The 264,684-nt window shown below is 44.0% G+C and overlaps 3 protein-coding genes across 11 annotated transcripts; 1 reads left to right on the forward strand and 2 right to left on the reverse strand.

The window, feature by feature from the left end:
- Positions 1–45,998: 45,998 nt before the first annotated feature.
- On the reverse strand, positions 45,999–99,260 carry PDXK (pyridoxal kinase). The gene is made up of 11 exons (XM_054205124.1): positions 99,104–99,260; positions 78,003–78,057; positions 70,540–70,644; positions 67,479–67,562; positions 65,485–65,531; positions 63,157–63,242; positions 62,300–62,345; positions 59,519–59,630; positions 57,895–58,031; positions 57,272–57,338; positions 45,999–56,489 (listed from the first exon to the last, which is right to left on the reverse strand). The coding sequence occupies exons 1-11, from the start codon at positions 99,194–99,196 to the stop codon at positions 56,377–56,379; spliced, it is 945 nt and encodes a 314-aa protein (XP_054061099.1). The 5' UTR covers positions 99,197–99,260; the 3' UTR covers positions 45,999–56,376.
- Positions 99,261–111,274: 12,014 nt separating this feature from the next.
- On the reverse strand, positions 111,275–139,973 carry RRP1B (ribosomal RNA processing 1B). Of its 5 annotated transcripts, none has more exons than XR_008468141.1 (17): positions 139,750–139,973; positions 134,662–134,744; positions 133,677–133,734; positions 132,869–132,954; positions 131,793–131,854; positions 129,586–129,715; positions 128,098–128,162; positions 127,378–127,541; positions 126,712–126,806; positions 125,136–125,233; positions 124,643–124,662; positions 124,119–124,244; positions 122,590–123,317; positions 120,065–120,211; positions 119,262–119,328; positions 117,537–117,788; positions 111,275–111,293 (listed from the first exon to the last, which is right to left on the reverse strand). XR_008468141.1 is itself a non-coding variant. In XM_054212441.1 (17 exons), the coding sequence occupies exons 2-17, from the start codon at positions 139,880–139,882 to the stop codon at positions 117,598–117,600; spliced, it is 2,253 nt and encodes a 750-aa protein (XP_054068416.1). In that variant the 5' UTR covers positions 139,883–139,914; positions 139,950–139,967; the 3' UTR covers positions 114,430–117,597. The 5 variants fall into 5 exon arrangements, 3 of the variants coding, with proteins under 3 accessions (XP_054068416.1, XP_054068425.1, XP_054068399.1); XR_008468142.1 differs by lacking the exon at positions 111,275–111,293 and adding an exon at positions 114,430–116,748; XM_054212441.1 differs by lacking the exon at positions 111,275–111,293 and having other exon boundaries at positions 114,430–117,788; positions 139,750–139,914; positions 139,950–139,967.
- A 51-nt stretch (positions 139,974–140,024) lies between these two features.
- Positions 140,025–234,032, forward strand: HSF2BP (heat shock transcription factor 2 binding protein). 5 transcript variants are annotated; one of them, XR_008468143.1, is made up of 10 exons: positions 140,025–140,219; positions 142,645–142,795; positions 147,567–147,670; positions 151,768–151,917; positions 156,417–156,555; positions 158,660–158,777; positions 165,767–165,870; positions 182,562–182,730; positions 202,732–202,877; positions 233,851–234,032. XR_008468143.1 is itself a non-coding variant. In XM_054212474.1 (8 exons), the coding sequence occupies exons 1-8, from the start codon at positions 140,184–140,186 to the stop codon at positions 174,709–174,711; spliced, it is 1,011 nt and encodes a 336-aa protein (XP_054068449.1). In that variant the 5' UTR covers positions 140,025–140,183; the 3' UTR covers positions 174,712–175,220. The 5 variants fall into 5 exon arrangements, 2 of the variants coding, with proteins under 2 accessions (XP_054068449.1, XP_054068460.1); XR_008468144.1 differs by having other exon boundaries at positions 142,648–142,795; XR_008468145.1 differs by lacking the exon at positions 151,768–151,917.
- Positions 234,033–264,684: the final 30,652 nt, after the last annotated feature.

Raw genomic sequence — 264,684 nt, forward strand, 5'->3', positions numbered from 1 at the left:
GCTTTGCTATTGTAGAAATCACAGCTGATCTGCAGCAAATCCGTACAGCAGAGGGTCAGTGACTAAGAAGAGCCAGAACACGAACATGCTCTGCCTGATTCCTCTGCATGTGCTACAAAGAGCAACAGGCTATCCCACATAACTTTGCAACCCAAATCAGTTTTCTCTCATTGGACACTCATACTGGTGTTGCTCAATATTTTGTAATTAAAAGGCTTCTTCACTCTTTGGGAAGAAAAAAAACCCCAAGCACCAAGACAGGATCGCTACAAGGACTTTCGTTTCCAGCAAAACTAAAATGAACCTATTTCCTTTCCCCCACACTTCTTTTTTCTACTTACTGTAACGCATTAGTGTGAGCATGTTTTATTTTACTTAAAATAGACCAAACTCTTTCAATTATTTTTCGTACTACCTCAATAAGTTTTAATACCAAACAGTGGCCTGGTCTGAAACCACTGGTTGATACAATTTGGCCATTTCGCAGTTTGGACATTAAGAGTATTAGAATATTGCTCAGAAAGCACCTTGCAAGCCTCTTGCAGTTCTCTGAAGAAAATGAGCACTTGGCTGCCCAGCTTTCGTCAGCATCCCAGGAAATTTTCCCTTGGACCAGCTGGGTTTCATTTGTGATCAGCTGAACTGGCACCTCAGTCGTCTCTTTCAATATTCTTTGTATAATTATATTCTCTAAAGAGGAGATAAGTGTGTTTTCAGGTAAGAAAAATTGAGAAAAACATTGGTTAATCTCAAAGTGTTTTCTCCATTAAAGACAATTTTGTCTTCTTTAAAATGCATCAGGTATTGATTAAAGCCTAGAAAATGAACATTTTTGGCATGGGGCAGGGGGACTATTCTTATTATTTAGATTTTTAAAAAAAACCCAACAGAGCAGAGGCAAATCATGTACAGTATTGCTGCCTATTATGGAAAACCAGAGCCATTTCTGCCAGCCTCAGGATCCTGCTGAGGTGGATAACACGGAGCAGCAGAGACACCAGGCAGGAACTTTCAGACCCAGCAGGATCGGCTGCTCTGCTGCCCTATTAGCCAGGTGGGCGAAATGCTGGGACTGCTTTCCTCCTTTCTGGAAAAGAAAAAAAACTGTATTATCACATTTGCCAACATGTGAATGCAAACCATAATACTCCACACTAAGTACTCTTATGAATTAACGATGGCCTCTGTGGCGCGCACCCTGTTCTGGCAGCTATTTATTCTCCACAGCTGCCTCAAAACTGATGAAAAGAAATCAAATGTGAAACAATGGTAAAACTTTTCTGCAATGTTTTAAGAGTCTTGTGTAAAGGATTCCTGAAGCACAATGCCCTCAAAACCTATTGCTCTCAGAAGAAATCCTTCCACTCTGTTAAAATCACTTCTATGGGAGAAGGGAAGGAAAGACAGACAGATTTAAAATATCCTTGAATGGGAATTTTGCCAACCCCTCAGCTAGGGCCCAAGAGCAAAACCCTGTGAACGACATACTAGTGGGACTTTGGTGCCCAAATGCAGGAGTCACCTGTGACCGCAGGACTTACCTTCCACAGTCCCACCTGCGAGGAACAGCACCTCTCTCTTTTCTGTGTGTGCCAGTGTCACGGTGAAATTTGTCCTAGGTGGATTTGTAGGAATTCTTAGGATGGACACCTAGGAGTTATTAGGAATTAGGAAAGAATCCTGGTTCCCCCTTCTGCCCAGCCCATTGCCTCCTCCCAGCTGGTCACTCGTTCTCCTGGCGACTCTCACTCAGCTCCAAAACTGCAGTTTTCTGTCTAAAAAAAAGGCATCATATCCTGCGGCACTCCACGTAGGTCTGCTGTATTTCCCTTGGCTGGGGAAAACAGCCATCTTTCCAAGACGGCTCTCTGGGTAGTCTGCTATCATGTAACTGTGATGAAGGAGTGTTGAGCTTTGCTATAATACCGTTATGTCTCTCGTCGTACTTATAATTAAAAAAAAACAAACCAAAACAAAACAAACCACCTAAAGTCTTGTGCACTGTAAGGATCAGAATATAGATCCTTTCTTTTTGTTTTGCCTTTGCCCAGATGCGGGACGTTCAGAGTTTGTGTGCCATTTCTTCGCCCACCTCAGACACCAGCGTTCCCAATATTTCTTGGAAATAAGCATGCTGAGCAACTTCTAATTTGCTCTCGTCTGAGAAATTATAGTTCTGCTCCCATTCCTACTAGTCAACCTGCTTTTTCCTTATTTGTATTCCTCACTGGTTCTGCTGCGAACAAAAGCAAAATATTCATTGCATTTTGGTGACAAACTGGCTGTATTTATTTCCATCCTACCCTCACTATGTGACAGCCCGACTTCTTCACTTTCCTGATGGCTGAAGTTTTTTATACGGTTTTTGCTGGGTTTGTCTCGTTGTTTTTTTTACTATTTCTATTAATATCCTTTGCAACATCTATCTCAGCTTGATTCTTGGCAATTTTTACTTTCTTCCTGCACTTTGTTAATCTCACGCCATCAGTCTTGCCGTAGGCTGTCTGTTTACTCTTAATGTCTATCCTGTGGCTGTTATTCTCCTCTGATGACCTTAGCCTTTTCCTAAACATCTTTCCCCATTTACTTGGATCCAAACTCCGCATTGTCATTAAATCAAAGATGCAAAATCTTTCAAAGCCCACTCTGCAATTAAGCTTTTAAGTACACCACAACAGTTAACCAAAACATTGGCCCTTTAAAATCAAAAGCATTGTTTATATGACTGTTGTTCCTTTCATTTAATTTCAAGAAATCACTTGATCCAAAATTAATTGATTTCTAAAACCAGCGCATTATAATATTCTTCTTTTTTTACCAAATCAAAACTTCGATGTATCCACACATTTAATTTGTTCAGTGGCTGTGTGGGAAGGAATAGGTTGATTTTCACTTCCCAGAATATCCGTATCCTACTATGATGTACTTTTATCTGGCAGGTTAGCAACAGTTCTCAGTAGTGTTAGTCCAAACAACGCTAAAGAGCCCAGTAGCTGCCTCCAGGTCTAAACCTGGTGATAATTATCCTTTGGGTCTTCTCTAGTGAAGCCCGAAAAGTTATTCTGACGCTTTCCTGCATCCCTAGGGTGACTTGGCTTTACACATAGCATCGTTTCTCGCTTCTGTACTTTCTGTCCTGTTGCAGAGTATCTGTTATCCTCCTGTGCTCACTTTGGAAAGCGATACCACGGCATCTACATAGACAGCACCATCCTAGTTGTTCATTTTTTCAAGCAACCCTAATTCCTGCCTCACATGTGGAGATTTTTTTTGGATACAGGTCAGATCCTTGCCAGGCCTACGAGTGCATCTTCTGAGGGTCACTGAGACTGGAAACAGTCCTGCTTGCTCAAGATTCATTTTTTGGTCAGCCTGTGAAGGTGGAACAGAGGGACAGAAAGGTTACTCTAGGACAGTAGGAGCAGAAACAATTCCACCTTTGGTCTGCAGTCCTCTTGTAATGAACTGCAGTGAAAGAAGGGGGTTTACTATCTCTGAGTTTTGCAAAGCTGTAAAGATTCTTGTTGCCCATGAGCATGGTAAAGAGATTTTTCTATACTGTTATAGTTGTGCTGGTATTTGCTGAAAAAAATAATAAAAATCTAGGCTAGATAAAGCTCCGAATAATGGCTCTAAACCTCATCTGAAACTGAACTGTTTCTCTCTTCACTTTACAACTTTTCTTTGAGAGTTCTCTATGGGTTTGCATATAGATTTAAGTTCCTCTAGTTCTCATTGCATACAAGCTTTGCTGATTTCTTATCATATTAGTACAACTACAACAGTTCCACAGCAGCTCTAGGAAAAAAAAAACAAAAATCACTGTGGCTGCAAGCACTCACAGGGTTACTGGGGGAAAGTCTGCCTGTCAGACTTATATTTGTTTCTGGGCATCCCACAGTTTTTACCCTGGGTACATCTGGAGTCACAGAGCTCTTAAGAGGCAAAACTGAAATCTAAAAATTTGAACCAAACTTGGTTAAAATGATAACCCACAGCATAGCTTGGGAACCCATCTGTTTCTGACTGCTCTTTACTCCTCTCAACATGCTGGCATGCCCAAGATTAGCCTCGTTAAAAAGCATGAGCACCAGTCAATGCCTGAAAATGTATGTTTGCACCTGACCATGTCACAGGAGTGACTTCTAAATGCTTTCGGTATTGAATGGCTCAAGTCTGCCTGTCCTGGAGCTGAAGAGTGTCTCACTCCCCACAGAGTCACGCTGAAATGAGTAGAGTATGGAACAAGTAAGGCACTTTTAGAGTAAGAGAAATAAGGACGGAACGGGGATGGATGTCAGGAACCTCTCTCCTCCAGCACTGTTTGATCAGTTGATACCTTGATACTGAAGATACCCCCCCATCACTGATTTTCATATGGTTAAATAGTTACCCACATATCCTAATTATATCACTCTCCTTGTAGGCACTTCTTTTTGAATGGAAATATAAGATTTCCTGCAGTAGACAACCCCTGAGCTAGTGTGCTTGTTGAATGTAAACAACAAAAATCACCCTTTTTTCTCCCACGAGATTTTTTTCTAAAAAAAGGAAAGGTGGTGGTTTTGATGTTTCCCTTGTAAGTCCAGCAGCAGATTTTAAGCCTGCAAGTCACTAAGGGAGAGCCCCTACTGACTTAGTACCACAGAGCAGTACCTGCCTCACTTGCGTGGCTGCCCACATGGCGGGTTTGGCTCCCTGGTGGGATCCCACCCACACAGGTGACAGTCCCAACCTTGCTTCAGGACATGCTTAACACAGCAGAGACAATAGGGCAGCGAAGCCATGTAATGGCCACAGGCCATGCAGCTTTATCAGGCATATGTGAGGGGAGCCTTCAAGAGGGTTTGGAGGAACAGGATGGGAAAGGTGGACTGAATGCTGGCTTGTGCCGGGAGAGAGATTAGTGAAACATTTCTTCCTGGTCAAGGAAATCCACTACTCCCCTGCAACGGGTTCAAGCCAATATCCTCTGCTACCAAGGATGCAGGACACCACCATAAAACATTCTTGCTCTTCTTAGGGACACAAAGATGATGAGAGGGCTGGAGCACCCCTCCTATGGAGACAGGCTGAGAGAGTTGGGGTTGTTCAGCCTGGAGAAGAGAAGGCTCCGGGGAGACCTTATAGCGGCCTTACAGTACCTGAAGGGGGCCTACAGGAGTGATGGGGAGGGACTCTTTATCAGGGAGTGTAGCGATAGGACGAGGGGTGATGGTTTTAAACTGAAAGAGGGGAGATTTAGAGTAGATATTAGAAAGACATTCTTTACTGTGGGGGCGGTGAGACACTGGAACAGGTTGCCCAGAGAAGCTGTGGATGCCCCATCCCTGGAAGTGTTCAAGGCCAGGCTGGATGGGGCTTTGAGCAGCCTGGTCTAGTGGGAGGTGTCCCTGCCCATGGCAGGGGGGTTGGAACTAGATGATCTTTAAGGTCCCTTCCAACCTATTCTGTGATTCTATGATTCTTGGGCACCTCTAAAGGGGGCTTTCCCCAAAACTCACCTAGCCACAGGACCTGATTGTCAGTTAATTTCGCTCATTTTTTTACAGGTGGCAAAGTGAATTTATGTGTCTCTGTAGAAAATAAGGTTTTCATCCCTATGGACATATGTACGCTGCACGTTTCAGTAAGTATAGATTTGCAAGTCAGTCCAAACTCACTATCATTCAGAATTTCTGATCAATTTGCATGTATGTCACGATCTTATTTCAAAAGTCTCAGTACTGCATACAAAAATCCCAATTCAGGGATGTGGGAAATGACATATAGAGAGATTAAGTGGCTGTTTCTGCAGCAGTCATACTGTATGGTTTTGAACAGGACTGTGTCTCGACCTCTTCAAAAACCTCTGACAATGCTTCATCCCTTCCAACTACGGAAATCTTCATGTGATTTCAGGAGACCGAAACAGCACAGATAAAATGTTACTGAGTGGAAAAAAAAAACCTGCAGCATGAAAAAAAAACCCAAACCACCAAAAAGGAAACATCAATTTCATGACTATACAAGATAGCATCTAATGACCACAAATGCCTTCAGACACGCTGCTTTGCACATGATTTCAGATTAGTTTTCTTGCTTAATAGGAGTTGTAAGCCACTGAACCTTAACAGAAGCAATCAAAAAGATCTCCTGTTCTGTGGACAATCATCAGCGAATATTTAAATGGAAATACTTTGTGCAGTTAGAGTCTCTTCCTTAGAAAATGTGTTCTCTCCTTACTGGGCAGGAACTGCACTGAAAATACACAGGCAAAGCCGCAGTAGCAGCTGAAACCTACAGCATCACTGACCCTGTGAATCATGACTTCATGGTAGTCACAGCTCTCCATACAACCCAGCTATCTTGGCTAAAGCACTGCTGAATTACAAGAGGAGAGAAAAAAAAATAATCTCCTTTTCTTTGTGGTCCTGCTAGGAACGATGGAGTAAGGTCCGTTTGGCTGGGATGCTCTCCAAGGGCACTGACGTGCGTGGCTGCTCATACTTGTTGGGAGCAAAGGGCTGACTAACTAGCTGATGCCTCCATGAAGGACCAGCTGCTGAATATGGGCAGAGCAAGTAATCACTCCTTATTCACTTCCTCCACGGTGTGCTTGACGTTGCATACCTTTCTCATATCTTCTCTCTCTCTCTAGCTGTCTCTATCAGACTGAACTGTCCCTGTCTTTTTCTTTTCCACTCATACAACAATTGCTCCACAGCTCTCCCCAGCTTTGACACCTTTTTCTCTGTTTTTTCTGGTTCTTCTTACATCCTCCCTGTGATGACGTGAGCAGGGCAACGTGAACCTTTCAAAATGATAGCGTACCGTGGGTCTACAGAATGGCAAAACATCCTGCTTTATTCCCTCATTTCTTTCCCGCTAGTTTTTAATTATCCATTTACCTTTTTGACAACTGCTGAGGGTTTAGCTGAAAAATTCTTGAGCACCAAGGCAGTTTTCCTCAGTGGTAATTATTCAGGCCCCACCACTGTGCGTGTAAAATTATGCGCTCTAAAGTTAAGTGAACTTCTCTGCACTTGATAACTGACTATCATTCGTTATTTTATTCTCAAGCTTTTCAGTACCATGAGATCTTTCTGTAACTCTTCCCAATCAGTTTTGATTTTGATTACTCCAAGTCACTGAATGTTGTGGGCAATTTTTGTCACCTCCAATGAAAACAAATTTTCAGGCCACTCATGAGCTGCCCTGTGGCCACAACACATCCCTGCGTGACCTTGCGTGGTGACCTTGCCCTGTTGTGCAGACTGACAGGTATTCCTGCCCTTAGTTTCTTGTCTTTAAACTAGTTGCTCATCCATAAGACAACCTTCACCCTTATGACAACTTGGTTTAAGGAAGGGACTTCACCAGAAGCTTTGTGGAATCCAAGTACACTGTGTCTGCTGCATCAGCTTCATCTACGTGCATGCCGATTCTCACAAAAAAACCTAACAACACATTTATGAACCACAGTTTCCAAGCTGTGCTGACTTTTCTCCATTATTTTGTATTTCTACATGTGTCTACTAATTCTCTTCTTCATCACGCTTCTCACAAATGCTCCTCAAATGATAATCAAATTTATGAGTATGCTGTTCCTTGGGTTCTTCTAGGGACCTTTTCAGAAGTGGGCATCACATGTCCCACTTCCTCTAACCTTGAGGCTAATTTAAGCAGAGCCAATTTAAGCAGTGGGTTATTCGCCACAGTTAATAGTTTGGCAATTTTATATCAGAGCTGCTCTGAAACTCCTGTGTGAGTGCCATCTGGTCCTGTTGATCTGTTGTTATCCATTTTATTCATTTGTTTTAAAAAGGCTTTTAATCTTACTTCAGTTTGAGACCTTTCATCAGACTTGTCCAATTAAAAGTTTTCAGTATGGCAACTCCACTGAACTCCTAAATTGGAGCAAACACCAATGCAAATAATGTGTTTGACTTTCCTGCTGTTGCTTTGTCTTTCTTTTACACTTTGATCATTTATCAGCTATACTGAGTTTCTGCCAGCGACCTTCTGTTTGAAAATTTTCTTATTATTAGTTACATGCCTTTACTGCGCTGCTACCAAGAACCTTTTTATTACCTATTGCTTTGTTATGGTTTTACATTTCCTTTCCCAGAATGTGTATTCTATTTTTCTCATTTGTACCTCCGCCTCTATTCTGCAAAGTATCTTTTTTCTTCTGGTTTCCTTTACTTTGCTCTTTACCAGTGCCAACTTTGAAAGTCTTTTTTCAACACATAATATATCCCTATTCTGTATTTTCAACATGTCTTTAAATGTGTCCATGATATCTGTAAGCATTTTACTTTTTTAACCGTGCTGTTAATTTCTAAAAAGTTTTTACATTTTTACATTTATTTGTACATTTTTATCCTTTCTGAACCTCTACACTGTGGTCTTTGTGGGTTTTTTTTTGTTCCTGTGGACTTTCTGAATTTGGATGCGCTGTGGTCACTGTGCTAAAATGCTTGCGTGATACTTGCGTCTACAGCAATGCTCTGCTCATGGCTCACGTCAAAACCAGGCACTGTTTTTTCTCAGTTGTGTTCTCTGCCTAGCCGCCGCAACAAGCAGTTATTTATGGCATCTGCAAATATAATGTCTGCCTCATACTTTCTCATAAAATTTACCCAGGCTTCAGGACATCACTAAGACCTCCAGTCATCTCCTTTGTTTTCTGCCATTTCGTGCTTTCTCATTACCCTTCCCATTCCTCAGTCAAGGTCACCAGCCTGGGCGGGTGGCTCAGAGCATCCCTCTGTTGGATATTCTTCCCTTTTAGGCACAGTATTTCAAACCGCAGGGATTCTCCATTACCTGTATGCCACAGATGACTTATTTAGCTGGTTTGACTCCAAGCTCTTTTCAAACACAGAGTAGCACAACATAATCTGCAATTCCTTTATGAGTCGCAGCCTGCAACTACACTATCCCATGGCTCAGCTTATTTTCTGAGTTTTTTGCATCAATATCATCATTTAAAAGTCCACCCATTTTAATTTTTAGCCTCTAGCCATTTAAATTTTGGACTTCCAGCTCTTATAGAAAAGACAGCTTATATCTGCTCTTGGCTTTGATGATCAAGGTTTGGGTTTTTTTATTCGACTGCTCCTTGCTGTCTCCTTCATTAAATTAATCAGCTTCAGCCCTATCTTTTTTTGGTGCAGTTGTTATTTTTCCCAACTAGGAATGTAATTGAGCACTGTATATGGTCAGGAAAGATCTTCAAGTAAATCGACAGAGCTACAGGATGTTTGCTCACTGATGTCTAAAAAAAGCTGGAGAGCACTCTGCCAGTCCCTGGCTCCTGCCGTGTGAGCTGTTACGGTTTCGTGCTATTACTTATTAATTAGTAGCACAGAACCGGGCAAAATCAGTCACACCAAGAAGCAAACCAAGCAGGATAGCTTTTAAACTGCTCATGCTGTAGCCTCAAAATGGACTACTAATGAAAAATAGCTAACAAAGTATAGACGTATCCACGATGTCTGAGCTCCCATCAGCAGAGCCTAAGAAAACCTGCAGCTGCGTGAGAGGGACACAAGTAGAGCCAGAGAGCTGATGGCTTGAGAGGTCGTCATCCTAAACTGGAGTCTCAGGGCTTGCTCCGTCAGAAAATCTCCCAGAAGTTGGGCCACTGAAAAATAAAGAGGATTAAACTTCCAAGAAACCGCATTTAAAACCAGAGACATGATCACAGAGCACTTGCTATCCTGACAGGTCTCGTTGCCCCAGGGTAAAAACATATTAATTACCCTTTCAAGACAAAACCTAAAGATTTTAACAGATTCACTACGGCAGAAGGAACTAGTTTTGTGCACCATCTGTCACATCTCCGCCTGTGTGTCAGCCTGCTGCAAGCCATCATTAACGCATTATCATTATTCACCTTTCATGTAACAACAGCAGCAATGACCCTCCCGCTGACCAGAAGCCCACTATGATGGGGGCTGTATAAACACAAAATTATAATGTCAGCCCCCCTCCATTCCCCCCCAAAGTCTGCAAACTCTGGAGAGCGCAGGCATTTTTATGGGTCAGTGTATTGCGGCCATATAAGGCTCTTTAAATTATCTAGCTTGCTAGCTAGCCTTGACCAAATTCAGCATGGGGTGCAAAAGGCCCGAGAAACCCATCGAGGGCTCGGGGTGGTTGGACCACATGAGCACTGCTGTGGTTCTGCTCCGGTGGAGCAGCACCAGCAAGCTCAGAGCTGGCCTTTGGTGTGGTTATGTTGCAGCTGAGCGCACACGTACTCTCCAGCCAGGTAACACTCGATGGTCATACACAGAGGAAGGATGAGACAGGGTCAGACCAACGATCCACTTGTTGTCAAGTTCATTTTTGGCAAAAGAGACTTCGCAGAACATGGAATGGATTCAAATGTATTTGATGGGAACAATTCCTTATTGTGAGGAGAGGCATGGGGGAAAGCACATGAAAGGCTATCTTTTTATAAACTACTGAGATTAGATAAAGTCTACCAGCAAGTATCATGACTCAAAAAAATCCACTGAAAAACTCAAAAGGAGGCAATAAGACAGTTTTCTATGGAGAGTGAAGAGATAAACCTGGCCCTTAACACTTTTTTTGCCCTCTAGTAATGAAACAATTCCTCCTTCAGGCCCAGGCTTTTGTGTGAGCTCCACAGCTTGTGAGATTACTGTCTTTTATAGCGTAAAAAAAGACAGAGGAGGAAGAGGGAGGAGGGGGAAGAAATAAAGGAGCTGAGGTCTTCTCATCCCACCCATCCCATGACAGAAATACCTCCATGAAAAAAAAACATTCCCTGGGAGGAGACCTCATCTGGAGTTGTGTTGCTCACAGCACAGTCATGGTTTTGGGCATGGAGGGACAGGCTGGACTTTTCCATCAGCACAGAAAGAATCTGCTAAGGGACCTTCTGGAGACCCTGAGAAGCAGGACTTGCTCCAGGCTTTTGGGCTGCTCTCTCTGCCATGGTCAAGTTTCAATACCAGAGAGGGGCTGTCCCAAGTCCAGCACTGAGAAGTGTTTTAATTGTAGGAAGGAATTTAACTTCCCTTCCCAAACCACCCTCCTCCCAAGAGCCTTGTAAAGAGACTCCTTCGCATCTTCCTTTTTATGGCCAGACGTGAGTACAGCTAATTTAGAGTCTTCCAGTTATTATTTCTCATTAGTTTTTAATTCAAGGGAAGCAGCTTACAGTCTGTTAAATGCTTTACTTGCTGCCCTGCTGAGACTCTTACCTGATTTACTGATGGGTCATGAAGACTTTCTTATTGATTTTCCTTTGCCCTTTTATTGTATTACTCTAATACAATAGTAAAAAGATTAACTGTGATGAAGTGGCTAACACAATTAAAGTGCTAGCAGAGGAAAGAGAAGCCAGCCTAGAAGAAGACAAAGCAGTTCTGGAGCCCCCAAAGAGCTGGTTGAGGCACCTTTATGGCTATTAGCATTTACTTGTGAGACTCCATCAATGACAGGTAGGAGACACCATGAAGCCTGGAAGAGGACAAAACACAAAAGAGGAAAAGAGAGAAGCCAGGGACTGGCCAAAACTTCACTTTATTGAAATGAATGTTGAAAGCCTGGAAAAAATGTTACAACCCTTTAAAGATATAAAAATCAGGAGGCTGATTAAAAAAAAAAAAAGTCTATACATGTTTAAATCTCAGAGCTTTGTAACATAGCTGTGGTTGTGAAGGGAGTGTAAACCAAAAGTTTTGTAATACCTGGGTGAATCAATACTGCTGACACCAAGGGACAAAGTAACCTCACATTCACTATCTGCTTGGGGAGAGGTGGGCTACTGGTCTGTTTGTTTATGTCTGAGATGCCAAAATAACCGTCTTCTATTGCTCAGTGAAGTCCTTTCCCATACAGACCCTGCACAGTCCACACGGTCAGTCTATAAATTAATTCCCAGTTCTATTTTTTTTTTTTCATTAAAATGTCCCCAAATGCCAAACAGCTCTTGTTCTGTGCAAAACACAGACAAAGGAAAAGGCAAGGGGACATCCCACTTGGGACAAAGTAGGCAAATCTTGGGCAATTAAAATAGACACTTTCCTCCACCTGGAAGCCTAGCAGCTAATCCGTAGCAGCAAAGCTGGAATCAGGGAAAAGAGGAAGAAAGAGACCTCTAGAGGGAGGCAAAAAAAAAAAAAAAAAAAGCAGCATGCTGCAATTATTGAAATATCTGACCAAATAATATTGTTTTTCCCAGACTAATTAGTATTCTGTTCACCTGAAGTAGCAGTAAAAAAAACCAACTCTGACGTCCCCTTCACTTCAAGCTCCGTTTGGCTATTTATAGCGTCTCCGTTTTCAAGAGTGCACCCATTACAGCAGTTCTGCCACGGCCTTCGTATTTCAGCAAAGCCCCGAAGACGGGAATCTGGCCAAAAGGCAGCATCACAAATCCTGTATCTTTTGCTCTGCTTGGTCTCATTAGTGGCGGGCATATTTCATACCGGTACTTTGCTGAGATAAAGGGTGCTTTGTCCAAAACCTGCAATGCAAAGGAGAAGACGACCTGTCTGCTTCGTTTTGGCGCAGACCCTGCTCTCCAGCTCTTGCTGTCCGTAGCTAAGCCCGTCTGAAGGCTGCCAAGCACAGCTAATGGGAAGCCACGCCAAGGCAGCTGCTCTAGTTATCTCCTTGCCTCCCCATTTCCCTTTTCACTTTCCTCCCACAACCTTCTTGGCGCGCCAGAGATGGTACGTGGGGCCAGGGCAGCTGCTGTGAGGCAGTGGTTGAAGCTTCTTTGTTAAAATAAAACTAAAGAGAGCTCCAAGAAAGGCGGGAATTTCTTTCATATCCATATCCACATACTAAGAGTTGGGAAGTGTCTCAAGGATGTAACCGAAAACAGTACAGAGTTTTATGAATGAATGCATGGTGTACAGCTTCATTTTGTAAGCATCCTTGTTCCTTAGAGAAAAGCAGCAGATGTTGATTAGGGACAGTAAGAGTTTCCAAGAGAAACATGACTTTTACTATTTCTGACTTTTGTGTGTTTAGAACTGACTTCTGTAACTCAAAGGCAACAAGGCTTTCTGCTCGACTGTGTGATTTAGGGTATATTCACTTTTTTTGCAAGGTTCATTTTCGCTGGGCTGGGAGATGCACACATGAATTCCTACAGCCTGCAGACCTGTGAAAACCAGTTGCTCAGCAGCACCGTGTCCTGCATGCCTTGGAGGATAAAAAGGATTGCAACAACTGTATTTTGACTGTGAGGACAATTGCTGTGCCTCTCCTACTTACAGTGCCCAGAGCACCCCCAAAACCTGCCTGTGAGCATTGGAGTTCATCTTATTTTTAAAGTCAGTTTTGGGGGTAGCATCCCAGTCTTCACAGCAGAAGGCAGCTCTCCCAGGGAACCTTAGTAGAATGAAAACCTGTAAAGGTCACCACAAAATATGCAGCAGCAGTTATCCAGATGTAATATTTGGCAAAAAACTATTTTAGCATTTCATCTCACTTCAGCTCAGAAAAATCGTATTCCTTTCACCAAATAATTGTTGATTTGATAGAGCTTCTTATGCTCACTTCATTCAGCATTTTGTGTGCTATTCATTTTAGAAAGACATTCTTCTGCTCTTGGCAGATGGAGAATCCTGTAGCCGAATAGTTCTGGATGTTATCCCAGGCCTTTTTTTCTCCCTTTCTCATTCCCCTTCTCTCCTACATCTTCCCCATATTGAAGGAGGCTTTGCACAGATTTGGAGGATTTTTAATTTCTCAGTGTGTTTGAAAAATAAGAGTGACTCAGGGCATACAAAACATATGAAATGAAGCGATGACTTCTACTACAATATTTTGAAAGCCAATGCCTTCTTACACAGCGCCTGCATTAATTTCATTCAACAAGTTACTGGTGTTTTCTGTATTCCAGGTATTCCTACAGATGCCTTCCTAAGAAAGAGCATAAGTTAGTGCATGAATTTTCAATTATTTCCTCTTCTGCATTTCCTGAGATGTCCTGTTATCACCCCCCCCCGGCCAACAAGACCCTTCACCTAATGGCTAACAAGACTACCCCTGGGCTCAGAGCTAAGCCTGCAGACAAGGGTTTGCCAGACTTGAGTTTCTAGTCTGGTGTTAATTCTTATAAGCGTAGAACAGACTGTGGATACATAGGGACAGTGAATTAAAAACAACTGCTGTAGCTTTAGTCTTGCTACAGTGACAATGGCTCCAACTTCTTCATTTAATATTTTTGGCACTAGGAGCCAGCTTCTTATCTCTTGCAATGGGACACGTCTCTCAGGCACTCAATGGAAAAAGACTGAATTATCCAAACTAAGCATCTATGCCTGTATTTTATGGATCAGAGAAACAGCATTTTCTCTAGCTATTCCCTCCCCCCGTTTTGTTTCTATAACTTTCCTTATGGCAAACATTCCCTTTGCCCACCTTTTTAGAGCAACTGAATACCTCGCGCATAGATATTACTGAATGTACCCATGCCCATCTCAAATTTCCTAAGCTCATTTCCTGAGATATTCCTTCTGAATGTCTATATTCTGTGCACATTTTAAAATAAAATAAATTTAAAAAAAAGAAAAAGTGAGAAACCATTTCCCCATCACCTCAACACACCTCACTTAATGCCCTTCTCACTCAGGTCACCGAGGTGAATATTCTCATCAAACGTCCTAAAGATTTACTGGGGACAAATCATTTTTTTCTCCAGCTAACCAACTCTGAAGCAAACAGCTTTTGCTTCCACCTTTTGTTACAGAGAAAAGCCGTGTCAAATCAACCCATCTAGAAAAAAAACAAAACAAAACGGGAAGGGGTGTTGAGGAGAATATCCCAGAAGGACAAAGAACCAAGACAATACCTTTTACTTGAATACACAGGATTTTTAGCAATGTGTTACTGCCGTTTAGGGCAATGACTGAGGGACTGCAGCATGCAATGCCTGTTTGACCCTCCAGGGAACACAAGCAGACGTGTCCAGCACCTGTAGCAGGAATCTTTTGTGGTCAGCCCCTGCATCCAGGCAGGCTGATGACCCAGCAGCGTCCATGTAATGCCCCTCTTGGTGTCTCTGAGTCTTCTCCCCACCTTGAATGTCATCTATTTCTCCAGCCCTGCCAGGGGAATTCCCACAGACTGACCACAGGCATCAAACTGAATCCCCAGAAGCCTCCCAGAAGTTACTTTTGCGATGGTCACTTACTTGCCCCTCGTAGTAATTGACCATTTCTGACTGCAGGCTGAGTTTTGACCATCTGGCTTGCATGACATGACCATAATGCTGTCCATTAAAAATCATACTGTGCAGATATTGAAAACAATCCTAATGGCACACATGATAGGCTCTGCAGGGCCTGTGTGATTACCACCAGCAACATTCTCCTATTACCTTCCGCCCCCCCAAAAATTCCTAAAAATAAAAGGTTTATGAAGTGAAACAAATACTATGATATCCTTTCACAGGTAGGCGCTCCCACACACCTGTGCAGTTTCCCCCTTCAGAAACAGGCTTCCTCTGAAAGGGCGTTCCCAGTTGCCCCACAGGCCGGGACAGCCAAGGCCCCAGTCTGTGCTTTCGTTCTTTTCCTCATTCCCTTATATTCTCACACAGGATAAATTCCATTCCTTTTCCTCTATCTTGCCCATTACGAATGTACTGTCACGAAACCACGGTATGAACAGTAAGGGGCGACTCGTCCCCTGTCCTGGGCCCTCTGGGCCTTTCTAGAGTTGCAGGAGGAGGTAGAAGAAAGAACAGAAGGAAAAGCAAGAAAAAGCAATGATTCGGAGGTTATAGGTGACCACCACCTGAGGAAGAACGGGGAAATGTAGACATCTCACTCTTCAGAAGCACACTTGTTAAGTACATTTCAGTGGGAGCCCTGCCTAAATGCCCACAAAAGTTGGATAGGAAGGAGGGCGCCATCGGGGCAAGCAATCACTAGGCATTGTGAGGACAAAAAGAATAATATCCACATGTTTTTTCTCTCCATTTTTAAACTTTGTAGTCAGTATTCTGTAATTTTAAAAAAAGAGTGTGTGCTACACCCTCAGGCCTTTGGCTGGCAGTGTGTGCCAGACACGCACTGCCGCTAGGCCCTAAGTGTCGAGGCTGGCTTCTGTTGTGTCTGACTTACCAGCCACAAGAGTCACAGTGAGGAAGAGTTGTGGAGTCACGGGAAACCTATAGGTAAACATACACTTCTTATAACAAGGTACTGTTTACCGAGGCAGCCTATTCAGGAAGCCAGCCAAAACCTGGCAGTCAAAGATGAATAAAAGGGGTGCGTGGCCTGACTCCCCGCGCGCAGCCACGGTCTGCCGGTACAGAACAGAGAGAATAATTCATTCGTTTACAGAAAGCCAGCATGGGGCCAAGTCTGGGGAAAAAGGATGTGCAGAAAATAACTTGCGGCTATTTTAAAATCAGTGCTTGGTTCCCCACTTGCCGAGCAGCATGCTGATGAAAATGACCTTACTCCTGCTCCGTGCTGCCCACCGAGGAGCACAGCGGGGGAACCCCTGAAACCAAATAATTGTTTCCTTGAGCTCAACGTTTCATGACAAAAAGCAGCAACTTTTAACACATTATGTAACCCTCCTGTTTATTCCTGCCTTTTAAATTTCTCCAGGCATCATCATTGGCAGCATCTCCATTGATTTTAATGCTGGGAAAAAGTGTCAGAAGAATAGCTCTAGAAAATCACAACCCTTGCATGACTGGAGAGCGGTACCTGTATAGCCTTCCTTCCAGTGCAAGATCAATGAGCTTCCCCAAAGATGGATGAGAACCACCAAGGCTAATGAAGGTGTCTCATTCCCACTGCTCACACGCTCCTTGACTTCTTGCCTGAGATTAAAAAGAAGAATCAGGCAGCAGCTCCGATAAATGGTTTTGGGTTTTTTTTTTTCATGCTGCCTTGTTTGCTGATGGCGAAATGCAAGAAGCTGAGCTGTTGGAGCTTGCTGTTGTTCCAGGGAGTCAGGCCCTGGGTTTGCTTTTGGCAATCAGGGCAGCCCTAGGTTTGGGTTTGTTGGTTTTTTTCTGATTACAGCATGGGAACTTTCTGGGAGCCACTTGAAATGCATGTGGCTTCCACTTCACCTTGCTAAATATTTAAGTAATGGGAAGGAATATCAGAAAATAGCTCATCCTTATATTTTGCAGAATCTTCTCAGTTACTTATATAAAGATTTCTGTACCTGAACAGTCAGTCTTGATCTTTCCTTGTTTAGACCAGCATCCATTGAAATAAGTCAGTTGTGTGGGAACACCACCAGAGCTGTGCCTTTGCTGGGAGCTGTGGTTATGGACACTGATGCAGAGTTTCATGATCAAGTCACAAGAGCAATTCTATCCTCCAGAAAACAAGAAAGTGCTGCTATTTTGCCAGAAATTAGGAAATGTTTTTGAAAGGGTGATTTGATTTCCCATTTTGAGTTTTGACACTCTTTTTTAAAAAAAAATAATGTATTGCAAAAGTCTCTTCTGATACATATTTTTTAATCTTAGAAGTACAGTTACATTTTGTTTTGGTTATCACTTACCAGGGCTGAAGTTGAATTTATAAGAATAGGATACAACATTTGATTTTAGCTTATAGTTACAGTACATTTGAAAGACCAGCTGTCCCAATGAACCACATATGCACACTTGATCAGTTCATTGTAAAGTACGTCAAACGTATATGTTTCATAATTATTTTGCACATTGAATAGAACTTTAATATGCTTTACATTCTTTTAACATGACTTGACCTGACAAAAGATAACTGGTTCAATATTAAAATTATGTAGACAGTATTTTCCATTAAACATACTTACCCACTTTCTGCTCGGTAGTGAGAACATTTGGTTTTTTCCAGAGAAAATTTTTCTTATGAAAATTATTTCTTTTAAGTGTTTTGAGTTACAAGTTTCATTTCATAGAAATGTGCACGTCCTGAAAATGTTAAGGTGAATATGGAAGACTCAAGAGATATCTAGAGACCCGCACACAGACACCATCCTAGCAAATATGAGAGGCAGTTACACAACTGACTTAAAACTTTTAAAACTTTATAGAGAATAATACAGTTTTTGTACCTGTCCTTAACCAGCCTGAAGTTACAGGGATGTAGTGAGCCATCAGTAAATGTCCCAAGGCCTTTGTGGTGGTAGCAAATTTTGTTTTGTTTCATTTAATTAGCTCTCCTCCTAAAGAAAAATAATTTTGTACATTGAAATACCTCAACAATATTAAAATATAGCTCAGCATTCTGGCCTCGCTAAATCCAATGGCAGATTTCCAAGCCAGATTGTAATAGGACCAGTATTTCATTTCCAGGTAGAAAATAAAATCCATTCCACCTTTATCAAGCTAAAAGCACCTCTGTCTTCTGTCAGACGTTTTTAGGGACCTCGAAGATAAAAAAAAAGAAGACCTTAGGTAAATACCAGTGCATCAGATTTATGCTGTGTGGCAAAGCGTTGAACAGTCTGTTATGTTGGGGCTGTGTCTGAGGCTGGGGCTTGAACTGCCATAAACTCTGCTTATTCCCATCCACTGGTGAGGCCCCTACGGTATTGGGGTGCAGAGAAATAAGCAGAAGATAAGCAGAGAAAGATCAGAGGGGTAAGGAGGGATTGATGAGAGAAAGCGAAAACACTACATATCTCATTTGGCTAAGAGAAGATGTAAAACTCCGCAGCTATTTAAAGTACGTGCTTGGAAGTGAGGGGAATCGCGCATTTTACTCCGAAGGATCGAGCGTAAGCAACGTCAGCTAATCATAACCAGAGCGAAACCCAGCAAAGCGTAGTGCAAGCTCCCTGGGGAAGTTTTTGGAAATACCATTCTTCTGGAGTTATGCAAAGCATAACCAGGCATGGCACTGGGCAGCGCAGCTTTGGCTGCATCAGTAGCCACCAGGGAACCTAAAGGGGAGAAGGGTGGACTTGGGAGGGGACAGGGGCATAGGCAGAAGCAGTGTAGATGAAGCCTTCACATTTCCTAGTTAGCAGCCATCCATGGGTTTCTGCATCTTTATGGTTTGCTCTGGGTACCAGCACACAGGCTGGGCTTTTAAAGAAAAAATAAACCAAGGAAAAAAACAACATTTGAGCACACTGAAGAGAAGACGTGTTATTAAAATATGACTGGAGGTCACAAAAAAGGGTGTTTCGAAGCTACCCAGGCTGCCCTGTTGTAAAAGTTGCCAGGTTTTTGCAGCGCCGCCTCTGCGATGGTGACTGAGGCACCGCTGCCAAGTGGAGCCTCTGAAGTTCATTGTGGGCAACTTGGCAGAGCCGGGCGGTTTCTGGCAGGTGAACAAAACTCTTGAGGTTGGCAGGCCTCTATCAAGACCGTGGAAGTAGAGGATATAAAAAGAAGACTGTTTTCGGATCAAGCAGAAGCAGGGGGCTGCACTTGCAGATGAGCTGCTGGCCGCCCGGCGGTGTGGGAGAGCTGCTTCCCTGAGACGCTTGGCAGGGGACACCAGCAGGAGCAGGCTGACACATCCGTTCTTCATGGACCCAGGACGAGGTCATCAAGGGTTATTACTAGAAAAAAAAAAAGAAAACTGACATATCTCTTCCAAAATAGCTGATGTGCCATGCAGCTAGTTATGAAAGTAGTCTTCATTTTATGTACGACTCAGCAACAAAAAATTTGCTTTAATCCTCTGATTTCAAAGTGCCTGGGGTAAGAAACAAGCTCTCCTGAGAAAAGCTTCAGTTTAAACAGATTTTATGGCAGCTCTATGGGATATTTACGTCCAGTTAATTTCTCGTAAGGTGAGAAAATTTCCAGTGACACCTGGATTCTCTCTTTCCTCCCGCAGGCACACTGTGCCCAGTCTGTGTTCTCATAGTAAAAGTTTAGAGTAGGTTGAAAAAAAATCACCTGCAGACTTGGGGGGGAGGAGGCAATGAATCTTTGGTTGAAAAAAAATTATTATTATTTTTTTAGTGGCAGCCTTTTCCCCAGCTGAACTCTGACTGAGTTAGTGGTAGTCCCCATCCTCAGCTGGCTCAAGAACCCCTCCTGAACATTTCAGGGATCTCATTTTCCCATGAGAAGGATATATCGTTGCCTCTACATCATTTCTCTGACAGACATTGTAGGAAAGGCTTGGGTTTTCATCACTGAGTAAAGCAGACCATTAGGCTTCTAGATGGTCTTTTTTCATCTGCTGTCCTTTTTGACCAAGTGAGGCGCTCAGGCTATTCTAGTTGTGAAAAGAAACAGAGACCAGCATCAGATGACTTTGATGTCAGCCTATTTGTTAACACAAAGTTAACAAATAACACAAAGTCCTGCTTTGATGGAGAAATCATCAAGTTTTCCTGCTAGCTATGCTAAATCCCCTCTGGACAGCATCCCGGCTGCTCCTGGGGTGCCTGTTCTTTGGGTCACAAAAGCTCGTTCAACCTCCATCAAACTCCTTTTCACATACCCATATGCATATAGTTACACATCCTATCCCCTGAATAATATTTAGCTAAAAAAAAGCCTACCTAAGGCATTAGATTCCTCAACATTTGCCTTAACTAAGCCCATCACGTGGGCCAAAGCCAGTTTGCCAAGTAAACTCTAGATAACAGTGTTTGAATTCCGAGTCAGCAAGGTATTCAATCTGTAACAACACTCTGAAGACAAAAGGTCTAAGCTCTCCTCTGAACTTCCCTGCTAATGAGCACATGCATCAAGAGGCAGAGCGGTGCCCATGCTACCTGCCAGATTGATTGCTGCTGCTAATGAACAGCCCTGATTAAAAGCTGTTCTTTTCTGTCCGTAATAGTATTCAGAAGGAAGTTCCTCTAGTAAATTAAATCTTGAACAAAATGATCATTAGAGGGTGTAGGTTGTTAAAGTATATCAGAAAGCAGCTAAAGTGGAGGTAGAGTTGAAAGTACTTTTAATTAATTTAGGGTCACATAGTCCCTGCGATGTCAAAGTGATCTGTCCCTATCCCCCTCCAAATTACACTTCCAAGAAGCAGGTGCGAGAGGCATCAGGATTTATCAGGTAACAAGTGGCAGGAGGTAATTAGCTGCTCCGCTTCTAAAGAAGAGGCAGTGGAGAGCAGCATGTCTGCTCAGACCAGTAGGCAGAAGGTGTGTGGGCACTGATAGCAGGGCTGCCTCCGCTCTGGTTACCATGGACTTCTTCCTTCAAAGCCTGCAAGTAACATTCAGGATGGCAGAAGGCTCCCAGGTGCTGGTGGGGCTCGCAGCACTTACCAGTCCCTTGGATTGACAAGAGCAATGTAAAATAAGAGTCTTGAAAAGGTAATGAGCTGTAGACCTGACGCTATCCGTAGGTACAGTGTAGATCTAAGAAACATGGAAAGCAGTACCAGGGAGTTGTTCAAAACAAATTCAAATCTTTAGGAAACAGTTGGCATGGGAGATACCACTACGGAGGTGAAAACCATCAGGGAAACAGGAGAGAGCTGCAGGAGAGGACAGAGGTGAAAACCATCAGGGAAAGAGGAGAGAGCTGCAGGAGAGGACCGCTCCTGCCCAAGAGTGCCCAGGGCAAGCTCTTCACGCCAGAGCTGTTGTAGCTGCACCTTTCCATGGGCTGCACAGGCAGGCAAGGTCATTGTTGCCTTGAAGGAGATGCTGTCCTGCTGCTGCTAAGTGCTGACATGGATGAGCTTTTCCCCATGGGTATTGCTCCATATGGAAAGAACAAGGGAGACATTGAGAGAGACAGGAAAGGAACAGCTGAGAGCTGCTGGTTAGCAAGGACCAGGAGGCTTCAATGCCAAGCTCAACCCAAGGAATATGATAAAACCAGAAGAGGCACCAGGAGGCAATTTGTGAGGCTTGGTGCCAAAGGTGGGTTGATGTGCTGTGACAGGGTGACTTGAGTGTTTCCGCATGCCTCGGCATGCGGCTGAGAAAGGACCTTTTGCTTGCAAGGGAGCCAGGTGAAGGCAGCAGTTCATGAACTCCATGGTTGTGCAAAGGAGAGAGAATGGAAAAGTGGGAACTAAAACTGACCTTTCATTCCTCGATATAGCCACCACAATCTCCATCTTCTCCATGCTGATACAAGGGGTGAGGGGTAAAATGAGTTGGTACAGACTCCAGAAAATAAGCTCCTCATCCATTATATGTTTGAGATCAAACACATATGATGATGATCACCAGAGCAAAGGTGATTAAAATGCTTAGATTTTTAAAAAGTTGAAGAAAGTACCTAATCTTGTATTGCAAGATAGCCTCTGGGTTACATTGGAAGAGGCAGGGAGCCTGCCTGAGTTTTTGGCACAGAGTTACGTTAAGGAAAGAGAAATTGGTAACGTCTGTCCCACTGCAGGCAGGGAGTGCCCCTATCCCTATGGTCCTTTTTACGGACCTCCTTATCTGGTTTTACAGAACAGAGGAAATTTACTTGCCTTGCACTAATTATTTGTATATGTTAATAAGTTCCCTGTCATGACTAGGTAATTGCAGGAAGCATCTGAGACCTTAAGAAGTGCATCTATAAAACCAGATGCTTAGTTAATGAGGTCTTCAAGAAACCCAGCTAACAGTAATTAAACAGATAACAAGTTTAACATTTAAGAGCACCAATTACTAATTTCTTTCATTAGTAAATTATTTCTAAATTAGAAATTGACATTGTTTTGCTCTGTGGATATTTTTTAACTCAAATTGAAAACAGGGAGGTGAAAAAAGCAGCTCACAAAGCCTTCACTTGTCTTCGTTCTCAGTGTGGATGCAAAGGAGAGAAAGGGGGGAGGACAAGTAAACATCACTGAATTTGAAGTAGAGTGATGAGTACCTGGACACGGAGAGGAGTATGTGGAGAATATCCAATAAGAAACTGCAGGAAAGTATTACAGAATTACAGTGGATTGGGTGGTGGTGACTCAAAGAGAGCAAAATCTAAGTGCTCCGTATAAGAATTACCAGTGGGTGACAGCAAATCCATCCTCAACAGGCAAAGGTGGTGGCACAAGGACAGAAGTCAGGGACTCCTCTGAGGCTGGAGTAGCAGGGACGCCTAATTCTGCAGGCGCAGCAGGATACTTGCTTGGTGTCAGGGTTTCAGTTCTCTGCCCCAACATACACATTTTCTACGTTGCCTCAGGCAACTCACAGACTTTCTCTGATTCAGAGAGCAGCCGTGGAAAGGGGACATGGTCCCTTCCCAGCTCACAGGATGGTACAACATTTTTGGGATACCCACATACCTTGGTAAAGCAGGAGGGTGGGCATGGGAGAGCAAGACTATAAAAATGAAGATTTAAATTCAAAATACATCAACGTTACAAGAATGAAGAACAGCATTAACACTGCTCCATATTGACAGAACAAAGCAAAGCCCAGGAAACACTATTTTCAATTTTTTTCCCCCATTTCTATGACACTATCTAATATAATATAGTGGAGACCAGTGACAAATGGCTTTTCCTCAGGGGCTGGTACTGGGACTGCTGCTGTTTAACATCTTTGTTGGTGACATGGACAGTGGGATTGAGTGCACCCTCAGCAAGTTTGCTGATGACACCAAGCTGAGTGGAGGAGTCGACACACTGGAGGGAAGGGATGCCATCCAGAGGGACCTGAACAGGTCTTTGGTTGATGAGAAGCTCAACATGAGCTGGCAACATGCTCTTGGGCTGCATCAAAAGCAGCGTGGCCAGCAGGTTGAGGGAGGTGATTCTGCCCCTGTACTCTGCTCTTGTGAGACCCCATCTGAAGTACTGCATCCAGCTCTGGGGCCCCCAGCATAAGGACACGGATCTGTTAGAGCAAGTCCAGAGGAGAGGCACGAAGGTGATGAGAGGGCTGGAGTACCTCTCCTGTGAGGACAGGCTGAGAGAGTTGGGGTTGTTCAGCCTGGAGAAGAGAAGGCTCTGGGGAGACCTTATAGCAGCCTTCCAGTACCTGAAGGGGGCCTATAGAAGAGGTGGGGAGGGACTCTTTATCAGGGAGTGTAGTGATAGAACAAGGGATAACAGTTGTAAACTGAAAGAGGGGAGATTTACATTAGGTATTAGGAAGAAATTCTTTACTGTGAGGGTGGTGAGGCACTGGAACAGGTTGCCCAGGGAAGTAGATGCCCCATCCCTGGAAGTGTCCAAGGCCAGGCTGGATGGGGCTTTGAGCAACCTGGTCTAGTGGGAGGTGTCCCTGCCCATGTCAAGGGGGGTTGGACTAGGTGATCTTTAAGGTCCCTTCCAACTCTAACCATTCTATGATTCTACGATAATAACTGGGATGTTATTATATCATTCTGGACTGTTACTGGAGAAGGTAATGAACCTGGGGAATTTCACGAATGAGGGAAAGGTTGTGCTGAACAATGGTTTGGATTTTTTTTCTACCAAGTTTCCCATAAAAGATGAGACACCTGACTGGGAGAAGGAAGTAAAGACAGGTCCCACAGCCCCCAGGACCCCTCATTACGTTTCCTGCTTTGGGTGGCATGAGTCCCAGGGTAGTGTTGACAAGAAAGTCTGGCAATTTTGTGGAGCCTCAAACAGGGAGGAGGTAGATCAGTCAGATGAAGAGGAGTTTCTTGTGTGGGCTGGTTTAGTTCTTGGCCTTCCCAAGAGAGACAGCAACCAGTGCCAGCCACGAGGCAGGGAGCAGACTGAGGTGAATATTGGCCAAGTGGGACCGATGGCTATTTACTTTCAAGTTTTCTTTTTTCAGTTGAGAATATAAGGTATGCTAAATGCATGACATGAAATACATACAAAATAGCATGTTTGTGGAAAGGCAAAAGTTAAGACTAAACAAGGAGAAAGATGGCTGTAAACTTATTCTGTAGTCAAGCAACTCATTTTTTGGTGGGGTGTTGTGAATCTTGATTTTGCACAACTTTGAGGTAGCAGCAATTGAAGATTTATTAACACTCATGGTAAATCACAGGATTAGGTTATATGATACTTAATAATAATACTTAATCATCAGCCAATCAATAGAGTGATTTAATTAAATTTGATATAATCAACACAGCAACTTAGAGGTTTGAGAATGGCAAGATTCACACGAGACTTATGACAGAGTTTCCTAAATCAAATCACACACGCACACAGATATAGAGGTTAACAAATGATCAAGCTTTTTCTCTTTTTGCAAATTGTAATAAATTATTGGCACCAAACGATCTTTGAACCTCACGAAATCTAATTGTAATGAATTACTTACCCTTCTCCTTTGTCAGTGTTTTTCAGCAGACAATCTTTGAACCCTTCTTTTTCATTGGCATCTATCAGAGGATGATCTTTGAACCTCACAAAACTGACCCTGAGAGGCATCCCACCTTGAGGGGGAGATACTTAGTCACAGTCTGCTGTGATCCTCCAGAGCTCAAAGGGTCTTATTTAGGATTGACCTTTATAGGACTGTGAGATGATTGACTTTGGTCAGTGTTTTTCCATTTTGGCCACAATTCTTGTCAGGTAATTCTGGTACCTTCCAGATCGGGCTACGATCCAGGCAGCAGGAGATCCAGGTGCGGTTAGGGAGTGCCTGATCATCCCAGCTCACTGCTTTTGTAACCAAGACAAGAACACAATGTTGGCTTCCCCTGATATCACAACATGGCCCAGGGAGGGCTACACCACCACATTCCACTGCATGACTGAAGTCAATCTATCTCTTCACAGAGTGGTGGTGCGGTCACCTCTTGCCTCTCTGCCTATAAAAAGACAATACTGCATTCTAATTAGAATTTGAGGGAAATTTTTATGTTAGGTTAACCTGTCTAACTATTAAAGAAGTATACAAGTTGTTTCATCAAATGTGTTACAGACTTTTATATACATGGGAACTCCTTGTAATAGTGTAAGTTATTTAGTCATCTTCCAAACTTTGATATAGAGAACCATGTTCAACAACAAACATAATATAACAAAAGCCAATAGGACCACAATGGAGTGTAGCATCAGGTTCAGTGTTCCAATTGCTGTTGGAGATAATCCAAAAAGAGCTTCCCACCAGTGATGTTCTCCATCTTTCTTCACTCTTTCTAAAATATTGTGTATCATCTCCTTTACATCATGATGAATGGTAATCAGGGTTCTTTATCCGCTGCTTCGAATTTGTTTTAGCAATTGACTCAGGTCATCATGTCGTAACAGTTTTTTTACCAATGTGAGATTCATTCCAGTAGGGGTAGGTAATAAATCTTGATATAATGTTTAGTTAGATTGTAGCAATTGAGAGCTGAATAAATGAAGTCTCATCCCAGAATTTTGGTAAAATCACAAATACAGATACTTGAGTGATTATTTGTCTCCCTAGTGGTGGAGACAGAATATATATATTCTCTATATATATAGAATTACAAAGGGTTGTAATTCTATAAATACAGAATTACAAAGGGTTCTTACACAAACACATCCATTTCCAATATATACTAATACAGTTTCAGGGGTTTCATCAGGATGTATTTCAAAATGATAAACATCTTGTTCAGTGTCAAGACAAATTTCTTGGGCTTTAATGGTATTAATTTCACAAATAAATCTCTGTTGTTCCCGTGCAACACTTGCATCAACATCAACAGTTTGCCATTTTTTTCTGTTTTGTTGGGCCCGTACTCTATGTTCTTAATGGATAGATTACAGTTCCATGCTGATTTAATCTCAGTTCAATGACTGGGTATATGTTGTATACCAAGGCATCGTGTATTGTCAAAACAAAGGCTTTACTGTTAACTAGATGCTAGTGGGATTAAAATTCTCTTTCAAATTTAGTTGCATTATCCCACATTACCTTTTGAATTTCAGTGGGTAAGGTGCCCCTTCCCCTACTCTTACAATCACTACCACAGTAGCTTGTACCCACAGTTGAGACTGAATACAGCTGAGAGAAAGAGAGATATTAATTTGGGTTGCACCTAGTGCGTTCACAATTAGTTGGTGGTTTTTTTCATTAATTCTTTCCCATTGGGGTAATATATCAGATAAAAGCCACTGGTTGGTTTCCAATGCCGACAGAGAAGATTGTAATGGACGTTCTAATTTGTGTAAATTACTTGTTGCTGAGCTTAGTTTGTTTGCTAAAACTTCAGTGTCCATACTGTTTAATACCCCTAATCCTATTCCTAGGCTAGCAGTCACATCTCTTCTTGATTGTTTTGGAGAGATGAGGGTTTGCCCATGCAATCGTGCTAGCCGTCCTTTGTAAGATGTATTCAGGAATGGTGAGCAGGTAGGTGTAATTGCAGAGCTATTAATCTGCATTGATAGTTCCACTTGTTTGAGGGACCATGATGTGTTAAACGATATTCATTGTTGACCGGTATTTTTGATCACATGCAGTCCCAGATCAAAAATTTGTGGCGATAAGAGTTTGCTTGTCCTTTATGATTGCAGTGGACGTTAAGTGAAGAGTGGTAGATGGTGTTGTGCTGGGCTCCATAATGTCTATTTTAAATCTAAATGATAGTCCCACACTATGGAAAGCCCAAATGCAACCTACAAAACCAGGTTATACTAAGGTAAAATTGTACCAACGGTTCAAATTTTTTTTCAGAGGCACAAAGTTTTGTATCCTATTCTGTTGTTGGGTTTGATGTAATGTTGTACACAGAAATTTCATATGCCTTTTCATGGGTAGACCCATTCACTGATCATCCGGCACCCTATTTTAATTTCTTCCCCTGCTGTTCCCCAAAGTAGAGAAACTTTGCCATAAGCTTCATCTTTATACCAGCTCCCCTCATTCTCTGTGTTTGCCTCTCTTTAGTATACTCAGTTCTGTGCATGACCATGATGGAAAGATTTAGATTTCCCTTACGAGAGAGTGTTCTCATGGTCCTGGTATACTTAATATGAGTTTAAGACCATGGCCACTCTAGGGTTTCCTCAGTAAGACTCCTTACTAAAACTGGGGGAGTATTTAAAGTAGGCACTGATGTTGCTGTGATAAGTTTAGTGATTCCAAGAGATATTGTTCCTAGTATTACATTGCATCCCTCTAGAGTGTTCCATATATATCCATATGTATGATATTTTAATATCATCCTGTCCCTTCACTGTGTATTGAGCAGTGACTCATGTTATAGCATTTTCTATATGGCATGTAAGAGTTACTGTAAATAATCATATTATATATATATCCTTCATTAACAGGTGGTCGTGTTTTACAGGTCATGTTTATATTATTGTCTGTTAATAACAAAATGGGTGGCTTATATGTATTGACACTGTTGTGCCTGATTCCTTGATTGACAAGTAAATTGAGACAGGTGGGCGTTTGTGGGGAAGCAAGGATTATTGAAATCTTCAACAGCAGGAGGGTGATGTAGCTTACTTTCATCCTAGAGGAAGCTGCAAAACAAAAAGGTAAAATAGACTGATCTCGTGGGGTTTTCTGGACAGGTTACCCGGTTAGAAAGAAGGAAAAATCCACCATGTACTAATTCTATGTTTTACACCACTGCTATCGGTAGCTTCCCAGGCAAGTGGGCCATGAGGTTTAGTTAGAGTCATGGGCACAGTACCAATGAATGGTGGACAGACCATCACAGGCTGTCCTGGCTGCAATTTTGTTGGATATTTTCCCAGAAGGTGGAGTGCTAAGTTTGTTTTTTGCAAAGAATGCTCAACTCATAGGGTGACCAGTGGGCCCATACCGATTATCCAGTTGAAGAAGTACTTTGGAAAGTCAAGTGTCCCACTGGGCCTTGTGTGGCTTGAGGCTCTTTTTCAATAGACCAAGAGATCTTTCTACCATCCCATTTGATTGAGGATAATAGGGGGTATGAAATACCCATTGAGTTTCTTCCTGCTTTGCCCGCTCTTGCACTTCATAGGTAGACTTGACAACCAAGATGGTAGCCCTCATGCTGTATTTTGTCCATCAGCCTTTTGGCACTTAGTCACCATAAGCAAGCCGGAGACTACTTCCACTCCTGTGGGGTTATACTGATATCCCACAAAGGGTTTGCGTGGCCCAGTATAATCAATTTGACATGTAGATCATAGTTTTCCTTTCATTGATGTGTAGAGGTGGTTCTTTATCAGGGTGATCTGTTTGCAATTTCAATTTACATTGGGGGCATTCTGTAAGGATGGCTTCACATGTTTTTCCGTTTAGAGGCCAACTTCAGCTTTGGGCTGCAAAATAAAGTGCTTCTCGGCCTGTGTGACCTAATTTTTGATGTAACCATTCCCTCAGTTGGTACTCTTCAGGTTGAGATGAATAATAAGGGTCTCTCTGGTGAGTCAGGGCCAGTTTGGAATAGATTGCAATAAGTACCACGTTCTCCAAAACCCCATTCTGCTGTAACAGGGATGTGGGGGTGAATTGACCCCAGCGACTGATATGTTTTTAATTCCTGTATTAAGGTTTTGACTGCCTCTTCATGTTCTGGGTCCCATTTCCACGGCTTTCCCTTTCGTAAAAGTGAGCACAGTGGGTGAGCAATGATAGAAAATCCAGATATATGCTTCTTCCAGTACCCCGAAGTACCAATGAGCTGTTGTAATTCTGTCCTAGATTGGGGTATTTTCAATTGTTCTATTTTACTTAGGGTGTCTGGTGGAACTGCTGCACTACCTGCAATCCACCAAGTACCTAAAAATTTTACTTCTTTACTTGGTTCCTGACGTTTTCATGTGGAATCTCAACCTTTGTTTTGTACAGTGCTTGCCACACTGCTTTTGTCGCTTCCCCAACCTTTTCAGGGGAGGTCCCTCCAGTCAGAATATCATCTATATATCGGTATGGTTTCACACCTCGAGGAAGTGAGACTCTTTGTAAAAGTTCAGCGAGTGCAGCATGAGCAATTGTGGGTGAATATTTATATCCCTGTGGGAGTCAGTTAAGGGTGCATTGTACACCCTCCCAAGTAAAAGCAAATTTCTCTTTATCCTTTTCTTGTAAGGGGACCACAAAGAACTTATCTTCCACGTCTAGCGTCACCATCCATGGGTCCGCAGCTGCTTGCAAAGTAGCTGGTAGCTGCGAAGTTTGCAGTGTTTGGTACAGCAGCCGTTAGCGGGGCTGTATTAGCATTCAGGCATGAATGATCAACTGTTAAACACTACCTCCCACCTGGTTTCCAAACTGGCCAGACAGGAGAGTTATGTGGGGAATGGGTTCTGTAGATAATTTGTCATTTGTCCAAACCTGCTATTACTTCAGAAATTCCAGTTCATGCCGCAGCAGAAATTGGATATCACGGGACATTAGTAATCTTTGAATCAGGGAGCATGGGGGCTGCGCAGGGTACATGCACTGCCGCCTCCCCATCTCTATGAAGGTTAGAGTCAACATTTGAACGGAAGGACCACATGCTGCCGTCTGGCAGGCACCAAGTTTGGCTGTTTAAAACATCAAACCCCAAAATATTTTCATTGTGATCTTTAACTGCAAAGGGACTAGACAACATGCATTTCTCGACTGGGAGCCATAAATTAACTTTTGCGGTTTGGCAAATAACACTTGCTCTCCTTACTCTGGTGAAGTTAACTCCTTGCTGCCCAGGTTGTACACCCAGTTTCTCGGCATCTTGTGTTAGTATTGAAAATTGTGCTCCCGGATCTATTAGGAATTTAACTGGTTGTTGTGAAGAACCTACAGGAACCATAATATAAGGGCCATCATCACTTTTCCATTGGTAAACATCGACTTTCCGGACAGGCAGGTCCAACAACCATTCAGGGTCTACCGTTTTTTTGGTTTCTGTTCTTGCAATTCATTTAATTCCTTTCACGGAGGAAAATAAAGGTTGGGAGGATTGAGGGGGGAGCAGCATCAGGTGACAGTGCTATGTCTTCACTTTTGAAAAGCTTCCATCAAACTTAGAATAACTCTATCTAGTTGTCTATGAACAACAGCTTTGGGAATACCCATTGCCAGGGCTTGTCTCCACAATTCATTCCTTTCTACCTGGACTCTTGATTGTCCATCAATGGGTCTCTGCTCCTGAGAGCCACTCTGGGGTGCTTGCTTAACCTGTCTAACATTTCGATTTGTATTTCTTGTTCCACTGGACACATCATCCCATCCCACTTCTCACCCGTGATTTACAATGTCGTGCATCAGTTCTGCCCAGGAGGGAAGATGACTCATGGCTCTTTGAGCGGCATTGCCATCAGCCTCTATGGCTAAGAGGGCATTATATTCTGTCCCCCTTCTAATTTCATCTCACGTTGCAATGAGATAAGGTTTAAGCACAGCGGGGGCTCCCCTGATTAATGGTTTCAGTATGACAAAGTCTACAGTTGTTGAGATACGAACGTCATGGGGAGCATGTTCATGCATAGCCTGTATATAAGCAGCCTTTGTCACTGCAACTGAAAGTTCCTATAAAGATTTTATAGGTACAATAGATGGTTGTCCTCTCTGTAGCGCATCTATTCCTGCAGCCCAATATGCCACCTACTTGTTATTGAATAGGAATCATGTGGGGGGTTGGGGCCAGCATTTGAAAAGATACCTGGTCCCCAATACCTCTTTGATTCATCCGCATTCACACACAGGCCACAAATACTCTCTTTCAATTTCTCTGGGTTTATGGCCATAGCGTTCCTGCAAATTGGCCATTTGAATTGGATTGAATGGTATTGTTTTTCTAGTGCAATATCCCATTCCACCCCATGGTCCGATAGTTTCGTCTGGTTTTATAATTGGTCTAGCAGTGTATTGGGGAGGCTCAGGCAGGTGAACGGGATTATCTTCGTCTAAGCCGTTATTATTTGAATCATCCCAAATATTACCATCCCAATCTTACTGTTTTTCTAACTTGAACTACATCAGGGGATTTGGAGCTTGCATTAACATAATTTCAAGATATTTTCCTAACTTCTGTGTTTTCAAATGAGCTTCCTGAAGTTGTTTTTGCAGTTGTTCTATTCTTAAAGATAGTAACAGTTCAGTATCTTTATGTCCCTCTATTTCATCTTGCATATATTTCATCTTGGTATTAGTTTCTTTCCTTTCCTGGTACGCCACTTCTAAACATGTTTCTAGCGTTTCACAAATTATACCTTTATTGTTTTCATCTTTGGTCAAACCCCTCACAGCATCCAACCGCTTCTCTACCATTTCCCATTCATACCAATTCTCATGGACCCATTCTGCTGAAAAGCCGGGGTTTGGACTAATACTGTGCTTTTGTAAGTAATCGGCGACACTACTTGCCATCCTGCTGACTATGCCAATTTGCTGCAATTCTTTATTTTACACAACTTTGGGCTAGCAGCAATTTAAGATTTATTAACACTGCTACGGTAAATCACAGGATTAGGTTATATGATATTTAATAATAATTAAATATCATGATGGTTAAGTAATATGATAATATAATATGTTATTATTAATATAATATGTATAGTAATAGAAAATGATGATTAAGTAAATCATTAGCCAATCAACAGAGTTATTTAATAAACTTTGATATAATCAACACAGGAACTTAGATAGAGATTTGAGAATTGCAAGGTTCACACGAGACTTCCAACAGAGTTTCCTAAATCAAATCGCACATGCACAAACACACACACAGATATAGAGGTTAACCAATGGTCAAGCTTTTTCTCATTTTGCAAATTGTAGTAAATTATTGGTACCAAATGATCTTTGAACGTCACAAAATCAAATTGTAATGAATTACTTACTCTTCTCCTTTGTCATCAGACTATTTTTGAACCCTTCTTCTTCGTTGGCATCTATCAGTGGACGATCTTTAAACCTCATGAAATTAACCCTGAGAGGTGTCCCAGCTCAGGGGGAGATACTTAGTCACAGCCTGCTGCGAACCCCCAGAGCTCAAAGGGTCTCACTTAGGATCGCTATTTAGAGGACTGCAAAATGATTGATTTTGGTCAGTGTTTTTTCCATTTTGGCCACAATTCTTGTCAGATAATTCTGGTACCTTCCAGATTGGGCTACGATCCAGGCAGCAGGAGATCCAGGTGTGGTTAGGGAGTGCCTGATCGTCCCAGCTCACTGCTCTTGTAACCAAGACAAGAACACAATGTTGGCTTACCCTGACATCGCAACGTGGCTCAGGGGGGAGGCTGAAGCACTGCATGGGGACAGAGTTGTTTCTATAAAAGCATATTGCAGAACCAGAAAAGACTGTACCTTTGCACTACTAGTAACAAAATATTGAGAAAAAACCCTTTGGTGGAGCAGCACTGTCTGTAGTTGTCTTCCCCTGCATTATCAGTGGAAGTTCCAGCTGTATAAGCAAGGCTGCAGAGAATTAACACCTTCAGCTGGCGTTGCTAAATACCCTGGCAGAGCAATATTCCACATCCTCTTCTCTGTCTTCTATCTGTTTCCAGCCATGCATTCTGCTCCCCACTGGAGCAAATGCCAGAACCTGGCATCATGCCTGCCAGCACCCGTTGCTTTCCCTGATCCTTACTCTAAATATTCTCTCCCCCACTGCAAATCTAGACCACGGGAACATCAACAAGTGCTCTACGGCCACGCGTGTTGCCCTGTCCTAGGGGCTACATGGCCACCACTAGCTGGTTGTCTAAAAGAAAAATTTGACCTCAAGCCCCCAGAAACACAGGAGTCATTCTCCACACCATGTCAGCGACGCTAAGTGTAGACATCTACAGCTATTTACTAGCACAGAGCAACATGGAGCCACACAAGCTCCCACTAGTAAGTGAAAAACAGCAGAAAAATTAACTGGAGGTTGCTTAAGCAGGTGGGCAGAAAACCTGACCCAGGACAGCTTGTGGCTAGGACACCACTGTTAAAGTGCTCATGGTTAAAATACTACCTGTGGTACTTTAAAGTGGGAATTGTCTGCTGTTGATGGTGCTAGTGGGAGGTGTCCCTGTCCATGGCAGGGGGGTTGGAACTAGGTGATCTTTAAGGTCCCTTCCAACCCGAACCATTCTATAAGTCTATGCTCTGCAAGCACAGCAGGTCTAGGTGCTAGCACCCAGCCATAGTCACTATAACCCAATTATACTTATGGGCTCCTGAAGTTCTTTGTGCCATGAATAATTCTTTAAAACTGCCGGGCTTCAGTTTCCCACGTTATTGTTTAGCCCATTCCTGGCTCCTGGCTCAAGTGTGGGACTAAACACCCCCATCACCTCAGAGCGCATGAGAGCTCAACAAGGTGAGACAGCCCTTGCTCCAGTTCCAAGGCTGGTATGAAACAGCACCTGAACCACTTGCATGTGTTTGAGCGGGCAGTGAAAGAATAGAGGGAGTTTCTGTTCGCTGGGCATCATTGGCAGCGTATCTGCAATTGACGGTTGCAGCCACAACACTTCTGAGAGGCAGCACGGGAGGTACCTTCCATGTGCATATGTAGGCATTGGCAAGATGATGCACATTGTGATGGTTTCTGGCTACTCCATCTTCCCTCCTTGAGGCTTATAAATGATTTCCCCAGGCTGATCCCATGATTCTGAGGTGGGGTAAGAGCCTTCAAGAAAATGATGAAGAAAACCCTAGTCATTTAATAGTAAATTAAGAACAAAATCAATTTATAATTGGTGAGGTCATGAGTTAACGCCTTGAATTGAGTCACTTTTAAAATGGAAGCCACCTTACACTTCTCTCTCAGCATTTCCTTGGCCTTTTGGAAGCCCACACAGCCTGTGTGGCAGCTAATTAAAATGGCACTTTGGGATGTAAAAAGTATAAAAGGGCTTTCTAAAAGACAACTTCTTTCTTGCCCCCCAGTACCCTCATGCTACACTGCAGCTCCTGTGCTCAGGACAGCACGCAGGACTGTATTGTGTCCTCAAAGTCAGCGCTTTGGGATAAGGTCCATTAATTGCTGAATCACAACCTAAACCTCGAGATGCACGTTCCTGGGCTGCCACAGTAGGCACTAGTCAGGTGTCAAGATTCCCCATGTGGGCTGAAGCTTTAGACATTGAAGTGCATGCTTTACACATCAAGGTCACATTTGATAGATAGACTAACTTTAGTGAGTTTCCTCAAAGATGGGGGAACCTTTCACTTTATTCTAATTTATCCTTTTTTTTCCTGCATCTCTATTATAATGACAATTTGCTTTTTTAAAATTAATTTTGTATAGTCTTGGGTAATTTCCCCAGTCAGCTAGTTAGAGCCCTTTGATGTTTTTCCCCCTCTTTGCTCTCTAGGACTGGCAAGAGACCTCCAAAGGACATGAAGAGTTTATCAGCGTCAGATCAATGCAATTAGCCCATTATTCTGATGATAGCTCCAGAGGGCAAACTCTGGGCCCAGTCAGTAATGGTTCTCCCACATACACCAAAATTAAAAACATTTAATTTATCACTTGCACGTGTTCCCTTAAAATGTGCATTCACCATATAATAATGAAAGTTAAACAATAAACAAATTGCAGTAAGAATACCCAACGTGGTCTACAGATAAACTGTTTTTCTTCTGAAACACAAGGGCCTTGAGTGCTTTAAATAAATTTGCTGCATATGGCATGAAGGGACAACTGTCTACATCTGTATGCATATACATGCACGTTATTGGGGTACCTCAGCATCCCAGAATCATTAATACAGTTATGGGAGGCAAAGTGTACTCATTTCACAGAAAATCTGGAGGTTATACAGAGTTGTTACAGTAGAGCAAGAGATGGTTCCAACACCATCCTTTATGCCAAATACCTCCCTTAACCACCTAATATGGGTAATAACAAGAGGATGGGCACAGCAGCACAGGGCAGTCCTTTCTGGCAAGCGAGTCCAGCCTGGCCCAAAACTTGGGCAAGCACAGCTGTCCTTAGTTTGGTGTTCAAGTGAGGAAGATCAAACCCTGCAGAGGCAAACACACCAGCCTCAACAGACCCGAGGGGGACATCCCAGGGCTGACCAGCTCTGGTTTCTGCTCTACAGCCCAGAAGAATGCTCCTTTTGACTTCATCAGGAGACACCTCAGGAGCATGTTAAGGACAGCAGCAGGACTGAACCCTGCATGGAGAAACCAAACCTGGGCCACAGCTCTGCAGCACTCAGAGGCAGGCAGCTGACAGCTGGAGGCTCATTTGCTCTTTCTCCCCCTTCTTCTGGTAGGGGAGCATAACTGCTCCCTCTGTCCATCTGTCTGTCCCACCTCCGGCACTGCAGGGACAGAGCCCTGCACAGAGGCAGTGAGGTGTCCATCAAGTTGGTGGGTCAGCTAAAACCTCTCTCCACATCACCAGTGAGTTGAATTCACCTTTTCACAGCTTTTTCTCACCTGTTTTGTCTTCCAGAGCATGACTAATGCCTCCCAACCTGCTGAGGGACATCTCGGTCAACAAGAATCAAGAAGACAGTCCTCATCTGCCTCTTCAGCAGTAGAGCAGAAAAGCAAATGAAACCTCAAGAGCTTCCTAAGCTCCTGGGGGAGGTCAGTATCCTACCGGCAAGAGCAGGTGGACCTGAAGAGGGTGCCCCATGCCAGCACGAGCAGATGTGGCCCAGCATAGGGAAGGGTGGGAGAGGGATGCAGCTGGGGGACAGCCCCCTGACGTCCTGCAGCGTGCACAGAACAGCCAGGAGGACAGGGCAGGCAGCCCCAGCCTGAGGGCTTGCAGTGAATCTGCTCAGCTGTGCCACCAAACCCAAAGAGAGGGGACCTGTTTAGCACCTCCTGTCCTGCAGCAGACAGCAAGCACGTACCCAGCTCCATCCTGCCCCCTGAGGAGTGATCACTGACCCTTCCTGAGTCCCCTGCAGTGATGCTGCTGTGACCAACCCTCCAAATGGCTCTGGAAGTCATATAAAGGGATGGAGTAAACCCTGACCACAGGTGGCAGATTTAAGTGCCGTTAACAGTGATAGGGGGGTTGGGGGTTGTTAATTCATGGGATGAAGATAGGAGGATAATGTCTGAACAGCTGTATGATGAAATTACCAAAGAGGAGCAAAGACAAGATTTCCCTGAGAAAAGGGGCATCAGATTTGCTCACAGGCTCCGAAATAAAGAGGGTGAGGGCAGGTACTCTGAGCATACCCTGACACTGTGAATCGGTCCCCACTGACTGCCACGTTTGCTTGCCTGCTTGCAAATCCCTCATCTCTGCAATGTTCAAATGTCTTGCACAGAAGTGAATTTAACCCAAAGCTCTTCTTTAAGACACAGAAATATTATTCCCTGTCTACAGACACAGAAGTATGTCTGCAGACACAAGCAAGGAGGCACAGAGACAACACTGACCACCTAAGATCACACAACTGTTACCTTCCCAAAACCACCAGAGCAGGGCACCACGTCTCTGCTTGGGAAGGAGCAAGAGCGTGCTGAAGAGCCTCCCATCGCACCTGGGATGCTGTGTGGTGGCTTGTGGGGGCAGCTGTGTGCCTCCAGCAACAGTGCCCAACAGCCACCTGGGGAAGGGTGAGCAAGGGAGAGAGGAGACTGTGGCCTGAATGCTGGGTTAAGGTGAGGTGGAAGAGGGAGATGAGTCAACAGAAACATGCAAGACAGCTGAAAAAAGAAAAGGTGGAACAATATGGGACGGATAAGACAAGGAAGAAAAGAAGTAGGGGATGGGGGGCAGGAGAGGGAGCTTCATCCTAAACCTGAGTGTCTGCTTCAGGCTGCAGTAGCAAGGGACATAGGGGCTGCTCCCGCAAAGCAGAAGTGCGAGTCACTGAGTCGGTTACTGGTAAACATCAAATAAGTATCTGTAACTTATAAATAAATGAACAAAAGTTTTAAAAAGCAGGTTTCTTTCATGAGGAAGCTTTAAAACCCTTGCTCCTCTGAAAGTTGCCGGCAGGTCCGTGCTCTCACGCCAGGCTCAGCTCAGACACAGAGCCCGCAGACACATCTACGTACCTGCTCAGCTTTGTGGCGGGGAAGAGCCATTAAATCCTCAGGGGAAAACTCACCAGCTTCAGTTCAAGCACCGCGTTTCTGTGAGACTTTGGGAGGGCAGACAGAAAGGGTAGGTGGGAATGACCTGGACACGCCATTTTTACCGTGGAGGGAACAAACCCCACCATCCCCATGTCACTTAGGAAGGGTCGCCCAGCAGTGTTGCTCAGAGGGGAGCGGTGGCAGCAGGGCCACCAAGCCTGGCCACGCTGCCTTCGCTCTGCAGCCTGACCAAGGTATTTCCAGCCCTGGTGCAAGTGCAGCACTACCACGACAGACCAGGAAAATGCAAACTACCCCCTCTGCTACGTTTTCCAAAGCCATCAAATACATCATAATAAACATAATTTTCTTTTGAACACTTGGAAGCAAAGCTCGGACTTTTTTTTTTCTCTCTCTTTTAAAACTGTTTCCCCCCCCCCCTTTTTTTTTTTCTGCATTGCATTTTTGTGTGGTTAACACGATAAAGGTTTTATTTTATATTTCCAGTGAGCCATGCCTTTATTTCAAAAGGTTATTCCCACCCATCTCCAACAACTCTGGGTTTCCAGGTAGGCACCTCCTGGGGTTATTCACAACCCTCCATCCCAGGCAGCAAGAAGCACCCCTCGCCTCAGGGGTGAGCAGCCCAGTATTTGGGGGTGCTCCTGGAGGCCTCTGAGAAGGGGGGAACAGAGAGAGCGAGAAGCTCCCCAGGCTCTCCCTGGGGCACTGGGACCAAACCAGGGAATCCATTTGCCTGCCAGGTGCCTTGCAGAGGCTGGTTAGCCCAGGTTTGGCAACCATCAGAGAATTTCGCCATGGCAAAGATTAAGTCAAACATTTCCTACTTAGCTAATAAATCAGCAGCTACATTACTTCTTAGCTATTGCATCATTATTATTTCATGCCTTACTCTGCTCTGCAGGAAGCCATTTAACAGGCAATAAAACAGTCCCTGGGGAGCGCGGGGGTCAGTCAGCTCCACCCCGGCCCTCTCGCAATATTCCCCAAAGGCAGGGCCAGGGGGACAAGTCACCTCCCTCCTCCAGGGTCACCCCAAAACCACCATGTCCCTGGTCTCAAGGGAAAGGGGGGAAAACCCCACTTCTTAAACCCATTTATCCGCCTGAATGAAGTGAGGGTCTCACTACCCATCTTCACACAAAATGCCAGGATTACTGCAGAAAGAGCCTTTATGCTGAGAGTTGACCCCCAAGGCCTCCCAGTGAGCTAATGAGTTGTTAAGGGCTCAGCCAGGTGTTGAGAATCCGTTATCCACCTGAGTCTCAGGTGAGCAGGTGAACCTGCTTGGGCACAGCCCGAGAAATGCCAGTTACTTTGGGAAGCTTGGGCAGACTCCCTGCTGCTAAGGCTGGGCTGGGGGAAGGACTCTGAGGAAGCTGTGGCTTGTAACCCACAAGCAGATGGAGGGTGAGGGCCAGGCTCCCTGCTGGGTGTCCACCTGGGCACCTCCCAGGAAAGCTCCTCAGCTTGCTCCAGAGGAGGAAAACAAGCCTCTCTGAAATGCTTTGAGGATAAGGTCCCAAGCAATTTCTTAAATTTCTGTGATGGATTTGCTTCAAGGCCATCATAGGCATTCTAACTGTTTTGGGTGTAATAAACAAGCACCTCTTTCCTCCTGGTGGGAGGGCAATTTCTGATAAATTTTCCAACTTCAAAGCTCATCGTATCTAGCTGCCTGTTCTCACGTGTGCCCTGTTCATCTGTGAGGGTTGATTTCAGCCCTGGTGATGCAGGGAGCGGAGAAGTGGGGAAGGGGCTTTGGCAAGTGAAAGCCAGGACTGGGCTCTGATGTGAGCTCAGGTAGCAGGTTGCCCAGCTCGGTGTCACCGCTCTGGCTGAAGCCTGGGGCACCTGGTGTGATGTGTTGGTCCCCACTAGGACCAGTGAGGCCAGGATGCTGCCCTCAGTCCTTCCTTGCTCTCCTTCCACCCCCTTGCCCCTGCCCTTTCGTGCTTACGCTGCTCCTGGCAGCGTAGTGTCTCAGGGAACTGATCCAGCTGAAAAGCAATCCCTACAAAAGTAGCTGTGGTTTCCAGCAGGATCAGCTCCTTGATACAGCTCACCGTGGGCTTCCTTGCCAGCTGAAGGCAGGGTTCTGGGGGTGAGGGGCAGGGGTCGGTGGGGCCACAGCAGCCCTGCGCTGCATCCACCTTCGTTCTGTTTAGCTGCTTCCTCAGCTACTTTGAACCATGTGCATTCAACTAGCAGAGCACTTGGAAAATTCACCACCCGGAAACCTCATCTCTCCCTGCCCACGCCACCCTGACCCCTCTGAGGAACATACAGCCAGTGCTGCTGGACCGGCTGCTTGCTCCGAAGCTGCAAGAGCCTGAATTGTGCCAATGGATTGAAAAAGCCAAAGTCTCGAGAATTATTCAACACTGGGGAATAACATCGGTGACCTCTAAAAGTGGGCCTTTGATTATTCTGGCATGTTTGCTCTTATTGACAAGGGCACCTATTCTTTCGTAGTACTAATTTAGCAAAACTTCATTTAAATATTAAACACAAAACTTCGGCTTTACCAGCATTAGTAATAAGGCTTTTTTGCACTCGGGCGGGCTTGCTGCATCAACAGCACAGCTTAAAAACCCCAGCTGTAGGAGCCCAGGCTGAAGATACCCAAGTGGGTTAGTGCTGTATCATCACCCTCAGCACCTGGGACCCAGCCGTGAAACACTGGATTCTGGATACCAGTGGAGGGGAGTGTTAAATTCCTCCCCGTCTTTCCTGCAGCCAAGGTATTGCTGAAAGCAGGAGGTTTAATTGCCTTTGTCTTTGCAGGCGCAGCTAATGAGCATTATGAATAATGCCATGGCTCTCCAGCCCTCCTGAAGCCGCTCACCAGACCTGTCTCATAATTCAGCTCAATTCAAAAGGCTGCCAATGCTGTGTATTACCCTTCTGTTCATTTTTTACACATCTTTGCATATTATCCAAGCTAGCCTTTGGAATAAAAAGGGGGCAAAGGGGTGTGGAGGTGATGGCGGCTTTTATTATTTCCTTAAAATTCCTCTTGGTTATGTGGCCTGCAACAATCTTCTGCTGTGTTTGAAACTAACCTTATTTACGAGAGGAAAACAGGGAAAAAAAAATCCACCACATTTCTATGACAGGGCTAACCAGCCTGCTCCGTGGAGAGGGCTCGGCTTTGGGCAGCCGCGGTCCATGGCTGGGACAGGAATGTGAGGACTCCAGCTCCTTTCATCCACAGCATCGGTCCTGGGGCACAAATAGGAGGAGCAGAGCTCAAACGCAGAACGTGGCCTTTCTGTAGCGGTTAAACACCCTGTTCAGAAGATGAGTTACATCCAAAAATACTCCCTGGAGTCACACCTACCTCCTATGTCTTCTCCTCCTTTTGTTTTTTTCCCCTTTGCTGCCTGGTCCTGTCACAGCTCCCATGTCCTGCCAGCTTCACTGCCTCCCCCAGCTTCAGACCACTCGGGTGGTGAGCAATGCCGTCCATGGCTCAGTCTCTAACCACATCACAACGGCAGCATTCAAACCCGCAGAGGAGGCAGCAAGAGCAGTGTTTGTCATTCAACGCTCAGCCCCTCTGGGCTGCCGGCTGGCTCAGGGAAAGACTTGACTGCCCTGGCGTCCTCCTGCATGTGCATGAGATGCTCCTTTTTTCAGGAGATAGATACTCCTTTTTTTGGGACAGGGCAGAGCCGTGCATCTCCTGTCAGCCACACATATCCCCCAGAGGCTGGCATTCCGCCACGGACCCCCCCCAGATGGTGTTGCTGGTGTGTGGGGGGTGTGGGACTGGGTGATGGAGAGAGCATGTGGCAGCCCCCACTGCTGCAAAGGTACCTGCTGGAGGCTCTGCTAGATTTCTCCAGGAGGAGGTACCACTCTTCCAAAGTCTCTCCTTACTTTGCATGTGCTCCAGTTCTTCTCCTGAGCAAACTGCAAAGGACAAGAAGAATACAGAAGGGCCGGTGGTCATGACAGGAGAGAGCCCCAGCTGGTGTGGTGCCCCATCCTTGAGGACAACAGGGCTATGAAGAGGACAGCAGCTTCAGCACTTCCCCCTAAAACATTCAAACTGCCTTTTCAGCCTTTTCCCCTGTTTCGTGTCTTCGTTCCCCAGAGCTGCCAGGGAAAACTGGGCTGTGCTCCCTTCCCCTTCACACTCACTCCAGCCCTCAGCTGGAGAAGCCAGCCAGGCCGGCTCAACACGTATCTCTTCCAAAGGCTGTGGTGACACGCTGCTGCCATAAATTAGGCACAGGCTGGAGCATGGGCTGGTAGAGAAGCGCACTGTCAGTGTGCTGTCAAGCAGCAATGACAGCAGTGTCTGCAGGGGCAGCACCCGCTTTGGAGAGGGGGGGTTTCAGGAGGACTCTGGGGTTGGGAAGGCTGAAATTTTCTGGCTGGGTTAGACTGATGATAGTATCCCCAATGAACACATAGAAAGGGACTTTCTAGTATCTATGTATGAGAAGTATGAGCAGTATGAGCAGTATGAGAAACAAACAGGATGAACTGGAAGCCTTGGTCAGCTCCCAGAGCTCCGATATCATCAGCATTAGTGAGACTTGCTGGATTGAGTCCCACAACTAAAGTGCTGGGATGGAAGGCTATGGGCTGTTCAGGAGGGATAGACAGGGCAGGCGAAGTGGAGACGTTGCACTAGACGTAGAGGAGAGGTTTGATTGCACAGCCCTTACAGTTAGTGATGATGTGGTTGAGAGCCTCCAGGTGAGGATTAGGGGGATGGAAAACAAAGGGGATGTTGTAGTGGGTGTCTACTACCAATCACCCAGCCACGGTGTGAGCACTGATGAGTTATTCTATAGGCAATTAGGAGAAATTTCTGGATTGGTAGCCCTTGTACTTATGTGAGATTTCAAGTTCCCAGACATCAGCTGGAAATATCGTACTGCTGAGATAAGCAGGTCTTGGAAATTCTTGGAGTTTGTAGGAGAGAACTTCTTGTCACAGGTACTTAGTGAGACAGCTAGGAAAGGCACCATCCTGGACTTGCTATTTGTGGATAGAGGAGGACTCATGGGAGGGAGTTATTTAGCAGAGTACCCTCAGAACCTGCTTTTGAGGGCTTAGGAGTCCATGAGTGATGACTGGAGATGGGTCACCAGTGCTGTTCCTCAGGGTTCAATTCTAGGGCCAGTCCCATTCAATATATTTATCAACATTGTGGATGTGGGAGTTGAACGCACCATCAGCAAGTTTGCTGATGATACCAAATAACGTTCTGTTGACTCTCTTGAGGGGCAAAATGCCTTGCAGAGTGATCTGGATAGACTGGAGCATTGAATGAGATGAAATATAGCAATATAGCAAGGGGGGATGTACAGATATCATCTATCTGGACTTCTGCAAGGCCTTTGACACGGTCCCCCACAACATCCTTCTCTCTAAGTTGGAGAGATACGGATTTGATGGGTGGACTGTTCGTTGGATAAGGAGCTGGTTGGCTGGTTGCATCCAGAGGGTGGTGGTCAATGGCTCAACGTTCAGATGGAGAGGGGTGACAAGTGGTGTCCCTCAGAGATCTGTACTGGGCCCGGTGCTGTTCAACATCTTCATCAATGACATAGACAGTGGGATCCAGTACGCCCTCAACAAGTTTGCTGACGACACTAAGCTGAGTGGTGCTGTTGATGTGCCAGAGGGACGGGATGCCATCCAGAGGGACCTGGACGAGCTAGAGAGGTGGGCCTGAGCAAACCTTATGAAGTTCAACAAGGCCAAGTGCAAGGTCCTACACTTGGGTCGGGACAATCCTCATTATCAATACAGGCTGGGGGATGATGTGATAGAGAGCAGCCCCGTGGAAAAGGACTTGGAGGTACTCGTGGATGAAAAGCTGGACATGAGCCAACAATGTGCACTTGCAGCCCAGAAGGCCAATCGCATCCTGGGCTGCATCAAAAGAACCGTGGCCAGCAGATCGAAGGTCCTGCACACGGGTTGGGGCAATCCCAAGCACAAATACAGGCTGGACGGAGAACGGATTGAGAGCAGCCCTGAGGAAAAGGACTTGGGGTGTTAGTGGATGAGCAGCTCAACATGAGCCGGCAATGTGCACTCGCAGCCCAGAAAGCCAACCACATCCTGGGCTGTATCAAAAGCAGCGTGGCCAGCAGGTCGAGGGAGGTGATTCTGCCCCTCTGCCCCGCTCTCGTGAGACCCCACCTGGAGTACTGTGTCCAGCTCTGGAGCCCTCAGCACAAGAAGGACATGGACCTGTTGGAGCAGGTCCAGAGGAGGGCCACGAAGATGATGAGAGGGCTGGAGCACCTCTCCTCTGAGGACAGGCTGAGTTGGGGTTGTTCAGCCTGGAAAAGAAGGGGCTCCAGGGAGACCTTATAGCGGCCTTCCAGTACCTGAAGGGGGCCTACAGGAGAGATGGGGGTGCTGTTTGCAAGGGCATGTAGCGATAAGACGAGGGGCGATGGTTTAAAACTAGAGCAGGGTAGGTTTAGATTGGACATTAGGAAGAAGTTCTTTACTGTGAGCGTGGTGAGACACTGACACAGGTTGCCCAGAGAGGTGGTGGAGGCCCCATCCCTGGAGACGTTCAAGGCCAGGCTTGATGAGGCTCTGAGCAACCTGATCTAGTTGAAGATGTCCCTGCTCACTGCAGGGGGGTTGGACTAGATGACCTTTAAAGGTCCCTTCCAACCCAACGCATTCTATGATTCTATGGAGTCCAAATGCCAGATCCTGCACCTAGGACGGTGTAATGCTGGGCACAAGTGTGAATGGGGAGGGGAGTGGCTGGAGAGCAGCCCTGCAGAAAGGGATCTGGGGGTGGTGGTGGGCAGCAGGCTCAACAGGTGTAAGCAGTGGGCCCTGTCAGCCACAAGGGCAAAACACGTCTTGGTGTGCATCAAACCCAGCATGACCATCCTGCTGTATTCAGCGCTGGTGCGGCCTCACCTGGAGTACTGTGTGCAGTTCTGGGCCCCACCGTTTATGTGAAGGTCCTTGAATGCTCCCTGAGGAGGGCAACAAAGGTGGTGAAAGGGCTGGAAGGCACATCCTGTGAGGAGCTGCCGAGGACTTTGGGCTTGCCTAGTTTGGAGAAAAGGAGGCTGAGAGACCAGCTCATTGCTCTCTGCAGCTTCCTGAGGAGGGGAAGTGGAGAGGGAGGTGATGAGCTCTTCTCCCTGGAATCCAGTGGTAGGACGCATGGGAATGGTTCAAAGCTGCATCAGTCAGGGAGGGATTAGACTGGACATTAGGAAACATTTCTTTACTGAGAGGGTGTTCCAACACTGGAACAGTGTGCTCCTACAGAGGTGATCAATGCCTCGTGTCTGTCAGCGTTTAAGAGTCATTTGGACAATGCTCTTAATAACATGCTTTAACTTGGTCAGCCCTGAATTGGTCACGCAGTTGGACTAGATGATGCTTGTATGTCCCTTCCAACTGAAATATTCTATTCTGTTATTCTAATATTTTGTTCTCTGATGATGGATGTAGTCACCATCCAGTGACTCCAGTAGGGAGACACCTTGATCATTCAAGAGCGCACCTACACCTGGAATTAGCATTCACAAAGTGTCTGGATTAGCCATGTAAATAAAATTGACTAAATCAAGGCTCGAAAGACAGGATCAGGAAGATGTTTAGCTGTTGTCGTACCTCTATTCTTGGCCTGCCATTTGGGAGCCCTAACCCAGCAGCCGCCGGCAGGCTAGTCCCCCTTCTGACGCTGCCCTGAGATTTACTGCCCATTCCTACCACGTGATTTACAACCAGTGAAACCTCAGTAACTGCAAACAGAGGCTATTTAAATACCTCAAACCCCCAGAGGAATCCAGCGTGTTTTACCTAACCTTATTCCATGTGGTGAGGTTTTGAAATGTCCTGGCACAAGCAGGATTAAATACTTTCCTTCTGGGTTTTAGGTATTCTTCACAAGAATTATTTGAAATTAACCAGAGCCGCAAGAACTGGGGGGCAGTTAATAGCAAGGCACTGCAGGGAGGGAGATTTCCTTGTGTGGGATTCCTGGGAGGATGCTCCGTCCAGCCGCAGAGACCACTGCTCCGTGCTGCAGGTCCCGGAGGTGGAAGGCAAGCAGAGGAGAGGTAAGAGGCAGCAGGACAGATGGGCACAAGGCTCAGCTCAAGGGTAACTCACAGGAGGCGTTTGCCAGAGTGGGGGCAAATGCCAGCACGCGAATCCCACAGTTACCATCTCTGGTAAAGCCGGGCACTCCCACTTAACTGGGGAAAGAGAAACATCACCAAGGGGAAAATATAAAACCCAAACCAAACACATTTAGGAAAGGAAATGTTTTTTATTGAAAAAAAAAAAATTACATTTCACTTACACACCATGAAAATACTGAGTTGTGTGTTATTTTCATAAGAAGAGGTTAAGACTTTCACAAGAAAACCACATTCTTTATTACAGCGTTACTCCACGAGATGAGGCTCTGGTGGCATCTGCACTGGGCGTTTTCACTAAACAGTAGAGCAGGACTAAATGTGCTTTGGGCAAAAACCCTAAATATTGGCCTCTTCCAGATCCTACTCCCTGTTGAAGACATGGCACTCATTTGTTCAATACTGAATTATTTCTGAATTAGAGACCAATCTCAGATTTTCTCTACTCACTTAGATCTTAGGCAAATTCACAGCTATCCCTCCCTTCCATTTTTAACAATCTTGATTTGTATTTCCCATTCAGCCAGCTAAAAGCATATTAAAATGGCATGTAAGCCACCACCCTCCCATCTTCCAGAAAGAAAACAATACCGAAACATTACACCAACAATCACTGACAGCAAATGACAAGATCACCGGGTAGTGCTAAATTCTCCGGCGTTTCCTTCCATCATCGCATCTCCAGCAACAAGCCCTGCAGTCTTCTTCCCTCGCGAGGCACGTATTCACATATAGCGCACCTCGGGCACGTGAATACACGTGCTGCACGAAATGCAGGCCACAGGAGAGGAGTACCTGTCTGCGGCTGGTATCCCAACGCCATTTGTCACAGGTGTATCACAAGAAGCGTGCTGTGCTCCGAGCCAGCTGTGACAGGCTGTGTCACATCACTTGGCAAGGCACCTTCTGAAAACCCCTTATGAACTACAGACCTTTGGTGTGGTCAGATTTAAAACTCTGCAGGCAAAACCAAATACTAATGCCACTTAAGTTCCCAGGTAACTTCCCTTATTTGTTTGTTTACTTATTTATGTGATTTCTTCCTTACTTAAAGGGGATGGGAAGGCAAAGAGCCAGACCTGGACAATTCTGACAGATGCAAGTGCTGTGAAAGCGGATTTGAAACGTTCTCCACCTGGATCTTCCCACTATGTTCCCTAGTTAGAAAACTGCTTTACTCTGTGCTATTTTCTACTCTGTTAGGCACAAGCATCACACAGATCATTAAGAATAGTCACAGAAAATCTTTTAGGACTGTAATGTTTTTGCGATACAGGGGACAGGGCTGGACTGAGAACACCAAAACTCAAATTACTAAACCTGCAGCTCGTCTTTCAAGTACTCAGCTGACAAAGACTTCTTGTCTTTACCCCTAACAGTGCAGCTTTGCAATTAGGTTCTGCTCATCTCACTGCCAGGAAAAGAGGCAACCCCATTCTCCCCGGTTTTGTCCAGCTGCATCTTCCCAACCCCTCCCCAGCAGCAGCACCAGCGCCCATCTGTTCCCAGGATGGGAAGGCTGAGGGAACTGAAGGAGGTGAAAACTTCAGGGGTTTTGGCTGGATAAATTCCCTGTTGGTTGTAGCTCCCTTCACTCGACTCGTCATGGGGAGAGGCAAGTACCAGGGCCAGCACAAGTGATGGGAGAGGAAGGTCAGGGCGCGGTTTTATGGCGTAGCTGAGCGGAACAAGTTAGCTCGCTCTATAAAGCGTCTGATAAATCTCTACCTTATTTTTCCGAAGAACAAGAACCTAGCCTAAATCACCTGAATCATTCACTTCTAGAATCTTTTGTTCTCCGTGGCCTACAGATGAAGTCTAGGGAAATTACACGGCTAAGTTAGGTTCCTAGAACAGGGAGGAGAACGAATACCCTGCCGCCTTCCACCGCAGCCAGGGAAGCAGTGTGCTGTTCATCGAGTGCTTTAAAGTGCATCCAGAGTTGTGCTAAACCAGAGCTTTGGTACAGCCCTTCGGAATGAACAGCCCAAGAGCTTCACACAGCCCTCATCTCCCGCTTGCTCAGAATCACTCCTCCGCATTTCCCCCACGGGAGGGTGCAGGCAAAACAGTGGCTCTGCCACCACCACCAGGGTATCGCACCCACGGATTCCCAGGGGAGGAGAAACGAGGCACAGCGAAGCGCGCAAAACACAGCTGTTGCCTTCCGGAGCCTCTCTCCTCGACAATGCATTATTAATCTCGGTGATATTTTTCTTGCTAACTCAGCAAAGCAGAAGTACTTCCCTTTTAACATATCCAGAACTCGGGAACTCTTCAGAGAAAAATGTCTGACAAGTTCTCCTCTGCTCTTTGCGGTGGTGATTTATTCAGAAGTGTGGTGAGGACGCTGCCGTGTTTCTTAAAAGAGACATCATAAACGATGATCAGTTTTTCCAGATCAGCCAACTGTTGTGGCAGGAGCACAACGTTCAGCAGAGGGCCATACTCCACAAACTGATTTATGTTGCAGATCCTTGCACTTTCTAGAGAGCCCCTAAATGACAACCAAAAAAATAAATATATACGGACGTTTGTGCTTTAGCCCTGGTCTCTCCAAGCAATAAGAAACAAAAACTCAAGTAATACAGCAAGACGGAAAAATCATGCTCTGATTTTCAAGCATGCTAACAGCTTGCCTTTTGACTGAATGGGATTTTGTTGGTAGCTCAACTCTTCTGAAAGCTAATATTTTTATGAATTTAAATTCAGATCACCCTACTAAAACTCTTCACGTTATTACAACTGACAAACTACAGGGGAAAAAACCAAAATCTGTACTTTCTCCCATTTAGCCTACTCATCTACCTGTTGCACACATTCAGCGCAAGCTATGAAGTTACCTTGGCCAGGTTCATAAAACGTGAACGAGCTACTTTTCTTCCAGTGTCTTGCCTTCTCCATTTATATGTTGCTATTAAGCACTTGCCAGACACGCCCCCCCCCCCCCCCCGCATATTATTTAATTAAACAAACAAATCCCTCACCTATTTTTAACGTGCCCTAGATGGATTTGATATTTCATGCCAATGCAAAATCTAAATTTCAGGCTTGTGCCACAACTTACCCAATTCTGTAACGGATAAGGGAGCAATATTTAGGGTTTTCTTTTTAAACAATGGTATCCACCATCCTATTGCCTCTCTCTACAATCAAGCGTACAAGCCTTACTGCAGGAAGAATACAACTCGTAACTGCCAACCAGAACAATACACAAACACTACAAAAGCCTACGATTTCATTAGAAATTAAATAATTTGCTATTACACAGAACTTCATTGTTTTTCTGGCATAAAAGTCACTGAATTACTACATACGCCTCAAGGACAATCATTAAGATGTGTAAACATATAACAGGTCCACCTAGTCGGTACAAAGCACCACACAAACTTGAAATACATAGAAAGTTTGCTCATAAATATTTCTTTTGTTTAACAATTCAGCACTAAAAAAATATGACTTAAAAAGGCATCTTTTATTAAGTTATTCAGTTTGTCCAGGGCTGGTGGGGTTGTACTATCCCTACTATATTACAGCCACCTGACTCTCCTGCCAAACCATTGGACTTTTCTGGAAGAAAAGGCTATGTGTGGCTGGGACCCAAAGCTTCAGCACAATCTATAAAAATAGAATTCTTTAAGACCTTCTGCTCACATCCCGAAGGCCTACGCAGCCAGCCCCCAAATTCTGTTTCCCACCCCCACCACATTGCAAATAAAGCTTCAACATACGTACAACACACGCACAAGAGTACATATATTACACTCTTCTACACACAAATATTTTTTTTTTTTCTAAATAGCAATGCAACCACAAGGGCAATAGGTAAGGAGTACACGTGAGTTTGGTGGTAACATATGGCACAGCCTTCTCATATTGCTGGTTTTCTCTGTCTGAATCATGTGCTGCCTTATTCACTGCTCTGCAAATTGTGGATTTATTACTGTTATTTGCGCGGTGGAGGCACTAAGCCAGGAACGTGTGCTTATTGAGGAGCACCCCATTCGCCTCGAGGGCCATTGCGGCTGGTGCAGTAAAAGCACCAAACTGGTGGCTGGTGGTGCTGGGGCTGTCACCTGGCACTGGTTTCCCTGGTGACGCAGATGGGAGTTTTCCTAGGCTGTTGGGAGCAAAACCGCATTCTTCCCTTCTGGAAAGCGTAAGAACTAGCTTGGGGTCTCCTGGAAAAGTGTGCTGACAATAGCAGCGCCCTTGCATTCTGTATTCAACGTCCTTTGCCGGGCACTTAGGGCACACTCCTCCAGTTTCTGATTGAACCTTGTGGATTTATCTTAAATCTGCTCCTGCACGCATGTGTGAACTCACTTTTTTTTTTCTCATTTATTTTAAGGAGAAGAGCTATTTTGGGGGCTGTGATTGAACATCTCAAAGCTTAGTTTCCATGGTTGATGTGTACCTTTAATGGACATGCTTTAGAAAGCTACAAAGCTGTTCAGCAGTAGGCTCTCATGTACCAGAAGCAAGTGTCTTTCATGACGAACAGCTCTCTGAATAACCTTATCCTGTGATTCTAATAGGAGCTGAATGCCTAGTCAGTGAGCCATTAAGGCTGCAATGGGATGAAAAAGAAGGGGTTGTATTTCCACTTATGAAGAAATATTTTGGTTTCAGAGCGGCCAAAATTTGTAACACTTCTATCTCAGCTTCTAAAAGTACTCTTTAAAGGGGCAAGGACCTTTGCTCAGGAGAGGTGATTTTCTTTTGTATAAGCCAAACTTCTCTGCTGGGCAAACCCATAATAACTGGAGCTTCTCCAATAACCAGTGCCCTCATTAAACTGGATATGTGCTCTCTTCCTCTTGCAAACCACTGCCGTAGCAGAGACACTCACGGAAGTGCTCACACAAGCACTGGTTCTGACATGCAGGAACAACTGTTCCCTACTGTATAGCCTTGTATGCTCTAACCTACGCGGTAAGGCAAAAACTGCTCTGTGAAGGGGAGCGCAGCTAAACACTGCACAAGAAACAGACCTCAAAATGAGTTGTGGGTCTTATTCCAAGCCCCTCTTCTCACCTTGTACGCAGGAATAAAGAGCACAACACAGAGAGGCCCCACACATGCAAGTAAGAGGCATACAAGAGCCCTGGTGCAGAATGACAGCAGTTGTCTTCCCATGAAACTTTTTTTAAAAGAAAAATTTAAAAAAAGCCAAGGATGTTACTCACTTCCACATATCTACTATCTTACAATGAGATGATTTCAGCGCACAAATGTGTACTCTTCCATTAGTTACCCCTTTGTCTCTCCTAGGCTATAACTAAGGAAACCTTTAATTACATCCACCGTATTCAGCAAGACTATCAAACTCTTCTTGTTCTCTTTAATTCTGAAATGGTTAACATATTCAAAAATAGGATCTAACAATTTGTGTGTGCACGGTATATTAAATGTAGATACTTTTATTACAATCTTCCTTGCCACATATTGTAAAATAAAATAAAATCAATACAATCACCATTAACAGTCTCAGACAACAAATTAACACCATCCAATCAAGACACAGTTAAGATACTCAAAAAGGCAGTTATGAGCAGCTGGAAACCTTGGTCCTCCAATTGTTTTGTATAACACATTGATTATAGATTTCTTCCACTTACGATAAAAATCGGCAAACAAACATTATACTGCAGATTTCTTAAACGTTTTATATCGAGTGTGAATAGCATTGATTTTAGCACAATGTCTTTATGCACGTCTCCCAAAGAGGTACATGGGAATTTTAAGCACGTAGAGACTAATCCGGGCCCAGAATAGAGTAGATCGTTTGTAAACAACTTCTGGTCTCCCCTGCACGATGGCTCCGCAAATGACTGCGCTTGCAGTAATCAAAATGGCTGACCACATACACTGCCAAGTTCATTCCAGAAAAAAGGGATCTAACACAAATTACTTCCGCTGAGCGAAAAGAAAAGAACGGTGGGGATGTCGACTGGACAAAGACACAAAGCATTCACCGCTCCCACGCCTACACGTCCATCAGCACTAGAAGCATCCCTTGCTGCTAACTTCACACGTACACGTGGGTGTACGCGTGGCAGTGAAGTTAGCAGTCCCTAACTGGTGGATGCTGGACTGGGTTACAGACACCTTTCATGCTGTTAGGACGGTCACGGAAGATTATCCATTTGTTATTTAGCCTCTCTGGGATGAAGTGCTTGTTCTTCTGTAATCAGCTGGGATCTAAACTACTTTAGACTAACCATTTTTCTTTTCATAAGGATCTGCAAGTGGATCAGACAACCCTGATAAGTCTTCTCCAAGCCCTTAAATAAATAGTGGGCAGCTGTCTAATACTGAGACGCTTTCCAGCTGCACCAGAAAGACAGAAGGAACTCCAAAAGAGATACAGATGTTATATGCAGGAGGAGAGGAGGGAATAAAAGATTGGACAGGACTGTGCTAAGTCTTTGAATTTTGTTCTGCAAACATTATGAACAAGCACTGTGTAACTCTGAACAAATAACAATGCATCCAAGTATTAAGTATGTATACCTTGACATTTAAAAATACCTGTTAGCCCGTTGTGACTACAAAACGTTAGTTATAGAATGTATTTACAGATAATTTCTGATGTTTGTTCCTGGGAAGAGATGTTAGGCCCAGTTCTTCACTGAAGACAAAAACCTGACCTAATTTAGAGCAAGTCAGGAGGAGTTTAAAAGAGCAGCTCCCAGGGACATAAGCAGAAGCAGCCACCAGCCCCTTGCTACAGAATCCAGCTACTGCAAAATAAGAACTTTTGCAAATTGAGAACATTAATGTCATTATATTATTATTTTTTTTTAACATGGATATGTCACAGATTCTAAGGAAGGTGTGAATTACTGAACTGATCCGTTCTTTGAAGCAGTGGGAAAAGATCACACCTGACAGGTGGAAGTTGCTCCAACAAGCATATCATTTTGTCTTCTATGGCAAGATCACAGTTCATTATGGTTTACAGATAAAACCTTGTTTGCAAGGTAGCTTTAAGTTTCCTAAATACCAAACTTGGTTATTTCAGAGAAAACCAGCCCTTGCCTTTCTCTCAATTACCTTATGAAAGTCTATTTTTTTTTTAGTGGGGAAAAAAGGTTCGTGCTGTCTCACACTTACTAAAAGGGCTTTTCTGTAGCACATGCTTGCAACAGGTAGGGTTTCTCTGACAGCAAATTTGTCAGTGCATATTTATTGCTGCTTTAAAAAAAAATATTAAAAGGCCAATTTTGAGCCTCTCTCTCCTGTTGATCCCCTGATGTGAAGAACTGAAGAACCTCAATTTTGCACTGCACTAGTGCAAGGACGGCCACCACATGGCTCTTAATTTGGCCCCACACAGCTCCCCAGCCAGGCCATGAGGCTGCGTTACATGACTGGCAATGAAGCCACTGCTGGTGCAGGGTGCTGGGCAATCCACAGCCCTGGCTACAGCAGACACTGCACCAGGAGCCACTTCCAGACCCAGCTGAGATCTGTGCTGGAGCCATGGGGCCATAGAAATCAAATGTCACTTACTGCATGTGAATTGCTCCTGGGATTTATCTAATTCTTGGTAACCTGAAGGACACGGTAGAGCTCGCAAAGCTTGGCCATCTGACAATTTTTGTATGTGACCCACAGGAGCTGCAAAACTGGACAGAGCTGGGTGAGGGTGTCAGGCATAATGCTGTAAAGTTGACCATGATACATAAAGGCAGGGAAGTTCAGTATGTTGATCCCTTCTTCCCAAGAGGATGGCAGGGATTATACGCTTCCACGTGAAATAGTCTTAATTTTAAAAGATAAATAAACTCTTAGTTATCTTTGGAATATGGCATTCAAGACTCCTTTAATCAATGGTAGAAACAGCTAAAATCCTTTTGTGTACAACTGTTGAAATGCATCACCAGCTACAGTATTTAAACATCTTTGCTGAAAGCGACTATCTCAAAGAAGGCAACTGTATTCCTGTCACAACTGCCCAAGTAAAAAGCAGCTTATATAAAATGGGGCAAATTATTAATTATTATTACTAATATTTCCTAGCCTACCTGCAAGAAAAAAAAAAAGCATCGATTTAAAAATACAGCGCTGCAAAGAAAGGCAATTTGTTGTACTTCACAGAATCACAGAATGGCTGAGGCTGGAAGGGACCTCTGGAGATCGTCTAGTCCAACCCCACTGTGCAAGCAGGGTCAAGTACAGAAGGCTGCTCAGGGCCTGCTGAGTACAGTCAGGTTTCGAGTATCTCCAAGGACGGAGACTCCACAACCTCTCTGGGCAACCTGTGCCAGTGTTCGATCACCCTCACAGTGAATTATATTTTTTTAATGTTTAAATGGAATTTCTTGTATTTCAGTTTGTGCCCATTGTCTTTTATCCCTTCACTGGGCATCACTGAGATGAGCCTGGTTTCTTCTTCACTGCTTCCCATCAGGTATTTATAGACATTGTTAAGATAGTTCCTGTCTTTTTACATGTTGGATATCAGCGATGAGCTCATCTCTGTTACTGACTGCTAATTTTAGCAACTGTTCACATCACCAAAATTATTATTGCTAGCGAGTTATTTCATGGCAGTGGTTACTAAAAACTGTGGCAGGAGAGCCACATTTTCAAGGTAATTTCTGGGGTCTTTTTCCCCTTGAAATTTTCAAGTCGTACGAATATTTTTTTTTTCATTTTTAATACCAAATGCATGAGAGGAAATAAAATTATTGAGAGTGAAAGCCTGACGTTTGCCTCTTACTGCAAAACATGTTCATCTCAAATTTAATTTGCTTCAGAGACACTGAAAATGAGGGATTTCAGAAATGTATTAATTATGAAATCTTACTCTATGAAAAAAAAAATCTATTCAGCTCAAAAGTCACTTTAAGGATAAATTACTCTTCTACTAGGTGAAACCAATTAACTTTTACAATAGCAGAAAATCCACAAAAATGGTCGGATAAGCGAAGACTTCAGTGGCTAAAGCAATCTCCAAACCACCTCTTCTGGGGACTCCCAAGCTATGCGAGTGACATGATCAGTTAGGCAGGTGTGATGAGGAAGATGCAGGAAAGGTATCTAGGAGATGCCCAAGAGTGAGTTTCCTGAGCATGCTCAGGTAATCAAGAAAAACTTAGCCTTTTCCTCTAATGCAAATTTCCTTCACGTTTCCTGCACGAGTAACTGCAATTTTAATCTCCCTATACAGTCTGAGACAAATAAAGCTCATCAACTGAAGCTGGATTTAACGACACACTATACCTCATCCTGGAAGAAGCAAGAATCTCAGTCCCATACAGAAATCATACAGTGGTACAAGTTGCCAGTACCTGTCAGCGTTATCTGCCCTACTGGTATAATATGTGGCTGCGATGTATATGACGCTGAAATTAAGAATCCCATTTTGAAGCCTTATGAAGCAAAAGTTTGAAATAAAGATGCATTCATAATAAAGAATACATTTCTGTCATCTCTAGGCAGCAGAGGCTGCAGAGACTTAAATTATGAACAAATTAATTTTGTCTGTTTCACTATATTGGGTAAACATACGTAACTTAATAAACCAAAACCTATGACTTTTACCACATTGCTTCATTGATAAGTCTGCCAATAGTGCTCACTATTGTTAAGTGGAAGTGCCCTGCGCAGTCTGTAAATACATCCAGCCATGAAGAACAAACTAGGGTAGCCAGCTTTCAGGGTAAGAGCTGCTTTCTCTTTTGTCCTGACAGAATGTTTGTCCTTAGTTAAAAACTAAACAAAGAATCAAACCTGGCCGCAGAGGTAGAACTACAAACTTCTAATCAGCGCTACTGAATGAAGACATTATCTTATAAATGAAGACGTTTCTGGAGCAGCTTTTGGGAAAGATCATGTGGGCACCCAAAGACGTTAGAAATAAGCAGCCAGTACCTGCAAAAACCAAAACCGTGCAGCTGTTCATAGACAAGAAACAGGAGCAGTTACCAGTAACATGAATGACACCTCAAGGTCACTTCAAAGTACTTAAATGCCAAACATCTTCAAAGTACTCCTACACACAACCAGAACTTTGTGTGTAGTTTTAACCCTGCTTAGTTTCATAGCAGCTGAGATACTGAATACCAGAGTAGGTAACCAGATACCTCCAGAAAAAGGGAGCATGGAGCCAGCTCCACTGGCACTAGATGCCATCTTGAAATATATTTTCCAGTCAGCCAAGCATTCCATCAGCAAATTCACATCTAAAGTCTTTGGCAAGGCAGGAACATTGTACTCTCTTGCCCTGGGTAATTACACAGACGAAGTGAATTTGACAGCCATTTTGATACCTGGTGATATGCTTCAATGCACACTAACCGTTTCGTTTTTAAAACTGAGCAAGGCCAGCACATATGTTTGAGAGTGGATATCTGCCTATGCTGGGCACTATTTCATGAAAGTCAGGTTTCTGTCACAGATCTAAGGCAAATATTACAATTTACAGGAAAGAAATGAGGACATCAATACATTGTGCGTTATTGGAGACGTACGGCCTTTATAACACGGTGGCTTTCACTATGATCTCTGGGTTTTCTATGTCCTTTTTGCTTTGGACCATTCTCAGTTCCAGGTGGGCTGAGTTTGGTTTGTTTCCTTCTCCAGCTTGTGCTAAAAAGATGACATCAGAATGTCATTAAAAACAGCAGTATAAAAAGAAACAAGTTACATTGTTGTGTTACCCCACTATTTTTTCTACCCTCCTCCCCTCCCTAGTCTCCCTTACTACCCCCTGGCTAAAGGCTTCCAAGGGGGAAGATCCAGGTCAGGACTGTGATTTTTTTACCACCCCTGTTCTGCACCTCTCTCCAGGAAGGAAACATGGCTCTGCTGTTACTAGAGAGTGGCACTGACATGCTCTGAGAACCCACAGATCCCATCTGGATCTCCTTAGAAATTGAAAGATAAGGGAATTGCAAGGGGAGAGAAGCTGGGGAAAAAAAAAAAAAAAAAAAAAAAAAAATCACTCCTCACACGGCCAACACAGCTGACAGTTAATTATTAATTGATAAACCCCTCTCAATACTAAACACATGCACCCAAAGGGAAAGTCAGCGAGCTACACTTAGAACAGAAGCTCTCTTGCACGGCAAACTCAGTATTTCCTCAAATTCCTCCACCGCTGTTTTGCAAAGCAGTCAAGCGCAGTCAGCGTGACTGTAGTCCCACTACAAGCTGAACAGTGACATCTTCAGTCGGGTGTTGTCAAAAATAGGCTTGGAGGAAAACAGTAAAGAACATGCCCTGAGAAGACTACCAAGCTCTCATTCTGTAAATTCTCTGGCTGCTTCTGCACCGAGGGCTGCCTTTCGTCAGGAAACCAGAAAGCTCTTTGAATGTTTCTTCTGACGCAAATCCAGACAAAACAAGGGAACAAGGTCTGAATTAATTACCTTTTGCACTCTTAATGGTCCTCTGCAGAACATGTTGCATGGCTGACACAGTCTTTTCACATGCCACCTGCATTAACATAATATATTCAGGTTTTAGTAAAATATCAGCTGCCTAGTTTAATATCATTATTTCAAAACCACTGCTATTAAGAGGCAAACATGACTGACAAGATGCAAACAGGATGACAACTACATAATGTAGAGTTTGGGAAAAAAATTAGACTTTCTTAATTCTCATGAAAACAGGTATTAGAAACCATATATTCGTATCGAGGATTCTATGTGCTTAAGGCAAAAACCAGAAAAATAGATCTGATAGTTGATTTTCACTGCTTATTATGAAGTGAGTGTAAAAGAATATAATTGCAAACATGCATGCAGTGTTTCTCTCTCTCTGGAAAGAGCATCGTCTTATTTGGCAAAATTACAACATCCATGTAACAGAAATGTGACCGGCCAAGCTAAAGTGTTTTGGCTAAAGGGAAATTATGCTTTTTTTTCCTCTGAAGTGAGGAAAAAAAGCCAAACCAGAAGAGAGTCTTTAAATAACGTCATAGATTACAAGTAATTAAGAAAAAAGAAACGTAGTCTAAACTTGCAGAGACAAATAATTTCTCCCACACCTTCAAATTGTTTGGATGCTTATGTGTCCATGCCAGAAGCATAGCAGCAAACAAGTCTCCTGTTCCAACAAAGACAGCATCCACTTTAGGAGACTCCACTCGAATTCTTTGTGTCACCTTGGTACCATCTGCTTTAGCTACAACACAGATAGACAGTTAAGTAACAGACCCAGCATTTAATACAATAGCATTTACTATAATTTTAAAGTGATCACCAGATTTGAATTACTTTGTTGTTTGGAACATAAAGATGCTAAGGAGTATTGTAAACTTTGTACCAGCTCTTTTAAAAGGTGCAACCTTTCAAAACTTTGCCAAGTTGGGATAGCATTTACAACTTATACACTGTACATATCTCACTTAAGAGGGAGCAGGTAGCCAGCACCTTCATTTTCACGAAGGATTGAGCGCCACCTATTTTCATTTAGACAGCAGCAGCAGCTTGCTCAGGAAACCGTATATTTATGGAGACTGCCGAATCCTAGATGGGGCATCCCAAACCATAATCGGGAGTAGCTCTGGGTTGCATGGACGCACAAGAGCAGCTGCAGACATCAGTAGAGAATATCTGATCCATGTGCCATATTGTAATCACCATCAGAATGACCAGACTTATTCCAGACCTGGCATGTACTGAGTGCTAAGACCCACTGACTGATTCTAAGTGGAATCTCTTTTAAATATCAAGACTTTTTTGATCTCTCAGCAGTCCAGAACGTGATGCCCAAATTTAGATCCCTTAAATGATCAAGGAAACGAGATCATATACTATCCCACATAACTATGCCTTTCTCAGGTAAAAACATCTTGCGACAGTCCAAACACACAGTGAATCTTGGTGACCGTATAGAAGCGGATATAAAGAAGCAGCAGATGGACATTTTACAACCTATCGGGGAGGAACAATCTGCTAACAGGACAATGTAACTTTTCTTAAAAGCATTCAAAACACTCACAGTTCCTGTTTTATACCACTACTACTTATTAGGGCCACTACTAGGGGCTTTAACAGCCCTGATAAGCCTCATCGAGGTTTAACTAGGTCACCTGATCTAGTTAAAGATGTCCCTGCTTACTGCAGGGGGCTTGGACTAGATGACCTTTAAAGGTCCCTTCCAACCCAACACATTCCATGATTCTATGATCCTCCACCCATGCATCTTCTGCCCACTAGCCCAGGAAGCTCAGGCCCAAGTGCGAGCATCCTTGCCTGAGCTAAGTTGTAGGTGTACCTGTGTACAGCCCTGCTGTCCTGACTTACTGATCAGATTTCACAGACTAATCTCGGGCCTGTCTTGTCTTGTCTAACCTTTCTGCGATGATCACTGGACTGTCAATGCGACCTGTCTGCCATCCCTATCCCTGTTCTGCTCACCTTACCCAGACACTGTGGGCCTGTTCCCTGTTGGCGAGGGCAGTGCTCTCTCTCTGCCTGTGCTATGATCATATTCAGCTCCCAGCTTGTCTTCCCTCATGGAGCAGCCCCATTCTTACCACTCTCCGATAGTACTGTAGGAGAAGTTCATTTAGGGATCTAAGCCTGATGAAACTACTTAAAAACGTAACTGAAAGCACAGAACAGTTTAAAAGAAAGTGCAGTTTAACAAAAGAGTTCATGACTTACTTTTTCTGTGGCTTCCCAGAGCAATTAGGTAGTCATTTCCTAGAGGCGCCTGTAGATCTGAGCTTGTGATCACCACAGTCTCTGGTCCCATGGCATGGAGCATATCCATTACCTTTCCATTTGCAAAAAGGCAGGAATCAGTGACTGCAATGTGCGTTGATTAAACCTTACATCATTCGTAACACCTTACTTTGGCATCTTTTGTAAAGAGAAAAAAGTTTCTATTCTAAGGATTCACTTGAATTAGGGGAATTAATCTGAAACAGGGGAATCAAAACATCCGTATTTAAATGTACACACTTGTTAAAATATACAAGCGTCTCTGTAGTATCTTTGGATGGTCCTCTGAAAAGAGTACTCTGAGTACTCTGTTTCAGCTGTGATCAGAACTTCTGTCTGCATCATGTTTTCAGAACATATTACCAAAAGAATAAGAGATATATAACAGATATACAGACACATGCACCTGAGCTGGCATCTTGAAACACTTGCTAGAAAGCCAATAACTGCAGTTCATGAAATCTTATTTAGCTACTACTTTAAGAGTTACCAAAAATGAAGTTAGCGCTAAATCAGAGGCACAAGTGTGTCTGTCTCAATCTTTCCTGTTTCAAACCCCAAATTACACCTGTAATTATGTACCTTTGCAGGTGTATTTCCACTCCGTGCGTTTCTCACTTAAACTCATTAATACTCTACTTCTGACATCACAATTGGTTGCTACAGAAGTGATTTTGATTTCACAGAAAAAAGAATGACTTCAATAATGAGTTTAGCATAAAACACCGATAAAATATTAATTCTCCCAGAAGAATTTAACTAAAAATCCTCTCAGGCTAGCTATGACTCATGAGCAGCTGAACGATAAGGATTTATTTCTGCTATTTTTTAATTCTCTATTGCTTTTCTTTCTTGTCTAAGCCTCCAAGTTTCTTCAACTGTCAGACCTCTTTGCACAGACATCGGTTGGGTTTTAAAGAAGCAATAAATCCACCAACATATGCTGGCATAATCAACCTGTGAAGTAACATTAAATTCTATTTCATTTCTCAGTCACAATTCACCAAGAACCGAATCAGCAGTATTTCTAGTTGTAGGACTTAGCCCCTTCTATATTAATATTACGTTGTATTTAATTTTTTGTTAGAAGACTATACTATTGTCACTACTCTTGCTAAAGAAATGAACGAAAGCATGTCACCGTGAAATTGATGACAGAATTCCTACCACCTCCAAAGCAGACAAATTCCAGCATGGATTATTTCTCAGAAGGACAGACCTATATATGGCATGCAGCTGGGGAGACAGACAGATTAAAGTATAATATCCTGCAAGCAACTATTTTAAAAATGTTTCCATTCCTAAGTATAATTCCATCTCTTTAGAAGAGATTTTTTAAAACCAGACAGTCAGAAAACTAACTTGTAAAATTGTTTAGCACACGCAACTCGTGTTTGCAGCTGAAATATGCAAACGTAAAAGTAATGGCTGCTCAGCTAAGTGTTGTTCTCAAGACTCTGGTTCCACTGGTGAGGATTAGGATAGAAGAATTCAGCTGTAGTTAGCAGCTAATGGCATGAAGCACAGCCTATCACCCTTGCCCAGCACAGTGGGGTAATGTAAAACTCGGGGGGCGGGGGGGGGGCGCGAATTTGAAAGAGCTGAGATCTTTGGAGCTGCTTCCTGCCCCGAAGAGATGGCCCATCAACCCATGTTTCATGATGTTGCTGAAGGGGAAAAAAACCCAACAAACACTTGCGCTGACAGACCCCAGCTACTCTCCAGGGTGCCACTGCAGCTGCTGTTTGTTTAAAGATTTTGTGTTCCTTTGAAGTTCAAAACCAAACTGGAACAAATAACTTCAGTCCATTATGAAAGCACTTGACTAGTCACCAAAACAGAGAGCTCAGCCTTTCTCAAGACACCAATAAAACCATATTGCTATTTTGTCCTTCATCACCAAGCCCTGTAGCTTTTTATTTCCTTCAGTTTGTGTAAAAGGGTAAATCCTTACACCTTAACGCAGTATATTTGTGGTCCATCTATCATCTCTGTATGGCGATGACAGCAGCTATCAATGCTGTGGATTTCTCTGTCTTTCACTGGGAAGTACCCGAAGGCCATCGCTCCCAGTCTGCTTTCTCATCTATGCAATCTATCCTTTTGCAACCCCTCTCAACCCCTTTGAGTAGGTCTCAACCCCTTTGAGTCAATTTAAGGAAGGGAAGCAGAGCACCAGCAAACACTGTCAGGAACCGATTCAGAGTATTCGGATCGATCCTTGTAAGAGTTTGCCAGTAAGCTCTCTTACTTGCAAACAGCCTCTGGCAGAACGAGAAGCGGCTGTCCCAACACTCCGCATTGCTGTTGCACGACTCACATGTGGACAGCAGAGGGAGCGACTCACGCAGGTTTCTAATGCCCAGGGTCCCCCGGGGATTTTCACCCCAACCAGTGTATTTCCACAGCGCTGGCAGCGTGTGGTTACTCGCCATGTGTGTTGCTGCTGCTACCCTTCTTACGCTGCCAGAAAACAAGCTCACAGAGTTCTACTCGTTATCACTGTAATGCCTTTAATCTGTATTTCTTTCAGGAAGTTTCTTCAGAAGCCTGACACTAAAACAAAGTGTTTTGCGCCTGGAGTGCATGAGCTTTAATGATAAATGGAGAGAAAGGATAGAGGCCAAAGTGACTTCAAGGTTAAAGACAAATGGCAAACTGCAGCACTGCAGGTGGGAATACAGAAAGAGATCTTACACATCCTACCCCTTGCCTACTTACCTCTAAAGCTTCTTTTTCTGTCTGAATCTTCCTGCCCGTGAGTAACCTGAGAATGAAAGAGAAATCTTAAAAGAGCACAAGTTCTCCAGGCAATGACTGCTTTGTTTACTCTTTGGAAGGAGGTAAGTTTGGACTGGCCTAAATGGTTTGGAGCTGCGAGGTCTGCTCTAGCAGGCAGCCGTCTTTTGAAAGTTATGTGCGCACATACACGGTGCTTCTGAAGCTGACTCACATCAGTCCTAACCTGTCTCCTGTAGAGATCCCTGTATCATAAAATTCGCTCACAAATGTATTCTCCATCTCCCATGTAGCTGCTCCCTCCCCTTAGGGGGAGAGCCTGGCATGTATCACAACAGATAATCTGACCAAGGAGTCACAGCTATGTGGAGGACAGGATGGGCAGGAGGCATATAAGTCCGTAACTCCTATGAGATGTTGGCATGGTGGTATTTCTGAATCTAACTTTCGGGGTTTAAGTCAAACTACTTCAGTTTTAATATTCTGACATATAATAAAAATATTCCTAGGAATGGGTAAGGACAGGGAAGAGAAAGAGGTATTTTTGCAAAATGCCTTAGATATAGGCCTCTGGAAACAACAAGAAGTAATCATGAAAATGAGAGACCAGAGAAAACAAGACAAGTCTTTTTCTCACATAACTCCCAGATTCTTTTATTGGTTTCAATATGGAAGTTGGAGGTTTGCTGAAAAGCACCCCTTGAAAGTAACAGCTAAAAACCAAAACCCAACACATACATACATATGGCACTGCATTGAGACAGATAAAAGAATGGGTATCAGTCTCTCCTGCTTTTATCCCTGACTTTATTTGGCTATAAAAGGAAGTAAGTACTTACTCAGCTTCAAACTGGTTAGGAGTAATTATATCAGCAACAGGTACGACTTTGTCCCTGTAGACTGGGAGGAGATCCTTGGGCACATACTAGGGGAGAAAAAAGGTCATCAAATATTGTCAGCAGCGTCTGAGATGTGGGACTGCCACTCTCCTTCCCTCAACTACCATTCATGCTGTCACTGAGTAACCTGACAGCTCCCCGCATACTGTTACGCAGCAGTAACTAAAGCGGCAGTGCATCCTCCAGCTGGTGACAGTACAACCAACAGCCCTTCTTTCACTGGAGGCGATGGAAACACCACTAAGCAGACAGGCCTAAACTGGCAGCATTAAAAGAAAGTGGTGCCTGGATGAAGAACTCTCGGGTTCCCTCTTACCAAGGTGACACAGCAGCATGAAGAAATACACTGTCCCACCAAGGGGAACCCTTTATCACTTCCCTACCTCCAAAAGAAACTATACTGTTGTTACACCAACAGTACAGAGGCCCTTTTCTGCAGCAGTGTGTGCCCACATTGATTGTGTTGCATTGTGGGGCTTAGGAACAAGTAACGTCATGCTACGCTTTATTTTGCCACCTTCTATCAGTGCAGTATTTCTAAGGTGTGCTATACATCAATACGTGTGAATGGGAATCAGATGTGTAATTTATTTGGTACAATTTAATCTATAAGGCAGTTCCGATAAGGATATTAAAAATACTTTGCTTGCATTGCACCCTAGCATACTTCGCTACCTTCAGAATCAGCTCTTCAAGTAATGAGGGACAATGCCTGTCTTTCTGCCTGTCTGTTCCAACTCTATCCCATCTTCATTAGCTAAATACAGGCCATCAGCAAAGGGAGATTGGTTATCTAAGCAGGTGACGTACACTAAGATGTAACAGGAGCCACCAGCCTGTATACTCTTCAGACTCAAAGCTGAAAAGCATCAGCTACTTTGGCACACACTGGAGCTTGGCTAGGAGTTCAGGGTAGATGGGTACAGGGCTCACCTCACCTTCCTGAGTCTTACTGTAACTCAATTCAACAAAACATTTAATAAGAGTTCATTGTTTATTAGTAGCTGATATTCTCTGGAAGAACCCCGTTTGCTAAATCAGGATTAATACCCCCTTTTGTCCATGTTTTGTTTCCTCTGTTAGTCTCATAAGCTATGCAGGGCAAGATGCGTGCATACACACGCCCATGTGTTACTGCCTCCCATTCCAGTTGTATCAGCACCAGGTATAATCCCACCACAGTGTTGACACCACTAGGTGCTACCAGAACACCCGTCATGCTGATACTGAGCTCACTCATGAGCCATGGTGAAGCAATGATACCACAGGGACTCTGCCTTTAGACAGAAATGCAAGACTAGGTCACTTACAAACTAAGGCATTTAAAGTAATGATTTTATTACTTTTTATGGCAGGAATGAGTTGGTGGGTTGCATATTAAATATTCTCTTCTTCCATCTACCTTATCTTCCACTCAAAAGACATAGGTAGGCCCATGGTTATGACTTCTCCCAAGAGCTAAAGCTTTGCAAGGTGCCTCTACAGCTGCTAGATCTCTGCCTTGTTAGAAAAAGCCAAGGACAATAAATATTGCAATAAACATAACATGAAAGAATAGAACACAAAAGCAATGGCAAATTTATTACTAAGTGCTACTTCATGTGATGTTTTATGAGCAGGTAAACTGTAAAAAGGTACAAGGACAAAGAGGAGTTCATAGTGCATGACTAGCTAAGGCAGAAGAAAACATAAAATATCGTTATTGCTGATGCCTTACCACATTGCATTTTTACTGAAATTATTCACTAGTTTTGATCAAAACCAAATGTTTCTTTGTCAGTGTGCAAGTCTGGTATTGGCACACAGAACCTTTCTGTCACTGATCACAGTTCAATGCCTAACAGCTGTTGGATCTCACATGAAATAAATCATCTTCATTTAGGTTCAAGTGCTATGTCAGTTCACACAATCACTGACAAAGCCAGCCAGGCTACCAGCCAAAACAGAGCTCTTCACAGAAGATGAGGGACTCCAGTGAGACAAGGAGGGGGAGCAAGGGGATATTTTCCTGAAGACAGGGTTTGTATTACACCTGTTCTCTCAGCAGAGAGTTAGAAATAATCCCAGGGCTATGCAGCCACCATTCTTCCTAGATACTAAACTCATTCAAATACAGGAAATTAAAGTGCAAACTTACTTGATGCTGGGATCCAAACTTACAGTTAAGTAAAGTAGCTTAGTTTTGGTCTTTAAAAATTAATAGATTTTTACAAATCTTTATATAGCAAATATTCACTATACAGAGAATTCAAGCAGATAAGTACTAACCATAGAGCCTTCTCCATTCCATTTGTCCCCCATCACTGGATCGCATACTGTAACAGAATAAATTGAGCTTTAGAAATGGGGTACAGTTATAGAGACACTAGCGAGAAGAAAAAGTTTTAGGTAACAATAGTGGCTATGTAACAGCACTGAGCACCTGATAGCTTATACACTCTCACAGCTCTTACAGCACACTCAACCTGAAATTTTAACTGGTGGCTGCCAATTCTGAAACATGTGTTTAAGGCGCATGTTAAGGCCATGTGTCTTAAACAGTTGTCAAAGGGTTGAAGTCACCCTCTCCTACCTGCTTCCACGTTATTACGTCTGAAGGTGATGAGGATGAGAGGGTCTGACTGCTGGGAGTAAAGGGGCTTTTGTTACGGAAAACACAGAGAGCCCTCCCCTTCCCTCCTCATCCCAAACCTCTGGAATAGAAGTATGGTGAGGAAGAAACATTGGAGAAGCTAATAGCTGTGAAGAGAGTCCTATTTTTACTTCAGCATAAAAAGACACATGCCAAACATACACACCAAAATGCTGTGTATACACATAAAAAAATTGTATTATAATGAAACGAGAAGAAAATCCCATGCCAAAGTACATAAACTCATACTTGGTATAATAATATTAACACACATTTGGCACAGGTTCTGAATCATCAGCAGTATTAACAACATATTCCAAGTGCCCTCAGTTTCAAAGCAAGGATGGAAACAATCTAGCCTTGTACTTTAAACAGGAATATCATTCATTGCATTAAAAGAGCTTTTAGCAAGATAAAAAAGAAATACATATCCAAAGTTTTCGAATCAATGTCCAATCAGTATTTAAGGAAGTTTCTGTGAGTAAAAAGAGGGTAATTTGTTTTAGATTTTAGAAGTGTTTTCCTTATATTATAATCTACTTTTTAAATAGAAAGGATCTCAGAAGCATAGCTGTGTTCTCACCATCTGACAACTTCCTTCCTGATCTATACAGATAGATGTTTCTTTCTGCTCATACTCCAACAGTTTTCAGCTTTCACTTACTAGCACAAGGCTCCGGAGAATCTGACAATGCAACAGTGTTAATAAAGGCCAAAAGCAACAAAACCCAAGCTCATGAAGATGTATCTGCTCCATTTTTCTAAATAAGAAATGTGTTAATTTTAAGTCAGATATCACGCTCTGCAGTATTACACCTTGCAAATCCTGAGAACCATTCTAGATGTTTCCCCACCACAGTTTACTGAACGCGAAGATGAACGGCTCAAGCCATCATTCACAGCTTTTTATCCCACTAAACCCCCACTGACTTTGCCCTGTCACTCTAAACGTTTTGCTCAATTCAAGCCTACGCTGGTTATGTTCAAAAGTCCTGAAATACTCAGAGAGTCAGGAAGGAAAAAGAAGTATCTTTTCTCACAGGTTTAAGCCTGACACGACACGTTAATGACAGCAGTTGCTAGAGTCTGTTGCTCTTTGAGTGCTCCTACGTAATCTTAGCAGAGGGCACCAGAGTTAAAAAAGCCTTCGAGTTTAAGGTAAATTATGAAGCTTGTAAGGCACAGTATGACACTTCTTCTGCGATGTAACATGAAACTATGGCAGGGCAACACGGGAGAGTCTATCCTGCTTTTGACTGACTTGGAAATCGAGGAGAGGCTTCAGCTATCAGCACTTACAGCCTATGGCTCTCAGCTACGAATACCAGCAGCCAGCTGCCGTTTCTCTGATACAGACCATCAGTCCTCAAAGCACATTCTCCTTTGGATGGCATAATGCAGGAAAGATACCGAAAGCCATAAGATCAGAAAGATAGAAGAGCAGCTCCCTCGACACTTATGCAATGCTGAAATGAAACTTCACTGGAGCCTCAGCTGGCCCCAGCCGGACTGGAGCACAAGACGGTTGTGAAACGCTGGGTAACATCAGAACGGCGCTTTCACCCTAAAACATGAAAATGATGGGCGTATACAATGATGAAGCAGAAAGGGTTGTAATACACATCCTTACCATACACTAGGTTAGAATTCTGTTGCTTCAATTCCTGGACAATATCCACCACCATTGCAAGAAATGATGTGTCTCTTGTATATCCTTTGGGAAAAAAAACATACTTTTGAAGTCCATTTTCATGAACGCCTTTTTTTTTTTTTTTTTTTTTTTTTTTTTTTTTTTTACTTTTGGATAGAAAGGGTGCGTACTTCTCATTCTTTGGAACAATGCATTTTTAGAACAAAGGTGATTTAGTATTTCATTCAGGAATAATAGGTGGAAGACAAATTCAAACAGTGCTTGCACAACTACAAATATAACCTTAAACATCCATTTACTAAGTATGTTATATATGAAAGGTTCACACAATTTCAAAATGCTTGAACAAATATAAAAAAAGTCAGGCTGAAAGGAAAAAAACATTCATTTTCTTCAAAACATCAGTCCTAATCAGTACTATTTATCATGTAGTAAATAAGAAATATTTTAAATTCCATATACTTTTCTCATACTCTGGTTTGAAGCAGGTTTTTTATTATTAATGTTGGTGCTGATAAAGTCCAACACATTAATGCAATGGAGAACTAATCTTCTAGAGCAATGGCCAATATACCAATAAAATTCCTATTTTTAGGCTTAGCAGTGAAATAAGCTGGAAACAAGTTTTATTTCCAAGGCCTGTATCTAAGGGCCTAATCACAAGGCTAGCACCACAATATTCTTATTTCATCATTAATTTCTTTATTTTATAGATTTTTATTTTTTATTTATTTTATGTTTTAACTTTATTTACAACATTTATTAATTAATAATTTGATTTTAATTTATTTTAGTTCATTTAATAGCATTATTTTTAGCAAGGTAGCTTCTTCAAACCTTCAGCTTGAAAACGTCCGCTCTACTGAAGTATTTAAAAATACATTTTGGAGATCTTTTTATTTATTTTTTTTTTTTACCTGGAAAATAGATCAGTTCTTAGATGTTGTAGAGAAATGGAAAAAGCTTCCAAGATTTTTGGCCAAAATGTTTTGTCTTATATCTACGAAATGCAGATAATCAGTCAAAAAAGCAACGGAAAAATTTTTGCCTAAAATGACCTGTGATGGTGACTGGTTGAAAAAAAAAAAATAGAGTATGATTAACATTATTGACAGAGGTGTTAAAAAAAATACACTGAATTAGAGTTTCTCTCTTGAGTGTTTTACTGTAAATGAAACAAATATACAAAGATCTACAGGTAACTATCACAAGTGTTAATGAGGCGTTATTTTGTATAATCAGCCTAAAGATAATAATTTCTATCTCAGCCAAGGTATCTACAGTTATCAGACATACAATTACAGTCAAATCCCATCTGCTGACAAATTAATTTCGGTGTTTGAATAATCATACCCAGGTTATTGGAGGTACAAAGTACAATTGAGCACTAAAGTGAATGGCTGTTCCTGTTTGAAGAGAAAAATCTGCCCTGGATGAAAACAACTGAATTTTAAGTTCAGCCACAGTGCAACTGAACACTAAAACACCGAGAGTGTTATTAGATCTTAAGAAATTAGTGCCATTTCTACCCATGCCTTCTTTTTGTTCGTACTGAAAACGGCTTCACTGAATGACATTTTTAAACAAACATGAATGCCACACCGACCCATCTACCCACAAATCCTATTTTAAAAAGCATATTAATAAATATTCCTTTTTTTCTCCAAAATTTCTTCTTGATGAAGATTTCTATTTTCCCTTCTACCATTTTTAATCTCTTACATCCGTTTTTCCAGTACCAGACAGTGACAGGAATGGAGTCGGTGTCACTTCCAAGAGTTGATAGTAAAATAAAAAAGGAACATTTCAGCTAAAAGAGTACTCAAACATTACTTACAAGTTGTGCATACTAACGTCTCCTGAAAAGTCCTAGAATACAGTGTGCTTTTCCTGGAAATGTCCTTTCAAGGAAAGAAAGGGTGTTTGTCTATTTCTCAACCACAAAGAACCCATTTACACTGAAGTTAATTTCTTAGCCTTAGTTAAGTCTATTTTCTATTTAGTCTCCTTTACTTTGGAGATATTCCCTGAAAAAGAAATGACAATAACTCTTCAGACATGCCATACCCTTCAAACCAGAATGACTGCTTTGGGGTTATAATCTGTACACTTAAAGTCTCCAGTTTTCCCTGTATATAAAGCACTTTCCTACATGTGGAAGCCATGAAATCAATCAAATCTGGCAATATATTTCTATTTACCTTTAAAAAGTTACTGTTCACTGCTATAAAAAATTTATACTGTAATCTAAACCAGATGCCCGGCTCTTAATGAGGTGGAATCCAATCAGTAATCTACATTTGAGAAACAGGAATTGGATGAGAAGCAGTTTTTAATAAAAACTGCACACAGAGTCTCTTCTTTCTATAAAGCATTCTACAAGAAGTTCTCTTTGCCTGTATTTATAACCACTTTGCACCTAGTGGCAAGTAAGGGAAAACACTGCACAGTCATTACGTCCTGCAGAACTGCATCCACTCGGAGGACCTACATAGTAACAGGAGCAAAAAGAATCAAGAGATATGAGAGTCAAAACCAAAATCCAACCCTGCTTATGCTTTGCTCTGTTTCCAAAGCACTACCACTTACAGATCAAGTAGAAAAACCGAGGACAGACAACTGTGTATAAAACCTTGCTAGAGTACTGCAGAGTGCTAGCACTGCAAATTTAGGATAAAGGGTTAAACTCACATCTTTGTGATAAATTTAAAAATAATACTCTGACATTTCTCGTCCTTTTTTTCAGTAGAGGCACTCCCAAAACAATAGTTAAGCCTGTAAATGACAGGCCTGTACAAGTCTATAAACTATACAAGGGGATCAATTTACCCACCCAACCACAACCATCAGGCTGGAGAACCGGGGCTGTTTCAAACTAAACAGTGTGAGCAGTTGAGACTACAATACACAGATGAAATTGCAGGAGGAATCAAAGGAGAGAAAATTAAATTGCTTGGTTTGGAATAAGGAGGGATATGGTTTATATTTCTTTACTTTTGTTTACATGTCATGGGAACTCCAAGGAACAAGCGGCTCTTACCTGTGAGTACATAATCATATCGGTTCACCTTGTTCAGCTTAAGCCCTTCATACAGTTCATGAAGTTCATCTGAATTTAACACCTGACCCTTCCAGTGGGCATAACCTGCAAAGTAAATGCCAGATAATTTTTCATGAGCTAGATTTTCTATTTAGGATCACACACATTATACACTCGGAGGGACCGTATCAGATATTAACACCAGAAAGCATTTCCACCTCCTCTTCTGTAAAACACTGTTGCGGAATGAAAGCTGCTGTCAGCAGAACAGTTAATGTGCTCAACTTCTTAGCAGCTCTGTTTCCCAAAGGAACTAGAGTGACTACACTGGAGTTTGAGACTCTCCATTTATCAGCAAATCTAGCAGAGCACACGCAGGCTCCTGCAAGTTTTCCCATGGAGCTTATACAACTTTCCCTTTCCTGTGTGGAGGGAGACAAGCATATGTTTTAGACTACACTGGAGGAGGGTGTCAGTGTAATTTGTCATTTTATACTAAAAAAAAAAAATAAAAAAAATTGACAGCTAGATGACAAGCTTAAACAGGCTTATGGATTTGTCTGGACACAGGCATGCAGCACTGCTGCACCCATCAGGTATGGGACCTGCATATAACAAATACAGTGACCACAGCAGAATGTTTTCACAGGTGCTCTTTAAACATACAATATCATCTGACAGATTTTCTTCCAAAAATAGCAGTTTTAATGCTAAGGGTCCTGGGGAAAGCAAATGAGTATCAGAAAGATGCTATAAAAAGAAAAATAACATCCAATACACTCTTATCCTTGAATGATCTCTAAGAATTACAAGCCAATATTCTTGGCTGAGAAGCGGATGGAAGGTGAAGTTACTTGTGAGAAGCAGAACTGATTTCAGCAAACAATGGACCAAGCTCCATAGCAGTCAATTTCAATGAGAAAAAAAAAAAATAATCTTCCTTGATAGACTCTAAACATCTGTTGAAAAATGTAAATGCACCTTGCCATCAAAGCCTGCCCATCTAGATGGCAGCCATCACTCCCTTGTATATGAGAATGGGTCTTCCTCCAGGATATTAGATGAAGCACCCAGAATTTAACTCTTCCAATCTCCATAAATTCAGAGTTTGTTAAAAACCTTATCTTTTTATTAACTGGAATTAGGAAAAGTGAAACATTAAATGAGATATCTTCTTCCATACCACCCCTGTGTGAAGACAATGGTATTCTTTTTGTTTTAACTTCTGCTCTTGGAGTTAGAAAATTCTGTGATAAAAACTGTTGGCTTTGATTATCACCCTAAACTGTGTTATTAGAGTAACTGCCAAAAGGTGCCTGGAGCCTAGGATAAGCACATTTTTCAGTTTTCCTTCTTATGAATGCAAATACACCCACAGTAGGGTGAGCAGACGGATCATTTTGTTCTCCTCAGCTCACGAAGGCCTAGCCTCTAAAACACGACTTGCTGCCAGCTGGCTGGGGGACTGACTCACATCAACGATGACAATTTTCTCCCTAGCAAATGCTTTTTAAAAAAGCCTCTGTGAAGAAACGGACAAAGTGAGGGATTCACGTATGCGAGGGCTGTTGTTCCATTGCAGAACATAGCGATATTAAAGCAGCAACGCCTAACATCTAGGCACATGTCCAGACTCGAGTAGATGAGAAACTCTTGGCGCCAACTAACTCAAGTATTCAACTTATTTAACACACTTGCAGCTGTTTGTTCTATCACATTTGCAGCTTCAGAGAGAAATAATCTGCCCTCTCCTCTTCCCCAAATCTCTACTTCTATTAGCACTGCAAAGCCAATCCATACAGGGACATAGCGGAGTCCATTTTATTCTGTTGTGCCCATCAATGAAACTGAGTGCAGTTTTCACCCAGAATCAAGGTCAGCTGGCAAAAGAGAAGTCATCCGTCTTACACATAAAAATAACTATGATAGATTGTCCAGACAATCTAGATGCTCTTGGGAGCTATTCCTACAGAAGGATCATAGGAAGATGAAAGCTCATCTTCCTATGTCAGGAACAGCCAACGCACAGGGTCCATGTTACACCAATCCTCCACTGAGGGAGGGAAATAAATATGGAAACAACTTGTTAGGTAGCAGCCCAGCTTAGCTCATGAATTGGTAAGTTACCTACATGAGGCAGCGACCTTATCCGAACTCTGTAGCAGTGACTTCCAGGGGTATCTAGAGGATCCTTTTTACCACCTGGTAACACGTGTAATACAACCTAAAGTCTATTCACACGATAGCTGGAGGAAAAAAAAGCCCTAGGGAAGCGCCGGCTATTCAGGCTGAAGAAAAATGCCTTCACCAGATGTGCAGAGAACTGATTTCACTAGGAGCTGAATTATGTTTGAGTAAGAAGAAACAAACAAAATCAAAACTGGCAGCAAGACGGAAACCACCCTAAGTCCCTTCCCCAGGGAAACTTCATGTAACCTGATGAATAAGGGGCAAATCCCACAATCCTGCATTTATCCTACTCTCCTGGTGGAACATACAACCAAAAAGCAGCTTCTGTAGAGGGACAGAATAAAAAGCCAGTTACTCATATTCAAAAAGGGTTTCACTAACTGAAGGATGGGTACCTTGGGGTCCCAGGAAGAGGGAGAGGGACTATCTTGAAAGCAGAAAGGCAAAAAATCAAGACACATACTGTGTGGTCAGAAAAACACTACACAGCCCTGAACCCAAAGCTAGTTAGCAGGGAATGCCAACAGCAAGCTTAAACATGTGAGGTCCAACCGGCTTTAGGAAAAAGCATTAGTCGTTGCAGTTAAGGATGACAACGAGGAATCACTGTCTTCCTCGGCAAGACCTAAGAACTGGGCTGGCAGTGAGCACATTCAAAGGTCCAGAGCTGCCTTGCAAGACCTAAAAGAAAGTCAGCTTCCTAGAAATGTTATCCCTACGCCTACATCACTAAATATGAATATATGAAAAACAGCAAGAGAAAACTTAAAATCTTGTGCATAACTGTCCGCTTAGTATAACTCCAACTCTGCAGAAGTATTTCCACTGTGACACTCAACAGTACAGAAGTTCAAAGTCTCACACTACCTGGCTATTTGCACACCTTATACAGGAACCACAGCCAAGAAAACTAAAGAATGAATTTCAAGTTTGTACTTGGCAAAACAACTGCATCTCATTTGGAGACTAAAGAGCTGGTTAGGCATAGCAGATGGATCAAATTAGTACTCCCTTATCTTCCATATTAAGGTGAGATCTTGGCTTGTATTTTCTACAGAGGAGGAAAGCTGAGTTGTCTTCGTTTTGGTTACAAAACCACCAAATAATTCCCCTCAGTGCTGGACTGAGAGAGCAGAGAGAACACGGCAAATCATGATACACAGGTCTCCAAACTTCATTTGGCTCAAACTGACTGCATTAGTCTCCCAGATTAGTAATATTTTTAAACACACAGACGAACATAAATATTTAAACATTTTAAACTCCTTCTGTTTATCTGTGTTTTGGCCTTTTATTGCAATTTAATGTTATATATTTGCTTTTAAGCAGATAAGGGAATGAAAAACTTATCCCTCTAAAACGATAAACATATTCATTAGCCTCCAAGGAAATACCTTGGTTCACCTGTATGAAAAAGAAAAAAAAAACACAACCAAGAGAGGCAGGTAATACTGCACCCAAGATGAATTTACATACTTTTCTTTCTTTCCTTCCTCCATTGGTACACTTATTTTTTTTCTGCTTTGGAATGTATTTATAAGCCTCTTAATTACTTTCAAAAACCAGGAAAAAAGAAAAGAATAAAAATCCCAGGCACACCAGAAGGAAAAACAAAACAAAACAAAACTCAAAACAAACTACGATTTAAGTATAGCAAGGCATCTAAGATTTCTTTGTTTTCCAAGCCAGAACATTCTGTTCTGAGGTTTGAGTTCCTCCTGTGGTGCTCCCTGCAAAACTATTCCAAGTGGTTTCAGTAACCAAGTATTTTACAGTGGAAAAAGGAAAAAAGATCCAGTGTTTAAGGCACACGATAGGCAGGCAATCCTGTCCCAGCTGTGCCACAAAATTCACATGCAAACTCTGGCAGACAACCTGGCCTAAACACACGACTTAAACCTTCAGCTACCAGGAGGCCTTCAACAAAACGAGAAATACAGTAACAAATTCTCCATTGGATTTTTTACAGCTGGTCAGTGTGGGAGTAAAATACTACCAGTGTTAGGCACGAGCAGAGATCATCTTTTTGTCCCACATTGCACAGGTGTGAATGACTGCATATAGGCGGTAGACTGTGAAGAATCACATCAGAGAGACATAATTATAATTTCTTATGTATTAGACTTACCAGCCAACCCAACCACCCACTACACACCCACTAAGTGGAAGTCCAAAAGTGCTTCGCTTAAAAATAAAAGGAACAGAAAAAAAAACCAACAGGCTATTTGTTCTGGAGCAGTTTCAAAAGTGGGATTTGGATGGCAAATTAAGTACATTTTATGCTTACCATTAACCTACCAATTAAAAACAAAGATGTAAGTCACTGAAGAATTAAAAATGCACCCCAAATAAAATCAACGATACATAAAAAAAAAAATTTGGATTTTTATTTTTTGCATATCAGACTATGAGATGCTTCTGCAAACAGTACAGTAAAATAGAACAAAAAGCACAGAATCTTTGTAGGTTGCATGACAGCTTCTTTTATTTGTACATGAAGCATGATGCCATTCAAGGGTGAGTCACTCTAATCATAAAAGTTCCTCACCAAGCAACATGACAAACTGTTCTCCCAGGGGGACTGATTTAAAGCACATTTTCTGAATTTCAGGATTATAAAAGACTAAAGAAAGCTGCATTTTATGAGCAGAAGTCAGCAGAAATAGGCCTGTGGTGTCTTACTGATTTAAAAACGGGGGGAAAAAGCAATAATGATTCACCAAAGAAAGCCTGTTAGTCATAAATTTTCTCTGCACTTTATCTTTTGCTACCAAGACCAGGTTTAAAGACAAGGACGAGGAAAGAAAGCAAGCCATGTCCAAAACTGACACACTTTGCTACCTGTGCCCCCTCTGGTATATCACATTATTTTAGAAACTGGAGTTCATAGATTTTGAAGGAAAAATTTGCCTTTCAGCTTTAATGATGATCACAGACAGGGTTCTCGTAAGAGTTGTTCTTGTAGGAAAATCAAGTTATCTTCTCCAGTTCATTCAGCACACCATTTCTGTGTATTGCAGCACTGCTCCAAACACAAGCCACGGCCCAGCACGGCAGTTTCTGTTCATTAATCCCTGCAGTGGCACAGACGGCACGTACATTGATTCGCGGGTACTAGTGCAAGTTTGCGTGCAGGTATGAGTAAATGATCAAACTGGGAAAAGTCTTCGTATGAGGACATCACATGTTCCTAAGTGCCTCTCTCAAAGAGGAGGTGCAAAGCCCTTGGGCTTAGAATCTATCGTTCAATTTAAGAGAGCATAGAAAGGATTTAATGGATAAACTGCAGCCTTAGAAAACTAGACCTGTCATAAAAGGGAATATGTACCCTTCCTTTCTTTTCCATTCCTTCATCTTTCAGCCAAATGACCAATACTTCTAAATATAATCTCCTTTTACTCATGCTTGGTAAGTGCCAAACACTTACCATATTGTGATTTTTTTCTGAAAGCTCTGCTTCCCAAAATCATAAGGTTGTGCCAATCTTTGGGAGTTTTTAAACACATTTACTAAGAATATCAAGATTACAGAAAGAAAATAATAATGTGACTCCTAAACACCAGAAGACAAAGTTCCAAATAATTTAAATATTTTAAAGACTCATGATCTTTGAGACATTTTTGATTTTGGGATGTTCACTTAGGTTGGGGGAGGGGGTGGTGGAGGAAATCACTAATTTATTGTTCCTTCTATTATCTTCATTGTCTGCCAAACCTTGAATGAAGCACTGGTAACCTTTCTCCAGCTGTGATGCTATTAAAAAAAAAATCTTCCTTCTTTTCTGTTTGAAGAACCTGGTCATCCTATTGGTAATGTAATTTTCCTACCTTCAGACACATTCAGTTTATGGTACAATAAAACCTCTATTAAGCTCTTTTAATGCCCTATAAAGCTGATTTAATATTGAAACTGAAAGCCAACAAACGACAGGCGCTCATTTATTTTGAGCGTTGAGTTATTTCACTTAAAAAAATTTTTCTTCATTTCTGGAACATTACAACAGTTTTATCCAGCTGTCAAAAACTAAACAACAAAAAATTCCAAACTCCAAAACTAAATACATTAAAGAAACATAAGTCACATCTAAGTATCTCTTAAAAACACGAGAGAACCTTTGTACTGTGCCAAAGGGTACAACCAAAATAAGCAGCTTTTTGCCTCACACAGGAAATAGCCCCACTCCTTGTTTAATTATTACCTCTCTCATGCCCTTCCTCAACAAGCAGAAATGGCTTTCTAGCTACCTTTGAAACATTCATTTCTTCTTCCCAGGGTGACACTAAATTCCTTCCATCATAGGAACTTCTTGTAACCCTTTGAAAGCTGCGTGGAGCTCAACATAGTAAGAGAGGACAGAGGCTTCCTGATCTGCTCTCTGTTCTGAAAATTAGCAGTTTATTAATAGAGCTGTACCTGTGAGATACTAGAAAAGTATCTCAACTTTTGCCTTTTTTTTTTCTTTATCAGAAAAATTTTTTGCTCTTTTCAAAGATGTTAAAGTCAGAATTTGCTCCTGGACACCCTTAAAATATCTAGAGTAGATCTCTCCTTAAACAACCATTCACCACAGTAGGTGTGTCTCTATAAATTCAAAAATAGCAAGTCACTAGGAGCTCCTTTATGGGTGAAAGGTATTGCTAAAATAAACATGAATTTCATCTTTCTTCTGAAAAATAAAGTCCTCTAGCACTGTGAGCGTTAGGAAGTCTGAAAAGTATTATTGTGACTGCATCATGTTCAGGCTTAGAACCCAAGTAAAAATACACATGAATGTATTAACACAACCACCCCCTTCCTCCCTCCAGAATGTAATTTTAGGATACTTGCTAGCCATCTGGGTGGGCGCATAAAGAGAGGAAACACTGCATCTAGCTCAGTATTCTTCTGATGTTTGGGTTGGTAATATGATTATGAGTATCATAGGGCCATAATGCACAGCAAACAGTTCTGAAGACTCCCCCGTTCACAGGCCTGCCTGTGTAGATGGCCACATCTGTGTTATTTCACCGTCTGAGTTAATTACATCACTGCTTAACACAAGAAACTCGCACTCTGAAGTATCAGAAAAGGACACTACCGTGTCATGCCCTAATCCAGACTACTGATACACTTGAACCTAAACATGAAAATTACATTTCTATCCTATATCCTGAAAATGCGAGTGAAAACATGAGACCTGTCTCCTTTCTACTGTCATGTGATGAGGGGAGCCACATGTTAAGTAGAGCTCAGTGACTGTGGAGTGGTATCTGAAGACACATGTAAAATTTTACCTGTGTGGTTTGAAAACTGGACAGAGTTCACCGTATCAACTTCAAATCCCAAAACCTGTAACAGAACACAGGAATATTTCTTTTACTAATACAGCTTTGATAAAACATTATCAATATCATAAAACACAAGAAAGGATTCTTATTTCCCAGTACATATTTAAAAATCTTGAGCGTTGTTTTAAAGGGAAAGCTGAGTCAACATACATGCAACATAAACAAACAACACAGTACTTTACTACAGCAGCTGACATGGAACAAAAGCGACACTGGCAACAGCACCAGAAAAAACAGAGCTCTGGATCCTCAGGCTAGAGTTCATCTGGGGATAAGGACGGAGATGCTGGTCCAGCAGCAATCACGGAAGCCTTGAAGAAAGCCTTGGATAGCCTTTCTTGGCAAGAAAAGCAGTCTACGTTTCAAGGTATTAAATTAATGCAAAATACGGAGGGAGGATGCTGTTAGTACTCCAGAAAGCCAATCTTTCTAAAAGGAGGACAGAAGAATCTTAAAAGGGATCAACGTTATCAGCCACGCTTGGATGTCACAAGCAGTTGCTTTACAACTAAAAGATAATAGAAAGAAATCATGGAGAATTAATTTGGGGCATGATTAGACAATCAAAGGGAGAGAGCTCTTAAAAGCACCAAGTGGAAAAAGCCTAAAGCATGCTCGAAAAGCCACCTGCCACCTTGCATCACCAGCAATCCAAATATTGAAATATCCAAGAATTTGCTAGTGCAATCAACAAACACATTATTGTTGCCCAAAAGAGAAAAATATTATGAAAGTAAGAGCAGCAAATCAGGAGAAAACTAATCAGGATTTTTAACCTGACAATACCTGCTTAATATCAACCAGCATTGCTGGTTATTCAAGCCATTTTTAGACATTTTTATCTACCACGAAAAAAATTGTAAGGCAAGTCTGTCATAACGGTCTGACATTTAGTATTTGTTTTCACATCCTACTTGCTCTGAGTAAGAATTCTCCTCAAAAGATGAGCTGCTATATATGGCTCAGTGAGTCATACCAGGGGATAATAGTAATGATGCATCACTGTTTATAATCCACTTTCAGGCAATTTGCTGGGAAAGGGGGAGTGAACAGTCATGTTTTTTGCCAGTCACGTTTTTCATCGAGATGCACACCTCTCTCTCCCTTTTTATCACAAAGGCAACCCCTTCTCTAGGTGTATGGTGCTAGACATTAGGTTTTCCCTGTGCATGTACTTTCTCTCGCACATGAAAGCCGTTAAGATAAGCCCCTTATTTCAAACCCTGAGCTGTTAGAAGATGGAGGTACGTGCTGCAATGGGTAGTTCCTTCTGCCTGCAGGTGCTGTATTTCTGTCATTTTACAGCTCAGAGTCCTCATAGGTCTTCACAGGGCAAGTCTATTCTTTCAATACATAATAAAGGTTTCCATTAATTTCTAATCAGAAAGCAAAGTAATCTTATGTTAATGACAAACATACTGGTGAGCGCTCTCAGCCTGATGAAGTTAAAATTAACCTCAGCTTCTGCACTCACCCGTTTCTTGTTTCACCTTGGTGGATTTTATTTTCAAGACCTGGGAATTAAAGGGGTAAGAACACGGCAATACTGTTATGACCTTAACCTTGACATTTGCACATACTCTTCAAAGAAATAAATGAGAATACTGCCTCTAACCAGACCGTCATCCCATATTCAATTCCCCTCCCTGCAATCAACAGACCTAACAAGTTCTTATTTTCTTCAAACATCTTGTCAACAATTGTGAATTAATCTGTTTCTGTGCAATATTTAGATCACGTCTCTACAACTATTTTAATACCTGACACTACAGAACACACTTACTATGATTTAGTAATTAGCCAGGTTTACACTTAATGCTTTAGGGAAAATGAGCACGCACAACTGCTTGTAGGGAGGGCTGGTTTGTAACATGGATAAGCACTGTACCAGCTGATGGTCACCAGAAAGAGCACCCTTTCTTTACTGTCTCCACCAGCACTAGCTGTCGTTTGAATTTTCAACAAGCTTTTCTGGGTTTTTTTTTATTTGTTTTGGCCAGTTAATCTGCTTCAACCAGCAGAAGGGAAAATACAAGGAGGGCCACCTCTCTTAGTCAGAGCTAGGTGTCACGTTAGCTTAACAGGACACTTGGGAAAGAGAGTTAAAGAAAGTGCTTTTGAATAGTTGAGGAAAAGGCACAAACAGCTCAAATTCAGCAAGGGAGCTTGATATTCTCGCTTTTCTCGTTGGTACGAAACAGGCTAAAAAGTCTTTAAAGGTCTCCATAATGATCACTTAACAGTGTTAGTCTACTCTGTCACAGTCACTAATTTGCCCTAAAGTTTTGTTTTGAATAACGGTACATGACAGTAACCTAACACACCTAATTATACAATTCTCCAAGTTCTGATTCAACCCTCAAAATAAGCCAAGGTTCCTGTGCATCGAGAAATTTCCTTTTACAACGATTCCTATCAAAACAGAGAATAAATAAAAGACATAAAACGTCATTTAAAAAAAAAGTATAACTAGAAAACATAACTAGTACTACCTTTGAAGTGAGAGCTACAGATGTTGAGGTTTAGGTTTAGCATAAAGTATTAAAGTAATAAAAAAGAATGTTGAAGTCAAGTTCTGCCAATACATGTTTGCTACCAAGGCAAACTGTATTGAAAAGTCTCATGGAATTTAGTCATCAGTATAAGACCTGAAAACACTGTTTACTGAAGTGCTAAAAGCAGCTTTTGACAGCAATTCTCTCTTCTACGGCTACAGAGAAAACTGTCTTAAAATGAACTCCACAAACCAAAATTAACAACTTGATCGTTTAAAGTGGATAAAGAAACGTTATCTTCCCCCTTCATCCAACGATTAAAAAACAGTACTAGTAACCTCACATATCAAAAGGACCATACATATCAGAAACAGTTTCTGATGCACTGAATGATGGGTAATACCTGCCCTGCTTACAAGGGGAACCATACTCAAAAGATGTCTTGTTACATCTTTTTAATATATATCCCTATTTTTAATTTCTTGGGCAGAGCTAACTAAAAGCACTGATTATGAAGGTTTTTTCAATTGAATTAAAGAATTCTACCCAAAACGGAGGTTAAATAATTCTTAAGTGAAAGTTAACTTCCTAATTAGAAATACATCATTTTCATACATAGACATAGAAAACTGAGATCAGACCAAACATATTGAATCAGATAAATCATACAAAATAAAGAAAATCCCTCTCCCATATCTGTACACAAAAGTACCAGATATCACACGAATTATGCAATTAGCTGTATATCAAAAATTTTTTTCAATGTTATAAGCCAGTAAGAATTAACCCTCCCTTTGGAAAATGACTAGAAAGTACAAATTCAACACAGGACTGAACTCAATTATTTTGTATCAAGTTTCTTGCTTGTTCATATGAAACACATTTAAATTACTTATTTCAATTCATGGATTTAAAATCAATCTGCTCCAGTTACTGATGTTTTTTCTACGTACAGAAACAAACCTCCTCATGTTTCTGAAGTAAATACATATATATATGCGCCAGTTCAATTGCCACCTCAACACCTTTCCTTATTTCATGAGCAATCAAAATGTTGTAATTCAGCAAAGACTGCACGTGAAATAGTAAATAAAGTGAGATCTATACAGTAGTTTTGGAGCGTTCAGTCAACAGAGAACAAATTCAAGCTGGTAATGGTTTATCATAGTTCACTGAAGCGCGCAGCTGTCTCTATGTTTTGCTCAAAAAATACAGGTGTCACTGCGCCAGGTCCCCCCATGTGTGACAAATGCCTTTATTGAGATACCGACAGTTTCACCTTCTATCCCTTTGCACCACTTTCCCTTTGCTTCCTGAATTTCTTTGCATATTGGTCTGCTCTGTTTGCAAAATAACCCAACTTCGGATATTAAAACTGTCATTGTTCTGCGTGTGTATACACATACTTCTTCCTTGCACCTGTGTAAATAAACTGAAGGAAATCACCCCACTTGGATTTTGCCTATGTCAGAAGTAATGCCTTCAGATCCTATTTGATTAGTGCAAGGACTGAGCTCACTAACAAATGCACAATAATGCTTTATTTATTGCTTCTCAATACCAGCTTGTAAATAGCCTATTCCTGATGTTACTTTCCCTGCCCCCTATAGAAAAGGTCCTGTGGTGATAGTCCTGCCTCTAGTTTTGGAAATGCAGGCTACAGCAGATATTCCGCAAGTGCCCAGTGCTCCAGCTGCCAGAGACCACAGAACTCCTACGTTACCATTATCTCCTGTTTTGGATGATCTGGTCTTTCACAGGCCTTCCAGTAGAGACCAATTCCCGATTTCCCCGCCCTCCCTTTGCTGTCATTCTGTATAAACATCATTTGCCCACAGAACTGCAAATTCTGGGCACATCTAAACCCATAGCCAGTTTGGATACGGATGCTAAGCGCTCTTCAAAGGAAAAAAATAATTCTCTTAAAAGACAGTTCATCTTAAATCTCTCAGCCTCGAGTCTAAGCACATGTCAAACAGTGTTCTTCGTAAGAGCCAAATTAAGGTTGCCTGTACCATATCACACAGTGACATTTACTGCCATTGAAGTCTCAGAGGAAAATTGGTGATTCCAACATATTTTTTGAGTCTCTTCAAGCGAAGGAGGCAGAACTGTTACATTTCTAAAAATAAATCACAAAACATCAAAACTGGAGGAGTTCTGTATCTGGAAGGCAGGGCTAGCAGGTCTGAATGACACATTTCAGAAAAACACTTGGAAGATTAAATCAAAATACACAGACTGGAGCAGAATGTGTTTGAAGAAACGGCTAGTATGAAATGCATACTCCAACATTATGCACGAGGTCAAACTGGGCTTAGTTCTTCCTCACAAAGAACCGAAGGAAAGGGACAAATGTCCTGTGGTTCTTCCCAGAGTGCAGAAAGTGCTGCGCCAGCCTTGCAAAGAGAAGGTGCATCACCCGTGCAGGCACCTAGTCTACAAAACTATTAAAATGCGCATCTTCAAACTAGCAAGTGCTCAAGGAAAAAATCAATACAAAAGAAAGGAATAGACTTCAAAATACATGAACAACCTCTAAAGGTGTTGGGTCTTTTTGGAAAACTGGACCAACAGCCTAGTTTTCCTAAAAGCAGCACAGAAGTAATTTAAACTTACATCCAGTCAACAAGCCACAAATAAGAAGCCAAAAAATGGTTCTCCTTCAGGATTCAAATTCTACAAATGACACCAACTGTTAACAACCTAAAGATCTAGACAGACAGAAAATGTCTTGGGTTATGTAGGTTATATATAGGGCTAGATTTCAGTTCTGGTTCACCCCTAAAAATGCAACCTTTTAGACTATGACACTGTGTTAACACATGAAATTAGAGCTTTGTTTAAAATTTACAGTCTCTCTTCCTCTTCCTTCCAGAAAACATTTAAATCATACATATACTGAAACATGCTGCTACTTCACCACACAGAACTAGTACCTACGTTTGTTAGAAATGAAAGATTACAAACATACGTTTCCTTCAAGAGGACAGCCTAAGTTGCGCCTATTATGTAAAAAGGGAGGACTGTAAAACAACAAGAGAAAGAAAAGTATTCCATGTTATGGAAAATTGTGCGTGTAGCAACACAGAAATTCACAGGAAGATTTTGAAGCATATGCAACATCTCAAATTCGGCTTTAACGATGGCTAAGCTTTAGGTTTATAATTGTATAATCTATATTATGTACCAATGGTCTGGAGACAAATAAAAGTACACATTTTTATCTCCTAGTCCTATTTGGTATTTGATTGTTAACACCACTCGAGATGGAAAACAGTAACTTCAAAGATTAGCTCTGCCTCAGAGTAAATATTAGCATAAATTCTCATTTAATGATTTTATTTTACTCTGAGAAATGCTTAGAGAAATGCAAAAAGCTGTTACTGAACTGCTTCTGTTTAAAATTTGTATTACAGCCTTACTATGCTTCTTCAGGGAAAAAGATAAGTTTTCAGAAGCATCACACACTTTATAGTACTCAAGAAGTTCTCCTTTCTTCTTGCTTGAACCCAGTTTGGAAAAAAAAAAAAGTGTTTTTCTTTTTAAAAAAAGATGAATATCTTAAATCTCCAAAGTGTGCAAGAAAAACGATCACTTGAATTACACGAACTTCTGAACTGAACTGTAGTATTGCTTTCCTGGGTACTAAACATTAGAAACAAAGAAAATAAACAATTTCCAATGCATTATATGCATATATTTAGAGAAAGAGAGGTTTAGAGGGAGTTGAGAGAAATGCTGTGGAATTGCTGTCCTTTGTGGTTGTCAAGACCCAAGAGGACAAAGCCCTGAGCAACCTGGCCTGAACTTAGTGCTGGACTCAGGTTTGAGCAGGAGGCTAGACTAGGAAGAACCTCTTGAGGCCCGTTCCAGCCTGGGTCACTCTTGTCATTCAATGATACTGTTACATACAAAATACCTCAGGTTTACCTATTATAGAAGTCCACATGTAAAATTACACAAAATATCATCACCCGTTACCCATCCTAAAGTTCCGGTTATAAGGATAAAACAGTGGTATGGTGCGTTTACACTATTACCCAAGTCAGCTTTATCAGTAAAGATAATATATCCTTTGCTGTTAAACGATCAGTGGACCAATCTAGCTGGAATGTTTGAGTTTGTACTTAATTTAGACAACCTTAGAGTACAATGACCTAGTTCTGCAAGAATGAAATTAAAAATACCTCTCTATTCTGCAACGCGGTCAGTACATATTTTCCTCTTTGGGCGCTGTGTTTATGCCTCTGGTGACATTTCATTTTAAGGTTTGAAACTAAAACCACAAAGCAGTACTGCAGCTCAAGTTAGAAGAAAAATCTGGAACAATGAGTGAAAGGCAAAGTAAGGGGGAAAAAAAGCAGTGTGAGGAAGAAAATAAAAAGACTATATAAAAACAGACTTTGTAAACTGCATATATGTTTCTTCCATAGTATTTACGTCCCCTGATACATGTTCATAGGTTGCTATCTATATTTTATAAAACAAAGCTGAGACCTCCATCCAAACTCTCCAGTTCCTTCAAAGTTCTTAATTTCAGAAAACGTTAGCTTTACCACACCAGAACACATCAAAACCAAATTTTCCCAAGTGAGACCACAAACCAAACTGTTTGTAAACCACAAATCCAGGGAAAATATCAGAGGCTGAAGTTGCAACTCAAGCTCAGCCAAACATTCATACAAATTCTTTTATTGTGAACACAAGGTACCTGATTTCTTATATGCGTAATTAGAGCTTCACACTCAGATCTGGGCTACAAACGTGCCATAGGTGAAGATCTATGTAATTTGTTTGTTCACATCTCTAAAAGGTGAGTTTATCTCCAAGGGAAATGTGGTTTCTTGAAAAAGACAAAAGGAGGAACAAGATTCAGCTAACCTGGAGAAGAGAACATTTGAGACTCCACTTTTGAAAGGAGGATTTGACTTTCACCCATCTAGTTCTCCACAAAATAAATGCAGCATTGTATTATAACACTTAACTTCCTTGCACTTCCAACTCTTCTGCTTTGTAGAAAGACACTCGCTTTATGAGTAAAGTTTATGGAAAAAAGGATGACTTTGTTTCAATTAATATGCAAATGATGAGCCATCCAAGCCAGGTATGTCCTGTCCTTTGTGCCAATGGATGGTAACAGACTGATGAATTAAGAGCAAAGTAACAGCAAATATTAAGAATAGTGAGAAGAAGGTTAACACAGACTGGACAAGTGAACCAAAACCATCCAGATAGAGCCTAAAAAGGCAGCATGGTGAATTATGTGCAGGATTTCAAATCAAGGATTCAGGTATGTAAACCCAACTGTGTTACTGATTTGTTTTCCTTTACCAGGCAAGATCATCACGCAAGTATATTTTCATAAACAACCACTCATTTCAGCTGCTTTCCTACTCGATGACTACATTGTGATGCCTAGGAATGATCCATAAAGGCATGAAACCCAAGCAGATCTCACTGCTTTCACATAGATGTGATCGTCAGGCTTGTCTTTATTGCAGACTGGCTCAGACTCTAACCTATGCTCCACTAAAATCTCTTGCCTGAGTTTAGACTGATTGTCTCTGCAGAGAAAACATGTCCTTGTGGAGAGCCTGAGAAGCAAGGAACCATGACAGATTCTAGGATGCTGTTTAAACTAGTTCTAAAAGAGTATATTACCCTCATACCTTTTAGTGTAGGCACTCATCCTCCCGGTAAAAGCAAGCAGTTAGTGCTACTGAAGGATTTCTCAGCTAGCTGCACTCTTGATCAAGGTATGTAAGTTCTAAAGCACAAGAACATGTAGCGCTACTACAGATTTCAGTGACAGAAGTTGTAAAAAAATAGATGCTGTTCTGATTACTGCACATTCGCCTCCTTAAAGCATTAAAAATATGTCTTCATACATCCCTGTGAACTGGACAAGTGTTATGCTCATGTGAAATCATATTATCAGTAAACAGTGACAAAGACAGGACGCTATTACTCTGCAAAACATTGCGCTTAAACTAATATTACTTGAACTCAGATGTAAAAGCCAACGACCTGTTCTTCACACACACAGCAAGAATACAGCTAGGGACAAGACACTGGTCCTTCCCCAGCTGCCAAACAACAGCTTTGGGAATTTATGCTGTGCAGAATCAATTATACTGCATTATATGTATTCTATCTGTGTGCTGCCATGATCTGTACAGTACTGTATAATACTTGTGGTCTTCTACTTTGTTTTTCAGTGGTCCCCTGCTGCTGCAACAACAATAACAGACTCAAAAAACCTCTATTTTTCTCTACAAATTAATGGTTTTTTATGGAAGCCTTCCAATATACTCAAACCAAAATGTAGTGTTTAATTTTCAAAAGTTAATGGAAGCACATGACAAGCCCAGGAGCTCTACAGAAAGGAAAAAAAAAAGTCTTCAGCTTCAAGAGCCAGTCAAGCTTTCCAAGTAACGGGGAAGTGCTTTGATTTATATCATTTAAAGCACACAGTAGCATTAAAAAAAAAAAGAAATTAATCTTTAAGACCAAATGCTGTATCTTTAATATATACACACAAAATACAAATAAACACACACATGATTTTTTACTAAGCTTAAAAACGTATGAAGTTTATCCCAACACAAACATCTGAACTGTGACTATGAATTTTAATTAACGTAGTAAATAATTGCCTAATTCCAGTCTTACTTCTCTGCCTCCGCAAACACCATTAACATAAGGAAATTGCACAAGGTGAGTTGGCATAAGGTACTTGAATAAATGGATCTGGGCCAAAAAAAGAAGCTAAAAGCAGACCGGTATACTAACAGAGTGTATCTGGTGCCCCATGCAAGGGGAAAGCATCTCAAAATTATTAACCACAGCCCACATACCTCAAACCAGGACACAGAACCACAACATCTGTACTGAAAGCAAAATAGTTGCCCTGCTCAGGGCTGCACAAGGCACGTTGGTTTTGTGTTGCTGTCATGTTATCTCAGATAAAAGCCCTCTGAAGTTAATCAATCAAAGGCTTCAAGAGCCCCACTATATGATCATATTTTCTTCCAGACAGCCTCACCCCTCATCCAAATTTAGATGACAGCTGGCTTTATTGCTATTAACAGGACACACATGTGCTAGGACCTACATCAACAGGAAAATTACTCTTGTTGCAATGTAACACTGATAGATGCATCAGTCAAAGGATAAAGTTTCATAGCGTAAAGACATATATACAAAGGTGGTTACAGAGATTTAAACACACACAATTTATTAAGAATTTTCAAGAAATCTTGTGGTCAGTCCCTAAACTGATGACTTTTAGCAGAGCATGTGTACCCAAATTGAATTACCCAGTAATACCTGTATTTGTCTACAAATACCACATAAACCAAAACCATTCCATCCCTTCCAGGTTTTTTTAAGGTATATTAAAAATGGGCATAATTGAAAGTTACTAACAGAATTAACTTTAATGCCACAGTTAAAATCACCGTCAAACAAAGCATCTGAGTTTTGGCATTTGGTGGGGTTTTTTTTGCCGAGCAATGGCATCAACACTTTCCAATAGGAAAGTCTCTGCATCGGGCCATGAAACACCCTACGTATTACATTACAAGAGGCTTGCTTTTATGTGCTATGTTTATATATGACAGTTTGGAATTCTACCTTACCCAGCCATCGCTGTAGTTCCAGCAAACATCATTGCTCCACTGTATTCCTCTGGACGTGGAACAGAAACATATTTAAAAAGGCTGAATTTCTGTAATCAAATTAATCAAATTAATTTGGAGGGGGAGAAAGAGAAAGGATTTCGCAGTTGCAGCTTGCACCTTTCACTGTGTGCCAGCTCTTTCACTTAATTGCATCTCCTTCCATTTGATAATGAATCAAAAAAATATACATTGTACTGGGCGTAGAAAATTAGAACACAAATTCAGTTTGAGAAAAGGAACTTGGGAAAAAGAAAAGGCATGTCCTGGCAATTAGTGAAGCAGGCATAATTGCTGGTGTGGGTTGAGAAACCGAACTGAAACTGCTATTGACTAACCCAATCTCTTTTTTCTCTTTCTTTTAATAAACCATACCAAGTAGATAATGAGAACCCTGTACGTGTAACATAGCTACATCTTAGTGCAGCATTTGACATAGCACTGCAAAGAAAAATCACTAAGATGCTGGAGATATTGTGCCAGGATAGAAATACAAAGGCATATAAACTAGCTCAGGAACAGGGATACTGGAGGCATTGCCGGTGATTCATTAATCTGGAGTCAGGTACCAAATAGGCCACTTCAAATTCTGAGGTTAAAAACAGACAATTACAACACAGACAAAAAAATACAGCAGATGACCTTGAGAAAAGAAAAGTTACTTCACCAGTGACAAAGACAGACACAGGAAAGGGTGTCACAGATATAAAACAACAGTATTTGGATAGTATCTGATACTTGTTAAAAATGAGATAACTTTATACTCTAAAAAAGCCTACAAAATACACTATACAAAGTCTATACAAACAATACATGCACAGAAAGATAAATCAAGAATATACAAACAAATTACCTGGTTAGAACTGTTCACCTTCACACTTAAAAAAACCAAAAAAATCCCTGAAAAAACACAAACCACCATGCCTTTTCCTACCTGAACCAACCTTTCACCTCAACTTCTTATACTCTCAAGTCAGACTCCATGCATGTCAAATCATTTTCTTTCCTTCCCAGCTTAGCTTTCCAGTTAGAAAAGAACATTCATGAGAGGAAGCTAGGTGTGTAGCAGTCTGGGATATTTTATATATGCCACAGCCGCATTTATTTGATGCTTCTTTGCTGCTCTATGGCCACAAGTTCTCAGGTCCAACAACAACTAGCCCCACATCAGCAAAATGATCTCCTCAGGTAGCCTAATGCCTATTTCTTGAGTGACACTCCCTTTTCATCTCTGATCAACTGCATACCAATTTTCAAGACTTCCAAGCTGATTTCAGCACTGGGCACCACAGAGGATATACGAAAGACTGGAGCAGAAACCAAATGCCTCTCTCTCCTGCGAGAGCAGACTGCAATTTTTGTCAAAGTGCTCTGCCAAAATTGGTATTTACTGAGAATTTGCAGTTGGGCTGATCTAGCTGTAACATCACGACCATCTGAACAAAAAAAGACTAGAACAGGCTGAGGCTGCAGTGAATTTGTTCTCAAAAAGTTTATTTCTCGATTTTTCTGAAAAGGCTCACAATATAAGTACATATTTGAAACATAATCAGGCCAAATTCAAGATAAGGATAATAGCGCCTTAAAGATGCTCCTCCAAATAAGCCTCAGAGACACAAGAATGCTTCAGAGCAAATACCACCAGGTCACTCATTTTTACTTTCCACCCTGACAGAACTGATTGGTATGCATTGCTAACTATTCAACGCAAGATACTAAGATAACATAAAATACATGCCTCTAACAAAATTCCCTCTAAGCCATTTTGTTCAGCACTAAGAAATTCCTTGTTCTACATCATCAGCATTTTTTCATAGGCTACTCAAACAAACAGCCTCTTGTGCCTGCAAAATGCAGATGCTCATGATCATTACTCCACATGTCACACCGGTTCAGGATCGACCCGACTGCAGAGTCAAAAGATTGGTGGTACAGCTGCTCTTTTAACCTTCTGACAGGCAGGAGGTCATTCCTTCCATCTGAGGTGGGATCAAGTGATGGATCTGCAAGACACTCATTTGTAAGGGCTAAGGTAATGAAAGACAAGGAAATAACAGCTTCTGTTTCCCCTTTCGTTCATCCCACAACAGGACAAACATTAAAAAAAAAAATGGAGAATGAGGTGGTGCTGTGGGTGTCTGACTGCCTCCCACCCAAGAAATAAGTTTTCCCCCCCGACCCTGAGGCTCTGTTGACTGATAGGTAAGAGTGACTTCAGATACTAACTTGAGATGCAGAGTTTGCACATGCTCATTTGAAGAGTTAAAAAAGCTGCAGGTTCCCTGCAAATTTCAGATTCATCATCTTCATGCTGCTTCCTTCTACACTTGGATGTAATTTGACAAAAACACTATACTTGTCACTGCAAACTCCTGCCAGCTGGAATCATGCACAGTGCTACACAAGTAAGTTTACAAACACTGATTAGGAGAGGCAGACACACACAGCAGCAATAGGTCCAACAGGCATGGACTTAATCTCTTGTTTATTTTAGTGAATGAAATGGGGGAGGGGGGAAATCCCACAACACATTCTTTTCCTTTGATTTTTATTTTATTTTTAATCCTGCTGTTCATATTTTGGATAGTACCTCAACACAAACAGGCAATGCACGCTTGCAGCCCAGAAAGCCAACCGTATCCTGGGCTGCATCAAAAGAAGCATGGCCAGCAGGTTGAAGGAGGGGATTCTGCCCCTCTGCCCCGCTCTGGTGAGACCCCACCTGGAGTACTGCGTCCAGCTCTGGAGTCCTCAGCACAGAAGGACAGTGACCTGCTGAAGCGAGTCCAGCAGAGGGCCACAAAGACGATGAGAGGGCTGGAGCACCTCTCCTATGAGGACAGGCTGAGAGAGTTGGGGTTGTTCGGCCTGGAGAAGAGAAGGCTACAGGGAGACCTTATAGCAGCCTTCCAGTACCTAAAGGGGGCTTACAGGAAGGACGGCGAGGGACTCTCTATCAATGTAATGATAGGATGAGGGGTAACAGTTTCAAGTTGAAGGAGGGGAGATTTAGATTAGATATCAGGAAGAAATTCTTTACTGTGAAGGTGGTGAGGCAGTAGAACAGGTTGCCCAGTGAGGCTGTGGATGCTCCATCCCTGGAAGTGTTCAAGGCCAGGCTGGATGGGGCTTTGAGCAGCCTGGTCTAGTGGGAGGTGTCCCTGCCCATGGCAGGGGGGTTGGAACTAGATGATCTTTAAGGTCCCTTCCAACTCTAACCATTCTGTGATTCTATAGGTAGCTCTCTAACCGTCAGCCCATTAGCAAGGCACGGCACCACATTATGTACATCTAAGGTGGAGTTATCCTACAAGAAAGAGATTTGTTTTTGCCAGCATGTATGCTTTATTTGGCCTTCTTAGGTAGGTGACGAACAGATCCCGCTCTCCTACCAAGGCTTTAGATGTTAAATTGCAAGATAACAGATGCTTGTAAAAATGGAGCAGGAAACAACTTCCTGAAAGAGGTGCCACATTATGTAAAGATCACTACAAGGCCCCAGCAGGGAAAGAATGAAGCTTCTAGAGAACAGTTAATGTCTCACCAATTCCTTCGGAGCAAGCAGATGTCTTAGATAAGAGCGTACTTTGAGGAATGTTTCCTTCAGCAGATGCCAGGTGCAGGAGCCTGGGGCTTGCTCCTGCTCTGGCACCTCAGTTATGCCAAAAGAGCTGTCTGTGGGGCTGTGTAGGGAACTGGATCAGGAAACTGACTCACAAGATAAATAAACATTTTCTTCTTTTCCCTCTTTGTCAAGTTATTTATAACCTGGATGGCTTCTCAGAGCAGTTTACCACATGGCCTTGCAAAATGACCTTCCTTGAAGAGCTGGAGTGGACAGCAAAACAGTGCAGGTGGAAGAACCAGCTGGTGGTGGTAACGGAAGAACAAGAGCTTCACAATCTGGCTTTGCTACTGAAGCCAGCAGATCTCCCCACAATGGGGAGAAGGGGAGCAGTTCTGATCAGACTGGAAAGGTTTTGCTGGTCAGGAAAACCATTTACTTCTGTTTTCAGAAACAACTGCATCTACAGATCAGAAAAGCAGCTCTCCAGCTTTTGCTTTGCCACAGGGGAGAGACTTACCATTTTCCAGCATGTGCTCCAGCACCTCCTCAATCCCACACATCCCTCTGGCAAAGGGTGCTTTCCATTCCCAACAGAGCAAAGTTAAATCACCATGGAAGGATTCTACTCAGCACAAACTAGTCCATATGCTTAAAATTTACACAGGATGACAGAAGGTCAGGTGAGATTTGTTTGGGGGTTTTTTTGTTGTTTTTTTTTTTTTTGTTTTGTTGTTGTTTTTTTTTAAATGAGTCATGCAAGAGGTTTTGGTATTGCAGTTCTCTCTCCTGCTCTATGGCTAATTGTTCCAGATGTTAAGGGAACTGAAGCTCAGAGGTGCCACAGATGAATTAACATCAACAAATATGAGTCCTGAACAAAGGCTTGAAAAAATTCGGGTAGCTCAGCATAGCCAAATTTCCGTTCAGTAATACTTTTTTGCTATGACTAGTTACTCCACTGCTGCCAAGCCACAAGATGATGAGCTAGCCTGGCTTCTGTTGGGGCTCATATTGTCTATCAACATGGATCTGCTTGGCATGTTTCAAATTTTATCCTCATCAATTTTATTTCCTTTTTCCTCTGCAGATTACTATACAGCTGCACACTCTATCACACATAGTAATTTCAGAAGAATGGACATTTTATGTACCACGACTAATGTCTGACTCCTCACATTAACCTTGCTTCACCAACTCAAGCCTGTTTCCCACACAACACAAGCAACCGAAGTGGAACTTCCACTTGCATCTTTTCAGCCTAAAGAGGCTAAAAATACCTGCCTGGCATGTGTTCAGTCAGCCATGGATAATGTTGTATCCCTTATCTAAAATGACTAAATATGCTCTTCAAGGAAAGGTGACCATCATTTTTGGATACAAATAGAAAAAATGAGATGCAAGAGACGACGTTTTACTAAACGGGATATTTTAGATGAGTATCAGTAGCTTTGTATGTCACCAGTTTTTCTCACGTGTACCTTTGTACCATCCTCATACATACAATGAAAGATTCATTTTATTATTTCGAACTATACTTTTAATACATTTCAGTACATTTTTATATATGTATGAAATTAATTTTTACTTGAAGCTCATTTTTTTCCATCAGAAATCTGATCACTATTGACTTTGTTATCTGTCCTTGTTTGTTTATTCAGAAAAAAAAAATATACTCTCAACTGTTTCATTTGGAGCAGAAATAAGACATAACAACTGAAAGAATTCAAAAAATAAAAAACATCTAAGACAAAGACAGAACATAAGGCCATTTCCTAAAAAAAAAGAAAAAAATAAAATGCCTTAAGCAAGTAAACACTTGCTACTGAGTCTCTGAGTACATGATATTCTCCACACAAACAGTGCAAATCCACCTTTAGGCAAAGTTTTCCAGTCCTTTAATAAGATTTGCAGTTTCTTGATGACTCAATTTTTTTTTTTTTACCAAAGAAAGTGGGTGAATCAGGGTAAGGCAGTTTTGCTTGCTCTAAAGTCAAATATTTGCACATGCTTGAAGACACCAAACAGGATCCTCCTTAATCTTCCCATTTTGCTGTGTTGTATTAGATCAAAAAGATTATTTACATAAAAAAAGCTACTATTCCTTTACTACAGCACACACTCCAGTGTAACTATTATGTCAAATATCAGCCCATGCATCTGCATAGTTACAATTTCCACAATGCATTATGAAGAGGTTAGCAAGTTATAATAATAATAAACAGTCACTGTCAATATTTATCATCATCTTTTTAAAAGTTTAAAATGCCAACTGGTCAACTAGCCCCATACACACACTGCAAAATAAATTCTAATGCACCTTAAAACGCTTTTTTCAGCTTTCCAACTGTCATATACAATCAACTTGTAGGAACATCCCTCAGCATTTCTGTATTTTTCATGACTTTTTTTTTTGGTATTTTCATGACAAAAGCTTATTTAACAAGTTGCCACAATTAAGTGACTTGTAGGAACAGTTACAGATACTACTGTGCCACACTTAGACTCAACCTCAGACGATGACAGTTCAGTCAGTCCCACTCTCTTATTAGAGACTCTGCTCAGTCCTGTCATTTAGAGTCCATAGCATATCAACACTCCCAGCTGCACTTCTTTTAGGCAGATTGAAATTACTCTAATTTTGAAATTCATTATTTTGCATTAGTAGTGGAAAAGATTTCTCTAAAAAGTTTGTAAAGAAATTTGGGATCTCTTAGTTTACAGTGCTACACAAACATAAACTACTACTGCTAAGTAAAAGCAAGATCCCAGTATTTTTCCCAGTTCTTTGCCTCAGTCTAGTCTGTCTTCAAGCAATGTTAAGAACTGAGAGACACACACACTTTTTTTTTTTCTTTTGAGGAATATTCCACTTTATTGTGCTCTTTTAGTCCTGTCCCACTCCCTTTACAGCTTACCATATAGGTCAAAAGTCCATCTCCTACAATCTTCGTGGAAGTTCGCAGTTCTCACAATACATCCTAGAGAGCCAAAGCCATCCTTTTCTCACAGGTGCATTAATCTGGACATGTTACTTCTGGAACATTCTGGTAAAGCCTTTCTCCAGAAACTCAGACTGCAGGTGAGGAACCACCTTGTTAGAACCTTTTGGATTAAAAGTCTTTTTCAGGGCCTCACCTTGCAGAAGATATCCACTGAACTTTTGCAATTACATATACTGACATCCACATAATAAGTAAGTGCTGTTTACATAGCTACGAATAAGCCTTCCCTGAGGGGTCACAAGTTTGGTTAGTTTTTTTGGTGGTTTTTTTGTTTGTTTTTTTGTTGGTGTTTTTTTTTTTTTTTTTTTTTTTAAATTCATCTGTCCCTTGTTTACCTTTCTTACAAGAACAAAAACAGAGGCAAGGAAGAAAACCATGCTTCCGCAAGCTTCATTTGAAGTATGTATCTAGAGCCACAATTCTTGTTTCAGATATGTAATTTAGGACAATCTTTGGACACTACAAAGAGCAAATACATGCTTTTATCTTTGTATTTATTTTTTGTTTAAGGGTTAGGCTTTTTCAGCCTTTGATCTGTAACAAAAATAAGGACTAGCCAGTAGGAACATTTCTTACTGCTATTCTGTAAAGACTTTTGATTGCTTCACCCTTCTTCTGACTCACAATTAACACAATAGAATTTTGAGACAAGATTTTCTCAAATTCCATCAGTGTTAGGGCAGACAAAAAAACCCCAACAAAACATAATCATGTTCCATTAGCATTATCAAGCAAGGTAAGAACAGAAAGTACACAACTCCGGATCTTACTGTTATCTACAAATAAGCAAAGATCAACAGTCTCTGGCTTGCAGACAGGAGTATCATCTAGTCCAGGGGCAACCAAATGCTACTGTCCAGTGCCCAGGTGAAATGGGCTGGGACTTTCTCCTGTCCCTTCCTTGTACTTTCAAACGCCTTTCTTGGAAACTCATAAAGGTCCAAAGGACTGAACATACAGACCAAAATACCCATTCACAAGAGCTGATGTAATGATGGGTATCATATAGGAATCTGAAATTCACCTGCCTACCAAAATTTTCCTGATGGTTAGAATTAAGTACCTCTGCAGAACAGAAATGAGCTTGCCCTTGTGTATTCACGCTGTGGTTTGAGAACTGTAACTCTCTGCTTGCCTGTACTGCACCCTTTACTTATTGCCACATTCTATCTACCTAGAAGGTGGGGTAGGAAAGGTAAGTTAAAATGATACTTAAAATTAACAAGTAAGAGATCCTCCTAAGGAAGAAAACACATATGATAAAAGTAATGTTGAATGGCATAGTGAAAACATACATTTTTATTTAATATCATAAAAACTGTGACAACTCTTAGTCAAGCAGGAGAAACATTCTTTGGTGTTTTAAAACAATTTATCTGACTGACAGTAACAACTCCCTAAGTTAATGCACATGCTTCTCTGGAACAATCTGGACAATCCTAAACCATTTCCTGATGCCAAAAGGTGCTCAGGTTACATGACTGTGAAATAACTTATGATTATTTTAAAAATAATTCAGAACCTCCTTCAGAACTTTTAAAGAGATAGTAAAACCATGTGAGTAAAAACTATATTAACTCTTGCCATAGCAGAATTAAAAGCACAGCTGAGGACAGTTCATTTCCTGGTATTTTACTACCTAGAAAATCCAGGTGTGTGTTTCCTCTAAGACCTATTAGTTAATCCAGAATCTCAAACTACTTAAACAAATGTATTTTAACCTGAAGAGGTGTAAAGGGTTCTAACATTTCTCACCCAGCTGCATTACTTCCATTATTATAACTGCTCTAACATAGGGTTTAACTCTCTTTTGCTGTTTGCTACATAGAAAGCATTTACCACATACTTCACAGAGAAAGTCTGTCTTTCCACACACTTACTTTTAAAATACTTTTTAAATACTTTAGCTTTTAGTGTAATGGAAGCCTGATAAAGCGAAACCAACCGGTTGGAAAAAGAGACTAAAGAGTTCTCTGCTGTGCACTGTGCTACACTGGCTATTTCTAATAAATAATAATGTCATAGACCTACACCAAAGATCATTCAAACATGACTGATGTTTTTGCAGAAGTCTGCAAACAGCAGGTGAAACCACGTCTGGTTTTCTATTTGGATGCTGCTGTCCAAATGCAGATTCCTGAACTGTTCTGTCAGGATTTCAGACCTCACAGGCATACACACACATATCTACATACATCTTGCCTTGCAAACTCCATACTGACGAGCTCAGAAGGAAGCCTCACTTAACCGTTATTGGTTCGGAAGACCAGAGTAAAAAAGAGAACAAGAGAACAGGAAATAACATAAGCATGCCAGATTTGCACCCATCCTCAGGACTAGCATTAGGTTTCACTTTTATCTATACAAAAAAAATAAGGAGACTCAGGTTTGTAACTCCTTTCCTTGTTTCAAGAAAACATAAGTAAGGAAAGTTTAGCTTGGTGGCAACTCACTACATCTGATGTTCTAGCAAAACCAGGGTTTAAATAACTTCACAGCAAGTACAGCTTCGTTAAGGGCTGCCTATATAGGATTTTCAAGTGCAGCCTGTAGTGAAGTTGTTCCCCAACTATCTTTTCCCCCACACACCCCAGCAACTTCTTGTGACACTATACACTGAGGAACATTACACAGTGTGAGTGTGATAGCCTCCTAAACAGAACCCAGCTACAACATCAATAAGACTTTTTAACTACAGTAGTATTTTATAGTGTCATAGTCAAGGAACTGAAGACACTTTACAGGAACTGATTTGCCAAGTCATTCAAGACACCCATACAAGGGCTCATATGCCACTTTCGGTTGAGTTACAGATGAGTAAAGAGAACCTCTGACACAGAATTAAAATGAAGACAACAGTTTTTAAGAGACGGAAGGTTTCTGAAACAGGTACTACTGTGTGCAGTTCTGCCAGCACAAAAATAGCTGGGGGAAGAAGTGAGGGCAAGGCGGGTCAGGAAAGCACCATTTAGAGATCATTCTGTTAGGAAAGGAGGAAGAGTTGGCCTGCAGATCATGACGTGGGTCTCCACATAAACAGATTTTTCCACAATACATGGATTTCATAACTACATCACCCTTCATCATATACTAATTTTCAAGAGACTTAGTTACATTATACTTGGATGGCGATAAAGGGGTGTGATGTTAGCTTGTTGCAAGGCCTGGTCTCAAGCGCATCATTTATCAGATTACACCACCTCTCCTGTCTACTCAAGGGAGATTACACCATCGTTTGTTAAGCATGTACCAAGATAGCCAATGTCACAACCCACTGTGCTCTGGCAATGGGATTCTGAGACAGCAAGCTTCATAAAGCCACACGTGTCAAGAAACAAAGACTTCTTGATGGTAAAGGCTGCAAATTAGCCCCTTATGATACAGACACTTCGCAAGAGAGAACAGCGAGACGTACGAAGGCTGGCCCTAAAGCACACCAATGTGTTCCCACTATCAGCTAGACCTTAGCAAGCAACTCCGAGGTCAGCACATGACAGCCATGAAGGCCAAGATCCAATTATACCCTCAAGCCCCAGGCCACATAAGCTAGTTTCTCTGGCCCAGCCTTGCACAGTCATTAAATGGCCCTTATACCCTATTACAGCTTTTCTAGATCCCCAGAAACCCAGGGCTGGGGGCTTACCCAGCTCCACCACCCACTAGGAACAGAGGAGCTTAGCTTCGTACCAGCACAAGGCCACCAGTCCACCAAGCCCGGCTCCCCGTCCCCAGCACGGGACAGCCAAACCCAAGCTGCCCGCGCCCGTTAACGGCAGCGCCGACATCCTGAAGGAGAAGCCGGAGCACACGCCTCGGCGACGGGCACAGGAGCCCGCGGAGCACCGCGGCGTGAAGCCGAGCAAACCCACCAGAAGGGCTCCCCTCACGCCTCCCCGCCCCCCCGGCTTCAGCTCGCTCGCCCGTACCACAGCCTCAAGCCAGCGAGAAGACACGACGTTCGCGGGGGAGCGCCGGGCCGGGCCGAGCGCGGAGCCGGCGGGAGGCGCAGCCGCACCGGCCCCGGCTCGCCGGGCTGCGCGGAGCCCCGGGACGGTGCCTGCCGCCGGCTGCCCGCGCTCTGGTACCTGAGCCGGCGGGGAGGGCGCCCCGGCGGGCTGCTCTCGGCCGTCCCTTGACCTTAACCCCACTTGGCAGGAGCCACCCGCTCTCCCAGGGGCCGGAGCCCGCCGGGGCAGCCCTTGTCGCCCGTCACACCACCTTGCCCGGCTTCCCTCGCCGCCACGCAAGGAAGGCACAGCGGCGGGGCGAGCGGCGGAGGGCCGGCCCGCGCCCCGCTCACCTGCAGGGGGAAGGTGGCCGCCTTGTTGCCCACGTAGCCGCGGACGACGTGGCTCTGGATGGAGAGCACCCGGCACTCGCGCTCCGGCTCCATGGCCGCTCCGCGCCGCCCGCCCGCGCCGGGCCGAGGTGGCGGCGCCGGCAGCAGGAGCGAGGAGGGGAGGACGGGGAGGGGGCGGAGCGCGGCGGGCGTCACGCGCTCGCCCGCCCCCTCCTGTCACACACACACACACACACACACACCCCGCCGCGGCCGTCAGGCGATCGGGGAGGCCGCTGAGTGGCTGCCCCCGCCCCTCGCTGCCTCGGGGGTGGTGGTGGCGGCGGCGGCGGCAGCAGCGACCACCGGCGGCACCTAATGGCCTCCCCCCCAAGCTGCGGTGCTCCTCGCTGCGGGTCCCGCCGCGGCTTCCGCCCGCTGCGCGCCGTCATGCGCCTCAACGGCCGCCCCTGCCGCACTGGGCGCCGTCCTGCAGGGCGGTGCGGGCCCAGCGCCCGCACGGCTGAGGCCTCCCTGCCCCCGAGCCGCCGCCTCGGCCCGCTCTGGCCGGCAAGGTGCCGCGTCCCCTCGCCCGCGGGAGGGGTTGTGTGTCGTGTGTGTCCCCGGTACGGGTGCGACCGGCCGGCCCTGCGCTTAGGCGCTGGCCGACACCCACAGAGGCAGTGGCCCGGTGTGGCCCACCCTTCCCCAGCACACAGCCACCTTGTAGGGGCTGGTGGTCCCGCAAGCCAGGCCACACGCCCCTTACAAACACTACGTACCCACGGCCTGCCGTGACAGGGGTGGTCCTCCCCAGGTGCCAACCTGACCTTCACCTCCCGGATAACCACCCGTGGTGGCCACAATGGGTGGATCTGGTCATGATGGCTCCATCTGTCTCGATGTGGTTTTGAGGAGACGGATACAGCCAAGGGCTATCTGGAACAAAGCTGGTACTGTGGTCAGTGTGCAAATGACCACAGGTCAATCATCCTACCCCCATAAATAGTGGACAGCCCAAGAGCCCTTTGAGCTTTCCTGCGCAGCAGTGGGCTGCACGCTCCCCTTGAGCTGGGATGCCTCTCAAAGTTACTCCTCGAGATTCAGAGATTCCTTGCCAGAACAGATCCTTAGTAAGTGACTAATAGCGTGCAAAACTTTGAAATCTTAGCTAAGTGATATAAAGGATTGATTGTGCATCTGTAATCCTTTAGACACAAACCAAGTCTGGCACTAGGATTGGATCCAGCCGCACCTAGACTCCTCTCTGAGAAGATTAGAAAGCAAGGGGGTCCTTTCTGAACCTCATGACTCAACAGGAGGGTCTCCCTGACAGTTCTGTCTGACCCTGGCCTCCATACAGTAAATAACCAAGTGTGCCTTGCCATCTCGAATCTTGTTAAAACACCGTCACATTTACCATCAAACTTTGTTACATCCCTGTTTTATAGCAATAAGTGTATTGCTGCTTCTCTCTACCAGTGAAGTGCATCACTCCATCTGCAACACCCACGCACATGGACCCCCCTTGTCCCACTCTCACGTCACACCATCTGCCACCATCACTTCTCTCGGGCCCTCACTGGACAACACCATGGCATCTGACACCTCAAAGCACACTTCCAGCGCCCATAGGTATGTCCAAACATTGTCCAATACACACATTGTTGGCCAGCCAACCCTCCTGCACCACCCACCCTGCGCGACAACCACCATTAGCATGTCCAGGAGGTCAAGGGAAGTGATTCTACCCCTCTACACCGCTCTCATGAGCCCCCACCTGGAGTACTGTGTCCAGCCTCAGTACAGGAAGGACATGGACCTGTTGGAATGGGTCCAGAGGAGGGCCATGAAGATGATGAGAGGGCTGGAGCACCTTTCCTGTGAAGAGGAGAGAGGCTGAGAGAGTTGGGATTGTTCAGCCTGGAGAAGAGAAGGCTCCGGGGAGACCTTATAGCAGCCTTACAGTACCTAAAGGGGGCCTACTGGAAGGATGGGGAGGGACTCTTTATCAGGGAGTGTAGCAATAGGATGAGGGCTAACAGTTTTAAACTGAAAGAGGGGAGATTTAGATTTGATATTGGGAAGAAATTCTTCACTGTGAGGGTGGTGAGGCACTGGAACAGGTTGCCCAGAGAAGCTGTGGATCCCCCATCCCTGGAAATGTTCAAGGCCAGGCTGGATGGGGCTTTGAGCAGCCTGGTCTAGTGGGAGGTGTCCCTGCCCATGGCAGGGGGGTTGGAACTAGATGATCTTTAAGGTCCCTTCCAACACAAACCATTCTATGATTCTATGATTTGCTGTCCATGCTCCCCCACACCACTGTGCTTGCCAGACCTGCCCCTGGAAAGCCAAGAGCAGTGCACACATCCCAACAGTACTACAGCTTCCCCTCCTCCAGTGTCCAGAAAGCCCTGTAGAGCCATGGACACCACAGGCAGCCCCACGCAATGCCCTGTGGTGTCACCATGGCTGGAGATGTGGGCACCCTGACAGAGCACTGCCCTCGCAATCAGGTTTTGAAGTGAGTGCAATTGTATGATATTGACGCACACAAAAAAAAACCTTCAGAGGGCTGCCAAAGAGTAAAAGAAGATGTGTTGGCTGGCAAGTGCTGCAATACATCAAGACTCTGCTGAGATAGGACTTCATAACCTGTTTGGGAATTTCATCTTCCTCTGGCCATTTGTCATTATTGACCGTCACAAGTTCAGTCAAAGATCCCTTCACAAGAAGAAATCATGCCTGATGCCTCTTGTTCTTCTTAGTGGATAGCTTTAAATTGGCTCTTGAAATAGCATGATTATTTCTCAGCAACATGAAAGCATATTTTCCTCATCATAAGTAATCTGTCAGAAAATGAGGGAACATACTGTGCTCTTTTCTGTTGTCACTCCAGTCGCAAAACTTAGGGCTTGTCCTAGGCTGGCCTTACTACTAACAGTTTCTCCAGTACCTATGAATGTAGGTATTTTTTTGAATTGTAGAAATTGGTGCATCTCCTTGGAACACAGATAGGGTCAGAACAATGAATGATCTGCACAATGTATGCACCAGATCCAGCAGTCTGGGAAAACATTACAAAACAGCATTTTGCACCTGTGTCAAAGGGACACAGGTCTGGGTGGCAGGGTAAGCCAGAAGAATTATAGCAGAGGCGTATATTGGGATGTGATCTTCCTCAGTGTCTGGTCACCTGTCTCCATTCTCCACCTGCAGGCTCCTTGCCTGCTTTCCTCCACTGAGTCACTCAACCTGCAGGGTTCCAAGTCCTAATTTTCCTCCTCTCACCATTCTTAGAGCCAAAACTGCTTGCCAGGTTTGTTACCTCTTTCATATTCCTTGCATTGCTAATTTTTTGTGCCAGTTTTCCCTCTTATTTTTCCTCTGACTTGAGCAATTCTGTTTCCCTCTTCAATAACTCCACCATCATTTCTTTCTTTCCATATTTCTCAAGTCCATGTCCTTGACTATCTAGTCTCAGTTTTTAGTGATCACTCTTAATGTAGTGTCATTTTGTCTCACTTTCCTCTCCTGCTTCAAATTCCTTGACCCATTCCCACCTGCACTCTTCCCACCAAGACGTCTTGCTTTGGTCCAAATCAGGCAACCTGATCGATGATGGCGTTTTCTGAACTCACAGGGGAGGAAAAGACAAGGCTCCCTACTTCCATTTGCAGCGCTGAGCCCAGACAGGATACAGTCCAGCTGCAGGTCAAATCTAAAGAAGACAAAAATTTGAAGAATTTAAAGCACTAGCAAATATTAACAGAGCACAGAAAATGACTTCTTTCTTGACATGAAATCATTGTCTTCCCCCAAATAAGAAATTCAGGGTTCCAGAGCTTAAGATGTCATCATCTTTTAAAAGAAAGGTTGCAAAAAATGGAGGGGGGGAAATATTCTTTATCGTCTGCAAGACTCGTTTCCAGACATGATTCAATTGTTCTAGCTTATATTCTTTCCCTCTGTTCTCTCTCCTTCTCTTACCCCAAAATGAACCTGAGACAGAAACTGTCTATGAAAACACTGAGGGGCTGGCAAATTTATAAACAACTAAAATTAAGGTCTCACATGGAAAAGGCTAAGCAGCCCTAGAGAAGTTTCTAGCCCTGTTTATATTTGACATTCATCATAATAAACAAGTACAGAACGCACACACTATAAAGAAAAACGTATACATGCAGTAAGCCGTATGCCACATCCATGTGCCGCTCCCGTGATGCACATCCAAAGGACGCAGCCTGCTCTGTAGTACATACCTGTACAAGACACATACTGCAAGCAGTTAACATGAAAACTACTTAACAACTTGCTTATTCAGCCCAAAGTCCAAACCACTGTTTTTCTTAAACAGCAATTGCTGTATATGTCCTGTGCTTTTCAAGGGAGTGGCTACTGCGGAACAGAATGCATCTGTGCCTCCATTTTGCTGCTCTTGAAGCCTCCACAAACACGACGCAACAAACGCTGAAGTGCTGTTATCCTGTGTTTTTCCATATCTCTTGATACGCTGAAGAATAAAGTTTCTTTGGCCTTCCTCTAGCTTGGAGAGCAATTGTTGGAATACAGATGTCCTTTTTCCCTGCTTTTCCACCCTTCCTCGGCAATAGAGCTTAATGCTCCACTTTGACCTTTTAAGCATATGATACATACATACTGGCATATGTGCCTTTTGGGGATGACACAAGAAGATCTATCTTGTGGGTTCCACATCTGGGCCTCAACTAAGAGAGTTGTGCAATGACATTAATGGTTTGTCTCTGTAGTGCCAACACCAGCTGTATCTTTCCCTTCCTGATAATGATATACTGTCCAAAGAAGATGCCAGCAAGTGTTCGGGAATTTACAGCTGTTTTTTCTAAAAACTGCCCAAGCATGTCTGACAATGTCTGACATTCTTACTGGAGCAAGTTCCTCCCCTAAGAAGGAAAGCACACCTCACACGTTTGTTAATACTTGCTCTTAGGTTTTATACAGCTGCTACTCCTGCACCTAGTAGACCACATAGTCAAAGCAAGGAACAGGCTTCAGGAAAGCTCCCATCAGCACAGCTGATACCAGGCTGCTTGTACACCTAAGGGAGAAAACTGCAGCATGGGTAGCAATCATAGAATCATTTAGGTTGGAAAAGAACTTTAAGATCAAGTCCAACTGTTAACCTAACACTGCCAAGTCCACCACTAAACCATGTCCCTCAGCACCACATCAACATGTCTTTTAAATACCTCCAGGGATGGTGACTCAGCCACTTCTCTGGGCAGCCTCTTCCAATGTTTGATAACCCTTTCAGTGAAGAAATTTTTCCTAATACCCAATCTAAACCTCCCCTGGCACAACTTGAGGCCATTTCCTCTTGTCCTATCACTTGTTACTTGGGAGAAGAGACCGATCCCAACCTCGCTACACCTTCCTTTCAGACTGATAAGGTCTGTAAGAGTGATAACCCTGAGGCCCTTTGTAGGAAGGCAGGGAGGGTGAAAATGCAGAGCTCTGCTTTCCTCTGCAGCTGCTGGCAGTGAAAGAGTATTTGTTCCAGGGGAACACACATGCTGTTTCTCCAACCAAGTGGAGAAACCCATTCTATGCAGGATTGATACCTTCTCCCTAATATTCTGAAAGGTCTAGCAAAGGCAAGTACTCCCAGAAATCTTTATGCTTATCCCAGAGCAACATCTGAAGCCTCCCTTTATACTCTAAACTGTAAAATTCTAAGTCTTTTTCATGGATTAAGGAGTAGAACTTGCACACATAACCAAACATAAGCAAGGGGGTGACTCAACCAGTATTAAGCTCCAACACTTTTCAAAATATGGGGGAACCTATATTGTCTATACACTAAAGAAGTTGCCACAAGCAAAACAAAGACCAGAAAACAATTCTTCTTCCCTTCCAGAAAGCAGCTCATTTAAATGTGAGCACTCAGTTTCTGAGCAGTGTTTTTTTAAAGATTTTGCCTTATTTATTCTTTAAGAAGTCAGGCCCCTTCCTCATAAAAAAGAATGTGTGTCTTAGAAAGAGAAATGAAGCTAGACTTCAACTCCGTAGTCATCATGCATTCTGTTATGCTATCCTTCTCAAGCCTGTTCTGTTTGAAAAAAATCAACTCCCAGGTACTCCTCCAAATCTGGGGGTCACTAGTACTACTGAAAGAGCAAATAACCATTCAATGTGTGACAAAGGGCTTCATTAGGACAAAAATAAAAAGGCAGGCCAGGTTAGGTCAAATGTAGGCAATAGAGAAGCTGTCTTAGGATTCCTACTACAGCTGCTTCTGTAGTACTAGGATGATACCTTCTCAAGCTCCTGACCTCGTCACTGGGTGGTGCACGGAGTTTTATGGGTTTTTTTTTAAGGTAACCTGATCTCTCAAACCAGTTCTTGGTCAGAGCAGAATGTTTTCTGAAAATCATGAATTATCATAATTTGATAAAGAGAGAGAATAGTCAGAAAGACAACACTTTATTAACAACTGGCAATGTTTCTTCCACAAATGTTCGTTGTTCCTCCTGTGCTCTCTCTCTACAGCTCCTCTAAGTCCTTCTCACATCTCCCCCAGTTGTCTGCTCAGCCTGTCAATACACCAAAAAGTAATACACCCCATGGCAGACCTGAGGCAATAACACACATGACAATTGGCCAGCCATCCATCCAGGAAGATACACATCTTTACCCACCTTCTTTGCTCCTGGCCAGACAGGAAAAACACCTTTACGGGCCACTTGTTGCACAGGACATTGCCTTCCTAGGTCTGTGTTGTTACCCTTTGGAATTCCAACTCACTATGCATGAAGAAATTGTGAGATTACAGTGAATAACAAGCTTAACATGGGTCAACAATGTCACAATATTGCAATAAAGGTAATCACCTTTCGGACTGTATAAACAACAATATAGTCGGCAAGACACATGAAGTAATCCTTGCTGCATATTCAGCACTGGTAGGGGGTCTCTGGGGGAATACTGCCTAGTTTTTGGAACAACATTTCATGAAAGAACAATGTGAGAGGCCGTAAGAAGGATCCAAGGCTCAGGACACACAACCTAGAAGGAAATGCTTTCTTTAGCTTAATGAAAGCTCTATTCTAGTAACAGTCTACAAATACATATAACACAGTTCTGTGAAGGAGCAGAAGGGAATAAACTGATGTCCATAATACCTCCATTATGCAAAGGATTATCAACAGCAAGGAAGAGATTGCTTTGGAAGACTGATGAGTTTTTATCTTCAGTTTGTTTGTGTTTCATAACTAGTGGAAGAAATATTTTTATAAATATTGATAGCTATATTTAAGTTTGTATTGGAATGGGGACAGACGGCATTAACTACCAAGGTCTCCTGAAGTCCAGATTTTCTACATGAGCACAACAGAAAAGATATGGGGCTGCCAAGAATATGACACACTCAGCTTGATAAAAGATGCATAGAGAGAGGATCTTAAATCAGATTTTGTAAATTGTATATGGATTCCCTAAATCATTGTAGGCATTGACAGAAAATAAAAGGTCAAGGTTATGTAAAAGTCCTATCAATAGCCTTTCCTTTTCTCAACAACTCTTCAAGACAGCAAAATTGGACCAGTGGAGAGTAATAATTGTCAACTCGCCAGTCAGAAGACCATCTGTATTTAAGATACTGATTTTTGCTAGTCAGTTGAATGTTTGCTAAGACAGATTGTAAAGTACCAATTTATGATTTTAATAGTAATAATAAAGTATGAGCAGCATTTGTTGTAGGAGGGGGGTGTTAGTTTTGTTTCAGATCAAATTTTCACTTAGCCCGTATTAAAATGATTAACTTTGTCAGGAATTGTCAATAATGGCAGAGAAGGAGCCATTTTCTCAGTAAAAGCAAGCAGATTATTGAAACTTGCCATCAAAGCTGTTCTCCATGGGGGAATTAAAAAGGCCATTCTAAACCCTTTGACAGGCAGGGGGGCTGCACTCTCTAGTACAAAAAGAGCACCCATCAGTGATGTTTCTCCAAAAGCTAGCATGAAATAGAACTGCAAACTAACAAGGTTGACATGCTCTCAGCTCTGGTGAAAAAACAGCCTGCAGAAAAACTGTTGGACTTAAATCGATATTGACTCCACTAGCGATTATAATGCAGAGAACCGTACTTGTAGATGCCCCAACTTCTTTAAATAGAATTGAGAGAAACAGTCCTTGTAACAGTCCTCATAATGAAAGTGATATGTGTACTTCTGTACTCCAGATCCAATCACGCAAACTGCTGGATGCTCCCTTCTCTTATGGCCTTTGAAACCTGCAGAACAAGGGCCTATACAATCTTTCCCACACCTCAGAGTAGCCTTGGCATTGTAGCCATTTAGAAAAAAAGAAGTCTTTTAATATATTAAGAGATGACATGATCAGAAGAGTAACACCGGGCTATCCATTCTCTTATACCTGCGACTCAGACCTGTTCTCTTTCACTGACTGGCTAAAGCTCCATATATTCTGAGCATTTTTGCAAAATGGGGCCTCAGGGAGGAGATCATGCAATGTATCAGCCTCCAAATGTTAGGCCCAGTCTTGCAATCCTCACATCAGTTGTTTTATTGAAGTAAATGGAACTGCTCCTACAAAAAACATGCAAGGGGCCGGGTGTCAAGCTGAGAGACAGGACAGCGATAACAAAGTTCTTCGTAAAATGTGGCATCACTGTCACAGTTGAACAGCACTGTATAGCGTGGCATTCTTGATCCTTATCTCCTTCAGAAACCTAAAAATACTCCTCTTTAAAACAACGGAAGACTCTGCTGTGAAATTCTAAGCAGAAACACCCTTTATATTAGTACAATTCCCAGTAACTGTACAGAAATAGTTTGAACAGTGCAGATGTATGCACATTTTGGTTTCAGTGTCCATTTAACAAAATGGCTGAAGTTAATGAAAAGGAAGCAGAAGGCCTCCTTTGGCTGGCTACAGGAGCTACAGTGCCTAGGATCAGCTTGCAGTTTTGTCCTGAATGACCACGCTTATGCCCTCAGGATCCAGTCCTATTGCACTTAGTATCTGCTACCTAATACTGGGGAAAAGTAACTCATTATTATCAGGAGCTTAATCCCAGGTACCCCCTTTTCTCCTTGAATACCCATTCACCAGCATTAAAGAGGTAGCTGAGTAAATGTACATACCTCTTCGCCAACCAAGGTATTTCTAGCAGCAGACCAAAACCCTACTGTGGCAAGCAAAGAGGTAGGAGATGCAAGCAGTTATGGTGCAATACAGCACAACGTGGCATGTGGTCATGATTAACAGCTTTAGAGAAATGCATACAAACGTTTTCATTTTGCTTTTGCTTCATTTTTAAGGCACTTGGGGGAAAAGAGGGAAGAAACCGGTGTTATTTCATTGTTTTTAACATTTTGATTTTGCAAGCAATTCTGCACACAGTTTTTAACATTTAACCTTGAAAATTGTTTGATATAGATTTTGGATCCGAAATGCCACACTACGTATATTTGTTTTATAAGACATGGTAACAGCTGGAAAAGAACACGGCCTTTCCTGGCAGTGGGAGTGAACCTCTCAGCCATGACCTGCATCTCTCAGCAGTTTGTCCTGCGCGTGTCTTGCATCACATGCTGTCGTCTTGCAGTCATGAGTCACTTGCTTCAGCTCCCGCTGCTCGGGGATATCGGCTTGGCAAAGCTACGTCGTCGCTACACAGCTTATTCCCTGGGGAAATGTGCACACAAAGCAGTGGGAAGTCAGGCCACCGCTGTGCTCAAAACAGAACAGATTTGCATTTGAGTTCAAGCTGCAGGGAGTACATGCTAAGTTGACTAATACCGCGTCTATTTCTAGTCGTGTTACCTGGGTAATGGTAATTTCATTTTGTTCTTTTCCTTCAGTGGTTACAGAAAGATTTTCTACTTTAAATTAACCTTTAAAAATCTGAATGAAATTCAGTAAGTTCAAAAATAAACTCTGTAATTTTTTCCATTTACTGTCGTTTCACTAAATAGCAAAATAGTAATAATAGAAGACAGATTTCAGGAGCCTGAGAGATGTTAGTTCTGTTCCAGGATGGAAATTCCCTTCTAACTTGCCCTTGATTTGGCCTGTGCTGTTAGGGGACAATTCTCTGCACTATTGAGCTTTGAGCATTGTGAATAGCAGAAACGGCTAACCTAGGTAATTCTGAAGGTCTCCTGGTTTTCCTCCTTAGTACAAAAATATAATGGTAGGACAAAATTAGCAGACATCAGTGGGACCAGGATTTCATACCACACTTTCATCAGCAGTTTCAGAACGAACCTAGGTTTGCTAGATTTCGCATTTACTACTAAAGTACATTGTTGGTTTAGCACCCATAGGTATCTAAAAAAGAAAAAAAAAAAGAAAAAGAAAAAAGAGAAGCCTAAGCCCCTCATACATTCCTCCAGAACTGCAATTCACACAAATGGCCAAAGTTAGAAAAATTAAGCGGAAATTAATCACTAGCTTCCATTCTTGGAACATGAATAATGACCAATTATTTTCTGGAAACCAGCTTAAGATCCTCTCAGCAAACAGCAGCAGTTCTAAGGCAGTCCCCCAAAACTATATCAAATGCAAAAGAGATAAAACAGGAGCCTAAGACTACAGCCCATTCGCATGACATGAGCAGTGCAATTATGTGTAAGCCACAGAATCTGGACTTGGGCTTCTGGAAAGGGAAGGCCAGAAAATAAGGATGTTTTGGACTCATTTCAGTCTCTCACCTAAGTGAAAGCAAGATGCTGCATACGAGTTGATTTCTTATGAGGACCCTTCATCTTCTCAGATTTGGTACCCTGCTACTGAAAGAGAAAAAACGTTTTGCATAAATTACCAAAACGATATAGTGAAAAACATCCAGCAAGATACCAGTAGGTTTGATAGCAAAGATTTTTCTCCAGGGCAACTAACAACCTCTATATTTAAATAAGCTAAACTGATAGAGAAAAAATATAAAGATTGCACGAGATAAATGGGCAAAAACTAAAAGCTGCCATCTGGTACTGGCAGATACATGAGCCGCCTATCATTATCAGCATGGTAGGCTCCTCGGCCAGTTAACATCTCTGTCCGCAGCTGGTTAGAAATAATCAGCAAAAATGTCTGTATCATGTGCAAGCCCTAAATGTGCCAGTGATCAACTGCAAATTCCTGTGCGCCTGGCATCACATTGCAATGCAATACTTCCTATTCTTGGCAAACAACCATGTTATGTTGGAGTTCAGGCCGTCAGTGGCCAATCTGGCAGGCTGCGAACATCAAACAGCAATTTCTTCCCCTCTTGCTGTAAAGGGCTCCTGAGTGGATTCCTAAGAAAGAAACAGTGTGTATTCTCCTGTCCCTGTCCATCTATTTGAAGGCAGTGCAGATCTCGTGAATGATTCCTGTTCTTCCTTTCAAAGGGATTAATGACAGGGAAAAACTTGAGGGCTTTCTTTTCAGAAACAAAATTATTCTGTGGCAATACTCTGCAGAGACAAGTACACATTACTGGATTATACAAGTGTTTACAGTTTCAGCCTTCGTTTTATGGCAGATGTCTCCCAGATGTTTACCATAGTAGCAAAGCCTGTGAAAATGTGGCTTGAGACTGGAATGAGATCTGCTTCCTAAAAAATCAAGTGTGTGGAATTCACTTCCGTGGAAAGCCTAACTCTTGGCACTTCCACTTTTTTTACAAATCTGTGTCAAAGAGGTATGATTTAATCAGGGGTGCTCTCTACATACCCACTAGTTTGAAAAGAGCAAACTTTTCTCACTGAGCGCTGTTTTACTACTGTATCCTCTTCTGACCAGTATCACAGAGGATGGTCCAGGCTAGGCCCAGCCAAGCCTTGATGAAACTAAAGCTTTCAATGGCAGAAAAATTCTAGAGAAAACGTGCACCCAAAAATCTTACTGGACTTTGGGGGAGAAGTCTGACTTTTCTGTTATTCAGGTCTTGAACTCCAGTTTCAGTCTTTTCCCCCTGTTTTAATTCTTTGCCTTTCTGACCTTGAATGCGTGCTGAGTATTACATTCACAATCGCGTTAGCCCTGTTAGTCTTCAGGGAAGGTGAACCACAGAGACAGCGACAGCAGCTTTTCAGCAACAAACATTGCAGGAATGCAAACAGGAGACAGTTTCCAAGACTGCAGAACTTGTATCCACATTCAAAATCACGCAGTGAGCAGAATTCAAACCTCCCAGGGCTTTACTTTGATTATGCAAGACAAATACCTGCAAGAGAAATGTAAATAAGGAACAGTTTAGCCTAGGAACTGTGTAATTGCACTGGGTTCTATGTGGACCATTATAAAATACTTCTGCTGAAGCCATTGGAGTTTTTTGGTTTTTTTAAAAACACAACTCTTGAAATTGGCTAATATCTGCTGGTGTCAAATCCAAAACATTGTGATATTTCAAAAGAATGACATACAAATCCTAAAGGATGATGTTACTAATAAGTGCTCTTCTCTAATTCCCCCAAAGGTGTCCACACACAACAGGAAGGAATTTAAGCCTATGCCTTAAAGCTCTTCTCCAAGAAGAAATGTTCAAAAGACTTCTTATATAGGAAAGAATCTCACAAGTGCCTCCTTTAACATTTCTGTATTTTTTTCCGGTGTGGGGCCAATATCAGAAAGACAGTATGGAGATGCTAAAAGCTGAAGCCTACCTCTCAGAAATAAGCAACATAAGCAGCACTACAGAACACAGTCAGCCCTATCTTTTTTGAAAGTCAATTTCTGTAAAATAATTAATCTTCCAAGATAAAATTAATGCAAACAGGGTTCTAAAAACAGGTTTTGGAGGTTTCTTAAGCCCCCTTTAAAAAGGCTTCCTAAAGAACCAAAGATTTTCCCTCGTGTGTCTAATAGGAAGATGTGCCCATAAAATGGCTATCTTAAGCAAACCACTGTGCAAAATGGCGCTAGGAGTATTTTGACCGCCCCTTGAATTTTATTTACAGTAATTGCAGTATTTAACTGTATTATTTGCAACATGTTGCAATGTTTTTGCAGATTAAATATTTGTTTTTCCTCCTCAAACTGGTTTGTGCTTTTACACATACAAATTGCTTGTTTGGGTCCTACAACAGAGAATACTCTCTCTCACCCCCTCATGGATAAGAGGAAAAAAAATTCTTTCAACTCCTCTTACTTGGTTTAGAATTGGTATAGAATCATAGAATCGTTAGGGTTGAAAGGGACCTTAAAGATCATCCAGTTCCAACCCCCCTGCCATGGGCAGGGACGCCTCCCAGTAGATCAGGTTGCTCAGAGCCCCATCCAGCGTGGCCTTAAAAACTTCCAGGGATGGGGCTTCCACCACCTCTCTGGGCAACTTGTTCCAGTGTCTCACCACCCTCATGGTGAAGAACTTCTTCCTAACGTCCAGTCTGAATCGTCCCATCTCTAGTTTTACTCCATTCCCTCTAGTCCTACCATTACCTGACATCCTAAAAAGTCCCTCCCCATCTCTCCTGTAGGCCCCCTTCAGGTACTGGAAGGCTGCTATAAGGTCTCCTCGGAGCCTTCTTTTCTGCAGACTGAACAACCCCAACTCTCTCAGCCTGTCCTCATAGGAGAGGTGCTCCAGCCCTCTCATCATCCTCATGGCCCTTCTCTGGACACATTTCAGCGTGTCCATATAATCTGGGATGGAGCCATGGAGTCAGATACCTGACTGCAGCAGATTGGTCAAACATACTGAAATTATTTTAGAGATAACAGAATTATCATGTTAATAATTTTATCTGTTCAAAATATCATATGACAACTGTTGCAGTGTTACGTTGAAGTAACAAAATCCATACACTTTTTTTTTTAAAAGAAGTTTTTCCCCAGGAAGGGTTGTTTGTATGGTTCAACTTCTAGTTTTGCAACAGACTATATTAATCTTGAAAGAGGCCCTACAGAATCACAGGATGGCAGGGGCTGGAAGGGACCTCTGGAGATCATCTAGTCCAACCCCCCTGCCAGAGCAGGGTCACCCAGAGCAGGTTGCACAGGAACGCGTCCAGGCGGGTTTGGAATGTCTCCAGAGACGGAGACTCCACCATCCCTCTGGGCAGCCTGTGCCAGTGCTCTGCCACCCTCAGGGTAAAGAAGTTCCTCCTCATGTTTATGTGGAACTTTCTATGCTCAAGTTTGTGCCCATTACCTCTTGTCCTGTCACTGGGCACCAGTTTCTCCTTGATTTGCATGATGGGAATAAAAGGTAAAATATGGTTGTGTGACTTTGCAGGCTGTTGCCCAGACAGACATTTTCTACCTTCTAGGAAACGCCAGCCAGTACGGGTCACTGAAATGCCAGTCCAGGTCCAACCTGCTTGCATGGATCCCATGAGGAACCACGAGGGGTGCCGAATCTTACAACGACCCCTTGGTCGTTCAGGGCAGGCACCCCAAGTTTTGCTGTGCAGCACTCCACTAGAGTCACTAAGATCCTACATGGCATGAAGGTGGCATAAGGTAACGCAGTAAGTCATATCTTGGCCCCATGGCTAAACTACAAACGGGGATCTCCACCTGACACCACGTCTAATAAAAACACACGCACTTAATTTACTTTAATTTGGTATGCTATCACTATGGTCTTCAACACATACTACCATCTAGAAACTTAGATGCGTGAATTATTTTAAACATGTAAGAAGAATGTCACTTTTACAGGACTTTGTTGTGAAGGAAATCTATTTTCATTTTAGCTGAGGATTTGTTTTAATTTTACTAGTGCTACTGCTGCAGATAGGTCACTTTCCTTTGTCTGAATAAAGTTTTTTGCATTTCTGAAAATTCTGCGCCTGTCAAGAAAATGTGATTAATTTTTTTAATTGATCCAGTGCAGTTGCAGGGCCTGTCAGTACCCGAGATGGAGACGCAACACTCTGTGCGGGATTCCTGTATGTACGTAACTCCATATGGCGTGCTGCTGCTAACAACTAAGCAAACAGCTTTCAGAGTGCCCATCTCTTACCTACTTTGGCATCTGCACAATTATACTTTTGAAGTACACATCTCGCCACACTATCACTTCAATTACTAATTTTAATTGTCAAGGAATGACAGCGTGTGATCTTGTTCCTCCTGAGCAGTCTTTCAGCTGCTGGTATCTACTCTATGGCCCAACTGGAAAGGTCAGAAGCTCAAGCTGCATGAACAGGTGGATCCTATCACAACCCTGCTCACTTCTGACATGCGCCTCCGTCTTCATCAGGTTTGGCTTTTTATACAATAAAAAAGAAATACAATAAAAAGAGAGAGAGCACATGCACACATGCAAGCACTTTGTACTTTCAAGTGCCTCCCCGCCGGATGCTACCCTCCCATCTCCCACCCCCCAAATTTACAGATTTTCCCAAAGTACAATGTCCACAAAAAAAGATGGTTTATTGGACTAGACTAAATGATGTAATGCTTAGGCACTGTATTTGTATTAACAATGCTCTTGCAGAGGTACATAAAATGACAGATGGCTTTTTTTTTTCTGCCTGTAATTAAGTCTAAGCACAGGAAATAAATGACAAAAAGGGTATCTGATGCTTTCCAAGTCACATAACTTTTGATAGACTATAAAAGATCTTGTATACCAAATGTGAATATAATTTCAACTTTTTGCTTTGCTGAATTCATTTTGTGCTTTTGAGTTCTCGTGAAGCTGTAAAGAATTATAAACTATTAGAGCTTGAGAAGTCCAAAGTTGATCATATTCATAACAAAAATGTAGAGACAATCATTACAAAATACTGTCCTTAAAAAGGTATGCCACATTAACTTATTTGACTCACAGCGTGACTAGTAGCTGCAGAACTGGAGTAACACTATGAAAAAAACCTATGAAGCGATATCAAGCAGGTCAGATCAGTTTTTCTTTTCTCTTTTCCTGTCGATACATCTCTCCTTGTGGCTGTGGATACCAGTACCATTGTGTCTGTGGATATCCTAGATGTCACATTTAGTTCTCCGTTTTTTGTCTTCAACATTTATCGGAATTGTCACTATCCAAATATTTTGGGTAACGTATTAAATTTAACCAAACAATGTCGATTAAAATACATTGACTGCGCTTGGCTTTTGTTTGTAAAGTTGTCCTGAATGAAACTGCAGACACCAATGAAGACAATACACACGACATATGTATATTTACAAAACACTCCACCAGTTTCATGGCACAGATGGATTATGCATGAATCCCAACAAGCAATCACATCACTAAAATTTTTGATTAAAAAAACGACTGCCATTTCTGCCCTCTCCATTTAGCACCGTGGGCAACAAAATATTTGGACAAGCAACAGGTTCAACGGTTCCATGACCAATAGAAAAAGATCCAGACAACCATTTAAATGCATTTCCATAGTAGGTTATATGTATTAAAGCCAAAACCAAACAAAACCAAACCTCAATGCATCCTGATCCTGGATTTTTCTGTGCACACCAGATCCACCTACTGATTGTTTGCATCTATAACCTTGGAGGAATATGGCATCTTCAACCTAATGCATTAACCACCATGCACATACAAAATGCTTTTATGCATATTCCACAAGAGACTTCTCACCCACAGTACAAGATAAACAGTACAACATATTGAACAGCCTTTCTTAAATCCTCCTTACCATCGTCTTGTCAAAAAAAATGCATTATGCTAATATACAATGAGATTTTTTAAAAAAAGAAACGAACAATAATTGCTCAAACAGCATGTATCAGATGTATTCTCCAGAGTTCTTTACTGATGAGTCAAACGAATACAAATTAAAGCAAAACCAAATAAAATTCAGTCCTTTATTTTAAACAAGAAAAGATGAGCAAAATGACTTTCTGGCAGTACCACAAACCATGGACTGTCACAAACTTAGTGCAAGAACTGGCACGGATTAGAACTGAGCAACTGAGACCAACCAGCAATCTATAAGTACACAAGTATTTAGAAGAAGTTCTAGATAAGCCATGAAAAAGCAGTTTCACTCCAGTTGCTTATGGGGAGTGTGATCTGGCAGAGATCAACATCAAAGACTGGTAAAAAGTAGTACTGAAGTATGCAAATGTATTATGTCACAAAATTTAATTCTGCTGGCTGAAGTAGCCCAATGTTTACCAGTTATAGTAAGACAAGGTAATGAAGCAGACCTACCCTCTCTCTTATAGGATCACAGATGTAAGCAGTGGGAAGCTTCATGAATAGCTTTGCCTTGGCACCAGGTTGTGCTTTGAAGCTGAGCTCTAATGTAGAGATCTGCTGCAAAGCCTTTGCCTTATTCACGTAAGCAAAACTTTCAAAGAAAGATTTAAAATCTTCCAACCGTATAAAAAATGCTTTTATTTTCATTTGCGCTTTGCTTCCTCACAGCTCCCCCTCAGAATGCATTAATAGTCTCTCACAGAAGTACACCACATTCTTTACCAAAGAAGCAAAGAAGAAACAAAACATGCACATTAGTAATAAAATATCCAAATAAAAACTTAACTCAAGGAAATGCTGCAGAAAAAATTCTTCTCGTTCTACATCAAAACCAAAACCAAGCTGTCTAGGCTGTAAAGTTTTATCCTGTATTGAGAGGCACCAAAGCTTTTAGAGAGATGTGTGTCCTAGCCAAAGACGTACTGATCGAGCTCTCTTTAGGGCAATCAGAGGTTCATTCACTGAATGAGATCCGAGTTCTGATAAAATGTGGTGACACCAGCTGCTAAAGTAGAAAACAGGGAGTCTCGTCAGACCTTCAGGAAAGACAACAGTGGGGGTGGGGGGAAGACCTGCAAATATCAAAGATTCCTCCCATGTGAGAGCATTACTTCAGTTACAGTAAATAGAAGAAGCCAGCTTACAACATGAAAGCGTAAGCCAGCTTTGGCACTTGTGTTACTGAAAATAATGTGGTGACTGTTCCCAAATCAGCAGGCAACCATCTGTGAAGGCTTATTTGTAACAGTGACCACTCGAGCAGCCCGGCGCTTCTTATCCCAGGGAAAGCTTGCTTCCTACCTGTAAAGCTACCCAAGTCCAGCTGTTATTAAACAGAGAAATGAGGTAATCGTTACTTCCAGAAGAAGAATTAACAGGATGCCAAGGGTGACGTACGAAAAATGATGGGGTAAAATTTTAAAATTAATGAACTAGGAGGTTTAAAATCTACATTGTCTTTTTCCATTTTAAGCTCTGTCCAATGAAAGACAGTTTAATAGCATGAAGTGCAAGTTTTCTTAAACTGGCTCAAAAAAAACCTCACTGGAACAATCAAACCCTGAACATTCCTTAATTAAATGAAAAAGTCTCTAGGGAATGACATGGGCAGAGACCATACTTTTTATAGACCAAACCTGAGCAGAGATTGGATTTTGTTTCTTTTCTGTAAATACACAAAAGTATTTCAAGATACAGCTGAAGTGGTGTCAAAATAGCGATGACCCAGGTCACAATCAGAATTTTGTATATACAATTTGTATTAACTTAAAAAAATAAAGAAGTTCAAAATACCTCCAGGGAACATTCTAGGTTAGCAAAATGTCCTGTACAAAAGTAGGCCACATCTGTTGGTTTAAAAGAAGTCCATAGCAGTTGGTCTCTTCTTAGCTGCTATAGTAAATGGTTTCTTCATTTGAGGCTGTCCTGCTGGGGTACCTGTGGGTGACTTCAGCACCCCATGACGGGGTTTCTGTTCAGGATTGAAAGCCACACGGGAGGGTCCTTCTGGGCTTACTAATATACTTTTGTCAGTCTTCTTAAACTCTGTTGAAAAACATGCAAACCAGTTAAAAGAAATACTCTCTGGGGAGACCTTATAGCAGCCTTCCAGTACCTAAAGGGGGCCTACAGGAGAGATGGGGAGGGACTCTTTATCAGGGAGTGTAGTGACAGGAGGAGGAGTAGCGATTTTAAACCGAAGGAGGGAAGATTTAGATTAGATATTAGGAAGAAATTCTTTACTGTGAGGGTGGTGAGACACTGGAACAGGTTGCCCAGGGAAGCTGTGGATGTCCCATCCCTGGAAGTGTTCAAGGCCAGGCTGGATGGGGCTTTGAGCAGCCTGGTCTAGTGGGAGGTGTCCCTGCCCATGGCAGGGGGGCTGGAACTAGGTGATCTTTAAGGTCCCTTCCAACCCAAACCGTTCTATGATTCTATGAAATACAACTCCTGGAATAACTGGGCCCTTCCATCTATTGTGGAGTTGCCCATCCCTGGAAGTCTGACTTAGATCTCTAAGTCCATCACTAAGGATTAGAAGCCTAAGGCTGCAGAAAAAATGGAGAAGCACATCTCTTAGCAGAGTCCCTTTGAGAAGGGGGTCTGTTGCACAGAGAGGCTGTGAACCATTCCCCATGGTTTCATAGACCACTGGAGACTCTGGGCCTACTCCTCAGAAACAAGTGTTCCAGCTATCCTGAAGAACACCTCACTTCAGTTTAAAAGATGACGATTGGTAAGAGGTGGGTCAACTCCGACTCTTAAACAGCACTGCTCTAGAGACTTTTTGTTATCCCTTCTGCCAGCAGGTAGGCATTTATTTCTCTTTGTGCAGCTATGTTATATTAACATAGAGTTATATATATCTAAACGCACTATTCTCCATTTGAACTTGGCCTATAGCACACCTCAGAGAGATAAAAAAAATTGCAAAATGAATACATGGAATTAACTTTTATGCTATGGAGCAAGACATTTATTTAACAGCGAAAACACTGTCTGCTTGCAAGTGGGATCCAGAAGGGAAACTGACATTTATCGACTCACGACCATTAACAAACCACAGGCAGACAAGATGAAACTGAAACTTCGCTATTAAACAGCCCAAGCTCATCAGCGTATCAGCACCGTTGTTCTGGGAAACAGAAGTGAGCAATGCGGACTGTGAAGTGCATCCGTTTCCCTAAGAGGTGCCCTACAGAGCAGGCAGCTCAGGAGGGAGAGTCGATCGCTCTGCTGCACTGTTTTCGATCCAGAAGGCTCCTTCTGCAAGTCAGTAATGGAGCCCCCTGGAATCACTCAGATCTAGCTCTTGCGATGAATGTCCTAAACTTTATCATCTCCTCTGGATGGGAACTTGAGGGTGGTTTGTAAACTATATACAAATATTGAGACAAAAAAGGATCAGAATCCTCCTGTTTCAGAGAGGAAGACTATAGGTGTGTATAAGTGTGTACAGCTTCCCCCTTCCGTGGCTACAAGAGAGATTGTGGAGACACACAGATGCATTAGACTCACCAGCAGTCATGTTTTTATTCAAGCCAAACGTCACTTTTTTGGAGCTGGACGACTGCAGCTTGTTCAGCTATAAAGACATGAAATAAAATAAGATTTCTGAGGCAATGCTACAAATTCTTTTACCTGCATCCCATCAAAACCAATGTAAAGCAGCCTACTTCATTTGATTTAGAACTCCCCCAACCGTCTTGCAGTGACCCCTGCTAAGACAGCAGTTTTTCTAGCCAAAAGCAAACATATTCCGTTTGTAGAGAACTCACATGCTTTCCTTAACATCCTTATGTAATTCAACAATAAACCAGAAGATATTTGTGTATTATATACATTGGCCCTGCTGCACTCCTGCCTCAAAGTGCAAAGAGGGCTTGAAAAGATATTATGTGTTAAAAAGGTTTAGAAAAGAGGGAAGTCTTCTGAAGCCCTGTACTGTTGCCAGCTTCCACAAATAGGAAGAAACGGGAGGCTCAAAGTCCCTTAGCAAGTCTGAAAGTCAGTTTATGCTTTTGCTGTCTTGCAAAATGAGCAACTCCTTCAGAACGGAGTCCTTTCAACACGAAAATATTTTTGAAAGCAGGGGGGGAAAAGAGACTTTGAAGATGCCTACAACTCATTTTCTGAAACTCTGGAGCCATGTGTGACTCTGTCTACAAGGAAATGCAACAGCATTTCCAGTTTCATCTGCCCATGTTAGGAGACTAAGAGCGGAAAAGACAGCATGAGAGAGGTCCTGCCCTTTGCTGGGGCAGGCAGCGTGGGAAGAGAACTGTGCTCGGACTTGGCTGCCATCTGCGAGATCACATTACCTGCATGGATGCCCTGGTGGAAGAGATGGTGCTTCTGGCTTTCCTGAAGAATACTGCCTTTGGTACAGTTGGTTTTTCAAATTTTACAAAATCACTTCCTGGTTTTGCTTTCTTTTTCTTTAACGGTGATAGAGCAGTGCTGCTTTCCTGTAAGGGAGGGAAAGCAAAAAATGCTCTCAGTACAAAAATGCTGTAGTTAACTCTACCTAGTACAGTGATCAGAGCTTACCACACATGGCTTCTGTAAATATTGGCACAGCTGAGAGACAGCTAGTTGGTACTCACATAAGCTAATTATCATGGTTAACTCTCAGGAGTTAGTTTTGCAGTTAGCATGACTGAAAACAGAAGTTTAAGTAGGTTCTGTGCTGAACTAGGAAGGGCATTGCAAAGCAAAGGAAGAACGTGTAATGCATTTGCCCGGCTCGTCAGAGTGCAAAGACAGAGGTTTTCTTTATGTGCATGAGGCTACCTTATAATGGACCCAACTCTCCTGCACACAAGCACTGACTTTTTTTTTCCTTGCCCTTAAGCAAAATCTCTTCTGTGGTACCTACGGATGCATAAGATACGCAACTAATGAACAAACCCAGCTTTAGGCTAAGATGGAGACTTTGGAGGAAAAAAAAAAAAAAGTGGAGTACGAAGTCTGTCTCTACTCTCAGAAATCCAGCTATTGTGTATTGCTACTAGTTTGCTGCCTCAAACTCATCCTGAGGATTGCCATTTAAAGCAATCCTTCTCTCCATCCAGCACAAGGCAATTCTTAGGACCTGCACTGGCAGTGCCGCTAATGAAGCGCACTGCTCCAGAGCTTTCCAACCTGCTGTCTATGGGCCCCAGATATCTGTGGACTACTGTGGGGGAAAGTTCAGCTATGCTTCACAGCGACCTACAGATGTGAAATTCCGTAAGCAATTCGCAGCTGTGCTGTGGCAAACGTCCAGGGGATATGGCCTCTTTTGATTTGAAAAACATTTCTGCTTTACATAAAGTGAAAAAGTGTAGGTCTTTTAGCTTTCTGAATTCTGGAGACAACTGTGAAACAGTGCCGAACTTCTCTGACTTTTCCCCTTCTCCCCCTCCTCCTCCCTCTCCATATTTGAAGCTAATTCTTTGGAGGCGTGTGTTGTCTTTGAAATCAAGAATCAAAACATGCCCCTCATGATTTCTGGGCACAAGACCAGTATTACATAACTAAAACCAGGAAATAAACCAACATTTTATTTCTCAAGCAATGAAAACAAAGCCTGATTTCCTCCACATTTCTGCATTTTAGTGTTACCCTGCCCTGTTCTTTCCTATATCAATACTCTCATTCTCCTCCGACTCAATTCCCAAATTTGTCTCCTTGTCACCATCCCCGCGCTCCCGCTCAACACACACATATACACACAGCTACCTGAATTGGGCAAGAAACAGCAAATGCTATAGTTCATTTGGAATTACACATGAGAAGAGTGGCCCACTAGCCCATGTGCTGACTGGCCAGCCAGCCAACAGACAAGTGCTGGCGTCATGCTGCTGCCTTTCCCTCAGTGGCTACGCTAATTTGCGCCAACAACTAATTTCCGTGAAGCTTGCAGGGACTTCATCTAGAATCTATCGCACGACTTTGAACCTGTTGGTCAGTTGCAGCAAAGTTTTACAGAGATGGGGGTGGCATAATCGTATTTTCTTAGAAACTAAGCTTTTATAGAGAAAGAAAGACGAGGTATGCAACATGTAATAAATATTTATGCAACAGGAAAAAAAGCAGGAAATGAGCAGTTAAAAAGAATTTCAGTGGCAGGAGAGGGAAGAACCCCTGCATTTTCTCTCTTAGCCATGCTACCTAAAATATATAGTGCAAAATAATTCTTGACTCTCAAATCGCTCAGCAAAATCAACCCCATTCTACTCCCTCATCAATGGCTCTGACATCCAAGGTCACAGTGTCATATTCTCTGTTCACTCTTTCCCCAAATACTTTCCCCATACAGCACTAACAATTTGTTTGAGATTTAAGAGAAGCGAGCTAGGAAAAGAACGCACTATTGGAATTGCTGTAGACAAATTCACAAGGAGCTTATATTTATCTATGTGTGGCTGCGGTTGCTGAAAAAGGGATATTCCACCTTCCTGTTCTACGATTCTCATCCTTTTGCCAAAATATGCCCTTTGTGAACATGCTGCAAGCTCAACCAGGGACCCAATGCAAAAGAGTAATTAATCCAGGGACCAAAAAAAAAGAAAAAAAGATGAAGAAAAAGACAACCCCATACCCTACAACCCAAGTTTCAGCTAGATGAGTTCTTTCAGCTGAGTAGCTGGCACAGGCTTTACTGTCATTGCACAGGAGAGTCTAAGACCATGGTGGTGGGTGGGGATTTCTGGGGAATTGAGTTCTTTTTGGTGACAATGCATGATGACATGAGCACGCAGCCTGCCCATAAAGCCCCACATTCAGAAAGCTAAAGCTAAATTTGAAAACGAGCCCGGCAGTTCTCCTGAAGAAGGCAGAGAAAAGAATGAGATATACGTACCCCCTTCCTGCTCTTCTTGCATGCAGTCTCCAGAACTCCATTGGCTTCGACAGGATTTAGCACCTCTTTTACTTTTCTCTTCTTTTTCAAGGTTGCTGCTTTCTGGCTGGAGACTTTCATCCCTTCCAAACCAACTAGCTTTGTCTTTGTCTTCAATTTGACCTTTCTGGAGGACGCTGATTCAGAGCCTGCATCTCCTGACAGGGTCCCCTTGATGGATTTCACGCCAGTTTGCTGCAAAGGGGTATCCCCATTCACCAAGACAGCCCCCGCTGTCTGTTTCTTTTTCACAACCTTAGGAGTTAACGGTGTGACAGATGAGTTGATGTCCTCTGCCTCACTGGCATTAGCTGGTCCATTCCGACACACTGGTTTTACAGGAACATTTTGCGCTTTTGGGTTCATTTTCTTCAGCTGACTCTTTTTACTCTGTTCTGCGTCTGTTGGACGGTTCTGTGCAGAGATACTGTGATTTTCTCTGGTGTCAGTTACTACGTTTGTGGTCTCATTTGCCTCATTTACTACCAATTTCTTTTTCTTCCTTTCCTTGTTATTTTCTGGCACCTTTCCCTGGCTAGAAACATTAGATCCAGATGTTTCAGCTATTCCTTCCTCACAATTTCCATCAGCTGTTCCAGAATCAGCACTTGGTCTGTCCCTCTTTCTTTTTTTCCTCTTCTTCTGGGAAACTGATGCCTCCTTTGCACTTGACGTCTCCTGTTCATCCTCTAAATCCATCCCAAAAAGAATGTCGTATAACACAGATGTGAAACACAAAGGTACTTCAAACAACTGAATTCTATTCTACTTTTACCCCGCCTTTTTTTTTTCTTTTCTTTTAAAATAGGCGTACCATTTTCCTGCTATCAGCCAGCGCAACAGTTTTACTATTACAGCTTGTCAGGACATTGCATTCCTTTGATGCCTGGCCTAATTAATATTTTGCTGATCTTGCCTTGTCACAGCCGACATCTAAGCCATTCCCTGCAGGAACGCTGTTTTGTAGAGCAATATTGCTAGAAAAAGTTATTACCCACCTGTTAAGCACATCAGAAGGGCAACTCAGGGGTTCAGCAGTTAGGTGAGATAATTTTGAGTATGACTGGGCTTGTGCCATGTCAATATAAACCATGATGCTAGAGACACTTGCACCTGGTTCTCAGTAACTCCCTTCACCTTTCCAGAAACACCCCCAAATTCCTGCATTCTAACAGTCATCCTATTTTAAGATGACTGACGTGTTTCTGTTTTCCTACAGCTGATGCTCAATGGAGCAATGCAAACAACTGCTCCCAGTTCTGCTTTTAATTGAAATTTTTGAGGTGATGCTTGCTTCAAAATTGGTAACGACATTCCCACCACTCTCAAATAAACATTAATTTCACATTTAACCTTCATCACAACATGATACAAATCAGCACATCCTGAACAACAGGTCTGCCTTCTTCAGAACCTCTTGTTTCTGATACTTTGCCAAGTTACACAAGTGACTGCAGATTGTCCTCTTCCAAAGGTTGATCTTGCCTTACCTTTTACTTTTTCCAACTTGTTTTTTTCCCAAGGCTTGAGAGCTTTTTTCTTTCGCCTTCCCCTGCTGAATTCATCATCGTCTTCATCTGTAGAAACATCTTCAGGAAAATCTCGGGGGAAGATTCCTGTTGAGGAGGAAGTATAAGGTATCTGAAAACTAATAGTTCTATTTCTATTAACAGTTGTATACAGTGTAACTCCCACAGAAAGAAAATCAACTCCTTGTTGCCCACTCAACCTGAAAGAAAATCATACGAGTGATTCCATTTAAGTAAAAATAATACTCTCTCATTTAAGGACAAAGTACAGGGTTGCTCCAATTAAGAAGGGGATTTGGCCATCTCACCAAAAACATGTAATGTGTCTTAATGAGATTTAAGAAAACCCCACAAAATCCCCAAAAGAGTATTCTTGAAATATATATTTTTAAAAAAAAAAAGATTTGCAATACACATTGTACAGGATTATTACATTCCCTTTAGCGGAAAGAAGGTACTGTCTTTGTATGCTGCTCAGTCCTTACCTTCTGCTAAGTCCTGGAACCTGCAGATGGGGAAGAAGGGAGAGAAGGAAAAACAACACAGTATTACTGGTTTAGTACCAATAATAACACTAGCAGCATTGTACTTATTATGGTTTTGTTGAAATAGGAACAACATATTTTGCACAGGAAGCTACAAAGAGCTCATTCCAGAAGAAATACCTCAGAAATTCAAAAACTCAAACCAAATCACTGAAAGTACTGAGAAAAGAGCAATTTAACACTTCTCCTGTATCTGTAACTTGCATCGCATACAATCTAGTGTCACATTGTGCAGTACAAATCCACCCAGGGTAGATAAACTTCAGCTAGCTGCAGTTGCCTAGTACAATACGGAACAGCAGCACAGGCTTCAGGCAACTTATGCATATTATCCAGGGCTGCGAGACCAGGACAAGCGAGGGCAGAGAGAAAGCAAAGTAAAAGTTGTTTTGGACAAGGTGCCACATGCAAGGTGTATTTCAACAGAACTCACTTTTTGACCAGCTTGTACAGACGCTTTCTGTTAAGGGAAGGCGTATTTTTCTTGCTCGCCAATTCAAAGAGTTTGTCAGCAACAGCCTTATAATCAAACTGTTGGAGGAAAGTATGATACAGCTTTTCTTAGTTAGCTTCTTCATGCAAGATAACCCAATGTGACTCATGTTATCAATGCTTCAAGCAGCATACACATCCTTTAAACAGCCACTTCCTTTAAACCAAAAGCATTTTTTTCCTCTGTTGAAATATACATCCCCTACACATGTATACTGACTTTTACAGATCATAGAATGGTTTAAGTTGGAAGACACCTTGAAGATCATCTAGTTCCAACCCCCCTGCCATGGGCAGGGACACCTCCCACCAGACCAGGTTGCTCAAAGCCCCATCCAGCCTGGCCTTGAACACTTCCAGGGATGGGGCATCCACAGCTTCCCTGGGCAACCTGTTCCAGTGCCTCACCGCCCTCATAGTGAAAAAAATCTTCCTGATATCTAATTTAAATCTACTGTCTTTGTTTAAAACCATTACCCCTCATCCTATCACTACATGACCTTATAAAAAGTCCCTCCCCATCTCTCCTGTAGGCCCCCTTCAGGTACTGGAAGGCTGCTCTAAAGGCCTCCCCGGGGCCTTCTCTTCTCCAGGCTGAGCAACCCCAACTCTCTCAGCCTGTCCTCATAGGAAAGGTGCTCCAGCCCTCTCATTGTCTTTGTGGCCCTCCTGTGGACTTACTCCAGCATGTCCATGTCCTTCCTGTGCTGAGGACTCCAGAGCTGGATGCAGTACTCCAGGTGGGGTCTCACCAGAGCGGAGTAGAGGGGCAGAATCACCTCCCTCGACCTGCTGGCCATGGTTCTTCTAATGCAGCCCAGGATGCAGTTGGCTCTCTGGGCTGTGAGTGCACATTGCTGGCTCATGTTGAGTTTCTCATCAACCAACACCCCCAAGTCCTTCTCCTTGGGGCTACTCTAAAGCCATTCTCCACCCAACCTGTATTTGTGCTTGGGATTGCCCCAACCCATGTGCAGGACTTTGCACTTGGCCTTGTTGAACTTCATGAGGTTCACATGGGCCCACCTGTGAAGTCTGTCCAGGTCCCTCTGGATGGCATCCCTTCCCTCCAGCGTGTTGACCACGCCATAACAAATGGTAGCTTCATCAACAGAACAGTTGAACTTGGTATCACTTTCTCAAACATTCCTAGCCTTAATTCTTACTCAAGAGAGAAGCCAACCAACTTCAAATGCCCCGCAAATATCTAGCTAAACACCAGATTGACTGCAGTGACTTGGTTTTTAGCATACATTTTTGAACTCTTGAAACAGGAAGGGAGGAGCAGAAAAAAGAAGACATGGGAATGAGGAAAGAATAATTCAGAATTTAGATATGGATTTATTTTCTTAGAAACTACCCAGAGAGTACACACTACATAAATACCACCTTACATTATTGCAGAAGGAAATTAAAAGTTTATAACGTGTTTATTGAACTAACATCCTTTACTTTTGTACCTCTTGAAAGGGATGGGAAAAAAGAAAACAGAGGGGGAGTGTCAGTAAGCCACAAACCTGCAGAACCGTCCCAATATCGTCATCAGCATTTTCATAAACATCCTCTGTTTTTTCAGAGCTCTGTGCTGATTTTCTTGACAAACATCTGTCTACTATTATAAAAAAAAGACTGAATATTAATGTTTAGTTTGTGAAAACTGAGTTAGCACACACTACTCTGATAGAAGATCAGGTACGTTTTTCTTCATGTGATCTTGTGAGCCTGATCTGATTTAACTACTTTATGTCACCGTTATGCAATACACAACTGTGGCATTATCTCGGTGCCTTTTAAAAAACTGCGTCTGTACCAGAGTATATCTGGATTGAAAACCTTCCTGCTCAGCTTTCTTTATTTTTTAATCTAAAACTCCTACAGAATGCCAAAACCTCATCTTCTTCAAAAATGTTACGGACATGCAAGAGCCAAAGCCAGACTGGATTTTATCACCTAGCACTGTTGCAGAAAGCTGATACTGCCTGGTTTTATAAAGACCACTGATTTTTGTAGCACGTTCTTTTGGAGTCACTTTGTTTAAGCACATCTGAAGGGAAGAGAGGAAAACACAATTATCCTTACAACACCTTGAACATGTTTTTGACCGGTTCAGAGCAGAAATGTAAAGAAACAGATTTTTAAATCCTAGCAAGCGTTACCAAGGCCATTTATAACTTCCTCCTTACCTGTGGTTTTAAGCACCTCTTCATTTTCCTGTTTGTCTTCTTCAGACGCATCCTCCTCATCACCGTTGCTACCCAGTTCTTTCATGAGGTCCTCAATGGCGTAGGGGGACTGATCCACAATGAGCTCAAAGATACCAGTGGCCACAGCATGCAGCATACACCTACTGTGTTACAAGAGAGTAGGGATGAGAGTCGAAAGGCAGAAGCATGTACACACCCTCCCCCTCACATTAAAAAAAAGGCAATTTGAGGGACGTGGGGGAAATAGGTAAGAAAGAAGAAAATGGAAAAACATCTAGATCTCCAGATGAGGAAAGTGAAGCTGCTACTTCCTAAACAGAAGTCCTTTAATTCAAACAGTGTCCTGCCAATGTTCTCCTCTTAAATTTCACTGTTTATATGCTGCTCTATATTACACTGCAACAACAAAGACTCTAACCAGCTCAGCTGTTCTATGCATGTTTAAAAAAAAAAAAAAAAAAGACAAAACCAACCATCAGAGGTTGATACAATTCTTATAAATCCATGAAGACTATCTATAGCTTTGACAAACACAAGTTATCTTCAAATGACTGTGCACATCGTTAGTAAAATATCTTTCTTCCTCTACATTCTGAAGTTATACTATGACTCTTCTTCAATCCATTTATTACCATGTGGAGTGGCATATGCAGAATTCCTTAATTTTTAAAAAAATATTTATCCTTTCATTAAACTTACTCCTTTGATTTGGCAGCAATTTTGCAGAAAGGCTCAATGAACTTGAGATTCTGGTCTGCTGTGAGCTGTATGATTAGAAAGAAAAAAATAATGAGTACAGTAAATATTGTAAGTGTACACTCAAATTCCTCCGATATTTGGTGTAGGGGGTTCTTCTTTAAGAATTTAAGTCAAAGTCTTTCAGTATACGATCTAATTCCAACTGACAGGAGTATCCAGTGACTTTGTGTTACCACTACCAGATATTCCCTGGAAGCATTATAAAAATGTTGACTGCTTTGCAGGCTTTAATCTACAGAAATGCAATAAAGGTTCTTATTTTAGATACGGACACATCAGGCAGAGAAAACTTACATAATTTTGTGCACTTTCACAAAGGTCTATAGCAGACATGAATAAGATCTGGGTTTCTCTTAACTGGACTGCTTGGATCAAAACGCTGCCAGCTACAGTAGTACTAAAGATAAAAATCCTTCCCTAAATTCAATTTACGAGCATCAGCTGTGATTTCAAATAGTCTAGAGGACTAATTCCCCATGCTTCCTGTGAGTGGCTTAGCCACAGTTTTGTGACTGGGGAGCTGCAGAAATTATTTGGGCTCTAAGTGCAGGCAATTCTCCTGTGCGGACCTCTTCTCTCTCACACTCCACAATCCCGAACCACAAAAGCTGCAGGCAGGACTGCTTTCAATACTGACTGCAAAGAATACAAATGGAAAATTGCTAACAGCTTCGTCCATTGCAAGGAGATGTATCAGATGCCAGAAACAAGAGGAGGTAGATGAGCAGAAGCCTGGAATGAAATGTGGGGCGGTGGGCAGCTGGCCCGACTGGAGTAACAGGAGAAATACTCTGGAAGAAGTTCAGCAGCGACAGCTGCATTAACAGGCTTTCAGCTGCTGCAAAACTGTGCATCACTGTGCCATCAACCAAAATTAAGGGCAACTGAAACAGCAATGTACAGCAGAGAAACACAGATGTCGTCAATAAAATAAACAACTGGATGTAGAGGGTAAATTGCTCAACGCATGAGCAACAATGTTTGAAGCCAACAATAAGCAACTCTGAAAGCTCATGTTCTTCCTCTATTTAGGTGTATTATACAATCAGCCAAGAACAGGCTTTACAACAGTTTTTGCAAAAGCAAAGACTGGCAAACACATTCACACAAGGGAAAAGATGTTAAGTCCTTTCCATTGAAACAAATGAGAATGGTATAACTTTTCTATCACTATTTCCAACCTCAATTTGGAGCAGTATACCAGTACTCAGGAATGTGAAACTACTATATTCTCACTGTCTACACTAAGACATGAAAAAAAGTAGAAGCAAAACTTGCAATAACTCACTTTCTTCATGCTTATTCAGTGTTGCTATGTTACACTTAAAACTGTTAAAACACACATAATCTAAAAGTTATATTTGTTCTAAAATGCTGCATGCCACCATCAACATTACCCAGGAAGAAAATTACAACATATTTTCTAACCTCCTTTGCACCAACTTTAGCCAATTCATCCAGATAGATATCAATGAAATGTAACTTTATCCCAGTGGGAGCATTGCTGTCTGGGTCCATAACTTCTTTCATTAGTAGCGGAAGGAATAGTTCAATTAGACTGAAAAAAAAATAGAGAGGAAAGAAAAAGAACAAGATATTCACGTTTAATTGCTCACGTTCTATTTGCTTTGAAAGCAAATTCTAGTCATTCACAGGTTTACCTATTCTTTAAGATGGCTGTTTAACACTCATAAGAAATAAAGCCAGTGACTAATTTTCACATCTTAAAAACAAAATTTAAAAAAATCCATCCATAATCAGAACTCCTTACAGTCTAGATGATTTTGTAGCATCAAACAATCCACTCAATGCAGGTTGTTACACTGAAAAATCACTGTTCTAAAATTCACACCTTAATTTGCACTGAAGTTTTTTATGCCATATGATTGATGGGTAGGAGGAGGGATTCTGCTATTTGAGCAGGGCGTTCCAAAGACACAGCTGTTGCATTCATCTGTCCTTGATGGGCAACACCTCATACCCTTCCATTTTAAGAGACAATTTTCATTTTGGTGCACACCCAAGGCTGAAATTTAATACTGATCCTTCTCAAACTCATTTCAACTGCGCAGACTTTGCCTTTGTTAAAGCATGTTATCCACTGCCCCTTGGAGCAGAAGAATTACACTGAAGAACAGATCAAGGGCTAAGCTAGGCATAAAAAAAAAATCATCATCCCAATAGCTCAAGCCAGAAGGGAAAGAGCTGTGTACAAGTAGGATGGTGCCTCTGTTCAGTTACTGACTTCTGGAGTACTAACAAATACTGCTGAAGTGACATGGCTCAGAGAGACATGCTGTCATTGCTTCACCTTTTTCTTTTTTTTTTCTGAGGCCTATCCCTGCTATCTTTCAGGAAAGTGAAGCTTTGTATATTCCACGTTTTCTCTCCATGCGTTCTGTAGGACCTCCTGCAATTTTGCCCAGAACAAACATTTCCAGTTCCAAAGAGAATTTAAAGCATTCCAAAGCAATAAAGATTATTTCAGTCTACTTTAAAACACCTTTCTTCAAAAGCATTTTAAAAGAAAAGAGAAATGGGAGACACTCTAGGCAGCTTTTAGGCTCCACCTAGGAGGGGAAGGCTCCCTCAACTCTGAGCTCCCTCACTCTGCAAAGAAAGGAATTATGATCTTCTCTTCCCACGCTGCCTCCTCTGGTGGTAAAGAGCCTCCAAGCCACCCTCCAAGTGAAGCTGGAAAAAGGGAGGCCAAAGCCCTAAGAAACCTTGTTAGAGATGAGTTTGGGTGACCGTGTCTCTGCCACGGGACTGTGAGTGGGGAAGAAGGGCTTCAGCTTTATCAAACCTCCTCCCACCCTTTCTGTTCCTGTCAAGGAGCATTTTCATCTCTTCAACCTGTGGTTAGTTACCCAATGCAAAATTAAGGTAGAACAGTGGGGATGGGGTGTTACTTTAGCTTTGCATTCCTTTCTATTTCCACAAAAACATGCCTATGCGCACTCCACATTTCAGAAGGCAAGAGAGAGAAAAGATAACCTTTAATAATAAAGGTTATCAAGCACTTTTAGTTAAAAGACTTAAAGCTCTTCATCAGCTTAAACACAGAGCAAGCTTAGAAGTGACATAAGAGCTCTAGACAGAGTAAGATGACTGCAATTATCTGCAGTTTGACAGAATATGGAAGAAATACAAACACAACCCAAAAAAATATTTATTTTCTCTATTTTTTGGGATGCAAGTTTCCTCCACAGGTGATATGCCATTGATAGCTCTCCTGGCTAAATCAGTTAAATCTAGCAAACTCAATTAAAAATTTGGAGCCCTCAGATTTCCCAGATGCTTGGAATACCACATGACAAGCTCCTACATTCAGGTTTTGCATGAGCATACATGAATTACTTTCTCAAAGGTCTTTCTGTGAAACATGCACTAAATGCCTTAGGTGAACGTGAGAGTAATCGAGTGCAGCGTGTATTTAACTTAATGAAGCTAACACCTAGCTTTGTTTCTAAACTACGTATTGTAAGTGACCTGGAGAACAAATAAGCCTCAGTGTTAAGACTTCATGACAGCGCCATCTATGGAGAAAAAGGATCTATTAAATGAAAATACATTTAATGCAGGTAACTTGGGCAACTTCTTTACGATGCAACTACATTCAGAAATCTGCTTACCTTTCATCCCATTCATTTCTTTTCAGCACTTCAAAGGACTGCCTCAAAATCCTACGCATTAGCTGCAAAGTACAAAATTCATTATACATGTTGTTCATGAAAACAGATAAAGGAGTTGAAGTGACTGTAATATGAATAGATTTCTTAGTCAACCTCTTCATAGCACAACAAAGTAGAAAGCTTCCTCATATGAACATTTTGACAGACTTGTCTATCATGTCAAGCAACAGAAGGATGCTGTGAAGCTCAAAAGACAATAAACTATTTTCATATCCTAAGCCCAGAGAAATCCGTGACCATTTCTACTACACAGCTTTCTCTTGCTCCATCACCCTGATTTCTTCATTAAGTGCGGCCAAATCTAAAAAACCCCACAGCTTAAACTGGAGACAATATGGGACAGATGATAACAATAATTTAATTTACTTGAAACTTGCACTAAGAGACAGCCATACATTAAACTGGCTCAAAAAACTTCACTTACTGAAATACCCAGTTTCTGCTAATATTGAGAAACAAAAACCAGCAGTGAATATGGCTGCAATTAACTGCTTTCAAAGAAGATTAACGTGATTTTGTTCTTTACAAAAGGTAAAAAAGGTAGGTCTTTCAAGATTCTTCTCTCTCTGATTTTACTATTTGTTCTAATATAGTCTTTCCTACAGAAAGAATTCTGATAGCTGAATGCACTACAGTGGATACTTCAGTGGTGGAAAGTCGGGGTTTTAGTGACAACTACTTTATACAGTCATAAAAAAGTCTTTAAACTGTCTGATCTAAATAACTGATGTTGATGCAGTGTCCTCTGAGACAGTATTTATATTCTGTAGAAAAATCAATGAGAAAGGAAGGCAAACAAGAAAGCACTTGCAACCTGACATGAACCGTAATAGCTTTCATATTTGCAGTGATGAGTGAAAGCCTTTAAAACAAGTATCTCTTGCAACGTGTCAAGAAGACAGTCACTTGTCTTCTCTTACAATATACATAAATGCATGTGCAAACAATGCTGCCTTCCAGCACACCACCACCGCGCCTTTTCTTGCAGAAAACACCTACAAGAGAGTTAGTATTACCATATAGTACTTATCAAGACGCAGATTGTCTATCCCATTCCATTCACGGTTCATAGTTTGCCAAAATGTCTGGATGAACAGGTGTCCTGTAAGAGAGTAAGAAAAAAATACCTGCATGTCTCGCACAATGGTTTATTTTGCTAACCTAAAAGAATCTCAAGAAATCACTTCGATGCGGGAAAGGGATGCATTTCCCTAGGGATTTCCCTAGGGATGGGGACAGAGACACAGGAAGACATTCTTGAGGCAGGTACAAGGACAAGACAAACTCCAGAACAACATAAGAAAAGGCACACAGCTATTTTCAAAGACAAGTGTAATTACAGGCACAGCTTTCTATCTATTTTGTGTTATAAACACACAAATTAGAGCAAAATATCCATTCAGCACTCATTTCTACCCATGCAAGTTTTGGCATTGACTTAGCACTCTATTTCAAGTGCATTTTGGATACTAGGTGCTTAACAGCTCACGAAACAAGGTTGGTTTTGAGTAGGAAATACACAGAACAAGTAAGTCGATGCAGAATGGCAAAGTAAGGGGACAAGTTTACTCTGTTACCTGCTCTGCAAAGCCTCACCTTTATCACACTGGAGATACAACTCTTTCCCTGCAACAGCCAGAAACAAACAGCGCCTCACGCTTCCCTTAATGCAATCACACACACACCACTTGGACAAAAAGCAAAGATGAAAAACAAAGCAGCACCCCTATCTGGCTGCCTTTATGCTGGCACTGTGATAGTGGCCTCAAAATCACCAAAGATGAAAGTACCTTACAACGAATTACATAATGAATTAGTACTTACGAGCCTCTGTATTCTGAATCACATGGATAAGCTGTGAGATATTGTCTGCAAGTTCCTCCTAAAAGTAAATATAGTTAGTTTAGCATGTTTCGGAGCTTGGTCTCCTCACTAAACACGCAATCAGAAAACAGCAAGGAGTATGAATATCATGAAACATCCCTCAAAATTAAAAATATTCTCTTAACAGCTGCTTTAGTAGTGCAGTTATCCCTTCACTGGGATTAGGTCAGTTGAAAGAGATGATTCAAGGGCATCAAGCCCTGTTCATTTCAACAGATCTCTACACAAATCATCTTTTTAGGACAGCAGACAAAATTAAACCAGGAGGAGAAAAATCCCATTTATTTAAATTAACCAATGATGTAAAACTTTAGGGGTGCTGTTTTCATATAGCTTAATTGTAGGTGGAGCTCGCTGTGCTATGTGTGAGATAAAGCTTGTTCATGTAAACTGGCAAGTGATTTGAAAACAGATTAGGTGAGGTTACTAAAATTTGGTAGTAGGGAATAGGGTAAGATTTGGTAGTAGAGATAAACTGGTAAGAGCTACAAAGTTGGTAGCAGAGGAAGTGCCACATAACTAAAAAGAAAATGAAGTGTGAAACTTTGAAGCAAGGCTAACTAAAGGTTGCAGGTATGTTGTAGTTGCAGTTAAGGGCAACCTGCTGTTACTGCTTTAGCTCCACCAAATCAATACACTCCGTAACAGTATATATTTCAGTTCCGGTTTTGGAAGATAAACTGCTACACCTGCCATTCAGAGGGTGACTCCAAACATGATATCATTTAGGCTTTGGTTCATGTGGTCAGGATCACCGAGTTACGGTCACCCCTCCTGCACATGTCACATATGTGCAACAAGGGAAGAAGAAAAAAAAACGTGAGCAAAACTCACTAAGGTCATCTTTACTATTCCAAATTGGTGTGTCCCTATAGTGTATTTTAGAAAAGACTCACTCAAGCAAATATAAAACCAGTTACTATACCTGTAGCAGAGGTTTATCCTGCATCCACATACAATAGAACAGGCCTTTCCATATTTTTAGCAGCTCTTCCTGGCTGAAGCCACCTACAGCACAGAAGAAGTCTGAATGACAAATCCCACATTTCCACCAAAATGTTTTCATGCAGTTTCCTCTGTTCCCTGCTTTCTTCTTTGTTTTTGTTACATTCTTTTGCGCAAACCTTGGTTCCTACTGGAAGCACGCTAATTGAAAGGCAACTTAGCATTGTTCATTGATTCCATGATAGTAAGCTTCTATTTTGTACCAAAGTAAAAAAGATTTCAAAGAACTTACAGATGAGATGAATTCTGATAAATCCCTCTGGCATACTTTTAGCACGAAGTCTGAGAGATATTTTTAATGAGGGCATCATGTCTAATTTTGCAACAGAGGTGATGTGCGAACCCTCAAGCATAACTGACAATGATTTGAGGGGGTTTTGTTGTTTTTTCTTTTTAATAAAGCCTCACTTTACCAATCGTTTTTTTCCTTACTAGGGGCTTATTTTGACAGAATAGGCATCTAGCAGTCAATAAATTTATTTTGATATTAAAATGCATAATCAAAGAGTCTGAGAAACCCTAATGAAAATACTTTCCTTACAGTTAGTCTTGAGGTACGGTGTCATCTGAATTTTAACAGCAAAGAATATTTTCACTATTAACAGTATAAAAAAATCACGTTCTAGTCAAAATCACACACTATAGAAGGGAAGTACTACACGAAAAAGAAAATTTTACTATCAGTAATAGTTGTTCAAGAACGTTTTAAAAACTAGATTCTTCATGACATCACACATATTTCTGGGAAGTAAAATTATAATGACATACTGTTACAAGGTAGCTACAGTAACCCACCTACAGCTATTTTCAAACTATGTCCTATTAAGTACTCTCAAGTAATTTCAAGAAAAATCACGTTAAAAAGGTAATGATCTTCAGTAAGCTCAAATTTGCTCCAAAAAGATCACTGTCACTTTTGACAAATTTTCAGGGGGTCTCACAATCAAAAAGCCCGAGACCCAGTGCTAGGTCTAAATTAAGTACCTCCTCCTGGGACCAAATCATTTGAAAGCAGTTATCCCTACTGCACCATTCTCCACTCAGACAAAAAATTGTAAACATGTTAAACTGTCTACAGTCATGCTTGGTTAAAAAGAATGGAAGTAGAGCTGAGTAAAGGAAATATGCAAAAATGCTACATAGGAAGCAATATGTCTAGTAATATTAAGTATTAATTATGAATTTAACTTAGATTTGTCAGTAATATTAAGATTAAATATGAAAGTTGGATTCACTGATTTAATATTCATTGAAATATTGAAATTAATAACATGTATTAACAGAATTATACGCTATATACCTAGCAGTAAGAAGCAGGCTTAACTTCACACGCAGCACTAAGTCTACAGAGGGATCAGACATTAGGCTCATGTCCAGGGGATGTCAGCTGCTACCTATAAAGATGGCTCAGGAGTTCTTCCCTGTCTAAGGGAACACAGACTTCCATGGAGTTGCTTTTCATACACAGCGGGCTTTTTGAAGTCTTCTAGGCAGTCCCTCATCCATTTGACAAAGGACCCTGATCAAAATGTTTTAGAGCTCATTTCTTATCCTAGTCACTCAAAGAGAACTTTCGAGATTGGGTTTTCCACCTTATGCACTCTGCTGTCACCATCCACAGCTGGCAAGTAACAATCATTCAAGCAAGGTATTCAAAAACCCGTATCTATTGTATTAGCGACCACACTGTGCAAAACTTAAAGATACCTCAAGAAAGATTTTGGTTTTAGGGCTTGGATTGTAAGTTTGTCCCTATGTAGAGTGCAGGAGCTTGGATCAGTAACATTGCAACGACTCACTGAAGACATGCTACTTTAATGCAAGCCTTGTTAGTATTTCTGTTTGGGAGTTAATGCTGTTTTGACATTGCTATCCCTAAAATTGTGGCAATTTTTCCTGTTCTAGATAATCTCCAAGGACCAGATCCTCACGGGCTCATTTCAGTGGAAATGACATAAATCATTTATAGATCTGTGCCCAAGTAAGCGCAGCTCTGTCACATAGAAAACCACTCTGCAATCGTTCCTCTTTTATAAAAGTTACTCTTAGTTACTATTCTTTCACCAATTCATTTACCAATTGCCTCCATAAAGATACCCTCCTATTAGCAGCCCAGTACAGCATGCTCTTCTTCTCTTTCAAGGCAAGGATTTTAATAATGAGTTAATAAGAAAACAAGGTCCCCTTCCAAGGAATAATGTGCTTATCCAAGTTCACATGCACACACAATGACTTCAGAGCTTCAGTAGTTCTGTGCCTTCTGTAGAGTTTAACTTCTTGTTGAAAATTAAAAGCTCTAGTTTTTTGCCCCAACACAACCCGTAATTCTGCCGTAGCGCAGACCATACCGAGCCGTCCTGTCCTACCTACGAAACATGTGACTGAGGTGAGTGTCAGGTGAATTCCACCACCTCTTTCAAAAGTTAGCATGTTCTCAACTGTTCCAGTTAGGGTATCTACCTGGGTTATCTAATGTATAAGCCTCATCTCTCTCAGAACACTGGATATAAGACAGCGAATTAATAAATAACTTTAAAAAAAAAAATCTCTCTCCTGAACACAACACTTTCTCTCCAAGTCCAGAGAAGTTAACCTTTGTTTAAATATTACTAGCTTGACTAATACGTAACAGTAAGTCAATCTAAGAGCTCTGGAAATTAGTCACCCTTGTTTCTTACTCATTTACATTTCATGGTGGGCTGACTTTAACCTGCAAAAGGTTTGCATCCCAACTGACAATTTCCCTGTGGTGGTTTCCTAGTATCTTAAGGCATTAGCTTAACCTGCCACCTTTTCCCTCAGTTAGGGCACTCCTGTCCATCTGGCAGGCTACTGCCACAAACTTAAATGAATCTTTGCACTTTGCAATGAGATGCACAGAGCACTACTGAATGCAAAGAAGCCGTGTCCAGGTTAGCAAGTCTCCAGAGCAAAAAATAGCTGGTCGTTCAGAAAGTGCTTGGGAGAAATACACCCACTTGCTCTTACTAGTCCTCAGGCAACCGCTAGACCTATCATAACTCTCAGAAATGGGATAACGGGATATCTGGCTCTCTGGCCTGACCCCGTAAGGTTGTTCTTATGTGCTCTTCCCTCTGTCAAATGTGGCTAATGGGTCAAATGCTATTTGGAAAGGGCAGAGGCTAAGGGGAAGAAAAAACATCTATTCCCCAGTACCTTTTCAAGGAATTTACTCAGGTTGAACCAGCATTCCAGTTTCAGTTTAGCTTTTGGGGTGCCAGTCTAGGCTGGCTTCCTGAAAGCCAAAGGAGTGTGTATGCATAAACCTCTGTACCAGTTTCCCAATGCTGCAGGAAGGTTTACTAGGTCAGACAGAGTGCTCTGCAAATGCTCATGAACAGTTTCCTCCCACGTTGTGTCCAGCTTGAAACACAGCGTGTTGGAAAAAGCAGTCCAGAACATCACAGAATCTCTTGGACATCTCCACTCTGTGCTCCCTATCACTCCAACGGGAGGGTTTACTGAACTGGATCCGAGCATTCACACAATGCTACGACTGACCTCATAAACCTCCTATAACTTGCATCCACGAGGAGAGAGTGCACAGGAGGCACTTCAGGTGCCAGCAGCTTCAGACTCGCATTAGACACAAGTCTCCAGGGACATCACTTAAGTGGCCACGCACTGGACTCTTGGTACTAAAGTGGCAGTACACAACTCCAAGTAGGATAATAAACCTTGTTAGAAAAAAGCTTTTGATACCATGAATGCGGAGGTAACCCAGATAACCTGAATGGGGAACAGAATTGACTGCAATTATACAAGTGGTGAAACACTTCTGAGCTTTCCTCAGTTCCCTCCAATGCCCCTGAATATCAGTCCCGGAAACAGGCAGCCACCACCTCACCAGACAGCATAGCAGAAAATAAAAACTATATGCTTGTCCTGGTTTCAGCAGGGTTGGAGTTAATTTTTTTTTTCTAGTAGCTGCTGTGTTTTGTGTTTAGTATGAGAATAATGTTGGTAACACATATTGGTTTAGTTGTTGCCAAGTGACGTTTACATTAGTCAAAGACTTTTTCAGCTTCCCATAGAGGGAGCACAGACAGGACAAGCTGGCCAAAGGAATATTCCATACCATAGATCCCATGCTCAGCATATAAGTGGTGGTTGGCCAAGGGGCAGGGATCTGTGATCACTGTTCGGGATGGGCTGTGTAATCAGTCATCCGGTGGTGAGAGTGACTTGTGTTATATCACTTTATTTTGTATATTCTTCTACCCATATTATTATTACTGTTATTTCCCTTTCCCATCACTGTTCCATTCAAATGCCTTTATCTCAACGCATGAATTGTTTTTTTTTTTTCCTTCCCCCTTCTTTTCTCCCTCTTCTCCCTACCCTGCTGGGGGAAGAGAGTGGGTGACCGGCTGTGTGGTCCCACTTGTTGGCTGAGGTTAAACCACGACAATGCTCCGTATACTGGCGTAGGTTTAGTCTGGGTCAGCTCACTGCCTTTACCTCCTGTTCCTGGGAGATATATATATATATATGTTTATAGATATTCCTGGTATAGCACGTGAGCTATACCGTTCTGATCCCCGCAGTGTTAGTGCTGTCAGCAAAATCCTCCCCGATCCTCCCCGCGGGGAAACCTTACGGGTGAGGATCCCAAAAGCCCCGCGCTCCGCTAAGGGCCGCCGGCGCCCTGTGATGAAATTGATGCGTAAAAGTAAAAAATCAAAAGCAACCAAAACCAACAACAACAAAAAAACCCCAAACACCCCAAAACCAAAAAACAACCCAGAGTCCCCGCAGGTGGCGGCTGCGGGACCGGGGCACCGGAGCCGGGTGGCGGCTCCCCGCCCCACGTGCTTCCCCACCCCCCGCCAGCCGCCCGCCGCCGCCGCTTCCCCCGCGACGCTGACGGCCCCGGCCCCCGGCCCCATCCCGGTCCCCGCCGCTCCAGCCCCGCCACCCCCGGGCAGCGCCGTGCCGGGCCACGCCGCGCCGCCGTGCCACCGTGCCACGCCGCGCCGGGCCCTACCGGCGGGGCGCTGGGTGCGGACGCTGATGTAGCCCCGCAGCTTCTTCAGGGCGCGGTCGCGGATGCGCTTCTCGTTGGCGGCCAGACGCTGCGCGAACTGGATCTCGGGCGGCTGCACGGCGGCGGGAGCCATGGCCTGTCCCCGGCCCGGCCCGCCCGCGCCGCGCAGAGCAGAGCAGAGCAGAGCAGAGCAGAGCAGAGCAGAGCAGAGCAGAACCAGGCGCCGCCCGATGGCATCACCCACACCCCCGTCGCCCGCCTTTGCCGTCATCACAGGGCGGGCGCCGCCGTGGCGCCAGGGCGGTGGAGGGGGCTCCAGGCCCCGCCCGCGGGAGAGGGAGGGGGCTGCCGGGAGGGGCGGGGTCAGTGACGCGGCGTGACGCCAGTCCCGCGCCCTTCCCGCCCTCGCTCTTTCCCGCCAGGCCGTTGGCGCCATGTGGCGCCGCGCCGGCGTAGCCGGCGACGCGCAGGTAGCGCGCGCAGAGGGCCTGGGCCTCGGGCTGGGGCTGGGCCTAGGCCCGCCTCGGGGTGCGGGGGACCCCGCCGCGGGGATCGGCTCCCATGGGCAAGGGCGAGGGGGTGGTCGGTGCTGGGTGCTGCTCGCTGGGCCTCTAGGGGCTCTCAGGGGGCGATGGCAGGGCCTTGTGCAGCCGGGCGAGGGGGAGTGCCAGACAGGGCTGTCGGCGGAGGAGCAGGGCCTGTGGGGTCGTTGGGAGCTCGTCCCTGAGGGCTTATCGTCTGGGGCTGTGGCGGCAGCTTGGTTGGGCTCCTGCCTGCAGCATTGGCTGGTGGTACGGCTGTGGGGGATGGTGAGGGACCCTTGGGCTCGTAAGGGGGTGGTGTGGTGGGGATGGTGTAGAGGAGTGGCAGAAGCAGCCTGGGCTGGTGGGGAAGGGGAGGGGGCTGGCGGTGGTTCTCTGCTGGGTGCTCATCGCCAGCTGTGACCTCTGGCAGATTTGTGCCCCCTGCCAGGCAGGGAAGGGGGATTCAGATCGCACAGGCCGTGAGCTGAGGTACATAACTAAATAACTTGGCCGTTGTGCAAGAGGTCTGTGAGGGCTGAAGTCAAATTTCCTACATCCATTCACCTGCTGTTGCTGTAAGGGGCTGGGCAGAAGACTGCTGTTCTCTATTGTCTATATTTGCTTTTAGCATAGTATTTTAGTGGGGAAGAAGTTGAGTGGGTGCTTAAGCAGAGAACATAAAACTTGTCTTTTGGAACTGCAAAGATCTGTGTTTACAATGGGGACGATATATAAGAATTTGCTCCTTATTGTATGTTTCATATCTCAATCCCAGTAGTCCAGTAGTGTATTTTACTTGAATTTAGCTTCTGCTAGTGAATAGAGCTATTTTTATACCTGTACCAAATCGTGCTCCGTAATTTGAGCAATACCGAATTGTCTCTCTGTCCTTCCTGTTGGCTGACATGCAGATGGTATTCCTCTATGGAGTCCTGTTGCCATATGTTTATTCCATATTTCCTTGAGACCTAAATGAGTTGTATTTTTCTTGAATCGTGTAATGTGGTGGTACTTGGCCATACTGACTTTGCCATGAGCGCTTCCTAAATGTAGCTTGGAGCGTACAATTCAAGTTAAAAGTAAAATCTTTCTCCCATACCGTTACTGCAGCTCTGATGCCCTCTGAACAGGGAAAGCTGGAACTGGCCTCTTCTGTCCCTACAGCTGTCTGTGTTTGAAGGACAGCTGGGAAAGAAATAGAGTAGGAAGCAAAACTGAAAGGAAATGTTTAACCTGAGAAAGTAAGGAAGTAGAAAGAGGGACTTGTAGGAAATGGTTGGAAGGGATAGAAATGCCAGGGTAGCATTGTTTGTACCAGTGATAACGACCTCCGTTTGTCTCGTGCAGTTGGACTGGAGAAGACTGAGGGGATGGCAGGTTTTGTACCTGTAGGAGATAGCTTCTTATGTTGTTCTGTAGTACCCTCTTCTTTCTGAAATAAGATGTGGTACATAAAGGATCTCATTTTTTCTGCACCTTTCTCAATGCAGTGCAAAACAGTACTAAGATATGTTACAATTTTGCTTTGTGAAAGCATATTGGTTGATTAATGTTTTATTCAAAGGACGTTAAATCTTTTTTATATCTGTGTGTATATGGTAGCCTTTTTAAGATGCAGCAGTGTGCACGTGTACATACATCAGAAATTGGAGTTTAGGAGGTTTTTGGTACAGAAATTTCTGTATAATTTTAAAATTAATGCACATTCTCTTGGACTGTGGAATTAAAGTTATTTTATAGCATTAGTTTGTTAGAAGAGGAAACTAGTAAATACTTCTTTGTTTTAACTCAGGATTAAATTACTTTTATATGGGATTGGGTTGCAAATAGTTGCAAATATTTTTTGCTTCTCACAAAGGATGAATTCATTTGAAAAGAATACAGATTCCTCTAAAAGAGCTGTTGTAATTTAGCAAGGTGACTGAGGATCTTGCAAATATTTCAGTTAATTAAAAAACGGAGTTATTGTATCCTTTACAACAGTCTTGAAGCAATAGCTTGTTGTATGTGTAGCTGCTCACATTATTAAAATGTGAATGTTAATTTTTACAGCATTCTGAGGTACATGGCACACATTTAAGTAAAGAAACAGATGCAGAGAGAGGCAATATGATTTCCTTTAGGCCAGAGTGGCAAAAATTAGATTACAGTCAAAGAGTCCATCTCAGAGACTTTTGGGTTTAGTTATTACTGCATAGTTCTCTTAAAAGGTTACAAATTTGTGAAATTATATAATACAGAGGAATATTTTTGTCTGAGAGAAGGGATTCAAGCAGAAAAGCACTGCAAGGCTGTAACAAGTGTCTTTGGTGGGTGGTTAGTTTGGTTTTTGGTGTTTTTTTGTTGTTGTTGTTTTTTTTTTTTATTTCAGAAGGCTGAGACCAAAGAGGACTTTGTTAAAGTTAGAAGGAGGGATTTGGAAAGGCTGACAACTGAAGTTATGCAATTGCGGGATTTCTTACCCAAAATAATAAATGGTGATATCCTGGGGACATTTCAGAAACTGGATGCTATGGAATCAAGTGAGTAGTACCGTGTTACAATAGTTTCTGCCAAAACTACTTAGAACAAACTGTCATGCCCCTACGAATAGTTATAGAGTTTATGGAGGTATTCCAGATTAAACTTTGATGTTCAATGAACGCTTCAATAAATTAATGTGTTTGTATTGAAAAAATTACAAACTGCATTAGAAATAATCAGACATGTCAAATGAATCTTTAAAAATATTTTACTGTGGATAAAAACGTATTTAGTTCAGGCAGTAAGGGGAGCTGTATCAGGAAAAAAGTGATTCCTCTTTGAGGAAAAAGGAAAAGCATTCTGTTTTTCAAAATGTCACTTCAGATGCACAGCAAAAAACCGTGATAAGTAGCTGTGGATAAAAAGGAAGATTTAAAGGAAGAGGTAATATCATTGTATTTAGCCTGTCTTGTATTTTAGCCTGTATGCTTTTACTGCCATAAATAGTCATAATAATAATAAAAAAGTTGAAGACTCTCTGTTATAAAGGCCTTTTTACTGCTGTCCCCAAAGTCCAGTTTTTCAGTGTTACGATTCTCTGTGCATAATTTTTTTCAACAGTTGCACCACTCCCAGCATGCTGTCAGGACCAAATCTGAGTCAACTCCATCCCTAGCCTGTAGCTTACATGTAACAGGACAATTCATCTGTTCTTCTAGGAATTGGTTTTGTCTGAAAAGACATGAGACAAGCACTGAGATGGATTATATAGAGTTTATCACTTCTAGAATATCAAGTGATTAATTGAAAATTAATTTGCAACAGCCAGCTAAGGAAAAGTAAGATAGAGTCACAAGGCCGGTCTCCAATAGCAAGTAATGTATTGGGGAAGAGCTTCCAGTTGCCTCAACAGTGTACTCTTTGAAAGATTCTTCCATGCCATCAAATCCTGACAGAGATGAGAAGACTGTACTACCTCTCCTGCTGCCATTTGAGATATCATCTGCATCACAAGAAGTGATGTAGGATCTGGAAATGTTCTCTTTGTGCTATTGAAATGCATCAAGGACTGTTTCCAGTTGCATTAAGTGTTCGAGATCCTCAACTAGTCAGATCCTTTTTTCAGTGCTCAGTCTCAAGATTTCTCTTGCTGATCCTTCTTACACTTCTTGTGCCAGGCATCAAGGAGACACTCCCAGGGCCTTCCAGCAGCAGGTTTGTGGCATCAACATGGGGATTTTAAGACTTTCCTTCAAATGTTCTGCTGGCTGGCCAGCGTTCTCTGGGTCCTTTCGAGGAGCACCTGAAGCTGAGTCAGCCTTTGAACTCTCTTGAATATATTCCTACAGTGGAGATTTCTCTTGCCTTTAATGGGGTTGTTTGAACATTTATTCAGACTCTTGCCATTGTTTGTCCCTACAGCTGGACAAGTCAAGTGGTGATTTTTGCTAATCCAATCTGCTCCTACCTCTGCAGCATGCAATAAGGCAGACTGAAAGGAGGCTTTGGAGCATATGGTTCACCAAAGGTTGGACATCACAGGGACACAAGCAGCCTTCAGCCTCAGAGTGGTGAACACTCTGGTGCTGTTTAGTAAACGGAGTCTCTTGGTGTTGGCATATGAAGCTTACAGGAGTCCTGGCAGTTACTAGAGATGTTTTTTCATGTTGTTCTTACAGAAGCCTAATGGGTGATTTGTACACCCAGATTTGTACACATCTAGACTTTCATTGGCCATTGCAGTTTTCTAAGTATTGTAAACATGAAGTGGTTAGCAGGTTCTTATGCTCCTCAAGAAGTGCAGATTATAGTCAGAGACTTTCAACATTTCCGTCCCAATCAGTTGTGAGACTAAAGAGCCTTGAATAGCTTTGAGAAACCTTGAGTGAGATCTTTGTATGGGTCACTTGTATATCTAGGTCAATAGGATACCCATTTGCTATGGGAGCATCCCATAGGTGGTGTCTGAGATCTGAGCTGGCAATGATCAACGCAACCAACATCTACTTTTCAGGCTGGTGTCAGGGTCTTCACTAAGGCTTTTGCCAGGGTAATTGTTCATTTCAAAAAGAAAGGTTCGTTTTATTCTTACTGCCCTCCTCACGAAGGGGCTCCAGGAATCTTAGAAAAATAGCTCCAACAAATTTTCTCTATTATTATATGTATATTTAGTGGAACTCACTCTGCTGGGGAAATGCTGAAAATTGCATTTAACATTGATCTAGCATTTGGATCAGTAGAACTGGAATTCCATCGTTTGTTGGCATTCATCATAATTGTACTCATTTCTCCACCTCCCAGAGCTTTGACATTAGGTGTCCTGTCCAGAAAATCTCCTGGTGTGACCTACAGCATGTATGAGAATGAGCACACCTAAAAGGCATGAAATGTGGGCCTCCTCTTCTTTCATTGTGCTCATTGCCTTGTTCTGCTTTTGAGTCTGCTGTCTCTTTCAGGGGCAAATACCACCTCTTCACTGAGTCTGATTCAGCACTGCAGGGGTAAAATTATATATTTCCTGTTTGTGTAAGGATGCCATTTCATATATCTTGCTCATTGAAGTTGATAGCAAAAGCTGCTCCTTCAAGATTTCAGTGTCAAGAGAGAGGAGCTTTCTTACCGAGGGTTGGGACTTGCAGACAGTGGGAGAACCTATTGGGCTTCCCTGTGTTCTTCTCAGGACCATAGTGTGGAGGAGTCAGCAGCAGAGCTGCAGTCTTCAGTGTCAGCAAAACGTCTGCCGCTGCGTGTCGAGAGGCTGTCAAATGGCAGGACTGGTGCATGCAGCCTTGAATTTGGTTTCAGAGCAAAGGTTGGCACAGCTGGGAGAGCTGACTGGATGTAATAGAGGGAGTTTCCAGGAATGAGACGCAGCTAGAAGTAGATCTCTTCATCAGCTTCCAATGTTACCCATTTTTCCCCTCTAGAATGTACCTAGTTTCCCTTCACATAAAACATTGTGTTACCTTAGAGGATGTTGACACATCCGTCTTTTATCTGGAGGACTTCAAAAGATACAGGTAGCATCACATTAACACTCAGTAAATACTGTTCCCCTTCTCCTGGCTCAGTTTTGTTTCCAAGACCTTTGAAGTCTGCCAGTAAAGGATGTGGCATATATGTGTGTCTGCTGGTTGTGACGATACTGGATTCCAGGTGGATCCATCCTCTCGAAAGCTGAAAGCGATTCTTCTCATTCAAGAGAGCTTGTTGCCTCGCAGTGAGAGAGATTTTCACTGGGAATTGTGTTCCACTGGGTGTACTTACAGGGCAAGGATAAATAAGTTCTTGGTCTCCCAGTGATAAGCAGAGCATGCCTTACTCTGTCTCAAGTCATCTTTCTGTCAAGTACTTAAGACTAACACCCGACAGTAATAGGTCCAAGGGACTGAATTTTCTTCACTTGACGGAAGGAAAGAAAGTTTCCTACCACTGACCAGAGTTATTTCTCAAAAACCTCAATGAATCTGTTCCCTGCTTCATTCTTTTCCTTTGGATTGCTGGTTGAAAAGAGCGGAGTGCTGGGAGAGCATGCCTCGTTGGTTTCTGTTAAAAACTCTTGGTGTTGATGGTTTAGAATCACACAAGGGCTGAGCTGAAATATTTTCGACCTCTTTAGAAAAGCTGTTAATGGCCAGATCATCATCTTTTATACCTACTACCCAAAGCAGTGTGTATATGTTTGAGATGATAACATTTTTGTCAATTAGGACCAAAATAGAAAGGAATTTATTTACAAATAATGTAGAGTTACTAAATAAAATGCCAGAATCCAAGCTCTTTGGATAATAAGGACTGTTTCTTTTAATGGTATTATCTTTTTATGATATAATTTGTTATGGTCTTTGGTAAAGGCACTCAAAAATATTGACCACATGTAAGGGGAAGTATCTGAAGTGTGTTAAGCCATAGACCATACTCTCATGATCAAGGGTATGGCACTCAAAGTGGGGTGTAACTTGGTTTTTAAGCTAACCAAAATTACAGTAGATGCTGTTTGGACAATACTTTTTGGAATTACTTAAATGTGTTTACGTTTTCTCAGTGTGAATACTAAGCATCCAGAACCATGGTTTTTAAAGTAAAATACAATACACAACGATTGTTAAAAATATCCTTAAAAGTGAATTTTTTAGAACGGACATCATGATCGTGAAATATAATAATTTTAACTTAATTTCCATTCACTAAAATAAAGCATCTAAATTGGAATGTATTTCTCATAACAGGGAAATACATAATTTAGGGAATCCTAAAATTTGCTTGTGACTGACATAATGTCTATAATGTCTTATAATACTTTCTAAGCATTAATTTAAATGTTTGGAGTAGTTGCATTTCATTCCAACTATTCATATAATTTGTACATTGCATATTGAAACACTCACTTTTTTAACTGATCTTGATATTCTTTTTCTTCGATTTTCACTATATTGACTGAATTTCAAAGATACCAGACATGAAAACCATCATGAAAGCAAAGAAAGAAAGTAGAAAATTGAGTAAATTTTTAAAATTCCCTGAGGAGCTGGAGCTCCGTTGCAAAATGGTATCTTATTGGTACACAGTATTTAACAGCTAGATGTGATTCTCTCGGTTTTTCCCTGTTTTAAATCTGAAACATCGTGTTCCTTTAGCTGCTAATAAGAACTGTTGAAATGTGGCAATATGCTGGCGATACACCAGTTTAGCCACAAGGAGGTGATCTAACACAAGCAAATAGTTCAAGTGCCTCATTGAAGTTGCACTTGGTGGATTCTTTTTTCTTTAGTGCAAGCCTATTGGTCATAACTTCATACTTCGTTTATCATCTGATTTATTCTGTCACAGACATGGAGAAAAAGGAAGAGGAAATAGAGCAGCTGAAAATGGATTGTGAACACTTCAGAGCCCGCCTGGAAACAGCCCAGGCAGATTGCATGAGAGAGAAGAAGGTAGATTTGCTGTCAGAATACTGGTATCTGTGTGCTTGAGTTTTAATAACAAAAACTGTAACGATCAGTTTTTCACGTTCATGTCACAAAGTACATCGTCAGCCTGAACACAGTCTGATGTTTCTATTCATACGGTCAAGTGATGAGTAAATTACTTACCTATAAGTTCATAATGGATGTGTCTTTTGCCCTTGATATTTCTAGAGCAAAAGGGTCAATATTGCAATTAGACAAAATATAATAAGGTGCAGTACCAAAAAGTATTCAATGTGTACAAATAGAGGTACCAACTGACAGTTGGTCTCCCACTTAGGTATGTAAGACTTGGGTAGCTGCATAGATCTCTCTTGCATACTGTGTGAGGAGCAGTTGTATGGGATTGCGTTACAGGCTTCTTGGCAGGGTTCATTTTGGTGTAGGTAAAGTTAAAAATCAACCATTAGCATTTTGGTTATATTAACATATTGAAGTAAAACATTGGGTATTCGGGAAGATGGTGATGTAGCTGGCATCAAAAGGTCCTTCATGGAATCAGTTATTTTGAATTTAATGTAACTATAACGTATTTTGAAAGAGGACAATAGAAGATAATGTAAGTAATGCAATGTAAAAAATGAAACTGGCCTCTCTTTTGGATGCTGAAAGCTGTGTACCTTTGTTTAGTTTTAACAGTCTTTCTCAGTGCACCTATTGATCCAATTCCCATGTACAGCTGTGAGTCAAAGAACAATTACAGGGCTCCTTTTGCTCTGTCGATATTGTGTTTAGTGTTTATGAGAGGGAAGATTCTTAACAATGAAGGAATAGCGAAGACTGTGACTTCTCAGGCTGCGGGTCTTCTGTGAAGCCTTTGGAGTTCAAATAGAATCATAAAGACTAGCGGCTTAATTTCTCAGAGGTGTGAGAATTGGTTGGGATTATTTGCTGCAAAAGTTAATTTCCTTGGAGCTGATGGCTAATCTTCAGTAGTCAACAGAAACTCACTTTGTTGGGGTTCTAGAGTTAGCATCTGCCAGCCTTGGGATTGCACAAAGACAGATGAATCTGCAGAAACTATTTCATTTTTGAAAAGGAATAAATGAAGAGTTCAGACATGCAGTTTCAGGGCATATCTGCGTGGGCAAGTCATTCTGGAATGGGGTTTGATATGAATGGTAAAGTATGATAGAATAGTTGTCTATCTGGATATTCCTTCCTTCAAAATAAGTATCTTCTGGGATAGCTATTGCAGTTTGGCAATTGGTACTCGTTTAGTTTTGCTGTGCACCCAGGTCTTCAGTTGTATAAGCATCTGTGATGAAATCTCTGTAAGATACAATGATGCTGCTTTAGATAGTAATGAAGTGGGCCCCACCCTTTATTCTTGTTAATACTACAAAATAAATGGCAGGTAGTTTAGGTTTGTGATTTCTTTTGGATGAAAGTTTTACTTAAAGCACGGATAGTTTATCAAGAGGAGTTGTTGTCTTGGTGTTCCTCCTCAAAGCTCTTTTCTTTGTATCTTTGCTGTTGTGCGGGATATACTGGTTTTCTAAATGGCTTCTGTTACATGCCACAAAGGTGTATTTGTGTGAGTGGATTTTGCATATGTACATTGTGAAACATCATTGAGGCATCCTTTAGGTCTTCAGGATAAAAGAATGTGGTATATCTGTGATTTTTGTTCGTGTTAATCACTTTGCGTGGTGTTTTTCATTTGATTGATGTTCTGGTATAGGCATCCTTGCTTATAGTTTCAGAGTTATTTTCTACATATTTATCTCCTGAAGGAAAAGGAAATGATTCACTGAAATAAACATAAAATAAATGCATTTTCTGATTGAGCAGTGCTCTTTTCTTAGGGGATCATAAATCAACATTTTGCATTTCAAAATTTCTTTGCAGTGCTGTTTCACTTACTAGGGAGTTGCCATGCTTTCAGAACCTGAGCAAAACTTAAAGTGCACATATTATTCTTAACTAATGTCTTCTTTGTCTGTCTTTTCATAGTTATGTACTTAAACACTGCTATATTCTTGTGCCTTGACCCCTTCCTGAAGATGGTGGTGTTGCATAGCACAGTGATTGCTTCATGAGAGTGTTGCTTCCAGCTAGGTTATTTGCTTTTGCAGGCTCCGTTTATTTTCCTGGCTCTTGAATGTACTATTTTGTTTTCCTTGCTTCTTACCTTTGTTCTGATGTTGCTTTTGATCTATTAAAAATTCTGGCATTTCGTGTGCTGGCTTTGCATCCTTGTTGGGGAATCTAGCTTTAGTATTACAGAGTTTTATGTCTTACTGTTTAGTATTAGCATGCAAATGCAAAATGCAAATAAAATGTATTAAGATATACATTTTCCTGAGACAAGGACAGTGTGGAAAAGAAAGGCAGTGACAATATATGGGTTAGACAAAGAAGATGCCTGATGCACATAGTGGCAGAAAAGCTGATAGGTCCGGCAGTGGGTTATGTAAAAGAAAAATTCGGCTATCTTGCTCAAAAATGATCAAAGTATTAAGAAATAAGAGGCTTTTCCTGGGACTTCTATGCCTAGGGAATCAGCAGCAAGTGTCAGTGTTTTGCGTATGTTAAACTATAAGGTGAAAAAGACTCCAGAGAGTAAATATGCACAGAAATCTGCTTGATAAATTTAATTTGAACTTTGTAAGTCCTAGCTTGTGTGTTCCATTAGCAGCATGATAAAACAATGCAAATCAGGCTGACAGGTGTGATACAGGAGGCTAGATAGGTAATTGATGACAAACACAGTACAAGCAGCTTTTCACTAGTTGATATCATGTTACACAAATTTTCAGGTGAGTTTGTTTCTATTCTTTCCAAACCCTCAACACAAAACATTGCGGTGAGCCCTTAAAATCTTGATGGGAATACATGATTGAAAGTTCTGTTCTGTTTACTTGCTTTCAAAATTGACGTAGGAGATTTCTTCTCATTTCCCCAGACTTCATCGTGGTAGCTAAAGACACAGGGGAGGCTGGGCCGGAGAGGATGCTTTCTGCAATGAATGTGAAAATCCCGCGCCCACAAAATGGGCAGAGCAAGATCCTTCTATTCTTTTGACATTGTGTGATCTGTGATTCTCTCTCTTATCTTTTAATACTTCAGTGAGCATCATTTTTCTTGACTGGCCTTTATCTTTCCCTGGACCACTGTCTAATACCATCCCACAGTTAGCAGGGAGCCCTCACCCACCCTGAGAGACCGCAAACTGTGGTATCCCTGCCATCATCTCACTGTCCACACCAGCTCTAAACTGAGAAGTGCAGCAGCTTTCGCTGTCCCTGTGGCAGTTGGTAGGAAGCCAGTGACACCTAGAATCATACCTAATCTCATGGTATTCTTCTGGCCAACTCCCCATATGGTTGGAAAAAAGTAATACCAAATTGAAATTGTGTCCTGGTCGTGTTGGATTGCTCTATTCTCTTTATGCTTTGTGGCAAGGACCACTGAGCAGTGCACTGGGGTGATGGATGGACGGTGGTGCCTGGGGCTTTCTTGGTAGGAAAGGCCCTCCAAACTTAAAACCTTAGGTGTGTTTTTCCAGGGACTCTGTCTTCCTTTGCCACTGCTGGTCAGGAATACGCCAATAGAAAAAAGCTGGAAGAGACAACAGTATTTATCCTAGATATCCAGCAACATTAGGCATCTATCACATTGGCTAAGGCAGAAGACTGTTTTGAAAAACAAAACAACCTTCCCTTCCTAAAAGATGTTTCCAGTATCTTTTGTAAGGTGTCTGGAGAGGCTGACCTCTGATGCTGAAATCCCTTCTCTCTTGAAGAGACGTGTAGCTATTTGCTTAGGAGGAGTAGAGTCTCCTATCAGACTTCTCTAGGTGCCACTCGGTCTCGGTGGGTCACTTGGTATGACCTTGTGGACAGGCTTCTGGTTACTGTCAGCCTCCACGATGTACTTAGATATAGCTCTGGAGAGAAGGTATGTATCTGCAACTGCTGTGAGTTTGCCACCCCACCCCCTCTACCCCCTTCTCCCCATTTCATAAATGGCCGTGATATTGTTTCTTGTTCTGTCCCTTAGCCTAGAAACGTGATTTGGCTGACGTGAAGTGCAACCAGAATTTCCTTATGCTATTTCAGGAGAAACTAGACCTCCGCCAGCAGCTGAATGAGGCCAAGCAGCAGCTCCTGCAGCAAGCAGAGTATTGCACAGAAATGGGTGCAGCGGTGTGCACGTTGTTGTGGGGTGTATCTAGCAATGAGGAAGCTGTTAAAACCCTTCTAGGAGGAGTAAGTATGGCAGGTGAATGCTTATTGGTGGTAGTGCTGTTAGGCCTTTAGAGTAAGGACCTTGCTCTGTAAAACACTTTAATGTAAGAATTTATTTCAAAAACTAATTGGACTGTGAAAATGTTTTCTGAATTGTATATTCTTTGGAAACTATCCATTCTCATATAAGAAATGTTGGAATTATAAAGTGTTATGAAGCAGTCTGAGAAGAAATGCAGTAATTAATTCTTATCTTACCAAACAAGGATTGTCTGTTTTCCACCACACACAGTTAAACTGGAAGCAAGGCTGCAGCTAGCACAATTTAAGTATCTTTGCAAGCTAACAGAAGAAGAAAATAATTCTTGGGCCCATGGAGCAGTTCCCATGCCTGTAGAGAGCTTGGAGGAACTCTTTCCGTGGAAGGAAGACAGATCCATCAATTCTCAACGTCTTTAAATCTTTGCACTGCCTTAATATTTGCATGAGTTTTGGAAATTAAGAGAGCCTAGCTGCTTTGAGTGTAGTGAATCTTATCAAATCTTTGATGTTAAATGTGGGCAGGTAGCTTATTTGAAAAACGCCAAAACAACAACAGTTGAAGACAATAGTAATATTACAGCTAACATAGTTTCGCTGCCAAGTGCAGCAGATGGAATTAGGAGGGATCAGAGGAACAGGCCTGATGAAAATACGATTTTCAGTCTTGTCACAGCCAACATGAGAAGAAATTGTTGTATTTAATCTGAGTGAACTGATGCCACAGTTTCCTCTGGCTTGATTTTTCAGCAGCATGATGAACAGCTGAGTCAACGGGATTAGTTTATTACAGTAAGTGGTAAACTAGTGTGTTTGTAAGAGGTTTTTCAGTTTTGGTGCCCCAAAATACAGTTGTAATTTTATATTGGATATTAGAAAGCTATACAGTGATACTTTTTGGTGATAATTTCTGATGATTCAAGATCCAAGCAGCAGCAGTTACTAAGGAAAAAAGTCTGCAAAAACACTGTATAAAGCAGGGGTGTTTTTCTTAACAAAAAGGCAGGTGGGTACTACAGAGCCCCCATATGGCAACAAAACCAGTATAAAATTGCATTCTCTATTTTCAGAACAGTTTATAACTGTAAGACTTGACAATATTTAGTGACTAGCCATTGTTATTTGACTTGTGAAATAGTACTGAAATCATGTTTCCCACAAACACAACACTAGCAGTGATGAAAATGACTGTATTTCTACAAGATGAGAGTAAAATTAGTGGAAGCCTTGTTGAAAGCAGTCTTAAGTATCAAAATTAAGTATAATTAGGTAAATCCAAAACTGTTGCCTGATGATTTGTATAAGGGTAAAAAGCCCGACTGTGAAGATGCAATACTTCTGTTTCTAGGTTTGTTTGAAATGCAAAATAGAATTGTAGAATGGTTAGAGTTAGCAGGGACCTTAAACATCATCTAGTTCCAACCTTCCAATGCCCCTGGCCTGGGCAGGGACACCTCCCACTAGACCAGGTTGCTCAAAGCCCCATCCAGCCTGGCCTTGGACATTTCCAGGGATGGGGCATCCACAGCTTCTCCGGGCAACCTGTTCCAGTGCCTCACCACCCTCAGATTAAAGAATTTCTTCCTAATATATAATCTAAATCTACTCTCTTCCAGTTTAAAACTGTTAGCCCTCGTTCTATTGCCACAATCCCTGATTGAGAGTCCCTCCCCGTTTTACCTGTAGGAGGGTAGTGGAAGGCTGGAATACTTGTACGATAGTCATTCCCAGCAATCATTAGAGCCCATTGAACTGCTATACTTCTGGTGAAGGTCATAGCAACATTTTTGGGCATCATTTTCTTGTGGTGGTGCACATAACCTGATAAGAAATGTGCCTGGGTTTGCAACAAGACTACTAGGAAAAAATGAACGGATTGTGTGGCATTGCGTCAACCACGGATTGCAACTGGTAATGAGTCAGGTTATTAAAAGATGATGGAGATTTGTCACACAAAGTTTTTTGGTTTGGGTTATTTTTGGACAAGTTGTACAACATCTTCCTCCCTCCCCTGAGAAGGTGCTATGAACTACAGAAATGTATAAGTACATCAAGAGTGCTTTAAAACTTGCTCATATTTAAGCATGTGGGGAGGGTGGCATCAATTCAAAATCACTTCATGCCTTAGGGAACAATGCTCAGGCTTTTTTCAGTCTTTGCACAGATATGGAAATAGGTCTTTCATACAGTTCTATAATGCAGATTGACTGAAATGATGTTTGGGACCAATATGATTTGTGTCCGTACGAGTTGGGAAAGTCAAAACTTGAGCAGCAAATTTGAGATGTCACACAAGTAGTTTTCAAGGCAGCGGGGGAGAGATGCCTACTGTTTCTGCCTATGCCTAATGTTTCTAGAGAGCACTTGAAGAGACATCCAGAGAAGCAGCATGAGAGAGAGTTTTCAAGGATGCCTACCTATATGTGCCAAAAAAGACGTAAATTAATTCCCATCAGATTGTTCTAGATATCTTTCAAAAAACTTCAACCGGATACCTCATGACAGGTCTCTTGCGTGGAAACAACTGAAGGTTTGATTTCAGAAGAACATCAAGGCATGTTTCAACTGGAGAAATTTTGGATCCTACAAGGTGGTCTGCTACTTCAGTTATCTGCAATGGTGACAAGCAGCTTTATATTTTACAGGAGCAATTTTGCACGTTAACTGATGTTTTCACGCAGGAGTTACTTGGACAGCAAAGGGTTCATTGCACCATCTGAGTTGAAGCACCTTAATGGCTGCTCTCAGAACTGTCCTTATTTCAATGTCGGTGGGTGAGGCATTCTTCAGTCCCATGAAAATACTGTCAAGCTAATAAGAGACTGGGCAGAGTACGTAATGATTGCTATTTATAAACCTGATTGGTCTCTGCTGCAGCTCCTCAGACCTCACCGCTAGTTAATTAATGGCTATTTGGAAAGAAGGTTCAGCAGAGAGGACACCAGTGGCGTGTCAAGAGACTGGCAAATAGAAGATTTTGCTTGTTTTCTGTGCAACGTACCAAGTACTTGGTTTGCTTAGTACTCTGTTCCGTTCCCTTGTGAATACATGTTTTCATAATAGCTTGTACTAGTCTGCTATAGTAGGCTCTCTTCATTTTCTCTCACGTCCTCTGCTTCTTGAACTATAGTCACTGCTTATGTTAAAATTGCCATTTTTGAAGTGTGGTGTCCACGTACGTATAAAAAGTACATCCAGCAAGTGCAGAAGTGCACATTTTTCCATTCTCTTTCCCCGCGATCCTTTCATTCCTGTTATTCTGGGACCACAGTATGATTTGTGAAGATACTCCGTTGCTGGAATCACCCAACAGGAACTGCACATCTTTGATGTGGTGAACGTGCAGTAGTGGAGGGATACATAAATATTACCAGTAGCTTTGCACATATTGCGAAAGGAGTAGTTTTGATAAAATACTAAAATTTTCAGTCATTTTGCAGAAATGAATAGAAGTTCAGGCATTTCTTGGGCTGTCCCATTGGGTCGCTGCTGGGAATGCCTAAAAGTTTCAGCTGCTTCATGAAACAACTGGCGAAATTATTAAAGACACTGGGAAACGTGGGATTATGGGCTCTCTGCTGTGCTATTTTTGGTATGAAAACCAGCATCCTCTCTGTGAAATAGTGTTCCAGCAATGTTTTACAGGTCAGAATTATTGACAAACAGAAACAGTTCTCCCCATCCTTCTTTGTGGCCTCTGTCTGAACCTCTGACCTGCCCTGAACTTTGTACCAGGTGGCTGCTTGCCCAACCGAGATACCCTAAAATGAAGTATTCCAGCTGAGGGGAGAAGATTGCATAACATAATTACGGGCTGTACTCCTGTTTGTATGGTCTGACGTGATGATCATCTTTCTCACGTGATATTGTTGAATTAAATTCAACCTATGACCCAGGAGAGACCTCCGTTTCCTTTTCTAAGGAGCTTCTACCTAGCCCATTGTTCTTCATCCTGTATTGAGCAATTAATGAATCCTGTTAGGATCCAACTGAATTCTGCTTTTTTTTTCTGGGTATTTCATTGGTTTTCTTACGAAATCCATGGCAAGTCACTGTATCAGGCTTGCTCTCCAGTCTTCAGCTGGACGGGGTTTTGACAAAAGCTGCTGTAGTAGCTCAGGTAAATGTGAAACGCCTGGTGCAGCTCTTGCAAAGCAAAGAGATAATATCCTCACTTTTTAAAATAAGCATTAATTCTACCGTTTGATCTATATTATTGTGGGTTTAGGAGGTAAATACGCAATGGTATATTTTTATAAATATATGTAGCATTGAGCAGTTTCCCATTTTCTTCTGCGGTAACGGTTTCAAATATTACGGGATCAGACATATCACTTAGTGCATACCTGCTGTTTTCTGGTGTTTTTTGAAGTAACTGGATGTTTTAGTAGTTTTGAAGATTGTCCAGTTTTGCTGTAGCATCTAATAGTCATAGTTGCTATAGTGCTTATAATAATTTTTTTTCTCCTCCGTGCTTGCAGAGTAAAGCAGTAAAGTTTTTCACAATCACTGCACAGACCATGGAGAGCTTTGTGAAGTCTTTAAGTGAAGACATGAAGCAGCAGGATTTGGATTCTGATGAAAATCAGTTTGTATTAGCTTTGGCAGGGATTGTAACAAGTAAGTTAATGTTATCTCTCAGAATAGCATTCCACGTGTACTGGGAATTTCTATACTGCCTTATATGTGCTGCAGTAAATACAGCTTTTCAAAGTCAGGTCAACGTTGATATCTTGGCTGACTTCCTAGTCTTTTAAAGTTCTAGCAGATTTTGTCATTGACACTTCTGTGAGGTATTGTACTGTCTGTGACGCAGTCAAGGATTGGACAGGCAAGAGCCACTGTGTTCTGAAATTCCCTAACACCTCGTTCAATCTGGAATAAAACAAGGACAGTTCTACTAGTCTTGTAGGCTCACCTTAGTTTGTAAATGTCAAGCAATTTACTTTCTGAATTTCCAATAATGCCAACATCTTCAAGATACATGAATTGCAGATGGTGTGGGTAGATCAGCCCCATCTTAAGGTATGTGTTCAGAATTTTGAAACTGCGTAAGAATTTTGTTGCTGCCAGGTAGACCCTACCTTCACTGTCCTGAGTCCATAGTGCTAAGAGAAATAAAAGGTAACAAACGACTTCCATACTAAATGTTTCTTTGTAGGGTCAGAAAATAAGTAGAAAGCCACAGATCTAGCTTAATATGACTGCCGGTGGCTTGGAAGGCTGTGAGAAAAGGGGTTGATATGTCATCTGCATGTTTGTGAAACTGTCAAAATGACACTAATGACATGATGCGAGATAGATGAAACAGTGGGCGTTTATACAAATAAGCGAATCTTGCATTAACAGCCTTTTTGAATGTGTGATTTTAGGTGTTGTGGTACCATTAAAGATTGTAATAAAAAACAATGTGATGTGTTATGCCACTGTACTAGGGTGGAATCCAGTTCCCCGATTCCTTCACTGAAAAAAAACCCAAACCAACAAAAAAAGCATGGCAAAAGTAAAGTTTGAATAAAGAAAATGTTTAAAGGTGGGGGGTGTTGGGGTTCTGCCTGAGGAGGAATCAGGATGATGGAATGAAATCTTGCTTCACTGAAGCTGATATAAGTTTTGCCGGTGAAGTTGATATAACCAAGATTTCTCTCTTGGTCTCTGTAATTTGGGAGGTTGATGAAACTCATGTGATAAAGGATAGAGTCAGATGAACGATGTAGAAGGTACCAGTTTTATTCCTCCTAGTTATGCTGTAAGTAATATTGCACGAGAAAGCATCATTAAAAGAACACTGCGGAAGTGGTCATGAAGTGCCAAGTTTTCAGAAGTTAGAAAACACCAGAACAGTAGTTCTCAGTGCAGTCTTAACACAGCCCAGTGTGTACAAACATTGCAATAAGAGTCTTTAATTATAAGCTGCGTCCATAGCACTTCTGCTTATTCTGAGGTTAAAAAAGGCATCATGGTGTACGTGCATAGGGGAGAGAACCTGAGGCTGCATGGAAGTGGAAGAACTGTATCGTGCAGCAGATCCCCAGACTTGCCCTGAATGGGAGGCCAAGGAACCAGGTTCTCTCACTAGTTACATACACCACGCTCCGTGCGTTTGGAGAAGGCTTGGCCAGATGCACAGTACAAAGAAACTCGGTTTGCTGGAAGATACCCCTTGCATATTAAGGATGCCCTAAAGCATGGGGCAAGCCTAAGGGAAAATACTGAAGGAAAGTCTGCTTTCAAGCAGTAGTCTTTGGAAATATTTTTGCCTTTCGGTTTGTGTGTGAATAATGCAGCGCTTGCAGAAAGGTAGGAAAAGAGCTCTCCACCAGAGTTTTGGTTGTGTAATGTGCCAGGTATATTGGATTGAGTGATTGTAAAACAAACTGCAGTCTCTTTTCTTTGAAGTGGGACCTATAATGGTCAGCTCTGCTTCAGTCCCACATTATTTGTGGATGAATCCAGCCTTTTGTTTTGTAATTCACTGTGTTACTATTAGGATACTGGCCACTCTGAATAAACATTTTAAATACCAAAGAAGAATTATGAAGGAGTTTGACCAGTATAATTTGCTGCTTCAGTATTTGCTATGTAGATGAATATAGTTTGAAGTTTATATAGATGCCATAGTTCATTCTTCACAGCTGACATATCTTTTTAGTGGTCCTGATAATTAGCATAAACTTTTGTTTGAAACATGATTTTTATTTTGATGTTTTGTGTTCTCTCACAGATGTGGCTGCGCTGGCATATGGCCGTGAGTTCTTGATTAGTTCAAGTCGTGAATTACTGGACACGATGATGCACCTCCTGGGAGACATGAAGCCAGGAGTCTGTACCAAATTTAAAGTGTATGATGACTTTTTTTTTTTTTCCCCTTTATATGAAATGCATTATCTTGTGATGGTCCCAGTCATGACAGTAGTTTTTGCACTCACATTATTTCCTTTCCTGGAGAGGAAACATAATTTTTGGAAGCTTATTTCACAGTAGCGTTCCTTGCAGATAAATCAGGCTTGGCTACAAGGCTGGCTTCATTCAGGTTTTGTGTCTTTTGGAAGTCTCTTAAGCACCATAATATTGTAGAGATGAGCAGGGATGCACTCTTCTGCCTTAGGAGGGGCTTGTGAGTTGAGGGTCAGATAAGGAAGGTCAAGTTTTAAAACACAGAGGATGTGGGAAATGTGGACTCATTCCCTTCCAATATGAAGACTGTAAACTGCTACATCTGCTCAGTAAAGAAAGTGAGCTAAGAGCAAAAACTAAATTAGTTTATGCTACTTAGTAGCCAGAAGCACCATACACTTATGTTTTTAAAAGGTAATTCCTATGAAGGGACCTTGTGATACAGCATTGCAAAGAAAAGGCCACATTACATAGTTCAGAAGCTGGAAAAGTTGTACAGCTGATCAAGAGATTAAATGAACTATTGTCTTTGCCTCTTTCTCAGAGCTGTTACAAGCTGAGGATATATGGCCTTGACCAAGGAAATTACTGTGGTTTAATGAGTACTTGCTCATCCGCTAAACTGTGGGCACTTGGCCCGTACCCCTGGATAATTTGTTCATGAAGGTGGCTTAAACTAGTGTGGTGGTTGTTTTTTTGTTTTTTTTTTTCATAAATGGGACACACACACACACACGAAGAATTCATACCCAAGCCAGCTGTCACAGCTCAGCTGACAAAGAGCAGCCCTGTCAGCCACTGTCACTTGACTGTGTCCATGCACGCATTTAGGCAGATTGGACGTGATAGGCACGAAATCAGGCTCCGTTTTAACTCTGGATAGGTTTTTATCTTGCCTAACCTCAGCTATCAGAAAGCTAGATAACTGTCTGGGCTCCTTCCCACAGTCAGAGGAAGGAGATGGTGCTCTCGGATGATCACGCTCTCAGGCCACGTTAGGTGGAACGAGTTGGCCTCTGAAGATGCTTGCCTTTCCCCATTGGGTAGCGAGGGGGAAGCTGCATACCCTGTGCTGTAGGTAGTGGTTAAATACTTTTCATGTCAGTCATTTACTGCGTTTCCCAAGTGTTGGGCTTGAAGGTCAGCACTGAAAACAGGATAGTTAACTCTTGCAACAGTGCAGCGGGTTATTTTTGTAAAGCCTCAACTAAAAGATTTCTGTGAGAATCTCAGGAATGAGAAGGTAATTTGTGCCTTCATTTATATAACAAAAAACCCAACCAAAACATGAAAAGAGGATCTATACTGTTTCAAAATCTGTACAGAAAAAAAAAAAAGAAAAAGAGAGGACTTTATTTTGAGAGGAGGAGGGAGAGGAAAGTGTTCCTAAATACACACGCACAAACACACACTCTGAATTTCAAGTGAATGTGTGTCTGTGAGTCCAGATAGGTTATTTTTGATCATTTCAGATTGTATTAGTGTAATTTGCAGAAGAGTTACACATAGTGATATAAACACAAAAAACAATCCCATGAAGTTGCTAGGGATTCATGGACCATCCTCTTAGGCTAACAAATTGAGTGAAGCCTAAAAAAACAGGTTGCACAAGGTATTTGATAAGTGGGAAATGTTAAGCATATGTTACAATAGCTTGAATTCAGTGCAGTGATAATGTTTTCTGATGTTCCACAGAACATTTTTTTTCTTACTTTGAACTTTCCATTTGATAAAGAAATTGCTATATGATGACATTAGAGCAAATGCTAGAACAGAGATTTCTTCATGGCCTTGTCATGGAATGAGGGATCCTAATTTGCTCAAATGTTGTAGTGCAATATGTTTCCCCTGTGTTTGTCTTTCATGTCGATGGTCAGGTTTCCTTTTTGTCTATGAGCTCCCTATGTGTACTGTCACTATTCAGTTCTTAAAACCTGTTACTAACACTGGATCTCTTTCCTGTCCTTTTTGGGGATTTTCCACTCTCCCAGCCCAGCAAAGAAGGGTTTTTGGGGGTGGGTTGGTTTGTTCATTTCTTAAAAAATTGTTCTTTGCATGTAAGGTTTTTTAGCTGCTTGTTAATCTTAAATAATCAACATTTTCATAAGCAGATGTATCAGAAGAACTCCCTTTTCTCCCTACCGTAAGGAACATAAGGCAGTACAAAGTAAAAGACAATTGTGAGATAAGGATATAATAGTTAACAGAAATTGTAGTGAAATTTCAAAGTTATGTATAGATGGACTCTGGAGTCATTATAAATAACGTTTACACACACACTTACATACATATACGTACATACAGACACATTTTTAAAACTATACCTCATGGATGAAGATGTCTCTACATTATTTTGGCAATGCAATGTGTTTTTCTCAAAACATCACCATGGTATTACATGGAAGGACATCAACAACTTAAAATTGAATCAGTTAAATAAAAAATTTGGCTTATTATTTTTGAGGATATGTTTGTCCTTTGCTCAGTTTTGAGGTTTTACAATTCTTTTCTAGCTTTTATTTTCAAAAATATTTTTCTTTCCAGCGTGACAAATCAGGAAACTGTGGGTCTGATTCTACACGCAGCTGTATCAAACAAAGTAAGCTGATAAAGAGAGGAGTTCTTTTCCCTCTTCTAGTTCTAGCAATCCTGTGTTTTACTTGTACCAGTATATAAAGAAAAATTCACAGGGAAAAGCTGTCACTTATTCCAGCGCTGCTACAATATCAATTGTAGTCTATGAGTATCTAATAAATATATGCAAGGCATCTACATGAGTGCTGGGACTGAAATTTCATGGGTCTTTGCTTTTCTGGAATGGCAGTGGTGTGAAAGACTCCAGGTTTTCTTCTCATTAGTACAGGGTTCATTCAACATCTGTAATTGTTAGGCAGTCAATAAACATTTACGCAATTGTTCATAGCTATAATTGAATTGTAAGGAATCTTCAGCTTTGCTTACGTAGCAGTTGAAAGTAGCCAGTAAAAATACATACTTTAGTACATATTAGTACATTTTATGTACTAATCTCATGTATTCAGCAGACAAAAGGGGCTTTAGCTGTGCTTTCAGTTCTATATTTTAAAGACAGCGTTGACAGATGTAGTATAAGATGTTAATTGAATTTGGCTTGCCTAAATAGGAAGACTATGAAGTGCATAATTAAAATGCCCTCCACATTAAAAAAAACCCAGAAAGTATTGTTTATTCAGTAATTGTGTGTGTCAGGTTTGCTTCAGTAAGCACTTTTGCAATAATTATTGCAAAAAATACTTATTAGAATGTGCAAATACTAGAGGTTAAGGTGGTATAAAGGGCTTGGAAATACTTTGATGTTGTGCTCATCTGAGTGTGTTTAATTAGTAATAATATGCTACTACAATGGCTTGTGGGGTGGGTTATATCTTCTTTTGACACTCCAAACCCAGAGTACTTTCCTGGATCACCACCGCCAGTCCCTTTTGTCTGCACAAAGCAAACAAGTGAAATAAAAATAAAAACATAGCAGTATCTTTTTACGTCACTTTATTTCTAGCTGCAAATGTCAAACAGATTAAGGATGAAAGACGTTGTCAAGAAATGTTAACGCTTTCCATTAGAAGATACTGTTTTATTGATCATTCTGGGCCTTTGGGCTTGGGTTCTGGAAGCCCAGTAAGAGCTGCAGGGTACATATGAAAAGAAACATACGGGCTTTACAAGGTGCAGTTTCAGTTCCACAGCACCCGTCACTGCTTGTGGGTGGCCACTGATTAAGCAAATTTAATAGTCTACTATTTCTTCTTCCTATTGCCTACGAGCCTAGGTGATCAAACTCATGACAGCGCAGGATGTAAGTTATACCTCTTTATACTCAGTTTAGGCTGCAATGGATTACTTTCCTTTCCTGCTTTCTGAAGGAATGCATGGAGACTGCCTGAAAGTCTGCTGGTGGCATAAGTCATGGCTTAAGCCGTGAGAACTTGTTTGAGAGTAGGATGTGAGGTGTGAAGTCTATTTGGAATAACATTCTTTCCCTTTGGTTTGGAAATGTGGCAGTGCAGTGAGGTGCAGGTTTATCGCAGTCATGTGAGACAGCAGTTGCCAAGCTGGCCCCAGCACAGAGAACATTCCAGCCCCTTCCTGTTTTTCAATTGTCGTTTCGTATGCAACCCAGCACCCCACTGTGAGTGGGTATGATGACATGTTCCATAAATGTTATAGGAGCCCTGCACGTTCATCTGGCCTTTGCATTGTCCAGAAAATTGACTTGCATGTTACCATCTTTGGAAAGACATTAAATAAAAAGTACTAGCACATCAAAAAGTGCACTAATGCCCTCTCCCTGCAGCTGCTCTACAGCTGTAAAGATGGTCTGCATAAAAGGCAGGACAGGAGAGCATTGCTAGAAGAGTGAAAGAATTTGTTTGTAAGACACCTTTTGACTCCCGAGTATGGGTCTTTTTCCAGGCACATCAGGGACCTCTTGGGTCAAAGTTCATAGTGCAGCAGTGGTCTGATTTTCTGAGAGGCAGAGCATTAATTTGTCTTGCTAATGTCAGTGGGCTTTTTTTTCTGGATGTTTTCTGCTTTTGAGTATCACGTCCCATTCCTGCTGCACGTTAGAGGGTAATTGAAATAATTTGCATTAAGCCCACTGAGACTCTGCTTAGCTGAAAAAGAGTTTTATCCACCAAACCCATAAAAACTTTTATCAGCAGTGTGGAAGACGGCGTAACACCGTCAAGTGTTTGAAAGCAGAACTTAGTTCAGCAGAAACTGCAGAAGACTTAAGCGCAACAAAATGCTCTGCATTGAGTATTAGCGATTGTTCTGGATAGCTTTGGAAGGGGGACTCATTTTGAGCCCCAAGTTACCATACTTGTCTGACGGTCAAAAGCGGCTAAAAGTGAATTTTGACCCAGGTGCTTTATCTGCATAAAGAGGCAAAGCTGCCATTTCTGCATGCAGCTTTCCATACCTTACAACATGGCCTCAGCTGTCATGGCTAAGGCTGAAGGGTTATCTCTAGTCAGACCCGCCTTCCCTGGTGGGTATCAGATTTTGCAAGTTACTGATAATACCGAAGCCTCTCACATTCGCAGTAACTTCAGCGTGAACCGCCATGGGAGAAGCCGGTGGGATCGGCAGGCTAGAGCCATCACCAAAATGACTAATGAACTTTCAATTTTAGGAGACTGATAAATTAGGAAATCCTGGGTTTGGAAGCTTTTGAAAATGTGGCTGAAATGAACAATATACCTAGTATGTGTGGTTTGATTTTGTCATTTACACACTGACATGCAAGGGGCAGTCTTGGTTTCAGTTTGCCAGAGATGTCATCTTAGGTTTTTTTTCAATGCTCAATTAAGGAAATGTTTTCTATCTGCCAGGCCATAGACCTTCTCTGTTACCTGGAAAACAGGTTATGGGTTCTGTCGTCCTTCAACATAATAAAAGACCTAATGAAATCACGTTACGGAAAAAATAAAATAAAATAAAATTAAAAAATATGGCTTTGAATGGGCCCAAATGTTATTTGGAAACAGTTTTGAAGAGGTGCGGGTGAGAGTACCATTTGGCCTGTGTTACCCTGGTGTTGATCTACACTAAGACGAGCACAGTTTATAGCCAAACTGAATTCCAGTTATTGACTTTAAAAAAAAATAAAATTTCCACAGGTACATTGAACATAATCAGTCTGGGTTCGTGAAGGCAGAGTAAATAGGAAAGTCCATGATGGCATTTTAGGAGACAAGCAGTCGTTTTTTTCACAGCAGGGTCTCACTCGGTGGCCCAGACCGTGTGACCCCGTGACTGCGAGAGGCTGGTGAGCAGGCAGAGCAGAAGGGATGACTCTAATTTAGGAGGGAGTGTGCTAAGCTGAACTGGGACTACTAATACCTTCTTTTTCCCCTCCTTCAGGCCTGTCCCCTTCTTCCAAATGCTCCTGTAGGTGTAGTAACTTCCCCTGCCAGCGGAGAGAGCCTACATTGGTGTTTGCTGTACGCTGGCTGCATATTGCGTCTGTTCCCATTTGCAGGAGGAACAGGAGGATACGTAAAAGAGGATGGCACAGGCAACGTGTCTGTGTTTCAGCTGACTGGAGGGTCAGTGTACAGAAAGGCCAGTGTTGCACAACCAATGGAGCAGAGAATTCCTTTGGTGTCTCTAGTACTCAGCATAGTCTTGCTTTTTGTGTTTCCTAGCGGCCCTTTTATTTGTCAGGGCACACAGCTTATTTGAGATGATTGTCTGCCCAGTGGGGATTGTCACCACAAAAGCGCTATTTTATAGGTTGTGTGGTCATGTAAAGGCAAGTCCAGGTTTTGCACATCTCATATAATGAACATCATGGAGTTTGATGAGACTTTTTTACTCTTGCATGGGATATTTTTCCATGTGTTTGAAATACGCGATGTAGCAGCAGAAACAAGGTTTTGCACAACATTGCGTATATATAATTTGAGACTTGTCTCTTTTATCCAAATATAAATTATTAGAATAGGCTTCTGCATTAGTACATGCTTGGCATAAATAGCAAAAGGTGCTAAAACATGCAAAGAAATCAAAGGTCATCATATCTTCTGTGATATCGTCTATCATATTAGCAGCCTTCCAGTACCTAAAGGGGTCTACAGGGAGGGGACTCTTCATCAGGGAATGTAGTGATAGGACGAGGGGTAATGTTTTTTTAACCGAAAGAGGGTAGATTTAGATAAGATATCAGGAAGAAATTCTTTACTGTGAGGGTGGTGAGACACTGGAACAGGTTGCCCAGAGAAGCTGTGGATGCCCCATCCCTGGCAGTGTTCAAGGCCAGGCTGGATGGGGCTTTGAGCAGCCTGGTCTGGTGGGAGGTGTCCCTGCCCATGGCAGGGGGGTTGGAACTAGATGATGTTTAAGGTCCCTTCTAACGCAAACCTTCTATGATCTTTTTTCCTTTCAACTCTAGGCTAATGCTAATGTCACTTTACAATGTGAGTATCAACTTGAAAGGCTTGAAGTACATCAGTGAAAATCCAGGTTTTTTTCCTTTGCTTTGGTGGTTATTGAATGGTAAGTCGTTCTAAGAACCTTATAAATTGTGACTTTGGAGGTTGTAGATTGGCAATTGGTGTTGCAAATAACAAGCCAGAAATTTATATCTGTAACCTGAGTATGTATAGCTTTTGTCGGATTGAAAGTAAACAAAAAGGGCAAATAGCTAGAGGGAGATGTGCATTTTCCACAATGTTTTTGGCACTGTATGTAATATTTCATTAATATAAAATTTATGGATGATAGAATTAAAAATAGGGAATGGAGAAATTTGATTAAGTGGATTAAAAAAAGCCAACTGTATTTTCACATACCAACTTTAAAATAAACCCTGAAGGGAAACTACCATTTAACAAAAGAAAACGTAACTGTGTTCTGACACGTTCTGGGGAAAGAGGCCAACCTCCGTAACCACACTGACCGATGACAAAAGTGACCCCTTCTACAGCTGAAGAGAGGCCTTGTGCCCTAATAGGATTTGGGTTTGCAGGGCTTGAGTACTATTCCCAGCTTTGCCTTTGGGCCAGTGCAGGACTTCAAGGGCACCAGGGACTTCTGTTGCCACTGTCAGGTACATGAGTGACATCAAGGCTGTGCTCTTTCAGAGGCTTCAAATCCCTGCGTAGGAGCCAGCAGAGATTGACGTTGCCAGGGTGTGTTGGACTTGGCTGGCAGCTGTGTGCACAGCTTGTAAGGGACAGTGAGGACAGCAGTAAGGACAGAACCATGACACTGTCCTGCCTATGAACTGCTCCTAGAGTTGCTCTGTCTTGGCGTTCTGAAGTTTTTGTGGCTTGTCCATGAGAAGATTTTGGTGTGCAGTTCATAGGACTGGGGAGGTTAGTCATCCCGGCACACTGTGCTGCTATGCGAAACCCTGCTAAAATGCAACTGGTAAATGCTAACAGCAGCTGAAGTGAGGGAGGTTGCATCTGATTTTTTAAGGAATTAATTTGATGTTGAAGTTCTAGAAAGGCTTTGATTTGGGCTAGGAAACTGGAAGCTACTTGTATTCCTCATAGTTCCCTTAACTATTTTACAGAAAATGTAGGTATTCATGCTTTTCACCAGATAGCTTTCTGCTTTGCAATGCCATAGGCTCTCTCTTTTGAGATCTCAGAAAATTAAGGAATCCTTGTAAGACTGTTGGAAAACACCAGTTTTGTAGGGTTTTTTTAATATAGTTTGAGAAAAATTGTATTCTCAGACAACTCTGAATACATGGTCCTTTGTTCTGCTGTGCTTAGAAATTTAACATATGTTAGTCCAGATTTTCCTTTTACTTTATGTTTGGCTAACATACACGTAAGCTGTTGTTCTAGCAAAAAAACACCTCAAAACACCCTCAAAAACCCTGAGTTCCCAAATGTGCCCTTACAAATGTTGTGATAAAACAAAGCAGCTAATTGTTTGATGCAGTCTGCTGTTTGAAGAAGGCTCCTAGGTCACATAAGAGGATGAAGTGGGGCACAGTTATAATTAATTTGCATCTTCTAATGGAAATAAGACATGGAAAGGCTACTCTGCATTTTGAAAGTGTTAATTGTGTATGGCTGGGTTGTAGAAGGAAGGACAGGCATGGCTAATTCCTTCACTTTTTGTTAATAAAGTTCTCCAGTTACAGCAAAGGAGGAAGATTCTCAGACAAACCACGTCTGCTGGTTCAGATTTCTGACTTTGGAGGAATTAGTACTGTGAAGGGAGAGGGCTGACTAGCTTGTATACCAGATGAAAGGTCAGATCCAAGACCTGATCTTGTTCCCATCATTTTGTCTGAGATCTCTGTAGTTTTCTCTACATTCAGTCTATTTCTTAATGTTTCAACTTGCAAAACTCAGTAGCTTCCTCCCACTCTTGCTCCTCTCTGGTTTCCGTGGCCAGCGTCTTAGCTTCTGCTAGCCGTGATTCAGCTTATCAACACCTGGAGCTGCTACAGCATAAGGTCTTAACAGTTTTTTCCATGCAAGAGAGTAGAGCACTACACTCTGCTGGCAGGGTATCCTGTATATGCTGTCTTCCTGCAGGAAGCTTCTTCAAAGAGTGTTTTGATTAAGGCTTATGAGATGATTCAGCTTTCCACAGTTCTGTAAGCTTTTATCAGCATTCCCACTCCAAGAGAGGCCCCAGAAATCATCCTGACTTTTTTTTTTTATTTTCAGAGAATCATCCTGTTTGCTTTTCCATCATCAGTCTACAAGTGTCTGTGACCTCAGCCTATACATCAAGGCCATTTTTCTCCCACTAGCTTGTACGCAGCTGATGAATCCCTCAAATTCCTTCTCTGAATTCTTAGTCTCTGCCCAGTCTTCTTGTCCCCTGAAGAAGAATGTCCTTCCCATTAAGTGAAGAGAGCAAATAATTAGCTTGATTTTCTCTATTCTGCTTTGTTGTATCTGAAGCAAAGAGGCATTTGATTCAGGTTGTCTAGCAGGCTTTTTGAAGAGAGAGAAATATGCCTTGACATTGAATACAGGGACTGGAAGAGAAAGGAGAAAAATCTAATAAAGATTTCTAGTGGAGTAAGAATGTTAACTGCAAACTGGGTTTGTCTGTCCTGCTGTCTTTGGAAAATTTGGATGAGCCTGTATGACTTCACACTCCCTAACAAGAATTCGTAATAGCTCATTCTGCTGGAGGCTATACTGTTAATAGGAGAAAAACAAATGTTTGACACACTTTTTGAAGGTAATGCAGATCTCTGTAGTTTCAGAACTTCGTGATGTGAGCTATTCTTTTCTTTTTTTTTTCCTGCCTTTTAAAACACTGTCTAAAAGATGGGCACCCTTTAATAAGCAACATTGATCGTTGAAGAAGATACCCTGATAGCTTACCTAGCTGTTTTATTGTGTTGTTTCAGCTATGCCTACCTGTACCTTCCCAGCTTGGTGCCAGCAATAAAATACATGAATGATGACTCAGATTTCTGGCTGTGGAGCAGCTTGTGGGATCAGTAGAGTTCTCTTCTTGTGGAGCACCATTTGTTTGCAGAGCAGCTGTTCCCATCTTGGAGAAAATAGGCAGCTTGAGTTTTCTCCATCAGCTGTTCTCCCTGTGTTAATGTCTTGGCTAAGGGTTTCGCGTAACTTTCAGATTTAAAGAAGCCCTGTCCTCACAGTAAAAAAAATAAGTTATATAATTTTGCATAGAAATCCACCTGAGATTTGTCAATATTTTTTCTCGTGCTTTACATCTGTAGATGCAATAAGGCTTTCATTCTGTAATTCCCAAAGAAATAGACAGTGACTTTTCTCTGCTGAGGATCTTTTGAAGAACAAGAAGAGGCAGTCAGCTCAGGTATTGATAATAAAGACTAGATTTATGTTTTTCATTTTTGATCATACAGAACATCTACCAGCAAATGGGTGCTGGACAAAATGGATCTAGGCTTTTCTCTGTTTTGTTTTTTTTTTTTTTTGCTTTGTGTTTTTGTGGTGTTTTTTTTTTTACTATCCTGTATCTTTATTTTGGTTTCCTCCACTTTTCTTTTCTTTGAATGCAATTAAAAAGGTTGCTTTCCTTGGATGCATGAGAAAAGTGTGGAATTCAGAGAGACTATGTTAGTGACATTTCTCGTCTATAGCTGGGAAATTGCTCCAGGTACTTCATTAAACAAAAGACAACAAGAGAAGTATGACTAACTTTAGATCTTGCCCTTCAGTTTCCTCCACCACAGTTCCACACGGAAATCTAACCTTGTTTATCCAAATTCTTTGCAAATGACGGTCTCTATTGTAAATGCCTGTATGAAGCACATTCTCATTTTGCTAATGCTGCCTGCAACCTTCAATATTTGCTTTTCATGACTAACCCTGAAGGTTTCTAATGCCTTGCTTTTCTGTTTAAATTGGTTATGGCTGTGAGAGTTTTTGAAAATTCCGGTTATTTGCATGGCAGCATTTAAAAGACATCTGGAACCCCCCCTGTTTGTAAACTGATGCCTGTATTAAAACAAATTTTGGTTTGTAAATCAAAACCTCAGTGCCCAGTCTTTCAGGGGCTCACCAATTTCACGCTCTTCAGACGGTGAAACTAATCTTCAAAAGAGTATTGCCCTTCTTGCCCTTTAAGACCATACCCATGTTCCTGAATGCAAAGATGTCAGCTCTGACGCAGAAAGTCCCTGAACCGCAGTTAGCTGAGAGGCTGGAAGAGTGGCCAGGGGAAGTACACTGAACGCTTGCCCTTTTCTGTACTCTTATCTAAGCAGCTGCTGCAAACGTCACTTGCCCAGATGGAGGGCCTGCTGGGCTCTCCTTGCCGTCTGAGCAGGAGTTTCTTGACTGGGTCCTTGCCCTGCCTAACAGCAGGCTCAGGCAAACTGATGTTCTCCTGAAGAGCACAGTGTTTCTCCTTTTGTAAATTTATGTAAGAAACCTTACTTCTGGTAAATGCACCTGTCGCTGTAAAGTGTTGGTTTGTTCTTACGTTGTTACTCTCCTTCGGTAGCTGTTGTGGGAATCCTCAGAAACCCAAGCTGGGATTGATGGGAGCTGGAGAATGTATCTTAACAGCTCACCCACAAATCTGCCAGCTGTGGAGCGATGTCTGTGCAAGCTCCTTTTCACTCGCAGCCCCTAAGTAGCAGTCAGGCAAATTGGGACCAAGTTGCGGCTTCAGTCTGGACCCCTGGGAGTCTCTCTCAAGGATTTCCCTGATAAAAGCGTGACAAGCACGTGTCTATGGGAGAGTGGGGAATTCTGGTCAGCTGAACTCTGTGTCTGACACTGAGAGCAGTCACCTGGCCAGGGAGGAGACTGAAGCAAACCGAGCTGTTATACAGGACCTGGGGCAAATAATGTTGCAGAGAGAAAGTGCATTTGCATCCGTACGAATTGCAGCAGCAAAGCTCAGTCTTTTTTCTGCCATGGTGTTCTCCCTGCTCCTTCCCCACATGGTGTCTTTATTGCAACACTTCTTGTCTCCTCAGACCTATCAGCATTATGAAAATGTCCGGAAAACTCTCTGCTGCTGCAGATACTGGCTCAGCTCCGCCAGCATTGGCAATGCAAAGAGGTCTTACACGGGGCAGGCTGTGTCCCCGGCTCTCTCCGTTAGACGTGCTGTGAACGTAGGTAGTCTGACAGGTTCATAAAAAGGAAAGGGGGAGTGGCAGGTCGCCCCTTCATGCTAGAATCAGACAGTAATTGAATTGAATGACATTTACAACAGTGGTGGGAAGCTTTTGAAATACTGCTTTTGTACGCAGACATAGCTGTAAACAGCTTGGTGTTAATAAATCTTGAATTCAGGTGGCCAGGGAATGGTATGGGCACGTGTAAATTGAGTTCACGCAACTCAGAGCCAATTGTAGATAAGCTGTTTAGCATTGATGTAATGCAATTACTTAAACCCTGCTGTAGGGAACAGTTCATCTGAGAGCATGGTGCTAATGACAGATGTGACTAAAATCTGTCCACGTTATCAGTTGCTTTTGTCAGTGACTGAAAGCCAGTGACATCAAACAGTATGCTGGCAGCTAGCAGAACGTCAGCAAACTCCAGCAGTTTCAATACCTTGTTAAAATTGCATCAGTGTTTTATGATGGTGGTAGGCTTACGCTGCGCTTGTGGTCCCCGACTGAGGCGAGCAGCTTGACTTCTTCCCCTGTTCCCCAGAAATGATGATTGCAGCTCTGAAGTTTTAGTTGAAGAGATGTGTGTGCTAGTTGTTGGGAGGATACGATGCAGTGATTTGATTACAGCTAAAGGATTTTTTTGATCTTATACAAACAAAATGTTACTCAGCTAGCGTAGAAATGACTAAAACTGGAAGCTATTGAAGTAAACATAATGCCGAATAATGAAGATGCCTTACATTTCTTCTGAATATTCTTTAGACGGCGTTTTTAGAAAAAATCCCTAATGATATTGGAGAGACAAGAGAAAGACTTCTAGGGTATTTTTTTAAATCCTCTTAGAAAACATGATTATCCGCAATAATAATCCGTATTCTCAAAACCGCATGTAATCCTAAGGGAGTATATTTTAAGGCACATGTATTTATTTAACTCGAGGAGTCTCAAAATTCATGCAGAACAATGGCAATCAGAGGTTAAATGCGTATTAAGTCGTCTTCTGGTGCAGGATCATTTCCTTCCTTTGCTGTATGCCCGAGTGCCTAATCTGTTCTTCATTTGAGTGACTCAAGCCGTTGAGCTTCCCTGGCTGCTGCTGAAGATTCTTCCTAGAACCTCTTTGCTCTTACTGGAAAATGTTCTTGCTCATCAAGCTGGAAATCATTTCCTGATCTACAGATCATAATTTTGTTAGCTCCCCTGCTAACGCTTCTTCCCTGATCAATTCTTTACTTGCTACAGCCTTTAAACACTTGCAGATAATAGTAACATAGATGCCTGCAACAGTATTAATAACAAAGCAATTTTCATCTAGGGATTTAAAACTTCTTACATATATGAAGCTTCTCAGCAGTACTGCAAGCCATTAAAAGTATTAATGGCTTTATTTCATGGAGGAATAAAGTCATACGGAGGAAGGTTGTAATGAATTACATAGATTTCTCTCCCAAAAGCTTTCTTTGTACGTATTTGGGCTATGGCTTGTTGCTGCTATTTCTGCTAAATAAACGTAGAATAATTCTAAGTACAGAGAAAGGGGGCGGGTGATAATGTGCAGAGTTTGCACATTGTATGTAGCCAAAAAAAAGGAATTAAAAAAAAACCTCTGGCAAGCATGAAGAAAAAATGGAAGGAACGGGAGGACGAATTCAAGACTTTTAGTCATATTTTGATTAGGTCAGAAGAAATCTGAAAACCAAAACTTGCACCCAAGTTTTTTCAAAAGGATTCACTGACGTGCTGCTGCCCAAGAAATAAAGACTTGCTGCCTGTGAGGCTGAGTTGCAGCGTTTCTCCGTGAGTTACATCTGCTCATCACTCAGAGAATTGCACCTGCAGGCACTGCTGGAGATGATGATCAAAAAAGAGTCCTAAGAGCCTCCAGCCCAGGTGGCAGCAATAGGAGAGGCTGTCCATACGGGTATGGCCACTTCTCTGGGGTGTGCAGCACTAAGCACTGGGTTTTTTTAAAATGCCGATTTGAATGTCTAAAGTTGTCCAGTATGCCCAATAGCTAAGATTCTCCTTACACAGAAAATCAGGAAATGCATGTTATTGTTTGGGTTTGGACAATTCCTGTGTCTTCAGATTATACCCCACTCTGCTAGTTTCCCAGGAGAAAGTAGAATTCCTTTCTTAAGAGGTTTACACTTTAAATAGGGAAGAAGGTATGGTAGAAAAGACTTACTGATCTCATTTATGATGGAAAATGGAGGAAGAGAGAGTTAGTGCCTGGTTTGTGGCTATAGATCAGATATCACAGTCTTTAGTATTGTACTTCAGACGTGCTAATGGGAATTACTTAAAAAATTCCCATCTCAACGGTCACTTTCATGCTTAAAGTCATAGTCGCCTTCACTGTTGATCACATTCTGTTTTCTCCGCTGGGTGCTTTCGACATTTCCCCTTATGCTTTAATGAATAATTTTCCTTAGTCCTTTTTCAGGTCACCAGTGTTAGGTATTAAATAAGCCAGGAAAGGAAAGAACTTGCTCCAGCCCACCAAACACTTCCTTCAAACTCAGTGCAGTGTGGTTTATCGCTGCGCTGCATTTATGCTCCTTCAGTAAGATTTTGGTCTCTGGTGATTTTGTGCGCAAAGTGATCTGAATTAATTTTTCTCAACATTTCTGCACAACGCTTTACCAAAAGCTTGCTGAAGACTAGGTATGCTAATGACAAACACATAAAAAATGCATGGTGCATGGAACAAATAACTATTTCAGCCATAAAAATATATTATACATTTTCATTTGGAATAGCAGAATAGAGAAGTGCGAAAATGGGACTTTCTAACAGATGCTTTTGATAAAGCTATAAAGAACTAAATGCAAATGGACTGTTGTGAGTGATTAAAATGTAATGCTCCTAATGTTTCAGTAATTAAAAATGCATCCTGTGTTCTTAACAGTAGAGTTATTATATGTCTTCCTAGCTTAAGTCAGTGAAAGGCCTTTGCTACGTTTCTCTGACGCATTCCTAAGCAGCAGTGCTTAGCTTCAGTACCCATTTCAATTTTGTGTAAACTGAATTAAACACTTGGAAGCTTGATACACGGTTACCAGAAAGTTTTATTAAGATTAATATTTTAGCGAGCTTTGAAGAAATCTGAAGGCTTGTATGAAAAGAAATTAAAGAAAAGCCTAGTGATTTACTGCAGATTTGATTAGTTGGTCTGTTTGTTTTTTAAGCCTGAACAGTCATGGGATATAGCTTGTCCTGCTCTTAAATTGGTTTGCATCCAACAGTACGTCTTGGCTACCGGTTGGATAAAGTCAAATTGATGAATTCCCTGTTTTATAGCATTTTCAACATTTCAAAAACAAGAGAAGGGTTCCTTGTTGTCTCTCCCTCCCAAACACTGCTGAGCACAAGCTGCTGAGGAGGGCAAAGGTGTTGTTTTCAGGTTCCTTCTAGAGCCAGGCAGCCAGCACCAACTGGCAGCTGTGAATTACGAAACTTCAGTTATTCCCTGTCTGCCTGGCGGGTCGTGAGGAATGGCACTGTAGAGCTGTAATGCTACCTTTTTGGACTCGCTTCTAATAAGCACTGCATTTTTTCCTCCCCCGCTTTTAGACCCGGATACAGAAGTTTGTCTTCATGCTCTGCGGCTCCTCCAGTCTGTGATTCTGGAGCCAGAAGTATTAGCCAAGGCAGCCTCTGAGATGCGCGATACTTTGCCATTTCAGCGTATCATTGCACTGTCAAAGAGCCGCAATGCAGATCTGCAAGCACTTGCGAAAGAACTACTTGAAGATCTTAAAATACTTGAGTATGAAGCATAGAAGAGCTCTTTGACACCAACTGCTTATGTCTTTCCTACATTTTTATGCTGCAAGAGTTGTTAGAGATGGGCTTGACTGAAAAAACCTCTGCCTAAGTTCCTCTGACAAAATCCTTCCTGGAGATTAGGTAACCCAACTGAAATAATACTCGGGAAAACGTGTTGGGTTTTAGCTGCCCAAATACAATCTTACATCATCTGGTAGAGATGAGGCAGACTCAATTACTTTGAGTAGGATTTTGTTGATAATGGGTTTCAAAATGATCCAGGTTATGTTGTCTATTTACCGTATATAGGGAGTAAAGCAGTCATCTCATTCATTGATAATACATAGTTTATTGCAGCGGTAAATAATTTTGTTGGTCCATCCTTAATAATTATTGTACTGTGAGGAAAATTTTGTTGCTTTTCATAACTCTTCTGTGTCAGAATGCACCCCAAGTTCCAGTTTTATTGCTGTTACTTCTCACCTCTCATTTTCTATTCTAATAAAAGAAAACTTAAATTCTGTATCGTGTAATGGATTCTGCTTTCAAAATTCGCATTCAGATTCACTCGAGCTGCAAGTTGGCTCGGTCTGTGGCTGACAAGTGTACTAGAAACCGAGCTATTGTTTTTTGAAAAGCCCTGGAAAAAGGAAATTAATTACTGTTGACTGTGGTACCTAGTTGTGCGCTGAAGAGGCTAAAATGAACTGCTTCTCTGTTGTGAGCATCATTGCATTCTCGCACAACTGTGGTGTTTGTTAGAGTTTCTGTGTACAGCTTGCTTACCTCAGTGGTCAATACAAACCTTTGTGTGCTTTGTATTGGTATAATTTACACATTTTTCAGAAAAAAAAAATAGCATCCGTTTCTGTGATGACAGAAGCACAGGCAGTTAGGTGATGCTATTCAAGGGAATAGCAAATGAGAAATGCAATGCTGTCGTAGCAACTTTTTCCATACTAAAGTTATGGTCCCTCAGCTGCGAACCCAATGTATTAACAAAATACAATGTGGACTTCTAAACCAAATGTACAGAAAACAACAAGTAAACTTCATAGGATTTAAATATTGTGACTGGCACACAGTTTCAGAGGAAGACCGTTGTAAAATACATAAGTTAAGGTACAGGTCATCTCCCATTAGGCTGTCTGCAGAATGATGAATGTCCAGAGTTAAAAATGTAATAAATCAGCTTAAAATGACTTGAAATAATTGGCTCAAATGCTACAAAGGGTAGCAGTCCGATTTGGGACTGTCTAAAATGAAGATTAAGATGCAGATCTCACATACATGAAAGGGTTGCACAGGGTTGTGCTGTGTCAGGTTCAATGCTACATTGAACTTAGCAAGTGCAGATTTTTGGAAGGCTTTAAATCTTCTTTAAAGCATGCTTTCTTTGGATTTGTTTTCTTATCTTACTATCCTAGTTAAACCTCCTGGAGTTTAATCCTAAAGGGATCAAAATGATAATTGGCAATTTCCTGGAATTTCAACTCAGGAAAGTGTTCGATTTTAAGAAGCTCTAAAGGGCATCCACTTTCCGTTTAATCGGTAGCTGCTCATGAAGGTCTTTCATCAAACTTCTGGAAGACAGTAAATAACAGAAAAAGAAAAAAAGTAATTCTGTGAGCAGAGGAGGCTTCTGTGAAGCCTCATATCCTGTGGATTTGAGATACTTCTTGAAAATTTCCATGTCCCTTCCCCTTGAAACCAAGTCCACCCAAGGGACAGCATGGAGCGCACAAGCTGAAGATGACATGGGTGCTCGTGGCCAGGTTAGCAAGCTGTGGAGATGGGCTGGTTAGCTGCTGCCAAGCAGCGTGTACGCCACTTTGAAGGTTTTAATTAGGTCTTTTCTGCTGTTACCCTACCTGGTCATGGAGCTTGAGGGAGCTTAATTATCTTTTGAGAAGTCTTCTGCCTCTGTCAAGTTTGCTGGGAGCTGACTGGCAGATTTGACGTTATGAGAGGGCCTGGCAATGCAGTTGCACCTCATTTCTGTGTGAAATCAGGAAACAAAACACTCAGGGCTGTTCATTTTAATTGTGTGTCCACCGGCATGGTCAGCACTTAAAAGCCATGCTAAAATAGGTGATTGGAGACACTACAGTTTTTCCCCAGCAAGCTGCTCAGATCTGATGGTAAGTCTTTGACTGTCTCCCAGATGACTTTATTTTCAGGTGTAGCTCACCAAGACTCTTTCTTCAAAATCAAACCATCAATGATCCACCGACCTTGAGAAGGTCTTTTTTCTGTACTAAGTGTTTAATTATGCAAAATTAATACGCAAAAGTCACCGCATCTGTAAAACACAGTCTACCTTCAAAAATACCAGAGCAAATTTCCCTGAATTTACTTCCTCTAGGTATTTGCAATTGATTCTTTATTTGGGTTTATGGAAAAGCAAAATAAAAAATTTGAGGGGAACTTGTTATCACAGGGAAGCAAATTCATAATACTTTTTGGTTTGGGAAAAAAAAAAAGGTCACTGGAGTCGAATTGTGCTGAAGTAAGGCAAGCGGATAGAAGCCAGGGATAAGCCTGACCCCTTAACATTTCAGAGTGTTTGAAATTTCATTAAGATTTCTCAAATATTTTAGGAAAACAGTTGGACATTACTAGTTGCAGATTGCGTTATGAGCTGTTACATCTTTTTGCTGTTTTTCAGGTTCCTTTATTCCCCAGTCCCCCATTCGATGGAGCCGGGGACCAGCCCCCTCCTCCTGCTCCTCTCCAGCTCTAGGGCTGTGTTGCAGTTAATGGAACCTTTTTGCTGGGGGAGTGAAGCCTGCAGCTCTCCATGCAGGCGTCTGCTATACCCCAGGCGTACTGTTGGACGTGTCATGGTGGGATTCTCCCAGACCTTGGCGTCTATCATAAACTACTGATCTGGACTTTCCAGGCAGTGTCACCAATGCCTTCCTCATTGTTCCTTTCTGCATGCTAAAATTGGTGGGAGTCTCATGCCATTGGGTGTAGAGGACGCTCCAGTGACTTGCTGGGACAAGGTGCCAACTGTTTAGTTTAGATGGCTAAAATTAGGTGAGATGGATCCTACTCTTTGCTGTCTATTTGGCAATAATAGATACAGAGCAAGTTGTCAGGTTACCCTACTGTTTGCAGATAGATAGTGTTTTAAAATCTCGTTTGTTGATAAGCTTGAGAAATCCCTGTTTGGAGGAGAAGAGCGATCAAAGTCTTAATTTCTCTTCATGTGGCTAGTGCCAGATGTTAGGCTTTTAAGGAACCGCGGATCTCCTTTGAGTTTCCCTCTCCTTTGAAACACATCTTTTTGGACAATTTATGAATAAAGAAAGTCTCTAAATAACAGGTGGTGCTCAAAAAACTTACAGCGTGTCAAAACTATTTACAAAGTTGAACAATGGGTTTATACAAAGAACACAGTATGACACTATAAGGTGCTGCTGCGGTTACAGAAGGGTTAACATATGCATTATTAATCTCTGGTTTTACTTTGCTGTGAAGTTTTGCTTCAGTCTGAAACTGTGGGCCATTAGGAAGTTTTACTGTTCTAAAACCAAGAGTTCAGCGTATGCTTTGGAAAACACCTGCTTTAGAATGTTGCTTTTTCTGGATCCTGTTGAAAAGTTTGGGATTCTTCTGTGTAGTAATTGATTAATTGCATTACTAGCTTGCCGGAGAAAAGGTGGTTCACACAGTCAAAGCACTAGTTTCACCAGCCATGTTCAAAGTCTGGAGTTACTGCATCGTTGCGGTTTGCTCTGTTGCACAATTTCAGAGTTTCAGCGAAGAAGAAAATGCGAGTTTGGTGTTGCTTTGAGATTATATCAGAGTTACTCCAGATTTATACCCATATAACTGAAAGCAAAATTTGGCTCTTATGCTAAGCCGTCTCAAAAGATGAAAAATCCATCTTAAAAATCCTTAGAAGAAAGCACCTGTTTACTTCACAGTATCAGCTGCATAATTAAAATTGAACTTTACTCCTTTCAGTTTTATATACTGCGTACAGAGCAGCTGAAACGACGTCAGTTTGCTGATACTCCTGGGAAATGCTGGCTTTTCATATTTGATGCTGATAATCAATTAGATGCAAAGGAAAAATAAATGAGGATCCCCTAAGGGTATTTCCTGTAACTTAAGAAGTTTAGTTATGTAACGTACTGGCCCACCAGTTCTTCATGTGGTATCTTAGGTTGATTGGCCTGGACTGTGAGCTGGCTGTAAAGAAACGGGGAAACCTCGGCAGAAGAAAGGAAGGCGCAGCCTGAGGGCAGACCTTCCCCGGAGGCTCTGTGCCCCGTGCCGAGTGGCAGGCACGGCAGTGTGAGTGGCCTGGCATCTCTGAAGGGGACTGTGAGATCTTGGATGAGAACTGGGCAACCGGCTGCCCAGCTCCTGAGGGAAGCTGGTGTTTGGTTGCACGCTGACGCTGGCCCGCTCCCAGGAGCTCATGACAAAGATGGTGAACTAGAGTTCAAGACACATCATCCCGTTATGGTTGCTTAAGAGAGGGAAGTAAGTTGGAGGGAGAATGGGAGAGCGTGGAGATTTGGTCACACGGCCATGAGTGAACTTTCAGATGAAAGTTTCAGGGAAACTTTCAGATTCAATTTCAGCTGGTCGCACCAGTCATTTGGCTGCTCCTTTGGATTGACGTTTGCAATTGTGATATGGGCTGATTAGCACAAATTGGACTTCAGAATTGATAAGATTTTACAAGTCTTGCAAATGCTGTATGATTCATCTCTATTGCTTCCAGTCCTGCATGGAGGCTGGAGGCGAGGAGAAAAGAGTTTTACCAGGGAATAAAGAACCTCTGTTATCCTTGCCCACTGCATGCACTACAAGTTAAGGGATATGCAAAGCATGGCTGCCCCTTCCCTTCCCTCCATAGCATGTAATTTGCAGCTGCATCTGGCCATGTCTGTTTTGTTCTGCAGGTAATTTTCCGGATTTGGATGCAGGAACTTTTGCAACTGCCAGTTGCTTCTCATCTATGTGCGTTACAAGTTACAGCTGATAAAAAGTAATCAGAAAACTCTTGAGGTCATACAGATTTTAACTTCTCCAGTGCTTTATGATGACCTTTACAGCCTATAACTTGCTCGGTCGGAAACCTTAACAAGACTTTGACCAAATTACAGTTCCGCGTGTAATTTATAGGACTATAATTTTTACTGTGGGCGCGACCGCAGTTATAGCACTTCTGATGCCAGGTGCTCAGTCTTTTTGAACGTGTGTGTTTTTCATTTTCTGTGCTGTTGGGCTGCAGTCATGAGAGGCAGCGATCGCTGAGGGCAAGGCTGGTGTGGGGCTGGGGAAGGGCAAGATCGGTTCTGCCAGCCCGATGGGGAAGGTCAGGTCCGGCTGAGCTGCCTCAGTGGCTTTCGTGCCACCTGGGTCTGAGGCAGAGGAACGGGTTGGGTGTTAGGAAATAAAGTGAGCTGTTCAAAGCTCTCTGCAGAGAGATAAATGTCTCCTTTCTTCTGTAGCTGTATCGCCAGCAGGGTCAAATAAAGTGCAGCAGTCACCCTGTGTTAGCACAAAACAGAAAATGGAGAATGTAGGAAAAAAACCACCCACTTCTTTTGTCTGCACCCCTTCCTCCTGAGCAGGATCTGCGGTGTCCAGAATCAATTTCAAGGGCACTTTGGCTTAACCATGGCATTTGCGAGAGCTGATCAGTGCAACTGGCCCCTCGCTGCTTGCCAGCGTACTGCAGATTTACGGGAGGACTTACTGCTATGGTTCCTGGCATTTCTACAGCTCTCATGGGGCTCGTTGAGGCTTTCGGTGCAGTACATGGATAGGTCTTCAGGAGGGCTTCTGCCATTTGCTCAGCCTGTGGTTTTCCAGGACCTGCTGGAATGGGGAAGAGGGTGATGGGCATTCAGGGGCCAAGGAGAGTCAGGCCGTCCTGCTAGGGTAAGAAGTCCTCCAAGTCACCGTGATGGGAGTCTGGACCTGTGTCAGTACTCCTGGGCGTGTGCCAGAACGTTTAATGAGGGGTGGAAGATCTAGGAGGTGATGCCATGGAGACGGCAAGGAAAGGGCAGTGTGGGGGACGGATCTTCAGGCTGGTGTAAGCGGGGAGAGCAGAGCACCAGGGTGCTGAGGGCAGGGAGAGCCAGGGCCCTGCCAGGCAGTGCCGTTCCTGCCGACAGGGCTGCCAAGCTCCAATGGGACTTCACTGGCCTGCCACGAGGGGAGCAGTAAATGGGGACGGGTCTGATTTTGGGTGGAAGGCAGCTTCTGCTGAAAGGGAGGTTTCCACAGTGCCAACCTGCTGGTGGGGAGCAGAGCTGAGCTGCTGCCTCAGCCCTGCAGCGGGATGGGAGGGAGCTCTAGCGTGGTGACCAGGAGCTGGCATGCCTGGCTCTGCAGACACGCTGGGCCTCGCTCCATCTCCATGTGCCTCCTCAGCCACTCTTAAACATGGCCAACGGCACCCTGGGGCCAGGCTGAGTGGGTCTCAGCCGGCTTTGGTGCACCGAGGGCAGCTCCTCCACACTCTTCCACACGGCTGTTGATGGCACTGAGTGGAAACATCAGGGAAGTTTTCGGTGAAAGGACCATTCTGTGCATGGGCGAGCTGTCTGAAGCTTTTCAAGCCGAGCGCCTCTTGCCTCCACGGCATGAATGGCTGTGGAAGAGGGTTAAGATGAGCCTTAAAGCCCCCGGGAAGCCCGCAGTCGGCAGCCAGGCACCCCTGCCACCACGCCAGCCTGTGGCTGGACCCCGCTGCTTCAAAGCGGGACGGGTTCCAGCGATAAGAGGGAGCGAAGTCTGAGGAGATGACTGGCGGGGCAGGGCAGAGCGGCTGAGCCGGGTTGGGGCGGACATGCCCGGGATCTGAGCAATGCCCCAGGCTCTTCTCCCAGCAGCAAGGCAGGGGTGTTTCTGCCCAAGGGGAGGGCACTGGCACACGCGATCCTGGACGAGTTTGGAGTTTCCTGAGCTGCCTTACTTTTGCGGGGGTGGCTGAAAGCTCCAGGGCTTTGCCTGTGCCAGAAAGCGGCGCTAGCATTATACGGCTTGCCTTTTCCCAGTCACGAATCTGGGGCGAAGGAGAGGGTGGCCAACCTGCAGGGCAGAGAGGCACTGTAAAGCTAAGTGCTGGTGAGCAATGGCTCTCCTGCTGGCCTCCTCGCAGGTCCACTGCCCGCCCTGGCAGACCTTGCTGGCACTGGAGGTGTGAGGGCTGAGCTGCTCACAGGGATAGCAGACTTCTGGGGGTATCTGCAATGCATAGTGTGCCCACAGTTACACCACCGGGCAGGTGGTTACTTCTGCTTTGCCTGTGTAGGCTTGCCATAGTGCTTGCAAGATCCCCAGCACGGACATTCAGAAATGCCCAGATATTATGGGCTCCCTGGTTCAAGAAGGACGGGGAACTGCTGGAGAGGGTACAGCAAAGGGCTACAAAGATGATAGGGGACTGAAGCACCTCTCTTATGAGGAAAGGCTGAGGGATTTGGGTCTCTTCAGTCTGGAAAAAAGATGGCGGAGGGGGGACCTTATCAACACTTATAAATACTGAAAGGGTGGGTGTCAGGAGAATGGGGCCAGGCTCTTTTCAGTGGTGCCCAGCGACAGGACAAGAGGTAACGGGCACAAACTTGAACATAGGAAGTTCCACCTAAACATGAGGAGGAACTTCTTTACCCTGAGGGTGGCAGAGCACTGGCACAGGCTGCCCAGAGAGGTGGTGGAGTCTCCGTCTCTGGAGACATTCCAAACCCGCCTGGACGCGTTCCTGTGCAACCTGCTTTAGGTGACCCTGCTCTGGCAGGGGGGTTGGACTAGATGATCTCCAGAGGTCCCTTCCAACCCTATGATTCTATGAATCTCTTTTGTGATTGTTTTTTGCATTTCACAGCTCAGCTGGGTGCAGCTGCACTTTGGAAAATGCAGCGGATGCTTCATCCCGTGCCTGACACAAAGAAGCGCAGAGCTCTCCATGCACTCGGAAATTGTTCAGCAGCGAGAAGCTACCAACAGCGATTGCTATTCTTCCCAAACGTAGCCTTTCTCTTCTTTTTATTCCAGTAAGTGTTTATTCCTTCAGAGTGATTTTCGTGAACATCATTACTACCCTGTTGCAGCAGAAGCTTAATCCCTCTGAAACAAGAGCAGCTGAGTAGGAGTGAGTCACCCTCGTTCCAGTAAGGAAGCCCCTTCAGGAAGCCTCTCTAGCAATGATGTCCTGTGCAGCCCTGATCCCTCGCCGAGCTATTCAGCTTTAACAATGCTGACAGTGTGTAATACTGCCCCGGAAACCTTCAGAGATTGCTTGTCAGGCATAGCCAGTTTCTCCAGTGCCCAGGCAGCTAATCTAGCAGCAGACAGATCTCGGGTAAGGAAGCCAAGGGAAAGGAGGTACCCTTCTTGGCTGTAAATGGCAAGGGACCAAAAGGTGCGGGGGTCGTTTCACGAGCACCGATGGCAACCTGGAACACAGTCAGAAAAAAAGAGACTGCCTCTGGGGATCTTAAAGTCAGCTGAAAAGCTGAGCTGCTAGAAACAATAGCGCCGCTGTAAAGTGGCCGAGGGAGAGGGGAGGCTTCAAGGGCAGATTACAAGCGTGAGAGCACAGTGAAACTGATGTGGAAGTTGCCACAGAGGAGGCAGCTTTTCAGTGATGTACGGAGCCTGTAACGGAAAGGGCTTGGTATCCCACAGGCCTTTGGCCCCCGGCTGATACACAATTTTCAGGATGGAGAAAGAGAGAAAGTGCGTTTGCCATTAATTTTTAATTATAATGGAGTGTTCTGTAGTGATAGGTAGTTTCTACTGTACAGGCTGTCTACTGCAGGGGGTGGCCCACTGGCAACCTTCTCACTGATAAGGCTGTCACAAGAGGAGCACAGAGGAAAGAATGGGAAAATGTTTCTAAGGCACTGCTATAATGCCACAAAAAATAAAACATTTCTGCACAAACTAAGCATTTCCATCGAAGTGCTCTGCAGCTATTAAATTATAGTTTCTTAGACCTGCATTTTAGTTAGTTTGGGCACAAGAAGATCATAAAGCTTGGGCTCCTCTGCTGGCCAGGAGATATTGTCTCTGTGGTTCCTGCTAGGGCTGAGATGCAGCCCTCCAGGATGAGGTAGGGCGTAGCTTCTGGGGTGCTCATCCGGGACTTAGGGGATGGGGACGCAGTCCCCTGTGCAGTCACAGGCCTCCTGTGTGCCCAGCTAAGCCATGTGGACCAAATTTGCTGAGGGGCTGAGCTTCTTTTGGAGTTTTCCTGATTTCAGAGGGAGTATGTTGGAGGGTTCAGTCCTCCAAATTAGATTCCTGCTTTGGTTCTCTTTTCATGTAACTCCCTTCCTTTCTACCTTAGCAACCACTTTTATTTGGGTTGCACAAGTCTTTGGGATAAGTATTTAAAGTGTCTGGCAGACACAAGGGGGCTGTCATCTCGCTTGGCTAGTGCTGCAGTCCAAGTAGTAGGTGGTGGAGGGAAGGAGAAGAGGGAGCCTGAGGTGTTGAGGATACCCAGGCTACTGCTCCTAGCCTCCAGCTGGCTTCTGGCTCAGCTGGGTGCGCAGCTGTGACATGGCCTCTCTGCCAACCTGATAGTCCACGGGTAATGAGTGAGACCCATGCAGCCTGCTGAGAAGACCCGTCTTTGCAAAGTCCTATGAGTCCTTTCCAGCCCAGAAGGTGTTGCTCCTGCCAGGTTACAGAGAACTCAGTGGAAAAGAAGGCCCTGGGCATGCTGCTCCTGCCTATCTGCAGCCCACCTCGCACGCAGCAGTCTGGATTTGGGCAGCAATTTTTGCCAGCTGTCTTGGGTTCACGCTGTGAAAGCAGGATGTGGGTGCCAAGAGGATCAGAGGACCAGCTCCTATATTGCAGGGAGGGCTAAAATTGATCTTCCTGCTGTCAGCACCGTAGGTTATGGGAGGGAGAAGTACTCCAGCCCTGTGCTCCTGTGCCCCTCCAGATGGAAAACTGCTAAGATCCTAAATGAGGATCCTTAGATCCTACATCAGATACTAAGATCCTAAATGAGAATGAAGCAATGCTTTCTGGATACCTCGAGGGAAGACAAAAGGACAAAGGGCATTCTGGCACCAAGGGGAAGAGAAAAAAGAAACTTGCTTCCAAGGATTCAACCCTTAAGCACAGTGACATAGAAAGAAGGAGATTCTGTTTACGGAGGAAGTGAGAAAGGAAATTAAAGAGTGGGGAAGGAAGGAGCAGCTCACCAACGAAAGCTTCTCCTGTGGGGCAGGGCAAAGAGGTAGGTCTGTTCCCTGGGGAGCTTGTCTTCCAGAAGCAGAAACCACCGTCTGTGGCTGCATTCCCTGGGGCACTGCTGCGCTGCTGTTCGTGGACCAGGTTTTGGAGAGGCCCGTGTGTGCCGTCGTTCATATGCAGCACAGCCAGGCCTGGCTCCCTTCCCTCCCCTGGGCGGGTCAGGGCAGGATGCTTTTTGAGTATTGAATCTGTTCGTTCTTTAAGAGCTCGACTTCCTTGGAAAGTCAAAGATATGGATGGGGAGAAGGCAACCTAAGACTTGGAGCGTGTCTTGGAAACTGGAAAATGTCCCGTGTGTTTTGTTCCTGCTGCTAGCGGGAGCCTGGAGAAGCTGGTTGGGTCTATGGCGTCATTCTGGCTGTGGATGAGCACATCTCCCAGACCTTCAGCTAAGCACAGCACGTGTTAGTGCTGCCCTTGCAGCCCTTGTCTCCCTGTCAGGTGTCAAAAAATTCCTTCCTTCGTTTCAGAAGGTCTTAGAGCAACCTCCCCATACCGCTGAGCCTGCTGGTAGCTTTGGAGGGTGTACCTAATAAGCTGACAGCAGGGTAGCTGCAGTGATGCTCTCCCCAAGGGGCTGCAAATCCTGTCTTAACCAAGCAGGCTGATACTTCAGCTTCTCTGCATCAGCAATGAGCCTGGGGTTGCTGCAGGGGATAGAGCAGAATTGAGAAGGGAAAACAGCAGCAGTAGTGACCAGAGTGCTGCGTAAAGTTACCTGGCCTGTCTTGAGGAACCGGACCAGGGCACCAGGAGCGGCAGGTTGCCACCTTCTGTCTGCTCCATGGTCACAACCTGCAGGGGGAGGAAGGGAGGCAGACAGGTAGGTGCCGTGACTTTCTGTTTATTCTCACCCTCTCCCAAGGGCTCGCTGTGGTTCCCTTCCTTCCTCTGCCCTGCAGGGGATGCTTTGTTTTTTTACTTTGAAAATCTCACTGTCCTTGAATTCAGAATAGCAGCCAAGGCCGAGGATGCAACAACAGGGACAGGGCAGAAGTCTCCTAGGTGTCTGTGACTGATGATGGGAATCCATTTTTCCATTTCTTGCCCTTTACGCTTCTTTCCACAAAGAAAGGCACCTTCCTCTGTTCTTCCCTCTTTCCTCTCCTGGGCATTAAGTACTAGAAAATGCGTGTGGGTATTGTAATGAAAAAGGCTGAAAACTGCTGTAGCGCCTGGGATATAGCTGTCTCTTGTCAGCAGTACTAGAGCTGCTGCTTGTCTGATTTGGGCTCGAGTGAATGGGCATGCAGAAAGCCCCTTCAGTATCATGCCGGTAATGCTATCAACTGCAGGGCTTCAGGATGCCTGCAGCACGGTGGGAGGGGACGAGGACAACATCAGCAACAATAAAGTGTTGCAGAAGTAGCACCTGTTATGGATTGTTTAACGGATTTTCTGCACAAGGCCAGAACTAATTTGCAGTTGAGCAGCAGAGGAGGTGTCCGCAGGCAGCGGGCTGGATTCAGGGGTGACTCAGCTTGCTGAGCATGTGTCCCCTCAGATCTGGTCATTTCCCGCCTGCTGCTTGACTTTCCTACCTTACAAAAACATTTGAAGAACTAACTGAAAGTGTGTGCTCAACAGTATGATACAGGGTAGGGGCTTCCCTCAACATCCGGGGTTTTCTCTTGAGAAAAGCAATATGGAAAGTTTAAAAAAAAAAAGTTGGATTAGTTTTTATTCTTTCTCTCTTTGTTTTCTTTTGTGGGGTAAGACTTACAGAAAAAGCAACAGTACAAAAGGACAGAAATGGGAGTTTTCCAATAGAGAACTGAAGCAAAACGTAACCTCAGCATTGATGATGTCATTTTTCAGTTGAGAAGCACTGAAAGGCATTCCTAAACCATTACAAATGCTCTGCTTCTTACCTGTCATGTAGGTAGAGTCAAGCCCGTGTGTGAGCACTGCTAAGCAAATCTTCGCCTGCGTTCCTGCAGAACCAATGTTTCTGCGTTTGCCCGTGGATGCCTGCAGCGTATCTTGTGGCTCTTTGGGTGGAGATGCTCTAGAGCTCTTTCCCAGGCAGTTAAAAGAAAACTTGTCTATCCTTCCAGGAAAAGATCACGGAAAGTAGTGGGAGATTTTGAACACTGATTGATTTCTTTCCACACCTCCTCTGTGCAGACTGGCAGCTCAAGACATAACCTTTGCCCTTGGCCACACCAGCTAGCAGAAGTTGCCCAGGCCAGAGTCCTTCTATGTAGAAAGGTAGTGGGGTAAGAATGAAAATTGCGTGACTGCAGAGAAGACAGTTACTGACCATAAAACCACCCAGATGGCCAGTGTGATTTTTCACAAGAGCTGGCTCCTTAAGGGTTTTTCACAGTAAGTAAAAATATGTCCCTCTCCAGTGAGTGCAAATGGGCTTCTTGCACCGGTAAAATGCTTTCTTCCTGCAGGTTAGGAAGAATTTGAAGGCTTCCGTAGTACATACCAACATCTCAGTGGAGATGTTCCACTGATCTTTGCTCCAGCAGAATTAATATTTGCTTCATCTATTTTGAGATGAATAGGAAATTCCAGCAGCTGCCACCTCAGAGGAGTACTGCAGAAGGGTATGGTGAAAATCCAGCATAATGTTGAACTCCTGGGATTGCCAGGCAAGACATCTCTCTACTAATGATGACATTTTAAAACACACTCTGAAGGTTTGATCTTGGTCCCATTGGGCATTTTGCCATAGATCTTAATGGCTCTGTGTCTGATCTCTTAATCTCTAATGCACCTGTGCAAACTTGACAGTTTATTGCAATTTCATGCTTTTTGGAAATCATCTCACACTAATACCATCAGAGAGAGCAATTTTTAAGGTCATTAGCTCAGGACATAACCAATAAATAGTGAGAAAAAACAATCTGTAAATGTCATATTTGTCTAACACACAAAGTAGCTCCTGAAGAGCAGTTATCCTTATGCCTAAAGACAGCATGAAAATTACATTCTGTGGCTTGAAAATGTGGATCTGTTGGAAGCGAGAAGAGTATAACATGGTTGTTTATCTTCTCTACTCTGTTTCCTACCTCCTTATTGTCCCCCGTGCATCCCCATGTTGTTTGACTTATTCACCAATATCCTGAAATTCGTGGACTACAGACCAGGACTCGAGGCATAACTAAAGAACTTCAGGTTCTGCTGCTGAAATTTGATAACAGTGGGTTTTGCTCTGAGCATAAATAATACATTTTAGCTGCTATTCCCAATAAAAGGAATTGGGGTGGGTGGGAAGTGTTATCACTTCTCCACATCCGGAGAAAAGACACAGGACCACTAATGTACCCTGATGTAAATGCTCTCTGAACAAAAAAAGGCAGAAACAGGTGAAACCTTTATCATTTGAATCAAGTCTGTTCCATCAATAGCTACACTTAAAACTGACTTCCAAGGTTGCTAGCGTTTTGCTTGTGGAGGCAAACCCGAACCCATGGCCACAAATGGGTATTAGGGAAATCAGTAAAATACGGGACAATCAGTAAAAAGGCACATAGATACGCACTTTGCTAGGGATTAGATTGGGGGAATAAAAGGAATGTGGGTGAGGGGACTGTAAGCCCCCTGCCCTCCTGTGTCCCCTCAGCAACTCTGCCTCATGGGGTCTGTTTGCTGCGTGGTGTGATGGGGAGAGGCCACCCAGCCCAGCTGCTGCTGGATCATCAGCATCTGCCTGGCTGTTTGCCCCGAGTATTTTGTGGTCACTGATACATTTTAATTTGGTCTAGAAAAAGGCTTTTCTTTAGGTGGTCTTCCAGCTGCCCTGAAGAGGATCTCTGAAGGTCAGAATAGTGGTGTCACCACAGTTTCGGTGCACAGCACGATTTTGCCAGTAAAACCATATCCTGTGGCCCACATTGGTCCATTCCAACCAGGTAGGGTGTCCCCACCATGAAAGGATGCTGGGAGCACTGGCAGACTCTTAATGGTCCGTGAGGGTCATCTTAAGACAAGACCTCTTCTGCTTTTCCCTGGGTGCATGAAAGCAGTGCGTGGTATTGTGTTATGATTCCCCAAATTAGAGGCTTTGTCCTCTCTGTCACCATCTAACCTTCCTCTCCCCTATTCTCAGCACAAGATACACTCTCCAGCAGTAGTGGAGCATCGCTTGTGGGGCAGCACATACTCACAGATTTCAAAGAAACCCTGCCTGACTCTTTCTAATTACCCTTTCTGGGTAATTTTTGGAAGATTTGTGGGAAGTCACTTACAGTGGCTTTCCCATTGGTGAAACTGTAAGTGGGAGACCAAACCCTTAGCTCCTGAGATGGATATTTAGTAAATACTCACCTTGCCCTACTTTAGGCATCTGGGCTGATAGATTTGTCAGCTCTCCAAAGACTGACTGTAGCCCCAAGTGAGTCACTCAAAGCACCCAAGTGTTTCTTGGTTTATGCGGAATATACAGGCAGTTGGGCCCCCTAAGGCGACAGGTGGATTAAATACGCTTGGTGTCCAAGATAAAGGGGGTGAAACACACATTTCTTTATGTGCTACAGGAACACCAGGCTATCAGCAAGCCCAGATAATGGATAATTATTACAAGGCATTGTGTCACGCGTAGGTTAAGCACGACAAGAATTTCCCCAGTGTAAGAAGATGTCGACGTTTGCTGAAAGTATGTGCAATTTTTTTTGCTTGCTTAAAGTATTTGTTTGTTCATTCTGGAGAAAGTTAACACTGTAAATTTACATTTTAGAATGTAAACGTTAGCCTGCGAGCCAGTTTTTCTTTTTGGCCAGGTTTCTTTAAATATTAACAACATGTTTAATGGTTGCTTCATTCATTACAGTTTTATACATTCCTTTAATTAATCTTGTAACTCACCAGCATGTTAGAGGCTTGAAGTGGGGCTTCGCTTCCATTATGATGACGTCTGTTTGCTTTTATCAAGCCAAGTGACTCAGTTTCAATTGATTTGTCCATCCAGAGTTTCAGCCATGCTAGGGTGCAAACACAATTTCAAATAAAGAGAGACAAACTAAAGTGACTATAGAAATGCTATCAGTTTTGTCACGCTAGAGGATTTTGTGTCTTTGAAAATTCAGCTTCTGTAAAGGGCTTAAAGTTTTTCCTGGTGGAAATCTGAAATGCCAGGACTTGCTGTCCAAGTGGCAGGTGCAAGATGTCGAAACTTTCTGGACAATTAATGATGCTTAATGACCTGACACTCTGCCATAACTCACATCAGCTGTAATCCAGACATTCCTGCCCAAAATGTGCAGTCGATCAGCACTAAAGAAACAGCAAGAACTGCGTCTTCCACAGACAGGTTGTTGCCACTGTGGTGGGGACTATGCAAAGGCAGTGGCAGCTGTAACGGGCAAAATCCCAACCTGTAAGCCAGAATCCTGTCTCCAGCAGGGAACACCACCAGATGCTCTCAAGGAAAATGCTGAAAGTCTGGGGAACAGACACATTTCTTAGGAGGAGGAGTGGGATGGGAGACTTCTTCTTGAGCCCCTTTTTTTGCTCTGATCTGTACTCTGAAGCAAGAGCTGGCCCCTTGGCCTTCACCACGCATTCTCCTGGGCACTACCTTGTGCTCTGGCAGGAGAAGGCACTGTGGCGACTGTCCTGCCCCATAACAGCCCCTACCATTGTGCCCGATGCAAAGGGTCAGCCTGACCCATGGTCTGTGCCGCATTGCCCTCAGCGGCGCCTTGTTGAGTCCTGCCGGGAGGCACGTGGTCCATGCCTGGGCCCTCCTCCATCACACTGTGGGTTGGTCACAGAATCACACACAGAATCACAGAATGGTTTGGGTTGGAAGGGACATTAAAGATCACCTAGTTCCAAACCCTCTGCCACCCTCCCACTAGTGGTGGTGGTCCCATCCCATGACCTGATGGTGGAGCAGCTCTCTCTCCTTACAGGGGTATTGTAGATGCTAAGGAAGTTTGTGTGGATCCTGGAGGAGGTTAGGCAGGTTTGTGGAGGAAAATCCACAGAGTGTCACCAGAAGGGTTATAGACACTGCGTCTGGCCCAGGAAATCCCTGGAATGCAGGCAGTTGTAGGCTGGAAGGGCATTCTGGAGAGGCATCATATACAGTTGTCCTGTTCATGGAGAGCCAGGGGAGCTCAGCCAGGTTGTGCTTTTGCACTGCCACGTCTTTGGCAGCACTTCTGGCTTCAGCAGTGGATGCCCTTGGCTCTTTGCCTTTGCCTCGCGCTGGAGCTCGCCTGCCTTCTGTTGTGCTGCCTGCTTGCTTTTGGCCAGTGCTGTCAAGCAGGTGGGACACCTGAGCTGGGTCAGAACCCAAGGATTCTTTGTTGTGTTTTGGTTTTTTTTTAATTACTTTTCTGCTGGATCCGTTCCCTAAGCCAGTTCAAAACTTGGTCCCACTGAGAACGGTGCTAGGTAGTGTGAAGGGATAACACGGGGGATGAGAAGGGAGGGAAATGTTAATTGCCTGAGCCAGTGTCGCTACTGATGGCTTTGTATCGTGAAACCATGGCCTGTTAGTCCTGGAGTTACTGTGCCCGCAGGAACCTTTTCAGCTAAAACCTCAGCTGATGGCAACAGCTCTCTCATGGAGTTGGGAGAAGTGTGCTAATTTGCAGTAGCCACAAGTAATTTTAGAGAACATCCCATGGCTCCCAATACTGCACATCAATCCTACCTAGCCTGTGAACATGTTGCTGTCCTGTGGCAACAAGTTCTGCAGGCTGCCGGAGCTGCGCTACAGTCTTTGTAGTCGTACAGGTACAGATCTGAAAAAATATTTTCTCTTTCTCACAGTTCACCTTAATAAAGCTAACAAAACCCTCTCCAGCATATCCACTGCTGGTGTTTTTCCAGGCTTGAATCTAAGCTTTGTAAAATCCCTGTAGTGTTTTTTTTTTTTAATTTCTCTGTTAGGAAAAAAGAAAATATATACCTATATATGTATATGCATATGTATGTGTGTATATATATGTAACTGCTGAGAAGATTAAGTCCTGGTATTGTAAATATTTTAAGCAAGAAAAGATTCTATGAAAAGCAAAGAACACATCAGTGAAAGAAACGCTGGTATAAAATAATTGCGGCATATTCCTCTGTGTGCTGTGATTGCTGTGCAGCTTTGCGGGAATTCTATATAGCCATAAACCCAGCTTATGGATGGCAGCTTATGGCTCGGAGCAGTGGCTCCGAGTGTGTAGTTGGATCAGTAAATTTGTCCCTGTATAAAGCAGAGAGATTTTTCAAATGCAGAGTGCAGCCCCCTGCTGCTTGTGACGCCTTCCTATGTGTCCTGCAAAGGCCGTGGCGATCAATACGTGACACGTGACAGCAATCATATATTGATTCTGTATCTTGTCTATTGTATATGACATATATTGTCTGTTGCATGTCTCCCCTTTTGCGGCCCGACATCCCCCGATTCATTGACCTTTTGGGGCAAAATTTCCCCCTGGAAGTGGAGCGGCCTTCTGTGTCTCCAAAATCACCAGGCGCTCTGGAAACCTGAGAAATAGCTCACTGAAGAAAACACAAATGTAGGTCTGACGTATTTTTTACACCTGAAAACCCCAAACCAAGCAGCCACTTGCTGGCTTGCTGTAACAGTGATGGGCCCAGCGCAGGGGGACAGGGTGGGACTTACTTCCTGGCGGTACATTCCTTGCTGAATTATGGGCCTAAGGCAGAGACCTCATTTTCTCCAGATGACTCTCAGGAAATACCCTCCCCATCAGCTATTATTGCCTAAATAATAGGGAGGGAAGTGCAACAGACTTGAGCAATATCTGAGGTACTCCGTAGGGCACATCCCAAATCTGGTGTAGGGCAAGGCTGCCATGGCAACTGATTATAATGTCACTCGGTGGGCGTATACGGTTCTCTTTTTGCCCCAGAGTTATGAGGTCATGTGGAAAAATACAGATACTTGTTTAGAAATAGGTAACTTGCTGAAAAGAAACATTACAAAATCTCTTCCTAAGCATGGGTCCATCCTGTCAACATTCGTGCATAGATTTAACTTCAATAATGGGGCCTCTAGGTAGGAAAACATTTGTACAAATGTTTGCAGGATTAGAATCTTAAATGTTAAGTTTCCAGAAAGTCCAGTCCAGGAAGGGAAAAGCCTGTTGAGGGAGAGGTCTGCTGGGATTTGATTTATGAACAGGACATCCTGCTTAGTTCCGAGATCTTGCAGATACGATTCTAGTGAGACTGCTGGGTTATTGTGATGGCAAAGAAAAGGAGCTCACCCTCTCCCTTGTCTGCCAAAGGCACTCAAACCTGTCTGGGCATCCTATCAGTGCTAAACATTTGGCATTCTTTATCACGTTTCATCACCACAGTTTACTAAGCGATGTTAAAAATGCACGGCATGTGTGCAGCTCCATGCAAGCAGACTGACATGTCTGTCGTTAATTAGCGAGTTGCATGCTGTCATTTGTGCAATTAAGCTCAGGGTTGATTCCATGACGTAGCCACAGAAGCGGACTGTCCAGAAAGTTGGGGCAAAAGGCAGAGGAGACGTAGAGCTCTTAGGTGGATGTGAGGAGAGGTAGACCTCTTAAAAAGGTGTTTCCCAGTTCTTCTTCTGGATCACTGCCGCTATGTCTACATTTTCCACAAGCTGTGGCATGGGTGTAGCTCAGCTTGTGCTCTCAGGTTTCCTCTGTGTGGGAACTAGGGTGCAGTGGGGACGAGGGAAAGGATGTTTCACTCCCACATCATTCTCCAGTAGGAGATAAGAGACATCCAAGACATGCTCTGGGGCAGTGATGTTGACACATCTTCTGTTACTCCAGTGAGTCAATCACAACAAAGAGGCTTTAGAAAGCTGCTTTGTTCTTGTTGCCTCGGATGCTGGTGCTCAGCGCAAACCACTGAAGGGTGGCTGCCAGAAACTGTTCCCTGGATTTAGCTGGAGTTGCAGTACTTCAGCACCTCAAGCTACTTCTCTGCTGCTTAATTAAATGGTGCCAGGGCACATTCCCAGACACTGAGACTGAGACATCTATACTGTTAAATTGTTACGATGTCCGAAGCACACATGTCTGTGGTCCTTCAGATGTTTCCCAGGCATGGCTTGGAAGCCAGCAGGGCCTGGAGACCATTCCCGGTAGACATTTGAGGTGAAACTGCCTTGTTTTGGCAGATAAGAAAATTCAGGTCTGGAAGTGGAGTATCTCATGCCGGCTGGCCTTAGTGCCAGAGGACAGATGTAGGCAGGTCTGATAAACTGTTATGGACATAGCCTAGGTGTCTCCAGCTGCCTCTCCTTAGGATAAAAGGCTCTTTTATTTACAGGAGGGTTACAAAGGATTGTATAGTGCTTTAAAGGTCAGTGCTGGAGCTGGCTATTCAACTAAATATAATACAGTGTAGCTTGGTGGGAGCTGGTGGGGAAGGAGGTGGGTGAACTCACTTGTCTGGCTGCTTCCTCATACATGAAGGAAGGAAGTGTCTGAATTAGAAATGGGTAAGCTGTGTTTACCTGTGTTTGCTTCTCGCTACACCACTGACAAAGCTAACTTTTTACCTTGTTTTATTCCTGGTATGTCACTTTTTCACCTCATTCCTTTACCTGGCCTCACGTCCCCACAAACTAGTGCTGAATCTCATGCTTTGTTGGACATGGCAGAAAATGTAAAGCCCACCCTGTTGTTAGTGGAGAATGTGTGCATGTTATCAGGAGGAATATTGCATCCAGCTGTGGACTAACAGAAGAGTCCTCCGGGCAGAGTTTCCTCCCTACCTCATTCATTACTTTGTCACTGGCTGAATCCCTGCAGTTCATCTTTGTGCTTTGTCATTTTACTGGGAGTCATGGCACTTCACTTTCACCTCCAAACAAAGGAAAAACAAATCAGAAGCCCCAGGCCGATGACTCACAGCCACCTTGTGGAGCTGTCTGTGTCTTCCAGTTGCTGATGCCCAGTTAGCTGCGTCATCTCCAGAATGAAGAAGCTCTGGGTGGGTCTGGCTACCCGCAGCTTGCACTTGGAAAGCCCCCCCCTCCCCTTTCTAACCTTGTAAGTAGCCCCAAAGGTATGTGGGGCAGCTAAAATTAAAACAGTCTGACCCCAGGAATGGGACGGATGATATGACAGCTGCGTGGCCTTTGAATCGGCTGTTAATCTAATGAAGGGTGATTTAGCTCTGCCAGTCACACACACAGGTTGCAGCTGCAGCAGTGCCTGTTGGAGATGTGACCAGAGAGCCACCCTGCTGCACAGGGATCCCTGCTCCCCCTTCCCCAGGGCTGCCTCCAGCATGGCCACAGCCCCAGCTGCGGGGCCGTGCGTCCAGGGGGTGGCAAATCTGCATTTAGAGCGCTTTGTCCTGGGCGAAAGAACACCCCAGCCATGTGACACAAAGTGCTTAAGAGGAATAACATTTCCTGGCTAAATTAGAGGTGTGAAAAATTCAAGCTGGTGTTTTGCGCTGCTCTGTGCCTACATGGCTCTTGACTCCTCCCCAGGATTTTGCTCAATTGTCCTATCTGCTTTCCCTTCTCAGTTCTCCAGAGCCATGGCCCCAGCAGGGCCCCCCCCCTTTTAAGCAAGTTTGTGCTTATACACACCTTCTTTTGCTTGGATGCTGCCCTGACTCGGATAATTTCTTGCTGCCAGCTGTCTTGTGCCAGCCTCCTCCGCAGCCAGCAGCATGGCTTGTCGACACAGAGCAGAGTCCCAGCACCCTGCCTGCTCTCCTGCCACTTGGCCTCATTATACCCAAACTCTGGAAAAAGTGTCTGCTCTGAGAAAGCGAATGCGGGCACAGGTGTGCAACCCACCTTTGCTTTTTAAGCTCTGAAGACAGTTCCATGCAGTGAAGTGGGATGGGGCAGGTCCTACAAGAGGGGCCACAAGAAAGCCCCTCTGTCCCCAAAAGCTGATGCACCGGACAGAGGGTGGATGAGAGGACAAGCTGTGCCGTCGGCATCAGAGACTGGCAACTGAGACACAGAGGGCTCAACTGTTTTCCCTAACGCCATGCAGGGAGTCCGTAGCAAATTTAAACACCAACTCAGACTTCCTGTGTCTGGGCCCCAGCCACATAAGAGCAGCTTTTGGTATGATAAATGAGGAGAAACCCCAGCACACGTGCCTTATCAGCAAGCTCTGTCTGGGACCGGCTGGTGAGGCTGGATCCGGTCCCGCATGGGGCATCCTGGAGGAGTGCGGGTGAGAGCTGGTGTGGGCTGGGAGGCATGCGTGTGACTGGTGACAAGCAGAGGAGCTGCCCCCTTTTTGCTTGCAAGAGATTTCAAGGTGACTTTGAAGCGGTCTGCAAAATCTTGGGCGGTTTTGGCCAGCTTCTGAGGGGAAACTTCGTGTCTGCCAGCGGAGACTCCAGAAGTGAAATAACATGCCTGATAGCAAACCCCACGAGACAGACCCTCTGTGGGTGTAAATCAGCACCATTCCCTTGATCCCATTTAGAGCCACGCTGGCTTACAGCCCGTGCTCCCAGTCGTCCTCCCAGGCAGTAAGAAGCACTGGAACAAATTCAGGTGTAATTGCTTCTCACAGAAAAAAAACTGTAAGGGAGGGCAGCTCTCTTAGTGAGGATAAATCTAGGTCTCATTGTTTTCTTTTCTTGAAGGAAAGCAGAATTATGATGCAAAGGCAGAAAGACAGGAATGCCATAAACCAAGCAAACAAGGGTGGAAAGGTTTGCCATCTCATGGCCTTTTTTTCCTACATCCTCCTGCCACATAGCAGCTAGCAAAATGGACTCGAAGAAAGCCTGAGAGTGGCTGCAGAACAGCCTTTTAAAGAGCCTGGGCTAGTTCTTCTCTTCATTACGTTGTTTTTTTTCACCAGTGCCACTCCATTGATTTTCACTACAGCGACACAGCTATAAAACAGGTTTAACGTAGTGGAGAATCAGACCTTATGTATCTAAATCTGTTTTTCAGAACTGGGCTTTTCTTACAGGGAAAAAGAAGTGCCTCGGGTTTAAAGGTAAGCTCCAAATCTTCACCGCACCATAAAGATTTGCAAATATAAACCCCGTTTAGATGACTTTATAAAACACTGAAGTACTCCACAGCATCGAGATTTAACCTTGGGATGTTCACTTGCTGTAATGTGATTAATGCGCCTTTCCCCATGCATAGCAGATATCTAAGCAATTTTCTGTGTATGGAAGTGGAGCAATTGTCCGGCTTTACGCAAATGAGGAGCTACTTCAGTGTTTGCCCTGTGAAGAGACTTCAGTTTCAATGGGCTTCAAGATTGCACTTTTGTGTTAAGTGGAACTGTGATCTTTTTCCAATGAGTGTTGCTATGCAGGGCCAATTTGTGACGTCCATTATTCTAAAATAAGTAACTTCTGCACAGCAGAAATATGCTCCACTTGCACTGCTAATCTGTCTCTCACACAAAGGCGTGTTTGGAAGAAAAGTTATTTATTGCAAGTAATAAATGCAGGTTCTCAAAAACATTTATAACTTAGTTTCCAGAGTCAGAGCACTCCAGTTTGAAATAATTTCCTTTCAATTTTCTGTAGTTTCAGTCTCTTTCCTGGCTGTTTTGGACCATATATTGCATACTTAATTATTCTCCGAAGGAGAATCTCAGCCACTGAAAATGGAATATGCTTAGCAAAATTCTTCACGCAAGAATCTGTTCTTCAGGTATCAACTATTGCCTGTTATAAGAGAGGAAACTTGGTGCTTTGTTAAATTTGCGCGTTATTTTGAAGTCTCCTGCTTCAGCTGTGCAAATGGTTATAGATCTCATCTCTGTAGTTTATGAGCTCTTCTCAGCCATTGGTATAACAGTCCTTTGAATGTCCTCTGGTGGAAAATGGAAACTGTAGTTAACGCTTACCCAGTTTGTCTGAAATCACAGAGGAGAGCCGGGGTGCAGTGGGATTTGAAACCAGCTCATCTGTGTTTTATACGGTGTCTTTCCCTCTAGATAAGCTGCATCACTGTAGGAGCGGAGCAGTTTAAATTCTTCCCAAAAGGATGCGGAAACCCTAATTTCATTAGAAACCACATGAGTCACTAGCTATTGAGGACTCCGTTTACTTGAGGAGTTTGTGTGGTTTTTTTGAAACTGTTCTCAAGAAGGTAAAATGCAAATCTGTCGATATTTGGAAGGGCTCGTAGGGTTAATTTGGCATTTCTTTATGGCTTCGGCCATCAGGTACCATGGGACTGGGAAGTGCAACTGAATAACTCCATGGCAGCAAAAAAATGAGCGGTTTGCACTCCTGTTTTATTCCTGTGTGAGGCTGGCTAAGAGATGCCGACCTTTTTTCCCTCCCCTAGCAGCAGCTGTCTTTGGCTGTGCAGCTGCACAGCTCTTGCCGAGGGATAAGGGCTGACTCCATCCTTGTTGTGCGAAGAGTCTGCATCCAGGATGAAGTACAGCTGCATCCCTTTCTCGTTTAGTAATCATGAACGAGTTTGTAGCCGTCCAAGTAGGTATGTGAATAATTAGCAAAGTGGAAAAGAATGTTTATGGCAAATAATTAATTTGCTTAAAATCCCTACCTGTTCAGTGTGTTACACTTGCTGATGCCCTTATAGAGTGGGAGGAACTGCAGGCGTTCCTGTTATCTGTCTGCCTTTGGAGGACGGGAGAAGTTATGGTTCAATGGGGAGTTAAACCACTGTCCCAAGGTCAAACAAAATTTCTGTGGCAGTACTGGAAATATCCACATTTCCCTCTCATTTTCAAAATCCTTCCAGGATTTCATCGTTTCTGGCAGACTGTGTTAATCAAAAGAGGTTTCTCCTGTTTTCTGAAAGACCTTCTGCTTGACAGCTCTGTCCTCTGAGGAAACGTTCCTTCACAACAAATTTGCCTTGAATCAGTTTGACTCGATTTTAATTTTTTCTTATAGCCCGCAGCAAAACTTGTACCCCAGTGTAACTAGTTTCCACAAACAACCCTACAAAACACAGGGCTGCTTCCCACAGGAGTAGAAAATGAAAGACACAGTTGCATCAGCCAATCCCTCAGCAAAGGGTAAAGTCTGTGTGGGACCCTCGTTCACCAACTGAGTTCACTGAGCGCAAGAAACGCACGCACAGATCAGGCACTGGGCTGTAAGCGAGGAACTATATGTAACAGATCGTAGAATATGAGTTTGCGTGTGCGACCATTTCTGAGGCATTGGTGCTTTGCTGCTTCAGCCCATTGTAACTGTGTGACATGTTGCATGGCTGGCATTTATTATACTTACACTGCTTATGGAGGCTGCTAGGTTCCTCTGGAAGACAGAGCTTTCTGGGGATCTTTTCCTCAGCAGTTAGGCTGCTCTAATCACTATTTAAAGGGAGACAGCAAAAAGCTGTGAGCTAATCTGTAAAGTCAAGGCTCGCTTCTCTTTCACTTCCCTCCTTGGGACATGTCTCCAATACGAAGCTGATATTTATGTATATATAATGCCCTGGCCCTGGGGGAGGCACTCCTAAGTGAGTCAGGAATTTGTTGTGTGCCCAATTAGCACACTGCAGCGGTGCCTGCTTAGTCCTGCCACCCTCAATTTCCATCTATGTCACTGGGAAGAGAGAAGAAAGCTTTTCCCCTGGTGCTGTCACAATTAATATGCTGGCCAGACTGGCTGTGTCCAGGAAGACAGGGGATGCTACCCCTCCCCAAGGCTTGTGCCATCTCCTGGGGTGGCAATCGGTGCCCGTGCTGAACGTGGACACCTGGGAATGACACAGAGGACAAACCTCACTGGGGTAACTGAAAAAAAACCTCAACACTTTAGGCATCGTACTGTGGTTGGTCACTGATTGTCCCAGGAGTGGTTTGAACCCAGTGAGCGGAGGCTCCACACTCTCCCGTGAATATCTACAGAGCTGTTGAATTCTCTCATGCTTACGAAGTTTGTAGATAACTCACCAGAACTTTTTTGGGCTTGTCCTGGAGGCTGGCAATCGAGCTACGCTTCCAGAAAGCTTGAGCTCTTACTTTGGAGTTGGGCTAGCAAGTATAAACAAGGGTTCAAGTTAGTTTACTGATCCATAAAAGAGATGCTTTATTTTTTACAGCTGTATATGTGTGTGTATGTGTGTGTGTACACGGGCACTTATCTATAAAGAAGAAATATGGGCTGTTCCCTTGGCCTTATCCCACTTTCCATGAAAAGAAGTGTTCCCCTGGAAGCTGTAGCCATTCATGTCTCACAATCTGCCACCTGTCAAAGCAATTTGAGATTTACTAGTGACAACTGAGTGCTAAAGTCTGCCATCCTTGCCCTGCAAATAGCCGATGCATTCCAAGTCCCACGGCTCTTACGTCAGGTCTCCTCCCCAAGATTAGTTCAAACTCAGCCAGTCACCCAGTGGCCATTTGGAGTGATTCACTCTTAGAAGTACATATCTTCAACACTCACTTAAAACTTCAGGGGGAAAATGAGTCATTTCACATTATAGAAAGTCATATCTTGCCCTTGGTATTTCTATGTATACATGAGTGATAATCATTTATTTTTAGATAAGTTTCTCCAGTATAAATGCTGCTTCCTTTGATAAAGGTCGTCTTGAGAGCTACATGCTAATATTCTGCTTATTGCACAAATGCTATAGGAGATCATTTATTTATTCACGCATTTGCAGCAGTGCAGGCGAATGACAGGGAGCTATAGCGTAGCTGATTGCTGGGCGTCCGCCTGCAGACAGGGTCCCTGTTGCTAGGCTTATCTGTCAAATGTGCGCTCAATAATGCAGTGAAATCATCCCTTTCTGGCATTTGCTCGCTGTTTGAATCACTTGGGCCTGCCTCCTAGACCGCCTGGCGATGACTGTTTTCAGGACGCAGAAAATCCTGGCTTTGCAAGGGAAGCCATTAGACAAGGTATTTGTCACAGTGTCCTGGAGGAGTTCCTGGCATTGCCAAACAAAGACCAGATGGATAAAGCAAAGCCTTGGGCCTTAAGTCTCATTGCCATCCCAACAAACCTAACCATTCAACTTGTGGGTGGATGTGGTTTTAGTCCATGTGTACCGTTGTGCCTGTGCCGCCCACAGCAGAGCTGTGTTGGGACCTGGGGCAGTTTTGAGATGTGCCAACCCTGATGTTGCACCCAAATACTTCAGCTGCAGCACCCTCTGGGTAACAGCCTCACTTCTTTTGGACAAAAACACAGCAGCACTCTTGCCTTGGGGTCAACGTGCCCTCACCTCACCCAGTTTCACCCGTGGCAGGTCCATCCCCTGCTGAGCCTGTGTGAGGTGGGCAGCACCGGTCCCTCAGCAGTTCCTGGGGGGCTCCAGCTCTCAAGCCAGCACAAAAGCTCCACCACCTTCTTGACACATCTGCAGAGAAAGGCAGGGAATATCATCTGGCCATGGGAAGCATTTCAGGGCCTTGCCTGAAGGGATGCAGGACAACTTTCTGCCTCACATAAATGTCTTTAAAAAAAGTCTCCTGAGATTTACGTGTGTGTGTAAATGTGTGTTTATGTTATAGATAACGTGCAAATTGATATTTAAAAATCCAAATGCCTATGCATTGCTATGTCTCCCAGAGGGGAAAATTTGCGAATTGTTGAGATTCTGTTCGTTGCCCCCTTGCACTGAAGATGATTTGGATATAATTCTTTACTGAAGCAGCCTTCAGCCCAGTCATTAACGAATCCAAAATAACATCAGCCTTTACATCAGGGGCTGTGTGTGGCTCGATAGCCGGACGCTGATCGTCTGGGGGCGTGCAGTGCCCCCACCCGCCGTGCCCAGCCGGCCCCTCAGCAGCCTCTCTGGAAGCAGGGGTCAGTCCTGCCAGCTGCCATGGCAGGACCCCGTTTCACAGCCTGCAGCAGGGGACATCTTCTCACCTTTTTGAAGCATGGCCCCCGGGTTTTGGGGCTGTATCCCTTGCCAAGGAGATGCGCGGTGTCCTTCGGCATGGAGGGAGGGAGCAGGAGAGGAGGCTGAGCAGTGCAAGCCTGTGGAGCCATCGCTGTCTCCTCCCGGGGCAGGGCGGTCGGTCAAGCTGTCTCGTCTGCCAAGCTTGGCCCGAGCCTTTCTCATTTGAGCCTCCTGCCCTGTAGCATACATTCTGGGGGGAAATCCCAAGTGCCTTTGCCCTTCTGTATGGACATGGTTTTCCCTCCCTGCTCCTCTCCTGCCTCTCCTCTGGCCTCCAAGGCCAGAGTTTGTCCCCGCTCTCTGGATCTTCTTCCCCCAGACAGGCATCCAAGAGGCCGTTCCCAATGCACCAAATAAAACCTGGTCCAAACTGTGACTCTCCCTCCTTCCCATCCTCCAACAGTTAAGTGTAATTTTGGATATAAACTCTCCAGATTAAAGAGATATCTGAGATATTTTACTGTCATGCTGGCTCCTAAGTTAAATAAACACTATAAACCGTGGAGCCAGATTCAGCTCTGACTGAACTTTCACATCAAGCTTTAGTTTGATGTTGAAATAAGGTGACATACCGATTTCAAGAGTACTGACTTATCCCCTATTGGTGTTTATGTAAAGAGAGTTCAGCTCATGGACTTCTCCCTGCATTGTGGAGGTACTGCCAAATGTTACTCAAAGTGGTGCTTTCTTGCTCTGTATTGCACCGCTCACCAAATGTTCAGAGGGAAAACGGGTCTTAGACAGCATCTGTGTAGAAACTCTTTGGGCACAGATGTTATATCATTTTGTCTGAGGGTGACAGAACATAATTATCAGAAAGCATTTGTAAGTAACAGCCTCATTGTCTGCTCCATTTAAAATCATTTCTGGCAAATGGTCGTATCACAGGCAAAAGACCAGCCATCTTCTTGTAGCAGAATAGATCTGTGTAATGAATATGCATGGTAACAATATAGGACCTGAGTAAAAGTCAAGTCTGCAAGATGTCTGTCTACTTACAGTGAAGCTTTCTTGCTACCTTACAGAGAACAGAAGGAAACCCAAGGGAAAAGACAGACTGTGTATGATGGAAGATGTATTCCCCAAATGTGACGTTCAGCGGATTGACCATTTTTACTGCAAGAGCAAAACATTCTCAGCTGGCTTAGCAGAGTAAGTAAGGCAAGTACTTTGCATGCCTCCACTAGGACATATTTATGTTTTATGTGACTGGATGACATGAAACAGTGGTTCTCATGTCTTTCTGTAGCTGTGAAAGCTGGCCGTGTTCATGCTTCATTAGGCCTGCTGGAGACAACGCATCAGTGAGGATCTCTGTTGTTTGGCAACCATGGCCACAGAAATTACCAAAGCAGACGGAGCAGTGTAGTGCTTCTTGGTATTTTCCCTGCCTGCCGTCCAGCTGCAGAGCACACTCTCCCATTCTGCTTCTCCTACATTTTGACAGAGACAAAAGCTTTTTAAATCTTTTAAATTCATAGTCTTCCATGTTTTAAAATCCTTAGTGATCACCTTGCTTGACTTCTGTATGATGGAGGACTTTGAATTTTATCCTCCAGTCCTTAAAATCAAGCACAACAGCTTTTGGTTGAACGGTGTCTGTTATGAAAGTTTTGCCAGTCTAGGTGTAAAGGCATCAAGTCATGGGGATTGCACGGTGTCCCTTGGTAATGAGTGTCCTGATTAATTACTCTCAGTATTAGACATCTGCTAGCATAATTCTTTCCTGAATTCAGTTTCCAGCTGCTTGTCTTACCACTTCCTTGCCTGCTTTGTTAAAGAGCCATCTCCACTTTGTACTGCTTCCTTGGCAAGGCACCTGGACGCTTCCCTTTGGTGACCTGACTAGAGATCCTGACCGAGCTCTTAATCCATGAAAACCTTTGACAGGGACCTATTCCCATTGCACTTTGACAGATCAGGGGGTGCATCTGCAAACTGGAATTATGCGTAAGGCCCCGCAGCCATGGGTAAGCTTGTGCTCTTAGGGCTGGCCCCTGTGAGGCGCTTACCATGTCTGTGTGATGCCAAACACTTCCCATCAAAATATTTGCTGGTGGAGGACATTCAGCATCTCTCAGGCAACCTGGGCACCTTGGATGATCAATTTGTGTAAAAGGAGTTTGCTGACACCTGGACATTTCTGTCCCTGACAAGCAAAGGGCTGTTGCATTGAAACAGCCACAGTAGGGGTTGCCTCCTGGCCAGCCAGCAGCCTGTTTGAGGGAATCCTGGGCATATTGTAGATGATTTGTTGGGGCTGTTGTAATGGAGTTATGTGAGGGAAATGGAAGGAGGGAAAGAGGACAGTATGTACTTAGCAATTATTCGTGTTATTTATTTATTTATGGTTTGTTGGTTTGTTGTTTTGGTGGTGTTTTTTTTTTTTCTTAAAGCAACCCCTGACAGGCTTTTATTTGCAAAGAAACATGATGTACTTATCAACAGTAGGAACACAGAACTGTTTGTTGAGCCGTGGCATTTTTAGCTTCTGCTCCCTTGAGCTGCTGATGAGACATTGAGAAATACTTGTTTAGTGGCCTTAGAGTTGTGTAAATCAATTTAGTCAACAAACTTGGCTGCTCTTTCAAGTTAATGTGCCCTTAAAATGTAACAACATTAGACTATTTGTTTTTGCAATGTTAATGTAAGTACTTTTGCTTATAACAAGAAGCATCTATAAAAAGGACTCTGCAAAGCGACAGTCAGTCCAGGGCGTGCATTAGTGCTCCTTCCACGGTGCTAGCCCTGGCCAGAGAGTGAGCTAAATCACTGTCCTGCTGAAGCCTGTGGAAGTGTTTCCATTCACTTCAACATAATCAAGATTTTGCACAGTAAGAAAACAAGCTCTGGGTGTCAATGTACTCTGTACACCTCTCCCAGATGCACAGACATGCGTTTTGACCCTCTGACAGTGTACGTTTTACAGTTAGGCACCAGCTTATTAATGCAAATCCCAAATGGTTCCTTAAGTCCATAAGCAGAAAATGAAGATGCAAACCCTAAAGATCTTCCATTAGGTCAGAATCTCCCTTTTCTCATCAATGACAGTTGCCTATGCCATGAAAGTATGTCGGCAGCTTTCCTGCTCTTCAGATTATATCCTGTATTTTGCAGCTTAAACTTCAGTCTTTTTCCCTATTAAAGCCCTGCTGGGAGTATTCAGTCGTGCAAAGTCGTTAAAGTCAGCAGCAAGGATTCTTATTGCCTTCAGTGGAGTTTGGATCAGGGCCATATAATTAAGCCACAGAAAAGGCTGTTTTGCTGTAGTATCTTTTCCTGGTTGAACAGTGCTACGTGGACAGGTTCATATAATCTCCATCCTATATGGCTAATAGAAATGGCACCAAAAGCTACTCAATAGCCAGTAAATTGCTGAAAGGTTGTTGCTGTTACGGGTTGAATTATTTGTTGCCACTTTAACCTATTTATTCCTTTTTTTTTTTTTTTTTTTTTTGTTGGAAAAACTTCCTATATCTTTCCCCTTTTGCTTAGGTGATTGAGTTTTCCCAGCTGATGTCCCGGCTACATGGACTGTAGCCATACATTCCTATACCTCTGAAAGAACGGTTTTGGGGTGAGCTGTAAGAGGCGCGTGTCATGTTCCTTATCTGTCTTCTACCTCATTTTTGCACATTGGACTTCGATGATGACAGTCACAAAGAGGCTGGTACGGGCATGCTTAGTGGCGTGACAGCCTGTTTTGATGTGCTCACGCACAGCAAGTTTCTCCCGCTCCGGAGGCTTTAACTGTGCTGGAGAGCGGAGCTGCTGCTTGGATGAGAAAGGGTCTGATCTCGACAGCGGTCTCAGCCCTTCCCAGAAGACATGGGATGAAAGCTCCTGACCCTGGTGTAAAAAAGCATGTGGCCTCTTGCATTGTCGCTGGCAGCTGTAGATCACTGTCTCTGGTGCAGCCCACTCCTCTGAAGTGTGTTTCATCTGTATAATAACAACCAGCTTCCGATTTGGGGACTCAAATGCTTCAGAGGAGCCCCAGCTCCTCTCTGAAAGACGCTCGGTATGATTCCCTCCTCCTGTGATGCTCATCCCTGGTGTTTCTGAGCTCCCACACGCCTGAGCAGAGGCGGCCTGTGTAAGAAACCCTCAGGGTCCCCAGCCCTAAGGCTAGGTTCACAAGCAGAGGGCTGCAGGAAGAGGACGGGAGGGGGAAGGACATGGAGGGCTAAAGGACTGTGATTTCCTCTCCTTTCTTGGAGACGTGGGAAAAAGCATGGGTTTTGGTTAAGTACAAGAAACCTGCCCATAAAGTTGTTGCAGTGTGCTAAATAGCATGTGTAATGTTGCAAATAACGATTCTTTTGATTACACCGTGGTGTGAGGGGCACCAGTTTTCACCCTACCTCAGCTGTCTTGCTGGGGAGAAGGGAGGCAGCTGCCCCCAGACCTGAGTCTGGGAGCACTAGGGAGGGAATGGTCTCTTCCCTTCCCCATCCCCGCACCTCACGCAGGAGCTCTGCTTACGGCTGTCTCCTGAGTCAGCCTCAACGGCACAAGACACAGGGAGGCTTTTGGAGAGGCTTTGACTTTGCATCTCCAGCCTCCGAGAGCGGCCAGGCCTCCTTCCTTCCTTCGGGGCTGCATCTGAAGGAGGAGGAGGAGAACAAGGAGGAGGAGAAGGAGGAGGAGGAGGTCTCAGGACTCCAGTGGCCAGAGCAGAGAAACAAAAGCAAAAACAAAACAGGGGAATCTGTTTCGCATGGAAAATTATCAAAACGAGAGGTTGCCAAGCCCGTCCCTACTGCATCCGCAGTGACTGTAAAGACAAGGATAAGGTAGCTACTTTCACAGCAGGGCCGAGGGAGGAAGGCCAGAAGCTTGGGACAACATCTGAGGAAGACATTCAAATAAACAGCAGGTAGGGGAAAGGGGCGGTCACCATCTTCAATAATGCAGACTCCAGAGAAAGGAGAGAAAATTCGGGGAGGAAGTAACAGGAGTGTCTGAGGGTGGAAATGCCCAAACCACAGACCGCTGGGGATGGATGTGGAGAAGAAGAGTGAACGATCCTCGAGAAAGAAACAGCAAGAAGTGGATTAGCAGCGAGCTGGATGCGAAGGGATGACTCAGTAGCGATGCCTCCGTTACAAGAGCAGCTGAGGAGGAGTCTTGAAATGCTAGTGCAGGGAGGAAGAGGTCAGGCATAGGTGCAAGGAAAGAGGAGGAGAAAATAAATGCAATAAAAACTTCTGAGGAAAAAAAAAATAATCTCCCTGCCTAAAGCTGTAAGCAAATGAATTCAGAGCTGTTCGTGGCACTGACATCAGTTCTTCGTAATGGGGATAAGGGGAGAAAGTGGGAGGGAAAAGAGGAAATGAAGGAAATTAATTTTTGGCAGTAAAATTTATCAGGAGCACTTAGGTACTTCTGGAAATGTTATTCCAAACTTCCCAAGTAGCAGAGGCCGTGGCTCAATGAGATAGTAAATCAACTTTCAGGGCACTTAGTGCTGACCCAAATCCATTGCAACCACATAACACGAAACAGTGAGCTGCTATTTTGAATCCCCCTGCTGCTTCTTATTCACCAGACAGCGTGTTTTTGGATGGGCTAACGTTATTACAGCAGCTTTCATGCTAGATCAGGTGCTACACGTCCTCCTGAAGCTGGCACGAGGCCAGGGTGACGGAATAGAGCTGCACAGACGTGTTGCAGCTAATTGAAAAGAGAGGCAGCCGTGTGAGCGTGACTGCTCGGGCTCAGCTTTGTCCTGCCAAGTGACCTGCTAGAGCTGATGCGAGCAACGGCGGAGCCGCAGCCTTCAGGGCTGAAATCCTGCTGGTGGGTGATGCCAGCAGCTCTCAAAGGCCAGGGCTGCAATGAGCTGCGGGTGGCAGGGGGAGCAATGGGGCTTTGGGAAGCCCCTTGGTCCCCAACTTCCATTGAAATAAATGCACTGGGAGATTGAGATCTTTCGAAAACCGTGCTGGGTGCCTTTACTAATGCGCCTCTGTGTGCCTAATTCTCACCAGAAAACACTTGAATTGTGAAGTTTCTCCATCACTTCCGCAGACTCAAATGTCACTTTACCCTGTGGCCATGCTTCCCCGGGCTGGACTGACCTGCTGGACCTCACCTCCCGGGGATGCCTTTGGCTGGCATTTTGGAAGAAGCCATCAAGAAAATTAAGGGCTTGTCTAATTCGCAAGGGCTCTGAATGGTCCTTCTCCTCCCAGGGTTTCCCTCGTTGCAGGGATGAGGAACTTGGGGAAGCCGCAGCGGCCGCGCTGCCTAAACACCACTCCTCTCTGGCCTGGGGCCAGGACTGTGGTGTACAGGAAAGGCCTCATTGACAGAGGCTGAAATCAGATGTGACCCTTCAGCCTGGGAGAAGCACTGCGGAGCCTGATGGCAGCTCGCAGGGGGAAAGCAGTGCCTCCTTGATACCTAGAGCAGGACATGGGCAGCTTCAAGGTTTCCTTCAGCAATCCATAGTCCTTGGAAAATGTCAGTATGTATTTTGGGAGTGCTGTGCAGAGCAATGGTATGATCAAAGGCACCTTAAGGTAGGAACTTGGTTGCCACAAGAAGCTCCAAGGATAGTGGGGCGTAAAGGCAAAAAGTACCTCCTTTTGAAGAATTTCCTATCATGAGGCTGAACGATTTCACACTTCAACCAGCCGAGGACCTTGAAGGAAGAGTTTCAAGGCACAAAGAGAAAGCCCTTGTAAATTGCTGTGGGAGGTGAGCTCAGGTCCATGAGAGACATTACTAGTGCTATGTCAACATGACAGTGATGCAAGGTCGGGTGAGGTTAGCTCTAATGGTACACAGCTAACAGGATGCCTGGGGAGCCGATGTGAAAGGGGCCCTCCAAGTTGCTAATGCCTTCATCTGGGTCAGCAACTAATAGTTGGACACTGATTCACAGCACTTCCCTTCCTTGAGAGGTCCTGTAAATATATGTATTTTTTTAAACAGTGAGGAAATGAATGGCTATGCTGAGGATTAAGCGCTCCTCACGTCTGACATCAGGCATGCTGGCGTTACCCCAGCCCAAATTGTCTGCTGCCGAGGCACTCCTCTCCAGCTTTCTCCATGTTTTCCCCTCGCCCTTTGCCCCGCTCCCTTCTCCTCCCTCCTCTCCCTGTGTTGGGGCCATCCAAAATTGAGTTCCTGCTCTGGCATGAAGTGTCGAAATCCTTCTTTTTTCTTGGTGGTGTTATTTTTTGTCTTTTTTTTCTGCGAAATGCAATTCTTGCTCACTGATTGTCTTATTCTCGGTATATCCCCTGCTGGACCCCCTCGCCCCTTTCCCCGATCCCAGCTGTGCACAGCTGTACAAAGATGTCGGTGACATTGCAAGAACAGCCTCCCCCGGGGGCTTGGTCTGGCCCCGAAGGCACCTCACTGGTGCCAGCTCCCGTGCTCAGGAGATCTCTGCTTGCCACAGCTCAAGCTGGCTGGCACGGAGGCCGGCTAGAGCCCACTCACACCCGCCACTGGGGGCTGTAGCCATCTCGTGCCCTGGGACGCACAGGTGCACACCATAAATCTTCACAGGGCTTCTGGTAAAACCCTTCAATTGAAGAAATGTCATTCACTTTTTGGGGGGCTATTCCAGTTTAGACTTTAAATACTGAAACAAATACCTCAACAAATTTCAGCAGGGTCCTTTAATCTAGGTGTCTCTGCTTCCTTCTCATCCCCAATTGCTCTGTCATCCAGACCCCGGCCATGTCTGGAAAGGACACGTCCTTCAGGGCAGCATTTTACGCCTTTCTTGATGTCTTTTGTTTGTCCCCTAATGTAAACTCTCTCTGTGACAGGCTTTTAGCATGACTCTTTCTGTGATAAGCTGTTTAGCTTTTTTCCTTTGGGTTTTGTCAGTAACAAAAATGCTTTACCATTGGGAAGCCTTTCCTTGCCTGTTTTTTATCCCAAATTTCGTGCCTCTTGTCATCTTTATATTTCATTTCTTCTAGGCTGCCCTCTTTATGTGTGTTTGCTGCTGCATCGGTCTCCTCAGTCAAGCTAATGTTCTGAAGTTTTTTCTGGGGAAAAGAGATTATTTCCCAAAGCAGGTTAGGTAGGTCAGGAAAACCCGCCGAGTAAGCAGAATTTAGACCAGCAGAAGAACACAGCTTATTTTATTCAGGGAGAACATTAAGATAAATCTTCCAAATCACCCCCTTCCAAATATAAACTTAGTCTGCTTTAGGAGACGCTGCTGACATAAATCAGCCAGCTTAGCTGCTGGTAAAGGCTTTGTAGTGTAGACAAGTGCTCCTAAGCGAAGCTGACTGAGGTGCCAGTGGTTTGACTCAATTGCCGTACGTCAGTTAGGTAAGGTCACCACTTTATTCATGCAGCGTTTCTGCAGATTCATGTAGACCCCCGAGGGAGTGACGCTCTGCAGCGAACCTTTTTGCATTTGTTATTTTCACGTCCTGGGTGCCTTCTGGCAGTCATCATGTGCATCACTGCTTGATTGCAGCCTCTCGTGTTCTCAAGTCTCCTTTACAAGCAGGGTGGGATCTGGCTTGCGGAGCTCGGGGTTGTCTGGGCTTGAGTGAAGTGAATCATCCTTACAGAGTAATCTCCATTCTCCACCAACGCTGAACTGCAGCGAGATGTTCCTATTCAGCAAAGCACATAAGCCAATTTTTGGCTCCATTCCTATTCAGCAGAACGTTTAACCATGAGTTTAATATTAAACTCATGCTCAAATCCCATGGCTTACTATTGGATTTAGGTGAATGTCCACACTACATCACTGAATGAGAAGGGGATTAATTACAAGGAGGGGGGAGCTTTCCTGAGCTGGATTCAGACAGAATAGCAGTGCACTCCTGCCCCAAGGCTTCCCCCCTCCACCGGTTGTGCATTCAACAGTTTATTCCAGGGCACAGTGTTCATATTTTAGTGTTGCTTATCAAGGGACATTTTTGTAGTGTGTGATTTGCTGGGTGAAATGGCCGGTGGGGCTGCTCAAGACCTTGGTGAGCATCTCAGCTTTGCGGTGTGGGAAGGGTGATGGCAGCTGGGTGAATCCATGCAGCGTGCAGAGGGCATCCCTCTACGCACCCGTTTTTTCTCATCTCTGGTTTCAGACGGTGGAGATGGAGGAGGCACGTGAAGCACAGTGGGCTGATCTGACTGCTTTTCCATAGCAGATTTCACACAAGCTCAAAAGGGTAGAAATTGCAGTACTTAGTTGCTGCAGTGTGTTTTTAGAAGGGAAGAGGTGACAGCTCCATTTGTATATTGCCCAAGAGCAGTTTGGGCAGGGCACCACATGTCTGCTGGTCTCTGTGAAGGGGTTCTTGCTTTCTGTAAAGGAGATTCCTCCCTCCCTGGTTACTCCTTGTGGAAAATGTTAAACTGAATATGTTTTTAGAACCATACTGTCTTCACAAAGTCCTATGATTTAGACAGATATTTTCCTCTAAGGCAGGGGATGACATTATATTCACGAAATGTTTTGCACCACCCAGTCTTGTCCTCAACTGCTTGCCATAAAACATGCTAACCCCTTACAGAGCTGCATTTCTGTCCCAATTGCAGTTAAGATGAACACAGCCCAGTGTCATGATAAAACAGTGTTGTACCTGTCCCGAAAGCTAGACCTCAGATAAAGTGTAAAAATGTCTAATGAGCTGAGCAGGGTGCAGTACAAGAGACGGCGCCTGTAACACTTAGCCCGCGCAGAAGGGAACACAGGCAGAGCTGCTCCGAAGGTCATGCTCTCGGGATTTGATCAGTTAAAACTGGATGCTCGGGAAAGCAACTCTTCTGCAAGCTGTCTTGAGCCCTGAGCAAAAGCTGGACACTACATAAAGATTGATGCTGTCAATCCCTGAGTGCTGCCGAAGAGCCCAACTCTGTGGGCACAGGCCAAGCTCTGAGTCTTTGCACCTCACTTTTCCCAGCCTTTACAATGGGACTAATAATAGTTGCCAACCTCCCAGCAGTGTGGCCTTGGCCGTGTTCAAACAGTGCTTTAAACAGAAAGTCTGAGCACACTTGGTGAAGCTCCATTTAGTTGCTTATGGACTTAAATTTTGCAACTGGTTTTTCCAGTGTTCCCATTATATCCATTAGCCCGAGGAACCTGCACCCCCTCTGACACGCAGTGGCAGCAGGGGACTGATCTGTGACTTCCAAGGGTGCAAATCAGAAGCCTTTCCTTCAGCCGAGCGGAGATGTGCCATTGCTGGGCTGTGGTAAGTGAGGGGATGTTGACCACAGACTGTTATGATTTGTAGAGAAAAAACATAGAGCTTAGTCATCAAAAACAGGGGTTAGTCATCAAAAACAATCTACCTTCCTCTTAAAATATAAAAAGGCTTAAAAGTTTGGTAAGGTTTAGAGGGCATTAAAAAAACACCGCTATTACAATTGCCGGCATTAATTCCCATCAGGTAGCCTTCCTTCCCCATTTGATGCAGAGACTTACAGCTTCTTGGCTGTTGCCAAATGCTTTGGCCCTGGTGCCCATAAAAGGTTTCTGCTGTAACTGTCTTGTTATCAGACCATCAATGTCCTGACACTTCCTAGTGATTAATCCTGTGTTGAAATGAAATTAAGTTTCCATATATTTGGCAGAATGACCCCAGGACTTCCTATTTGGGGAATACAAAGAATAAAGCATCTGCAGCCTACAGGAAGCCAGAGTCTCTGATTTCCTGCAGAGGCAGAACAAGAACAAACAGGGAACACATATTTCACAGCGGCAGTCGAAAGCGCACGTAAGAGCCCTGGCGGCCCCCATGATGAAAACAATTAGAAGGGGGAACATCCCTGGTCCCAAAATTATTTGTGGGTGTTTTGTTACATACACAATATGCCGTTAGAAAATAGATGTAACTCAATGTTTTTTCCAGGTGACTATTAAACTTTCCCTTGGCATACGTCTTTTGGTTTACATCAGCAAGATTGCACTTGTAAAGCAAGCGAGTTTTACATTGCCATTTGCTACGCTAGGCTCTCTAAATCCATTTGCGCTTAGGAAAACACAGTGACATTTGCTTTGATGGCTTTGTTTAAATGAGGCAGGCCAGATTCAGGCTGATGTAAACTCCGGTGAAAGGGGCAGGAGGAGGTGATAAGGCAGCAAATCCTACTTGCAGCCTAGCTCTCAACTGCAATGAAAGGCACGTGGGGAAGCGGAGGCACCAGCCTGCCTGCTGGGGCTGTGCAGCACGGTCTCCCTAAGAGAGAGCCATTGCTGCCTCTACAATGCAATTGAGCAGCTCTATGCCCACAAAAGGAAACGCTTCCAAGTGCTTCCAAGTCGCTGGCTATGCCTTGCACTACTGGGCATCGTCAGCTTAAAATTAGACCTCTGAATAATGCTTCTACCTGAATATATATACTTGCATGTGTGCATGTGTATATATAGATATGCGTGTGTGTTTGTACAGAGAAAAACCTGTTCTCTTTACCCATGACATTGTTGGAATTCTCTTGGTTGTTGTAGTGTATTTACTAATTTTCGTCAGATGGCTCTCGCTCCGCCACGGCTGGTTTAACCAGTGTCAATGGTTCTCTTGCTGCTGGTTCTTGTCAAAAGAAGTTGTCTTATTTCTGTCCTGCAAAGGTACCATATTACCATAACCATTGTATCTAAGAATATCCTGTTTCCTACAGTTTTATATCAGTCAAGCCCCTTTCAATGCTTCCCAACCCAAACTGGAGTGAAAGAGGGGAGACCTAGATGCCGCAGGATGTTAGGCTTGGTGTGCTTCCATGGAGAAAGGTCTGATCGGTGGCTGGTTAAGACAGCTGTCCATCAGCAGGCAGAAATGGGGCTAATGTGTTTCCTTGGAAAAGTTGCTTGTCTTGGCATTTTTAATAAATGGCTGTCTAGAAACCAAATGCAAACTGTTGCTCTCCTTTAAACCATGACTCCATACGGGGAACTGGTTTTGAAGCCCCAGACCTGAGAGAAGACTTGAAGCCTCCAACCATGATATTTTTCTGAAAGGGCATTTTAACTTTTTTTTTGAGTCATTAGCCTTAGCGTGGATATTTCTTAGCCCTGAAAGTATCAAATGCATGAGGAACACAGGATGTGGCTCACAGGTCCTTACTGTGGTGACATTGAGAAGATCATGTTATATCAAACAAGTCCCAAGAGAACCGCAGAGAACTGTGAGTGAACTAAGGACAAGTTTACGCTGCAAAACGCTGCTTGCCTCTGAAATGCCAGAGGCAGTGGGAATCAAAGGTGGTCTGCCCACGTGGCACAGGGAGCGTTTACTGGATGCAGTCTAGACACACTGACTTGGCGACTGCCTGGAGTTAATAAGCCCTTTTTCTTAATTCATGCTCTTGTCATAAGGACTTTGTTTCCCCTGCAGTTTGGTAAAAGGCTCAAGGAGTACCTGTTTGTGCTGAAATCTGCAGGGATTCGGGGATGCAGCAGGGAACAAGGGCGTTCACAGAGAGAGAGAAGACCTGCAGGACTCACGCTGCAATTCTGTGTCTACGGGGAGTTGGGCTGTGCTACCTTTTCACTTTGTTCTCTGCTCTGAGTTTTACAAGACACCGTGTGTCCCTGTCTCTGCCAGTGGGCTGGTTAAGGCTCTCCCAATTATTTTAGAACAAGTAACGTACAGACGAATCTATGCAGTGCTGACAGCTGTTGTGATTTTTTAAGTCTTGCAATATTTGCTTTTTGTTCTCTCGGCTTTTGCTCCCAGATTAATGCAGTGGAATTCCTCTTCCTATTAGCAAACAAGAGGAAGGGGGGAAAAAAAGCACTCCGGGTGTCCAGTCTACCTGTCAGGAAAGGAAAGCCAGGACCTGTGACACAGGAACCCCCTGGCTGTTAGATGTACAGCCCCTGTAGTCAGACACGTCACCCCCACGAAAGCCGCAGCTCCATCACTGCACTGTGGATACTGTTGTAAATAAGCCCTGCTCAATAAATTGGACTATCAAATGACTGCTCTTCTCTCTCACTGCCGCCCACCCCCATCCATGCATTATCTCATTGTTCTTTTCTCTTACAACAATTCACTTTCCTGGCGAGAGCTTCTGGTGGTTTTCCACTCTTGTGGGGGAAAGCCTTCAGGGCGAGTGCTCCCTTCCCCACGTGGAGGTGCCCACAGACACATTCAGCAGGGCCCAGACTGCTCCTCAACAGCCAGGGCAGAAGACCAGCCAAGGCAGACCACTTAAAATGGGCATCTGATCTCCTTGGCAGCTCTGGCCTGAAGACAGCCCAGTGGAGAGGTCAGGCATACCCAGCAGCATCTTTCCTCAGCAGGCGCCAGGTGCTGCCCGGGTGGAGGACGGGACCCCCAGGGTGTACACGTGGAGCAGCTGCTGCATGACCCGTCCTGCACAGGAACCGCAGAGCTCTGCCGATTTTAGCAATGGACACCCCTCACCCATCAGTCGGGGCTAAGCCTCTCAGCCACCCCTTCCAGCACAGATTTCCTATATTATACTGTCAAATCCCGCATCCTGTATGAGAGGCATATGGGACACTGCTTTTCTTGTATGGTTCTGCCATCTGGCCATTGCTTGCAGCAGAGGCTCTCTCCACATGTGTGACTTAGCAGTACAGATGTCCCTTGTTTGCAAACCCTTCGGGCAGCCCTGTGATGGAGCACGCCACCCTGGCCTACCCTGAGCATGGAGCACTTTCTTCCACCGGCCCCCAGGCTAATCCTTATCGCAGCAACACTTCAGTTTTGGTGAAAGGGAGCGCTACCTCTCGTTGGGGCACCTTGATCTAAAGGCCTTGATCTGAAGATCTAAAGAAAGATTTTTCTTTAAGGAAAAGGTAGCTGGATTGCAAAGGTTGCTATATACAAACTCAGATTATCTTGTTCAGCAAGTTTGTACTTTTATTCTTCTACTATTAAAACCCACCATTGTGAGTGAATCAGTGAACTGTAGACATGATGCATATCTGGAGATGGAGAAGCTGTTCTGCTGCTGCTTCTGTTGGTCAAACCCCATTCCTTCCGTGAGCACATCAGGTATAAGCATCCCCTTCCCTTTCTGCCTCACCGACACCAAGCTCTCCTGGCTGTTGCTCCCAGTTTTTACATGATGAGGAGCAGTGGTTACCTGTGGCACCATTGTGACTGTCACTGTTTGCTTTGTAAGCTGTAATGTAGTAAAACAGCACCTCAAGATGCTGTTTCTGTGTGTGTGACTGGAAGTAACTGTAAAGCTAAGCATTGCCTTGACAAAAATGCAGGCCTCTGAGCTCTACTGCTTCACTTCTGCACAGGGATAACCTCATGGAAGTCATCATTTAACGTGCACCGCAGGTGGAAAATGCTGTAGGGTTTTTCAGTGGTGTAACTCTTCTGGTGTAACCATTACCTAAGGATTTCATCAAAATCACTGTTGTGTTACAAAGGTGTCAGGGAACAGAGAATCCGCCTGATATGTCAGAAGCGATAACGTTTTCCTGATACAGCACATAAATTGCCAAGCAAGTGTTCTCTTCATTTACATTGCTTTTACCCCAACGTAACTCCATTAATTTGACAATTACAGGAGGGGTGTGGATCTCCTGGAAGGAAGCTCACCTTTACGGTTCTTGAAATTGATGACATGTGGGTTTCCAGCAGCTTAGCTGTGATTGTTCAGCAAAAATTAGCTCTACACAGAGCTGATGAAACTGCGCACACTAGGGTCATTAACGGGCAATGAGCAACCAAGTCTTGTTTGCAGAATTTCAGAGACTATTTGGAGTTGGAAACGCATAAATGAATGACAAGATCCTTTGAGGAAAGAGAGTGTTAAGCTTTCTATGCTTAGCAGTCTCTATTCTGAGTAGGGACAGCAATGGCAAGAAACTTTGGGACATCTCCAGTCCGTCTGCTCAGTGGCAGAGAAGAAATTAGGACAGAGGAAGGTCTGACCCTGAACTCTTATCCTATCCCCCTTGCAACACTATGCAAGGGACATTTTTGCCTTGCCTTTTGGCAGTGTGACCGTATCTCGTGTATTCATTTTCTTACAAAGTCTCTCACTTGGAAATACACACAAAGCTGTTCAGTGTTAATTCTCAAGTTTGCTTTAAGGTTTTCGGGTAAACGTTTTCTCTCCTCTCAGTCTCTATGAAGGAGCTCTTCCAGGTCTTTATTTGCCTTCCTTTCATAGCAGAGTTTGTCTAGGCTTGATGGGGATTGCGCTAACTTTGCCATCAAGTCTGCAGGAACACGGTTAAAACACTTTCCACTTGTGCGCCAGCTCTTCAGGATGATTGCTAACAGGGGGCTGGAGACTCAAATTTAATAGCAGTACTGATATGATGAGCTAAGGGTTTACAGATAACTTCTGAGAGAGCATTCAGTGTATTAAGGGAGGTTCACCGCTTTAAGTTGAAAAAAGCACCCAAGACTGTGACTTGAGCTAGATGATGTGTCTTCGTTAGGTTTATTTGTGAATTTTTCACTAGCCCTGTAAGAATTTTACAGAGAAGATCTGTAGTCCTTCTTTATTATTGGGGGGAAGACACTAAAACACAAAAAAGAAAATGTATCCTGGAGTGATGTGAGCAAACTCACTTCTCTACGCCATCAAAAGGGTTAATCGGAATATCTTGGGCCTCTAAGACAGATATGAAACCTTTTGTCTTCCCAAGGTCTGACGTTTGGGACTGTGGAAAGGCAGATCTCATCCCCACCTTATGAGATGAGACTGAAGGAAACCACTTGGCCGGTCCCAGGTGGTGTCCCTCACTCCACCAGGAATCTATGGGACTGCAGCCCAACACCTTTCAGGAAGCCTTCTCGAGGTAGTCCCCAGCTGCTCTGGCAGCTTCTCCTCTCTCCCCTGACCATGTGCCACCACGTGGCCTTTTGCACAAGCGATTGCCACTCATCTGTGCCCGGAGAAGGAGGTCCCCCATCCCTGCACCCTGCTGTGATTGCCACAGTGCAGGGTTTCTACCAGGCAGGCCACATGTCCTACTGCTGGAGGCTGCAGTCCAAGGTTTCGTGGTAGCTGGGAACCCAGCCTCATACTGCAGCCTTCAAACCTTGCCAAGGCATGTCCCCAGTGCCACTAATGGCTTACCTACCAGTTGCAACTGCTTAGGAGGTACAAGCCAATTTGTATGTCTCTTATGAGACATCTTGCCCCAGGGCGGTCCCTTGGATGGGACGGAGTCCCTGGCTGCAACCTGGCATCTCCCGCTGACTGACTGGAGGCATCTGTGCTGCCCCACCACATGAGAGGCCGTTCCCCATCGTGTTTTTATCAGACATGCCAGAGACACTGTGGGTGAACAGAAGATGAGGCAGAACTGGGGACGACACCAGCTGGGAGTCACACCAGGGATAGTCGAAGTGGTGGAGCTCCTCTCGCTTACATACCCTGGTTGCGGGGGGGGATGTTCAGCTCCTCACAAGGCATTTGTCCCACAGTGAGGCAGGGGAATAAACTATGGGCACCCTGCCTTATTAGCCTTAGCCTTTTCACTAAGGTTCAAATAGCAAAATGGCGTTTTCTAAGAAGCAGCAATTTACTGGAAGCCTGGCCCAGAAGTGAGAAGTCACTCTCAAAGATGTTGTAAAGTGAATGGGTTGTCCGCAAATTAAGACCATCTATAGTTGTAATATCCACTACTAGTTCTTAAGACACTTGAATGGCATTCCAAGGCTAGAGCTTAGGATTTTGTTAGGATGTAGAACATTCCTCCTCTGTTTGCCTTTTTATTTAAATATTCACTGAATGAGATATCAAGGTCTTGTCTACACTGGGAAAAAAATGCAGTAAAATGATTTATATCAGAAAAGCAAAGCAGGCAGCTTCATGCAGACACTACTATGTGACATTTGAGTCTTTTATTGATTTCACTTATGCCTCTTGGGAATAGTTCACATTTAAAGTTAAATCTAAAAGGTCATTTTTATACTGGAATAGGGTTATTTCCATAGGGAAGAGATCATGCTGTAACTGCACCGTATACCTGGCTGCTAATGCTATGCCTAACTACAGAATTTATGTTATAGGTAATGGTTAACACTTCGATAAGTAGAGAAGGTCTTTGAGATCGCGTGAGGGAGTAATTCCAGATCTAAATTTTGGCGCAAAGACGGGCTTGAGGCTTGTTCATATACATCAGGGTTCAGGCCCTCAACTGGGGTAAGCTGATGCCACTCTATTGATTTCAGAAAAGCTAAACCAATTTACAGCAGATGAGAATCTGCTCCAGATTTCCCAGCTGCCCTATCAAAAATCTTCTCAGAGCATTGACTGAGGAAACAAAAAAGGTCCCAGCCTGATTTCAAAGAACATAATAGACCTTTAATTTAATTGACTTAATTTTATTGGCAGCTATTGTATGATGAAATGAAAACAGATGATCTGGATGAACAAGAAAAGGTTAGATGGGAGTAACCCATTAGCAAATATCAGGGCATCATCCTATTGTCCTCATTTAATGAAGGAATGGGTCAGTAAGTATAATCATAAACATTTTTACATTTTAGTGGAGATTTATTTGATATCATTACTAGCGGAGAGATGGATTCTTGGAAAAGCAAATGATGAAGTAGCCTAGCAGATGGGAAGCTAGCTCCTATATCTGGCATAAAATGGCACAGCTCTATGGATTGACCTGTTTAATTTCACCTTTTATAGCAGCTGAGTTATTACTTTGGACTGCAGGGAGATATTTTATATTTTTTTAACTTTTCTTTGACGATTTTTCTTTACTTACAGCTTCTCTTGCCTGTTTCTAATGTCCTAGGCAATCTCTGCATAGATGTAAGTTGCTATCCATTCTACTCGAGAGATAAAGACTCGGAGACGGAGTTGAGTTTCTTCTCAGGACTTGATTGTGGGTAAAGATTCAGGTCCAATGTTTATGAACATTTAGCATCCAACTACATCAGTGTTCGGGACAGCACAGCACAGCTCAGCTTGCTGAGCAGCATGGTCATTCCTTGGCCTCCTAGTGAGCTCGGCTCCTTCCAGGATCTCCATAGGCATGTCATCAAACTGCATTGTCGGGGCCACCATCCCTTCCTCCCCCCCAGGTCTTCCATCTTCCTCCCCCCAGCCCTGGGCATTGGCTCTGGGTGCTGCCAACCTCTGCTGATTTGTCATTTTGCTTGCTGGCTCTTGAGAGCCAACAGGGCCCGTCTGAACACGCTGAGGTGGCTGGGCCATGAAGGTGGGCAATGTGGACATGGGGCTCTGTGGAGTGGACCAACAAAGCAGGTTACCTGCAGCCTCCCAGGCCCAGGAGAGAAGGGAAGGGGTGGACGGCTTTGGAAACCTGCGCACTACACGTGCGACCTTGTCTGAAGAAGCAGCTTCTCCCCATGCCTGCTCCATGTGCCACGTACCGAATGGTCCTATCTATCTTGCATGTTGTGCAACCAAGCTTTCAGCTGTCTAAGGCTTGCTGGAAGTCCATCCAAACAGGATTTAAGAGCAACACTAAAATCTCTTCCAAGGACAAGAGTACCCTGAGGGAGAGAATATCATACAATGCAAAAGAGAGAAAATTCAGATCAGATGCAGGGAAACCAGATATGATTCCTCACTTAATTCTTTGCCCATATAACTCGCCAGTGATTGGTGCAACTTGCGCAGGGGAAAAGTAAGTTTTAACAAAAGGCTGTCCAGACCAACCTTGAAAAAAAGCTTTTCTAAATTACTACCTGCAAATAAAAAATTTAAAAATATATATGAACTAAACGCTTGGAGTTTTCTTCAGTTGATCTGGACTTAGAATTAAATACTCCAGGAGTGCAGCTTTATTTTGAGTTTACGTGTATTGGGGGGTGATTTGCCCCTGAAGGTGCAGGGCCTGCAGACTCAGCCTTCTTGCAAAGATGGGACCAGCTGCTCCGACCGGGAGCTCCCTGCTGGGGAACCCCAGGCTCACGCTCCATCACTGGCAGCTGCCCGAGGGCTGCCCCGCTCCCCTCACTTGTAGAGACTCCACCAAATCCTGCATGAGCACCCCAGGAACTCAGGAGATCAAAAACCCTGCCCTGGGCTTTGCCATGCTCCAGGCCAGCTCCATCGTTTCGTGCCAGTTTCCATCCCCACGTGCCTACCCCAGCTCTTCGCTGAAGATTTTTGCCTCTGCAGAAGAGCAGTGGGAAGAATTGCTTGTTCTCCATCCAGAATGCTGGATGCTACAGTCATATCAGTGGGGGTCCTTGTCAGAGCACCCCTATGGGTCTGCCATGGAGGAACATTTAGGCTGCGGTGGTTTCTGCTCTGATTTTCACAGAATCACAGAAGGATCTTCTCCCTCTCCCCAGCTCCACTAAATTGCTCAGACCTGGCTCTGTGCTTTCAAGGCACTATCCCCAGCCAAGCCTGAGGGGCAGAAAGTGTTGATGCCAAGTATTTCCGACGTGGCAATCCAGTGACCCCATACACGCTGGGCTGGACCACCACAGAGCTGATTACACAGCAGCAACTTATTTTTACAGTGCTCCTGCCCTTTTTCCCGGTGTGCTCCCCTCGGGTTTAATGAGCAGAGCCCCCCCAGGCTTCTCTGTGTGCTTCCTCATAGAGAGCTCACTTGAAAATCAGCGTTCGTCCTCTGGTGCCATGACCGGGAGTGGGGAGAGTATGCCGGGGGCTCTGCTTTTGGGAAGAGACGCTGGTGGCTCCCCTTGTCCCAGAGCAGAGGCAAATTACAGGCATGCAAGACTCCCGAGGGCAGAGACGCGCGATGTTAGGGTGGTCCCTCTAATATCACGTTCCCACAGGGCGAAGCTCTAACCACTGCAGAATACGCCTGCTGCCGTGAGACAAGGCGTCAGAGCTAGCAGACGCACGCCAGTATTTCCCCATGGAATAGCTGCCTTCATGATGGAAAACTGAAAGCTAACCATTTTCACCTGAAAAATCCAAACACTTTCTCCAAAGAAAACCCCGCATCCAACCCCTTCCTACCCCATTTCAAGTATTTTAGTTTTTGGGTCTGCTCTTTTCAACAGCAACAACAACAAAAGAGGTGGAAAAAAATCAAGGTTTTTCCTGGGAGACCAATCCTCAGTGAAATTTTTCGGTTTGGTGCGTAGCAGAACATCTTGCAGCTGACCTTCCCTGTTTGAATCCCGGCAGTGGCTGGAGCCGGTGACGCAGGATCGGTCCTCCTTTGCCTGGCTCCCAGGGCTCTCACCCTCCGGCTACGCACCACCAACTGCGCCTGGCGCAGAGTGGGCTCCACAGAGGAGGGCTGTTCCCTGCACTGCAGCCTGTCACGGAGGAAAAGCAGTTTTACCACGTTTCGCCTGGCAGGCATTTCAAAGGCTTCTCCTCTGAATCAGGGCTGAAGGCACTGCCTACATTTCCTTTTTGCAGAAATTGGCAGGTTCAGCTATGCAAAATTCCCTAATCCTGTTTATCTGCTGCCTCCTTCCCAAGAGGCACAAGGCTCCTATGGCCTCTCCGAGCTTTCCTCTATGCCGTTGCTAGAGTTATATTTGCCCGTTTGAAGGCCAAACGCAGGCAGGGTGAGAGGAAGGCAATCTCGGGGCCCTCAGCATACCCAAGTTTGGGATTTCTGTGTGCAGTGAGGCAGACGAGTGCAACGGCACTGTGCCACTTTAGCCTTCCCTGGAATAATAAACTCCACAGCAAATGACTTGTGTCCAGAGCAGGTGTCGGGCACATAAAAATAATCTGTTGCCCAGGGCTACAAGCAGCAAAACGATGGCCTTAAGGGAGGAGCGGTGCGATGGGTCACACTCCCCCTTGCCTTTTCCCTACCCCCCTGCAGCCCTGGTGGGGCAGGAGGAGGGTGGGCTGAGGCTGCGGGCAGGGGAGCCCAGGTTACCTGTCTTCTGGGCCAAAATCTTGATCTCAATGCTCGATGATCGAGCTGCTCAATGTGGCGATGCTGCTCTGTGCTACTGAGCAGCTGAACTTTGTAGCCCCAAGGGTAGGGAGAAAATAAATCAGCTCTGTCCTTAACCTTTGCACAGGGAAATTCACTTCTGTGCTTGCCAGGGAGGAGCGCTGCTCTGGTCCTGAGGGTTTCTGCTCGAGTCCAGGGTGCCCATGGAGGATAAAGGACAAACCGGGGGCTGACCAAGGGCTGAGGTGGGGTGGTGGCAGTGGGTCAGGCTGCAAAGGTATGAAGTGGGGTGCTGCCAGGGTGGAGGAAGAAGAAGATCTTGGGCAAGGTCAGCGTGAAGGAGGAGGAGAGAGGAATGGTCTCACTTTGGGGGAATGACCCAAGCCCAGTGCCACCAGGAGCGAAGCTCACCTCCTCAGTTGGACCGCAGATCGCTGAAACTCCATGCTGCTGCTGTGGTTGAAGGTGTGGGAAAGCCCTTGGGGTGCTCGTGTCTCACCCCTCTCCCCTCCTGGCCTACAGATGGTCCATGCAGCATCCCTTACTCCATGAAGTCCATCCCAAGGGTCCAGGTGGTGAACTTTGAGGTCCAAATCCCACTGATGAGCAGCGTGACGGCTGGCACACCATCGTAGGGAGCTCCTGAAACAGGGCTGGTGGCACACACACATGCGCGCGGTGTCAGTGAGCTTTGGTGCTGAGGTCTTTGCAACCTTAGCACTGTTTCAGCAAAGTTTTTGTGTGGGTATTGACTGAGCAGGGATCCTGTCTGGATATGATTCACCTTCCTTCCCCCTCACGGGAGGTACGGTTGGGAACCTATCACCAGGCTGGCAGCAGCTCTCTGAAACACTGTCTTCTTATGGGGCTAAGCAGGGAGGCCACCTCAAGTACATTTCTAAAATCAGCCTCTTTCTGTTATTTACGACATTATTTTGCGTAACGAGCGTTGCTCGTGAGCCTGTTCTCTGGGATGGCATACTGAAGGACCATATGTCATGGTTTGGACTGCCAACACATCAACATTGCAATCATTTGCAGACTGTTTTATATTTCTTTGATTTGGGAATCTGTGTAATTAGCTCCCCAGAACAGCCGGGTAGAGGAAACGCAGTCTGTTATTTAGGCAGAATTAACATCCTTGTTCTCTGTATTGTGATCCTTAGTTTCCCAGGGCTGCTGCCAGAGCAGTGGAGAAACCAGTGCTGAGACATTCATTCCTTGAACCTGCATTCTTTGCAAAACTATTTCTGCTCCTTTGCTAGGCTATCCCGAGGACCCATGGATGGGTACAAGACGTGCTGATGCTGTAATTAGTAAATACCCACTGCAAGTGGCAGCAAAAGATTTATAGCCACCGTCAGAGGTTTCAGCAAGACGAAAAGCACCGAAGCACTTACACTCACCACCAGCACCACAGTTTGCTGCTGTTTACCCCATTTTTCTCCAGTCTCCCAGCAGCTCCAGCTAGCATTTCCTCCCCTTTGTGCTGCAGACCTGATAAATAAATCTTTACTGACCTGTTATGGCAGAAGTCATATATGAATGTGCTGGTGGGGAAAGAGTTATGCTATTTTAGTAGGTTAACAAGCCTGTATAAGCTTCTTCACTGTCAGCATTTGGCCTGCTACCAGGCATATGATCATTCTGTTACGCTTTCCGTTCCTATTCTGGTGGTTTATGCAGGTTGATTTTTAGCACTGCCTACCTGTATTCCACCAAAAATCAGGAGGAGGGCATCTGTGTCAAATGGCCTCCCACTCGCCTGTAGGTGGGAGTTTCATGCTTGTGTTTCAGAGGCAGGAAAGGGCTCTGCTCCTGGGTAGAAAGGGCAAGCAGGTGCCTACCGGTGGGTGGTTAGGGGTTAGGGCAGTGCTCCCCCAACCTTAGCATGAGCACCAACCCTACCTGAGGGCACCATTTGAAAGCTGTGATGCACACGCAAGCAAAAGGAGAGCTTGTTTTGGGCCACTGCAAGTAGTACGTCTCCCAGACACATTACCAGCAAGACCATGTGTCCAGTCCTCGGTTGGCCTCAATGTCTAAGACCATATGAGCTTGGCCAGAGTTGTTCCTGGTGTTCGGACACCTCTCTGCCTCTTTCTTCCGCACCCCTGCAGGGCCACGTGCACACATGGATTCTCTGTTGCTTGGTAAACAGTGAGTTTATACTGGTCTCTCAAGGCCAAACAGGATAAATTCTTTTCTCTGCCTGGCCAGGGCAACTCTTATGGGACTAAACTCATCTTTGATATATCATTGCATCTCAGTAAATTTAATAAAAATTGGCCAACAAGTTCAAAAGTTATTAATGTCGGGGGGCGGAGGGGGATTGGAGAGAGCAGTTTTTTTTCCACAGGAAAAGGGGCAGAAAGGTATACATCTTATGTGGGAGAAATGGAAATTACTATCTGCAATACTAGCATGTTATAATTTATCCCCCTTTCCGTTTTCTTCTCTTCCACATGTAATGCAAACGTTTTAACTAATCATTATTTCTTCCCATTTGCCCTTTCTGCTCCCTTGGCCAGCTCCACAGACAGCACAGACAACCACCTTAGGTCATTGGGCCACTTCAAATGCTTTCCTCTTCTCATCTGCTCCTTCTCCTTGGGAGACATGTCCTCCCTGTGCTGGGAGGGATGCGCTTGGCTTCTCAGATATAAATGCAGCAGAGTTAGAGCAGGGGTAGTTCACCAGGTACTAACTCATGCCCCCTGGCTCACACCCATGAGCCATGCTCTTCCAGTGACCCTCTTGTCCCACTGAAAGGTGCTGCAGACCCACTGGACGGCTTGACATAGTGCTGGGTGCGATAACAGGAGGCATAGCCAATGTTAGGTCTCCTGGATGTGCCGGAACATGTGCCCCCTGGGAACTGCCTGACTCGGTTGCAGTAGCTGGCTTGTAGCTGACCCTTGGACTCACGGTGTTTCAGCCAGGGGGATGCTATTTTGGTGATGCTTCTGCAGATTTAATGTCATTTTAGCCTTGCTCCCACTGATGTTGTGGCCGTAGCTCTGGGCCCTGTGCGTCAGCTGACCCCAGCCTCTCCTTTTGCTCACCTTCTTCCTGATGCATTTCCCCTCGCTATCCTTAGCCCTAGGTTGAAAGCTTTGCCTTCTCTGGGGAAGGGCCAACAAGCTGCTTCTGCCTTTGGTTATGCCTAGCTCCCTTCCTCTCCCTTGTGTTGCCTACTTTGCTTCATAATCTTGGGGTATTTCAAACTTAAAGGTACTTTTCTGTTATTTAGTCCTATTTCCAGAGGTGTTTTGGGGAGCTCGAGGCAGTCATCCCTACTGCTTAGTATGATTTCCTCCCTTGGTCACCATCCTGGTTTCAGCCCATTCCTTCTCCGTTTGGCTGCCGCTTGACCATACAAAAGTTTTGGGCGGCTGTAGTGGTATAACCAGGCAAGAATTTGGCTGCTAAAAAGGCTTTGGAAAGAATTGGGCTCTGGGTTCATTGGGAACTCGGTTGATCAGCATAAGAGGAATCATCTGCTTTGATCCAGAAAATGGCATTGTGTTTGTAAATTGGGTGGAAGACAAGAAGCGCTCACGATGTGTTAATTTGTTTGGTCAGAATCCACTTGGAAGCTAGCGAGGTTTTGGTAAGATTTTAGTGAACGAGGCTGCTGTTAATACCTGCTTATAGGTCACCGTGACCCTGAAGGTTTATGATAAGACATTTGCAAAGTCACTGTGATTCTGTGAACATACATGGAAACGAATTTATATTTTCCCAATGATAAAAGGCCAAATCCAACACATTGCAGAATATTTGAAAATGAACGTAGAAAATAGATATTTGGGGTCATAAAAGGGCATGCTTGACAGATTGTTTCTGGGGCTTTTCCCAGGGTGATACTCTTGGTCTGTCAAGCAAAGGAGGCTGTAAGCGTGGACCAGATAACAACTCGCTAATAAGGTTTGTTTTGCAAAAAGGCCTCTTTGAGTTAGTTAAAATGCTCTCTCTTCCCTTGACTTCTGCTGGAGTAAGCCTGTGACTTTCTGTAATAATCTTTATCTGTGTGTTGAGAATTTAACCTAGAAAGCATAACTGGACTACATTAATTAAGCTTTAATCTCCAGCTAAACTGACGGTCAACAAACAAACGGGACTTTCTCAGGATGAGTACTCCTTGCGTTTACATGATCCACAGTGTAGTTTCACCTCCTGGGCAGAATGGTGTTCCCCAGTTGTTTTGTGGAGCACTTTCTGGGAGGAATGAATCCCCTCCTTACAGTTTATTTGTGTTAACCACATGTTATGGTTTGGGCTGGACTGGCCACTGAAATGAACAACAGATGCTCTCCCCAACCTCTCCCTTCAGGGAGAGAAGGATGAGAGAGAAAAAGCCATATGAGTTTAAAAGAAACTAAACTACTTTAATGAAATATTAACAATAAAACAATAAAAAGAAAAGGCAATAGTATCAAAAAAGAAAATAATGAAATACATACAATATATACAAAACCAATATTGAGCTCCCAGGATGACAATCACATCACCAGCAGGCACTGGGAAAATTCCAGAATGGACTCAGCAATGAATGGGAACTGGATTCAGGAACTGGTTTCAGGAATGCACGGATCAGGATCAAAGGCAGATGAACAGACAGAGTTCTCCTCAGATGCTGGCCATTGAAGAAAAGAGGCTGATCCCTTGGATCCCTCAGCTTTTATACTGAGCATGGTGCAGATGGGATGGAATACCCCGTGGGTCAGTTGTGGGTCACCTTTCCTGTCTGCTCCTCCCCACAGGTGCGACCCCTCTGCGCTTTTCCACTTCTGACCCTCCAATGGGGCATATAATAAAGTTAGGTGACCTTGGGTGTTACAGCAATAAGTATATGCAGGAGCCTCGCTGCATACCATCCCTTGGTATTAATTAAAAACATCAGACCTTACCTCTTCTAGAAGCCGACACTGTCTGAAAAGTAAGCCATTAATTTCAGAGAGTTCAGTTATAGAAGCAGCTTAACTGAAAAGTAAAATTACTGAACAGAAAATTGGTTCTGTTTTACCTCAAACCAGGACACCGCTAAATATCTCTAAGTCTCTTCTCCCAGGAACAGTGGGTGCCAGAAGAGGTCTGTTCAGCCAGCATCCTCTAAGCATCCACAGGCTCTGACGCCTGAAGTAAAGTGCTCGTTCTGTAAGTTCCAGTCTTATTTTGCATTTTTGTATTTCCCTCCTTGCTGCATCCACTCGCCCAACCTAGTGCCTCTTTGAGGATGGTATGGATTTTCATTTCCATCATATCCAATCTGGAAAATATTACTTAACCCATGTCTGCCACAGCGCCGTTTACGCAGAGTTGTGGGTACGTCCCTATGACTGATCAAGACTGGAGTTAGTTTGCTACGTTGCTGGCAATGTAGGCCAGATGGGCATTTTGAAATGGAATTGAATGAAAGACAAGAGATGATGTAGCGACAATATATATATATAGTGAGTACCCGTGCATGTGTTTTCAAGGGATATCAAGCTGCTACCACAGTTTGTTTCTTTAAACCCACCAGGACATGACGTTTTCACAATAGGATCCTTCGTGTTCTATTCTCTCTGAGACAATCTCACCGTTGTTCACATCTGAACATTAATATCCCCTTCCAGCCTGATTTTAGTTCAGAGGGAGTGTCATGAAAGATCTGGTTGACTCAGGTATTCTCATTGTCTTTGAGTTTTGGTGTCGCAAAGGCATCTGGTCTTCCCCTGGCTCTAGATCTAAAACTGAGAAGCCCTGCTCCAGGAAGAGGGACAGAGAGAAAATAAAAGGCAATGTGCAATTGTAAGGCCCGTGGGTGCTAAAAGAGCTATGAGGGAACCTGAAACCATAAATGAAAAATTCCTCCAGGCTCAGCAGGAGGTGCATCACCTCCTGTCAATGTGCTTGCACCCTCAAAACCTTCCATGGGAAGAAATGCAGAAAGAAAAACCTTTTCACTTGTACATGAGAGGATGCCAGCAAGTGGCAGCAGCTCCCTGCCTGACACAGACTGTCCGCATCACACATCAGCTGCCTGCTCTGTTGTTTATCTGAAAACAGAGCGACAAAAAAATGTACACATGACAAGCTCGTCTGACACTGCTGGAATAGCTTAGCCCAGGACTGACTTGAGGGGCTGCAAGAGTTCAACTGTAAGCCGGGGGAAGAGTCCTCCTCTGATCCCCTTGTGGAGAGGTCCAAGGGGACCAAGCAGCCTGAAGGAAAGGAGAAATGTGGGGTTTAGGAAATACGGAATTCCTTTTTTGCAGGAGGAGCTCCTGTTGCTATTCTGGTTCCTGTGTCTTCAATCATCAAATGTAGCTTTTGTCTTTTGATAGGACAAGGAGGAAAGTATTGTACAATAGCAGTTCTGACAGCCCGGCACACCCCACTTCAGTGGTTTAAAGCTTTCTTTGTGCTGAATTTGTTCTTATAGTGCTAATGACCAGATTGCCATAAATAGGCACTAAATAGGTCTGGACACAGTAAAGGAAAGTGAAGGTCAACGTTACCTCTTATGTTGTATTTTAGATCTCTGTATCAAAGAACTTCATAAGGAAAGGGAAGGTGCATTTTCAACTTGGGCTTCCTTTTAGATACAGAGTGGGAAACTGAGGCATGAAAAGTTGCTTGTCAGAGCCGGATGGGGACAAGAACGGATGTGGACTCTGACTGATGTCCTGCAGGGTCACTGCCAAACAGCAAGTCATCTCCATATAGGGCAAAATTAATTCCTCACTGAAACCGAAGGTAATCACAGAGTCATAAAATCATAGAATGTGTTGGGTTGGAAGGGATGTTTAAAGGTCATCTAGTCCAACCCCCCTGCAGTAAGCAGGGACATCTTCAACCAGATCAGGTTGCTCAGAGCCTCATCAAGCCTGGCCTTGAACGTCTCCAGGGATGGGGCCTCCACCACCTCGCTGGGCAACCTGTTCCAGTGTCTCACCACCCTCATTGTAAAGAACTTCATCCTAATGTCCAATCTAAACCTACCCTGCTCTAGTTTTAAACCATCACCCCTCATCCTCTCGCTACATGCCCTTGCAAACAGCCCCTCCCCATCTCTCCTGTAGGCCCCCTTCAGGTACTGGGAGGCCGCTATAAGGTCTCCCTGGAGCCTTCTCTTCTCCAGGCTGAACCACCCCCAGTGGTAATACTGCCATTGACTTCACTAGAGCCAGGACTTCATCTGCAGGCCAGCTCGATCAGCCTAAACCTAAATGTCCAGTATGGGGAAGGCAGATGTATTTGGGACGCTGGGGTGCAGGTGCTATTCTGTACAGCAGTTGCATGAGGAAGGATGAAAGGGGATGTGGAAGGTGCTTGTGTGTGAAAGCAGAAGGTAGATTGCGTGGCCCATATATAGCTGATATGTCATTTTAGGGTCCCAGGACCTGACAGTGTGTCCCCTTGATGGCTTGGTCACTGAGCCTGGCACTCTGCCAGGGCATCACCCTTTGCACGGGTGCCAAATGGGTGAGAAACGTGCCCTTGTGAGAAGCTCAAGTGCCTTCCCTCTCTGTCTCACTGACTAACAGATGCAAGTGACTGTGTTGCACCTTGTGCGGGGAAGCAAGCTACGGGGCATTTTTAAAGATGGGGAGAGCGAGTGGTTTAGTGGCTACATTTCCTTTACCTGCCCCAAAGCCAGGCTTTGAGTGTTACAGCTTGAGCGCTGAACCACATCACTCCTTGGGTGTACCAGACCTCTTTGCTAGCTACATGAGCCCTGTTATGACCCAAAAAGTAGGGGAATTTAGGATGTGCTTCCCTTTCCAGCCTGCTGCAGCGGCAAAACCATCGGGTCTACAAGCATACAAACTGGTAGGCATTTTAATAGATGGGGGTAAGCCAGAGCCTGGCTTGGATGGAATCCCTTAGTAAAACTCCGGTAGTACAAAACTAACAAATTAGGCAGGGCAGAGGCACCCAATGAGCGGGTGGGTGGGAGGGCAAGGCACAGTGTGGCATCAGCAGGGGACACTGGCTCAGCTCCCAGCGGCAGTCGCTGCCACATGTGCCGGAGGGTGCCTGGATATCTCGTGCAAAATCAAGCACGCTTCCTGCCGGAGAAAGTTGGTTTTCACTTCAAGGCTGTGCGACACCATTCTGGGTCAGCAGTGCTGGCCTGTGCCCTGCAGCCGTGCTTTGGGGACCACATTGCCCACCATTCCCCAGGGGTTCATGGGGCTGGGCAGAAACCAGGCTCACTGCTGCTGCAAAGGGCTTAACAGATGGGCGAGGGGCATGGAGCCATCTCACGGAGAACTGGTGCCTGCAAGGGCATAGCTCGCTGCTTTATAACATGGTGACACATGGCAATTTGTATCAGGTGGGGAGGACACATTATGTTCATGGGGGCATTTCCAGACATTGCTGGTATCTGCCAGCCCCTGTGGGTCTATGTTTAGCTTGCAGTGGCTCAGGAAATATCCCAAAAGAAAGAAAGAGAGGGAGAAGTTGACTTGCAAGGGAGGCTGTCAGCTGCGGTTGTCCTAAGAGGGTCGAGCTCATTTCTGGGCAGCTCTCGGCACCACTTCAGTTCATGTAGGTCCAGTGTTTGTGAAACACCCTGTACCAGCTGGCCAGACCCAGGGTGACCAGTTCCTCTTCTCTTTCTAAGAAACAAGCCCTCCCTTTCCACTCCCTTAGTTTTTCCTACCACCTGCTCAGAGCTCCTCTGCCAGGGATCAGCTGCTGTCAGGGGCTCGGGTGACATCTGTCTGCAGCCCTGCGGGAAGCTGAGGCTGAGCAGGCCTTTTCCAGAACAGGTCAGCCAGTGTCGGGTACAAAAACCCACTTTCCAAGTGGGGCAGGCTGGGTTAGAGCCCAGGGTATGACCTGTTCTGCGTGGCATGCTCCCATGTAATGTGACCTGATGTCATTCTGCTGCCACGTGGTGTTGCGACAGGGCTTGCTGGCCTTTGCATTGTGCAGGCGGGGACGTTGCATTCCTCCCCCCGAACTGAGGGACTGCTGGTAAACCACACAGGATGCCAACTAAATTTTGCTATTCTTCATTTTATGTTGCTTGGGATGAAAGTACTTGACCTTAAATTACTCTTCTTTTTGAAAAGAGAGCTTGTTTCTCAGGAAAGATGGATTTGATTCTTTGGTTTCGGAGTAAATCTGGTATGAATCCGCCCATTGTTTGATGCTGCCCGTCCTTCCCACCCAAACAGGGAAACCACTGTAGTGGTTGGCATTAGACGTCTGTCATTCAGGTAGGGAATCTGAACCACGCTCTGTGCTCTCCGACTGTGCTTCAGGCAGAGATCCAGGAGCAGGGACACTTCTGGTTACGGTGCAATGCAGGCTGTGTACCCAGTGGAAATTAAGTTTACCCCACACAGGTAAACAGCTCTGTGCTTTAACACATCAGCTCAAGCGGGAGACAACCCAGCGTGAAATGCCTGCGTTAAGATGAAATCACTTCTTTTCCACTGTCTCATTTCATCCTAATCCTAATCATCCTGGCTCGAGTCTATGCTAGTCTGTAGAGAGGGTGAAATGCAAAGAGGTGGAAAATCAGCTCTAAATCTGCTGCTGCAACAATCAACTCCCTGGCTTCTCATCTTCAGCAGATGTCTTGCTACCGGTGCAAAATGTAACATATCTTCCCTACCTGCACTGCATAATTCCCCTATCTGCACTTCGGACTGTAATACAAGAGGTTTCTTTTGCTTTGGGCATTAGAGAAACAAGATGGAAATGACAGAGGTCTTTGACAGAAATGTAAAAATGGGAATATCTAGAAAAGGGACCGAATAAGTCAAAATTCAAAACTGCCTTCCAGAGGATTGCGCACCAGAATTTAGGATTTGAAATTGCTCCAGTCAAAGATAAGTTTGTGAGCTCAATACAAAAAAATGGGGTAGGGGCCAGTTGAACAAAATAACATGACTTTTGGAAACCAGGCAGTCAAATAATAGGAAGCAGTGTTAGCATTCTGATCTAAAAGAAATCAATTCATAAAATGCTCATTCTAATTAGATGACCAATTTCTACTATTTACGTGTCTTACTTTCCAAAGTCAGCACAACTATCAGGAAAAGAATTGTGGTGGTTTGTTTTTGGTTTTTTTTTGCTTCACATTGTGTAAATTCTATCTGCAGCTTTTTAGTTATTGGCACTAATGATGGATCTGTAAGCAACCTGGCTTGACTCTGGGAATGCGGGCGGCCGGGGTTTGCAACGGTGGCGCTTTAGGAGATCTTCCTTTTGACCTCCTGATGCAATTAGCCATGGTCTCACTGAGAGACTTACTGTGCACAGAGCATCCCCTCTGAGTACAGCTGCAATGAACAAGCAGAAATTTCTGAGACAGCACAAACTTGTAAACCCTTCCACAAGATTATCAAATGACAGCAGGTTGCAAGTATGTAATGAGAAGCACGGGTTCACTGACTAAGCATCCCTAAAGGGACTGATGCTTAATCCTTTCATAGACGGTGCCCTCTTACCCGGCTCTGAAGGAGGAGGCGGCGGCAAATGCGCTCTAGAGAAATGACGTAATTAAGAGTAAGGTTGATCTACTGCTAAATGTGAGTAATATGGAGTTTGCCTTCTTACTGACCTGCCTAGAGCAGGCCAGTCTATCAGTCAGGGGCCACTGCACACAGTCCTCAGTTTGTCCCTAAGCCCTTGCCCCCACTCCTCTCTTTTGGGAGGCCAGCGAGGGCTCCTTCTCAGCACATGGCAGTAAAGGCTCACAGTCTCAAAGCAGTTAAGGCTGATAATCTCAAGCGTTGCCTTGGTCCCGTGCCAGCTCTGTGCTCCCCTATTCATATATGTGCTGAGATGTCTTAGCATATAGCTGCAATATTGAAGTGTTAAGTTTAAACCAAAGTTGGAGTAAGGAGCCAGGAGATAAGTCTGTTGTAAATCACTGCACAAACTAATGTCCACTTGGCCACAATAGCTAATTCTAGCTGCTACAGAGAGTACTGGGTACAGCCCAGGCTGAAGGGGGGGCAGGGTAGCTACAAGAAGACCAATACCATCCTTATTCATCCCTGCAAATTCTTCCCTCGAAGCAATCAGGGTAGTGAGAACAGAGTTCCTGTGCTTATGCAAGACCATTTCTCTCATGGTTAGCAGCTCTGGCTATCACAGCTCTGCAGTAGGACATGCATATTAGTCTATTAAGGAAATCGAGGGTTTGCCATCTACAGAGCACACGCACAGCTAGCAGCGAAGAGGGGACAGTTTGAGTGCCAATGTCCTGCACAAGTTTGTACAATCCATGCTAACAACCTTGTGTTGGTGTTTCACTGATACTTTTATCCAGGCTAGGTCTTAGGACACTAACCTGTGTGTATGTACTTACATCACATCTCCTGGCTGCACCTACAGGCATCACCCTGACATCACCCTGGTACCGCCCTGGAACCTCCGACATCACACTGACATCACCTCTGCATCACCCCTGCATCACCCTGGCATCCCAGTGACTGCAGATGACTGCATTACCTCCCTGGCTGCTGGTGATGTACTGAGAGCTGAACGACTGGCAGCTGGTTTGGGATACTGCAAATTCCTCCTGCAAATGTCCTCTTCTGCCTCTCCCCTGCCCTGCCTCTCCCCCACCTCTGCCTTTTGTGCTCTTGCTCTGTGGCAACAGGGCTACATAGCAGAGGAGGCATCACACAGATTTGTCTGGCGGGTTTGTAACGAGAGGGGTGTGATGACCCTGCACATTCATCAGATGCCTGTTTTCAGCCTGGACCCATCTGTGATGTTTTTATTCTTTTTTCTCCTCCCTCTGCTCAGCTCAGGCTGCTTCGGGAGAAGTGGCACGTAGGCACATACGTCCTTGCGCACACTATACTTGTATAAACTCCATCAGGAAGTCATCTGGCCAAACTTTCCAGAGCTCTGCTTTTAACTCTTCCTTAGGCAGGCTGTACTGGCAGCCTGGGGATTTCCAGGGCGCGTGGACATGTGCATTCATCCTCCCGTTCTGTTTATTGATTCCCATCCCTCTCCTTCCTACGAGCCCTGAGCACGTGGCTGTGCAGCTTTTGCACCCATCTTACTCCGAGTTCCCATCAGAAAGAAGTCCTCTGTGCACCCACAGGCACAGGCAGGGCTTTGCAGTAAAACGCTGGCTAGGCTTTCCTGGGGGATGAAGTAGCCAAAAAGCCAGTTACCAAGAGGTGCCACAGCAGAGGCTGCCCCGGCGGGGCAGGAGGAAGGAGCGCGGGGGCAATTCTCCCTTGCGGTTGTTATTTCAGAAGCGTGTCCTCACCAGGCACACAAGTAGCAAAGGAAGTTCTCACAGCCCTTAAATGTTTGCTGCGGTCAGGGAAAGATTAAAAAAAAAACCCAACCCCTTCGTAAGTGACCCTGTCTTCAACGAAGACGTGTCTCACTGTGTGTCCCACTCTGCACGGAGGCACGATTACACACCCACATAGGCACATCAGCATGCATATACACATTTTAAAGGGCTGAGAAAAACCCTGTGAGACTGTTCATGTAGGAGAAAGGCTGCTGTTCCTCCCCACGACATGCGTGGATTAATAGTTCTCCTAATTGTTAAATGCAAAACAGAAGTCGCCCCATTTTGTTGGTGCCTCTTAACTGCCCATTGCCAGATTTCACCAGCTCTTACAAGATTTTGGAGCCTACTGCACAGGAGTGAATAAATGGAATTGCTGGAATTGTTATCCTCCGTGAGTGGGTACGGAGCAGCGATGTCCGAGCTCATTCGCTGCTTGGTCAGTGGTGCTGGCCATTTTTTGCTCATGCTTACCTTGGTGCGAGTATGAAACGTGTGTCAGACCAGCAGATCTCCGCTGGAGAGGTGCTGCCAATGGTAATGCTGTCTCTCTTGACTTACACCGCTGTAAAACAGCCCAGAATTTAACCATTTATCCATGAAGTTCTTCACAGACATTTGTCCCTGGTTTAGTGTGTATTCATTAATCTTCTCTAGAGTTACAAAACCATGACGTGGTAAAAGAGATTCAGTGTACACGTCTTGATTCGTCTCCTAGGTGCACAGGTGTAAATCAGAAAAAGTAACTTCATTAAAGTTAATTAAGTTAGCCTGGTGTTAATTTTCCCTTCTCTATCAGATTTACAGGCATCTGTCGGAGATAGAGGGGTGTGTGTTTGTACTCAGCCTTGCTCGGACAGCTGTGGTATAGAAGGGATTCAACCGCCAGAAATTCCCAAAAATCTGGCATGACTTTTTACGGCAGACTCATCCACTGCAGAGATGTTTCTCCCCTCAAACAGCTGTTCATGGGCCATAAACAGCAAAGGAGCCTTCTGTTTCTGTCAGACTCCTACCGAAATTCATGAGACGCAAACCACGACTGCCCACAGATTGGAGCCGGAGGTATTAATAGTGATCCCCCGTCGCCGCCTCTTCTGCAGTCGAAGGAATCAATCAAGTTCTTGCACTCCCTCAAGGAGGTGAAGAAGCTCTGAGAGCTGAGGAACACACAGGCTTTTGACCATGCATGGTGTTCCCTCTTAATTTGTTTCTTCAGATCTTTTGTTGACACTTGTTATTCCTCTGTCTCCTCAACTGGAGGATCATAAGTGTAACTTTTGTCCCAAAATCTAGACTCAGTTTCCCCATCCTGACAATTCATTGTAGCCTGAGTTTTGAATGGTGAGTGGGGCACGTGCAGAGGTATCCTTGCAGAAGGGGTTCTCCGTGCATTTGTGTCATGGTTAAGAGGCTTGGGGTGGTGTTCAACATCAAATGGTTTTTCTCTGTGCGAGTAATTCCCATCAGGGCATTAAAGAAGGGAGCTACCACTTGTCCTGCTCAGTTCTTTGGTTTTCTGCCTGTCAGTGGCAGAGGACATCTCTGTATGTGCTGGCGTAAAGGGCAGGCTTGCTCCATCTTTGCCAAGTGCTTTCCCAGGCTGGCTAGGGCTTTGCTTACTAAGCCTGTCCCTCTCAAACAGCAACAGCAGACAGGGACTTGTCTCCTAAGACACCTTACTGCTACTGCTGTGACACCACATAGCACTCGGACCTTCCTCCTGGGGGCAGTGGAGGGAAGGGAGGCGTAGCCTCCTTGGCACGCAAACACCTGTAATGCACTAGAAATGGTTGATGTTGTTTACCAAGGCCCTAATTTTTGTCTGACAGGCCAGAGCGAAGAAACTATTGAATGTCTAAATCATAACACCTCCTTCCGCCATCTTAGGTAAGCCAATGCTTATCCTCCACTGATAAGCCAAAGGCAGCGGAGATTTGCCTTCCAGTTTTAATGGGCTGCAGATTAATTGTGTGTAAGTACTGTGTGGTTGTTCTTAAAATGTCCAGCAAAAGAGACACCTTGGGGAACCGGAGCTGGGCTGTGAGTTGACAAGGACACCTTGTGCAGCCCCTGGCCAGAGCTGGGACCACCACCCAGGTCACTCCAGGGTCTGATTTGCTTTGCCTGTCTCAAAAGTCCCTGGGATAGGTCAACGCAAGGATAAATCCCTTCTCGCCAAGCTTTAAACGTAAACCTAAAGCAGGAAGAAACTGCCTGAAATCCTACATAAACTCATCCTTACGCTGCAGACCTCAGGGCAGGCTTCCAGAGAAGGCTTCCCATGCAGCTGCCGGGTTTTGCGTGCAGAGGCAACCTTTTGGGCAGAGTGGAGAGAAGGTATCCTTGTAGGTGCATTTCCACCTCCGTGACAGAGCCTTTGGGATTAAGTGTCCGATATTTAGGAAACGAAAGGATGTACAGTGCTCAGTCCTGACCTTGCTGTAACCTGTGGAGAAACAACAAAGATTCCCTTTAACCATGTAGGGCGTAAACAGTGAGGAACACGCACGTAACAAACTTAGAAAGGAATCTGATAGATAGCCCCAAAGATAAATGCCGCTTTAGGCAATGTTGCTTTAAACTGTTGACAGAAGCACCATTCAGAGAGGAACTGTGAGATTTAAGTGCTTCTTTGCTTCTGGGTGGGATAAGGTGTCATGTAAAATGCGTTCTGTGTTTTCGTTTCATCTCCCTCTCTCCACTTTTCTCCAATGAGAGCATACACGCCAAAAGCATTAAAAACAGACTGCGGCGAGTTTGCTTCACCAACACATCTCCACATCAAAGGCATTGCCGGAATCTATTGATTCTGGCAGAATTGCAGAAACCGGTGATGTTTTCACGGAGAAATCATGTATTTCTCAGTTGATTTCGGGAAAGACAAAAATAAAGAAAAAAAAAAAGAAAAGCAAAAAGCTCCACCGTGGGCAAATATTCACCCTACAGAGAGGATGATAAACTGCAAAACGTTTTGGCTGTCTCCCTCAGTGCCAGTAAATACTCAAGGATGCCTTTATTGACAGACAGCGGAGCTTTAGCTTACATGATGTTACAAAAAACTGGCCTATTTAAGTTTTGTTTTCACTGTTTGCGAATAACATGTGATAGTTCTTATCTGACCTATTGTTTACTTCCTACTTCTGAAGTGAATGCACCCTATGTCAGTGAACGGTGTTGGCACGCAGCCCCATGACATCTCAGAGGGCCCAGAGATTATCCATGACAGCAGGTCAGAACCGCAGGGGAGATCGCGGCTACGCTTTGGGGGTGGTCCAGGCAGATTCACCTCTGATGTAGGTGTAACTTAATTTTAGTCTCGTTGGAAAAACCTTTTGCTGATCAAAAGATCCATCAGCTGTTTTGATGGAAAATACACTTCCTTTCAGTTTTGCCTCATAGATGTGAAACGGTTGTATTTGTATATTGCTTTAACTGAAACTACTCGGTTTCTACTGAAAATGTCTCTGTGCTGTAAGACCTGTCTTAACCTCGTGAATCAAAGCAAAATCTGAAAAGGACATAGACCAAACCGCATAGTGGGAGGAACTGTTTTGCCCTGCTCTGCTTTCAGGGCTTTAGTATTTGTAGGACTCTTTGACTCTACTTTGTTTGCATCCTGCACATGAAGGACTTCCAAAATGAAGCATGAAGGTATTTCCAAAAGGTGTCTGTGCGCAGGTAGAGGGTGTGATTAATGCAGGACACATCTATATGACAGACCTGCTTGGTTAAGCTGGGGTATAAAGTCCTCTGCAGTCTCAGGTATGGGCTCTGCTGGTGGCACTGCTCTTGCTGCCAGCCACTGCTTGTCCTGGGCAGTGCTCTCCCTCTGCTTACCAAGGCAATGGTGCCTTCTCCTCCCGCCTTGCCCACCAACCCTAGTCTTGACCTATAGGACACTGTGACAATCCAGCCTCGCCTCCTCAGGGGGGAAGAGTATCTGCCTGAGCATCTAATTATAGAGAGATAGAAAAACGTCCACTAAAGGATGAGGGTAAGTTTTCCAATACGTAGCACAACAGTAATCAATACTTGCATCAATACTTAATTTATCTATGTCAAGCGGAACAGCTTCAGCAGGAGGGAATGAGATCATCTCTTCCGACCCTGGCGTGCTATGCAGTGGCACGTGGGATGGGAAATGTGGGTTTTAAATCCCTTTACTCAGAGGTCTGAATTCTCAAACCCTTGGATACAAGGGCGCTGCTGCCAGGAAGACTTTGACAGGACGGACCCACCCTTAGCTCATGAACAAAAGTAACATCTTAATCCCTCTGCAAACCTAACCCCAGACCCTTAACCCCTGAGTAAAAAACCCACTGGGATCAGGATGAGTCTCCTTTGATCTTGGGGAACTTTTCGGCTGGCCTCTGATGAAAGGCATTTACCTCACGGCCACTGAGTCAAGCCCCTGGAGGACCCTTGTTCCTTCTTACAAAGAGCTGCAATTTCAGTAAGAGACTGCAGTGTTACCCAAATTTCATCCCCCATGAATATGTACTCCCTCGCGCCGCAGCGGCTGTTCAGCCAAGGTATTTGCAATGTTCCCTGTGAGATATTAATTTTTGGGCACCTCCCCGTAGGGACATCAATGGTGTGACTCAGTGACACGGAAAGCTTGCTGGGAAGTGGGGGAGAGTTGTCTGCCACGCACAAGTGGTGACATAAGTGGTGGGCAAGAAAAAAACAACAACTTCTCTGTTGCAACAGGAGGTGAAGGTTTCAGCTCTCTGTGAATGGTTCCCCTAATGGTGACTAAGCTGTTCCCTCCATCCAGCTAACGGAGAGACCGTGCTGGGTGCTGAGTCTTCCTGTAAACCAGCCGGCTTCGGGTCATCCCATTTCAAGGCTTCTCAGAAGGGAGAATGTGCTGCTTTCATGAAATATGCTGAATGCAGATTAAGTCAGATTTCAATCACTCTTTCCTTTCTCATTAAGCGCTTTCCATAGGAGTTGCAGCCCCTTGGTTTAGCTAACAGGAAGGTAAGCATCAGGAGGAGGAAGGAGATGAAGCACATCTCACTCTAACTTCTCTCTGTACCTATGTTCGTAGCTTGGGTCTTGCTCCTGAGTTATGGTGCGTCTAATTACCCCTTTACCTGCAACACAAGATGGCCATGAACATTTCCAGGATGCTCTTGGTTTTTACAGGAGCCTGTCCGCACAGAAAATCTATCTGGTATCAGTGACAGCTGTGAATTTAAAGCACAGTATCTACTCCTGGGTGCCTCGGCCAAAATGGATGAACTGAGTCACATGTGTACTCTGGGACAGGGGTGCTGGCACACAGGCTTGTCCAGGAAAAGCTTTCCCAGAACAGTTCCAGGAATCACTGAGGAAAACTAAAGAGCCTAAATCTGTCCCAGTGGTCTACGTGGGTTCAACAAATACCCTAGATTGCAGGGAGAGCTACCAAACCAATTGACAGCACTTCTTCAAGGGTTTCTAACCTTCAGTGGACCACAAGTGGTCCTTTTCCATGACTGCCTTGGGTTGTTAGACCCTACACTGAATGCCTGTAATAGGACTATCTTGTTATCTGATAAATGGTGTCCAGCCCTTGAGCGAGTGCCTCCCACAGTCCAGGCAATCGGACAGGCTGGTGCTTCTCTTTTTGGGGAGAGGACAAGAGGACAAACATGCCAAACATTCATCAGATAGCCAAGTGCATTACCGGAAGGGGCTCAGACATTGTCGTGATAAGTAAATACGACAGCCTCCTCAGAACACAATAGAGGCTTAAGTTTGTTCCTAAATTATTAATCTTCCCTGAGGAGCGGCTTTATAGTGCTGACTTGGGCACTGTGGGAACACGGCCTCTTCCCAGTGAGGGCGGCGAGCTCCTCCCTGCAGCATCTCCTGGTGGGATCACAGCAGAGCTCGGCCCGTCCCAGGCAGCTTATCCGAGGGGACAGGACATGACTTTTGGCACCGGTTGGGAGAGGATGCCCCTAGCACGGGGTGGAAGCCACGCTTTCTACTGTGGGTGGTAAAGGTCTCCTCTGGCTAGTGTGCTGGCAGCACCTTTCCCAATGGAAAATAACATAGTTCACTGCCTTGAGGTTTGTGAGGGGGCTTTTCATAACCACTTTTTCAACTTTCCGTTGTCTGCTACCTGCACGGCGGGATGACAAGTCAGGACTTGGGCTCCTTATCCCCACAGACTGTGTTTCTGCTGCAGGCTGTAGAGTGATACCCCTTAAAGGCTTTTAAAGGCATTTCAGTTCGGTCTCACTGGAGCCTGCTGAACATCTCAGAGCCCATGAGCGAGGCAGCTGGCTGTGGGATGCTGTACATGGTGGCCTGTGCAGACCATGGTGGGGACAGGAGATATGGGGGGGGGGGTCCTACACATTTGAGCCTGAGAGGGGTGAGTTGAGCCTGAGAGGGGTGAGGGAAGCCCCATGGAGACAGTGAGCTGGGATAAAGGATGTGGAGCAAGCTGCAGGAGGAGGCACTCTGTGGGAGAAGCGAGCTTAAAGCTGACAGAAAAGGGTAGCTGCATGCAGGACTATCTTACATACATACTCATGGCGTGTATTTGTTTGTGCTTGTGGTATGTCCCTAAAAGTGACAGGATTCTTCCAGAAGAGGAATCCCCCAAATCCTCTCTCAACTGAGGCAGCCAGTGTCCCTTCAGGAGGAAATGGAAAAGTTGGGGTGTCACAGAGCTGCAAGAGAGGGAAGGGATTGAGAAACGAACTGCAGTCACACTGGGGACATTTTAGCAGGTACTCATAGCAATAACTGCTGTCTGTCACTGAACTATTTTTCCCCATTTGCTCACTGGATCATGTTAAATATGCCTGGGCTGCATCACCCCCCTTGACAGACAGCATTGGAGACGCTTTGGAGCATGTGGGGGTTGCCCGAGAGGCTGTGGATGGCTGGAGCCAGCCTGGAGCTCTCAGAAGTCAGCCTTTTGAAGAAGTTCAACCTCCCAGCTGTTTTCCAGGCAATCCAGCACCTCCACCCTCACGTAGGAGCTGTGCCTCTCCCCAGGGTAGCGCAGCGCAGCCACCCACCCGGACACCCCCAGGCCTGGCTGCTGGGCTCTGGTGTGGCACATGTCTGCGGAGGGAGAAGGAATGGCAGAAAACGGCCACAGCAGGGGGATGCCCTCTGATGGGTCCTGGCGCTCATCGTGGCTGTGAAAGGGTGCTGGCTCGGATGCTGGAAAAAAGGGTGTTACCGGAGAAAGTTCCTCTGTACCTTGGGGAATCATTGCTAAAGCTATCAGGGAGTAAATGGCATCTTAAAATGTACCTCTTCTACCGTGAGAAACAGTGTCAGCCGCAGGCTGGTAAGAGGGAGAAATAAATGAATCCCAACAGACAGGACCTGGGACGAGCTCACGAGAGTGGGGGAAGAGGAGAGATGAAGAGAAGTTAATCAGACAGCCTCTACGCTGTTCCACTTCTCCTTTTTTCAGTCGTGTGGCAATGCCATTCATTAGGAAACATGAATCGATGGCATTTCCCTGCTGCGTGCTCCCCGGGGAGCCGTTGCAGTTCTCCATGAGACCTCATATTTCTCAACCGGCTTCTCCCCACTCCCGCACTCGAGGGCTGCGGCGACGGAGCGACCGGGCGCTGGCCCTGTCAGTGTTTCCTCCCCTGGCTGTAGGCTGACCCCTGAGGTTATCTGACAAGCCTTTCGCCAGACGTCAGCAGGAGTGAGGATTGGCAGGAAGACAGCGCTGCGATATGGGAAGTCATTGCGTTGGTGCGTCTTGTCCAGCATAGGTGGAGAAGGTGGCCCTGGCAGTCATGGTGTCTCAAAGACACACACGGTTTCGGCGCTGCCTGACAGCCTAAGAGTCGTCACTGCCATAAAACTGCCGGCAGCGGCAGGGAGTTCACTTCGCCAGAGCTCTCCCACATCGCCTCGCCTCACCTGCAAGGAGTGAGGCTTGATTCCTGCTCTCGGGAGGCACAACAGCTTCCTGGGAAAGGCTGATTTACACCAACCCTGGCTGTACACGGTGAAGCGTGGACACTCTCAGGTCTGGAGACCTCCATCACAAGTTCAGCTCCTCACTTCAATGCAGAACACAGCAAGCACTTTGGCCTCGGTGATTTTGCAGCAAGGCGCTGAGTCACCAGTGTGGGCTGTGAACCTGGCCATCTCATCTGGACACGGTGGACCATTGCGAAATGTGATGTAGGACATTTTGTGGTAGATAGAGGGGTTGTCCTCCTTGGGCACGTTCCAAAATGAGGCTGCCCTGGTCAGATCGGGCACTTGGGTGCTAGCTTTGAAGGTGGGCAAGAGTCCCACAGAAGAAGGGAAGCCATAGCCAAGGACATTGATTTCAACAGCAAGTGGCACAAAGCTAGCAGGGAAAAAGGATCGAGCCCCTCTGGAGCCATAGCCATTGACTCACTTCTAACACCCTTGAAGGCCCCAGAGGAAGAAGAGGGTGCCCCCCATAGCGCTCCCAGTCCCCACGACTCCCACCAATTTGTGGGCGGGTAGAAATGCCACCGCACTTGGTGCCACCTCCAGGAGCCCCTGGGTCCCCAGCAGAGCCTGATGGTGGCTGCAGCCACCAGGCCTGTGGTACCGCAGGACCGTCCCAGTGGGTCACAGCCTCACCCAGCACTAGGGCCCCGCAGGGTTTGGTGTGGCTGCCGAGGCTGCTGGAAAATGAAATTTCAGTCCCGCTGGCAGCCTTCCAATTTCAACTTTTTTTCTTTCTTCCTTGAAAGAAGGCAAAGGGGGAAGCGAGGCCGAGGGGGTCAAAACAGAGGCAGGAGGAGCTCGAACCAATGGGTTTCTGACACTTTGTTTTTGCTCAGGCTTCTCAGAAACGCTTGTTTGGGAATGGGGCATTTTAAAATATCCTAATTAGATGCAAAATGCCTTATCTAGTAATAATAGTTAACCTTCTTCTCGTCTGAGACGCCTAAAAAAATTTCACTTGGCTTCCTTCCATGCAGCTGGTGGACGACCCCGTTCCCGCCCTGCGACTGCGTGCTGGCTGCACTGTCTCCCATCACTGGCGCTGCGTGGGGACACGGGCTCACCCCTCTGTGGCCTGGGGTGGCAGCCAGGGTCCCTGCGGCTGGTCCTGCTTCCCTGCCGGGGAGCTGAGGGGATGGGTGCTGCCAGGGGCATGGGGCAGCGCAGAGCTCGCTGCTGCCTCCAGCTCACCATCCAGCTCAATGTTTCGGCTGTATCCGTCTGCAGGGCACAGGGGGGCTTCAGTTAAAGGACACTGACTTTTCCAGGTAGTCACTGCAGCCCGCTCCATCTCCACCTCCACCTCCACCTCCACCTCCACCTCCACCTCCACCTCCATCTCCATCTCCATCTCCATCATCTCCATCCCCAAAGGCAAGTCCCTTCTCTCCTCCCAGGAACACAGCCATGCCCCCCGCTTCCTTTCAGTGCCCCCCCTCGGGGCTGGGGTTGCAAACTGTCTGTCCTCTCTCATCAGTACAACGACTGCCATAGTCCTCTGGTTGCCTGTCCTAAGCTTGCCTGCGCTCCCCCTCTCACAGCTCTGTCTGGTGGGATTCAGAGAAAGCTCCAGCTAGTCATGGGCAGCGCAGCCATCTCTTCTAGCCGTGAGCCATCACATTAGCAGGTCAGTTAGATGGGCAGGGGGACCAGCCAGGCTTGGGAAGGGTCTGCTCCATATGTGCGAGTGGCGTGGTCCCTGCTGATGGGAAGAATAAAGGACTTTCTGCAATTACCCTGTGTGTTTCAGAAACTAGGATTTCAAAGCAGCAATTCAGCCCTGATTGATGAAACGCTCACCGCATTCCAGGGACTGAGCGACTGCCCCTCAGATAAATGGGAATAAGTCACAGGCAATTAGGCGATTGGCCTGAGGTGCTTCTGTACGTTTTCAATGTCTGGACTCAGACCCCTCTGGCCTTGTTAATCATTAGACCACACATCCTCCGTCCTCTCCGAGTGGCATCCCGACAGCCCTGCCAGGGTGGAAAAAGCAAAACAATCTAACTTCACATTTATCTAGGAAAAAATTTCCCACAGTCTCTTCTGACTCTTTTTGTTTTGATTCTGAGGTTTTGTTTTTCTGAAAAGTTAAAATAAATCTCGAACTGCAACTGCAGAGCTTTTTTGAACACAGTGCTTGTTGCTAGATGATCTTTTGAGGGAAACATATTAAAAAGTAGTACGGTGCATTTATCGCTAGAGCCGAGCTGGCTGAAGAAGGCTGATCAAGTATTTTAAACGCAGTGTGACATTTATGCATTGCAGAAAGCACTTGTGGTGTCTCTGAGCTTGCGACCGCTGCTTCTCTTCCTTCTTCACCAGGAACCATTTCTTACGGTCTTTCTCTCCATCCCTTTGCTTTGCTATGCAATACAGAGCCTGACTTTCATCGTGCTTTACTCTGTGCTGCTCCAGAAGTGCAGGGGGACCAGGGGACATTTCCCGCCCCACGCTCCCCACTGGTATCTGACCATCTCTTTTGGCCACATCAGCAGTGCTAAGGGCAACTCTCAGTTGGTCTCAGTGTCCAGAGAGTACTGAATAACATCTCAGTCGTCCCCGTGCCCAGACCATAATTTGGGAATCGGTGAAGAAACGTTTGTTCTTTCACGCTTTCTTTCCCTTTAAAAACGCTTTAAAGCAAATGCTGCTTTCTTTGGGAATGTGGTATTTTTGAAAAGCTTTTAAGATTGTTTTTATCTTTCTCTTTTTTCCTTTGCTATTCAGTACTATCAAAAGTGACTGCGGTGACATTAATGGAAGTTAAACAGAGTCTTGACCTTCTCCAGAAGGTCTAAACCAGCACTTAGAGCCTCCATCTCGCAGCACATTAGCGTAGTTTGAAAATCCTTCCCATGTGATGGTTGGGATGATCCCATCTGGAGGGCTCTTTCCAAGAAAGCCCAGAAAAAGCACTCTCTTTGCAGGAAAATAGATATCTGTAGGTAAATGCAGCCCTTTCCCCCAGACTGGCTATTTTAAAGTTATGCAGTAACCACCCAGAGAATTTCTTCAGCTGCACGCAGAGTGCTGGTTTTTAAAAACCCTGAACTTTGCTTTTACTTGGTGTCTACTTGTTTGAGAATATCTTGACCTGCTATTCCGACAGTGTGGGATGGAAGTGCTTGACTGCTGACATCTGGGGAAGGTGGGAGGAATGCACTCTGTACTACGAAATCGCGCCTCTCTGTACAGAAGCTCATGGTGGGCTCACGGTCATGTAGCACTGAAGCCCAAACTTTAAATGCTTCTTATGGGCAAAAGGATTTAATTAAGCCCACAGTGGGCTAAACAGATACCAGATTAGCACTTTGGTTTGGAGTAGTACAGATCTTTTGGAAAGAGAAAGATGTGCCCATGTGTTTCACTTGAAGATGTGGCCTTTAAATTGTAATTAGCTGTATCTCCATTCCAATCAAAGTTGTCTTATAACAAACAGTGTCCTAAAAGCTGATAAAGCAGCATTCCTGACCACTGCACGCATTTTTTTAATATCTCAGTGCTAGGAATTCATTCCTTGCAGTCAGCGGAAAAACCTCCAGTGACTCACAAGGCATAGGAATCCTTAGGAAAATAATCTGCGCTGGAAAACCATCACTTCCCCTCCCTTATCACTGCTTGCCGACAGCGGGGGTGAGAGCAGTATGGCAGACAGGGCTGCGGGAGGACTTCTCCTACCCTCACCAGGTCAGGTTACGTGGCAGAGTAAGGAAGGCACCCGCAGCCCCATCTCCCCTGCCAGTGCTGCCAAGAACAGACACGATGACAACAGTCATTGCTGCCAGTGTCAGAGAACAAATCTGGATGAGAGCTCAAAGAAAGCCCATGTGTGATAGTTCTTCCTCAAAACCATTAATGTGTGGCTTCCCTGGGTCATGTAGCACCATTTACCGCACCTCACCTAGCTCCATACAGAGAGGCACTAGGAGACAGGGTCAGAGATGTGCCCCAAACGGAGATGTGCTTGCTGGGACTGGGCATTTGCACCCCCATCTGTTGACACTTTCATGAAGGGGCCTTCAGTTTGTGTTTTCCTGCATCTCCTTCGCATTGCTGCTGCTTCAGTACAGCCAGCTCCTCCCACGGCGGCTGCTCCTATCCTGAGGATGAAGTGGGACAGGATGGGATGGGACAAGGGTTGAGCATGCCGAGGACGACAGGCCAAGGTGTAAGTGGCATTGCTAGCAGCCACTGTCCTCTTGCAAGGCTGAGCCACTGTAACTGGGTGGTAGCTCACCGGAGGAGCCCATCACAGGGAAACCTTCTCCTCTGGTGGCTGGGATGTGTGAAGCTGATCTCAAAATGCTGAGGGGGTCCTCCTCCCGGTGGGGGTGAGATCAGGGAGGCTTGTGGCAGTAGGACCTGAGCATGGAAAAGGTGCTAACACAACCGATGGGGTGAAGTCGTCATTAGGGAGGGGAGCTGCACCCACACTCCTCCACATTGCTCTACCGTGGTGCTCCCTGGTCCTCGTCTGCCTGCAAGGGGCCAGCAGGGCTCTCTCCTCCATCCATAGGCTGCGTTTCCCTCAGGCCTAGCCGTTTAGCTCCAAGCATGCTTTGGTCTTTCCATGATGGAGGAAATCTCGCTTGAAACCAAGAGGCCTCTCTGGCTACAGCTTTATCTCCTCTTTCCTGTTTACTGTGGAGGTCCCTGAAAGGGCCATTTTTTCCTGCTGCCACAGTGCCCAGCGCCTCTCAGGGATGTCAGGACATCTCCCACCGCCCTAGGAGCCCTGCACTGACGCCTCTCCTCTCCTCTTGTTCTGTGCTGGGCACAGCAGGTCCCCCTGCACCCAGCGGTGCTGGCGCCCTCCCTACCTGCAGGGCTGACCCTTCCCTCCACGGCCATCCCACTCCCTTCACTGCCACGTTTGGTCATGCTCTTCATCCTGACATTTAAAACTCTAGGCTGAGCAGCCTCTGCCCACAACTCAGCTCAACTTTCCTCCTACTCTTCCCCTTCCTGTGGGAGCACCATGGGCTCGTCTTTTCATCCACTGTTCCCATCGCTGGCTCCCATTCCCGCCTCCCACTTCCCATCTCTCCAGGCTGCTCCCTCTGACCGTGAGGGTCTTGCTTTCATCCACCAAGCAATGTGCCCATCTTCCCCACGCTGCCCCACAGCTGCCTTCCTTCCCCTTGTGTTTCACCTATGCTCTGCTCAGTATTGTTTGTTCCTCTTTTGGGCCTTAGGACAAAAATATCTCCCCACCCAGGCAGCCTGCCCTGCCAGTCAGATTTCCTTCTGAGTTGTGTGAGCAATGTTGTTTATGTGCTGGGCAAATACACTGACCCAAAGGGAAAGAGCAGACGGTTTCTGCGAAAATGCTTGTGCTCAGTTCTCATATTATAATTTTTCTTCTACACCTTTTTTTTAAAAAATAAATTCTCACCAGTTTAATGCTTGATTTTTACTTTGAAGCGCACAGGCACACCCCACACCGCCCTCCGTTACTGCGTGCAGGAGGTTGTTATGGTGCTGCAATTCATTCAAAGAAAACTACCCCGTGTTAGAGTAAGACGTGCTGAAAGCTTCAAGGGTCACAGTCATAAATGCCGCTCACCTCCCTCTCTCTTGTTTGCTCTCTGGCTAAGGTGTGTCAGGCATCGCCGTGCCTCCGCTCCCTTCCTGATGGGGGGACCATTTGGTTTGTCCTTCTGGCAGCAAAATAGAGCAGTTAGTTTTGCATGGAATGGAGACCCTTGTCTGATCCTCAGCAAACATCCCCCAACTCCCATTCCCCTCCTGCTGCAGCTGCTCCTTGCAGAAGTGGCAGGACACGGTGCAGGATGTGTAGGGGTGCCGGAGCCTCCGTGTCCCCAGGCTGAGGGCTCTCACACAGGATGCGGGCGACGCAGAGCCAACTGCTTCACCCCTCGAGGGAAACTCATGTCTCCAGCCTCCTCCGCAGCGTCCTGACCGCGTCTCTGCGCTCTCTGGGGGTGGGCTGCTCTCAGTCCCTCCTGCTGGAGCTGTTCCACTTTCCACAGGCTCTTTAAATAGCCAGGAGCCAAAGAGAGGGTGACCTGGGAGTTAAGAGACTTCCTTGTGTGATGGGACATCCCGCTTCCACCACTTGGTCTGAAAGAGGCAGACGGGTTTCCCACAGCTCAGCCCCATGCCCTGACCACAAAATGTTGCTGCTGGGTCCCAATGGCTTTCTGATCTCTCCTGAAATGTCAGCTGCTGAACAGGAACTGCACACTCCACGGCTGATTGAAACCATGTTTCTTGCGAATAAACTATCAGCCAGAAGAGAAATCCTGCCTTAATAAAGTTGTAGTTTAGAGACAAGCAATAGCAGATATAATCTCGTGGGTCCCTGATGCTGAGTAGCTCCCCACAGCCCCTGAGGTGAGCAAGAGGATTTTTGCATCTTCTCATTTAACAGTTAGGAGAATTTAGCTCAGTGTCCATCCTCCGGGTGCCTTCTTGAATCATTGTGACTCGGCCAGCACTGGCCACTGCATCATAAAACCACTGACTTGTGCAGGTCAGGCAGGACCTCAGATGACATCTGGTTCCAGCAGGGGCTGGAACCATGGCCAACACAGATAAAGCGACTCAGGAACTCATCCAGCTGAGCTCTGAGTATCTCCAAGGCAGCATCTCTGGTCAGCCTGGTCCAGTGCCTGACCACCCTCACAGGGAAAGAAATTTTTCAAGTACCTAGTCAGACTTTCCCTCTTGCAACCCATTTCTGTTGCCTCTCATCCTGTCCCTATGCATCTCCACCACGACCCACCCCCCTAATGCCCACAGAACCCCAATTCCTTAGCTTGTGCTTTTGAAGTTTTGGCCACTGAAAATGCCAGCTGTTAATGTTGTATTTACAAATAGCCAACGGCATGCTTAACTCTTTCCCTAGGAGACACAACCCCTGGCACAGGAAGTTTCTGATCCGAGAGACAGATTAAACACGTGAGGCTTGGTGCCCAGCCCATCTGTCTGACATGTCCAAGCCATTAGCGAAGCTTGCACGGCATTGAGAGCTGGGCTTTTCATGGTCCTACCCCCCAGATAGGGCTCTGCAGTCCTCCAGGAGTATTGAACTAGCCCTGCTGCATTTTATTGCTCAACAGTGTTTGGATGTTATTAACATGTACGTACTGGAATATTTTGGGCATTTCCATCTGCAGCCGGGTCACTGGATTCCTGAGGAGCTATTGAAAACATTGCAGTGCTGTACAGTGCAGGGGTGAAAGGACTGAGCCCTGCAGAGTGGTGTCAGAAAGAAAGAGACTGGGCTCTTGCCACAGAGAAAATGGGAGCAGAAGGATCAAAGTCTGTGACTAATGATGCAAGCCACGTTTCCAAAGGGTACTTCTACCCCTGCAAATGCAGGCAATGCAATAAGCCTGGCCTGGGGTTCAGGGCAAGCACATCTTTGTAGAAAAAAGGGAAAATAAAGGATGATGGACTCAAAATTACAGTTCTACTGGGATCTGTTTGCTCAGAGCTGTGCAAAATCTTTGTATCTTGGACCCCGGCTAACAGCAAGATTGTCTTGGAATTACATCTCCTCTGACTCATGGTGTTTCTGCAGGACGCCTTGACTATAATGTTACTTCTTCCTGAGAGCAATTATTAGGGAAGCATTCTTTTTCGCTGTTCAACACAATGTAGACATTAAAAATACCTCGTGTGCAGGGTGGGTAAGTCAGCATTGTTTGTCCTGGACCCAATGAATTGGTGTGCATGCTTTCTGGGCTGGGCATCAGATCCTAGGGACCAGATCCTGAAAACTGGGTAGCTGCTCACCGATTTCAGCTGGTGAAAGCACCTAAGCCCCTGTGGCACTGACATCCTGCTAGTCCAAAGAAAAGCCAGAGACTGACCCTGTGCAGCACTTGCTCACTCACTTTTCCACTGCACAGGATTAGGCCCCTTCCAAGCAGACCTGTGCTGGAGAGAGCTAACTGGAGCAGTCCAAAACAGACCCACAGAATGAGCTACAGTTAAGCAGCGTGGACAAGCAGGTCCCTTTTTCACTTACTAATGCAAGCTGCCTGTAAGTGACTATTTGTGGCTCATTTACTGCATTGGGCCCCTCCACACAAGCTGGGACTGAGGGGCTTGTTTCTTCTGCGAAGCCTGTGCGTCAGGGAAGTCTTCTTCATGAATCAGTCTCCTTCATGACTTACTCCTTCATGGCATAGAGGCAAAAAGGACATTCCTACCCTCAGACGTCTGTGTCAGTCTCTTGAGTCGGTAGGGCCTTTGATGTTGGGGGCGATGGTAGGAGCAGAAGGGTCATACTTACCTTTACCTGCATTTGTTGAAACTCTTTCGTTGTGAAAACAGAAGTTCAGCCTCTTTGCAGCTTCATATGTCACTGATGTTTACTGACCTGGCAAACATATCTTTGTGCTGACCTGGCTGTTTGATATAAAGGTTCTTTCCCCAGAAGCTGGGATAGAAGGAAGGTGAATGCTGGATCACAGTGGTTAGAGAGAAAAAAAGCGCCTATGATGCAAAGGCTTTCATTTGTGTTTTTCTCTTGTGCATAGATTAATTAAAGTCAAAACTTAATGCTGGTCACTGAGCAGAAAATCTAACCTAGTGGGTGGGCAGTCAACCCTGCCAGACTCAACACATCCACTCTGTGGGGGTACCCGGAGCACTACCGGAACTTGTCCAAATCCTTTGTACGCACTTGGCCAAATTTTGCAGACGCTTCGTATTTTTCGCAGGGTGAATAATGAAGATGCACTGATCTACTGACTGCGTGGGGTTGCTTACGCAGAAAGGCACTGAAGCTTTGGAAACCGAAGACTGCACCACCACAATCTGTTTTCTGGTGGCGGTGTGCACCTCCTTCCAATACCTCTGAACACCAGGTGATGCTGTAGCCAAAAACCCATTGGTCTCAAAGCAGGCAGAATATACTGCCTCTCTCCCCGACAGTTAGCATGCAATTACGGAGCAGGTAGGGGATTTCTTTTGCTGGTGCTTATGGGTTCAAGAAATGGAGACGTCATAAGCAGCTCACACAAGCTTGTTAGGGAAAAAAGAACACTGCTATTATCGCCTATAAAAAAACAGCTCTGAGTTATCCCAGAAGAACAAGGAAGATGAGGTAATTATGGTTTTGGCACAGTTAGCACTGGCTGAGGGCATTTTCAGTCAAACCAGGACAAACAGCATGCTGTTTCTTTCCAAGGCGGTTGAGACAACTGTACACATTACAGGAGTCCCTTCTCCCTTTCCGAAATACAGCTGTTAAACAGCGCACATAAACACCAACCAGCTGCGGGGGGCCGCCCGCGAGAGCCTGCGGGGTGACTTTTAGGTGGACAGGATGCAGTTGTCTTAAACTATGTTGGACCTGAAGCACACCAGTTATCCTGGCTCCAGAGCAACTGAGAGACTCAACAGCTGCGAGGGCTTTCAAGGATAACCAACCGCATCAGCCAGGCAGCCACTGGGAGACGAAGCTGAGCCATTTGGGAACTCTAAGAGCAACCCGTCCCCTCAGACTGCCCTCAGGGCCAAGAAGGATGGAGGATGGGATGCACAGCCAGCCTGGCTTGTTCCTGCCTGGACATCCAGAGCCAGCTTTAAAAGGCAGGAAGGAGAACATGGGGTCCCTCCTGGCTCGGGCGTGCTCCCTTAATGCCTACGCAAAGACTTCCACTGTCAAGAGATCCAACAGTGGAGGGCAAGGGAGCAGCCTTTTCCTGGGAGAAGGAGCTGGCAAGGTATATAAAGCTTCCTGTGCTTGGCCTTGCCAGGAGTTAAATGGAGACAGCAGAGACCACAGGCAGCAAGGGAAGGGTCAAGGCTGCCAGCAAAGGGCTCCTCTGGAGCGGGTCCCTGCTGTTGGGCTGAACATGGCAAAAGGTATTGCTGGCATTTGGCAAAAGGCAATTTTGTCATCGTGTGCCTGCAGGACTGCTGTGAGGAGCAAACCTGAGCAGCCGCAGAGTCTTTCTGCTCACCTCCCCAACGAGGGGCTCTGCCAACAGTGCACGGTGGTGCTTTACACGTCTCCGCAATTCTCCCTGTGCCATACAGACACGCTGCTCCTGCCAGGACGGGCAGATGCATTATGTGCTTTACAGGTGGGGAAACGAAGGCAGAAAGAGAAAGGCAATTAAGGGGAAAAGCTTGTAACAAGGAACAATTTGCAATTGAGGAGGAGGGAAAAATGCGAGCTTCCATACCACGCTGAAACATACACAGAAAGAGAGGGAAATGTTGCAATTTTTGCTCTCTTCCACTTTTGTTTTTCATTCTAGTTTAACTATTGCTATTCCCCTCCAAGGGCTTCCACCAGCCCCATGTACCACTGGCACTTGAGTGAGCAGGAAGCCCAAGAGGAATACCTGTGTCTGTGTCCAGCAGGGGTCACTGACGATTTTTTTTCTTTTAAAGCTTTTTTTACCCTTCTTTCTTCCTTTTTTGGGGATCCTGCCATCCCAAGAAAGCATCCATGTTGTGGGTAGGAATGCACTGTTGGAGCAAACTAGAAGTAAGGGGAAATGTCCTCTCACTAAGGCAAAGATGCCTTGAGCCGCACTGCCAGCAGTGGCCCAGCACTGGTGGGACACATGCAGGAGTTGATCAGGGGCAGCACCCGTTATGTTAGTACTGCATCGGTGCAGTGTTTACACCAAAGCTCATGGCCAGTGGCCCAGTTATAGCTGTGAAGGTCCTATCCAAACAAGACATCCCGGTAGAGATGGCTTGCTCTTCCCTGCTTGCGTGAGTGCTTGATCTCCTTGCTCTCCTGACAGCTCAGCTCCCAGATAGGTCAAGAACAAAGGAACCTCTCCGAAAAACAATCATAGGATCTCCCGTCTTTCTCAGGGACTGCAGGTTACAGAAATACAGGGAGGATCTCACTGCATTTGCTCTAAAGCTGTGGCTGCCAGAGAGGCCTGGGATGATCCTGACTCTAGGGAATATTTGGCTCCCCATCGCCTGTGGGATAGGGGCGATGCATATGTGTAATTTCCTACCCGGACAGGTAACAAGGACAGGCTGGGAGAGATACAGGCCAGCGGAATATAACTAACCCCTAGCATGCCAAGCACCAGGAGCTGCTGCCAGATGGGCTGCAATCAGGGCCGGCTAATCCAGATGCTGGAGGGGGGTAGACCAGCGCTCAGGAAGCAGAGAAGCAAAGCATCCTTGTGTGCCTGCTCCTGTCCCTCCTTGGTCTTTCCAACCTGGTAGGGTGATGGCTGGTACCCACAGCTTCGGGAGTGGGGCACAGGCTGGCTGCGTCCTCCCTCCCCAGGAGGGCTCCACTGCTCCCTGTTCCAGCATATTCCTCGCTCCATATCCAACATGAGTCTCCAGCTTTCTCATGCTATTCCAGTGACAAAAAGTTGCTGCCATTACTCCAGGCTGGGACCCAGCCTTTTTTGCCTTATGTTTATTAGGATGACTGGGTTTTGACTTGCTTTGTTTTTACTGTGTCCAATAATGGCTTTTATGTAAAACGATTCACTGATGAGAGTGTAAATGCCAGCAGCCTACGTGAGTGATATTTCTGCAAAGTTCCTCTGTCCTTTCCAGTGACATTTGCCAGGGCAGTGCAGACTGGTCCCTCTGTGTCAGGACATAATGATATGCCGGCACAGTTGGCAAGGACATATCCTCTGAGTGTTCATTCCAAATGGAAATATGAACTGTCAAAATGTGGAAATCCTCCACAGACGGGGCGCCTGCACCTGTCTCCTTTGTGGTTCACCCTCCGTGCCAGGCTGCAGCAGTCTGCTAGGGGTAGGCATGTTGCCTCCATGTTCAGCAGCAAGATGATTTAGAGGGGATTCCTCCTCCAGATGCAGGTGTGTGCCTGCACGCACACATTATTCACACACAGTAGGCTTGAGACCAAAGCCCTGGTTAAGGAGAGCTGCTGGTGATTCAGGGTGGTGCTTCCAGCTGGAGTAGCCTGTCCTACTCAAGAAGTCTGAGTTCTTGTGGATCCTTGACTCATTTGTCAGGACAAGGTGCTCCTTCATCACTGCAAATAGCACTTCTCCTTACTAGCCATCTCTCTGATGACAGGCGGCAAATTTTTGCAGGTTTCTTTCTGCTCAGGAGCCTGTGACAGCCCCCAGTCTGCAGCGCCAGTCCAGTGTTGTTGTTTCCTATCACTACGTTTCCAACATCCAGGCTTCAGTAATAACCTCCTTCAATTCACCTTCAGGCATTCTAGGTTTTCCTCAAAATGTAGTGATCAGTCAGAGACCCCAAGTCCCAGGCTCTTAAGGGGTCATGAGCCACATATCTGCACTCTGCTTTCTTCTGATGCTGGGTAAACAGTTTGCCATTAACAATGTGTTCAAGAGAAATTGTCTTTCTGTCTGTTTATGAAGCTGGACACAGAGTCTTGGGAGTTCGTTATCACTGGAAATTCCTCGGTGAATGGCTTCAGTGACCAGCATTGGATCGCTCAGTGAACTGTACTGCCGTTCATGCCTTTAATACTCATTGCTCATTCTGTGGGTTTGGTCTTGGCATTTTTTTCTAATCCCCGATTCCCAAACCAATATTTCCTTTTCATAAAGGTTGTTGCATGAGTACATTCTCTCTAAACGCTCATGTGGCTGCTGTGTGTTATTTAACAAGCCTCCTGTTTATGAAAAACAGCAAAAATAAGATTCTGAAAACAGAGGAGCCTTCTGTAGGCTCCTCCATAATACCTTTCTGTCTTGTGAAGATGCAGTAATAGATGTTCTTACCACAGCCCCATCCTACTTGTGGTGACGAGCGTTGCTCCATCCAGTACTTTGTCCATGCTACACTGCAAGCTTGTGTTTATCTGTTTCAATGTGTGTTCTGTAAGGCAGCTTATTCCACTTCCCCAAAACCATCAGGAGAAGTACCTTCTAGCACTAACAGAGAAGGCACATATCCCTTTATGGCATATCACTCTGATTTCAAAGGTGAGAAACTTACTTTTTGACTGAGGAAAATATTTACCAATATCTCTAGTAGGTTAAAGCCTCGAATCCCAGGTTAGACTGCATTTGGTATTACAAGCCACCAGAATAATTTCATCCTGTCAATGGGATGAACACAAAAATATAGTGACCTTCTTATCTAGTATCTCTTATTTTCATTAACGCATGAGTCTGTGGAAAGGTTTGGCTTTTATTGATGCACAGTGAAGGAAGAAGATGCCTCTGGGGGCCTTCCAGACTACATAGTCTATTACCACCAGTTTTCTCAATCCCAGATCATTACCCCTGACAGGATGTCCCATCTGCACAGGTAGTGCACACAGATGTCCACACACAGACCTGCCAGAAGGGGTTTTGCACTGGAACCCAGTGAAAATCAATACCCATTTTTTTCTCCTTCTTCACGCTCTTCCTCCTTCCATTATGAATGACAGAATTTAGAGGCTTCCAGCTCAAAAAGCCCTGCTGACGTGAGTGACTTACCAAAGTAGGATCACACTGACTGGAAGAATCCATGTCACGGAGCTCAGCTCCTGTGCAGGCATCTAGGCGACCAGAAGTTTCAGATGAGTTCAGTTCCTGACTTTCTCACCCTTGCTTGTGGTGAGAATTGCTGCATAACTAGGTCTCTTTCTAATCTGACCCTCTATGTTTTATGCATCTAGCAGTGTTATTCTTTAAAATAAATACCTATAGACTGTAATCTTGCTATACTCACATAATCATAATACCTTCTAAAAAAGCATCTCTTTAAACCAAGACACCAGTCTGTCTTAACCACCAAGATTAGTAGTTGTGGATCTAACTGTAAGGGTTTTTTCCTGGTATGTACTACAAGACTGGAGAGCCATCTGCCAAACAGCAAAGCATAAATTGAGCAGGGAAATAAAAACTCTGTCACTGATATTCTGAGAAGTGATGGCTATCGAAAGAACGGAAACAGTTTGAGCCAACCCAAAAACTGATCTGGAACATGCAACACGAAGGCTTTCTGAAGATAACACGTCCTGATGAATACAAGGACAAAGCTGTGTGCTCTCTGGTTATATCAGCTGTGTAACAAGAGTAGTTCTAGTTGAAGTATGAACACCTGGTTTCCTATTTGAGGAGTCAAAATCAATCTTCTCCAGTAGCACAAACTGCTTACTCCACCCCAAATTGAAAGCTCTTTTGAAACAATCACTGGAGAACCATCTGGTTTTGAGTTGTCTTGTCCGTATCTGTCTTGTGAAAGATATTTTCAGGATGTTAACAAACAACTCCATCCAAAAAGTTCTTCCATGTTTCTTGTCATCCATGATTGCATATATTTAGATGCCATATGCCCTGTACTCTGCTTCCCTGGAAACTCAGGGTTGGCTTATGCCAAGAATTGCATGTAAGAAATTTGCCTTGTGTGTGTTATTGTTCATAGGCTCTTGCTCAGCCCCGGGACTGAAGCGTAACATACGCAAACAGATTTGAAAATAGATTGTCTTGGTGTCCCACTCACAAACTGCAAGCCAACCTACCTCCCCCTCTCCTTCACTGGAGTCATTTCATCAGTTGGGGCTTACAAAGCAAGACTTTTGCTAACCCTTTGTTCTCTGAAATGTTATTTATTGTCTTCCCCTTCATTGCAGCCTACGTGCAGAACTAGTATGTAAGAATGTATGATGCAGGATTCAATGCCATGCAAAAATTCTGCTGAGCTTCTCATGTTCAGCACCAACAGTAATCTGTGTCTGGTCTGTGACTGGAGAAAGCCAGCTCCCAAGTGTGTAAAATGTGTTTGACCGTACTTTCAAACACCCACATGCACATTCAGAACGCCAGAGAACTCATTACATTCATGGTCTGGAAATTGGTGTTTTGTTCTCTGTCCCTGCTCTGTCTGACTTTGGGTGAATGCAATTGAAAATGTCAGAGATGCAGCTCCTATGTAACGTAAGAGGAGGATTACAGTTTTCCTGACATCGGAGGGGGGGTTACAACAATGCAGCTGACGTAGGAGGGACGGATTACAGTGCATCTGACATAGTAGCAATTATAGGAAATGTATTTAGAGGGATGGATGGAAAACGAATTTAATATGCTGTTCCAGAGGAGGACGATAAAGGTGTGTTGCAACAGTCCTTCCCTGCTCTGGAAAGCCATATTTCTCACTTGTCCATCGGCACAAACAATCTGTGCTGTATGGCAGGAAATATCAGACACAAATATCACATTAATCTCTAAGGAAGGATACCTGTTTTCGTAACTTGCTCATTCACTAAGGTCTCTTAGTAGTGGCTCAGACAATAGGTGGATATATCAGGTTTTCCCCATGGAATAACTGTACCACTGGCACTGTGCTGCAAATGCGACTTTTATTTTGTTTCTGTTTTCTTTCAGAGCAAGCAAAGTGGAGAAGGGGGAGGGGAGAAGCTCCTGATTTTCCAGTATGCAGTAGACAAATGCTGTTAATACCCTCTTCAAAGGAGCCAGTGCATGCCCCCTTGCCTGGGAGAGGTACAGGCAGGCACAAGCAGATGAAGCAATTACTTGGGACACCAGGAAAGCAATAGCCTTTCCAGTTGAAACTGCAGCGAGAGCACGGTGGATCTCAGTCACTAATGCATTAATATAGAGGAAAGGTGAGGGGGGAGCCCTTATTCATTTTGTCCCTTGGGAAGGATGTGTAGCTTTCTGCATGAATCACTCACAAGTGAGGGGAGGAGAGCAGGGGCTGGAGCGAGGGGACATCAAAACTGCCACATTTGGGTCACTGTTTCCAGCACAGCAATCAACAAAGTACATACGCGTGCATGAATTCCATTGTCTCAGGCTACTTCCTCTTGGGCATGCGTCCACGTCGCCCACAGCTGCACCGGCCGGGGCACCTCTGCATCCTATGGCACTCCCGTAAAAAGAAATAGGACGCTGGTGAAGGTCAGGCCAAAAGGAACGATGCTGAATTACCTTCCTGCCCTCAGAGATTGTCCCTCTGGCCCAGCACAGGGGCAGACATCCAGTCCCCGGTGAGGGCATCTGCACTGGCTGGAGAATAACTGGCAGGTTTTGCCCCAGTGGGAACACTTCATGGCTACCCCAGCAGCCGTAAAGCCAAGAGCAACAGCCTTCAGTCTGTCGGCCTGCCCACGGGAGCGTTCCCAGACTTGTTGAGTGGGGGCTGTTTTCCCATCACTTCCATCGGGCTAGCAGAATTGCCCTCACCTATCTGTAGGAATCTCAAAGAGAAAAGACCCTGGGCAAGGCAAGGGAAAAGAGGCACAAGACAGTTTGGCCTCAAGAGTTTTGGCTCTTATTCAAAGCTCAAATATGGAGCTCCCACTGACAGCCCTGGTGTGAGCTGGTGGCGTCCTGGGACTGTGAAGTCACTGGACATGGATGACAGGGGAAGCAAGCATCCTGACTTCTGTATGACAGCTCGGGACCCATGCAGGGCAGCCTCTGCAGCTCATCCCTGCCCCAGCGCGGCTTTTTCAGACAACCAGCCTTCCTGCAGCAGTGTCAGAGGGTTTCCCTCCCTCACCATTGCAAAGGGTTTCCAGCACTACTTCCCTGCTGCTGCCTGCTGCTTGTTGTTTTCATTTCACCCTGTCCATAGCCTCTTCAGTTTCAGACCTTTGCCTCCCCAGCTTCCAGCTCTGTCTGGGGCCCTGGGAGGACCGATAGCTTCAAATTACAGCTGTTTGCCTACAGCAGTGAGCAGGGAGGATGCTGGGCCAGAGAAGGGGAAGGATAATTTCACAGGAACGAAGCCCCCTGTCAAACGGATCATGGACATGTCTTCCTCTCACCTCTGCTCTCATATCTGAAGTCTGCTTACCACTTACTTTTTGCTTTGGATTTGTCAGCTTCTGACTGATCTTAAACTGCTAAACTCCCCTGTCAGGTGCGGCCTAAAAAAAACCCAAACAACAAGACAACACATGAGCTACTAGGATGTTTGAGGGAGCGGTGGGAAGTAATACACACTCTCAACAGAAACTGGTGTCAGAGTCGCAAAGCCTTGGGAGTACCAGAAAGCTAGCTGACTGTTTGACCCACCTCTCTGTCCACACTCCACCTGGAAGTGGGGGCTAACATTAAATGACAAGCATTAATCTTACAGAAAGTCCAGTCTGATGTGAAAAATCACATAAAAGAGCTGCCTATTGTATAAACTGTACTAAACCCAGTATGTGCATAGCTTTATTTATACCAGCTGTGAGAGTAACATTAATCACTTAATTGCAGTGTGAAGGATGGCCTTGCAGTTAAAGTGCTTTGCCTGGGCTCAGGACACAGAAATCTATTTCACAGCTCTGCCACAGACTTGCCACATCACCAGCATGGGCAAGACACTTCATCTTGTGGGGTCTTTTTGCCCTCCCAGTAGTAAAGTAGGTATAGTAAGTGGGGGAAATCACATCTTTTCCTTATCTGTTGTCCATTTTGTCTATGAAGATCATAGACCCTTGGTGGGAAAGTGGCATTTCCAAGTATTGGTCTGTAGGCATCTGAATTCCGTGTGGTTCTGCCCCGGGAAGGTGCCTACCTGGCTAACCTTGATGCTAACAGTAACAGTAGCTTAACATAGATGTACTCAGTCCCAGAGGCTCTCGGAGTCCTCTTTAGTCAAAGCCTTTGGTAAAACATGTGCTTTACCTTGTAGGATACCTCGCAGATGAATGTTTTAAGAGATGAGCATTTCCATTAAAATCAGCAGAAACTGTGGGTGCCGACTCTCTCTGAAAATCAGCCCACATATTATAAAATGATTTTCAGCTAAATTTAAATCAGCATGGTTGGATTACAGGTGTGTATTCGCTTTTATTACTATCACCACCTTTGGTCATTAAGCTTAAACAATTGAAAAAAACCCTAATTCAAAAGCCATTATTCAACATTGGTTGTTTAGCTTCTGCATTTTATTTATCCTGGGCAATGGAAATAACCTGGCCCACTTCTCTTTTTACATAACCTTTTTGTATGTTTGTTGCCAGTTGTCACTCAGGTTCGCATGCCCCAGCACAGTGGAGCACTATTACAGTGACAAACACGGAAGGGAAACGATTACAATAAAAGAAAGACGCTCTCAAGGGCATAGACCACCTTGTTTGTTCTGTGTACTTCCCTTAATACAAACAAAAACAGTCAGAGCCTTGGTATTAACAGTAGATTTGGTAGCACATTATATTTAGGAAAGTAAAGAACCCTAAGATACCTGGTGGTGACCCTTTAAAAAGCTATTTTATAGATCTAGATAAGGATGAATGCTGAAGAGAAGCTGTATGTACCTTTATTCTGCAAGACAAGCTCAATGTATTATGTCAGTGAAATGTCATTGCCTCATTAATTATGAAATGCCATAAACATTAACGACAAAAGATCATTGTTGTGATCATAATTATGTAACTCTGATGCAATATTATGACCAAAGACATTCCAGTGGTCTGAAGTATATTTCTGGATACCATTGTGGTGCCTCAGTAAGGATATGCTAGCTTTAAAGTATTTATGCCAAAATTGCAGTGGCAGCCTGGATTTGTTCAAATTCAAAGAAACTTTGAAGTCATATTAGAAATAGTCATGCACCATTTTTTTCAAGATAATGCTTTTGTCTTTAAAATAAGCCTACAAGTATTGTAGTTGATTATCTCATCTTCTTTACTTAAAAAGTCACTATACTTTTTAGAATATGCCACCTTCAATTTTACTTTTTTCTAGGCCAGGGTCCGACTCGCTGTGACCAGGAACAACTCTATTGACTTCAGCAAAGTTTTACTCACTTGAATTGTGTAAATGATGGGATGCTGAAAATAGCCCCAAAAATCTGTTTTTCAAAGTAATCACACCAGTGCTTTCTAGGACAAAAAGAAAAAGAAACTACAGCTATACTGCAAGTAGTTCCCCAGCAAAGCTACCATAGCAAACCAGGCTGACTTCAGCTGTGGAGGGTGAAATGGGTAGAAAGGAATGCTTCCGTTTCTCAGTTTTGTTTCCTTTTTGCCAAGTGAAGAAAGTTGCTATTGTTGTTAGTTTGTTTTGAAACTGATAGAAAATGCTGAGTGAAATGACTAAAGATTGAATTGCTGGAAATATCTGCAAGACGAGCTCTGGAAGGCAGCAGTCTTCATGCGTATTCCCATCTGCAGACCATGCCACCCTCAGGGAGGGAGCACAGGACTGCTGCAATGGAAAAACTTAGCAGTTGTGTCCTCCCAGTTTCTACCCCTTCCTTGAGAAATCAAAGGAACATCCTCATGGATATGCTTTGGAAAGTCCCTCTCCACTTTCCTCACTTTTGTACCCTCGTTATGTACAAGCTGGCTCCATAATTATACCTCTCCTGACCATAGATATTTCTCCGAGATGATTCCTCATTCAGGATATCCAAAACACCAGAGGGCAGCAAAAGTGTTAAAGCAGAAATTGCAAAAGCATCAACCTTCCCAACAGAAGCACCTCTATTATGATAAAACGTGATTGTGTAAGACGTTGGTAATGCAGGATCAATTCATACTGAAAGTGGTAGAAAAATGATGTAATTATGACACTACCAAAATTGTGCAATGGCTACAGCACTGCTGGAAACTGTTGTGACCCATATGTCTGAAAATGGAAGAGAAATACCAAAAAGTTGCTGAAAGTAATAGATGCAGGAGGTCTTTAATTTAACTCTCAATAAATCATACAATAGTATGATTTATGACTCTTAAAAATGCTCCCTCCTCTACTGCAGAAGCTATATGTACCCCACCCTCTGGGCCAGGGATTGCAGGTCTGTGTAAGTACCTTCCACAGGTAGCAACACTTGCCAGTTCTTCTTGCCTCTTCCATCTAATGCAGGTAATTAAAATCAGGATGGTGGATTCTCCTCAGTGTAGCCCTCTGGCGTGGTCTTATACTCTCCAGGCAGTCCCATGACACAGGTGTCCACCTCTCCTTAGGATGGAAAAACTGTGATATGTTAGGGAGAGCACCAAATCCAGTCCTCTTCTTCCCATTTGGGACAAAAGAAATTCTGAGTCCTTTAAAAGAAAGTAAAAATGTTATGCTTCTAGCTGGGGCTGGCTGTCTTGAGCGCTCTTTCTACAAAGACCAGTTCTGTTTGCCATCCTAAAACACTTAATCAATTGCAAATGAAAACAGCAACTATAATTAAAGGGAGGAAAACCCCACCACAGCAGAGGAACCATTATTAAGGTAATTTTTTTCTTTATAACTCCTGGGGCAGTGTTCACATGCAGTTGCTACTGTATGTGCTGTTTGTGCGTCACCTCCTCTTCATGAGCTCCACAGAGAATATACTGTTAGCTTAATAATAACAATAATAAGTCAGCTTTTCATGTGAGTTATTCAAGGCACTGTGTAAGCACTAATTGAATGTTACAATAGCCCAGGCTGGCTGCATGCTATTACCCGCCCTTGCAGCAAATGGCGTAGCAGTCCCATGACCTGGATGACACCGCTGCCTCCATGTAAGCTGCTCCTGTCCTTCGGCTCCTGGCCACCAGCTCTGCAAGCCGCTGCCCTCTCCCAGTGCCATTCAAGCTCTGCAGACTGCCAGCCCGCCTACCTGCTCGCAGTAAATAAGCACAGGGACAGCAGGAGTTCTGTGCAATGGTCAAGATAAACAAAGTTTGGGGGTTCAATTTCAGGTGCAATTTCTCCGTGTTTCTAAGAGAAAGAGCCTGCAGCGTAACTGGCCTCCCAAAGGGCTAGCACCCACATTCCAGTGGGTAACACAAGCAATATAGTTGATTAGATAAGAGAAGTAGAGGCAGTCCTGCTTGCTTCACTAGAATGTCCCAATGGATCTCTCTCAAGTGTGCTGACGAGACACAGCTCATATATCATGTAATTTGATTTATACAGAGCACCACATTTTTCTCATGCCATCTTTGGAGAAAACTTACAAAAACTAACAAAAAGCTTGCTTTCCTCCCATAGCGAGTCCCTCTTGAGCCCTTCAAAAGTCATTCACGGACTGTAAGGTGGCCACCAAGCACAGGTGAAAACAATTGTACTGATTGCTTTGAAATCTTCATCACGAAGCAGAGCTATATATACCTCCTCCACTCACGGCATTGCCTCATTTCAAGCAGCCTGGCAAATCCTATTTGCATGGTGCCTCTGGGTGGAAGAGGAGGCTCACTGCCCAGTATGCCATTGGCTGTGATGGTCAGGCTAGGGGTTCAGACTAAGATGGACAGTCTTCCAATCAGGAGCCCAACCACTGACTGGAGTATTAAGCGTCTGAAAAAAGCCTCGGATGACTTGAACAGAGAAGATAAAAGTTGAACAGGTGTGGCAGGCATTACCCAAGACTTATTTTTGAGGATAAACTGGAATTTGAGACCAAATGTACAAACATTTTAGTCAGTTGCTGTGTGAAGGCTGAAGACCTATGTGTTCAAACCCAATGCACCTGCCACTTCACATCTGACCTTGAGAAGAACCTCTTGGGCACTTGGGAGATGCAATCCCAAACAGCCTTCTTCGGCCTCAGTGTGCAAAAAGCCTCCATCAACTTTGCAAGTTACCTTGCCCTTCTCAAGCCTCACTTCCAGACTGACCAGAGATAATAGCACCACAGGTGTATTCAAAATATGTAAGTTGCTAAAGTATTACAGGATTGCATTTATATAAACATATATGGGCCCTTTATTATTACTTCCCTTTCTGCCTATGCCCAGCTGGTGGACCCAGAGGGTTGCTGTCCCCAGGCCGGCTTGGCCCTAGTCCTGGATGCCAGAAGGGGATGGTCGGCAGCAACGCCTCGGCAGCTCCCCTCTATCGTGCCCTGGGAACAACGGTAAAGGGGCCGGCACTGCGCGGGGAAAGGCGGGTCAGTATCCCGCCGCGGGCATTGGTGCAAAAGGTGGGCGGCCACAGTCCTCCTTGTGCTTTGGGACTAGGAAAAAACGTCCCCCGCAGGGCTGCAAGCCACACTTTTCCTGCTGCCAGCGGGACAGTCCCTGTCGGTGGGCCCACACGCCGGCGGGCTCCGGCACCGGGCGGGGACTGTCTCGGTAGCTAGGA

Source organism: Rissa tridactyla, chromosome 1 (assembly GCF_028500815.1).
Source record: "Rissa tridactyla isolate bRisTri1 chromosome 1, bRisTri1.patW.cur.20221130, whole genome shotgun sequence".
NCBI classification, from domain to species: Eukaryota; Metazoa; Chordata; class Aves; order Charadriiformes; family Laridae; genus Rissa; species Rissa tridactyla.

What these genes read in the sequence shown, in the direction of transcription:
- RRP1B (XM_054212424.1), bottom strand. Translation starts at nt 139,882, where the DNA reads ATGGCTCCCGCCGCCGTGCAGCCGCCCGAGATCCAGTTCGCGCAGCGT. An exon ending in AGGATAAACCTCTGCTACAG is followed by an intron (nt 133,735 to 134,661) that starts GTATAGTAACTG and finishes ATTTACTTTTAG; the next exon opens with GAGGAACTTGCAGACAATAT. An exon ending in CTGTACAAGCTGGTCAAAAA is followed by an intron (nt 124,663 to 125,135) that starts GTGAGTTCTGTT and finishes CCCCATCTGCAG; the next exon opens with GTTCCAGGACTTAGCAGAAG.
- HSF2BP (XM_054212474.1), top strand. Translation starts at nt 140,184, where the DNA reads ATGTGGCGCCGCGCCGGCGTAGCCGGCGACGCGCAG. An exon ending in TTAAAACCCTTCTAGGAGGA is followed by an intron (nt 151,918 to 156,416) that starts GTAAGTATGGCA and finishes CCGTGCTTGCAG; the next exon opens with AGTAAAGCAGTAAAGTTTTT. An exon ending in TTTGGCAGGGATTGTAACAA is followed by an intron (nt 156,556 to 158,659) that starts GTAAGTTAATGT and finishes GTTCTCTCACAG; the next exon opens with ATGTGGCTGCGCTGGCATAT.
- PDXK (XM_054205124.1), bottom strand. Translation starts at nt 99,196, where the DNA reads ATGGAGCCGGAGCGCGAGTGCCGGGTGCTCTCCATCCAGAGCCACGTC. An exon ending in CAGAAAAAGAAGCTTTAGAG is followed by an intron (nt 59,631 to 62,299) that starts GTAAGTAGGCAA and finishes GCAAATGGAAAG; the next exon opens with GTAATGGATATGCTCCATGC. An exon ending in AGCATCCAAACAATTTGAAG is followed by an intron (nt 57,339 to 57,894) that starts GTGTGGGAGAAA and finishes ATGTTAATGCAG; the next exon opens with GTGGCATGTGAAAAGACTGT.